At 48.2% G+C, this 246,991-nt stretch overlaps 2 protein-coding genes, 1 long non-coding RNA gene and 1 pseudogene across 11 annotated transcripts; 3 read left to right on the top strand and 1 right to left on the bottom strand.

The window, feature by feature from the left end:
- The first annotated feature begins 13,631 nt into the window (after positions 1–13,631).
- PACSIN2 (protein kinase C and casein kinase substrate in neurons 2) lies at positions 13,632–156,974 on the top strand. 7 transcript variants are annotated; one of them, XM_003805168.6, is made up of 11 exons: positions 13,632–13,843; positions 114,678–114,814; positions 133,173–133,329; positions 135,575–135,810; positions 137,944–138,099; positions 142,175–142,350; positions 144,434–144,554; positions 147,565–147,686; positions 149,720–149,842; positions 150,400–150,596; positions 155,278–156,974. In XM_003805168.6, exons 2-11 carry the CDS (start codon positions 114,755–114,757, stop codon positions 155,388–155,390), a joined length of 1,461 nt encoding a protein of 486 aa, XP_003805216.1. In that variant the 5' UTR covers positions 13,632–13,843; positions 114,678–114,754; the 3' UTR covers positions 155,391–156,974. The 7 variants fall into 7 exon arrangements, with proteins under 7 accessions (XP_003805216.1, XP_008966658.1, XP_054961391.1 ...); XM_055105416.2 differs by lacking the exon at positions 13,632–13,843 and adding an exon at positions 66,197–66,217; XM_055105414.2 differs by lacking the exon at positions 13,632–13,843 and adding an exon at positions 66,455–66,580.
- LOC134730124 (uncharacterized) lies at positions 122,809–155,353 on the bottom strand. Its single transcript, XR_010111802.1, has 3 exons — positions 155,244–155,353; positions 126,220–127,662; positions 122,809–122,988 (listed from the first exon to the last, which is right to left on the bottom strand). It is a non-coding gene; the product is annotated as an uncharacterized LOC134730124 (long non-coding RNA).
- Positions 156,975–167,072: 10,098 nt separating the features above from the next.
- ARFGAP3 (ADP ribosylation factor GTPase activating protein 3) lies at positions 167,073–230,211 on the top strand. Of its 3 annotated transcripts, XM_034948335.3 has the most exons (16): positions 167,073–169,642; positions 179,208–179,326; positions 185,819–185,891; positions 191,278–191,409; positions 192,448–192,531; positions 195,142–195,229; positions 199,779–199,838; positions 203,074–203,120; positions 204,350–204,489; positions 208,873–209,001; positions 209,466–209,588; positions 215,784–215,915; positions 217,840–217,963; positions 219,574–219,664; positions 227,582–227,703; positions 229,138–230,211. In XM_034948335.3, exons 1-16 carry the CDS (start codon positions 169,574–169,576, stop codon positions 229,153–229,155), a joined length of 1,551 nt encoding a protein of 516 aa, XP_034804226.1. In that variant the 5' UTR covers positions 167,073–169,573; the 3' UTR covers positions 229,156–230,211. The 3 variants fall into 3 exon arrangements, with proteins under 3 accessions (XP_034804226.1, XP_034804227.1, XP_063459423.1); XM_034948336.2 differs by lacking the exon at positions 215,784–215,915 and having other exon boundaries at positions 169,364–169,642; XM_063603353.1 differs by having other exon boundaries at positions 169,364–169,642; positions 227,582–230,211.
- LOC103785555 (cytochrome c oxidase assembly factor 1 homolog) lies at positions 172,769–173,455 on the top strand (annotated as a pseudogene).
- Positions 230,212–246,991: the final 16,780 nt, after the last annotated feature.

The raw sequence follows: 246,991 nt of genomic DNA, 5'->3' as shown, positions 1-246,991 counted from the left end.
GGTGCTGGACACCTCCAGCTAAAAAGCCTGGGCTCTGTAATTAGGAGTCCGTGGAGGCGCTCCCTGCCCACCTACTGGCTGTGTGAGCTCAGGTTGGCTCCTTCACCTCTCTATTTCCTTACAGATGGTGACATGAGGGTAATGGCTATTCCTACCTCCCAGGTGGCTGAGCTTGTGCACCTGTGCCTGGGTCTGGTTGCTTTCCTGCTATTGTTAGCAGCCATGAAGGCATACCTGCTGTTGGGTGCTGCCCCTCCCTTCCCATGGTTCCCCGGGCAGGCAGTTTTCAGACCCTGCCCACCACCTGCCGGCTTGTGGAGAACAGCCCAGCTGGTAGAGCTGGAACATGGGCCAGTGCCAAGGGAGGGTGAGCTTGGGACTAGCAGAACCCTGGGCTGGAAGAAGGCTGAGTCACAGCCATAAGGTCAGGGGTGTGTCGTGGTGACAGGACATCCACTTCCAGCCTGGAGGGTGCCACGTCTCACATTTGGCACATTTGGGCAAGTGAGCCCAAGCAGAAAGGCTTTGGCAAAGAAAGGAGACAGGAGGGCAGCTGGAAAATTTTGACTAACGGCTGTCAAGGAATCCCTTCATCGTGAGAGTCTTTGGAGTATCAGCCCCCAATCTATACCTGGCCCGGCCCCATCACTCAGCCTGGAGTGGCCTTCCCAGCTACAGGCACTGAACCTTCAGGCATCCCCGTGCTCCTCACCATCTTGCCCCAGGGCCACAGCTCATGCCATACCTGTTCCCGGTATGTGGGTCCCCTCCCCATTCCCTCACCTGCTGAACTCCTGCTCATTCCTGAGACCCAGTTAAAACACATTTCTGACTGGGCGCGGTGGCTCACACCTGTAATCCCAGCACTTTGGGAGACCAAGGCGGGCGGATCACGAGGTCAGGAGATCGAGATCATCCTGGCTAACACGGCGAAACCCCGTGTCTACTAAAAATACAACAAAATTAGCTGGGCGTGGTGGCGGGCGCCCGTAATCCCAGCTACTTGGGAGGCTGAGTCAGGAGAATGGCGTGAACCCGGGAGGCGGAGCCTGCAATGAGCTGAGATTGTGCCACTAGCCTGGCAACAGGGCGAGACTCCATCTCAAAAAAAAAAAAAAAACAAAACATTTCCCTGAGGCTTTTAGCCATCTTCTGATGTAGCCCCTGCCACTGTCCTCTGCCTGCCCTTGACATTTCAGGCTTTGGATAGCACCCAGGCTGGATAGGCCAAGCCTGGCCAACATGGTGAAACTCTGTCTCTACAAAAAATACAAAAATTAGCCCGATGTGGCGGTGCGTGCCTGTAGTCCCAGCTACTTGAGGGGCTGGGGAGGGAGGATTGCTTTAGTCCAGGGGTTCCAGGCTGCAGTGAGCCAAGATCGCACCCCTGCACTCCAGCCTGGGTGATAGAGCAAGACCCTGTCTCAAAAAAAGAAAAGAACTATCAAGCTGTGAAAAGACATGGAGGAGGCAGGGTGCTGTGGCTCAAGCCTGTAATCCTGGCACTTTGGGAGGGCGAGGCAAGCCGATCATTTGAGGCCAGGGGTTCGAGACCAGCCTGGCCAACATGGTAAAACACCATCTCTACTAAAAATACAAAAACTAGGCCAGGTGTGGTGGCTCATGCCTGTAATCCCAGCACTTTGGGAGGCTGAGGCAGGCCAATCATTTGAGGTCAGGGGTTTGAGACCAGCCTGGCCAACATGGTAAAACCCCATACTAAAAATACAAAAATTAGGCCGGGCGCCGTGGTTCACACCTGTAATCCCAGCACTTTGGGAGGCCGAGGTGGGTGAATCACCTGAGGTCAGGAGTTTGAGACCAGCCTGGCCAACATGGCGAAAACCTGTCTCTACAAAAAGTATAAAAATGGGCCGGGCGTGGTGGTGGGTGCCTGTAATCCCAGCTACTCAGGAGCCTGAGGCAGGAGAATCACTTGAACCCAGGAGGCGGAGGTTGCAGTGAGTTGAGATGGTGCCACTGCACTCCAGCCTGGGCGATAGAGCGAGACTCAGTCTCAAAAAGAAAAGAAAACATATGGAGGAAACTTAAATGCATATCACCAAATGAAAGAAGCAAGCTGAAAAGCTACGAATACTATGATTCCAACTCTGTGACATTTTGGAAAAGGCAAAACTACGGAGACAGTAAAAAGATCGGTGGTTGCCAGGGACTTGGGAGTGAAGAGGGAGAGGTGAAATCATGAGGCACAGGGAACTTTTAGGGTAGTTAAACTATGTATGATGTAGTTATGCATGGGTCAAAACTCACAAACTATACAACACAAACAATGAACCCTAATGTAAACTGTGGACTTGAATTCATAATAATGTATCAATATTGGCTCGTCAATTGTAAAGGAACCACCCTAATACAGTATATAAAGAATAAGAGGTGGCTGGGTGTGGTCGCTCATGCCTGTAATCCCGGCACTTCCGGAGGCCGAGGTGGGCGGATCATTTGAGGTCAGGAGTTCGAGACTAGCCTGGCCAACATGGTGAAACATCCCCTCTCCACTAAAAATACAAAAAGTAGCCGGGTGCCATGGTGCATGCCTGTAATCACAGCTACTCGGGAGCTGAGGCAGGGGAATCACTTGAACTTGGAAGGTGGAGTTTGCAGTGAGCCGAGATCATGCCACTGCACTCCAGCCTGGGCAACAGATTGAGACTCCATCTCAGAAAAAAAAAAAAAAGGGCTGGGCATGGTGGCTCACCCTTGTAATCCCAGCACTTTGGGAGGCTGAGGCAGGCGGATCACAAGGTCAGGAGATCGAGACCATGGTGAAACCCCGTCTCTACTAAAAATACAAAAAAAAATTAGCCGGGCCTGGTGGCGGGCACCTGTAGTCCCAGCTACTCGGAGAGGCTGAGGCAGGAGAATGGCGTGAACCCGGGAGGCGGAGGTTGCAGTGAGCTGAGATCGCGCCACTGAACTCCAGCCTGGGCGACAGAGGGAGACTCCGTCTCAAAAAAAAAAAAAAAAAAAAAAGCAAAGCTACCTAACTGCAGTTTGACAAAGAGAGCAGGTCATGGGGTGCCCGTGCTCCTCAGAAAGGGGTGCTGCGTTTAGGTATCTCCAGGAAGGAGCACCGTCTGCCAGAGTGGGCATGCTGGCAGGTGGTGGAAGCTGCAGGAACTGAAACACAGAGACGGAGAGGGCATGGGGGCTCAATGGGCAAGGGCATCACAGAGCAAGCCCTGGAAACACGCTGCTGACATCCAGCCTGGCTCCAAGGCCAGTGCTCAGGGGAGTGAGGAGGGCGTGGCTTTGCAGCCACACAAGACCTACATAACCTTTACCTCTTTGAGTCTCAGTTTCCCTAACTGCAAAGTGGGGAGATTGTGAGGAAACCTGAGGTGCCGTGTATAAAACACTGAGCATGTGGCCGGCCACCGTGGAGGGAATTATTTGGGTGGCAGTCAGTGGGACCCTCCCTGCATGCCCAGCACAGGGTCTGCCCCCATAGGCAATTAACTAACCCACCAACTGTGCAAATGAGTGGAGGGTGGCTGTGTCATAGGCCTGGTCCTAGCCTGGCTGCCCACTGTCTGGGCACACAGCAGGAATGCCGTGACCTGTAATTAACCTAGGCCAGGCTTGGCAGGCAGGCAGGCTCTCCCTGGTGCCCACATGATACTGCCATCAGCCTTAATGAGTGCACGTGCTGCAATCTGAAACCTGAGCCAGGGGCTGGAACCAGTTGCACAGAGAATAGAATTGTCACAACAGGAAGGGTGTGTTCAGAGCCTGCTGGAGGAGCGGCAGGAGGGGGCCTGGGCCTGCGCTTCCGCACCTCATGCCACCCAGAGGCTGCCAGGACCCCGATGCCTAGAGAATGGCTGCTGGCTGCTGGCTGCTGGGAGAGTGCCCAGGGCTGGGTACTTGATTCAGGCCCAAAGTACTGATTTCAGGTACTTTGGGAGGCCGAGGCAGGCAGATCACGAGGTCAGGAGATCGAGACCATCCTGGCTAATATGGTGAAACCCCGTCTCTACTAAAAATACAACAACAACAAAAAAGCCGGGCGTGGTGGCGGGTGCCTGTAGTCCCAGCTACTCGAGAGACTGAGGCAGGAGAATGGCGTGAACCCGGGAGGCGGAGCTTGCAGTGAGCCGAGATTGCGCCACTGCACTCCAGCCTGGGCGACAGAGTAGGACTGTGTCTCAAAAAAAAAAAAAAAAAAGAGGTTGTTTTCCCACAGCCTTCAGGAGCCTGTGCTCCAGCCCTTTGCTCCCAGTGTCCCCAGCACCTTTCCTTCCACTGTGCCCTGCTTATTTTCAGGACCTGCTCAAACTCCTCCCAGAAGCCTTCCAGGGCCCGCCCTGTGCGGCTCCAGTCCCTCTAGAACACTGCTTATGACCTCTCCTCTGGCCCCCCATCTAGCACGAGTTGCTTCAAGGTGGGCAGTATTTTTCATTCATGCCCAGCATGGTAGCTCGCATCATGTGCCCACTGAATTAAATAGAGGGAGAGATGGGGTTGGTAAAGAATACAGGAGCAGAACCGGGCATGGTGGCTCAGCCTGTAATTCCAGCACTTTGGGAGGCTGAAGCGGGCAGATCACTTGAGGTCAGGAGATTGAGACCAGCCTGGCCAACATGGTGAAACCCCCTCTCTATCAAAAATATAAAAAATGAGCCGGGCATGGTGGCAGGCACCTGTAATCCCAGCTACCCAGGAGGCTGAAGCAGGAGGGAGGTTGCAGTGAGCTGAGATTGTGCCACTGCACTCCAGCCTGGGTGACAGAGACTCTGTCTCAAAAAAAAAAAAAAAAAAAAAGAATACTGGAGCAGGCGCCAGAAGGCCTGAGTTTGATTTGAGAGGGGTCTCTGACTCCTAATGGCTGGCAGACCTCGGGCCACTCGCCTGACTTCCCTGGGCCTCAGCTTCCTTCGCCTTAGAAGAGGCTAGGACTCACCTTTGGGGGTCTTCTGGCTTAGATGTTCTGTGGTCCCAAATGCTCCACAGGCTGCCCCCTGCCCTGTCTCCCACCTGCCCACTCCCTGCCCCATACTGAGCTGTGAGGTGAAGCCACCCCCCAGGCCTGTTCACCTTCTGACTGCCCATGTGGTCGGCTCTCCATCCTTCATGCACCTGTGGGCGAAAGGGAAGATTCCTTCCTCACACACTTCCAGCATCTGCCTCGTGCTGCGCACAGCTCTGGGCCAGATGACTTACAACCATCAGTCACCCATGCCAGCTTGGACCTGCCATCTGTGGCCCAGACTCAGAGAGAAGAGAACTTGATGCAGAGTTGGCCTCACCCACCCCCTGCCTCCAGAGGGGTTGCCTGGATTGGAGTGTGGGTTCCCATGGGCCTCAGACTTGGTTGGAGGCTCAGCAGAAGAAGGGGGGACAGGGAGACAGGTGGGGGTGGGAATGGAGGCTGGGAGGTGCAGAACGCTGTGGGAGTGGAATGCAGGCAGCAGGTGCCACCCCGCAGGATGGGGAGATGGGGCCTCATTCTTCTGTGAGTGATAACGCCAGTGGACTGGGTGCTAGCTGAAGCCGAAAGTCAGCTCCCCAGAGACATGTCCATTCCTGGGAGGCAGCACCCCTTGGCTCCAACTCCCCTTGGGGCAGGGAGTGTGGGTGAGAGGGAGCTGGGGCCTGCCACACACCTCAGCGGCTTGCTCTCCTCTTTCACAGACTAGGAGGCGGCTCTGGGTTAGGGCCATGACAGCCCGGGCCGGGAACCAGCATTGGTGGAGCTGGTAACTTACTGTGTGCGGTGACGGGCGTGCGCACTGAGCACTTTCCCCATGTGACTGCAGTGAGTTCCAGCAGCACCCCATGAAGCAGGGGTGAGCTATCGCTCCCTGTCCAGATGAGGACATTGAGGCTGAGAAGTGAGTGGCTTGCCCAATGCTGTGTGGCTTATAAAGGATGTGTGTGTGTGTGTGTGTGTGTGTGTGTGTGTGTGTGTGTGTGTGTGTGGCAGGGGCGTGGGGGCGGTGGGATTCCAATTCCTCTCGGTCTTTGTCCCAGGATGACGGGAGGGGATGTCCTTTAAGCTCTTGGGCACAGGTTTATGGAACAACTTGCTGTTTGTGTGTGGTTTTTTTTCTTTCTTTCTTTTTTTTTTTTTTGAGATGCAGTTTTGCTGTTGTCACCCAGGCTGGAGTGCAGTGGCGCGATCTCGGCTCACTGCAACCTCTGCCTCCCGAGTAGCTGGGATTATAGGCACGCACCACCATGCCCAGCTAATTTTTTTGTATTTTTAGTAGAGGTGCGGCTTCACCATGTTGGCAAGGCTGGTCTCGAACTCCTGACCTCGTGATCCACCTGCCTTGGCCTCCAAAAGTGATGGGATTACAGGCGTGAGTTTTTTTTGAGATGGAGTCTCGCTCTGCCCCAAAGCTGAAGTGGAATGGTGCAATCTCGGCTCCCTGCATCACTGCAACCTCCGCCTCCCGGGTTCAAGTGATTCTCGTGCCTCAGCCAGGATTACAGGCGTGCGTCACCATGCCCAGCTAATTTTTGTGTTTTTACTAGAGACATGGTTTCACCATGTTGGCCAGGCTGGTCTTTTTTTTTTTTTTTTTTTGAGACTGAGTCTCGTTCTGTCGCCCAGGCTGGAGTGCAGTGGCGCGATCTCAACTCACTGCAAGCTCTGCCTCCCGGGTTCACGCCATTCTTCTGCCTCAGTCTCCCGAGTAGCTGGGACCACAGGCGCCTGTCACCACACCCGGCTAATTTTTTGTATTTGTAGTGGAGACAGGGTTTCACCGTGTTAGCCAGGATGGTCTCAATCTCCTGACCTCGTGATCCACCCGCCTTGGCCTCCCAAAGTGCTGGGATTACAGGCATGAGCCACCGTGCCCCGCCTCAAGGCTGGTCTTGAACTTCTGACCTCAAGTGATCCACCCTCCTAGGCCTCCCAAAGTGCTGGGATTATAGGCATGAGCCACTGTGCCTGGCAGGTATTTTATTTTTATTGGTATACAATTTATAATGTATGTATTGGTGTACAGGTTATTTTACAAGTTCAAGTTAATAACATTTATTTGTTATAGGGCTGGGCGCCGTGGCTTATGTCTGTAATCTCAGTACCTAGCACTTTTTTTTTTTTTGGCAGAGTCTTGCTCTGTCGCCCAGGCTAGACTGCAGTGGCATGATCTCAGCTCACTGCAACCTCCACCTCCTGGGTTTAAGTGATTCTCATTCCTCAGCCTCCCAAGTAGCTGGGACTACAGGCGCCCACCACCACACCCGGCTAAAATTTGTATTTTTAGTACAGATGCAGTTTTGCCATATTGTCCAGGCTTGTCTCGAACTCCTGGCCAGTGATCTGCCTGCCTCGGCCTCCCAGAGTGCTGAGGTTACAGGCATGAGCCACTGCGTTTGGCCAATCTCAGCACTTTCAAAAGCTGATGTGGGAGGATCGCTTAAGACCAGGAGTTCAAGATCAGTCTGGGCAACGTAGTGAGACCCCATCTCTGCAAAAAATATTTAAACCATTAGCCAGGTGTGGTGGGACATGCCTGTAGTCCCAGCTATTTGGGAGGCTGAGGCTGCAGTGAGGTATGATCACACCACTGCACTGCAGTCTGGGTGACAAAGCAAGACCCTGTCTCAAAAGAAAAAGAAAAAAAAAAAAGAATGTAAGGCACATATGTAATCTTGTACCCACATTTAAAAAGTATAAAAATTCTCGGCATGGTAGTGCCTGCCTATAGCACCAGCTACTCGGGAGGGCTGAAGTGGGAGGATCACTTGAGCCTAGGAGTTTGAATCCAGCCTGGGCTAACATAGCAAGACCCTGTCTCTCTCCAAAAAGTATAAAGAAATGGTAAAATTATTTTAAAAATTAGGAATGCAAAAGGTTTATGGAAAAAAAATAAAAAAAGAGAAAATATTTGTTATAAAGTTAATCAGGAAGGGCAATGTTACTTTTTTGATGCATTTACATTTTGAGACTGCTGCAGTGTTTTAAAAAGTAGCCTCATTCACACCTGTAATCCCAGCACTTTGGGAGGCTGAGGCAGGCGGATCACGAGGTCAGGAGATCAAGACAATCCTGGCTAACACACGGTGAAACCCTGTCTCTACTAAAAAATATAAAAAATTAGCCAGGCGTGGTGGCAGGTGCCTGTAGTCCCAGCTACTCGGGAGGCTGAGGCAGGAGAATGGCGTGAACCCGGGAGGCGGAGCTTGCAGTGAGCCGAGATCGCGCCACTGCACTCCAGCCTGGGCGACAGAGCGAGACTCCGTCTCAAAAAAAAAAAAAAAAAAAAGTAGCCTCAGTATCTCATTTTACCTTACACTAAGGCAATCTGGATTCACAGCAGTTGCATCCAATAACTTTTAAAAAATTTAGTTTTACAATTACAGGATGCCTTTTAATTTATCTAATTAGGAGCTGGCAAAAGGTAAGATGATTGGCTGGATTCAGAATGGAATCTGTTGGCTTCTGGGACCTCCTCATCCTCCTGCATAGCAAGGACTCAAGGAGGGACTATTGCCAGAGTTTATATCTTCATCCCAGAGTAGAAAATACTTTAAAATGTATCACATAAAGCCTGGGCATTGTTAGGTTTTCATTCCAAATTTTAAAACAGTTACTTTGAAATTGTTGACACTGGCCCACTTTGGTACAAATGGTAACACTGTAAACCCGAATCCTCCAAATGAGCTTTTCCACTTAGTAAAATAAGATAGAAGTAGAACCAACTGAAGAACTTGCAAAAAAATTGAGTGATCCCATGGCCGGGCGTGGTGGCTCACGCCTGGAATCCCAGCACTTTGGGAGGCCGAGGCAGGCGGATCACGAGGTCAGGAGATCGAGACCATCCTGGCTAACACGGTGAAACCCCGTCTTTACTAAAAAAATACAAAAAATTAGCTGGGCGCAGTGGCACGTGCTTGTAGTCCCAGCTACTCGGGAGGCTGAGGCAGGAGAATGGCGTGAACCCGGGAGGCAGAGCTTGCAGTGAGCCGAGATAGCGCCACTGCACTCCAGCCTCGGCGACTGAGTGAGACTCTGTCTCAAAAAAAAAAAAAAAAGAATGGAGTGATCCCAATTCAGGGCACCTGGGCAGTGCCCAGTGCCCACTTGGGAAGCCCTGTTTGTATGCTGCTCCATACCTACCTTTGTCTGGGAGCAGGCTCCAGCCGGGCATGGCAGGAGTGGAACATTGTACTTGCTGGTACAATTTGACGTGAGCAGACATGTGCAGCCAGAATGGAACAAAACAAAACAAAGCCAGGGAGATTGGGGTAATTGCCTCCTAATCAATGACACATTTACAAAGAATTCAGATCTTTACACGTACTTGGCAGGTGAGCATGTCATTCAGAGGTATGTCCAGAAATGTGTTCCTCCAGCCGCCATAGTTAGCGCTTTGATATGGCCAAAATATTAACAGTTGGTGCACAGCACGTGTTCTTAGGTTTGTTTTCCATTTATTTATTTATTTATTTATTTATTTATTTATTTTTGAGACAGGGTCCTGCTCTGTTGCCCAGGCTGGAGTGCAGTGGTGCCATCTTGGTTCACTGCAGCCTCAACCTCCTGGGCTCAAGTGATCCTCCCACCTCGGCCTCCTGAGTACCTGGGACTACAGGCCTGCACCACCACGTCTGTCTAATTTTTTTTTTTTTTTTTTTTGAGACCAGGGTCTCATGATGTTGCCCAGGCTGGTCTCCAACTCTTGGACTCAAGTGATGCTCCCGCCTTGGCCTCCCAAAGTACTGGGATTTTAGGCGTGAGCCACCACGCCCAGGCTTTTCTTTTAGACACGATTAAAAATTTAAAAAAGTGAATATACCCTGAAGCACTTTTACAAAATCAGGGGCCCTTGAACACACTGAACAATGACCTGTGCCAGGCCCCATGCTGAATATTGCAGAGCGAACTCACAAATCCTCACAGATTCTCTAAGCTAACAATCACTAGGTTTTGTGATTATCCCCGTTTTACAGTAGGGAAAACCAAGGGCTGGAGTAGTGAAGTCACTTGCCAGGGCCGCAGAGCTCCTTGCCGCTCGGCTGCCTTACTGCCTTGTTTCCCCTGGCTTCTCTTTGTGCCTGCAATGCAGCCAAGTGGAACCCTCCTCTCTTCCTGGACAGGAGGAGTTCTTGCCTCCTGATCTTTGCTCTCTGTAATCTTCCACTCATCTTGGCTCAGGTAAACAGCACTGTTTTCAATACCACTGCACCCTCTTCTGTTCTAAACTCTATGTCCTTGCCAGATCTTTCCAGGAACATCAGCAGGACCCAGGTCCACCCCGAGCCACCTTCCCTGCCTGGCACGTTCTAAATATTGGAATTATTGAGTGAGTGAATGTCTGTAACTGATTTTGATTTTTTTTCTTGAAAGACATGTATCACTGTACAATCCATAAATCACTGTACTTATCACACTGAAAATACACGTATCACTGTATTTTCAGCAATACAACTATATCTGGATGTTTTAAATTTTTTGAGAATATGATATTCTCTGTGCAAGTATGTTTTAGCCCAGACTGTCTGTTTATCCAGGCTGCTTAGTGGGAAATGGTTAATAAAGGACTAAACTAAAGCCGGTCAGTCTCAGTCCCAGGCACTCTGTGGCAATGGTCACATTTTGGGGGAAGGAAGGAGCAGCTGACAAGGCATGACCACATGTCCACCGTTCAGACACAGCATTCACAGCCGTGTGCCCGGAACAGCTCTCCATGCTTTGACTCCTTACCACAGCCCTGTTGCTCTTCCTAATCCCCATATCACGGAGGGGACACAGAGGTGCAGAGAGCTGCAGTGACTGGCCCAAGGCCCCTTGGCTGAAAAGGGGTGGAGGCAGGATTGGGCTCCAGGCCTGTTCAAATATGACTGAAGGAGGAGGCTGGATGGAATGTTGTGAAATGTTTGTGGGGAACAAAGTTGGGGTGCTCACATGTGGCAACGGGGCGCTATCTTTGGAAAAATACCCTGATAAGCTGCCAGGACAGAAGGTATAAGGCCCAAAGAGTTCAGGCAATGATGTCAAGCTGCTAGGTGCAAGACAAGGAAAGGAATTTTGTGTTTGTCCTGAGAAGGAGGAGGAGAGAAAAGAAGAGGGGGAGAGTGCAGAAAACCAAAGGCATGTGAAGTGGCCAGAGTGTGGCATGGGTCACGTGACCAGGTGGTGACTCCTGGGGCCAGGCAGCCAAAAAGGCTCACGAGGCATCCTGTCTTGTTGCAGGGCAGTGCCAGGCTTGATGCCTCTCTCCAGCTTCCAGTCTTCAGGAACCCCTGCTAGACTCAGCAGTGCTTGGAGTGCAGGGGGATTCGTGCAACTGGATAAGGGGATGATGGTGAGACCAGTGAGCATGCGGTGTGTGGAAGAGCAGGAGGCCTGATGACAGACGCTTGTTCAGAAACCTTGGGAGAGGCTGCGTACAGTGGCTCGTGCCTGTAATCCCAGCACTTTGGGAGGATGAGGCAGGAGGATTGCTTGAGCCCAGGAGTTCAAGACCAGCCTGGGCAACATGGCGAGATTCTGTCTCTACAAAGATTTAAAAAAATAATTAACTGGGCATGGTGGTGCGCACCAGTGGTCGCAGCTACTTGGGAGGCTGAGGCAGGAGGATGGCTTGAGCCTAGGAGGTCAAGGCTGCAGTGAGCCATCATTGTGCCACTGCATTCCAGCCTGGGCATCAGAGTGAGACCCTGTCTCAAACAAACCAAAACAAAAACCCCAAAAAATTTGGGAGAGGCTCTGTACTTTTTTTTTTTTTTGAGGTGGAGTCTCACTCTGTTGCCCGGGCTGGAGTGCAGTGGCGCGATATCAGCTCACTGCAAGCTCCGCCTCCCGGGTTCATGCCATTCTCCTGCCTCAGCCTCCCGAGTAGCTGGGACCACAGGCGACCGCCACCACGCCTGGCTAATTTTTTGTATTTTTAGTAGAGACAGGGTTTCACCGTGTTAGCCAGGATGGTCTTGATCTCCTGACCTCGTGATCCGCCCGTCTTGGCCTCCCAAAGTGCTAGGATTACAGGCGTGAGCCACAGCGCCCGACAAGGCTCTGTATTTTTATAGGGCATGGAATTGCGATGTAAGCGGAACTTACCCAGATATGAAGGTGCTGAGAGCTGATGGCTGAGTTCTATCTATACAAATGGTCCACAGGTATTGTGGGTGGCAAAGAGGTCCCTGTTGGCTCAGTCCTGGAGAATGAGGAGAGACTTCTTGGCAGTGGCTTGTCCTGGCACTGTGTGTTGGTTCTTTTTTTTTTTTTTTTTTTTTTTTTTGAGATGGAGTCTCACACTGTCGCCAGGGCTGGAGTACAGTGGCGTGATCTTGGCTCACTGCAACCTCCGCCTCCCAGGTTCAAGTGATTCTCCTGCCTCAGACTCCCAAGTAGCTGGGATTACAGGCGCATGCCACCACACCCAGCTAATTTTTTGTATTTTTAGCAGAGACAGGCTTTCATTATGTTGGCCAGGCTGGTCTCAAACTCCTGACCTTGTGATCTGCCCGCCTCGGCCTCCCAGAGTGCTGGGATTCCAGGCGTGAGCCACCGTGCCTGGCCGGTTCTTTTGTTTCTTTCTCAATTATTGTCATAAGGACAATACCACAGAGCAGTCTAGAAAGTAAACAACCACTAGATTTCTTTGTGGACTCTTCTCATACCTATCTATATGTAGCAGCAATTCTACAGTTTCTACCATTTTGTATCTAGCTTTTTCTTTTATTATTATTTTCTTTTATTTTACTTTTTAGAGAACTGGGTCTTGCAATGTGGCCCAGGTTGGCCTCAAACTCCTGGGCTGAAGCGATTCTCCTGCCTCGGCGTCCCAAGAAGCTGGGATTCCAGGTGCATGTCACCATGCCTGGCTCTATCTGGCTTTTTCTTTTAACGTTTTAGTTTAAGCATTTTCCCATAGTGCTACACAGTCATCATTATTATTCTCAAGGGTTGGGCTGACCTGGGTTTCTAATCCTGGCTCTGCCATTTACTCTCTTTACTCCACATCACCCCCAGCAAGTTACCTGGCTCACCCCTCACCTGGGGGTCCTCTCACCATCCTCTCCACCTGGATGACATGAAGCAGTGCTTGGACAGCGCGTAGGACAGTGCTCAGGAAGTGCTCTCCATTTTCCTTCAAGAGTATTTCCCTCTGCAGAACGGGGCTAATACCCTATCATGCAAGGTGATTGTGAGAATTGGAAAGAATGCGTGTGCATTGCCTGGTGCCTTGCCATCCAAATATATTTTATTAGAGAGAGCAGCAACCTACGCCCCCCCAACCCCCCGTTTAAACTAAGCGGGTCCACGTGGAATGACGCTTTTGGCGCAAGTCGGAGGAGCTCCTAACGACATTAGCTTCTTTGAGTCCCTTGGGAGAGGAAACTTTCTGAAAGACTGTAGGATTACCTTCCCTGAACTTCCGGTCAGGTGCGGTGCTGCCCTGCCGCGCCCTCTTACCCCTGGATGCCTACGAAACCGCAAAACTCCAGCGCCGGGAAGCGCGTCTCAAGGACCACCACCAGCGAGCGGCTTTGGGAGAGTAATCTGCGCCACCCTCGCAGCCCATTAAATAGGCACTCCCCGTTTGATTGACAGGAGAAGTCACCAATGCGCGTCCTGGGGCTTTCCCTCGTCCTCACGCGGGGTGAGCCGCCTCTCTACTCATCTGGCCCAATCGGGGGCGCCGGGGAGGCTGTGGGGCGGGGCTCGGTGTCCGGTAGCCAATGGACAGAGCCCAGCGAGAGCGGCGAGGGCGGTGCGGTCGCGGCTGGCGGCAGAAGCGGCCGCAGGGGTCTGGGCAGGGCTGGGCAGTGCTGCCGGAGCAAAAGCGGGAGCGGGAGCCCGGCCGGAGCTGGGTCTGGAGACGCCGTGGCAGCCTGAACGGAGTGTGCGACGGATTGGGAGGTGAGTGGCCGCCGAGGTCAGGGGTCGCCGCGACGGTTGGGGCGCCGCGGGCGGGACGCGGGGGCGCTGGTCCGCGGCCGGGCCCGCGCCCCGTCAGGGCCGCCGCGCCGAGCTCCGCGCCCTGAGGGAAGCGGGTCGGGCCGCGCGGAACTTCCTGTCTCTGTGGGAGGGGGCGAGTGCTCGGGGCCCGGGGGGCGCCTGGAGAAGACATCTTGGGGAGGACAAGGGCGAGTGGGGTCGGCTCGGGGAAGGGGCGGGGGCCCATGGGGGCGGCGCTGTGGGAGCGGGGCAGTTTTCCGGGGTCCGGGGCCTGCTGGAGAGGGAAGTGCAGGAGCAGGGCCGTCGGGGGTTAAGAGCTGCTAATGAGTGGGGGAGGTGTAGACAGCTGCAGAAGGGGGAGCTGGGGCGACTTTTGGAGGGACGCGATTTGGGAGAAAGCTGGGAATCCGAGACGTGCAGAGGTTAGGCGAGGGTGCCGGAGCAACGCTGGAGGGGAGGCGTGGCTGGGACGCGCCGGTGAGAGGGCAGGGCTTAGTCCTGGGGTAGCCTGGGGGGCGACGCAGGACACACGCGGGTGCGCTGATTTGGGGCGCTTTGATGAGCGGCCTCCATTTCCTTCCTTCCCATCCTCCGTGTCCCAGCTCTGTGTGTGTGTGTGTGTGTGTGTGTGTGTGTGTGTGTGTGTGTGTGTCTGAGGAGGGTGGGGGGAGCAAAGCCCTTACCGCAGCACGTCCTAGGGCTGGGGCCAAGCAGGAGAGGCCGGGGAGGTTTGCCCTTGTGACCCTCCTCGGAGTTTCCCCAGACTCACTGAATCAGAAATCCGAACTCCCTTACTCCTCTAGGGCTTTCAAGCCTGGCCAGGCATCCTGAGAGGTCCGCAATTGGAGAGGTAGTGATTGCTGCTGCTGTTGAATTTCATTGATTCATTGGGTTTCGGCTCCATCAGAGAAGGTCGATTTTCTTTTCAGAAGGAGTTGGTTGGTCAGGGGAGCAAGCTGTGCTATTGCTTTGGGGCCCACACGGCTGCAGCCTTTGACGTATAACAGGACCTGGGGATGCCACTCTTGGCTTGGGTGCCTGAGGGAAGGTGGCCTTTGGCTGGGTGTGTGCACCATTCCTGGATCCTGTCTTCTCTTTTTCCCTCCGCCTGTCCGATGTTTTTGTGGTTAAGGGGGTAGGCTGCTCAGAGTCTCCAGGGCTACTTGGTACACTGTTTACCAAATACTGCCTGGCTGTCTTGATGAAAATCAGGAAACCAGCTCAAAGAGTTTGAACCTCCGCTGCAGATGGTGAGCTCACACCTTCTTCCTTCCCTCCTTTTCGGTGCCTTCCTCTGCGGTTATTCCCGTGTGCTGAAGTTCTGTTTTAACCCTCCTGGGATTGCCAGGTTGGAGCCCAGGGCAAGGGAACCGACCAGGCGGGCAGTGTTGAATGCCAGCCCTCCTGTTCTTGCCCAAGATGTTGTCGTTCCACTTGATTCATGAGCCTGCCTGCATGCAGCCTCCTCATGGAGACATTGAAGCTGTGCCAGTGCAACTTGGATCTCTCTTGATTCACCTGGAAAACTTTCACTTGTGTGGACTTAAACTTAATTCTAGAGTTTGGTAGCCTCTTTGGTGAAGTTATGCTGGTTGAGATATGAGGCCACTACATCAAAAACATTGGTGTGTTTTTCTTTTGACAATAGTCTTAAAGCTTTAAAGAAAGTGGCCATTAGGCTGGTGATATTTATTACTTGGGAAAGTAACATAACACAGAGAAATAGATGGGTGATTAGGTCTGCACTCTTTATCCACTTTTTGGGAGAAGAATAACAACTCATTTGAATGGAAATGGTATCCTTAGCTCGTGCTGCTTTGGGACTTGGAACTTTATCACTTTTAATCTCAAATGTATATGAAGTTGTGATGTGATATTTAAATAATCTAGGCTGGGCGGGGTGGCTCACGCCTGGGATCCCAGCACTTTGGAAGGCCGAGGCGGGCAGATCACCTGAGGTCAGAACTTAGAGACCAGCCTGGCTAACATGGTGAAACCCCGTCTCTACTAAAGATACAAAAATTAAGGCCGGGCGTGGTGGCTCACGCCTGTAATCCCAGCACTTTGGGAGGCCGAGGCGGGCGGATCACCAGAGGTCGGGAGTTCGAGACCAGCTTGACCAACATGGAGAAACCCCATGTCTACTAAAAATACAAAATTAGCTGGGTGTGGTGGTGCTCATACCTGTAATCCCAGCTACTTGGGAGGCTGAGGAAGGAGAATTGCTTGAACCCAGGAGGCGGAGGTTGCGGTGAGCCAAGATCCGGCCGTTGCACTCCAGCCTAGGCAACAAGAGCAAAACTCCTGTTTCAAAAAAAAAAAAAAAAAATTAGTCTGGCGTAGTGGTGCACACGTGTAATCTCAGTCTCAGCTACTTGGGAGGCTGTGGCATGATAATTGCTTGAACCCGGGAGATGGAAGTTGCAGTGCACTGAGATCACACCACTGCACTCTAGCCTGGGTGACAGAATGAGACTCTGTTTAAAAATAAATAAATCTAAAAGTATGCATATATTTAAAAAAAGTTCTGGATTTCCACCAACATAGCATTCTGCAGGGAGATAACATGAACTTTTCCCTAATCCTGGATACCCATCCACATCTCTGATGGCCAGGCATTTCTGGAGTGGGAGCAGAGGGGCATTTGTCCTTGCTTTTTTTTTTTTTTTTTTTTTTTTGAGAGAGAGTCTCTGCCCAGGTTCAAATGATTCCTCTGCCTCAGCCTCCTCAGTAGCTGGGATTACAGGCGCCTGCCACCTTGCCTGGCTAGTTTTTTTATGTATGTATGTATGTATGTATGTATTTATTTATTTATTTATTTATTTTGAGACAGAGTCTCGCTCTGTCGCCCGGGCTGGAGGCAGTGGTGCGATCTCAGCTCACTGTAACCTCTGCCTCCCAGGTTCAAGTGATTCCCCTGCCTCAGCCTCCTGAGTAACTGGGACTACAGGCATCCACCACCACGCCTGGCTAATTTTTGTATTTATAGTAGAGACGGGATTTCACCGTGTTGGCCAGGATGGTCTCGATTTCCTGACCTTGTGATCCACCCGCCTGGGCCTCCCAAAATGCTGGGATTACAGGCACCTGCCACCTTGCCTGGCTAGTTTTTGTATTTTTAATAGAGATGGGGTTTTACCATGTTGGCCAGGCTGATCTGGAACTCCTGACCTCAGGTGATCTGCCCACCTCAGCCTCCCAAAGTGCTGGGATTACAGGCGCCTGCCACCTTGCCTGGTTAGTTTTTGTATTTTTAATAGAGATGGGGTTTCACAGTGTTGGCCAGGCTGATCTGGAACTCCTGACCTCCAGTGATCTGCCCGCCTCGGCCTCGCAGATGTCCTTGCCTTTTGTTTCTTCTCTATACCTTGAAAGTCTGTGCTGTGTTAAGGGCGTCATGCTCAGGCTTACTGATTCTGAAGGGGTTATCAGTGGATGATTCCGGATGTTGTGGAATATCAAACAGATCGAAAAGTTTCTTTAATAATAGTGATGGCACCTTGTGTTTAGAGTTCGCAGTGGCATTTACCAGATGCTCTCTGGCCACCTTCATGTGAACCTCCCAGCTGACTCGGGCCTGCTTTATCTGCCATCAGATTGTAATGGCAGCTTTGTGGAGGCCGCCCTGTAGATTATGCGATTAATGACCACATTCATGTGAGCAATAGTGCTGGCTTAGTTTTTTTCCTGTTAGGTTGTTTGGAATGGTAGCTGCATACCTGAGGGCAGTGCAGCAATGCCTTAGTTACGAAGGCAGTTTGCATTCCACAGGTAGAGTCTTTCCTTATGGCCAGGGCACTGATCCCTCACATACCAGAAAGTATCATTCGTCCCTGCCCCAGACAGACTCCAGATGCGTCCCAGTGGTGGTTCTTGGGATAGTTTTGTAGGAATTTCTGCAGAATTTTAGTGTTCAGATGAGTATGCTCTGTCTGTGGACTGGAGACAGGCTTCAAAGAATTCTCAAATTATTCTGCACAATACATCATTTTTTGGTATCTCTGCAGTTCCAAAGGTAACTACTTGAGGGACAGTGGCCACCAAAGAGCACAATTTTTGACATTTTGATGAAAAGCACACATAAAACAAATAAAAACCACCTTTCCTTAAGTTACCTATTGAATTGTGCTTATTCCCATAAATGCATGTTCATCTGTTTGCTTAATAAAACTTAAAGCACCATAGAGTCTTTCTTGTTTCCTAGAATAAGGTCTTTTTTCTTTTCCTTTCTTGTCTTTTTTTTTTTTTTTTTTTTTTGTTGAGACGGAGTCTCACTTTGTTGCCCAGGCTGGAAGTTCATTGTGGCGTGATCTTGGCTCACTGCAGGCTCCGCCTCCCGGGTTCATGCCATTCTCCTGCCTCAGCCTCCCAAGTAGCTGGGACTACAGGTGCCCGCCGCCACACTTGGCTAATGTTTTGTATTTTTAGTAGAGACGGGGTTTCACCATGTTAGCCAGGGTGGTCTTGATCTCCTGACCTTCGTGATCTGCCCGCCTCTGCCTCCCAAAGTGCTGGGATTACAGGCGTGAGCCACCGTGCCTGGCCGGTCTTTTTTATTTTCAATTAAAAAAAAAAAAAAATATATATATATATATATATATATATATATATATATGTATTTTTAAACAGAGATGGGATTCCGCCATGTTTGCCAGGCTGGTCTCAAACCCCTGGCCTCAAGTGATCCTCCCATCTCGGGTTCCCAAAGTGCTAGGATTACAGGTGTGAGCTACCGCACCCGGCCTATTTTCAATCCTAAAAAAATCATTTGCGTGTTTCTTGATTTTAGACACTGAACTAGACGGAGATGAGAATATAGAAATAATAAAATGGGGCTGGGCGCTGTGGCTCACACCTGTAATCCCAGCACTATGGGAAGTAAAGGAGCAGATCACTTCAGGTCAGGAGTTCGAGACCAGCTTGGCCAACATGGTGAAACCCCATCTCTGCTAAAAATACAAAAATTAGTCGGGTATGGTGGCGTGCGCCTATAATCCCAGCTACTCGGGAGGCTGAGGCAGGAGAATCACTAGAACCCGGGAGGCAGAGGCTGCAGTGAGCCGAGATTGTGCCACTGCACTCCAGCCTTGGGTGACAGAGCAAGACTCTGTCTCAAAAAAAAAAAAAAAAAAATTAGAAAAAATAAAATGATGTCTCAACTTTCAAAGACCTCGCAAGAAGCCTTAAAAATGATAAATAAGGCTAGAGATTTTGCTGTACCTTTGGAAAGTGCATGTGTGGTGGTTTATAGTACATATTCTGTGGCCAGATAAAATTTATATGATTATTTTTCCTCCCAAGAATATGAGATGACAGAGGGGGAGGAGCGTGGATGGAGACTAGGAGCCTTGGGCTCTTGTCCAGCCTTTCCCTGACCAACCCTGAGGTCTGGGACAATCAGCACAGAACTCCAGGTCTCAGTTTTCATATTTGTAAAATGAAGGACTTAGAGGACCTTCACCTTTTGCAAATCTGATAGCAACTGTGACCCCTTCCCACGAAGGGGGACAGCTTCATAGGCGTGGACCCAGATTAAGAACTGGATTATTCCATCTCTAAGCTCCCTCTCACCTGTGATATTCTGTAATCCTATTTTCCTGGTCATCTTTGAGCTAATAATAATGATGACTTGTATTTATAGAAGATGCACATTCCAAAGCACTTTCACCTCTCATTCTTTTGTCCTCAAAACATTTCTGAGTGGTACAGGTGGCAATAGATATTCCTTCCTGTGATGAAGAAAGTGGGCCAGGCTTGGTCAGCACGTTGATGGAGCAAACAGCCAGAGGCCGTCCTGGGACCAGAACTGGGGCTCCTGGTTGCCATCCTGGGGCTTTTCCATTAGGTTTTGCTTCCTTGGTGGTTGTCATTATGAGTTATGTTTGGCAGTTCAAATATCCCAGAATGTGTCACTCGTAGAGGAAACTATTTGTTCATCTGCCGGAAAGGACTGTTTTTCTCTCTGAATTTGGATCACTAAACACCTTTCTGTATATGAAAAGGCTACTTATTTGTTTTTGTTATTTTTTCTTGCCACATTTTTCATAGGGACAGTTTGTAGGGCTTGAGTGTTTTGAGCAGACTTATTTAATGCTTATTGATGAAAGAGTACATTAAAATGACTACTTCTCAGTTGCTTAGCACTTGAGAAAGTTGTGAAATAAATGTTAAGTAAAAATTCCAAATGTCTGACTTGTCCTATCCAAGTATGTCCTCACAGATGAGATGCTTTCTGCAGTCTAGGAGGCCCCTCCCTGGGCCCAGAGCCGCTGGGTGGGTTTGAAAGTTGGGTGTGGATTGTGCCAGTGGCCAGGACTGTCCAACAGTGGCTGCTTGTGGCCTTCTGGCTAGATTCCTAACATTTTATGGACTAATTTTTTTGGTTTATTGAAAGAGTACACATTCTCAGCTATATAAAGAGCTCATATATGTAAAAGAACACTGAACTTAGGCCGGGCGTGGTGGCTCACGCCTGTAATTCCAGCACTTTGGGAAGCCGAGGTGGGCAGATCACAAGGTCAGGAGTTTGAGACCAGCCTGGCCAATATGGTGAAACCCCATCTCTACTAAAAATACAAAAACTAGCTGGTCATGGTGGTGCGTGCCTGTAATCCCAGCTACTGGGGAGGCTGAGGCAGGCGAATGGCTTGAACCCAGGAGGCGGAGGTTGCAGTGAGCCGAGATTGTGCCACTGCACTCCAGCCTGGGTGACAGAGTGAGACTCTGTCTCAAAAAAAAAAGAAGACCACTGAATTTTAGAGCCTCACAGATGTTAGGTGGCTTATTTCTGATGAAAATAATCATAATAAAGATGTTTTTTATTTTTTAAAAGAATACTTCTGATGTATTTCTGAAAGCTGTTTTGAATACTCAGACATGGAAGCTGATAGTACTGCACACAGCAGGCATCACTCAATGTGGAGTGTGTGTGGAGAATCCACCTGTCTTCCTGTTATGTCATATGTGATGTGACTATTGATAGAGTTGCAGCCAGCTGGGGCACTCCATTAAGCTGCCCATGGAAGTACCTGCTTTTTATTTTCATTTCACTCCCTGGACTGAGAGTGTTTGGAGGATATCTCAGTGGCTCATGTGGAGGGAGCATCTGTGGGTGGAAGGCAACAGGCAGGGTGGGTCAGAGGGAGTGGTCCTGGCCACTGCATGTCTGGTGCCCCTGGCTCTGCCTGCAGCTCTGGAATCCTGAGATAAAGATGATGGCTGCTCTGTAAAGGCAGCTCAGTATAGGCAGCAGGCCTGGAAACTTCTCGTTTCATTGTGGCAGTACCAGATAGTAGTGTGTACAAAGTACTGCACGACAGAGGAGGGCGGGTCTGACTGTCCTCAGGACACTGCAGAGAGCTGACCTTCAGGGAAGTGACTTGGGAGGGATTGTGCCAGAGCCACAGGTGCTCTCCAGGTGGGGCTGACGTGAAGGACCATTCTGGGCAGAGCTACAGAGCTCTGAAGAACAAGGAGTGGCTGGGAGAGAGGGCTCACGCCTGTAATCCCAACACTTTGGGAAGCTGAGGTGGGCGGATCACTTGAGGCCAGGAGTTTGAGACCAGCCTGGCCAACATAGCAAAACCCTGTCTCTACTAAAAGTACAAAAATTAGCTGGGCGTGGTGGTTTGACTGTGAACCCAGTTACTCGGGAGGCTGAGGCAGGAGAATCGCTTGAACCTGGGGGCAGAGATTGCAGTGAGCCAAGATAGTGCCACTTCATTCCAGCCTGGGTGACAGAGCGAGACTGTCTCAAAAAAAAAAAAAAAAAAAAGAACAAGGGGTGTGTGTGAGAGGGGCTGCTAGGGGCAGGGAAGGCTCCAGGTTATGACCTGCCTTATATTCTCCTGGAGGACAGTTCACTGGGGAGCAGTTTCTGGGTATTTAAAATACTGGGATGAAGATCTTCAGAGAAGCAAGATGTCAGTTGAGAAGTCAGGGATGCAGATGGGGGAGGGGTGATTCAGGTGACTCAATTTCACAAAGGTCACCTCTGTCTCTGGGAGTCTCAAGGATTGCCATCTGTGTTCCTAGGAAGCAGTGGCTCCACTCTAATGAGAAGGGCTTTTCGAGTGGGAATGGCCTCAGCCTTGACTCATTCTCTTAACCTGCATTTACGTGTTTGGTTGAGAATGCAGTAGCTGTGTGGGTTCTGCTTCTCTTTCTTTTTTCTTTTTTGAGACGGAATTTTGCTCTTGTCGCCCAGGCTGGAGTACAATGGTGCGATTTCGGCTCACTGCAACCTCCACCTCCCAGGTTCCAGTGAGTCTCCTGCCTCAGCCTCCCAAGTAGCTGGGATTATAGGCATGCGCCATCATGCCGGGCTAATTTTTGTATTTTTGGTAGAGATGGGGTTTTACCATGTTGGCCAGGCTGGTCTCAAACTCCTGACCTCAAATGGCCCACCTGCCTCCCAAAGTGCTGGGATTTCAGGCATGAGCCACCGTGCCTGGCTGTTTCTCTTTCCATATGGTTTATGCTTACAGATCCTTGAGGTTAATATGTCACTTTCACTGTTAGTTCCTGCAGAAGAAAGGTAATTTTGCAATAAGGTTTTGGAGGTTAGGAACATGGTTTTGGAGTCATACAGCCCTTGGGTGTGGGTTCGAGCTCCATCACTAGGTGACTGTGCGGCTTTTGGCCAAATGCTTCAATGTCTCCAAAACTTGAGTGTCTTAGTCAGTTGGGGCTGCTATAACAAAGATGCGGTGGCTTGTAAACAACAGAAATTTCCTTCTTACAGTTCTGTAGGCTGCAAGTCTGAGATCAGGGTACCAGCATGGTTGGGTTCTGAGGAGGGTCCTTTTTCGTGTTGCGGATTGCTGACTTCTTATAGCTTCACATGGCAGAAAGAAGGCGAGAGAGCTCTCAGGTACTTTTTATAAAGGCACGAGTGGCTGAGTGCAGTGGCTTATGCCTGTAATCTCAACACTTTTGGAGGCTGAGGCAGGAGGATCACTTGATGCCAGGAGTTCATGGCCAGCCTGGGTAACATAGTGAGACCCTATCTCAACAAAAACTAAAAAAAAAAAAATTGTAAGGACACTAGTCCTATTCATGAGGGCCCTGCCTAATTAGCTTCCAAAGGCCCTACTTCCTAATGCCATCAAACTGAGGGGTAGAATTTCAACATATGAATTTTGAGGGGATCCATACATGCAGTCCTTTGCACCAGGATACTGAGAGCCCTTCCTCATAGGATTTTGGCGGGGCAGCATGAGGTGATGGACCCCAGGAGCCCAGCATGTGTGCCTGGTCACAGTGCTCATTCAGTCACTCTCCTATCACTCTACGTAAGTGAATTTGCCAGCAAACTATACCTTTAAAGTGCCCAAAGTGATTTTATCCAGTTCTATTTAAAAATCCTTCCAGAACTTTTTGGACCTTTCCTTGGTGACTCGGGGTCACGGGTGTAGTCACAGGTCATTGGTGTGGGTGAGGCCTCCTGCCCTGGCCCTGCATGGACTCCCCTCATATCCTGGCACTTACAGGGCCTGTCTTTCTCCCCACCACCTTTTGTAAGCTGCTGTTGGCACCTGGCCCTTTTGTTGGGGTAAGGGCCTGATGATGGTCATATCCTCCCTGGGTTTTGAGGGCAGCCTTGCCATGCAGAGAGGCCTTGCTCTCTTCTGGGTTGGTAATTCTCTGCCTGAGTTTAATGTGATGGATTCTAGAAAGCCTGGCCCTGGGGTGAAGGGATGTTGCTTGACTACACGTAGTGACTCAGGATTGGAAGGGAGTACTGGTAATGATAGCTTATCCCTAGGTGATGGGAAATAGGACTTAGAAAGCAAATGATAAAGGTGTGAGCACTGCTCACCTGTGTGAAATTGTATTAAGATAACATGCAGCAGTGATAGTTAAGGCTTTAGAATTATAGGAAGTTTCTCCTTGTTTTCCACACAGTACCATTGCCCTTTTACTTTTAGATTAATGTTTAAGTAATAACTTTGTAATTAAAATAAGTATAAATAAAAAGAGCTTGGTTGTCTAGGCATTTGCATTTTACCAAGAAGCTTTCCATAGCCCTCATTTTGTTTTCAGGACAGCCTTGTTGATTTGTTTCCCTTTTCATCGTTTAGAGGAGAAAGAGAGTCAGAGCTAAAGGGGTCAGTGGTTTTGCCTGAGGCCACCTGCCAGGACCCCATATGGGCCTCTGAGCCCAAGCCCAGAGCGCCCAGGGAGGCCTGTGACGGGGCCTCTGCCTGGACCTGCAGGGTGGTCTTTAGATAGGATCAACTGTGTATTTTGAAGTTTCCTATTGAATGAAATGAAATCTTCTTAATGTAAAGTGATACCCAAACTGTAGTTTGTGAACATTTTCATATTTTAAACTGCATTTGTCTTTCATTATATTAAATTATGTTGTCGCCAACTGAGCGTGCCAAGATCATGAATTGTGGTCTTCAGAGGAACCACAGAGCAGGCAGTGCTCCCTGTACAGACCTCCAAGCCCGCTATTAGTGGGTTCTGTAGCTGTCTGATTGGCTGGAGCTGGCTGCCTGCTCGCCACTTAGCTCGCACGTGGTGATGCTTTAATTAAGCAATTGCGACCTTTGCTCCTGCAAATGTGTCATCAGATAAGGAGACTGGGCATGTGCCACCTAGGAGGATGTGCGTGGGGGGGTGCAGAGTCAGTGGTGAGGGGCTGTCTGCACAGGCCCCCGTGTTCTGAAGTTTCTGAGGGACCATTCAAGAAGCTTTACATTCCTGCCCATTTAATTCTTGCAACCAGATAGTGTTCTCTCCACTTGATCCATCAGTAAACCTAAGCTCAGAGAGATTCAGTGGCCTTCAGAGGGTCACCATCAGAGCTGGTGCTCTGCCTACCGAAGCCCACACTCATTTCACCTCCTCTGGCTGGCTGGAATAAGTAAGTTGTGAATCACTCTCAGATGTGAACATCTTTAAAAGATAATTAATCTTTCTCCCCCACCTCTGAGAAACATAGACATGAGGGAGATTATGTGTGTCCTTTGCTTAAGACGGGATCTATGTCTGTAACTAACTTGGTTTCAATAATCTGAAAGTTTACAACCATTTACACAGCAGGGAGATAAGGGCACAAAAGGGAGAGCTGCTGGGGTGCGGTCAAGGCCGTGGGTGACTCGCTGGTACACCCACCCCATGATGCATCCCACGTGGGACAGGAGGAAGATTCCAGAGGCCCCGGCTTGGGAGTGCCTCATCTTCGGCAGATGCATTTTGAAAGGCATCTTATGCTGTTAAAGAGCAGGTAGACAAGGGAGAAGAAATTGTGTTTCTGTAGAGCACTGCACTTTGTAAAATTGCGAAAGGTCTTCACATTTTGTCAACGTTGTGATATCACATAAGAGCATTTGCTCAGGTATATTAGAGCAGATATTTGTGTTGTTTTTTTATTTTGAGACGGAGTCTTGCTCTGTCGCCCAGGCTGGAGTGCAATGGCGCGATCTTGGCTCACTGCAAGCTCCGCCTCCTGGGTTCACACCATTCTCCTGCCTCAGCCTCCCAAGTAGCTGGGACTACAGGTGCCCGCCACCACGCCCGGCTAATTTTTTGTATTTTTAGTAGAGACGGGGTTTCACCGTGTTAGTCAGGATGGTCTCTATCTCCTGACGTGATCCGCCTGCCTTGGCCTCCCGAAGTGCTGGGATTACAGGCGTGAGCCACCGCGCCCAGCCGATATTTGTTTTTATGCTTGGGATAATCATCACTTTTGTGTCAAATGACTTCTTTTTTGCTTTCTTTAAATCTTTTAAAAATTGAAGGTTCAACATAGAAAACAATGTTCTGAGTAAAAAACTCCCTTTGTAGTTTACCTTCCACGCACAAAGCAGTTTTTGTGTATCTTGATCAAGTAACCTATTCCCTGCCAACTTTGTACCAAGCTTCAGAAGAGGCAAGAGAGGTACGTTGTCTCTGTCCTGCCTCAAGGCAACACTTCGAGGTTGTTAGTTTGAATGTGAGGAAGCTGTAGGTAGTGAGATCAGGTGCCTAGTTCAAGGCCATCCAGTTTGTAGATGGGAGAGATCTGGAGCTTGAACTGACCTCACTGTTTCCTTTTCAATAACTGACATTGTTATAATTGTATTATTCAGATTCACTTAAATATTTTCTCAAGTATTTTCCATGTTTTACCTTCATCTTCAAAAAGATTATTAATGGTTATATTATCCTGTTGACGTAATGAGATTAAAACATTCCCTAGTGCTGGGCATTTTAGGTTATTTCCACTTTTTTGCTAATGTAGATGAATTTGCAGTTTATAATTTCATCCTTTTTCATCTGTGTAATTAGTTCCTGGGGATAAATTCCCGAGAATAGAAATCTTGTATTAAAGGGTATGAACACCTTAAGAGTGTTTTGAAAGCCTGTCTTGCTGCTTGTAAGTGTATTTTTCTGATATTTTGGGTGAAAAAATGGGGATTCTTTCTCTTTAAAGTGCCTGCCTTGGCCTTTAGAACTTCCAAGTATCTGTGAGATAAGAAAGTTCTGTGAGGGTTTCTTAAATGAGTCACATTTCCTTCCTAAGTTTCTGGATATCATTTTACTTGAATTGGTTGCCTTACTTTGATGAGCAAGGAACGCTGTTTTAGAAAATCCTTACTACTTGATGATTAATCCTTGGAGCTAATGTTCCACGTTCCCAAGGTTGTGAGTGCTTATGGCCACATTCCTGCATCAGCTCAGCCATCGCGGTAGGTATCTCACAGACCTTCTCTAGCTTTCTTTTCCTCACTTAAGGGATGCATATTGGAAAGACTCTGCAGGGTTCTTTCTGCCAGGCAGCCTGGGGGTCGTGTGGTCCTTTAGAGTTCATCTCTAGCTTCTAGATGCTGCTCTCATGGGGGTTCCTGGCTCTGTTCATCTCCAGAGACAAGCATCTCAAAGGGAACCTGGGAAGTTTATAGCACTGGTGCTTGCTCGCCTTGTTTGCTTGTTTGTTTTTCTGTTCTGGTCTGCTGTGGAACTTGTCACCATGTTCCCATGGACTGACTTTCCTACCCTCCACTGTCCTTTAGGTATTCACTCTCAGACTGAGCGGTGTCCTGTTTTCCTGGTGGCTCATTTGCCAGGGTCTGCAAAGGACAAGGTGCTTAGCAGGGACAGAGAGGGGCTCCAGGTGGGGAGCAGTGGTCGGGCCAGCCGACCTTAGTGCTTACCCCTGGGTCCCCTCCCTAGAATTCCTGCGATGCCTCCACCATGTCTACCCTCTTCCCCCAGGGGCTGTTTCCCTTTTAGTTCTCTTGCCTTACTGTGGGCAAAAGCTTACTTTTCTTGGTTCCTCTTATCCCAGCTAAGAAAAGCTGATGTTCACAACAAAATGAAGAGACTTGACTACACAGGAAGGTAGGCATAAGAGGAAACAGTCACAAATAGCACAGGCATACAAGTGTCTTGCTTCCCAAGCACAGGCAGGTTTTTGTGCCCACACTTCAGGGCTCGTCTGACTGCACTGGCTCTGCCAGGCGCTGCCCAGCTTCCTGCTTCCCCTCCCAGTCCTGCTTCTTCTGTCAGTAAAACAAAATTTTAGAGTGATGCTTTGCTTGATGCTTTGGGGGCTGCATTTTTATCACAAGTGTGGAAATTGTACTTTGCCCTGGTTTCTACAGATGCCTAAACATGTCTAGGTTGCTGTTGCCTTGGCAACTGGCTGAGCTGTTGGTTGTGTGTGTAGTGAAGGTTCTGGCAGGGGCTTCATGGAAGCCTCTGGTCATCCTTAGAGCTTTTCAGCTAAGCTGGCGGTTACTCCCAAGCCCAGAGCCATATGCTCTTAGCTCCCCTTTGTCGTTTGGAGCTTCCCATTTTATTTCCCTGAGAAATCCCTGCTCAGCTGCCCTAGACTTGGGTGGGTGGTATGGCATGGCATGGCATGCACTGATAGGGCTGATTTATTTCGAGACTGGATTTTTGGTAACACAAGACGTGATTCCTTAGCAGCCCTTGGCCTAAGTTTTATTTGAGGTCGGACAGGGCCCAAGGGCTGCTTGTGCTCTCCCTTCAAGTGCCTTCTGCTTTTTAGGCCTGGAGTGCTTGTTGGGGCCCAGAGCTGGGCCTTGCCTGAGAGTCCCGCAAAAGCAGGGCCTTCCAGTACTCCAGAGGGGTACTCCTGACCACCTGTAAGCCATGGGAAGAAAGTCAATGTGATTGGATCACGGCAGTGCCACACAGTATGTCTCCTTTTATGAAGACTGAGTGAAAGGATATAATCAATTCCAGTTTTATCCTTTGTTATTTTATTTAATGCTTCTTGTATTTCCTTTTGGATTTATTTCTTTTCTTCTTAGTCTTGCAAATGTGAGTCTGAAGTTGGGGCTGACTCATCACCTCCCCTTATAGCTCAGACAAGTCACCTTCCTTAAAGTTTTTTGGGTGTACGCTCATTTCCAGAATTGCTATTTTGGACCCATGCTTTTCTCTCTGCTGCCTCTACTAGGAACTTGCAGGTTCACGAAATTTAGAAATAGTTTAACATAACATGAGCTCTTACTAGTAAGTAAAGAGGTGAGTAGGGAGAGAAACCTCCAATCCTCCAAACCCTCCAGAAGCCTCATGTTAGCAGTGTGATTGGTGGAGGTGGAGACAAACTCAGTCCATTGGGAACTCGTGGGGTTACCAGGTGGGAGAGGGGAGTTCTCTCCTTGGGGTAGAGTTGGCAAATTACCAGTCCCCACGAAGGCTGCAAAGCCCTGCTACCCACTCCCTGTGCATCCTGCTGTCCAGGATGGCTGGCTTTTGGGGTCCTGACCTGGAACCCGGGTTGCTTTTCCCCATAGGAGGGCCTCTGTCTGGAGCACAGGTTCAGGGAGAAGCCTCTGGCATGTTTTGGTCTTGGGCCGGCCCCCTCCGTTGGGGCTACAAGTGCCCGCAGTGAGCTGTTATTAGTAAGGAGCTCCGCAACCAGATTGCCTGGGCTTGAATCCCAGCTCTGAGATTGGTTGTGATACCTACCTCACCTTTGAAATGGGGATCATGATAGGATTGTTGTGCAGATGGGATGCATGAATGTGTGCCCTGCACTTGTGATGGCATTGCCCTTAGAGAACTCCATTGTAGCACAGCCATCGGTGCCTCTGAGCCTGCCAACCATCTTGCCTTGGGACTCTTTGATTCCCACTTTACAGTTGAGGAAATAGGCTCAGAGAAGCTTAATATATCTTCAGATCTGGGTCTGTCTCAGGGTTCTCTCTTCAAAGCACTGGTGGTCCCCCACAGTGGCCCTGTCTCCCCAGCAAGTTAGGGAGTGACTGCCAGGGGACTGCTCCATCAGTCCTGTGGCCACCAGGCATAGTCTGTAGACAGCATTTTTTTTTTTTGAGGTGGAGTTTCATTCTTGTTGCCCAGGCTGGAGTGCAATGGCATGATCTTGTCTCACGGCAACCTCTGCGTCCCGGTTTCAAGCGATTCTCTTCTTCAGCCTCCCGAGTAGCTGGGATTACAGGCATGTACCACCACGCTGGGCTAATTTTGTGTTTTTAGTAGAGACAGGGTTTCTCCATCTTGGTCAGGCTGGTCTTGAATTCCCAACCTCAGGTAATCCACTGGCCTTGGCCTCCCAAAGTGCTGGGATTAGAGGCATGAGCCACCACGCCTGGCCTGTAGACAGATTTTTTAATGCCTCCATACACACACATACACACACACATTAGACATTTATATGTTACTGAAATGGGAGAGTTCCCTGGACCCCTTCGAGGTACTTGGGACAGGGGTGTGGCTGGTTTGCTTAAACCACTTACAGGAGGGGGAGCATGCAGGTGAGCAAGTACAGGGGCTGAGGCGAGCACTTTTGGGCTCCGGCCCCACAGCAGTGTCTAGGGTTGTTACAATGCTCTTTTAGCCCTCCTGTCTGAGGACGGCTTAAGTGTTAAACAGCTTAAGAGTCAGTGTGACAGCCTTTTTGGGTTCAGCATCCCGAATTATCTGGCGTCAAGGAAGAATCAGGTCACATGGACTTGAAGGATGGTGAATGCGGGATTTTATTGAGTGATGGAGGTGGCTCTCAGCAGGATGGGGAGCTGGAGATGGGATGGAGTGGGAAGGTGATCTTTTCCTGGAGTTTGGCCATTCTGCAGCCGATCTCCTCTTCAACTGCCCCCAGCTCAACTCCTCTCGACTTCCTCTCTTCTCTCCTCTGCCACTCTTCTGCTCCTGGAGTCTGGGGTTTGGGGTTTTATATGGGCACAGGATGATGGGGGACATGGTGGGCTGAAAGGCAACATTTGGGTGCGAAAACAGGAATGCTTGTTCTCATTTAGGGCCTTGGGTCCAGGCTTGAGGGTGGGGCTCTCACCAGGGACCCTGCCCTTCTGCCTCCTGTTTGTATCATTACTATATATAAATGATGCTGTGATTATGATTAACAAAATACCAGTTTACTTTAAAACTTGAATTTACAGTAGCCTTTTGTCATCTGGAGTTTCTAAATCATTGAATGTGAAAAATACTATTATTTAGGGATCTAGCAACCTTATTGATCTTTAAAAGGCTTAAGTTCAGAAAAAGTTTATTGTTGCCCTTTTCTTGCTCTGTGTTTTGGTGTCTGCCCTTCTGTCTGTCTGGCATCTGTGCGAGTCATGCGTCAGGGCATGTTGGGGAGATGGAGGCCAGTGTGGCTGGGTTGAGTTATAAACTGGAAGCAAGGTTGGGAGCCTAGAATCCAAACCAGGTTCAGACTGGGAGAATATCTGAAATCCCTGCAGCTGCAAAGAAGGTTCCTATATCCACGGTCCCTGAAGGAATTTTGCTGGGTCCCCAGGTTCTCTGGGAGCATTGATGTGTCTCACTCTCATGGTACCAAAGACTTTCTGTTTTTATTCATCAACTTTCTGTATTTCCTTCTGCTCCCTCCTTAACCTGGGGTTGGCTCTAGTTTCAAAGTTAATTCTCAAATCCAAACCTCAGACTTAAAGGCTGGTAACTGCCCTTGGATATGTTTGGGGCTGGCTCCTGAGAAACCTCTTTTCCAGGAAAGCTCTGGCCTGTTAGATTTTGCTCTGTAATTTTACTGCCTTGCTCACCTAACGGTGGTCATTGGTGTTCTGAGACACATGGGTGGAACTCAGCAATGTTTCTTCACTTGTATTTTTGTTTGTTTGTTTTTTGAGACAGAGTCTTGCCCTGTCGCCCAGGCTGGGGTGCAGTGGTGTGATCTCAGCTCACTGCATCTTCCACCTCACAGGTTCAGATGATTCTCCTGCCTCACTCTGCCTCCCGAGTGAAGTAATAGCTGGGACCACAGGCATGCGCCACCATGCCTGGCTAATTTTTGTTGACCTGTATTTGGATCTTATATTTACATGAGAATTTCATGCAAATAGATTCTTTCCCCCTGGAAATGGACTCAGACATTTTTGCATGCAATTCAATGTATTCATAAATCCCCATTCATTTTTATTTATTTATTTATTATTTATTATTATTTTTTTTGAGACGGAGTCTCGCTGTCGCCCAGGCTGGAGTGCAGTGGCGCCATCTCAGCTCACTGCAACCTCTGCCTCCCGGGTTCAAGCGATTCTCCTGCCTCAGCCTCCCAGGTAGCTGGGACTACAGGCGCCTGCCACCACGCCTGGCTAATTTTTTCTATTTTTAGTAGAGACTGGGTTTTACCATGTTAGCCAGGATGGTCTCAATCTCCTGACCTTGTGATCCTCCCGCCTCTGCCTCCCAAAGTCCTGGGATAACAGGCGTGAGCCACTGTGCCTGGCCAAATCCCCATTTATGTATTCAGCAAATTTTTGAACGCCTGCCATGTGCTAGGCACGGTTCTAGGCACTGGAGTTACAACAGGAACAACGTAGTCCATGATCTTACATTCTGGTCAGAGGAGGCAGAGCGTGATTAAACACCCCCAGCCTGGTGTAGAGGGAAGGCCAGCCTCAGTGGGCGGGAGGGTCCAAGCCTCATCCCCTCCTGCCAGGGCTCTGCTTGTTGCCAAACCTCCCAGCCCCCTTCTAGCCTTCACTTCCCTGAACTGGTTTCTGACTTCACAATCGTTATCAGAATTATTTTTAAAAAATTTAATGTTTATTGAGGCTCATTTTGTGCCAGGTGTCCTATTTTTCCTTGCGTGATTACACTTATTCTCATGACAACTTTGTTTTGCAAGTGAGAAAGCTGGGCCTAGGCCTCATACCTAGGAATGTGATGTGTGGTTTCGATCAGCATGCAGCTTGAGGCTGTAGAACTCAGTAAGCCAGGCCTGAGGACACCATCAGAAATACCAACAAAAAATTCAGTGTGTCCATTTTGGCCTGGACCGTCTTTATTCTCTGCTTTTTTTCCCCCTGATTGAGACAGGGCCTCACTCTGTCACCCAGGCTGGAGTGTAGTGGTGTGATTGTGGCCCACTGCAGCCTCCAACTCCAGGGCTTAATGATCCTCTCACCTCACCCTCCCAAATTACAAGTGTGTGCCATCATACCTGGCCAATTTTTTTTTTTTTTTGAGGCAGAGTCTTGCTCTGTCACCCAGGCTGGATTGCAGTGGCTCGATCTTGGCTCACTGCAACCTTTGCTGCCTGGGTTCAGGCAATTCTCCTGCCTCAGCCTTCCCAGTAGCTGGGATTACGGGCGTGTGCCACCATGCCCAGCTAATTTTTGTATTTTTAGTAGTGATGGGGTTTCAGCATCTTGGCCAGGCTGGTCTTGAATTCCTGACCTTGTGATCCACCCATCTTGGCCTCCCAAAGTGCTAGGATTACAGGCGTGAGCCACCGCGCCCAGTGTCATACCTGGCTAATTTTATTATTATTTTTTTTGAGACAGAGTCTCGCTCTGTCGCCCAGCCTGGAGTGCAGTGGTGCGATCTCGGCTCATTGCAAGCTCCGCTTCCCAGGTTCAAGCCATTCTCCTACCTCAGCCTCCCAAGTAGCTGGGACTACAGGCGCCCACCACCACGCCCAGCTAATTTTTTGTATTTTTAGTAGAAATGAGGTTTCACCGTGTTAGCCAGGATGGTCTTGATCTCCTGACCTTGTGATCCGCCCACTTCGGCCTCCCAAAGTGCTGGGATTACAGGCGTGAGCCACCACGCCCAGCCAATACCTGGCTAATTTTTAAATTTTTCTGGAGACTGGGGAAGGGGGCAGGTCTCACTGTGTTGCCCAGGCTGGGCTTGAACTCCTGGCTTCAAGTGATCCTCCTGTCCCGGCTTCCCAGAGCGCTAGGATTACAGGTGTGGGTCACTGTGCCTGGCCACTGTTTCTTTTAACAATCAAATTGCCTTTCTCAAGGAGGAAAACATGGGTGGAATGTGCTTTAAGGCCTCTGTCTGGTGGACATTATAGGCACTTGAAGTTACCAAATCTGTATATTTACTGTTGGCAAAATTGCATGATCCCATCCTTATTTCCAAATAATTGCCGCGTGAATGACATTGGAAATGCACATTTAGTTTTTGACTGAGTAGTTGTATACACACTCTGGTTTTTCCACACCAGACACTTGCTCTCTTGCTGTGACTTTTAAGGTCCTGCCCAATGGACAGAGTAACTTCCTGAAAAGTTGCTTTAAAAACCTTGTCTCCTCAGTGGACGGAGGGTGCAATGAAACAACATTTGTCATCCTGACTCAGTCCCAACCAAGCAGAACCTTTATTGTGACTGGAGGTTTGCAAGCTGCCGTCCTCCTGGCACCAAAAGCAGCCTGTTCTTTAAATATTTGCATTGAATAACTTTGTAGCTCTGCTTCCTTCTAAGGCTTGCCACACTTCATGTCAGAAGCAGAGCTCCTCCTCTGGAGTTATTGTGAAACGTGACTGAATGCCAGGGTGCAGTTTCTCTGCAGTCAGCTCACTTTATAGAGGAAGAACTCGGCTGCTTCAGCTCAATGCGAGTTAAACGTTGCAGTGTCCAGTCTTGCTTCCTGGCAGTTGGGGCCCGGAGCAGCCCCGAGGCTGGGAGGGGGGACATTGTCCCCTTTGACTATGTGATTGTTGGAAGCAGGGTCCTGAGAGGGAGTCCAGGAGGCAGCCTAAATGGAATTTCCAGTCTAAACAGGCAAGGCACAGTTGCGGGAGTCCTGGTGTAAAGTCCAGTGAGACAGAGACTGGGGCTTGGGGTGGGATGGGGATTGCTGACAAGAGAGAAGGATCTCTGGGCCAGGGAAGAGGCAGCTGCATTCGCTGGCTGCGAGGCTGTGGCTCTAGGTGTGGATATGCTAGGGTGCTCCCCGCAGCCCCCAGACCTTTCATATGTCAGCATTCCCGTAGGTGGGGCATGTGGGACCCCTGCCCTGGGCCCTTTTTCCAGTGTGACTGTCCCTATAGGGTGAGGAATCTGAGGTATCAAGAAGTGGTATCTCCCTAAAACTTGTGCCTCTCCCTTTAGGCCATGCACAGGGACAGAGACCCTGGAATTCCCTGCCCCAGTAACCCCCAGACCCCTTACATGGCCTGCATGGGTCGCCTCCCTGGCGTGTCCTGCTGAGGGTAGGCTGTGCACTGTGTGCACGTGCCTCCAGCCAAAGGTGGCTGAATGGTGGCCATGGGCAGGGTATGTGTGGACAGAGCTTGGGTGTGCAGGCTGGGGTGTCCCCATAAGCACGCCCGAGGGTCTTTGTGGCGCAGGACACGGCTCTGGATTCATGTGTGTGCCTGGTTTCTTGAATGGTAAAGTTCATGCTTATTTTCTGGGTGTGTTTGGGGTTGTCCCTCCCTATCTGACACATGGGGCTTGGGACCATGCCTGGAGCCCCAGTTGCATGGGGAGGTGGGGTTAAGAGCAGGCCTGTCCCCCTGCTCAGCCCTTCTTACCACCAAACCAGCCACACTTGAGCAGGAGCGCACTGCACTGTCATTTTACCCAAAGTTTCCCTCTAGGGCTTTGCTGATGACATCTCTTGGCTTTTGTTAGCATTCTGGCGCAATATCAGAAGGATTCCAGTCTACATCGTGGTCTTCTTGAGAGCTCATATTTGATTTCCGCTTTAGCTCACTGGACTTTAGCCTGGAGGAATCCCACTGAAGAGTTTTTAATGTTGACTTATGGAACTTGTCCCAGCAGCAAACCACAGATTCTGTGGCTTGGGGGTGAGCAGCTCTTGTGGAAACAAGGCACTTCCCTTCTTCAGCTGCATAGGAGTGCTTCAGGAACCTTTTGGGCCACATTCTTCTTGTGATTTCTTGACTTGCGGGAGGGCAGGGAAGTGATGTCTGGGTCCCACAGCGCACATGGCTGTCCCTGGTGCCGCCCTTCCAGGAGGAACTGCCAGGTCGGACGTGGAGATGAACCCGGAGAGTGTCCTTCGGCTCTGGTCGGCCTTCAGGGGCATTCCTGCCAGTCTCAGAAGATGACAGTCTGCAATCGTGTTATCATCAACGTGGAAAAAATAAGGGCAATGCACTTTTCATGTGTGTAAGGTTAGCAGCTGCCCTTTCTTGGGAAGGACTCTTTCTGTATAAAATTTTGACCATTGTATCTTTTACATTTTAAAATGTCCTATCTTTCCATGTTGATGGAAAGAGCTGGTAGTTTCTAAAGGATATTCTTACTTGGCAAAATAAGAAGTAAGCAGTCTTATGTTATTCTGCCTTCAAATTTGAAACAGTTTTATTGAGTTATAATGAACAGGCGATAAGTTTTGGCATATGAATACACTGTTAAGCCATCATTGCAAAGAAGATAGTGAGAAGTCCATCCTCTGAGGGTTCCTCTTGCTACTTGGGGTCCCTCTGCCCCCACCTCTTGCAGGCCACCACTGCTCTGCTCTTTGCCACTGTAGAATCATTTGCATTTTCTAAAATTTTATGTAAATGGAATCATACAGTATGTATTCTATGTATTCTTCTTCTTCCTTTTTTTTTTTTTGAGATGGAGTCTTGTTCTGTTGCTAGGCTGGAGTGCAGTGGTGCAATCTCGACTCACTGCAACCTCCGCCTCCCGGGTTGAAGTGATTCTCCTGCTTCAGCCTCCGGAGTAGCTGGGACTATAAGTGCATGCTGCCATGCCCGGCCAATTTTTTTGTATTTTTAGTAGAGACGGGGCTTCACTGTGTTGCCCAGGCTGGTCTCAAACTCCTGAGCTCGGGCAATCCGCCCGCCTCAGCCTCCCAGAGTGCTAGGATTACAGGTGTGAGCCACCACTTCCGGCCAGTATATATTCTTTTTACAGTATGTGTTATTTTTAGTCTGGCTTCTTTCACTCAGTAAAATTACTTTGAGATTGTTGTAGCATTTATCAGTTAGTTTCATTTTTTAAAAAATCCAATGCATGGGCATGCTACAATTTGTTCATTCACCTATTGACAGACGTTTGGGCTGTTTCCACTTGGTGTAATCACAAATGAAGATGCTATGTTGTGAAAAGATGTTACAGAAAAATAAGGTGCTATCAACATTTGTGTACCAGTCTCTGTGGGGACATCTGCTTTCTTTTTATCAAAAATTTAATGGAGACAGAGTCTCCCTATGTTGCCAAGACTGATCTTGAACTCCTGGGCTCAAATGATCCTCCTGCCTCAGTCTTCTAAAGTGTTGGGATTACAGGTGTGAACCACTGCACTTGGCCAACATCTGCTTCCACTTCCCTGGGGTAAATACCTAGAGTGGAATGGCTAGGTGCTTTGGTGGGTGTACGTTTAACATGTCCAGACACTGCCAAACTTTTCCAAAGTGCTTTGCACGCATCACCAGCACTGGGTTCTAGTTCCCCCACATCCTCACCAACACTTGGTACATGTAGTCTGTTTAATTTTTGCCATTCTGGTAGGTTTAATTTGCATTTCCCTAGTGATTAAGGGTGGTGACTCTCTTTTCCTGAACCTATTTGCTGTCTGTGTGTCTCCCTCAGTGAAGTATCTCTTTAAATCACTTGCCTGTTGAAAAAGCTGAGTTGTTTTATTAACTTAGTTTTGAAATTTTTAAAATATATTTTGGATACAATTCCTTGATCAATTATATAATTTGAAAATATTGACTCCCTGTCTGAGGCTGTCTTTTCATTCTTTTAACAGTATCTTTTGAAGAACAGAAGTTTTAAACATTTGCTGAAGTCAATTTGTTCTTTTACGGCTTGTGCTTTTTTGGTTGGTGTCACAGCTAAAATCTTTGCCTAATCCCAGGTCACAAATGTTTTCTCATGTCTCGTCTAGAAATTTTATAGTTTTATGTTTTACATTTAGGCCTGTGATCCATTTTGAACTTTTAAAATGTGTTGCGGTGTGTGAATTGAAGGTTTTTTTTTTTTTTTTTTTTTTTGTCTGTGGATAGCCAGTTGTTTCAGTACCATTTGTTGAAAAGTCCCCAAAATTTGGGGGGAAATTTCTAATTGGTGAAACCCAGAGGTCTGGGAATTGTGGTTCTGGGCCCTTGGATCTCTTCATGACTGTTTACTGTTCTCAGCTTCGTATGGCATGGCTTTCTCTTTATCGCACCTGGGAGTTCCCAGCTCCTGACAGCAGGAGCTCTATCATTGGATAGGGCTGGGAAAGGGACTGGGCGATGCCCGCTGGATTCCCGCACAGTCTCTCTCCTTCTTCTCTGGGCCATACAGAGGCTTCTGGTTGGTGGGTTCTGGGCAGTGTCTCATTTCCAGAGGTGACTAGAGGCTTGCCAGGACAGAGAGGTGGAGGGAGAAGAAGCCTTCTGTGCCTGGATGGGTGGGGTGGGGCTCAGGCTGAGAAAGGTGGGAGGGGCTGTTCCCCATTCTGCGAGGGCTGACAGCCTTGAGACCTGCAGCCAGCTGAGACCCAGGGAACTGGGCTCTGCTCTGAGCCACTGCTTGTCCTTGACCAGCTTTATGACTGGGGTGGATGGGGGCGGGAGGGGTTAACACAAGTTCATTCTTTTCCCTTCAGTCACAAAGTGGCTCTGAGCAGTCTCCAAGTCTATACCATTGTACAGCAGCTTCCTAGGAGGTGGTAAAGTCTCCTTCTGCTTTTTGATCTGGGGGCAGTGGGTTCTGACTCATAAACTGCTGGTACTACTAGTCCTAGCACTAGCAGTTCCACCAGCACCTAAAAGTGATGGAGCTTTCTTCTGCTTTCTTCTGCTGTAAGCACTTTGTGTATAGAACCCGTTGAGTCCTCACAACAGCTTTGTGAGGTGGCTGCTGTCCATTTTACAGATGAGGAAACTGAGGCACAGAGAAGGTGACCATCTGGAAGAAGTCTTTGGGCTGTGCTTTTTGTTATTGAACATTGAAGGATAGATATGGTTTAGCATTTTTCATTAGCTCTTGAGCCAAATAGAGTGGTTTCCATGGCCCTCTTCCACATCTTCATGTTCTTATTGGCAACGGGGAGGGGTCGGACTGTCTGAGATTAAAATTCTTGAGTGGTTCTCTGTTGTTATCACAATAAAATCCAGACTTGTGGTCTGACCCCTGCTTACCCCTTGAGTCTCATCTCTTGCCACACTCCTGAACTTCTTGCATTTCTCCCATGCAAATCTTGTCTACTGCAGATGCCATTTTTCCCGTCTTTGCCTGCTGAACTCATCCTTCAAAACTTGGCTCTAATTTCACCTTCCCCTCCCTCCAGGTGTTTTGCCCCTGGGCCTGCAGAGTGGATGGTCCACCCCCGTCCCCATACTCCTCATGTATGGTATGACCGACCTGTTTGTCTTCTGTGGGGCTAGGAGCTGGGTAGGCGGAGGGCAGGGGACTGCATTTTGTATTGTAGTGTGCAGTTCTTAGCTCTGAAATGGCACATCATAGGCAAGCAGGCTCTGTGGGATGAACAATGCAGGCATGAGTGACATGAGGATCTGCAGTCCTAAGACTGATTCATTCTTTGGGAGGAGTATCCCTTCTTACCCAAAGCCAGTTGGTTTGTGGCCGTCTGTGATTGCAAGTGCCCAGGGCTGCCCTCATGTGGAAAGTCACGTTGACTGACTGCAGAAATTAGCTGTGTTTAAAAATCATTCATTTTTAAAAATCATTCATTTTTTAAACCTGTTTAAATGCTTGAACTGGCTTACATCTTACATATATACACACACATATATATACACACATATATATATGTGTGTGTGTATATATATGTGTGTGTATATATGTATATATAAATATACCTTCTTTTTTTAAACCTGTTTAAATGCTTGAACTGGCTTACATCTTACCTATATATACACACATATATATACATATATGTGTGTGTGTGTATATATATATATATATATTTTTTTTTTCCCCCTCCAAGAGAATGAGTTTTCTTTTCTTTTTTTTTTCTTTCTTGTTTTGTTTTTTTGAGACAGAGTCTCACTGTGTCGCCCAGGCTGGAATGCGGTGGCGCGATCTCAGCTCACTGCTGCAATCTCTGCCTCCCAGGTTCGAATGATTCTCCTACCTCAGCCTCCCAAGTAGCTGGGACTACAGGCACCCACCACCATGCCCAGCTAATTTTTTTTGTATTTTTAGTAGAGACGGGGTTTCACTGTGTTGGCCAGGCTGGTCTTGAACTCGTGACCTCATGATCCACCCGCCTCGGCCTCCCAAGGTGCTGGGATTACAGGTGTGAACCACCACACCTGGCCTTTTTTTGGGGGGGGGGGGATGGAGTTTCACTGTTATTGCCCAGGCTGGAGTGCAATCGTGTGATCTCGGCTCACTGCAACCTCCACCTCCCGGGTTCAAGCGATTCTCCTGCCTCAGCCTCCTTAGTAGCTGGGATTACAGGCATCCACCACCACACCCAGCTAATTTTTTGTATTTTTAGTAGAGATGGGGTTTCATCATGTTGGCCAGGCTGGTCTTGACCTCCTGACCTCAGGTGATCCACCCACCTCGCCTCCCAAAGTGCTGGGTTAATGGGCGTGAGCCACTGCGCCCGGCTGAGAATTGAGTTTTCTATTGTATTAAGAAACGAACTAGACCAGGTGCAGTGGCTCATACCTGTAATCCCAGCACTTTGGGAGGTCAAGGCAGGAGGATTTCGTGAGCCTAGGAGTTTGAGACCAGCCTGGGCAACATAGTGAGACCCTGTGTCTACAGAAAATTTAAAACTAGCCAGGTGTCATGGTATGTGCCTGTGGTCCCAGCTATTCAGGAGGCTGAGGTGGGAGAGTTGCTTGAGCCTAGGAAGTCAAGGCTGCAGTGAGCCATGATTGCGCCACTGCACTCCAGTCTGGATGACAGACTCACTCCCAAAAACAAAAAAAAAATTTCTTTGACCACCTTTCAGATCATGGATTTAAGTTTCTGTATTTTTTCCCAAATGCATGTGATGTCATTGTAAATTTTATGGCAAGCTAAAAAAATAATTTGAGTTTTTGAAAATGTTTCTTTGGAATGTGTGGGCTGGGGCCAACATGAATTAGATTGGATCAAGTTTGGTATCCCTTCTTGAAAGAGAAGGAAGTTTGGAGAGCAATGTTAACTGAACTGCATTTGGTACAGAGAGCTATTTAGAAATGTTTTGCTACATTTCACTGAAATCTTCATACCTGTGGCTACATTATTTTCTTCCCGAGCTGCTGTAGTTAGGAGCAGTTATACTTTTGGCCAGTGGACCCTAAGCCTGGACTTTTACAGGTTGCTGAATTTGAACCAGATTTTCAGTTCATTGCATAATGTATTTTTTTCTTTAATTACTAGGATGCAGGATTAACTAATCTTGGGAAGTAGAAGGTTGAGTTGTACCTTGATGAAGATGAGTTCAAGCTCTATTTGGTTGTGGTCCTCTCCTGCTCCGGCCATGACGTGCCCCCCACCCCTCACTCACACATCCCACAGCTGTCTGTGTCCTCGTGGGCTTTGTAACTGTGAGGGTCCTAGCAGTGCCTGTGAATGAAAAGTGTTCAGAGACTATCTTCTCCTTGTCTTTGGTGCCTGGGACAAACCTACATTTTCTAAATGGTTTTGCTTTTGTGTTCTCTGGAACAGGCATTTATGTATTTATTTATTTTGTTTTTGAGCCACAGTCTCGTTATGTTGCCCAGGCTGGAGTGCAGTGGTGCGATCTCGGCTCACAGCAACCTCCACCTCCCGAGTTCAAGTGATTCACCTCAGCCTCCCAAGTAGCTGGGACTACAGGGATGTGCCACCACACCTGGCTAATTTTTGTATCTTTAGTAGAGACCGGGTTTCACCATGTTGGCCAGGCTGGTCTTGAACTCCTGACCTCAAGTGATCTGCCCGCCTCAGCCTCCCAAAGTGCTGGGATTACAGACATAAACCACTACGTCCAGCCTGGAACAGGCATTTTAAAATGTGTTCTGGAGGTTTTATGGCTCATGCCTGTAATCCGAGCACTTTGGGAGGCGGAGGTGGGTAGATGATGAGGTCAGGAGATTGAGACCATCCTGGCTAACACGGTGATTAAACCCTGTCTCTACTAAAAATACAAAAAATTAGCCGGGTGTGGTGGTGCGCACCTGTAGTCCCAGCTACTTGGGACACTGAGGCAGGAGAATCGCTTGAACCCAGGAGGTGGAGGTTGCAGTGAGCCGAGATTGCATCACTGCACTCCAGCCTGGGCGACAGAGTGAGACTCCTGTCTCAAAAAAAAAAAAAAAAAAAAAAAAAGAATGAATGTACCAGTCTTCTGAACATGGTGCCATGGGTGTGTGTGTGTGTGTGTGTGTGTGTGTGTGTGTGTGTGTGTGTGTGTTGCTCCTGGACTCAGGGTGGGGTGTCTCAAACCACATGCTGGGTGGCCAGTGAGGTCCCTCAGGCAGAGCCACCTGCGTGTAGGGGTGTCATCTTATCTAGGGGCTGGAGATGAAATTTTTATCTGCGGGAAGCTAAGCAGCCCATATAATAACAGTGATGATCAGTGTTGGGGCACCCAAGGTTAGTGCTGTTATCACTTTTTTACACATAAATGAAATGGAGGCTCAGAGAGATAGTTAAAATATTTGTTCAGGGACACATGGGTGGTAAGTGACAGAGTCAGGGTTTGAACCCAGGTCAGTCTTGGTGTTTTGTGTATAGATTCAGACATACCCCCCAGCAAGTCATCAAAAATGTCTTCTCATTGACTACACATCAAGGGTGGGTGGAGTGGACTCTACAGGCTGTCTGAGGGGTGTTAGTTAGGGAAGGTGTCAGTGGGAATGGAGTATCTATGTATGTGTGCGTGTAGGTATGTGTGATTTACATCCAATAAACTTTACTCAAGAAGGGGATCTTAGGGGCTTTATTATATAGGCAGTGGCTATCAAAGGCTTTTAAGCAGAAGAGAAAGGTGAGACCACATCTAGGTTTCGGGAAGGTTTTTTTAGAATGGGTAGAAAAGGATAGAGATTAGATCTAGAGAGACAAGTGTTGATGCAGTAGCTGCTGCCCCTTCTTAGGGTCTTTGCACATGGGGTTCCCACTTCCTGGAATGTTCTTTGTCTTCAGGTCATAGCACAAAAGCCCCCCCTCAGTGGTCACTGATGTTGCTCTCTGCCCTGAAGTAGCCCTCTGCTGTGTCTGAAGTCATTGTGTTCCCATGTGGATTTTAGTGTGTATCTTCACCCCCCATTAGAGTGTCACTGTCATGCACGCGCACTCAGCAGCGTGCAGGGCCCCAAAAGGCCTCCGTGAACTGTGGAGGAATGAGCCCCTGAAGTGGCGGGTGGTGAGATCGAGCCTGTGTGCTGGTAGCCATGCTGGGAAGGGGTTGTGGAGGGAGAGGGGAACCAAGGTCATTTCTTTTAGGTGTTTGATTTCGTTTGGCCGGATGAATGCTGCCCTTGATTGATACTCACGAGTGTTTTCTTTGGGGGCCGCTGCGCTTTTCCAAACAGCCAGGGTGCTTACCAGACTCGCTGACCACGCTGCAGCCCAGCGTCGTGGCTGACGCAGTGGCACGGTTTTGCTTAGCTTGAATTGCTTTTCCTTTTCTGTTGGTCAAGTTCTCTTTTGTTAGTGATCATTTACCTCTTTTAAATCTCCTAGCATAGTTCCTGGTCTTCCTTTTCTTGTTTTTCCCTTGCCTAATGCTTACTTTTTCTGTGTTAATTCTGGGAAAAGGGAATCACCTTGAGGGTGCTTGGCTAAAACTACAGAGCAAGGGGATCGTTGTTTGGAAAGTCAAGTGTGAGCCTCCTGACCTGGGGCATTGGCCCAATCAAGAAGACCTCGATGTTTCTTTGTGTTGGGGGTGTGGGGTGAAGCCAAGTGGCCGGTGGCTCTATAGTGGCCCTGTAATGGACATCAGACCTGCAGTCAGCAAGGGGTGGGCAGGGCGGGCATGGGAGGGTGGAGAATCACTTCAGTTGGAGATGAGACTGTGGAGAACCTGGGTTTTGCTCAGTGACTCCTGGATGGGGAGGGGTTAGGCGTCTGGGAGACTTATCAGATTTCCAGGACATTTTCAGACCTTAGCCCTCCCTCTGAATATAATGTGGTGAAGAGGCAGACAGAAGGTTAAAAACCAGCTGGAGCTGGATGACATGTGAATGTCTCTGTGTGTGTGTCTGTTGGAGGGGCTGTTCTTTGTCCTGTTATCTTTATGTTTTGCAAATGTTTCAAAACCAGGTGGGTCCTTCTCAGGGGTTGGCCGAGCGAGGGCTGGAGGCAGTGTCTTCAGTTGCACCTAGGTGCTGTAAAGGTGACACTCCTGGACCTGGACCTGGGCCTGCATGTGGAGAGAAGTGAGGCCAGTGGGGGGCCACAACGGAGCCTTGGAGTGTGCCCATCTGCTGCCCTTGTGGGCAGAACGTGGAGCCCATCAGGAATGGCTTATGGGAGACAGCCAGTCTCTGGGGTGAGCACCCCATCCAGAGAGGTGCACAGCTGATGGAGTCTCGCTCTGTCGCCAAAGCTGGAGTGCTGGAGTGCGGTGATGCGATCTCGGCTCACTGCAACCTCTGCCTCCCGGGTTTAAGCAGTTCTTCTGCCTCAGCCCCCAAGTAGCTGGGATTACAGGCATGTGCCACCACTCCTGGCTGAGTTTTGTATTTTTAGCAGAGATGGGGTTTCGCATGTTGGCCAGGCTGGTCTTGAACCCCTGACCTCAAGTGATCCTCTCACCTTGGCCTCCCAAAGTGCTGGGATTACAGGCGTGAGCCACCACACCCAGCCCATACACACTTACTGATTTCATTTTTTATAGAAAGCAGCCAGCTTTCCTGACCTTTGGTTGCCAAACAGGACAAGCAAATCCACATATATCCATCTCTAGGGTTTAGTTTAGAATAAGAAAAACTAGGGGTAGGGCCTACTTTTGTTTTCCAACCTCTCCCCAGCTGCTTTTTTCAGGTAAGTAGTTGCCTCTTTTGGGGTCTCATTGTTACTAAGCTGGGTGTTGATGTGCTGAGAAGGAAGACCTGTGCTCTTAGTCTTGGGGATGTTTTCTGCCCTCCTTGTGTTAAGATAATCTTGTAAGTGTCAAAGGCCACAGCTCTGCAGCCTTTTGGCACAGGTGAGGTAAGAGAAATTTCATTTTCCTTTCCTTCTGGTTTACCCTGCTCCTTATTCCCAGATGCCCTGAAGCACCGATTAAAGGGAGTAGTTTTTGCACCAGGAACCTTTGCAGCAGGTGTTGTCAACCCGCTGGCCTGGGTCAGGGCAGTGCAGATCACAGTCCTGCTTTTCTCCTGGCCATGTGGGTTTTCACCTCATCTCCAGATCCAGTCTGGGGAGATGCAAGATGGGACCAGTGTTTTACTAGGTTCACATATCAACATCAGGGAAGCTTCAGGGAGGCCGAGGGCCTAGAGCATTTCTTCTGGGTGGGAAATTGAGAATTCTGAATTCTGTACTCATTATTAACTTTTCCTGGTCTTTAAACAAATTATATAGTTGTTTCTTTTCATTGAGGGCAGGAAGAATTTTATTTAAAAAGTGCTAAGTGCTAGGCAGTGCGTGGTAGCTCACACCTGTAATCCCAGCACTGTAGGAGGCTGGGACAGGCAGATTACTTGAGTTTGGGAGTTTGAGACCAGCCTGAGCAACATGGCGAAACTCCGTCTCTACAAAAAAACATAAAAATTAGCCAGGTGTGGTGGTGCACACCTATGATCCCAGCTGCTCAGGAGGCTGAAGTGGGAGGATTGCTTGAGCCCGGGAGGTTGAGGCTGCAGTGAGCCAAGGTTTCATCATTGCACTCCAGCCTTGGTGACAGAGCCAGACCCTGTCTCAAAAAAAAAAAAAAAAAAAAGTGCTAAGTGCTGTGCCCATAGCCTGTGCGTAGCTTCTTCAGCCCAGGTTTACACTAGTTTATTTCCTGACCTGACATGACATCTGATCAGTGGTCATTAAGTATCTGTCTCATGAGATGGAGACTGACCACCAGTCAGTTAACTGAAGAACAAAGACAAAGATTCTTAAAAAACAATACATAGTTTAGGGATGTAAAAAAAATGATAGGCATGATGGTGTGCTCCTATAGTCCCAGCTACTCAGGAGGCTGAGGTGGGAGGATGGCTTAAGCCCAGGAGTTCAAGACCAGCCTGGGCAACATAGCAAGACCCTATCTCTTAAAAACAAAAAATTGATATATTCTCATATGTCAATCTTTTATTGTCCTTTTCTTTTACTTTCAGTTTACTAATTAGAACTGCTGGTTATTTTTTTGCATATGCCACACCAATAATTTATTGCCTTCAATATCTGTTTGTTTTTTTTTTTTGAGATTGAGTCTCACTCTGTTGTCCAGGCTGGAGTACAGTGGCACAATCTCGGCTCACTGCAACCTCCGCCTTCTGGGTTCAAGTGATCCTCCTGCCTCAGCCTCCCAAGTAGCTGGGATTACAAGTGTGTGCCACCACACCCAGCCAGTTTCTTTTCTTTTTTTTTTTTTTTTTTTGAGATGGAGTCTCACTCTGTTGCCTGGGCTGGAGTGCAGTGGCACATTCTCGACTCACTGCAGCCTCCACCTCCTGGATTTGAGCAGTTCTCTTGCCTCAGCCTCCTGAGTAGCTGAGACTACAGGTGTGCGCCACCACAGCCGGCTAATTTTTGTATTTTCAGTAGAGACGAGGTTTTACCATGTTGGCCAGGCTGGTCTCGAACTCGTGACTTCAGGTAATCCACCCGCCTCAGCTTCCCAAAGTGCTGGAATTACAGTTGTAAGCCACTGTGCCCGGCCTAATTTTTGTATTTTTAGTAGAGATAGGGTTTCACCATGTTGGCCAGGCTGGTCTTGAACTCGTGACCTCAAGTGATCTGCCTGCCTAAGTCTCCCAAGTGCTGGGATTACAGGTGTGAGCCACTGCTCCTAGCCTTGTTGTTTGTTTTTTTGAGGCAGGGTCTCTCTCTGTCGCCCAGGCTGGAGTGTCGTGGTGTGATCATGCAGCCTTGACCTCCTAATGACCATGACAAGCTAGTGTTTTTGATTTTTAGTAGAGACAAGGTCCTGCCATGTTGTCCAGGCTGTTCTTGAACTCTTGGGCTCAAGCAGTCCTCCTGCCTTGGCCTCTCAAAGTGCTGGGATTATAGGCATGAGCTACTGTGTGTGGCCATTAATTAATTTAATTAATTTTCTTAATGACAATTGAGAACTTAGAAGCAACATGAATGTGGAATTATAGATTTTACAAATTTTCACCCAATACTCTATACTTGTTTTGCCATACCTATAATTTAGTTAGCAGATTGTTTCTTTCTTTCTTTTTTTTTTAATTAACAACTTGTTTTAATAGAAACTTGTTTTAATAGTTTTAATGGAAACAATGATGCGCTTATTTCATAGGTTTATATAGTTAAGTGCACGTATGTGTATTTATACTATATGTGTATGGTATGTATGTACGTATGTGTAATAAATGTGTGTATGTAAATTTACAATGACAAGTACAGTTGGCATAAGCAGGGGTTTGCAGACAAACGTGTTTCAGCACACTGGGCAACATACGAGTCTGTCGCATGTGGTCAGGATGCCAGGGGGATCCATTAATCCATTAATAACTTAGGGATTTTGTCCTCAGGAATCTCCCAGCCTAGAGGAGGCAATGTCTGTGTTTAAATAACTATAACCCAAGTTAGAAAGCGGCAGGTGCCTTAAGAGAGAGCATATACTCCCAGGAGGAAGGAGCCAGAGAATTCATAGAGAAGGAGGTATCTGACCTGGGCCAATTACTTCTTTCTTTGTTTTTTGACTGTTTTTATATTTAGTTAAATATCTGTATATTTCTTTTTTCTTTTCTTTCCTTTTTTTTTTTTTTTTTTTTTTTGAGAGGGAGTCTTGCTTTGTTGCCTAGGCTGGAGTGCAGTGGCATGATCTCGGCTCACTGCAACCTCCACCTCCCATGTTCAAGTGATTCTCATGCCTCAGCCTTTGGAGTAGCTGGGATTACAGATGCCTGCTACCACGCTTGGCTAATTTTTGTATTTTTAGTAGAGATGGGGTTTCACCATGTTGACCAGGCTGGTCTCAAACTCCCGATCTTAGGTGATCCACCTGTCTCTGCCTCCCAAAGTGCTGAGATTGCAGGCATGAGCCACTGCACCTGGCCAAATATCTCTATATTTCTATAACTCTATAAATAAAAACACAAACAGATGAACCATCATTGGGCCTTGGGCAGTGGTATGGACATTTGAATTGTTTTTGAAGTTCCTATGTCTCAGCCAGTACAGGTGCTGGCTGTTTCTCCTAGGCAATGGAGCTTTGTAGTACCCCTGTTGTCTGTGCTATACTGCAGGGGGATTGGTCAACAGGATGCATTCCTTTCTGTCACAGTTCATTATACTGGTCAGAGTTCTGAGGTCACCAGCTAACCTGAGCATAATCAGTTCCTTGGAAGACATTGGGTGGAGTGACCTCATAGACTCATAGGAAACCTGAAAAGAAGCCAGGGGAGAAACCATTGTTTTGAAGGAGTAGGGAGATTTCCCAAAGCCCAGCTGGAATGCTGTTGCCAGGAGGAGGAACCAGTTAAGGGGCAGGGACCAGCCTTTTTGGAAATGCTTTGTAGAATGCCCTAGGGAAGAGGAAATACATAAACCAAGGGCCAGGATGCAAACATACTTTTGAATATGTCTCAGATCTGAATCCACCTGAACGTCTGCAGGCCAAAAAGCATAGCACATCATTCATAGGAACTCCAGAAATGTTGCCCGACTGCCTCCCACAACTTACTGTCAGTGCGGGCATGGAAACCTTCCTACTTTCTGCTCTGTGTGGGTGGCTGAATGTGAGTGAGGAGAAACACTGTCATCTGGGAGTGAAGAGCCCAGCTTTGCAGTCATTCAGCAGGATGAGGGTGGACTTTTGGCTCTGCCACCAACGCAGTGTGGGCCCTGTGCTCTTCTTGTGTTGCGTGTAAACGAAGACTGATATTTTCTGTTAGATTTCTCAGCGTTATAGGTTATTGGATTTGTTACTGTGTGCTCATGCCAAGATAAACAGAAGATGTATAAACAGCTAGGTGGTAATCAACTGTTGACTGCTTGTTGTAGCAGAGCCTTCCACAACTTTCTCCTGACCCTCACAAATGCATGTTTTAAAAAAAGGGAGGGACCTATTGTAGGCATTATTCAGCAACTTGTTATTTTCACTTCTCTTGAGCTTACACACCCCTGAATTTAAGCTCTTTTGATAACAAATAATTGAAAAAAGTGCATGGCAGGTTGTAGGTGCTCATTGTGGGATGAATGAATGAATGAGCCAGTGAGTGAATGTTGTACTCTGGATCTCTCTCCAGGTCAGTAGTTTTTAGTAGTTATGCCACACTGAATTGCTCTAGTCTTTTTCAGACTTGTACTAGCAATGTATGAGTACTCCTGTATTAGTTCGTTCTCACATTGCTATAAAGAACCACCTGAGACTGGGTGATTTATGAAGAAAAGAGGTTTAATTGACTCAGTTTCACAGGCTTAGCAGGAAGCATGGCTAGGAGGCCTCAGGAAACTACAATCATGGTGGAAGGGGAAGCAAGCGTGTCTTACCATGGCAGAGCAGGAGAGAGACAGAGAGCGTGAGGGGGAAGTGCCACATGCTTCAGATCTCCGAGAACACACTTACTGTCATGAGAATAGCAAGGGGGAAATTCGCCTCCATGATCTAATCACCTCCCATCAGGTCCCTCCCGTGCCACACAGGGATTACAATTTGCCATGAGATTTGGGTGAGGACACAGAGCCTAACCATATCAACCCCTTTTACTGGGCATTTCCACCAGTGCTAGATGTTGTATTGTTTTTGCTAATCTCATGGCTGAAAATGGTATTATAGTCTTAATTATTTTTAACTAAAAATTGTTTTTCACCATTCTGTTTCTATGGAGCACTTTTATTTTAATTTGTGTTTTCCTGAGTACTGGTGAGGTTGAGCACCATTTCACGTGTTGATTGGTCATTTGTATTTTTTCTTCTGTGAATTCCATACCTATATCCTTTCTCCGTTTTTCCATCTACTGGATTGTTTTGAATTTTTAGGAACTCTTTGTATATTAGGGCTATAAATTATTTGTTGTGTGCATTGCAAATGTGTCCCCAGCTATTGTTTCTATAGTTTGTTTTTACATTGTTTAGGTGTGTTTTGCCATAAAATTTTAAGATTTTTTGCAAATTTCTATTTCTATTTCTTTGTAAAAATGTTTGTTTCTTCTTCCATCCATGGTCTAGATAAAATTACAGATCAGTCTCATATGAATGTAATATGTGTCTATTAATGCATATATATGTTTATATATATTTGCAACATTTTAAAGTAGGTTTCTAAATCAAATAATAATTCGAATACAGTAGTGTATTAAAAGATTAATTTTTCATGACCAAACAAGGTTTACTCTAGCAATGCAAAGATAGCATAACATGAGGTATTGTGTCGGCTAGAGAAACTTCTAGCTCAGGGATTAGAGCATGGTTTGCCCCAGTCCTGCCATTTACTAATTCTCTGACGTTAGCCAAATTAGTTAATCTCCCTGAGCTTCAGTCTCCTCATCTATAAAATTGGCAGGACAATTACAGTACTGCTGTATAGGGTTGATGGAAGGACGAAATGGGGTATCTGTGAAATGATTAGACCTGGGTTTGGTGCTTAATAAGTGCTCAGTTAATGTTATACATCACAATTCACTGTATCACATTAAAAAGAAAACCCATGTGGTTATGTTAGCATATTTAAAAGGCATGTAATACAATTCTGCCGCTCATCTTAATGAAAATCTAAAACAGTCATAGAATCTACATAAATACAGAAATAGGTGCCAACACCCAGCAGCAAGCCTATTAAGTGGCCATTCTGTGACACTCCAGGCATGACGGGGAGGCCTGCATTTAGCACTGTTGCCTCAAATCTGTGAACCCCCAGATGATCCTGTGGACTTGTCAGGCTTTTGGGGAGAGGAGCCAGTCTGTCGCCTGGGCTGGCCAGTGTTGCCTCTGCTCTGTCTGGAGCAAGTGTGCATTAAGGCCTGCACTTGCCAGTGGCCTTTCACCAGGGTGTAGCTTCTGGCCTTGCTCTATAGGAACCAGGAATTCCTGGGGTTGGGCTGGGAAGAGGATCGTTAAAGTGATAAGCCTGGAGGCATTTTGAGAACTACCTGTGACATTTAGAGTGAGGAGGGTCAGCAGTGGGTGGGTTAGCCTGGCAGGTGCCAAGGTTCTGTACTCCCTCTAGGTGAAGAATTAGCACAGGCATAGTTTCTAGCCCCCTTTTCCTCTCCTACATGCAAAATAAGATGATGAATGTTCTCCAAATGAGAGAGGAGGGGAAGACCTCAATGCTGTGAACTCTGTAGGGTTTCAGCTCAGATTGGACCTTCCAGACTGGCCTGGAAAGCCATGGGGGCCAGGGTGTCTCAGCATTGGCCCGCTTTTAGCCTGGTATTTGTTGAACATCTATCAGTGGGTCTTTTTCTGGTGTCTGTCTTACAGCATTTCTCTCATCTACCCCTAGTTTAGAAATGTTTTCTTAGATAACTTAAAATGCATGTAAAATAAGAGGTGATGGATATATAAGTTTTGGAACATACTAATAAATGCCTGGGAGCCAACCTCCTAGCTGGAGAACTAAACCACTGTGCACCACAGGGAAACTCCTAGCGGGTGCTCCCTGCCAGGGGGTAAAGGCATTCTAGAATAGTTCATCATTCCTGCACCTTTTTTTTTTTTTTTTTTTTAAGAATATTGACAAGGCTCTGGTTAGAAAAAGGAAAAAAAAAAGAATACTTATACACATGTATCTGTAAATAATATATTCTATTTTTGTTTATGAATTTTATAAAAAGAGACTCATAAGTAATCTGCAAATTTCATTTTTCATTCATTTTTACTGCTGGATAATTTTTCATTGTGTGCATGCTATATATATATATATATATATATATATATATATATATATATTTGTATATATTTTTTATTTTTGTAGAGACAGGGTCTTGCCCGAACTCCTGAGCTCGAGCAATTCTCCTGCCTCAGCCTCCCAAAGTGCTGGGATTATAGGCATGAGCCACCATGCCCAGCCCCCTTTCTACCTTTTAATAGATATATTTTAGTTTTATTTGTCTTATGAGTAAACCACAAGAATGAGGACTTTCTCTAATGGATTTCTGTATCCTGTAAAAGTACTAAAACTTGTGGTGAATATGGTGGGAGCTTCCTCCATGCTAATAACTGAGTATTGGCATTGGGTTTAAGGGAGTCAGTAGGTTAAACTGATACAGATTGGACCTTAGAGAGGGTGATGTGAGTGTCAGAACAAGACCAAAATGCCACCCTTGTTACAATGTAGTAGAAGTGGTGGACTAGAGCTCATCTGCAGTGCAGGCAGGTGGGCTTGCTGACTCTCCCTGACCCACATTCTAGGCCCTGGCACAGTCTACTCAAAGGTCAGCTGGGTCTGCAGAGGAGATATCCTTGCTCCAGCTGGCTGCCTTGCATCAATCTGGGGTGGAGAGGAAAGGAAAAGAGGACTAATTCCCAAAGCTTATGTTGTTGTTGTTGTTCCTTCTCCTCGTCCTCCTTCTCCTTCTTTCTCTTTTCTTCCTCTCCTCCTCCTCCTCCTCCTTCTTCTCTTTTCTTTTCCTTTTTTTTTTTTTTGAGACAAGATCTCACTGTGTTGCCCAGGCTGGAGTGCAGTGGCACAATCTCAACTCACTGCAACCTCCACCTCCCAGGTTTAAGCAGTTATGGTGCCTCAGCCACCCGAGTAGCTGGGATTACAGGCACACACCACCATGCCCAGCTAATGTTTGTATTTTTAATAGAGGCAGGGTTTCACCATGTTGGCCATGGCTGGTGCTTATGATCTTTTAATGGATGGTCTCTACCCAGACAAGAAGCCTGTACGTGGTACCTGCCTTCTGCCCCTACTCACCAGGAAGAGCACTCTCCTCTACTGTTCTCCAGTGGGGAGGAGTTAGGCGTGGCTTAGACCAGGAGCATTGAGGGAATGGAAATCATTGGCAAAGGGGAGCTGGCATCCTTCCCTACTGTTTAGAAGTAGATCATATCTAATTAACAGGTGAATGCTCTGGGTATGGCACCTGCTATTTGGTGCCCATGGGAAAGGGCCTTGGGTAGACGGTTCAGGCGCCAGCCCCTTGGTGGAACTGGCTTTTGTTTTTCATTGTACCTAGTCATGGTACACTGGATGGCGGATAACCGGAAGCAGAGTCGACATAGGGATACGGAGGGAAGGAGACTTACATAGATTTCAGGACAACAGTGAGCTGCCAGGCACCAGGCCAGGTGCTTTATCTCATGTAATCCACTTGGTAACATGTGAGGTGGGAGATGCTGGTCCTTTTTATACAGTTGAGGAAACAGAGGCTCTGAGGTAAATTGAATTGCGATTCCACAGCTCGTGGGCTGTGAGCTGGCATTTGTATCAGGCTACAAGTTAAGGCTACGCTTCTGTTCTTGGTACTTGGCATCCACACCTGAGCTATGTGTCCCCAAGGATGAGGCTGCCATTTCTCTCATGGGCTTTTCTCTTTTCCTCTTTTAGCATATGCTGTGCCCCTAGACCCTAAGCCCTGTGCTAGGTGCCAAGGAAACAAGGGCAATGAGGGATGATGGAGACGGGAGTGGGGGATGGGCCCAGGCCTAAGACTGGAGTGTAGCAGGCCTGTTTCTGTGTCAGTTACAGGGGAGAGCAGCCAACCCAGTCTGGGTTTATGGGGCAGGGGGCCATGCGTGGCACAAGTGTGGGGCTTGCCACACCTGGGCGGAGACAGGCAGGCATGTTGGCTGGAGAGCTTGCTTGCGAGCTTTGCAGCTATCAAACGTGTAAATTCCAAAGTGTATATGTAGAGTTTCTGATTGAATGAAACATTTGAAAAATGAATGGGGAAAGCATCTGGAGTCTTTTTCTCAATGAGAAGTTAAAGGACGAAGCTTCAGTGGAGCCTTGTTGACAAAAACAGTGTGGTACAGATTCCCAGTTGCATAATTCAGAGCACTGGGGAAGTTTTGACCTGTGTTTTGCTCGTCAATTCCTGAGCAAGTGGAAATAATGAAGTTGCTCAGGAGGGATTGCCTTGTGGGCAAGACCTGTGACAGAGTCTGTCATTTTGAACCTTCTGTTCTGGAAATACTTTTTACAGTGTCTTCTGCCTTTTTTCTTTTTAAAGATTGTTTTAAAAACACCACTTCTCGCTTTCTCTCCTTATCTTTCAGTAATTTGTTGCAGGGCATTTTGGATAGGAATATTTCACAGATATTCTTGTTTGAGCTGACGGTCATGTCCCAGATGTGTTTGCTGCAGTATGTGGGCAGATACATGACTGCCCTGTCAAAGGTCTTACTTCCGTATTGACCCCAGCCATAAAAGTCATGATAAATCTGGTTCACAATGAACAGTCCTCACATGCTGTTCGTAATTAGAAAATCCAGGTGTGTGCTTTTATTTCTAGAATTTTGTCCTGTCTGAAATGTAGGAAGATGCTGTTATAAAGAAGCACATTCAAAGCCATTTAAAAGCACGGTTGAGCTGGGTGCAGTGGCATGCATCTGTAATCCAGGTACACAGGAGGCTGAGGCGGGAACATGGCTTCAGCCCAGGAGTTGAAGTCCAGCCTGGGCAACATAAGAAAAAAAAAAGTAAAAGCATGGCTGACTTTTCTTAGAGTGAGGCAGTAGACTGTGTGCTTCCTGGCGTGGTGTCCAGGTCGGAAAGCCCAGAGGTGGAATTCTCCTTTGGCCACTTTGGGCCCATCCTGGTGCACAGCTACAACTTCAGGTTTCCTAGTGCACAGTTCTGATCATATCTTTTTTTTCTAGATGTATAAGGAACTATTTTTCTAAAATGGTGGTGGTTTAAAATATATATATATATTTAGTATTTATTGGTCATTCTTGGGTGTTTCTCGGAGAGGGGGATTTGGCAGGGTCATAGGACAATAGTGGAGGGAAGGTCAGCAGATAAACATGTGAACAAGGGTCTCTGGTTTTCCTAGGCAGAGGACCCTGCCGCCTTCCGCAGTGTTTATGTCCCTGGGTACTGGAGATTAGGGAGTGGTGATGACTCTTAAAGAGCATGCTGCCTTCAAGCATCTGTTTAACAAAGCACATCGTGCACCGCCCTTAATCCATTTAACCCTGAGTGGACACAGCACATGTTTCAGAGAGCACGGGATTGGGGGCAAGGCCATAGATCAACAGCGTCCCAAGGCAGAAGAATCTTTCCTAGCACAGAACAAAATGGAGTCTCCTATGTCTACTTCTTTCCACACAGACACAGTAACAATCCGACTTCTCTTTCTTTTCCCCACATTTCCCCCCCTCCATTGGACAAAACCGCCATCGTCATCATGGCCCGTTCTCAATGAGCTGCTGGGTACACCTCCCAGACGGGGTGGCGGCTGGGCAGAGGGGCTCCTCACCTCCCAGACGGGGCGGCTGGGCAGAGGCACCCCCCACCTTCCAGACGGGGCGGCGGCCAGGTGGAGGCGCCCCCCACCTCCCTCCCGGATGGGGCGGCTGGCCGGACGGGGGCTGCCCCCCACCTCCCGGACGGGGTGGCTGCCGGAGAGAGATGCTCCTCACTTCCCAGACAGGGTGGCTGCCGGGCGGAGGGGCTCCTCACTTCTCAGACGATGGGCGGCCGGGCAGAGACGCTCCTCACTTCCCAGACGTGGTGGCGGTTGGGCAGAGACACTCCTCACTTCCCAGACTGGGTGGCCGGGCAGAGGGGCTCCTCACATCCCAGACGATGGGCCGCCAGGCAGAGACGCTCCTCACTTCCCAGACGGGGTGGCGGCCGGGCAGAGGCTGCACTCTTGGCACTTTGGGAGGCCAAGGCAGGCGGCTGGGAGGTGGGGATTGTAGCGAGCCGAGATCACGCCACTGCACTCCAGCCTGGGCAACATAGAGCACTGAGTGAGCGAGACTCCGTCTGCAGTCCCGGCACCTCGGGAGGCCGAGGCAGGCAGATCACTCACGGTCAGGAGCTGGAGACCAGCCCGGCCAACACGGCGAAACCCCGTCTCCACCAAAAAATACAAAAACCAGTCAGGCGTGGCGGCGCGCGCCTGCAATCCCAGGCACTCGGCAGGCTGAGGCAGGAGAATCAGGCAGGGAGGTTGCAGTGAGCCGAGATGGCGGCAGTACAGTCCAGCCTCGGCTCGGCATCAGAGGGAGACCGGGGAGAGGGAGACCAGGGAGAGGGAGAATATTTTTATCATGGTGGTTTGTAATGCCACCTCCTTTCATTGTTTTTAGCTTAGCGTTAGCCTGCAGAGCCTCAGAAACTGCTGAGTGGTGAGAGGTGGTGCAGGGGTAGGCTGGAGCAGAGAGGGCTGTGGAGAGGCTGGGGGCAGGGCAGGGTGGTGCAGGGAGCCTGGGTCGCTGTCTGACTGCACAGCTGTGGGTGGCGTGGGGAGGTGCTGCAGGCCAGCCTCCCATCTCATGGTCAGCACTGCTTGTTACCACAAGCACTCCATATCTGGTGGTGCACTGCCATGGAGCACCTCGGGTGACGTCAGCTTACACGGGGCCCTGCCTTCCTTTCCAGGTGCTTGCTTACTTAAAGATTTTAACAAATCATTTGATTTCTTTAGGCTTCATCTTCCTTGGCTAAATTTTAAAAAGAAGACCACATTGTCCCTGACTCCTTTTTGCAAAGGACGTAATGAATGTTCGTTAAACTTTTGTATTATTATTTCTATAATAAACTTTTTATTTTACAAGAATTCTATATGTGCAGAAAAGTTGCAAAACTAATAGAGTTCCTGTCTACCTTTTGCCTGACTTTCTCTAATGTTAACATTTTATGTAACTGTAGCTTATTTTTTGAAATTAAGAAATTAACATTGATGCAGTATTACTGAATAAACTATGGACTTTCTTTGGATTTCACCAGTTTTCCCACTGATGTTTTCTTGCAGTTCTAGGATCCCATCCAGGTCCTTGATGATTTTTCCTAGTATTAGATTGGTGGATGAATTTGGGGAGAGTCCCACAGAGGTGAAGTGCCCTTTTCATTACATCATCTCAGGAGTCACCTGATACTGCCATGACTCACCAACGTGATGTTAACCTTGCGGGTTTACTTTAGTCGTTCTCCTTTTTAAATGTGATTCAGGTGGCACTGGTTCCCCAAAAGATTGCTGATCCCTTCAGGCCAGGGCCCTGCTCTGCTTGCTTTGTGCCTCTTCCCAGCGTGAGGACTTGGGCTGTGGTGCCAGTGTCGAAGGGGGCATGCCAGGTCAGGTGGAGATGCATTTGGGTTCTGTGATTTTGTGAGCATTCTACAGTTTTCACATCACAGGTGAAACAGGACTGGCCATGTGTTGATACTTGTTGAAACCGGGGGTCATTCTAGTTTCTTTTCTTTTTTTTCTTTTTCTTTTTTTTTTAAGGGCCAGCATCTCACCCTGTCACTCAGGCTAGAGTGCAGTGGTGGGATCATGATTCATTGCAGCCTCACCCTCCTGAGTAGCTGGGACCACAGCTGTGCACTATCAAGCCCAGCTAATTTAAAAAAATTTTTCGTAGAGATGGGTTCTTTCCATGTTGCCCAGGCTGGTCTCGAACACGTGGACTCGAGCGATCCTCATGCCTCGGCCTCTCAGAGTGCTGGAATTACAGGCATGAACCACTGTGCCTGACCTAGTTTCTACTTTCTACGTAGAAACTACGTAGGAGAAGGGAAAACTATTTCCAATCTACAGCGATAATCAATCCCATATTGCTTGGATAATGCCGGTGTTACAATGGTCACCGTTGCCAGAGTTATTGAGGTGGGAGGATTACTCATCTGAAATGTATTTGGTTCTTCCCCAAGGCCTCCATAAGAAGAAAAACTTGCATCTAAACCAGTGTTAAGTGGTACTGCTAATAACAGGGTAATAATAATATTCCTTAACATCTTTCAGGGAGAAAAATCACTGGTGTGCCATCAGAAAAGAATTCCAATTGAAATGAGGTTACAGATTAGTTGCAATACATTTATAGAATACAAAGAAAGTTTACCATGTAATGTCATGATCATTTGTTGAAAAGAAATTTGTAAAATGAGATACACTTTTAAGTTTATAGTTGGTATTCTATTTATAATTATCTCCATATTTCAAACTGAGAATGGAAGCTTTTAGAAGTTAGTGACCATGTCTTTTAAGTTGTATTTATGTAACACTTGCCTAGAGGCTTTAGATGTATACTTACTACGTGGCTGTATTAGTCAGAGCCAATAGGGTGGATGGATGGATGGATGGATGGAGATAGATAGATAAGAAGCAGTTTATTAGGGGAATTGGCTCACATGGTTGTAGAGTCTGAGAAATTCTATGACAGGCTGCCTGCAAGCTGGAGACTCTGGGATGCCGGTAGTGGGGCTCAGTCCACATTTGAGGGCCCCAGAACTAGAGAAGCCAGTCATGTAGCTCTCAGTCCAGTGCTGAAGGCCTAAGAACCCAGGGGCCGCTGGTATAAGTCCAGGAGTCCAAAGGCTGGCAAGCTTGGGGTTCCGTGGCCCAAGGCAGGAGGTGAGTGCATCCCAGCTCCAGGACATTGATAGACACATTTGCCCTTTTCCTGTTTTTGTTCTTTTCAGGCCCCCGGCAGATTGGATGGTGCCTGCCCTTATTGATGGTGGCTCTTCCCCACCTCATCCACTCACACTAATGTGCTAGTCTCTTCTGGAAACAGCCCCATGGACACACCCCAAAATCAGGCTTTACTAGGTTTCTAGGTTTTCCTAGGTATTCCAGTCAAGTTGACACCTAAAACTCTAAAACTAACCATGACACATGCCAAGTATTGAAAATCTCGAATAAGGGTTCAAATGCTACCTATTTCTTTTCCCATCTTACCCATTTTCTTTTTCCCCAGCACTGATCCAAAATATAGAAGGAGAAGGGAGAAGATAATGGTAGCGTCCTGGAATGCTTGGCACCACGATTTCATTTTCTTACATATTTATACCCTTCCTGGTTTCACTAAGGGTTTGAGTTGGTTATTAGGGACTATGAAAAAAAAGGTGGCAGACTTGAACTCTTCCTTTGCCTTCCCCAAAACAACAACAGTGAAACAGATGTTTAGTTCTGGGAGGAGCCGTTGCAATCACCCACAGCTGTCTTGCAGTGTCACGCTGTTTGTGGAGGTCCAGGACACACTCGGCCGTCAGAGGGAGCCAGGGTTGCAGCTTCCCGCGCTACCATTGCTGTGCAACTGTGGGCAAGCCACTTCCCCAAACCTGTAGTTTTCTCATCTGAAAACTGGCGCAGTACTCCCACCTTGCAAGGTTATCATGAGTGTATATCCTGAGTATATCATTGTATATAAAGATCTGAGGAGCGTGTATAAAATGTCATAAAATATGCACTTAGTAAAGTACCTAATTTGATCATCCATTTGCAGGGTTTCTTTTTTATTTTTGAGACGGAGTCTCGCTCTGCGGCCCAGGCTGGAGTGCAGTGGCGTGATCTAGGCTCACTGCAAACTCTGCCTCCCGGGTTCATGCCATTCTCCTGCCTCAGCCTCCCAAGTAGCTGGGACTACAGGCGTCCACCCCCACGCCCGGCTAATTTTTTGTATTTTTAGTAGAGATGGGGTTTCACCATGTTAGCCAGGATGGTCTTGATCTCCTGACCTCGTGATCCGCCCGCCTCGGCCTCCCAAAGTGCTGGGATTACAGGCGTGAGCCACCACGCCCGGCCCATTTGCAGGGTTTCTAAACACCAACTCACAATGCCAGTTTCACTATCATGCTAGACGATGAAACACCAACAGTATAATTATTCTGTTACAAAGTTAAAGATCTTTAGTTTAAGGCTTTTCATTGATTCTGGGGTTGTATTACCTGTCTTTTGGTGTTAAACTGTCTGAAATGAAATAATGGGAGTGATAGGTCTTTTTCTTTTTTAAATGTCCTTAGGGGGCAAAATAAAGTTGGCGGCCTTGTGTTGGCTGCCTTTCCTGCCCTCAGGAAAAAGCCCTGATCAGTAACATTGGGATCTTCTATCTGGTCCCTGCTCTCCTTTGAGGGAGGAGGAAGCCCCAGCCAAAGAGGGGAGGCCACAGCCAGAGGTGCAGCAGGACACGGCCCTTGTTTACGTGATTCAGCTCAGAGTCCAGCCTTCCTGGGCATCTTCCCACATCTCTTCCTGGCCCCCTGTCCCAGCCCCACCTTCCACATTCCCTGCCTAGGTCTGTTACGGAGCACCTGTCACCCTGCATGGTCCTCTGGGTACTCGTCCGTCTACCCTACCAGACTCGAAGCTGCTTACGGACAAGTTCGTTTAAGTTAATTATTTAGTTTGTAACTTCCAGAGCCTGGACAGTGCTGAAAAATGTTTGTCAGATGGCTGAATTAAACTATAAATAGATGAGGGGAAAAAAGTCACACCGATAAAACATTAACATAACATGCCCCTGACTTTATTCCTGAAAATACCCACAGACTCACCAGGAACCTTGCTCACATTCCTTTTGAATTTCAGATCTTTCTTGGATCATCTTCCATTTTTAATGTGTTGCCCAGAGAAGGCTCGAGCTGTTGCCAGGACCATGAGGCTGCGTGACATCTTAACTGAGATGTGCTAGAAATCTAGATGTTGCTTCTCCTGTGGCATTTGGGGATTCTATAAAATGCATAAGAAAAAAATTAACATGTTCCCTCTATCACATTGGTGCTTTCAAGTTTTTCCTCAATTGGGCTGTCTCCATTAATTAGTCTCACTTCACTGTTAAAAAAATCTTTGGACAAGTGCCAGAGAAGCAAAGAAGCTTATGTAAAGGGTTTTAACATTTTCTCCTTTGCCAAAGATAGAACTGATACTTAGCTTTGCTTTGTCCTGGGACCTTCTTCTTTGATAGAGAATGTTAGACATTTGGCTTGGTTTATTCCTTTTTATGTACACGTGTTGGATGAGTAAAGACAAGTGGCTTTTTTTTTTTTTAGATGCAGTCTCACTCTGTCGCCAGGCCGGAGTGCAGGGGCACGATCTCATTGCAACCTCCGCCTCCCAGGTTCAAGCAATTCTCCTGCCTCAGCCTCCCAAGTAGCTGGGACTACAGGTGCACACCACCACACCCTGCTAATTTTTGTATTTTTCATAGAGACGGGGTTTCACCATTTTGGCCAAGATGGTCTCGATCTCTTGACCTCGTGATCCGCCTGCCTCGGCCTCCCAAAGTGCTGGGATTACAGGCGTAAGCCACCGCGCCCAGCCCAAGATGGCTCTATTTACATCTTGGTTCATGAAACATATGAAAGGCTAACAAGTAGGATTTGCAAATAGCCACTACCCTGTTCTCAGCCAAAAGAAAAATATGAAAAAGATTGACCTATCACATTTTCACATAATTTATGATTATTTATTTATGATTATATATTTATTTATGATTATAGTAGGTTTCTAGAATTTAAGATTTACTTATTTGAAGAGAGAAACTAACGCCTTAAATTATCATATTAAATTTTACTGGTTTACTGTCTAGCAGCCATTGAAACCTGTTGCTGACACCTGCCACTTCCAGGTCACTGAGCTGTCATTGTCATGCCTTTCATCGCCGTGCTAGTGGGAAGAACCCAAGCTAGCCTGGTTAGAAAGTGGACTATTTGGATCCTCTACCAAAGTCATTGGTAGAGGATCAGTTATTCCAAGAATTGAGGCCCAAGAAATACACTTGGGCTAAAATGACACAGAACTTACTTTAATCTTTTGAATCTGAGGCACTTTGTGGTTCTTGATTAATGTCAGTCACCACTGTATTGCAGATGCAGACGCTGGGTAGGAAGGAAGCTCTGTTACTAGACTTCTGCTGGGGGCTTTTCTTCCTTTTCTCCTGTTTTCTCACCTTCTTTTCCCCTCCTTCTCCCGCCTTCTTCCTCTTTATTGAGGTATTAGTTTACATACAATTGAATGCATCCTTTTAGGAGCTTTGACAAGTGGAAACACCTGTATGACTCAGTCAAGACAGAATATTTCCATTGCTCCAAAATTTCCTTGTGTCCCTTTGAAGTCAGTCCCCCACCCTGCCCCCTGGCCCTGGCAAACATTAATCTGTCACTGTAGATTGGTTTTGCTTGGTTTCGAATTTCATCCACATAGACACACACAGTGGGTGCTATTTTGCATCTGGCTGCTTTGCTCAGCATGATGTTTTTGTGATTCATCCATGTCACATCTGTCAGTAGCTCATTCCTTTTTATTGCCGAGTGGTTTTCAGCTGTGCGCCGATGCCACACACAGTTGGGTTTTGATGTCCTCTATAGAGATGTGTGACAAACCTAGGTGCTACAGGAGTGTGTGCATGCCCTCCCCATCTTTCAGCAGCATATGAGGAAGGCAGAGGGAACTAGCAAATAAATGAACCAGATTTGGGGGAATCTTCTTTTTATCCAAGCCATGGGTCTTGCTAGTCCTTGACTAGTTTGGCTTCTCAGAACAACACTATTCTAGTTACCCCTGGCTTGGGCCAGCCTGTAGGATCTCGATGTTTGCCTTTCTGGAGATGGGGAGTTACAAATTCCTAATGGAAAAGGCTTGTGGTCAGAGCAGCTCCTTTTGGTCTTTTGTCTAACTTTGTCGTCCCTGCTGCCGATGGATCACCTGGCTCTGTGTTTGGGGCATGCAAAGTTCAGGGACCCAGGTACATAGGAACTGTAGAGCCTGCCCTGTGCCAGGCTGCCAGGTACCCCACCTCCTATGCCAGCCACCTGCCACTCAGGTCTCCTGCCTTGCCCTTGCCCTGTCCTGGCTCAGCTGTTAGTTTTAGCCTGCTAGGGAAAGACTGAGGCGAGCGCAGAACTGCAATCTGTGGTATTCTATTAACAACCCAATTACTGTGTGCCCATGATCACTTTAAGAATCACCTTTTTTTTTTTTTTTTTCCAGACGGAGTCTCGCTCTGTCGCCCAGGCTGGAGTGTAATGGCACGATCTTGGCTCACTGCAACCTCCACCTCCTGGGTTCAAGCAATCCTCCTGCCTCAGCCTCTCGAGTAGCTGAGATTACAGGCATGTGCCACCATGCCCAGCTAATTTTTGTACTTTTAGTGGAGACAGGGTTTCACTATGTTGGCCAGGCTGGTCTCCAACTCCTGACCTCAAGTGATCTGCGCACCTTGGCCCCACAAAGTACTGGGATTACAGGCATGGGCCACCGTGCCCAGCCAAGAATCACCTTGTAAAACACAATGACTGCCGCGGGCTGGGGAAGGGGTTGGGAATAGAGGGATGATAGCTAAAGGGTACAGGGTTTCTCTTTGAGGTAATGAAAATGTCGTACCCTTGATGGTGGTGATGGTTGCACACACCTGTGAATATACTAAATAACATTGAATTGTGCCCTTTAAATGGGTGAACTGTGTGACATGTGAATTATATCTCAATAAAGCTGTTTTTTTTTTGTAAGGCAGTATAGTATTAGAGCGATGACAGACCAGTAGAGAAGTGGTGAAAAAAAAAATTGTAGAAATTGTATTGTTTCCAAATGACACGACCTTTTGCCAAATACCTTGATTTTCATAGCAGGTCCCGTTCCATGGGAGGCACGGGTGTGGTAGAGAGAGGAGGGACTTTGTATCAAGTGGACCTGACTGAATCCCATTCTGCCCTTATTAGCTGGGTGACCTTGGGCAGATTGCTTATGTTCTGTGGTGGTTTCCTTCCCTGTAAAACAGGGCTAGGAGTACCTATCTTATAGTGTTTCAAATGAGCGTGGTAAACGTGGTACAAGCAGTCATTTTTACCATGCGACAATCATATAACAAAAGGCCTCAGATAGAAGCAGCAGCCTTGCTGGATCCTGTCCTGTCTTTGAGTCCTGCTAGGCTGATAAACTGGCCTGCTGGAGCTGCACTGACCGCTGGGCGAAAGAATCCCCCTGGGAAGTGCTGCCCTGCGTGGTGTTTGCCGCCTCTGCAGGGGGCCTGAGCTGATGGGTGGCGCTGCTGGTCTTTAGTTAACTTGGTGGACTCTGTTTCTGAATTTTCTTCCGCCTTAATCCACATGGTTTGAGTAGGCTGGTTGCACACTCTTGGAGAACCAGCATGAGACGTCCCTTGTTTTATTTATTTGCACTTCTGCTCAGCCTGTACATTGTGGGCCGGGGCAGGGACCTTGGCTGCTTTGACTGTGGGACCCTAAGCACTGTGCCTGGCATTAATGTTTGTTGAATGAATGTCCAATGGTTTCCAGTCTTTGATGACAGAAGCCAGATCAGAACTGGAATTCCAGCTTAGGCTCTGCATGCCAGAGGCCAGCAGGTGAGCTTCCCTGAGCGGCGTTTCTGTCCCAGCATCACCTAAAGAGTGGTCGGGCAGCTGTATCACTGCCAGGGACAGGAGAGCTGCCTGAGTCAGTCTTGTGTTCTGCCATAGTCCACGTTTCCTGCCTGGAGTCCACTAGTGAGATGTGGCTGACATGGGCAGGGAGAGGGTGTCTTTAGCCACACTGGAGATCTGGTCTGATGACTTCCTAGTCCCACTACTATTCAGTTCAAAGTCAGTTTTCTTTTTCTGCGCCCCCCCCCCCCCTTGCTCTTGTGACTGGGCACTTGGGGCAGGACTCACAATGCCTCCACCCACCCCAGGCATCCAGGCTGCACTTTGCCTGAGGGCATGTGAGGGTGGCCCTGTGACCTGGACTGTGAATGGCTGCTGGGCTGGCCTTCCCTTGCCCTGTGCTGGATGTGGCCCTCACCCCCTACCCCAGACCTCACCCTCCACCCCCCACCCCCAGTTCTGCCTTGGGCCTCTTCTCCTTTTCCAAGTTCAGCTTTTTATTAAGCAGAAACTATCCAAGACCCAGTTCTGATCGTTGAGGGAAGTCAAGTTGGAGGGGCAGTGTCGTGTAGCCTGGCTTACAGGCTGGCTCTCCTTGCGCCAGCTGTGGGACACTTAGCAAGTTGCATAACCTCTCATCTGGGAAATGAAGATAACAGTGCTTACCCCCAAAGAGCTATTTTCATGATTAGCCAGAAATAAAGTAAGTGCTGTGTAAATGTTTATTGAGCAGCCTGTGTTTGTTGGATTTAAAAGAAGAGAGTGAGTCTCTTAAACAAAAAGCCCTCCCATAACCAGCAGCCCTAAGTGGGGCTCTGGGACAAAAAAAAAAAAAGTTTTCTGGTATCCTGGCTTGGGGGAGGGAACAGGTAGACAATTTTTGTATTTTTTAGTACAGACGGGGTTTCACCACGTTGGCCAGGCTGGTCTCAAACTCGCTTCCCCAGAACTCAGGTGCTGCTTCTGTCTTAGTGGAGTGAGTGCTTGCCAGCTGTGGCGGGCGTGGCACTCTGCTGTTCATCTTCTGTGATGGTGCCGTGGATTTAACTAAGCCAACCACAGGATATAGTGAAATATGTGTTGACTTCTCTGCTTTTTTGGTGACGGGCTGTGTGGGGAGGGGTGGTAAATAATTTCTCAAGTAGTGTACATTATTATCATATGTCAAGTAATAGAGTCTCATGTTATGTGGTCTTTGCTTTTATTGGTATTTTTCCATTAAGGAATTTCTTTTTCTCTTTTTTTTGAGACAGGATCTCGCTCTGTCACCCAGGCTAGAGTGCAGTGACGTGATCTCAGCTCACTGCAACCTCTGCTCCCTGGGGTCAAGCGATTCTCGTGCCTCAGCCTCCTGAGTAGCTGGGATTACAGGCATGTGCCACTACACCTGGCCAATTTTTGTATTTTTTAGTAGAGATGAGGTTTCACCATATTGGCTAGGCTGGTCTCAAACTCCTGGCTTCAAGCAATCCATTTGCCTCAGCCTACCAAAGTGCTGGGACTACAAGTGTGAGCCACTGGCCCAGCCTAAGGAATTTCTAAACACAAGATTTTCTTTTTCTTTTTTTTTTTTTTTTTAATTGATCATTCTTGGGTGTTTCTCACAGAGGGGGATTTGGCAGGGTCATAGGACAATAGTGGAGGGAAGGTCAGCAGATAAACAAGTGAACAAAGGTCTCTGGTTTTCCTAGGCAGAGGACCCTGCGGCCTTCCGCAGTGTTTGTCTAAACACAAGATTTTCAAAAGAGATTTTTAACCTACTTCGTTTTGTGTTATAAGGTAAGACTAGATGGCTGTTTTTAACTGAACATTTTTGAATGAATATGAGTAGCAAGAACACTGGTAAATAGTGTATATCCACTTAGCACAGTTTCCCCTTGCAGTATGTTCTTTTACCAATTACGTATTTTCCCATCCCTACATACATCCGCTTGGGCCATGTTGAAAGGAGGAACCGCCCTGAACTGGCCCCGCCCTGGCCATTACCACTTAGATCCTGGCTTGCCAAGGGGAATGGGGGAGTGTGCATGTGTATCTTCTAGGAGGGCACCTGGCGGAAATTGATCCCTTGAAATATTTGTTTCCTGTCTGTTTTTGCAGGTTGGTTTCCATATCTACTCTTTCCTGTAGTGTCTGTATTTTTTGTTACTGTATGAGATTTTAAAAAGTGTTATTGAATAATATGCATACCTAAAGTGCACAGATCTCAAGTGTACATATCAGTGAATTTTCACAAGCGCAGCACACCCATAGCCAGTTTAAGAGCCATAGCACAGCTCCAGAACCCTCCTGGCACCCCTTCCTGCCTGCCTCCTCTTTCTCTTCCCTGTCCTGGCTTCAAAGGGTGTAGATTAGTTACGCCTTTTCTTGTGCTGGATCCAAAGGGAACCGTACAGCATGTATTCTTGTAGGCACAAGCATTTTAAAATCTTTCTCTCCTCACCTAAAGCTTTATTGTTTTTTTCTTCACTTTAAATTCTTTGTAAAAATTGAAGAAGCGAGGTGTTTTTATTTCCATGTAATCACACTTGAGTATTTGAGTGTCCTAGTTCTTAGGAGACAGTCGTGCTGCTGAGAGACCATGGGGTCCCCTGCCTGTCTCCAGGGGACTCCGTGTCCCCAGTCCTGTCTCCTGCATGAGGCTTCCTGTTCATCTGCTGACAGGCATTGCCTTGTTGTGTGTAGTCACAGAAGGAAGTTGACTTCCACATGTAGGGACAATGTAAGATTATCCTGTGCAAGCAAGTCCCTGTCCCACTGACTGCTGTGACGCCCCTCAGATGCAGAGAGAGCATGCTGTCTTTTTTCTCTTGTAAGCAGGAGGATCCCAAATACAAGAAGATATTAGAAGACTCATGTATGGTGTAAGTTAGTTTGTATATAATTTGATTTTTTGTGTGTGGGGGAGGGGGTAGTATGAATTTTGTTCTCAGACCTCTTCTCCCTGATTTTCCGTGGAAATACTGAAATTTCTCTTTGGCCACTTTCTGAAAAGAGAGCTCTTCTGTGATGGCCACAGCAGGCAGGAGCGTGCAGTCTGGGAACCTGGGACTGTACAGCGAATGCAGCAGTGTAGGGGAATGACCTTATCTCGGCAGCCAACAGGAAATGATGAAATGTGCTGGGAGAATTCAGCTGAGAGACAGAGGTCAGACATGCCAGCAGGGTTGGAAAGAGGCAGGTACGGAAGCTGAGCTGCAGAGTTAGCCGGGATCTGACAGAAAAATGTGAGTGTGCTGTGGAAGGCTTGCATTTCCTTTAAGGTAGACCTCTTTGAAAGTAGAATTTTCACGGAATTGTTTTCTTTCTCACTGAGTGACTGATTTAACAGAACTCTCACCTTCTATGCAAGCGCACCTAGTTTTAGAGCTCCTTGACGGAAATGTTCAATTAGTTCATTATTAACTGAGCAATGCAGAATGCTTTATCCAGGGTGCTTGGAGAAAATGTCAGAGTAAGTGTTTGATTTTCTTGGAGAATAGATTTCGGCTTAAACAAATGAAGGATTGTGTTTTATAATTTTTGACTCTGGTTTTAGAACATACGTGCGTGTTTCCTTTCAAAATAGATGCAATAACTTTGCACCTTTGCTTTGGCATGTTTTAGAGTAGCTGACATACTTTAGCTGTATTTTTTTCTTACCGAGTAGCTAAATGAGTTACTTGAGTTAGCTGTTAATAGAGGGCTTTTCCCCCTACTTTAAGGCCTTAATGTTTATTACATGCTGCCATTTTCTTTCTTTACAGCCAAATCTAATCTACAAACACATAAGTGGGACTTGAGAGAGAAAACAAATTATCTTTTCCAGGAGACTGTAATTGCTGTTTCATGACTGTTTACTGCAGTCTCTGATCACCTGCCACCGCTCCAGGACCCCTCCCGACCCCCTTCCCATCCTCCCCCTCAGTTCTTCTCATTTCTCATCCCAGCTGGACCCTGTGCCCTCGTCCCCCTCTGAGGGCTGTCACTAGACACTGTTTATATTTTTGTCGGGTAACAAAATGTAAAAGTCTTATTGTTTTAATAACTGAGCAGCCTTATGTACGTATTTAATTGTTTCTTAGAAGTCATATTCTGGAATTTTTGAAAAACAGTGGCTCCCCTTTATGGCTGTGGTGCTGTAATTTTATTAGATTTTTAAAATCCTGATACTTAAGTGACCCATCACTCAGTGAATTATACTTACTGGATTACTGATTGCCATTAAAAAGGCAGCATCCTTTCTCCATCCTCCAGAAAATACTGTGCTGGTGCAGCCTGTGCCTCACAGAAAAACATGCTTTCTTGTTAGGATGTTACTTACTGTGAAGTGTGTGTTTCAAATACTTTTAAGATTGCATGGGAAAGGTTTCTAGAAACCCCCAAGGTATATAGTATGTCTGTCCGACCTTAATCGGGCCCATCAGTTTTGTCTTTGCTCTTGTAGCTCTGAATATCTCTTTCTTCAGATCCCTTCCTTCTTGTCAGTAAAACATCCTACTGAATTCTGGATGAATTTTAAATGCTGTATTTATGAAAACAGCAAAGAGGTTTCATAACTTCAAACCAAAGCATTTTTACAGGTATGAGATTTATGCCAATAAGTAAAAATACGCCTTCCTTTTTTCTTTTTAAACAGTGTTAGTCCTTTCAGACCGTTTGCCCACCCACACAATTCTGTTATTCATTTGGTGGCATAATGCAGAAGGTGGGAACGCAATATTTAGAGCTGTAATGGCTCTTGGACTTAATATTCCAGGATCCTCACTTTACCAAAGGAATTGGGATCCAGAGGTGACAACTTGTCCAAGGTCACTCGTCTCGTTGGTAGCCGAGTGAGTCTGAAACCCTGGTCATGAGACCAGGGTCATTACTCTTTCCATTACAGTAATCTGCTTTCTTCGCATTATTATCTTAAGATGAATATCACTTAGCTAAGAGTGTTTTTTTTTTCTACTGATGAGTCCATTTATATTTGTTTCACTTTCAAACACTCAGCTTTTATTCAATAACTTTTTTGCTGTAAGTACCATTTGCATAGATGTATAGTGAATTGCCTCAAGTACAAAGAGCATTGACATTTCTTAAAAATCAACAATTCTCTATATTATAAAGTTTTGCTTGCCTCTCCCCTAGCTCAGGGGAGAGACAGTCAATTGTTACTGATAGAAGCGGGCCTCACGATGGGATTGCTTGCCAGATGAGAATGCCAAACTTAATACAATCACAACTAATACAAGAAACAGACAAGCACTCAATTCTTCTTTGAAACAGGATTCTTCAGGGTGTGAAAGGGAAACCCCAAACCTTTAGCATTTCTGCCTTTCAGCCCCTATAAGGGAATACTGACTCTGTCTTGAGCTGAACTGAAGAGGTATTGGAATATGAAAGACTTTAAAATAATACAACATAATATAAATAAAGGAGAAAATGATTTAATTTATAAAAATGGAATTTACTCACAATTTTCCAGAATCATTAAAAATGGTCTCTGCTAAAAATTCAGTTTGAATCCTCTGAAATTCAGGTGTGGGAGTTAGTTATAAACAGGTATGCTGAGAACAGTGGGTGACTGTTCCTAGACCTCGGTGTGCCATCACTGTCTGTCCAAAGTCACCTTAAAATACCTTGGGGAGGTTCACAGGATAGCGCTTATTTGTATTTTCTAAAGTATTTAGAATATATGCCTTGAAGAATTTCTGAAACAAAAGCACTTCAGGAAAACAGGCACTTTCATAAATATGTTAATTGTATTTGAAGTTGAATTTAATAACTTTACAACTATTTTAATTTATGAAACTGAAGAATGAAGTGGAATACATAAGCAATATTTTTATGCAGTGTGTCAGAACTGTCTTCCCTCCTGGTGTTCTAGTGGGCACTTTCTGTCAGTCTCCTTAAAGAGGTGCTGCTTTCATTTGGTGAGCCAGGCGACATTATCCTGGGGCCTGGAGAAGAAGTGGGGCTGCAGGCTCAGGAGCCGCAGTGGCTTAGTTCGCTTCTCCCATAATTTAGTTACCTTTGTTCCCCAATTAGCATTTTATACTTACTATTATATTTTCAGTATATATTAAGTATAGACTATTCCAATCGGCTTCCTTTTCTTAGTGTATAATTGACCTTCTTATCTTCTGCAGTCTATAAGTAACATTTGATATGCTTCCCTCCCTGGCCTCTAGCTTCTGCCCACATTAGTATAAATGTTGCTGTGCTTGTGAGATTTAAAGATGAGAAAGAGATACCAGACTGTTGCAGTGCTGGCATTGCTCCAAACTGAGAAGGGGTTAAACGGCAGCCCCCTGGGGCTGCTGTTGGCTTAGAAATCTCAGAGTTTGTGTTGTTGGTGTTTGGGCCTTTTTCATGTCCACCTCTGCCCAGGGCAGCTCTCCAGACCAGATTCTAGAAGTGGCCTCAGAACCTTCTCTAAGACTATGAAGAAACGTCCCCCAGTATCCTAGGCCCTTAGAGTTTGGTAAAGAGGAGCACGTATGTGTGTGTCAGTATGGTGAGATAGTAATTAGACAAGGGTTATTGATTTGAATGAATGAATGAATGAATGACATTGTTTGCTTTTCCTTAGTGATTACTTTTGAAGGCACTATAGTCACATTTCACTAGGTGGTCTAAATGCATTTGCATGTCACAGTTCTGCCTTGACACCAAGTAACAGGTTGTGTCTACCTGACGTCTCCTCCAGCCCTGGGGCTCTGGCCTAAGTTTTTTCTTATTAGACTCTGTCATATATGAATCATAAGACATAAATCTTTATGTGGGCTCATGGTACATATTTTATTTTGAGAAACTTAAAGAATCTAATAGGAAGTTAGAATTAATTTGAAATGTGTGCCAGTGGTCATCACAATAGTATGGCATTTAGATTATCTTTTTGTTAATGTGAAGGGTGCTATGAATTTCATACTCAGTCATGTTTCCCATCAGGATTTGTTCTACAGTGGAGTCCTTGAAGGAGAACAAGGAAGAATGATTTTGCTGGAAAATGCTTACTTGACGAAATGTTGATGTAATTAACAGGACAAAATGTTGAACTTCCCAATTTGGAACTCTCTCTTTGACTCTTAAATTCCTAACATAGATTGGTAGTGCTAGTTTAACAAAATAAATGAAGCACATGACAGTTTTGGGGATAATGAAATGACTTCTCTATCTTCTCTGCTAAGAACTGACACATGAAGAAAAAATAGCACAGGGCGTAGTAGACTGATCACCAGTATCTATTGATTTGGAAGACAGAAACATTTGTTACTACTTTCCCATCTATAGGGATGGTCACCTCAGGTTCACTTAGTCAGATCCTACCATTACTGTGCAGGAAGAATGTTAGAAAGCAAGACTGTAAAGCCATGAAGGAAAGCGGCAAGACCACTTTTGGTGGATAAATCTTTCATACTTCACATTGAACTCGAAGACATTAAATTGAATCTTAGGTGTACCCAGTGAACTTCTGAGGTTGAAGAGTTTGCATTTGGGATGGTGGAAGTTGTCATGATGATGAAAAGTCATGATGTGAGGCTATGTAAACTGTACTTGTCCCAGCACCTGACAGCCTTTTTTTTTTTCCCCCTGATGCTATCTCCAGGTATGACAGCTTTTATTGGTAGACATGCAGGCACCTGAGTGAGCTCTGGGCTTATTTCCAGCCGTCCGTTAGATCACTGCCTGGAGGGACAGTTCACCTGGATGCTGGCTGGCTGGATCAGTTGATTTGTTTTTTCGTTCGTTCGTTTGTTCGTTTGTTCATTCATTCATTCATTCATTCAGTTTACCTTCTTGGTCTCTTGTCCACGCAGTTCACATCAGGCACTGTGCTAGACTCTAGGGATCCATAGACAGTTAGGATTGAGTTCTGGTCTCTGAGGACCTCACAGTCCAGCAAGGTAAAGAGACTTCTAAGCAGCAGGGTGGTGAGTCTTAAAGAGCTATTGGGACCTTATTCTGCCATGAAGAATGGAGGAGACTAGGGGAAACTCCAGTTTGATGATGAGTTTTAGAGGGAGTGGTTTGTCAGGTACCCAAGAGAAGCAGCGGGAGCAATATATGCAAAGGCAAGGAGGTCAGAATCTGCCAGACTTAGGAGCTTGTTGTGGCTGGAGTGCCGTTTATATGTGGACATGCTTCAGGAACATCATATTTATCAGATCCAAACCAGTTATTTTTCATCCCAAACCAGTTTGTTCTTAATTCTATTTTTCTCTTTGTGGCATTATCACCTACCATGCCTCCGAAATTTGAGACTTTGAATCCCTGCCCCCATCCCCCATTCCCTGGCATCATCCATCACTATGTCCTGTCTGTTTTTCCTCTTGGATATATTCCTCTTTCCTGGTCTTCTAACCATTTCCCTTTCTCCAGACTTGAACCTCCAGAACTGCGATGTCCAGTGTGGTAGCCACTAACCACATGTGACTGTTTACATTAAAATTGACTAAAATTAAAAAGTCATTGAGACCAGTCTGGGCAACATAGTGAGTCCTCTGTCTCTATAAAAAATAAAAAATTAGCCAGGTGCAGTGGCACATACTTGTAGTCCAAGCTTCAGAAGGCTCAAGTGGGAGGATCGCTTACACCCAGGAGGTTGAGGCTGCAATGAGCTGTGATAGTGCCACTGCACTCAGCGTGAATGACAGAGGGACACCCTGTCTCAAAAAAAAAAGTCAGTTTCTCACTTGGACTAACTACATTTTAAGTGTTAATAGCTGGTGGCTGCCATACTGGACAGCCCAAGACTAGAGGCTCGATGGGCTGTTCTCCACTCTCTGTCCAAGGGAACCTTCCTTTATGCGCTTTTTGCTTTCAAGATAGGGTCTTGCCCAGTCGCCTAGGCTGGAGTGCAGTGGCATGATCTCGGCTCACTGCAACCTCCGCCTCCCAGGTTCAAGTGATTCTCATGCCTCAGCCTCCCAAGTAGCTGGGACTATAGGCACATGTCACCATGCCTGGCTAATTTTTTGAGTTTTTTGGTAGAGACAGGGTTTCACTATGTTGGCTAGGCTGGTTTCGAACTCCTGACCTCAAGTGATCTGCCTGCCTCAGCCTCCCAAAGTGCTAGGATTACAGGCATGAGCCACCGCACCCAGCCTCATGCCTTTTAACCTTTGTACGTGCTGTTCTTATTCTCTCCAGAATACCATTCTTGCTCTAAGCATTCCCCTCTTCCCTGGCTTTCCTTAGGTGAATTTCGTCTCTTTTTTCCTCCAGTGTCCTTGTAATCACACAATCACGCTTGCCTCTGAGAGGGCACATATATGTTTATCGTGTGTCGAGACATCATAGTATAGTGGTTAAGCCTTGGGGACAGATTGTCTTAATTTCAAAACTAGCCGGTTACTTGCCAGGTGGCTTTGAACACATTACTTAACCTCTCTGAGTTTTAGTTTCTTCAGCTATAAAATGAAGACAATGGTTTTTTCCTCATGTTAAATGAAACCCTTAGCACTGCATTTAAATATATAGCTCTCAAATTGTAGCTGAGAGCTCTCATTCTAGATAAATTCCCTTCCTCTGTTCATCAGCCATGCTAAAACCATATAATGGTTTGTTAATGCTAATAATGCTGTTACGTTTCTTCTTTTCTGATTGTTACACCTTTTAGTTATTTTTCTTATTGCAGTGGCTAGGCCCTTCAATGCAATTTGCATAGACATGTAATTTTTTATTATTCCTGTAATTTCTATTGGCTATAGTTCTTCTGGTGAGATTTTTATTCTCTCTTGTTTTGATTGCATTTCATCATGCCCATTTTCCATTGCATTTTTTTTTCACTCTTAGTTTAGAAATTAAATTCTCAGCCTGCTCCTTTAGTGGTTATCCTAGATATTTTTGTGTACTTAACAAAATCTTAAGTAATATCTTTACCCTTCTCTTGAACAATGGAAGGATAGAAAACATTTTAACTCCATATGCCCTCTCAACTTGTCCAGTTTTTTTTTTTCTGATTTTTTAAAATCCTGCAAATTTGCCGTTGTCTTTTATACAGTTAATGCTATTTAGATTTATCCAATATATTTATGTGCATATTTGCTTACCATTCCTTCTTGTGCTTCAGGGCTTTCCATCTGAAATAATTTCCTTCTTTTAAAAGTATATCCTTTAAGGGCTGGGCATGGTGGTTCACGCCTGTAATCCCAACACTGTGGGAGGCCGAGGCCAGTGGATCACTTGAGGTCAGGAGTTCAAGACCAGCCTGTCCAATATGGAGAAACCCCGTCTCTACTAAAAACACACAAAAATTAGCTGGGCCTGGTGGCACACACCTGTAATCCCAGCTACTCGGGAGGCTGAGGCAGGAGAATTGCTTGAACCTGGGAGGCAGAGATTGTAGTGAGCCGAGATCGCTCCACTGCACTCCAGCCGGGGCGACAGAGCGAGACTCCATCTCAAAAAAAAAAAAAAAAAAAAATAGGCCGGGTGTGGTGGCTCAACGTCTGTAATCCCAGCACTTTGGGAGGCCAAGGTGGGCGGATCACGAGGTCAGGAGATTGAGACCATCCTGGCCAATGTGGTGAAAACCCGTCTCTACTAAAAATACAAAACAAATTAGCCAGGCGTGGTGGTGCGCGCCTGAAGTCCCAGCTAATCAGGAGGCTGAGGCAGGAGAATCGCTTGAACCAAGGAGGCAGAGGCTGCTGCAGTGAGCCAAGATCGTGCCACTGCACTCCAGCCTGGGTGACAGAATGAGACTCTGTCTCAAAAAAAAGATAAACTTAAAAATAAAAAAAAAATAAATAAAATAATAAATAAATAAATAAATTTCTTCAACAGGAGAGTCATTAAGATACCTGGTTTGCTGTGCTGCTGAAAACAGAATTATGCTCTGTCATTCCTTGACTCATTCATTCCAGTTGTGTTTATTATGTGCCTGTTACGTATCAGTGGTAGGAACACGGGCAAACAAGGCAAAATCCTGGTGCATAAGGAACTTACATTCTCGTGAGTGGAGAGAGAAAATAGATAATTTGGCAGGTGAGGTTGAGTGTTAAGAAAATAAAACAGAGTTAGGGCTGGAGTATCAGGGCTGGGGGAAGGCTTTCTTAAGAAGAGGGTAATGTTTGAGCAAATATCTGATGCTGGGAGGCAGCAGATCCTACAGATGTGGGAGGCAGGTATTCCCGGCAGAGGGGAGGCAGGTGCAAAGGTAAGCCGAGTCTGGTGCATTTGGAGAACCACATGGAGGTCACTGTAGCCAGAGTCCAGGGTGGGGATTGGAAGGAGCGAGACTGGCGCTGGAAGCAGGGGCTAGAATCACATGGGACCTTGTAATCAGGGTGGGGAGTATCAATAACTATGACAGTTGACAATAGCTGTTAGCAAGATTTGAGTTTAGTAGATTGAACCAGGGTAACTGAGACAGAGGTGGTGTGAAGCGGCCACATTCTGGCTCTGTTTTGAGGTAGAGGTGATGTTATGTGGACATGAGAGGAGGAGAGGAGTCAGGGATGACACTGGGGCATTTGTCCTGAGCAGCTGTGTCCTGGAGGAGCCCAACCGGGGGATGCAGGAGCAAGAGGTGGGTTTCGGCCAGTGTGTCGGAGAGGCCCGTGAGCCACCCAGGGGGAGATGCTGAGCCAGCAGCTCAGGCCATGCCGGATCTGGAGCTCAGGGAGAGGCTGAGTGAGGAGGCATCAGCACGTGGATGGAATTTTAGGTCACAGGAGGGAGAGGGTCACCCAGGAAACTAGTGTGCACAGAGAAGAAGAGGCTGAGCCCTGGGCACCATGGGTGTGCCCAGGGTGATAAGGGCACCAATTGGGTGCTTTGCAGGACTGTCCGGAATTGCTTGTCTTGAGAGAATGCAGTTAATACTGCAGGCCGGTTATCGTGACTAGAAGATAAGGCTCGTGGATTCCTTTACCAGAAAAGCTTGGATTTCATGCTTACCTAAAGGGAAGGTGCCCACGTGCTGCCTTATTTTCCTTTTGAATTTTCAAAAGCAACTCAATCAGTATATTCTTACGGCAGAACAATTAAGTGATACAGATATGCAAAAGCCCAGACTTTCATGTTCCACCACCCAGAGATGTTCATTCAAGACTCAGGACAACCTTCCCTGACCACCATCTGTCCAGGTAGACCCTGTCACTCTCTGTCCCCCACTTGGCTTCATGCTTTCCCCCAGCCCTTAATGCTGTCTGCCGCTACATTACCTACTGGTGTGGCTTTGAAATCTCCTGACCCCTACTGGAATATATACAGGGGCCTTGTCACTTCTACCCATCCCGGGACCCCACAGGCCCAGCGAGGTGCCTGGCATACGGTAAGTAAGGCTGCATTACATTTCATTGAATGGAAGAATTCACATTTTTGGTACATAGCCATCTGGACTTTTTTTCTAGGTAATTACCCACTCTTAAACATATATTTTTAGATAAAGCCCAAGTGTTCAGCTTTTTAGACGTAAGAATGCTACTTATGGCTTTGAATGTTACTGTAAGCTAACTTTGCACTAGTTGGCTGGGGCTGCTGTTTTCAGTCAGTTTCAGCAATGGTGGCTGCACAGGCCTTCAGAGCCCGTCCTGAGCCTGTGCCTGGACAGCAGCGTCAATCGTCAGTCCACCTCATGCTGTCTCCTAGGAGGCTGTGCAGCTGCAGGCCTTCTTTCCTCAACCAAAATGCTGTGCCTGCCCACCTGCCCACTCCCTTCCCTCCCCCACTCCCCTCCCCTCCCCTCCCCTCCCCTCCCCTCCCCTCCCCTCCCCTCCCCTCCCCTCCCCTCCCCTCCAGGTCCCCTCTCTCCCTCTCTCCTTCCCTCCCTCCCTCTCAGCCTAATCTGGTATGACTTTGTCTTATCTTTCCTAGTATTTAGACAATTTGTTCCTTTGTATCTTGGAGGATTGTTCCAGGACCCTCCAAAGGATACCAAAATCCATGGATGCTCGTCTCTGATATAAAATAGTGTTGTATTTGCATATAACTTATGTATACTCTTCAGTATTCTTTAAATCATCTCTAGATTACTTATAATACCTAATAGAATATAAATACAATGTAAATAGTTATACCGTATTGTTTAGGGAATAATGACAAGCAAAAAAAGTCTGTACATGTTTAGTACAGATGCAGCTACCCACTTCTTTCCCCCGTATATTTTCGATTCCTGACTGGTTGAATCCACAGATGTGGAACCCTTGGGTATGAAGGGCTGAGTGTGCTGTGAGCTCCTGGACCGCAGGGCCTGCATGGTGTTATTCACTTGTTTTCATTTCCATCCCCTAGCTCTTAGCAAGGTTTCTGGCACTCAGAAAGTAAATGTTTTTAGAATATTGGGAGAGATAGATGTAAAATAATTTGTAAAATCAATTTCCTTGGCTTGATATTTACTCAGTTTATTAGAATAAATTAAACATTTCATTGAAAATATTTAAGAATTTGGGACACAGGCTATGTCTTGAGACAGCCAAACTGACAAATTTTTATGAAGGACAGGCTCTTTCTGCCTGTGTGTGTGTGTGTGAGAGTGTGTGTGTGAGAGAGTGTGTGTGAGTGTATGTGTGTGTGTAGTGGGGGTATTGGGTATTGTAATGAAGTCAAGAGAGTAACCAAGACATTTTCTTCAGGGCTTCTCAGATAATATTATTGTATATTGTAATTCGGCATTTTATCATAAATAAGAATTGTCATTAATTTTTCCCCTTTATAAGTGGTCACTGGAAATGTTTATTAGGCAGCTAGCATCACAAAATGTGTGTGTGTGTGCATGCACGCGCGCGTGTGTGTATGAGGCTTAACGTTGAAGGTCTTTGTTTTGTGTTTCTAGAGTTCTCAGTGGCACAGCTGAGAATGGGTGTGTAAGTCCTGCTTGCCAAAGCCATATCCTCCCTGTGTGGGGTGGAAGTTGCCAGAGAGGCCAGGAGGAGTCAGACTAGGAGCAAGAAGGCTGGGAAGGCTGGAGACTGACATTTTCAGGCACTCACATACAATGTGTGTCATTTAAATTCCTACTCTGTGTAGGTCAGCCACCTTTATTCCCATTTTGCTGGTAAGAAGGTAGCTTAGAAGTTAAAATGTGCACCTATTATTTAAGAAATGTTTTGTCCTTATAGAGACAGGATCCCACCTTGTTGTTCAGGCTGGTTTGTAACTCCTGGGCTCAAGCAATCCTTCCACCTCCGCCTCCCAAAGTGCTGGGATTACAGGCGTGAGCCACTATGCCTGGCCCACTCCCCTTGTTTAAGGGAAACTTTTGCTATTAATTTTATGCTTGATTTAAGCCTATTAGTTTCAGATTGTTGCCTGACAATTGAGTTCCCTGTTTGTTTTTCCAAATTACTGGCTAGTTCATTTTATGTGAACTTTTTTTAGAAATAAAAGCACTGTCAAGTTAGAATTCATTTATCAGTTTGTCACACGAAACTGGCTCCATATTCTTCTCTACAGTAGAGTGCTTTGGCTCTAGCTGATACCTTTGAATGAAATAGAATATTTTCTTGAGAAAGCGGCACCATAGTTGAGTGCATAGATGCCCAGAAAATATTTGAAAACCAAATCCTCTCGTGGTTTGTACTTAAAATTTTTTTTTTTAGAGATGGGATCTCACTGTGTTGCCCAGGCTGGAGTACAGTGGCTACTCACAGGCACTATCATAGCTCACTGCAGCCTCAAACTCTTGGGCTCAAGTGATCTTCCTGCCTCAGCTTCCCAAGTATCTGGGACTATAGATAGTCATGTGCCACCACACCCAGCTCGTGTGGCTTTTTAAACTTCAAAGGCACATATTTATAGTACTGGTTGAGAAGGTATTTAGGTAGTTCATTTCTAGATAGCACTTCTGATGGGTGTGACCTCTTCTTGTCCATGCTTACCTAGCATTCTTATGGTGGGCTTTTATCAGGACATTCTACTTTTTATTGCTGGTAGGTAAATGGAGCAGAAGTCACTTTCGTGGTGGAGTAACTAGTGACTTGGGCTGGTGTCTGATCTTCAGCGCCCTGCCATTTGTCAGTCCCCTCTCCCCTCCTTCACAGCCACAGCAGCTTCCCAGGGTTTGCCCTCCAGGACCAGCGGGACCCTGCACTGGGCTGGTTTCTAACTCCCCTTTGTCACACAGGTTCCTCTACCTGGGATGCCTTTCCTTGCTGCTCCTGCTGAAGAATTCCCACTGAAACATCAGCCCTGGGCACCCTCTCTGGACCCTCTATGTGTCCCCGTAGCATGTTGTGCAGAACTGTTTCCTAGCTCTTGGCCACTGTGTTGGAGGAGGTTGTTCAAGTGTCCATCGACCCTGTGAGAATGGAGTGCCCCAATGTGGGGGCACCTGGCTTACGGGCTCAGGAGCTGGGCTGCCGTGGAGCCTGGCCCCAGTCACCTTCTCCCTGGCCGATGGTTGTGGAAGGTCCCCATACTCCAGGCACTGTGCCAGGTCCCAGCCGGATGCCATTTGATCCATGCAACCTGTCAGGCAGATTGGATTCTATTTTACCGATGAGCAGTGTCAGGCGCAGAGCTCTTAGGTATTTTGCCTGAGGCAGCTGGATCATTAAGAGGTCCCCCCCCCACCCCCAGGGTCTTGTGAAGACTCATAGATGCAGATTTCAGAGACCTTCTAGATTTGTGCATCCAGGCTAGCGTGTTCTTTGGTGTTGTCCCCTCTTGCTGTTTCTCATATTCAGCTTGTTCAGACCAGGGCTTCAGCTCCTCTTGAGGATTCCACTCATCAGACTGTTGGGTAGGGAAGAGCCTCTGAAACTGCCGCCTCCAAGCATGGGAAGAGGCCGCTCCTCTTTTGTGGACAAAGGGCCACAGAGGCCCTTTGTGTGACAGGAAGTCCTGCTTCTAGAAGGGGCTGCCTGAAAGTGGAGGGGTTGAAAGAAGCTGAAGCGTTGACCTGGGGCCACTCTGACTCATGAATGTTGTCAATAATGCCCTTTGTCTGTCTTGGGAACCTGGCACAGCAGACCTCGAAGGTGGCCTGGAGCATTCCTCTTCTCCCTCCTTCCTGCTCACTCTGCCCCCTGTGAATGCCCCTATTTTCTGACCTGAACAAAGGGCAGCCTCCTGACCCATTCTATATTTTTTCCTTCTATTTATGCCAGGAGAATCTTTCTGTCTCATCTGGGCCTGTGTGAGTTTTCTTTTTTAGGGTTTAAGTGCGTCTCTTGAGTTGGAAAACTTGCAGCTTAAGGGAGAGCTGTCCCACTGGGCAGGTGCCTCTGACGGAGAGGAGGCGTCGTCGGGAAGTATGTGGCCGTGGCTGCTCTGGCATGATCCTGAAGACTGACACGAAGGGGAATGGAGCCGCACAGAGAATTTCAGGCATCAGAGGGGAAGCGCAGGCACCCGGACCCACGGCCCAGCTCCCTGCAACATGGTCCACATGTCTCCTGTATTTGTGGCCATCTGTCAGTTGTTAAATACTGTGGTTAGGATGTGAGGACACCAGAAGCGAGGGAAGTGGTGGCAGAGATGAGCTGACACGTCCTCATGTGCTCTGAAGTCCTGATCCCCAGCTGGACGAGAGAGGATCATGTGTGTGCGCATGCCTGTGTGCAGGGATCCTAAGATTATGTTGGAATAACACTGCATCAGTCCTGGGCAGGCAGCTTTGTGTGTTGTGTAACTGGGGCTTCTTGCTGTGGGGACATGGTGGCAAATCAGTGAGCACTTGTTCTTTTTGTTTTTTTTGTTTTTTTTTTTTTTTTTGAGACGGAGTCTCGCTCTGTCGCCCAGGCTGGAGTGCAGTGGCGCGATCTCGGCTCACTGCAAGCTCCGCCTCCCGGGTTCACGCCATTCTCCTGCCTCAGCCTCCCGAGTAGCTGGGACTACAGGCGCCCGCTACCACGCCCGGCTAATTTTTTGTATTTTTAGTAGAGACGGGGTTTCACCGTGTTAGCCAGGATGGTCTCGATCTCCTGACCTCGTGATCCACCCGCCTCGGCCTCCCAAAGTGCTGGGATTACAGGCGTGAGCCACCGCGCCCGGCCTCTTTTTGTTTTTTGAGACAGAGTTTTGCTCTGTCTCCCAGGCTGGAGTGCAGTGGTGCGATCTCACTGCAACCTCCATCACCTGGGTTCAAGTGATTCTTGTGCCTCAGCCTCCCAAGTAGTGGGTGAGCCCGTGGTGCATTGCCGCTCTCGCCAGGCTCAGAGGCCAATGTGTGCCTCCTTCCTGGATGCAGTGGCACTCAGTGAGTGCTTCCACTCCTGCCCCCAGGGACAAATCCTTTGGCTTTATTAGCTTTGTCCTTACTTCCCCCTTAGACTGTGGCGGGTTTTGGGTACCCATACTTCTGGAGACCCTACCCTGGATTAGATTAGGTATGTTATGCTCACATGCAGTTTAAACACTTCTTTATGTTATAAAAGTAATTGGAAGGATTCTTATTATTTTGCTTTTGAAACTATTTGGCTATGAGAAGTTGATTTCTCCTCCACCTCCTCTAATTCATTTGTGCATTTGTTCAGAGGGAACAGTGTGCGTGAAGGGGTGGAGCTGATAGGAGTGTGGTGCTTGTGTTGGTAGACACAGGTGATTAACGGTGGCCAGAGCGTGTATAGTGTGGCCAGGAGTGTGGTGTGAGTGGTGAGGCTGGAGGAGCAGTAGTTACATCCTGGAGGCCCTGCTGGCTTCGGGAGGAAGTAGGGGGAGGAGTTTGAGTAGAGGCAAAACCTGATCTTTCCAGAAGACATTCCAACCACCATGGTAGAGTGACAGTAATGTCATGGAGAATGAAGGGAGTCGGGGACTAAACAAGTGGCTGCAGGTTAGTTAGGACGTTGTTAAGGATTAGGCAGGAGGCAATGGTGGCCTTAGCGAAGGTAGCTATCATCATGGGGACAGAGCCAAGTGGGAGGATTCAAGAGATATTGAAGAGCTGATGTAGTCTGGTCTTGGAAGCTGATTGAATGTGGTAGTGGTGAGGGGGGTTGGGTGTGGGAAGAAGAGGAGTTTCTGGCTTGAGAAGCTGGGTGAATGAATGGTGGGACCATTTCTGACGTAGAAAACCCAGGAACAGGAGTGGGCTCATAGGGAAGGGGATAGTTTGCAAGGACTGTGTGATGGCCAAGTGGAGGCATCCAGTAGGCAGAGATGCGGGTCTGGGCCAGACAGCAGATCAGGGGCTTGAGGTTAAAGGTGGTTTGGTGTGTGGGAACAGAAGAGGTAAGAGAGAGGGCCTGGGACAGAACCTGGGGAGCGCCAGCAGCCAAGAAACAGGCAGAGGAGGTTGGGAGAAGGCACACTGCAGCCACTACAGAAATGAGCTGGTGAGTGTCAGCTCCCTCCCCAAAGACTCCTCTTGCCCTCGTCCCCCACTGATTTGCTTCTGTGAGTTTGGTAATTGCCAGTGCGTACATCTAGTCACTGTGCAGACTCATTTGAGCATCTACCTCATGCTAAGCACTGGGGATACGGAGATGACACAGCCCTTGCCTCTTTTTTTTTTTTTTTTTGAGACGAGTCTTGCCCTGTCGTCCAGGCTAGAGTACAGTAGTATGATCTTGGCTCACCGCAACCTCTGCCTCCCAGGTTCAAGTGATTCTCCTGCCTCAGCCTCCTGAGTAGCTGAAACTACAGGGGCGTACCACCACACCTGGCTAATTTTTGTATTTTTAGTAGAGATAGGGTTTCACTGTGTTGGCCCGGCTGGTCTTGAACTCCTGACCTCAGGTGATCCACCCATCTTGGTCTCCCAAAGTGCTGAGATTATAGGCGTGAGCCACTGCGCCCAGCTACAGTCCTCGCCTTATAAGTTGATGTGTAGTGGATGCGCTGTGCCACTCTGCCTTTTTTGCTTATACCCAATTTCGGATGGAAAATAGCTCACCTGCTAGTTCTCTGTAACGGATGTGTTGTGTCCTTTCTGTCAACTCGTCATTGTTTTCTTAGCTTTGAGCAGCTGACTTGTTTCCAATTTTTGCTGTTATAAATATTGCAGTGATGAACATTTTGTCCAAGCTATTTTTTCTTTGAGTTTTTTTGCTTGGGGCATGTTCCCCAGAGTGGGACTTAAGGGTCAGAGGTTGGTAACTGTTATCTGCCTTGTTCTGTATTTTCAGATTTTTCCATGAAGCCTATTAGCAATGTTAGAGTACATTTCTGTTTTCCTGTAGCCCCACCAAAACTGGCATTGTCATATTAATTTTCCTTATTTTACAAGTTATTTCCATATTTGAAAGGAAGTTGTGCTTTTTCTTCCTGCATGGGAATTTGTTGTATTATATTTAGCTAGGTTACATTGCAGTAACAAGCAAACCCCAAGTCTCAGAGACTTAACCTAACACAAATGTCTTTCTCACTTGATCTGTGTGTCCCTTGTAGGATGGCTGGGGGTGCGGTTCCACAGAGTCCCTCAGGCCAGGCTGATTCAGGAGACAGCACTCTCTGAGAGCTGCCACTCGAGGCCTGCTCAGTGGACAACACAGTAGACAGGAGAGGCTGGGGGCTTTGTGTGGACTTTTCACTACTGATGTGGCCAGGACTACCAACACAGTCTGGCTTAGCAGGTAGAACTTAGTGAGCATTCCTGTCTCTGCCCAGCCATCTCCTCTTCTGTTTGTTCCTCTCCAGCAACTTCTTTGTCCAGTGGAATTGGATCCTCTGTCTTCATATCGGCTCTTAATGTATTTTAGGTAATAAGATTTTTATCAATTGTGTCTTTTTCTTTCTTTGCTTTCCGTATTGTATTGTGCAAAAGTTTAACGTGAGTTTTGGACACATTCATGTTTTCCTCTGATACCTTATTATCACAAATTTATCTTTTCTCAAAGCCAGAGAATAAGCTGTTTTTCTTTGAGTTGCTTAAAATGGATTTTATTTGGCTCCTTATGACACTTGAAATTCATCAAAATATATAATGTCAGGTGGTTTTAATCTAAGTTAATTAGGTCCTTGGTGATGCCTGTTCTGCAACATTAAAACAAAACAAAAGAAACAAAAAACACCCAACCCCAAGCAACACCTCTTCATGACAGAAACACTCAGCAAACCAGGAACAGAAGGGAACTTGACTGGATAAAGGGTATTAATCAAAACTTCCAGGGCTGGCAGTGAAAGACTGAAAGCTTTCTTCCTACAATCCAGAAGAATAGGACCTTGATGTCTGTTCTCACTCCTTCTGCTCAATATTGTACTGGAGAGTCTAACCAGGAACTTCGAAGTTAGACAAGAAAACAAAAGGCATACAGATTGGAAAGGAAAAGGTAAAACACTCTCTGTTCAAAGATGGCATGATCTTATATAAAGAAAATCATAAGGAATCACCAAAAAAACTCTTAGAATTAATATACAGGTTCAGCAAGGTTGTAGGATACAAGATCAATATACAAAAATAACGATATTTCTATAATCTAGCAAGGAATAATTCAAAAAATGGAATTAAGAAAACAGTTTCATTTATTATAGTATATAAAGAATAAAATAGGAGTAAATTTATGAAGAGAAGTGTAAGACTTATATTCTGAAAATTACAAAACATTGTTGAAATAAATTTAAAAGGACCTGAATAAATGGAAAGAGATCCTACATCCATGGACTGGAAGACTTCACATAGTTCAGATGGCAGTACTCCTCAAATTGAGCTACAGAGTCACAGCAGTCCCTTTCAAAATCCCAAAGCAACAAGCCAATTCTAAAATCCCTGTGGAAATGCAAGGGACCAAGAATAGTCAGAACAGTTTTGAAAAGTCAGAGAACAAAGTTGGAGGGCTCACACTTCCCGATTTACAAAAATGTATAAATCTACAGTATTCAAGAAACAGTGTGGTGCGGGCATAAGGATAGACATGGAAAAATGAGATAGAGTCAAGAAAACAAAACTAAACCCCTACATTTATGGTCAGTTGACTTTGGACAAGGATGCTAAGCCAGTTCAATGGGGGAAAGAAAAATCTTTTCAACAAGTGACGCTGGGACAACTGGATATCTGCTTGCAGAAGCATGAATTTGGATCTCTGCCTCATGCCACATATAAAACTTAACTCCAGATGGATCAGAGACCTAAATGTAAGAGCTAAATCTGTAAAGCTTTTTTAATTAAAAAAAACTTTTAAAAAAATTAGTCATAATAAGTGATGTAAAACTCTTAAAACATAGCATAAGTCTTTGTCACCTTGGATTAGGCAGTGTTTTCCTAGATATGACACCAAAACAATCAACAAAAGAAAAAAGTGGGTAAATTGAACTTCATAAAAATTAAGAACTTTTGTGCTTCAGAGGATGTTATCAAGAAAGTAAAAAGACAACTCAGAATGGAAGAAAATAGTTTCAAATCATATATCTGATAAAGATACCTTGAATACATAAAGAACTCTTGGCTGGGTGCATTGGCTCACATCTGTAATCCCATTACTTTGGAGGATCACTTGAGGCCAAGAGTTTGAGACCAGCCTGAGCAACATGAGACCCTGTCTCTACCAAAAAAATCGAAAGAATTACAAAAAAAAAAAAAAGAACTCTTAAAATTCAATAATAAAGGCCGGACACAGTGGCTCACACCTGTAATCCCAGCACTTTGGGAGGCAGAGGCGGGCAGATCACCTGAGGTCAAGAGTTCAAGACCAGCCTGGCCAACATGGTGAAACCCTGTCTCTACTAAAAATACAAAAATTAGCTGGGCGTGTTGGCCCATGCCTGTAATCCCAGCTACTCAGGAGGCTGAGGCAGGAGAATCGCTCGAACCCAGGAGGCGGAGGTTGCAGTGAGCCGAGACTGCGCCACTGCACTCCAGCCTGGGTGACAGAGTGACAGAGTGAGACTCTGTCTCAAACAAAACAAAACAAAACAAAAACCCCAAACTCAGCAATAAGAAGACACACCAGTTTAAAAAATGAGCAAAGGATCTAAACCGACGTTTCTTCAAAGATAGTATACAAATGGCCAATAAGCACATGAAAAGATACCCAACATCACTAGTCATTAGGGAAACACGAATCAAAATCACAATGAGATATCACTTCCCACCCACTAAGATGGTTACAATAAAAAAGACAACATGTGTTGGTGAGGATATGGGAAATTGGAACTGTCACACACTGCTGGTGGGATTGTCAAATGATGCACCTGCTTTGGAAAGCAGTCTGGCTGAATATTGGAAACTCCTGACTTTGGAAGTTTCTCATTATGACCCAGCAGTTCTACTCCTAGGTATCTACTCAAAAGAAATGAAAACATCTGTCCATACAAAGGCTTGTACACAAATGGTAATAGCAGCACTATTAATAGCGGAAAAGTGGCAAACAACCCAAATGTCCAGTCACTTGGTAATGGGCAAACAAATTGTGGTATATTCATACAGTGGAATATTACTTAGCAACAAAAAGGAGTGAAATACTGACACATGCTGCAACGTGGACGAACCTTGAACCTGAAGACATTCTGGAAAAAGTGAAGGAAGCCAATCACCAGAGCCACATGTTATGATCCCATTTATCTGAAATGTCCAGCATAGGCAAATCCATAGAGACAGAAAGTAGATTAGTGATTGCCAGGATTGGGAGTAGAGGAGGTGGGGGATGACTGGGGAAGGGTGTGGGGTTTCTTTTTGGGGTGATGAAAATGTTCTAAAATGATTGTCATGATGTGGCACAACTCTGTGAACACACTCAAAATCATTGTGTACATTTTAGATGGGTGAACTGTGTGAATTATTATCTTAATAAAACTGTTAGAAAAATAGCAAGAATCTCAAGTACTTCACCCATCATCCCTCCCACAGCCTCTCCTGGCTAAATAATCCCATCCCTTTGGCTATTCTTGACAGACACATTTGGGTCTTTTCCATTTGTATACCCAGAATTTTATTCTTTTTGAGCCTCCTAAATTGTGACTTCCAGGATTAAACACAAAATCCCAAGGTAGGGGAGGAGGTGGTGGCGGTGGCAGGGGCTTCACCAGCTTGAAGAGAAGCAGCTGGGTATAGGGAAACCCAGGACCTGGGGTGGCCCCTCTCCAGCATGTTAGTGAGGGCTCTGTGCCCTGTCCCAGGGCGGGGCTCATATTCTGGTGGCACTGCTTCTGGTGTAACTGGCTGACCTTGGAGACTGGGCTTCTTTCCCCCTCCCTTTCCATGAATGTAAAAGAAGGAGTGGATTGAGGAGGAAGTTTGAGAGCTACCTGGTGTAATCCGTATTCCTGTTGACAGGAACAGTGTTACTCATTCAGCAAACACATGCTGACCCCCTGCTTTGCACAGCGTCTGAGATTCAGAGATGAAGACAGTATAAGGTCACGATCTAATGACTCACTCTGCACTACATTTCTTTCCTTCTATTGTATAAAATATAAAAATCTATTTTTGGTGTAAAATGACATCCTAATTACTGAGTAGTTAAGGAGTTTGAGTTTTTAAGCCCGTGCATGCTTTCCACTTGGTTTTACTGTTTGTTCTGTAAGGCGCTGTGTAGGAATAGTACTAGGTAACATCTGTGGAGCTGATAGCAAGCATTGTCCCGCTCCTGCCTACAGCCTTCGGAGGAGCTTCCCTGCAGCAGGCTGCTGGATGCAGGGGGCCGGGGGAATAATTCCATTTTAGAAACCCAGTAATTGTGTCTGGTGCTAGGTAGAATTTTCCTTCATTCAGTAGTTTATTGAAGGCCGGGTAGACGCCGATTGCCACTAACATGCAGTCTCTAGAAGTCAGGGACTTTATCTTGCACACTGCCATCTCCTGTTCCTGGAACATCGCAGGTGCTCAAGATGTGTTAATTAGCGAAGAAGCAAATGACTAGAGGATGCAGTGATAATGACCTTTCGTTCACCCTGAGAACTAGGCTGGCCAGGGAGTGTCTCTCCCTCTTGTAGGTAAGGAAACAGGCTGGCAGGAAGTGACTGCATAGAGTTAGGCAGACTGTAAAAGCCAGAGCGGGCACAAGAATCCAGGTCTCCTGACTCCATCCTTCCATTGTGTGTTCTAGTCCCACCCAACTTTGAAAGCAAAAGTTGTTATATATTTCTGTTAAAAACGTTGCCCTGTGGGAGTGCTTCCCATTCCCTCTGTGGGGTTGGCTCCACTGGAACGGGGAGGGGAGGAGCTGTGGAGTTGCATCGTTCTGGTTCAGTGAGGCCTGCTCTAACTGCGTCACTTCCAATCATTCTTCTTTCAAATCTTTAGACTCTTGTACATCTTCTTACACTACTGTTTGAATTCTCATGTTAATCTCAAATTTGAAAAAGTGTCATTTTTGTCCTTTTTAAAGTAAGTTTTTCTGTTTTAAACCTCTGGAACATCAACTGAGTATTTAGGTTGGGGAAGTGTTCAGCCTCCATCTCCACATTCCCAGGGTGCTTGCCAACCAGAGGCTAAAAAAATATTGCTGTAAAAATCAGTCCAAGGCAAGTCTGGATCTGTCAGCTGATGTGTTCCCATTGCATAAGATAAACGAGTTTTGGGGACACATCTAATTACACGCTGTTAGCTCCAGCTCTTCATTAAGTTGCATAGGTGAGCTAAGAGCTGATGGGCTGGACTGGGACGGGTGACCTTGGGGCCTGTCCTACCTTTGCTGCTGATTCTGATAGCCCAGGTGGTTGTCAGCTGGAGCAAGCGGTCTGAATGCCACCAGGATGGCTGGTCATCAGCTTGTTTCCTTTGACCTATAAAGATGTTGGGGAAAACATGGTCATTTTAAGGGTTACTATATGAATCTGCATATAGGATTTTTAAAAAATACGAATTTGTCACAGACAGCATTTTTACCTTCTCCACCTCGGGATCCAGCACAAACAGCACCTCCTCTCTTCCCTTCCCTTGTCGTCTTCTCTTGTTTCTTGAGCACTTGCTTTGGGTTAGATAAAAAGGGTCAAGCCCTTCCCTCGTGGAGCTCCAGGTGGAGTGGGAGAAAGGCTCTTCACCAGCCAGGCACGGGTAGCACACACCGGAATGCCACTGTGCCAGGCTGTCGAGAGGGAGATGGTGCAACCTAAATGGTCCTGTGGAACATGCAGTTGGCCTGTGCAGAGGCATTCTTCATGTTTGGACAGCCTCTGCTTGCTGTGGTCCTTGGCACACAGCACACACCTGGTGAGCTCTTCCCATAGAAAAAGATTGCCTACCTGCTTCTGAGCCACTGCTGCTGTGACTGACCTTCCTTTCCTCTAAGGTCATGGGAAAGGGAGAAGGTCAGGCTTCTTTCTGACGCTTCCTGTGTGTTCCAGAGGGGAGGCTTCCTTATGCAGTTTCTGCATCAGGGGCTTCCCTTTCTTCTTCAGGCCAATTTTAAGAATAAGATTAATTGGCATATCTTTCTGTGGGATCTTCAGAACCGTCTGTGTTTTCATCCTCGGGTTTTAGGAATTCACTGCCTAGCATTCTCTATTCATACCTTCTGCTGCTTCGCGAGCCCAGGAAACAACTTGGAAACTGGATCTCCAGTGGAGAGAGTGATTGATTTCAAAAGACCTTCCCCAAACTTACCTCAAGTGATTGCTTGGTTTGTTTCAAAAAGATTTTAAATTTTGCTCGACTTAAATGGCAGTCGTTTTTAGGGCTGTCATCTAGAATCTAGTATTTAACATGATGATTTTGTTTTACTCTGTACAACTGTGGGTAGAGGGCAGGGAGCAAGTTAGCTGGGAAAAATCAACCAGGCAGGCGCAGGTGAGACTTCTACCGCTGTCATTCCAGAGTTCTCCAGTGGGAGATTGAAGTCTTCTGGAGATGGGGTCCAGACTGCTCGAGCCAGGAGAAGGGTCCCCCTGCTGGGCTCCATGTCTGTGTGGCTGGTCTTCAGATCGTGTGACCCCCTAGGGATGCTGGACTTTGCTGTTCTCGGAGCTGCATGGGTGCCATGGAAAGGGCTGGGAGCCAGTGTCCCTGCTCCTCACCCACAGTGGGGCCTTGGTCGAGTCTGAGGGAGAGCCGAGTTAGGGGAAGTGCAGGATTTGTGGCCAGGCAAGGGGTGTGGTAAGTGAAAGCACCTCGTATGCTGACTCACATGCCTGACTGCTTGCACAGGGCTCCTTGAGAATGAGGCCGTGTGGAGATTCAGTGTGTGGTAGTCACTGCACACAACCTTGGTGATCGAGCCGGGACATCTAGGCAGGGGCTCAGAGGTGGACTTTGGTGGTGGGGCTAGAAGTTGAACAAAGAGGTCATTTTGTTTTGTCTTCGGTGCCCATTTAAGCTCACGCATCATCATTTCTACTGCCGCCTGCCTGGGCTCACCCACAGCCATCTCACCAGGAACTGCTGCCACACCTGTCTTTCTGTGCCTCAGACATGCCAGGTGGGCCTCTCTTGCCTTTTGCTGGGGCTGCCTGTGCTCTGGGGGCCCATATGGCTTACTTCTTCCCATGTTGTCTCAGGTGTCACCTTCTTTGGGGACCTTCTCTGGTCACTCTGTTTAGAAGCAGTCTCCTTTCTGTCTCCTCCCTATCTCATCCTCGCTTATTTCTCTGCATAGCACCTGCTGGGTCAGTCACCTGTGCCAGAACACAGACCCATGAGGGCAGGAGTTTTGGTCTGTTCTGTCCGCTGTTAGATTCCCAGCATTCAGAACACTGTGTGGCTGCACAGGCACCCAATATACAGGTGTTGAAAGAATGGAAAGTAGGCATTGGTGGGTAGATTACTAATGCATTCACAATGGGTGTAAATAGGTATATGCTAATTTAATTTACTGCCCCTGCCCCCCCCTTTTTTTTGAGGCAGAGTCTTGCTGTGTTGCCCAGGCTGGAGTGCTATGGCATGATCTCGGCTCACTGCAACCTCCGTCTCGCAGGTTCAGGTGATTCTCTTGCCTCAGCCTCCTGAGTAGCTGGAATTGCAGATGTGTGCTGCCACACCTGGCTAATTTTTGTATTTTTAGTGGAGATGGGGTTTCACCATGTTGGCCAGGCTGGTCTTGAACCCCTCATCTTAGGTGATCCACCCAGTTGGACCTTCCAAAGTGCTGGGATTACAGGCATGAGCCACCATGCCCAGCCATAACCCCATCTTTATTTCTGCTTTGATATATGTAAAAGTCTTTTTTCTTTTTTTGCTTTGATACAAAATACATACTACATATTTTCACTTAAACCAGTCCATCCTCTGCCTTTGCCTATGCTTCATGTCCCCTTAGAATGTTTGAGTCTTCATAGGACTTAAAGATCACCTGCTCCATGAACAAGGGAACTGAAGGTCAGAGGGGAGGAGTCTTGTGCTAAGTCCGGGGTCATTCTGCTCCATCTCCTTCCACTGATACTGGAGCCAGGGAAGGGAACCAACATGGATTGTTCGCCAGATGAGAGACAGGTATTTCCCCGCATGATCTAAGTGAATCCTCAGAAGTCACAGGGTGTGCATTGTCATCCCTGTTTCATGAGTGGAATTCTGTAGGTTTTTTTTTTTTTTTTTTTTTTTTTGAGACGGAGTCTCACTCTGCCGCCCAGGCTGGAGTGCAGTGGCGCAATCTTGGCTCACTGCAAGCTCCGCCTCCCGGGTTCACGCCATTCTCCTGCCTCTGCCTCCCGAGTAGCTGGGACTACAGGCACCCGCCACCATGTTCGGCTAATTTTTTGTATTTTTTTTAGTAGAGACGGGGTTTCACCGTGTTAGCCAGGATGGTCTCGATCTCCTGACCTTGTGATTCACCCACCTCGGCCTCCCAGAGTGCTGGGATTACAGGCGTGAGCCACCGTGCCCGGCTGGAATTCAGTAGTTTTCAACAGGAAGAATGAAGTGATAGAATGTACCTGGGTAACGTGGCCAGTAAGACTTGATGGCTAGGTCATCTCTCAGGGGTGCCATGGAGCCCCTGGGATGCCTGGGACTCTCTGAGCTCTCCAGGTCTCATGCTGTCTGAGGGTGCTGCTTGTGGGGCCACCTGTGTTCCCTCGGGACCAGTGTGTTTCAGTGTCTGGCCCGTGAACCTGTTCTCAAGTTGACCTTGTCTCTGTGGAAACACTTTTTCCTCGAAGCCAGTGTTTGGGATTTTGGTAACAAGCCAAATTGAAATCTCAGTGATTATAGGACTTGATGAATAATTTGTGTTGCAAAAGATTGAAAAATCATCCCTCACGAAGTCCATTTTAAGTGTTGCCTAAGTACAGTTACTTCATTGAAACTGCTCACCAGCTGGTGGCAAAGCTTATGTGGAAACAAGTTTGTCTGGTGCTCTGACTCTAGACAAGACCATGAGTCTGGAGCATGTCCACAGTAGGTCTCTGCACATGTGGAAGAGGGGCAGTCTGTGCAGGAGAGCCTTCTTCCCCCCACCCCGCCCCATGGGAAAAGGAGAGAAATGGTGAGTTAGGTCAGGGGAAAGGGGAACAGGGAGGAGGCAGGTCCTCGATAATCAGGAATATGGCACAGACACTGCTGGACTCTGAGGTTTCCTAAAAAATTCATGCCCTGGGCTGGGCACGGTGGCTCATGCCTATAATCCCAGCACTTTGGGAGGCCGAGACGGACAGATCATGAGGTCAGGAGATTGAGACCATCCTGGTTAAAACAGTGAAACCCCGACTCTACTGAAAATACAAAAAAAAAAAAAAAAATTAGCCGGGCGTGGTGGCGGGCACCTGTAGTCCCAGCTACTCAGGAGGCTGAGGCAGGAGAATGGCGTGAACCTGGGAGGTGGAGCTTGCAGTGAGCCGAGATTGCGCCACTGCACTCCAGCCTGGGCGATAAAGCGAAACTCTGTCTCAAAAAAAAAAAAAGAAAAAGAAAAAGGAAGAAAGAAAGAAAAGAAAAGAAAGAGAAAAGAAAGAAAAGAAATCCATGCCCTGGCTCCATTTTTTCTTTCAGTGACCCTCACTGAGGAGCTGTGGGTACCGTGATAGGCACTAGGGAAGGCAGGTGACTCGAGTATGATCTGATCTACCAGGGTTAACAACTTGGTTGGGGAAAGAGGAATGGGGGCCAAATAATGGCACCATAGAGGAACTATAACGGGACAGTGGTGGGCAAAGGGTCACTAGAACGGTGGGGGGCTCCTTGGAGGAGATGACACTCAAACTGGGCCTTACAGGGTAGGTGGGAGTTGACCAGCAAGGCGGCAGTCTCAGGTGGCAGTGTGCTGCACGTGTGGCTATCAGGGCCAGCCCATGAGGGGCAAGGCTGCTGGGCAGGCTGGGAAGCCAGAGTGGGGAGGCCCCAGGAGGTGTTCTGTGTGCAGCTGCCACATTGAAAGGTGTGTAAGTGTAGTTGGAGGATGTGCAGCTGAGGCAGCGCCCAAAGGAGGTGGTGTACACAGAAGCCAAGAAGGGAAAAGAAGGGAAAAGGCGATCTGCACACACACAGTGCCTTGAAGGTCTTGCGTTTCCCGTAGAAATTGTGCTGTAGCTCTTTACCAGATTGACTGGTATTTGGGCACACAGTTGAGCATACTCTGGGCCTCGGTTGTATGTTTTGAATTTAGTGTGGTTTTTATTCAAAGCCTCAGTGCTCTCTGCACGTTTCCATACTCCCATCTCAACTCTAAAACTTATAAGTTGTTATTCAGATCAACTTGCTGGTAAAATTAGAGAAAATTTCAAAGCTTCTTTTTACTCTGTTTGTCTCACATTTCTCCAATGGGGAAAAAGCCTGGAAGACAAGTGTGTTAAAGAACTGGCTGTTCTTGTAAGTATTTGAGGAGAACAGTGTGAGTCATTGTAGCTTTTCACTGGTATTTGAGTATCCGGTTTATTTTTAAACAGTTCTGTGAACTGGAGTTTCTTCCATGGTTTCTGTTACCATGGCGCCATAATATTTCCTCGTCTGCTTGTTCATACTTTCACACACTTCAGCATCACATTTACAATTCCTTACAATCAGAATATCTTATTCATAATTTCCAAGAATGTTTCTCCAGCTGCAATAGCATTTTTCTCCAAATGGGAAAAGTCCGTTGTTCTGCCACTTGCAGATGCTGGGAAGAAAGAGGGTCTGGTTCTGTGAAGGACGGTGCAGGGTGCGGGGGCTGTGAGGGCCCCGTCGGGGTTTGAGTGGGTGGACCTATGTCATCTGTGTGGAGCCACTTCCCCTTTAGGCGCCACGGTTGAGAGTATAGGACGGACAGGCTGCTGCTTTTGCTTGGGAGGAGTTGGTGTTATACATTTTGGTCTAGACATCTAACAGACCACCCTTGGTTCTTTGGTCCCCTCAAACATGAACATGGGTGTGTTCTGTTGCTCTTATTTATTTTGTCATTTATTTTTGGACTTGAATTGAGGCTTCCACTTTGGGCAGGTCTCTTGTTTTGAGAATCTGCAGTCCAGAGAAAAACAATGCTGGGCTTGGCAGTCACTGGTGAAGTCGGCTTTGCCCGCCCTCCAGGCATGCAGGATTATTCAGAGAGGTACCTTTCTACATCTCATTGCTTTGAGAAATATATATTTCTTAAAGAGTTGTTCAGGATTTAAGGAAAGTTGGGGAGGTATATGGAACCATAGAGATAGTTTGTTTCCAATCTCTTGAAGTCTTAGACCTCAACTTTTCAGGGATAACAAGGTTTTCCTCTGACACATAAAGATAATAATAGACTAGGTTCTGAATATGTGCTTTGGACTTAATTATGGGAACTTGGCTTTGCCAGGTGTTTTCAAATTCTACTGTAAATATAAATGCTGATTCAATGATACAGCAACTCTTGATACTTGAGAATTTAAAGTGCTGCGTAACTGATTGGACATTTCGTCTCCTAACACAGTTGGTTCCTCTGATTCAGAGAGGACCCCTTTTTGAAGATCAAAAGCAAAATAAAAGTGTGGAAAGTGTGGACTTCTAGTGGCATGTGGACAGAGGGGTGTCCTGGGGGCTGCCCAGGAGGCTCCAGGTGGGAAGTGCTTCTGACTTAGTGGCTCTACAAGCTGGCCATTGTGGAAGAATTGGCTTTTTCCTTTTTTTTTTTTAGAATTGACTTTGTAAGAATCATCAAAAAATTGTTTTGCTCTCAGCTCAATAAACATTTGTAGTTAATAATCCGAGTAACTAATCTTTTTTCTCTCCTGTGTAATCCAAGATATGTCAGTATATGGTCTTCGTGAGTAAAATTGATACCAATAGTACATTATCCTAAAGGTCTTATTTGATATCCTTTTATCAAGTCAACACTTTACTGTCCCACCATTTCACTTGTAAAGATCCCCAAGTGTGTCGCTGTCAGTTTCAACAAATGTTAGAAAGGACCTGTTGTCATATGTGAGATACGCTTCTGGAATTCACTGTCTAGAGGGGAAAGCAGACTGTACACAGGTAAAAACTGAGGTAGTGGTATGTGCTTTGAGGAAATATAAAAAGAGTTAGAAGGTAACAGGCTAGAGTTGGTGGTGGTGGGAGGTGTGGCTAGATTCTCTAAGGGATGCCCCAAATGGTGTGAGGGAGCCGGCCATACGCTTGTCTCAGGGAAGAACATTCCTGGCAGAGGGAACAGCATGTGCAAAGGCTCTGAGGCAGGGTTGAGCTTATTATGTTGAAGAAACAGAGAGAAGATCCTGTGCTGGGACAGAGAAGGGCCAGCAGGTAAGGGAGAGTAGTGGGGGAATGGGTGGAAGGGCAGGCAGGGGCCGGGTCATGACGGGATTTGCAGTACAGCGGAGGAGTTAGGGTTGAAGTGATGTGATGGTTTAGAGAAGGGAAGTGACATGATTTGAGTATTTACAAATATTGCCCTGAAGAGGCTAGAAACTGGAAGTGAGGATAGATTTTCTGTTCTCTTTAACGTTGAGTTTCCATGGGAAAACATTAAACGTTTTCATTTTAGCTTTGAAAATTTAGGGTTATTAATACCACCTGTGTTCCTTAAAATTGGGGGTTTTGTGACATTTTCTGGGCTGTTTTGGAAGAGAGGGATTGTGTAAGTGAATATACCCTGGTTGTTAACCATAATAATAACAACGTGATCTCTGCATGGCTCTGTTAAATTAAAAAATGTAACTATTAATAGTGTGTGAAATAGTTCTCAGCCTAGCCAGCAGCTGGAAGATTACATATTATGAGAAACTCATCAAGTTTAAACCACATGGGGATTTCTGTGTAGAAATATACCAGTTCCTCCTTCCTTCCTCGCTGTTCCTGTTTCAGGGCAGGCATCGGCTTTGTGGAGCCCTCTGAACCCTGGCTGGTTCCATTGACGCTGACTATGTTCCTCCACTACCTTCCCATCACCTAAGGTCTCTTCTGTCTCGGACACCTCCTGCCTCTCCCACTCTGCACCTGCCCCATTCCCATCCAAGGTTCACCTTGGTGTCGCTGGCTTGGAAGCCATTTCCTCACTTCCCTGGGTGGAAAGCAGCTACTTCAGTCCTCCAACAATCCCAAGGAGTGGTAGGCAGTGTTAGTTTTGTTTTCTAGATGAGGAAACTAAGGTTCAGGAAGGTTAAGTAACGTGACCCTGGTTACCCAGCTGGTTTGCAGCAAGGCTGGGATTCATTCATTGCTGCTTCTCACATATCATTGCCTCGTGTAAGCCAGGTGCTGTGCCCAGCCGTGGGATACAACTGTGAACAAGGCAGGTGTGAGTTAGGTGTCTGCCTCCCTCAACACCTTGAGCTGTTTGAGCAGGCAGGCTTCTGGAATAGGCATGCAGTGAACACTGAGCGAATGAATGAGTGAATGAAAGAATTCCTGTCAACATTCTACTCTTGTTGGACCCGGGTTGGCATGCTGCCTCCCTTAGCATCCAGCCTGTCACTCTTCAGAGTCACACACACGTGACTCGCCTCTGCCTTTCCTTGGTGTCTTTTGTTGCCTGTGTCTCATGCAGGAGGCAGCACAGCCTGGTGGCTCAGGGAGGCTCTGGAGCACCTGGTCTAGATTTGAATCCAAGCTCTGCCACTTACTAGTTGTGTGACTTGGGCAAGTTATTTAAACACTCTTCTGCCTCTGTTTCTTCATCTATAAATTTACTTTTGAACTTGAACTGTCAAAAACTTTCATTTTTTAATTCTTAAACTTTCCCACTGACCCAAACCAGATTGAGAAATTGGATAACCAAAACCATGGAGGTATTTTTGCTTTTTATGAGCGTGCCTTTTGTTATTTCAAAATGACCTACTTTCATACTTCAAATTGCATTTTAGAAACATTTTGATTAATTTAAAAGACAATCATTTTCAAAATTAGTTTATTGAATAACGTTTTCCCTTGTTTATGTGGTGTGAACGTGGGTATCCATGTACTTCTTGGGTCAGGATTGAGTGGGTGCCTCATCTGTGCTAGGCTCTGCGTGAGACACGAGGACAGGAGGGTCCAGAGAAGGTCTGAGAGCTGAGACAAAGGTGCTGAGTGTGTCCAGGGCCCAAACCCAGAGGTCCTGGTGCTGCTGCATGTTGTGGCTGTGGAATTGGGGCAGAGAGCACAGGTAGCAGGAAAGTGTATGAGTTAGGCTGCAAGTCACAGAGACCCTCAAAATAATAGTGGCTTAAAGAGAAGTTTATTCCTCTCATCTGCAGAGTCCAGAGGTGGCATGGCTGGTGGGCACACCACACTGTCAGAGACCCAGACTTCCTCTGTCTCGTTTTGTGCATGGCTCTGTTCCCAAGTCACCTCATGGTTCACGATGAGAAAAGCATGGCATTCATATTTAACACAGCGAACTTTGTGCTAGGATTGGGACACAAAAATAAACTCCATGTGGTTCCTGCCCTCAAGGATCTTAGTTCTCTTGGGAGAGACAGATGCCTGGATGACCGCCCTCCATCTGAGGTTAATTGGAAGGAGCCCTGTGTGAGAGGAACACAGGCAGGCAGGCCAGGCAGCAGAGCTGACATTTGGGAATAAAGGAAGTCTTTATGAAAGAGGTGGCATCTGATCTTGATCTTAAAGAATAATTAGTATCTTGACAGTCATCTGGAAGGCTGTTTGAGGGAGAAGGGTACTGTGAAGGGAGGTATGAAGACCTGAAAGGGCAGGGCTCTGTTTGGAGCCCCGGGTGGCGGGTCACTCTCCTGCCTTGTCCGAGTTGAAGTAGACCATCATTCTAGAGCAGACGTCACACAATTGGAAAGATGTCCCCAGCTGTGTGATTAGTATGACATCCATTCTAAAAGGTGAACAAAAGAACCTGGAAAGAAACCAGACAGGATCGTTTTGGAGTTCTGAGATACTCATTCTTTTGCCTGTACTTTGGAAGCAGGATCAAGCCATTCGTAGGCACGCCACTCCCACTGAACATTTCACAATCCACTGAGCCCAGTGCTGTCACTGTGTTTCAGTTCTCAGAAGCCATTGACAGCATCTTCAATGAGAAGTCCTGGGACCCAGAGTCAGAGCACTTTTTACTGGTTTTGCAAGATACAAATATTAATTGCTGTTGACTTTCCCTTTAAATTTTAGCCTCTGTGTGTGGGCAGGACTTGTAGCATAGATGAGACCTTGTGTTACCAACATTGTAAGTAATTTATGTGATGTGGACGTGCTTGGGAAGCGTGGACTTTCTTTATGCTGACTGTGGCTTGTTTCACAGTGAGACCCTGATAATGAGCTCAAGCCCGGACACTGGGGTCCTGGTGCGTATAGTTGCACAGGGCGGCCGTCAGGCCTGGATCTGATGAAGTAGGGAGGATCTTTGCAGCCATGCTCACTGCACATACACACTCTTATAATTACTCGGCTTTAATTCACGTTTATTCTTCCATAATCTCCTGCTTATAGGAGGCTGTCTTAAAACATTTTAAACTCAGAGAACTCTAAGAGCTTGTTCAATCCCACTCTCTTCTTTTCATGTGAAAGTAGTTGGATGCTGAGAAGATAAGGGACTTGCCCAATGTCCCATTGCTGTTTAATGGCAAATTTGGGATGAGGCTTCTAAATTTTGGCACTGAGAGCTCTTTGTAAGTGTAAAACATGACTTCAGAATTATCAAAAATGAAATTATGTTCAGTGTAGCTTTATTGATTTTGTTTGTTTAGAGGTATATGTATTTGTGTGTATTTTTCCTTAAATTTGGTGTTCCAGGTAGGGTATACCCAGTGATTCCCTTCACCAGCCTGATTACCTACAAGTGCCTCCACCACTATTTTGGGGTGTACTTCATTGTCTTCAGACATTAACACCATCTACTGAGTTTAATGAGCATCAGTCCATCAGGCCCAGTGAAACACTCTGACAACTTATATATTAAAGGAGTTTCACATCTAAAATTTCACAAATGAGGCTTATGTATTTGAAGTTTCTTAAAAATAAAAACAAAACCAACCTGATTTCTGTACTCTGATGCATGAAATTAGAAGCTATGTGAGGCTCACCTGCCTCCACAGCAACTGAAGTCTTGTTTTATGTGAACACCTTCTTTTCTTTCCTTCTTCTGTCCATTTCTGATGCATGTGTAAGATGGCAGGTGATATTTCATCGCCTACAGCACTCTCAGATTCAGCACGTGAAGAGACAGTGAATCACTTTAAGGACTTCAGAGGCAGCAACATTTTTTAGCCAAGGTGTTTCTTTGGGCCATTTTCCTCCTATGCCTCTCCGGGTGTGTTCCCGTCCTTTCTCAAGGGTTTATGGTTTGCCCCTTAAGTGTAGATTGAGGACATCAGATTGAAATCTTGCTCTTTAAACTGTATCCAGAGGTTCATCAACTCTCTTTGGAATGTGTGAGCCAGAGAGCCTCAGGGAAACAGTGGGACAGAAGTGGAAGCTGCATGTGCCATGACATCCCCAACCTGGGCTCCGCCTGAGGACTACCTGAAAACCCAAACATCTGGACATGAGGGCTCGGCTCAGTGGAGTATGGGACCATGACATGACGTTTTACAGCCATTAAGAATGACTGGGGCCGGGCACGGTGGCTCACGCCTGTAATTGTAGCACTTTGGGAGGCTGAGGCAGGCGGATCACCTGAGGTCTGGAATTCGAGACCAGCCTGACCAACATGGCAAAACCCCATCTCTACTAAAAATACAAAATTAGCCAGACGTGGTGGTGCATGCTTCTAATCCCAGCTACTCGGGAGGCTGAGGCAGGAGAATCGCTTGAACCTGGGAGGCAGAGGTTGCAGTGAGCCAAGATCACGCCATTGCACTCCAACTTGGGCAAGAAGAGCAAAACTCAGTCTCAAAAATAACTAACTAAATAACTAACTAAATAAATAAATAAAAGACTGGGGCCAGGCGTGGTGGCTCACGCCTGTAATCCCAGCACTTTGGGAGGCCAAGATGGGTGGATCACTTGAGGCCAGAAGTTTGAGACCAGCCTGGCCAACATGGCGAAACCCTGTCTCTACTAAAAATATTTTTAAAAATTAGCTGGGCATGGTGGCGGGCACCTGTAGTCCCAGCTACTCGGGAAGCTGAGACATGAAAGTTGCTTGAACTCGGGGGCAGAGGTTGCAGTTAGCTAAGATCGTGCCACTGTGCTCCAGTCTGGGCAACAGAGCGAGACTCTGTCTCAAAAAAAAAAAAAGTAACTGGAAGATACCCAGACAACAGGGAGAAATGCTGCTTATGCAGCTGAGGAAAGCAGACCACAGGATGGCTTGTTGGCTGCAAGGACAGTGAAGTCAGGCCATAGATGATGGGAGAAGCAAGGGCTAAATGAGGAGAGCGGAGGCTGGTGGGACAGAACTGGCCATGAGGAGCCCCTGTTGGCCTTGACAGCTCTGTGCTAGCCAACATTTGGACTTAAAATCATCATGGGCTTGGCAGTGTGGGGAGGGTGGAAAGAGGAGAGCCAGAGGTTCTCTTGAACAGGAATCGTGAGCTTCAGAGCTGCCGAGGAGCCCAGCCAGGTGTGGTAAGCAGAAGAACTGCACTGAGGTTGCTCTGTTGTTTGTTTTTCCTTAACCTCCTCCGAGCATTTTTTTTTTTTTAAGAGATAGGGTCTCTCTATGTTGCCCAGGCAGGAGTGCAGTGGCTATTCACAGGCGTGATCATAGCTCACTGCAGCCTTGAACTCCTAGGCTCAAGCAGTCCTCCCACCTCAGCCTCCTGAGGAGCTGGGACCACAGGTGCACTCAGCTCCAGAATGATTTTTTTTTTTTTCCTGTGGGAAGAAGAGGGCTGGTCTGTCATGTTGAGTGAAACAAGATGTGTTTTCCCCCCTCTCTTTTTCTCTTTTCTTCTTAACAGAGATATTGGAGAGTCTGTGCTGTGTTACTTTGAAGTGGTTCTGTGTCCTCGTGGAGTTCCTAAGATTCCCCTTCCTCCCACTGTTTTTCTTCAGTTTGCAGTGGATAGTTCTGTGCCATGAGGTGGTTTGAAATCCTCTGGTTTTCGGTGATGGTTTCTATAGCAACAGTGAGTTGTGTCTGCCTGGAGATGCTGGCTGTTTTTTTAATCTCTGGAAGCACCTTTGAGTGTGTTCTGCCCCACCCTGCCCAGGCTGATGGGTGCTTCTGGAGGGCCTAGGACCTGCTGAGCTCTAGGCCTCAGTGTGATTCCCTTGAGGGAGGGGCCAGCCTTTAAGCCCAAGCATCTTGCAGTGCGCAAGCTGTTTCCCGTTGTTGAATCAAATGTACTACACCATGTTCCAGAGAGATATAAGTCACTTTATTTGCTGATTTCTTATCTCTTCCTTTGAGGAATGTTCACTTTTCCAGATGAGATCACTGGAAACAAAATGAGTTGTGCCAGATAGTTGAGCTCTTAAAAAACATCCCAGCTTTGCTAATGGTGCAAAGCACTATCTTAATGTGGGCCTTACTGCCTGAGCGCCCACTGGCTTATAGGGGGTGACCTGGGTGGTAGAGACAAGCAAGAGACCCCATTCTTCCAGGAGACTGACTGGACATACATGAATAGCCCGAGCTGAGCCAAGGCTGGTGACATAGAGGGCCCAGGGACCCATGGGCCGCAGCTGGGTTGTCAGGCAGCAGGAGGGCCTCCCGTGAGGCCGGTGGTAGACAGGCAGGGTTGAACCACACAGCCCCCAACCGTGGTTGCTAAACCCATGTGTGGTTTAGATTAACATGTGCAGTAGTGTTTACGAAAGAATTCTAACCATTAGAGTTATAGCACCTTCACATAAATGCTCTCATTATTTTCCATCTTTGAATCCTCAGTCTCCATAAATCAAAATTACCCAGGCTCTTCAACTTTTCTTGTCCTGAATTCATCCAGCAATTTACAAAGCAACTGCTTTGTGTTTGACACTGGATGCTGGGGCTGTAGCAGTGATCACAACTGACATTTGTCCCTGCCCTCCTAGAGCTGATACTTTTTTGTTTGTTTGTTTAAAGACGGAGTCTTGCTCTGTCGCCCAGGCTGGAGTGCTGTGGCGCGATCTTGGCTCACTGCAACCTCTGCCTGCCAGGTTCAAGTGATTCTCCTGCCTCAGCTTCCCAAGTAGCTGGAACTACAGGCATGCGCCACCACACACAGCTAATTTTTGTATTTTTAGTAGAAATGGGGTTTCACCATGTTGGCCAGGCTGGTCTTAAACTCCTGACCTCAAGTGATCCGCCAGCCTCGGCCGCCCAAAGTGCTGGGATTACAGACGTGAGCCACCGCCCTGGCCCTAGAGCTGACTTTCTAGAGGGTCAGACAGACAAGAAATAAAACATTTAAGTAAATTATGTAGCTCGTTAGGAGGTGGTAAGTGCTTGGGAGAGAAAAATAAAGCAGGGAGGGGGTCTGAGGGGGCTGGGGCAGGGTTAGAAAAGATCTCACTGGGGCCGGGCGCAGTGGCTCACGCCTGTAATCCCAGCACTTTGGGAGGCCAAGGCAGGCCGATCACGAGGTCAGGAGATCGAGATCATCCTGGCTAACACAGGTGAAACCCCGTCTCTACCAAAAATATAAAAAATTAGCTGGGCTTAGTGGCAGGCACCTGTAGTCCCAGCTACTTGGGAGGCTGAGGCAGGAGAATGGCGCGTACCCGGGAGGCAGAGCTTGCAGTGAGCTGAGATCGCACCACTGTGCTTCAGCCTGGGCGACAGAGCTAGACACTGTGTCGAAAAAAAGAAAAAAAGAAAAAAAAACATCACTGGGGTGGGGGCTGATACAGGCCTGTGGGGCAGGAGGGAGACCATTTCAGGGAAGAGACGAGCACATTCACTGTGCCTGACAGTGCCCGGACCAGCAGAGGAGCCAAGTGGAGCTTGGTGTAGGGTGGACAGCAGTGGTGGCGGGTTGGAGAGCAGGGTCTAAGGACAAAGTAGCTGGGTGGAGGTGAGCAGATGCGGGCTGGGAGGACCTGGGCTTTTACTCTGCATGGGGGGCTTAAGAGCAGCAATGTGGTCTGCCTTGCATTTTGAGAGGGTCACACTGTTCAGAGTGGACTGAAGTCAGATTGTTAAATATATCATGCATTGAGAAAGCATGCAACAGTGCATACAACTACAGTTGTATGTACAAGTATGAAATTAATATGTTCTAATTTTTAAAAACAGTAGCACAGATACAAAACACTAAGTTACTGTGGGAAGCTGGGAGCCCTGTTAGAGGGAAGACGACTGCAGCCACACAAAGGAGAGGTGATAGTGGCACTGACAGTGGAGAGATGCAGGGGGTCTGGTCATCTCCTTGGCTTTTTGGAGGCAAGGCCGGTCCAGGAGGTGCTCATGGACCTCCCCCGCTCCCTAAAGCTGGGGCCTGGGGGTCTTGTGGGAACCTCCCTTCCTTCTAGTATGGGGCCATTCATGAAACAAAGTCGGGTATTCTCCAGGATTTTTTTTTTTTTTTTTTAAAGAGACCAGGTCTCGCTTTGTCACCCAGATTGAAGTGCAGTGGCACAATCGTAACTCACTGCTGCCTCAAATTCCTGGGCTCAAGCAGTCCTCCTGCCTCAGCCCCCTGAGTAGCTGGGAGTACAGGCATGCACTACCACACCTGGCTAATTTTATTTTTTAATTTATTTTAGAGATGGGATCTCACCATCTTGCCGAGGCTGGTCTTGAATTCCTGGCTTCAAGCAGACCTCCTGCCTCAGCTTCTCAAAGTGCTAGGATTACAGGCATGAACCACCATGCCCAGTCAGGATAAATTTTTAGAGGAAATAGTTGAGGCCGGGCGCAGTGGCTCACGCCTGTAATCCCAGCACTTTGGGAGGCCGAGGCAGGCGGATCACGAGGTCAGGAGATCGAGACCATCCTGGCTGACACGGTGAAACCCCGTCTCTACTAAAAATACAAAAAATTAGCCAGGCATGGTGCGGGCGCCTGTAGTCCCAGCTACTCAGGAGGCTGAGGCAGGAGAATGGCGTGAACCTGGGAGGCGGAGCTTACAGTGAGCCGAGATCATGCCACTGCACTCCAGCCTGGGCAACAGAGTGAAACTCTGTCTCAAAAAAATTAAAAAAAAGAAGAAGAAGGAGAAATAGTTGAAGATGAAGTAGCTTAGTGGAGGTGAGCAGATGCGGGCCTGCGGGCCAGGAGGACCTGGGCTTTTACTCTGCACAAGGGACTTAAGACCAGCAATGTGGTCTGCCTTGCATTTTGAGAGGGTCACCGTGTTGAGAATAGACTGAAGTCGGATTGTTAAATATATCATGCATTGAGAAGACATGCAACAGTGCATACAGCTACAGTTCTGCGGCCAATTATGAAATGAATATGTTCTCATTTTTAAAACCAGTAGCATGGGTACAAAACTCTGAGTTACCATGCAGCTTATCTATGATGCCAGATTAGTCCTTTCTAAAGTGCACCCTGCCCCACTTCAGAAGCATGTGAGCTTCCGCTTTGTTGGGTGCTGGGACAGCCACAACACTCACTCCCTCTGCCTCTGCCGGAAAGACCCCTCCCCTGTCCTTCTCATGCCCACTGCCCATCTTCCTGCAGTCCTCAGAGAGGTCACATTCTATCTCAGTAAGCCCGCCCCCACCCCCAGGTCTTTTAGAGTGCCCTACTTCTCTGTGTCCTGGTGCTTTTCACATCATATAGCTGTTTTTACTTTGCTGTGTGCCAATCTGCCCTAGTAGGATGTCAGCCCCAGGAGGGCAGGGACCCAGTCTGCCTTGTTCACTGCCCCTCCCCAAGTTTAGAAGAGTGCCTGGCACATGGTAGATGTTCAAATGGTAAATATGTCCCTTATCAAAGGATCCTCCCACCTTGGGCCCAAACATTGGCTTAGAATAAATCGTTATTTCCCAACCACTGAAGAATCTCCCCCCAGATAATGAAGAGGAAACGAGCTGCAGGTCAGCCTGTGCTCAGTGCAAGGCCTGTGGAGCAGCCAGAACCCAGCCAGCCAGGTGTGCTCGGGCCGTGGCAGTGAGGATGTCCCCCTCTGCCTACCTCTGCAGTTAGAGGATTAGAGCGGGGTAGCGGGGGCTTTCTCCCGAGGCCAGCTTTCAGGAGAGATGAGCAACATGGTCTTTTTACTCAGAATGTTCTTGCTTTATGAAAATAGCCTTTTGGCCTAAAAAATGACCTGTTCTTTTGTCTGGTTGTGGAATAAATTAAGGGTATTAAGGGGGAGCTGGATGTCCTTGTGAATACATCATTTGTTTACCTGATATCTGTTATCAAGCCCAAAGGGGAGGAAGGAGGTTATGCCAGCTTCCAGCCTGTGCCACGGTCACCTTAGCAACCTCTGTTAACCTCTGAGACTCTGCACACCATCTAAGGAATGGCTCTGACTCACTGTACTTACATACATTGTTGGCAGAAGTCACTGGAATCTGAGATCTGGAACTGTTTTCAATACCTCAGTCATTCCCGGATTCCCAGATTCCTGAGAAGTGCCCCTTAGAACAAAAGGATTGGGTGGCTCACACCTGTAATCCCAGCACTTTGGGAGGCTGAGGCAGGTGGATCACCTGAGTTCAGGAGTTCGAGACCAGCCTGGCCAACATGGCGAAACCCCGTCTCTACTAAAAATACAAAAATTAGCCTGGCATGGTGGTGAGCGCCTGTAATCCCAGCTACTCGGGAGGCTGAGGCAGGAGAATCGCCTGAACCCGGGAGACGGAGGTTGCAGTGAGCTGAGATCGCGCCACTGCACTCCAGCCTGGGCAATGACAAAGCAAGATTCTGTCTTAAAAAAAAAAAAAGCTTCTAAATGAAGTTTCCAAAAGTTAGAAAAGCTATTTTCTGGTTCCTGATTGCTCCCTTTTCATAGCAGCCTGTTTGTGTTTTATGGGTACATAACCCTTGAGTCTCTCCAAGAATTTTCATCAGATTTCATTAGAATTTCTCTCTTGTTCCCTCAAGTATTTGTTTTCCCCTGATGTCAGTTTGAACTTTATGAAAGGATAGGGCTGATGGCATAGGAAGCTGAGCTGGTTCCCTCTTGGCCCTTCCCCTAAATGGGAGAGTGGCCACATCTCTGTAAGAGTCTGGGCAATGCCCCAGGTGGGTTTCCCTGAAAGTCATCTGTACTTGATGGCTTGGCTCCAAATGCAGCTTTTTTTTTTTTCTTTTTTTTTTTTTGAGATGGAGTCTCACACTGTCGCCCAGGGTGGGCGACAGTGACACAATCTCGGCTCACTGCAACCTCCACCTCCTGGGTTCAAATGATTCTCCTGGCTCAGCCTCCCGAGCAGCTAGAACTACAGGCGTGTGCCACCATGCCTGGCTAAGTTTTTGTATTTTTAGTAGAGACAGGGTTTCACCGTGTTAGCCAAGATGGTCTCTATCTCCTGACCTCATGATCTGCCCTTCTCGGCCTCCCAAAGTGCTGGGATTACAGGCGTGAGCCACCGCACCTGGCCCAAATACATTTTTAAAAATGACCCTGGACCAGGCACAGTGGATCAGTTGAGCCCAAGAGTTCAAGACCAGCTTGGGCAATACGACGAAACCCCGTCTCTACTGGAAAATACAAAAATTAGCTGGGCGCATGCCTGTGGTTCTAGCTACTGGGGAGGCCGAGGTGGGAGGATCACTTGAGCTGAGGAGGTTGAGGCTGCAGTGAGCTGTGATCACACCACTGCACTTCAGCCTGGGCGGCAGACCGAGACCCTGTCTCAAAAAAAAAAAAAAAAAGTGTGATAATTCATGATAATTGACCCTCACCCCTGCCACTCACAACTTTGCATTTCTCAACCCTGAGCTTGGCGTTCCTACCCTGCCAAGGCCTGTCTCCAGCACTGGCGTTTTTAGGTGGTTTTCTTCTCCCGGTGCACACCTGGCTGCTCTCTTCCAGCACGTCCTCCACCATGGGCGGTGCGGCCTTGTTTCTGCGTTGTTACAGCTTCCACCTCTTAATTCAGCAGGCCTTTGGGAGGAAGGAGAAGGAGGTATGTTTGCCTCCCTTGAATTTGTTTCTTTCCAAAAAGTGACACTAAAATAGCCATGCTGTAATGTCATTATTTTGGAAAAGAAATAAATTCAGAGGAACTACATGGGAAACATATTTTCTTACATGTTTTTGCCATTGTGATGGGAAAGAATCCAGAATAACTCAGCACACACCACCCCATCCTAAAAGTTTATTTCAAAATCACTTGTTGGAATTCGGATGGCATGCTTCTGATTCATCTTGCATGGCACCCAGGGTAGCCCGTGAGAGTGAGTTCAGGTCTGGAGTGTGTGCAGGAACAGTCTCCCTCATGTGTAGCCCTTGTTCAGAGTTCACAGAACTCATTCAGCATTGAATTCCAGTATTGGAGCTCAGTTTCTTTTTTTCTTTTTTAGATTTTTTCTTATTTTTAATTTTTAAAGTTCTTTTAGAGACCAGGTCTCACTCTGTCACCCAGCCTGGAGTGCAGCAGTATGATCGTAGCTCACTGCAGCCTCCAGCTCCTGGGCTCAAGTGATCCTCCCACCTCAGCTTCTTGAGTAGCTGGGACTACAGGTGTGTACCACCACCCCTGGCTAATTTTTCTTTTTTTTTTTTAGAGATGGTGGTCTCACTGTGTTGCCCAGGGTGGCCTCAAGTGATCCACCTGCTTTGGCCTTTCAAAGTGTTGAGATTTCCAGGCGTGAACCACCGTGCCTGGCTGAACTCAGTTTCTTTTTCTTTTTCTTTCTTTCTTTCTTTCTTTTTTTTTTTTTTTGAGACAGATTCTTGCTCTGTGGCCCAGGCTGGAGTACAGTGGTGCAATCTCGGCTCACTACAACCTCCACTTCCCGGGTTCAAGTGATTCTCCTGCCTCAGCCTCCTGAGTAGCTGAGATTACAGGCGCATGCTACCACACCCAGCTAATTTTTGTATTTTTAGTAGAGACACAGTTTCACCATGTTGGCCAGGCTGGTCTTAAACTCCTGACCTCATGATCTGCCTGCCTCAGCCTCCCGAAGTGCTGGAATTACAGGCGTGAGCCACCACGCCCAGCCTGAGTTCAGTTTCTTTAGGAAGAAATAATCAGTCAACCACTGGGTGCCAGACAGTCTGAAATGTGCAAAAGAAGTGCCAGATGAGTCCCTGTCCTTGGAAAGACCGGGGATGACTCATTTGTCTGTCACTTTGCACTTTCTCAAAATTCTTTCACAGCTGTCGCCCCGAGCCTCTTAATACCCTGGGAGGTAATGAGAGCCCATGTTGTACTGCCTTACAGACAAGGACAGTGGCTCTCAGAGGGGACAAATAGCTGAATTACAGAGGTGGAGCTGAGACTCATTTTCGACTCAATATCACACTCTCTTCCCAGGAACTTTACCTTCCAGATGAGAAGCCCCCAATTAATTATTAAATACACATTTTACATATTTTTTGCATTAATAAATTGATTTCCAAAGGCTCCAGCACTGTTTGGCATTAAAGAGCAGCTTGTCCCATACGTGTGCACAAGTATGGTAAAGGTCGTTGTAGTCGGCTCAACCTGGAAGAATGAATGAAGCAGAGCCAGGAAACATGCCCTACCTGACCTCCTTTTGAAGAAACAATCGCTCTCAGAAGCCTCTCAGTCTCCTCGGCTTATGTGTTTCTTCAGCTGAGAGGGTGCTGCAAGCAGATTCATTTTTATGGTTAAGGACATGTGTGTGTCAAAAAAAAAATTATAGTAGTACTTCCTGACAGGCCCAGCGCCTTTGGGGATGTGGTAGAGATCAGGGTCAATGTGGAAGCCCTGAGGCTCCAGCCTCCCTGGCAGGTAGTGGGACTCTGGAGAATCCTCCTGCCCTTTCTTCTTTTCGCTGCCAGGGATTGCCGGATTCTGGAAATGCCTGGTAGCTGGGCATGTGGTGTCTTGTTGGAGTTGGGCAGCGTGGAGTCTGATGGTCTGGGTTGAGTCCCAGCCTAGCACTTAAGAGCTGTGGGTCTGTGACCAGTGATTTGAATTATCTGTATCTTGGTTGCCTTTTCATCAAATGGAAACAATAATACATCTTTTATAGGATTTTTGAGATACAAAAATAATATATCTGAAGTTCACCTCACCCATCTGTTGGTGCTGAGAGGTACTGAGTAGCTGGTAGCTGCTTGGATGGTGGTTTATCCCACTTCTAGAAAATTTGTAGCTTGGGCTCCCAGGTGGAGCAGTCTTGCTTGGTTTGATGCAAACATGGCAGACTCCAGGCAATATAGCTGTCTTTGGGGGATGTAATTCAGTCATCAAATAGCTTTTGAACACTGCATGGTGCCATGAGGCAGCTCTTCTAGCTCCTTGGACTCCCTATGAGGTTGAGCATGGCTATTCTAGGGTGTGGCCTGTCTGCAGTGGCCCTGGTGTGCAGCTGGTTCCTACTCAGGATGGGGTCATGCCCACCGTAGCAACTGTTACCTGCAAAGGACATTTTTACTTTACAAAGCATTTTCACATCCTTCTCAGTTGACCCTCACCACGATTCTGCCAGGCAAGTGGGGATAATATTGGTGCAGTAAACATTATATTTAAATACAGTTGCCCTGGGACTGAGTGTTCCCGTGCAACAAGTGGCACCATTAAGGCATAAAAAGATAGAGCATAGCCAGGCAGTGGCACACACCCTGTAGTCCTAGCTACTTGGGAGGCTGAGGCAGGAGGATCCCTTGAGCCCAGGAGTTAAAGGCCAGCCTGGGCAACATAGTGAGATCCCATCTCTAAAAAGAAAAAGAAAAAGAAAAGAGCACCAATCAGTGAGGGAAATGCAGATTAAACCACCATGGCTTACTAACATCTTCTGAAAGGCCAAGATCAACAGACTGTGCCTGGAAATAGGACTATAGCAGTAGTTCATCACGGCACACTGCAGAGCAGTGCGTGTTCACTTTTTTTTGTTTGGTTGGTTTTTTTGAGATAGAGTCTTGCTCTGTTGCCCAGGCAGGAGTGCAGTGGCACAATAATAGCTCACTGCAGCCTTGACCTACTGGGCTCAAGCAATCCTCTCGCCTCAGCCTCCTGAGTAGCTGGGACCACAGGTGCGTGCCACCATGCTTGGCTAATTTTTTTAAATTTCTACTTTTTGTAGAGATGGGATCTCACTATGTTGCCCAGGCTGGTCTTGAGCTCCTGGGCTTAGGCATTCCTTCTGCCTTGTCCTCTCAAAGTGCTGGGATTATAGGTGTGAGCCACCGTGTCTGACCGATATTTAGTTTTTCATGTTATATGTTCTAGAAGATTTGAACTCAGCACTGAGGTGGTTAAGATCAGTGGTTAAGAGCATGACTGCTGTCAGCCTGCCTTTATTAAGGTCTCAACTCCGCTGCTTGGGCAAGCTCCTAACCCTTTGTATGCCCCAGGTTCCTTGCTTTGACAATGCCCATGGCGAAACCGCTACCCCATAGAGTTGTTAGGACTAAATGGAGTGCACGCATGTAGTGCATGGGGCGCAGTGTCTGGCACATGAGGAGTCGCCATAGGGGTGGGTATGACTGGCTTCTTTGCTGTTGAAGAAGGGAGGGCTGGTGGCAAGGTCACAGTGGCAGGTGGCAGCGTCACCAAAAGTGCTTATCCCAGTAGCAACAATGACAGGAAAACAAAAATCAAACCCAGCCCCAGTCACCAACATTTCCGAGTACCTTTGGGTGGCTTGCTGTGGTGATTCTAAGAACAATGGCTATCACTTTTAGGGTGTCAGATGTATGCCAGGTGACTTCGTCACTGCTGGGCCTTCTCCATGCCTGCGAGGAAATCGCCTTATTGGGTTGAGAGGCTGCCTCTTGAGAGCTGCTGGTGTGTCCCTGCACATGGATGCCGTTTGAAGTCATGGGAGTTCCAGAGATCAGTGCTGGGAGGGATGGGAGGAGCCATAGAGTGGACTGCAGGGTGTGCAAGCAGTTGGGGGAGGAAAGGGAGGCTTATCAGGGTGAGAGCGGGGAGCCAGGAGAGTCCCATACGCTGAGGCTGGTGCGGCGTGCCGTGGGAGGGGTGAGGCGGTTGGACAGGGCCCCTGCTGCTCATGTCCCGGAGCAGGGGCAGGAGAGAGGGGACTTGGGAGTTGTCATTGAGAACTCAGCTTGGTGCCTGCCCTCAAGGCCCCCCTTCCCCACCCCCCATCCCCACCCCCACCCCAGATTGTTGCTCTGTGAACATCAGAAATGAGTTCCCAGATTGGCCATGGTTGTACAATCAGTTGGGTTTTCTTTGTGGTGCAGATTCTTGTCCCCCAGGTCCTCCCCTTTACCTGCATTCCTTGTGACTGTGGAGCTGAAGGAAGTAGCAAGGACACTTTGAAGCCCAGGGTGCCGGCCAAGAACAATGCTCCCATTGAGGTAGGCCGTGCCACGGCCTGTGACCTGGGGGTACTGAGACCTTCATCTCATTTAACCTTCACTGAAACCTGGTAAAGCACAGCTCAGGAACTGGGGTTCAGAGAAATGACATGGCTTTCTGCGGTCACCCAGCTGGCCAGTGGTAGAGCTCGGATTTCCCGCCTTCCACCGTCCCAGGCCTTCCCCATAGGCACCTCGTCTGCATTACCTCACTGACTCTTCGGGCAGGAGACTTTCATTTCTTCCCCTCACAGTCTCTGTCTTTTTGGGTTTTCTATATCTTGCCTCAGTGTCGCCTTAGGGCTTCGGATATCTTTGCTAGATTCTGACTGCACAGTTCAGTGAGACCTTGTATAAGATGTGCTTAGAGGGTTCAGATGAAAGTGTAGTTGATTGTGAATTATTCCAGCTCAAGAACTGAAGTGGTGGTGCAGAGCTTCCTAAAGTAATTTCTGTTGGGTCTGAAATGCCTTGTGCATTTTATAAAAAGATTTGTCTTCCTAATTCTGTTTTACTTAATAAAGATGTATATAATCTTGGAGAATGTCTAAGTTGGAAGGTGACAGATTTGTGGCAGGGAGGAGCTGGCTGAGCATTAAGATGAACTCTTAAGTAATGCACATGGGGATAGTTGAGCTGATGTTATTACAGATTGAGCTGTGGCCACAGGGGATGCCCGTGGGGTACGCTTGTCCCTCGTTGCACCTGAAGGCATTCTACAGGATGTCACTGTTGCTGAGTGCAGTGCTATGATGAGATCCTGGTCCCAGACAGAAGGAAAGTGAATAAGTATGGGCCTTTCCCAGCTCTGCCACCATGTAACCGGAGAATGTCCCTTCCCCTTGCTGGTTGCTCCTTGTTCCTTTTGGTCAGCTAAGAGCATATGTCCTGTCTGATGCCCTTGGCAGACCCAGAATCTTGGTTATATTACCTCTCTGCTCAGTGATTCAGGCTCTTACTCCTAAAGGCTGCCCACTGTGCTGAGCCTCTCCTTGGCTCCTGGCACTTAGTGGGCTCTTAAATCTTAGGCCCGGTGTGGTGGCTCATCCATGTAATCTCAGCAATTTGGGAGGCCAAGGCAGGAGGAACGCTTGAGCCCAGGAGTTTGAGACCAGTCTGGGCAACAGTGAGACCCCAGTTTCCACACATAAATTTTTTTTTTAATTAGCTGGGCCTGGCAGCACGTGCCTATAGTCCCAGCTACTCAGGAGGCTGAGGCGAGAGGATTGCTTGAGCCCATGAGTTCGAGGCTGCAGTGAGCTGTGTGATCATGCCACTGCACTCCAGCTTGGATGACAGACAAGACGCTTTGTCAATCAGTCAACCACCAGTCAGTCAATCAATCAATCTTGTGCAGAACTGTGTCAAGACCACAGCTGCATCCAGACAGAATCTGAATTCCTCTGCCCAAGTGGCTCAGGTGTCAAGCTGCCTCTCAGTCCGGAGCAGGGGCCTGCTCTTCCCTGCAGCTGCTCCCATGGCTGGCCAGGCAGCCCAGCTGGTGGCTTGATTGGGCCACTTTGAGACTCACCTGAGCCCAAAGCCCTGATATTCCCTGAGAAGCCTAGAGCAGAGACCAGCTGCTCTGGGTAGAAAACTTTCTCCTGCTGAAACATGGGGTGAGGCGACTCCAGGAGGGCCCTGGCTAGCAGCATAGGATTCCATAGAAAAAAGGCTCACACCTGTAATTCCAGCACTTCGGGAGGGCAAGGTGGGTGGATCACTTGAGGTCAGGAGTTTGAGACCAGCCTAGCCAACATGGTGGAAACCCCATCTCTACTAAAAAAATACAAAAATTAGCCGAGCGTGGTGGCACATGCCTGTAATCCCAGCTACTGGGGAGGCTGAGGCACTAGAGTTGCTTGAACCTGGGAAGCAGAGGTTTTAGTGAGCTGAGATTGCACTACTGCACTCCAGCCCGGGCAACAGAGCCAGATTCCACCTAAAAAAAAAAAAAAAAAAATTACTGTGAGAGGTGGCATCAGGGCCCAGGCCAGGTGGCCTGTCCAGCCTCTGTGAATCCTAGTGGTTCAGATGACACGCTGCCCCTATGATTATGGAGCAGAGCCCTAACCAGTGTGGGAGAACCCCTCACTGGAGTTCTCTCCATGAGAGCCTGGTTAGGAGCGTGCATGCATCTTAGTCCTGCAACTGTCTCCTCACAGCGGCAATGTCTTTGGAGGACTTGGCTTTGAAGTACCGTTATCTGTTGTGGACTTTGTCTCTGTTGCTGCACAGCAGTGTGTTTACCTTTAGGAGCTCTGCAATCCACCAGATAAAGCCCTTTTAATTAGCAATCCAATTTTAGGTTGTAGGAAGCCTGATTTACTTAACTTTGAGATTGTTTTTGGAAAACATCTTGGTGTAATGGAGAGAATATTACCTTAGCAAGCAGGCAGAGCTGGTGTCAAATACTAGTCTCCACCAGCCATTACTTGGATAACCGTGGGCAAATTACTGAACATCAATTGTCTTGACTTTAAAATAGAGACAGAAGTAATGATAGTAATCATTTACTATGCAATAATAATAGTGGCAACAATAATTCATTATTTACTATGTTCGTAGCACTTACTAAGGGTGTATAACAGTACTTAGTAAGTTCATAGCACTTACTAAGGGCCAAGTATTGTTCTAAGCTCTTGTATATATTTGACTTGCAGCAATTCTGTGTTGTAGGTTCCATTAGTGTCTCTCTTTTTTTTTTTTTTTTTTTTTGGAGACAGAGTTTCGCTCTTGTTGCCCAGGCTGGAGTGCAATGGCATGATCTTGGCTCACCGCAACCTCCACCTCCCAGGTTCAAGCGATTCTCCTGCCTCAGCCTCCTGAGTAGCTGGGATTATAGGCACATGCCACCACGCTTGGCTAATTTTGTATTTTTAGTAGAGACGGGGTTTCTCCGTCTTGGTCAGGCTGGTCTTGAACTCCTGACCTCAGGTGATCCGCCTGCCTTGGCCTCCCAAAGTGCTGGGATTACAGGCATAAGCCACTGTGCCCGGCCTATTGTCTCTTTTTTCCAGATAAGGCAAGCGAGGCACAGAGAGGGTAGGTAACTTGCCCACTGTTGCCCACCTCATAAGTAATGGGTCTGGGATTTAAGCCTAGGTAGTCTGACTCTGGAGTCTGTGTTTCTTGCTCCAATTCCAGGCTGTGTCACAGAGAATCTTGAAGATTCATGTGATAACATATGAAACAGGACCTAGAACAAAGTCTTGTGCCTTGTTGGTGCTCAAAACAAGTTGACCATTCTGTCTCACCCCTTCCTGTTGCTAAGCTAAGGCTTTAGACTGTTGACTGTGGCAGTGAGGAAGGTCTTGGATCTCTGGCTGTGTGATCTGAACACAGGGTAAGGTTAAGAAAGGTGGGGTCACCTTTTTACCAAAAAGTCAGACAGTTTCATCTCGGCTGCGGACAGGTCATCACACTAGCAAGGTGTGGTTTGTGCTTATGGGAGTCCTTCAGTTTCTTCCCTCCAACAGGGGAAATAATTGCCGCCTTTACCCTTGCCTGGATTGTAGATTGCTGAGTCTGTTATTCAGAAGTGATCCATTTAGCTTTCCAGCTGAGCCACACACAGACAGTGTCAGAACAAACTGGTCTGAATTTGTGGCTTCAGTGGCGGAGTCAGTAAAGGTGGAGTTGAGTGGGGACAGTGCTCACACAAGTGGAATGTGGTAGACACTCTGGAGAGGGGAGTAGGGTGTCAAAGGTGGGATTACCTCCACTCACGTTTTATCCTGGGTCCTAGCCCTACCAGTTAGGTAGAGTAGGTCGGGATGGGCAAGCCCAGAGATCCAAGGACTCTGCCTTTTACGCACATGCATCCCTCGCCCCCATCACCCACCATGCACACACACAGACATACACATATGTGCCCAGAGTTGATTAGAGTCTACTGGCTTTCTGCCACCTAAAGGAAATATTATAGACCGCCCTGTACTGAAGGCAGTGATTAGAAACGGGAAGTTGTGAAATAGAGATGACTTGTTTCTTTACCTTGGGAATTTAAAAACCACTATGTTATATGTTTTTCATTTATAGGTTTGTCTACAGATTTTGAGCGTTCGAAGTTGACCCCTGACTAAGTATACTTCACTGCTTCCTCAGCCTTTGAAGAAATGTCTGTCACATATGATGATTCCGTTGGAGTAGAAGTGTCCAGCGACAGCTTCTGGGAGGTAATGCACCTGCTTTCTTCCAGTGAATGAAGTGGCCAGGCCAATAGTGTCTGGCAGGCCCTTTGGTTTTTTTGGTGGAGGTTGGGAAATGAGGTGAACATACCCCCAAACCAGCCATGCATTTGTAGTCAGACCTAGATAGCAGCAGAAAAGGTTTGGACACTTGTTTTTAGGCAGTTCAGGTATGCCTTAGCCATCATCGAAGGCAGTGAACTTACCTACCTTGCTAGGAAAGGCTGATACTTAAAGAGGTTAGGGGTGTTTATGAAAGGTCTTGGGGATCACCTTCCTTTTTATGTTTGCCATGGTGTGAGTGGGAGAGACAGACACTAATTGCTCAGCTTATCCTACGAGGCACTTTACTGTTGAGTTTTATGTAGAAACAAGGAGGGCTGTGATTTGACATCATGCTGGACAGCACAGGCAAGTGGCCAGAGGGCCAAATGCCTTCAAACTTGCTGGAGCATCTGCCGCCAGTCTGTACCCATGAGTGGCCCTCTTCCTGATTGGATTATTTTTGTTTTTTTGTGGAGGCGGAGGGTGTTGTTCCTGAGTCCCACTTACTTTTCCTTCCTGCTAGTTAATGGAAAGTCCATCTTTTTTTTTTTTTTTTTTTTTTAACAGTTGAGGTCTCGAGAGCGCAGGCTGGAGTGCAATGGCACCATCATGGCTCACTGAAGCCTTGATCTCCTGGGCTCAAGCCATCCTCCCACCTCAGCCTACTGAGTAGCTGAGACTATAGGAAGTCAATTTTTGGTCTAATTTTGTCCCTGTGGCAAAACCCCTGGAGCTTTCTTGGCCTTCATGGAAAGAGGCTTTGCATGGCCGGGCGCAGTGGCTCATGTCTGTAACCCCAGCACTTTGGGAGGCCGAGGCGGGTGGATCATGAGGTCAGGAGTTCAAGACCAGCCTGGCCAACATGGTGAAACCCCATCTCTACTAAAAATACAAAAAATTAGCTGGGCATGGTGGTGGGCACCTGTAACCCCAGCTATTTGGGAGGCTGAGGCAGGAGAATGGCATGAACCCGGGAGGCGGAGCTTGCAGTGAGCCAAGACAGCGCCACTGCACTCCAGCCTGGGCGACAGAGCAAGACTCCGTCTCAAAAAAAAAAAATTATGTGTTAACTGAGTACCTGTAGTGTGCTAGGCAAGGGATGTGACAGACTGAGTTCCTGCCCTCCAGGAGCTGGCTTCTGCCACAGCAGAAGTAAATGTGGAAAGGCACAGAGCATGCAGGTCCTCTCTGCTGCCACCCCTCGGCTGGTGGCATCCTTCTGGAGGGGTGAGGGGGGCACCCAGCTCAAATTTCAGCAGCCGGAGAGGCACATCTGCCTGGGAAATATTTCACTTAAGACAGCAAGAGTGACAGGAGCAGTGACAGCCAAACAGGTCACCAGCCACATCTCACAGCATGGCAGGTGGTTGGCCGTGAAACTAGATGAAGCAGGACCAGCAGTTACACGACGTGGTTTGGAGGTGCCCCTGGAACAGTGCTAGAATTCAGGACTGCCTTTGCCCCCGCTTGCAGGTACAGGTTCACAGTAATCAGGTCCCACTGGCTGGCCCCCCCAGAGAGGCTGTGGCCTCATTAGTGCAGGAGCGCTTATGGAGCTGGCAGCAGCTGTAAGAGCCTTCCTGTGAGCTCTCCAGCCTTTAGAAGTGCAGGCCCTTGTTCTCAACACTGAACCAAAACTATAGATAGAAACCTTTCCAGTTATGGGGAGCCTCTTTTTTGTAACTGTAGTGACACTGCTGGCTGGCACCAATCATTCCCTGCCTTGAGCTTGGTGGTGGTGCAGACAGGACAAGCACACTCAAAAGGCCCTTCCTTGTGAGGGATAGGCCAGGAGAGGCAATGGGGACAGGTGAAGACATTGCTTTGGAGCCAGGAGGTCTGGGTTTGACTGCTGACCTGATCACTTACTCCTGTGTATGGCTTTGGGCAAGTTACTGATTTTTCTTTGCCTTCATTTCCCAATCTATAAGATGGGGGTAATAACGGTACCTATATCCTAGTATTGTGAGGGTTAAAAGAATGAATAAACGTTAAGTGTTTTAGGGCATCAGGGCAAGGCTGGTGGGGGCCCTTCCCTCTGACACGGGAGCTGAGGGAGTCGGTGTGCTCAGTCAATGTCTGTTCCTGCGGTGCCTTTGGCGACATTGTCTTCATTACCCACTTGGTGGCAGAAACTGCTGGGAAAATTATGTAGCTAAATATAGTGCTATTACAGAATTCTTCAGCTGCTTGTTAAAAAACATTCAGGTGAACGTTGCCAGTGTATATTGTCAGCATATATTAAATCAACTAGCTTTAACAAGTCCAGTAATTAAGCTCTTATGCTCCCTGTTAAATTCTCAACTGCAATAATGTCAGTAGACAAGAACATCTCCTTTTGCCTGAAAATGCTCAGGCGGGCTCTGCTCAGCTTGTGATGCTGTCCCTGAAATTACTCTCCAGCTGGTATCAACTCCGCAGTGCTGTGGTCGTCCGCCTTCTCCATGACGGATGGTCGTTGAGTGGCGGAGTGACTGCTCAGTGATGGCCTGCTGGGATCTGAGAGACTCAGGTGCACACTGCCAACTGCACATCTTCCCAGGCAGGTAGCAAGTTCCTCTTTCGCATGGAAGGACACTTTTCCAAAGAAAGCCTTGTGGTCTTGAGGTGGAAAAGCTTTTTGTGTTTAATTTTACTCCTTCCCACCAAAAGATACTAACTGGAATATGTCATTCCAGAGGCATCTTCTGTGTGGCCCTGTCCTCCAGGAGCCTTTGGCTGTGACATTTGGAGGAATAAGGTAGACACTAGGCAGGTCATCATGCCAGGTGCCGTAGGATTTGCTGGGTTTGCCCAGGGGGAAGGACAGGAAAGGCAGCATGGGGTAGTGGACGTTGCTGCACTTGGATGCTTGCTGGACGAATGAAGGAACCCATACTGACCTGTGGGAGGAGAGGTTACCCACAGGGACATGATACTGAATAGAGCTATTTAATGTATATTCGGAAGGAGTACCTCCTGCATTCCCCCAACCCTGTAGATATAGGGGAAAAATAAAAAGAGGAAGAGGGGAGAGGGGATCCAGTTCCCACAAAGAAGATGCTTATGGAGTATGAGAGCAGGAGGGACCACCCCCAGCTCTGCCTCTCAGTAACATGGTCTGCTGAGCAGAGTCAGCAGAGGAGGCCTGTGGCTGAGTAGGGTTGGGCCAAGAATTGGGAACAAGTAGAAGGGATGGCATTCCAGGTTGGAACCAAGTCTGGAGCCTGAATGAGTGTGGTCTTACAGAGTGCTGAGGACCTTGACCTTTTTGGAGCTAAGGGCCAGTTTTGGAGCAAAATGGGAAGTCGTGCGGGATTACAGTGGCGGGGGCCAAGTGGAGGCATTTCCCCAGGTGGGTCGCTCCCTCAGCAAGTCAGAGCCCGGTCTGGCCCGCCCACAGGCTTCACGGCAGGGCATGGGGCAGCTTGGCTACTTCTGGCAAGTTTTCCTGACTTGTTGCAGGAGCCCAGGGGCCCTCCTCCTGCCTCTCCACTTCTGGGCACTGCTTCCAGGCCTTCTCTTTGGTTCTGGGAGCTGGTGTACAAAGGGCCTGGGCTGTGAGCCTTGGGGCTTTTCACGTGTCACCAGTGCTTCCTGGCCTCCCTTACCTTCAGTAGGCTCTGGGAACAGGATGGCAGGTCTGTCCCTAGCAGGGCTGAGAGCCGCTGCCTGCATCTCTGAGGGCTCCTTGGGGGCCAGGCTAGGAGGGCAGACGCCACTTATTTTAGGAACTGGAGCCTGAGTCTGCCTCAACAAAAGCTCCCCGGAGGCGGGATTTCTGCACAGCTGTCAGCTGTCTGTGCATTTAGAGCTCAGATCTTCTGGATGAACACAGGCTGAGTCTGACCTCTGTGCACTATCTTGTGGGTACAAAGAGCCCCTGAGAAGAGTATTTGGGGAGATGAAGAGAACATAAGTATCTTGTGTCAAATATTCTGGGAATGTTAGTCCTGAAGAGTTGGCACGTGACTCTCAACATTTACCGTTCCCTGCCAGGAAGGTGCTCCCTGTAGGTTGTTGCAACTTGCTCTGAGTCGGGCTGGTTTCTCTCAGACTCTAGCACTGCAGGACAGCTCATCACGTGAGAACGCCTTCATATTCATCATCCATGTGGAGTGATACTTTCCCCATCCTTCCATACCAATTCTATAGGACACATATTTAGAAGCTGCCATGACCCAGGCCCTGGGCTAAGTCCTGGGCACCCCATATGAGAGCCCAGCCTTGGGCCTCCTAGAGCCAGCGTTGTATGGAGAGCAGTTAGGAGGCGGCAGAGCAGTGCCCTGAGCGCAAGCATGAAGCGAGCGAATGTCAATACCACCTCATGCTCAGCAGCAGTGACCGGCTCTGTCTGCTGCCCGGCCGCCTCCACGCACGCCGACCCCAACGGACTTTTCCGTGTGATGGCCTGCCTGTGTCAGCCTTGCAGGAGCAGTGTGCCCACATCCATGGGCTCCTCGGGACAGGGTGCGCATCAGCTTAATTATCACCCCACCGTGCTCACATATGGCTCCTAGAAGGTTAGTGGCCCACATTAGTTTCACTAAAGTTTCTAAAAATTACCATTAATTCTTTCTTTCCACTGAACTAGTATCTGCTGAACCATGAGCAAGGATTAAGGCATCAACTCCTCAGTCTCCACCCCACTGCCAGATAGCCCATCTAGAAAAGCAGATTGGATGGCTCCCTGCCCTGCTGGGAAGCTTCAGTTTTCTGCATCACCTTCAAAATAGAAGCATACTCTTTAGCATGGCCAAGACACGAGCACGTGTTGACAGCCAGCTGGACTCCCTGGCTCTTCCTGAGAAGCTCTGCCCTGGGCTCCAGCCAAGCTGAGCCACCCCAGGCTCCCATCCACAAAGATCTGTGACCCTGCCTGGTGTGGCTCGGAGGATCCTTTCCTCCATCCAGACTTCCTTCTCCTTCCTGGGGAGCTGCTCTGGGAAAGGAAGAGCCTTCCCTGACTGTTCCGGGCAGGCTTGGGCAGTCTTCCTCTGTGCTCTCCAGCATTTCCTAGGCTGTAACATGGCATTGCTCATTTCCTGCTTCCAGGATGGTTGTAAGAATTACAGAGAACACCCACAAAGAGGCTAAAATTGTGTGTGGTACTTTTTTTCTCTTTTGGCAAAAACTCTTTTTCCTACCCCGATGTTACACACAAAATGTAGACATGGTGTATATTGCGTAATCTTCGTTTAAGGTTCTTATGCTTATTTTGGGGAGAGTTGTGTTTCTGATGGTATTTGGCTGTTCTGGGATTTCTGAACAGGCTGCTGCAGCCTGCTCTTCAGAGCACTGTATACCTACCTTTTTCAGGAATGAGTTATATTCATGTGAATTTCTTCTAAGCCAGTGAGAAAATAGTTTTCCTAAGATCCTGCCCTTCTTTGGTGGGTGACCCTCCCCCTGAGCTATAGTGGACATTTCCATTGTGGTTCAGATAGACTTTGTCGTCCTATGGGGCAGATCAGGGCCCTCGACGTGTGGGCTGCCTTTGTCTTGGCCATGTTTGGCTGACCCTGAATCTCGTGACTCTTCAGAATTATGTGTTTTTAAATGGGTGTTTTTCACAGTTTAGAATACACAACCTAAGCAATGCTTGGACGCTTATGAAAACAGACGTCAACATTGGACAGACTTTGACGTTGAGATTAGAGCAGAAAGCAGCCTTTGCTGCCCAATCTCTACCCAGTAATGGAGGTTTTTCTCATGGTGTGATGGGTTTTAACCAAGCTGTCCTTTGTCCCCCTTGGTCAGTCAGTCAGGCTCATGCCTGGCCTGAGCTTGGGGCTGGGACACAGAGGTGAGTGTGACAGGGACAGTCCCTTGTCCTCTTGGAGCTCACAGGCCAGCAGCAGCACAAGACAGTTCCACAAGTGACTGCCATTTCCCTTGGACAGTTTTCAGCACTGCTGCCATCTCTGTCCATGGCCACTGTCCTCTAGCTTGGCAGGTGCTGCTTGGCTGGTGTTGCCAGGGCCTGGTGCCATGCACAGCACATGGGAGGGACTTACATACTTGAAGGAGTGGGTGGCGGTGGGTGGTCAGGTAGATATGACTGAAGGTCTCACAGGAGCCTCTCCTGCTGGGTTCCAGCAGCTGCAGAATTGGCCTGGTTCCCACAGGCGGCTTCCTGCTTTTAGGGCAAACAGGGCAGGGACCAGCCCTGGCCAGCACCAATCCCTTTTACCCATCCACCCACCAGGAGCACTGCAGGGAGCCAGCCGGGCAGTTTATTTTGGCTGGCTGCTGCAGGCCGTCGAATCTGTCATTTTTGTTTTCAGCTCTTTCATGCCCTTTGGTGTATGACATCTACAACATTGTCTTCGGCCTGCGTGCTCAGCCATTCCCGATACTGGGAAAAATCAAATTCCACTTTTAGTGGAGGAAGAGAAAGCAGGATTTGGGGTGCACCGTCGCAGGTCAGGCTCAGCCAGCAGTGATGGCCTGCTGCTGTTCTGTGATGGGCTGCCCAGGCCAGGGACAGCACTTGCTGGTAGTTGGGCACTGGGCCAGCGGCACCAATGAGCCTGTTGACACCCAGAGTTTATTTTGTCTGAGGTCACAGGACACCTGCATGGCAAGGCCAAGTCTAAATGACTCCCGAGCCCGAGTGGTCTCTGAGCGTCCTCTCTACACTTACCGTTTCTGCAGCCACACGCGGGAGCATCGCACACGCGGAGACAGGAAAAGGTGGATGAATGAGGTCACCTTTCCTTCTGTTGTGCAGACAGACCTGTCTTCCCCCCGTGTGAATGCCATCATTCTGAATGCAGAGAAAGAGTTCTTTGGTTTTTGCGTTGAGGGAATTTAGCACTTCGGGGTTTTGTGCTGTCAAGAAGCTTGTCTTCTGAAGATAAAAATTTTTAAATTTTTTTTGTGCATTTCTGTAGATGAAGATAAAATTTTATTTTCTTATTTGATCTCAGTGATGTCAGAATAACTTTTTAAAACTGTTTAAGAGACACATTTTTCCTTTCTATTCAGTAACAAATCTCCTTTCATTTCATTTTCATTTAGGGTCCGTAGTGCTCATTAGACTGTGGTGGGCTTAGCTCCATGGAGACGTTTGTGGATAAACGATTGTTTGAGCTGGGCACAGTGCAGGGGGGCGGAGCTGGGGTGCCCAGGCACAGAGATGGGGAGAGGAGCCCACATTCCAGTAGTGGGGACTGGTGGGGTAACAGGAGTCATAAAGTAAACCAGGATTCGGGTGCAGGGGGCTAGGGCCAGGGTGGAGGTAGACTGGAGTGCAGTATAGGGGGCTGTGGAAGCACCAAACTGGGAAGACGAGGGAACGGAAGGAGGCGGGGAGGCTTCCTGGAAGAAATGATCCTCCAGCTTTTCCCAGCTGGCGTTTCCCCACTAGATCATCGGCTTTGGACCTTAGGGGTCGAGCCAGTTTTGGATGTCTCTCACACTCCCTGTCAGTCAGGGGGTGCCTCGGGAATTCTGCCAAAAGCCTCAGGTCTTCAGCGAGCTTAGGGACCGGGCAGGTGATCTCGCCATGGCAGCTCTTCCAGCAAGGTGATGCCTGCATCAGTGGGGGCGCCTCCCTGAGGAGTGAGGGAGAGCAAAAACGGCAGCCACATACCAAATTCCTGCCACTTGCTGGGTGCTCGGCTGAAGGCAAGTGAGCAGTGCATGTCTTCCCAGAGACCCAGGGCTCCAGGATGGGAGATGGCACACAGGGTGGCATATGCTGTGCATGTGAACGCCATGTAGGGTGTCGCGGGGCCTTCTCGACATCTGTGTAACACGCACCAAGGGAGCAGAGCATGGGGAGCCTGGCCGACGGCCTTGAGGAAGAGTTAGTTCAACACAGCTTTGCGTAAACACATCCTTTCTCTCTATGTTGTCTATCTTATGTGTTCTGCCTTTGGAGTTAGGATCTGAAAATTGCAATTTCTGGGTTTCTGTGTCATCTATTTTTTATTTTGTCATTTTGAACATTTCAGTTAAAGATTCGTACTCAGTGTGTCTTTATGATTGTTGAAATCTGGGATTCATGCTTTTAAATGATCAAACAGCAAGGGGTGCTTTCAGGGTAGTGAGCTCCATTTTCTTCACCTTCGTACTTGAGGATACAGGTTTCAGGAACAGAGGATACGGCCAGTCAGTGTTGGGAGCAAGAACTGAAAACCCCAAGTTGAGACAGAATTGAGGCCCCGAGGAAAGGACAGGACTAGTGCTGGGTCAGAATCGAGTCTGGATTGTAGATCAGACTCAAGGCGATTCTGAATCTCTAACCCTCTTGGACCCTGCAAGGTAAATAGCGTCACCTCATTTGCAGATGGGGAGCCCCAGTGAGGTTAGGTGTTAGTCTGAGCTTGTGGTTCAAGGTAGCACCGAAGTGTGGAACTTCCAGGGCCTACATTCCAGGGCTGAGACAAGTTGGGAGCCCAGTGGTGGATGAGCTGGTGGGAAGTTTGGGGACCAGGACGAGTGGAATCCCATAGAAATGAGGATGTGGAAATTGCAGTTTGGCACCTGAAAGCAAGGCACGGACTAGATGGTTTTTCAAGGACCCCTGTTACTCTTTGGTGTTTTCAACACACATCACAGATTTCACAACCCTAATATCAACAGTCATCCCCGTTTGGAAAGGAAGATTCAGCATAGGGGTTAGGATAGTTTGGAAGAAAGTTGCCTGAAGCTGTCACCATGGGGACATCTGGCAGGTGTGTACAGGATACAACATCTGCCAGGCACACGCACACCCTCCCCAGCGAAGGTGGGTGAGAGGTAGTGACTCTGCAGGGCACAGTCCTGAGGAGAAGGGACTCAGTCCTGGAGCCCCCTCTAGCTGCCTGGGACGCGGGTTGGCTTAGGGATAAAACTAACTCAGGCCCTGGATTTCCCTGAAAGCTTTGTAGCTGCAGTGAAGGCCCGGTGAGGCCCTGCAGCTGGCTATGCTTATGTGACTCTCTCAGGAATGCGGCAGAAGCGCCGGGAGTTGCTCTTCTGCTGGCCATGAAGTTACTGGCTGATGACGTGCTAAGAGTTGATTCCTTTTAGCTACCATGGAGAGAGCTCGTGTAACTCGCAGGATTGAGAACTGATAAATAGGCCAGGCGCGGTGGCTCACACCTGTATTCCCAACACTTTGGGAGGCTGAGGTGGGTGGATCACTTGAGGTCAGGAGTTCAAGACCAGCCTGGCCAACATGGCGAAGCCCTGTCTCTACTAAAAATACAAAAATTAGCCAGGCGTGGTGGTGCATGTCTGTAATCCCAGCTACTTGGGAGGCTGAGGCAGGAGAATCGCTTGAACCCAGGAGGCAGAGGTTGCGGTGAGCCGAGATCATGCCACTGCTGAGATGCACCACTGTCCAGCCTGGACGACAGAGCGAGACTCCATCTCAAAAAAAAAAGAACTGATAGATAAAGGATCATGAGTTGTTTGGTTGACCATGCCTCTGAGATCTCAGCGACTTCTCAGTCCCTTCCTTTCCAGGGGGAATGGAAATCCCAGCTCCCAGCACTGTTTGGGCTCTGAGAAGATAGGGTGTCCTCTCTCTGCCTGGCATGGATGATGGAGACATATAGAGGCATAGTAGTTGCCCTCAGAACCCACTATTTTGATGCATTTTGGCATGTGACGGCACATGTCCACCAGGGGGAGGGGTGATCTGTGGGGGAAGCGTCCCGGGGCAGCAGAGCCCCCAGCTCACTCTCCGTGGGCCTCATGGCATTTTCCTCAGCTGTGAGAAAGCGGCCTTGCCTCAGAGCTGTCTTCAGCTACCGCCTCAAACATCACTTCCTCCAGGCAGCCCTGACCACCCAGAGTGTTCCTTCTCACAATGTGTCACTGTCTCATTGCATTATTTTTCTGGCCATAAGTTCCATGAGGGACAGTCGCATGGCAGTTTGTTCACCACTATATCCCTAGGGCCTCGTGGCCCTTCACACACAGTGGATGTTCCTTAAATACCTCTCAGTGGCAAGAGAGTGTTGCCAGACGCTCAGAAATGGAGTGATGAATGCTTCAGTGGGGAGCCAGCCAGCTGGTGGCATCAGCAGACTGGAAACTGCTCCCTCTGCACCCTGGAGAGGAAGGGCCAGGGGCGAGCCAGCTGGTCCGAGCTGAACCACGGAAGGAAGACGCCCTGGTGGTGCCCCTGCAGGCAAAGCCCATGGAACCAGAGTCGAATGTCTGACCCAAAGCTGGTCAGGTATGCCAGGAAGCACCAACATCGTCTTCAACCAGAAACCCTGGAATCCTGAAGGCTCACCTCACCCCCCACCCTGACCCCCAGACAGGGTGAAGAAATGGCTTAGCAAGAAGTTAGGCCTTGTCAGGCAATCGCCGTGGCAGGCGGAGAGCACAGCTGGCTGGGAAGAAACCTACCCTGCAGTGTAAACCCCTCCTATCCTGGGCCATTTGGTCCTCACAGGAATAGCTCTGACTCTACCTGACAACTGAAAGGGCAGAAATATACGGAGAGGGACTTGTACAAAGTTACACATTTTGGGGCAGGGCCAGATCTGTGCTGCTCCCCTCATGAGAGCAGGTGAAGGGAAGGAGGTCTTGTTAGGGCTGGGAAATCCGATGGATTTGAACAAGATATCGAAAGCATTTTGCCCGTCTCGTTGCCAACTGCAGACTTGGAATTAAGGAATCCCTAAAGAGTTGCCTCATCCTTGTCTGCCAGGCTGACAGAGGAGATGCTAGAGCTTCTTGGCATATTTGATCAGCTTTGGATAAAACATTTGACTCTGGTTCCATGGGCTTGCCTGGCGAGGGGTACGCCAGGAGCTCTTCTGTAGGTCAGCTTGGGATAGCTGGCTCACCCTTGACCCTTCCTCTCCAGGGTGCAGAGGGAGCGGTTGTGGTGCTTGGGCCTTCAGGGCCACAGATTAAAGGGGAAGATCATCCTGAGGTTAAAATCAGGGTCATCCTTGGCAACCGGTCCTAGAAGTTTACAGGCTTGGGGTTCCTGGGAACTTCGTTGGCATATGGTGGGGACAGGAGCAGGGCCTGTGTGCTGCATGGAGTCTGGAATTCTGTTTGTGACTTGCTGGCACCCACAGGGCTGGCTGGAATCACACGCATCATCTCATGTTGACTTGGTAAGTCTCAGTTTACACCAGCTCTGATCCCGGCCTGAGGGATGTTTGGGCAGGTGGCCTCTCTTTCTGTTGCATGACCATGAGTGACTGCATCTCTTCAAACTTCAGTTTCCTTTTCTCTAAAATAGGGACACTAGGTCGGGTGCGGTGGCTCATGCCTGTAATCCCAGCACTTTGGGAGGCCAAGTTGGGAGGATTGCTTGAGCCTAGGAGTTTGAAATCAGCCCTGGCAACATAGTAAGAACCTGTCTCTACAAAAAATATAAAAAATTAGCCAGGTGTAGTGGTACATACCTGTGGTCCCAGCTACTCGGAGGCTGAGGCAGGAGGATCGCTTCGGACGGGAAGGTTGCGCCTCTGTGATTGTGCCACTGCACTCCAGCCTGGGCAATACAGTGAGACCCTTCTCGCAAATAAAATAGTAAAATTTAATTTAATTTTTAAAAATAGACATTAATAGTATCCCCTGGCTAGCATTCTCACAAGATTAAGTGGGGTGGCATGTAAAACTGTCAGTACCCTGCCTGGCCAAGTATGGGATGCTCTATTATGACGCCGTCGCTAGTGAAAATCACTCAGTGTGTGGCACCTGTTGCCGGGAGGCTTACAGTCTAGCTAGGGAAGTGAGGCTAATGTGCTCGAGGCAATTTTGAGATGAGCTGTGACCCGAGGGGCATGGGGACGGTGTTCACAAGGGCCATCATGGCCCCCAGCTGGACCAGATGGCAGGAGTCCTCAGATGAGTCTCCCCTGTCTGTGGGTGCAGGTGGTGTAGACTGGGTCGGTGCTCCACGCTGGTGCTCCAGCAAGGACGGGCTGCATCAGGGAAGCCTGCGTGGGGAAAAGGAGCCAAGACTTCACAGAGAGCTGAGATGGGGGCAGGTAGGAGGGGGACTCGCTCATCAGTAACCGTTCCTGTCTCTATTTCTCCACCTGCAGTTGATACCTAGGCCCCCTCCCCATTTCTAATGTTACAGCTTTTGTTAGCATCTGCTCTCATAAACTTCGCACCCCTACTTCATGTGCACGCATTCTTAATTGATGTAAATGGCATCATGCCCCACATCATTCTGTTTCTGTTCTGGGTCAGTGTGTCGGCGTAGTCGCACACATCCTTCCTCCCGCTGCACTGCTGGGCCCCGTGCTTACCTGTGCATTCCCCAGGGAGAGGCCCCCTACCTGTCCTGGGACCAAAGGGAACACTTCTATGGGAATCTAAGCCCAGAATGAAGCTGCTGGGTCATTGTAGGGCACTTGCATGCTTTATGATTTAATGACTGCCTAGTTGTGCACAGAGGCCTGCCCAGTCTGTTTCCACCAGTATATCCAGTAAAGGGTGCCGTACACCCACCTCTGCCCACACTTGGCCTTTCCCACTCTCTGGTGGTTGCCAGTCCACAGGCGTAGAGCTGCCTTGCTGTTCTCAGGCACATCCCTCTGGGCACCCACATACAGAGGCGTCTCTGTGTGCTCTGCCTGCTGTCATCCCAGCTACTCGGGAGGCCGAGGCAGGAAAATCGCTTAAACCCGGGAGGCAGAGGTTGCAGTGAGCCGAGATGGCACCACTGCACTTCAGCTTGGGCAACAGAGCTAGACTCCGTCTCAGAAAAAAAGAAAAAGAAAAATTTTGTTTAAGGAGCCATACCGTAAGTCACAAAGGTATTCGCGTTCATTTTCTTCTGGTCATGTTATGGTTTTACCTCACATTTTTATGGAGTGCCTGCTGTGCGGTAGACCCTGTGGAAAGCAATGGAGAAAGAGTGGTGGATTAGGAAGACACAGGTCCACACCCTCTTAGGGCCCAGAGTCTGAAGGTATTAGGGGTTGGGAGCACCACAGAGCTTGGCATGGTCCTGTGTCTGCACAGCAGACCTTCTCCAGCGTCCTTGTGAAAGGCACCTCTGGACTGTTGACAACACATGCATGCAGGATGGAGGAGGAGCTGACGTGGCCTCTTTGGATAGTCCCCCCAGCACGCCTGTGACAATAAGCTGCTGGGTTTCAGGTAGAGCCCCTTTCTCTGCTCCTGATTGCACGGATGTTTCTGCACAGGGATGGTTGAGATTCCAGCTGCCACTTCATCCTAGCTGACTTTAAAACTGAGGCTTGGCTGACATTGGGTTCTCAGAGGAACGATTAGAAGCCTGGCTCACTGAGAGGGAGTGAGTGCGGCCTGGAGGAGGGCAGGCGGCAGGGCGAGTCCTGGGCTCGGGGAAGGGCATGGGGAAGGGAGTGGATTCCCTGGAGGCAGAGCTTGATTGTGAGGGATGTGGCCCCCAAGGTCCATCCCTGGGAGGCAGGAGAGCGGCCTCCGGAGGACCCTAGAAAGGAGGTTCTCAGCCGGGCACAGTGGCTCTCGCCTGTAATCCCAGCACTTTGGGAGGCTGAGGTGGGCAGAACACCTGAGTTCGGGAGTTCGAGACCAGCCTGACCAACATGCAGAAAACCCGTCTCTACTAAAAATACAAAATTAGCTGGGCGTGGTGGTGCATGTCTGTAATCCCAGCTACTCGGGAGGCTGAGGCAAGAGAATTGCTTGAACCAAGGAGGCAGAGGTTGTGGTGAGCCGAGATCGCACCATTGCACTCCAGCCTGGACAACAAGAGCGAAACTGTCTCAAAAAAAAAAAGAAAAGGAAGGAGGTTCTCTTTCCCAAGGTGGGCACAGCCTGGAGAAGGCAGGGGTGCTGTATGCAGAGAAACCTGTCTGGGAGCCAGGGATTCCCACGACCTTTGTCCCCACATCCTCCACCTGGAGGATGGGCAGCTCCCTTTTTTGGCTCGCATGCCCTGGGTTCCACTGAGCAGCCCCATTCTCTGGAGGCTGCTCTCAATTCTTCCTTCCAGGATGTCCCCACCCCCGCCAGCCTTCTGAGCCCCACCAGTCCCCAAGCCTGACACCCTTCAGGATGCAGGCCTAGCCTTCCCAGTTTCTCAGCATCTGCCCTCCCTCATTGCCATTTGCTCCCTGTGTTCTGTGTTCCATTCCCAGCTGACTTCTCTCAGGGCCCCAGGGTCGCCATGTGGACACACCTTCCTTTTGCCAGTGCTGTTCCCTGTGCCTGGAATTATTTTCCTGGCCTCACCTTTAATCTGGCCAGCCTCCTACCTGTCCTTGAAGATGCCCTTTGGATATTGCCTTCAGGATACCTCTCACCCCCTCCTCCTAGTGCCCCAGTTCCAGTGCCCTGTGCCCAAGCGCTGAGTCCCTCAGTAGGTACATGCTTGGCCCTCCGTCTGCCAGGCAGTCCCTCAGGGGAGTGAAGGGATGTCCAGGCACATGTATGCTGAGCATTTGTCTTTGGTAGCTTAGTTTCTGAGTGGAGTGAGCCTGAATTTAGAGGAAGTTAGGAACATAGCTTCATACCTGGTTCAAAAATGAGGATTTTGTGAATGAAGCAATTAATATGTTTGGAAGAAAGCATGCTTATATTCAGTTTCTACCTAAAGTTTTCTGCCATTTGGCTATCCCAAAACAACCTCATGTTTTGAAGTAGAAGAGAGGTTTTTAATTACAAAACTGATAGAGCAGAAATAGTTAACTGTATCTGTGCTGATTTTAATGTATGATCGATTTGTCAAATATTTGAAAATTAATTTTCTTGCATTGTAAAAACTAGTCATTATTATACGTTTGATTTTTTAAAAAATATATTAAAAAGGGAACAGGCCAGGCGCTGTGGCTTATACATGTAATCCCAACACTTTGGGAGGCCAAGGTGGGAGGATCGCTTGAGCCCAGGAATTCAAGACCAGCCTAGGCAACATGGCAAAACCCTGTCTCTGCAAAAAATACAAAAATTAGCCAGGTGTGGTGGTGCATACCTGTAGTTCCAGCCACTCTGGAGGCTGAGGTGGGAGGATCACTTGAGCCTGGGAGGTTAAGGCCACAGTGAGCCATGATTGTGGCACTGCACTCTAGCCTGGGCAACAAAGCAAGACCTTGTCTCAAAAAGAAAAAAAAGGAACAAACTTTACTCAAGAAGGCATACAGATGGCAAATAGTCATAAGAAAAGATTTTCAGTATTATTAGACTTTAGAAAGATGCAAATTAAAATCACAATGCAATATTGCTACACTAAGTAGAATGGCTTAAAATAACAAAACAGAACACCCTGGCAATACTAAGTGCTGGGAGCATGCAGGACAGGGAAGTCTCATACGTTGCTGATGGCAATGCACAGCTGTCCAGTCACTTTGGGTAGCAGTTCGGCAGTTTTGTTAAACGTACAGTTAACATTTCCATTCCTAGGTATTCACCGAAGAGTCATGAAAGCTTATGTCCCCACAAAAGACCAATAGATGAACGTTATAGCTTCTTTATTCATAATTCCCCCAAACTGAAAATGACCCAAGCAACCTTCAGCAGGAAGAATATGGATAAACAAAAGAGTGGTATAACTACCCAATCGAATACTACTTAGCAGTAAGAAAGAGTGAACTTCTGATAGTGGCATAACTACACAATCAAATACTACTTAGCAGTAAGAAAGAGTGACCTTCTGACGTAGATAGCAACATGGATCAGTCTCAGAAACATTATGGTGGGTGACAGAAGCCAGTCTCAAAAGCCAGGCTGCATACTGTATATTCCATATATCCTTGCCATCCTGGAAAAGGGGCAGAAATCATGTCTGTGGTTGCTGGGGGCTGTATGGGGAGGGGATGGGCTGCAAGGGGGCACAAAGGCACTTCATGAGAGATGGAAGTGTCCTGTTCCTTGCTGTGGAGGCGGTAGACAGTGGTATATGTTTGTCCACACTCAGATCTAAGTGTACCCTGTAGTGGGCAGTTTTGCCTGTGTGTAGATTCCATCTCGACCAAGAGAAGCAGCCAGCAGTAGCTCTGCTCCTGGGACGACTGCAGTGCTTTGCCCAGGGAAGTGGGAAGGCCACATTGCTCTGTCCCTGGTGGTTTATGGCGATAGAGACTTCCAGTGATGGCCTGTCACCGGCCACCACACAACCGTTTCATTAAAGGGACAGCAGGGCCGATGTTGCTGGGGTGCCTCGGTCCCAACTGTTTGGCATACTGCCCTTCTCCCGTTGGCTCTGTGCTCAGCCAACTTGCCTCTTGTCCCCAGCAGTGGTCACAGGACCAGCACAGGCTCCTCTGCAGCCTCTAGGACCAACTGGGAGCTTATTTGGAAACCTGAAATGTGTACTTATGGAAACACTCTTCCTGTATTCATCGCGGATTTCCACATTTCAAGAGTTGTCCTGTAAATGTGTATTTGCAGCTCCTGTGTGTGCCGATAGGTGGTACCAACATGTGACTTGTTAAGAAATATCCTTTTCTTTTCCCTAAACCTTTAACCAGTGGTTCTGAAAATCACAGAGATAAGCAGGTTTCAAGAGAGCCAAAATACATGATTTGATGGTGATTACCAATTTGAATACTGTTGGTAATAGGCAGATGAAAACCAGCTCTGGGTTGTGGCTTCATGTCGACTGTCAAGGCTAAGTTAGGGCCGTGTTACCTCAGCTCCTCCTACCACCAGCTCAGCGATACTGAGTTGCTTGTTGAGTATTTTTTTCATCCTGCTGTAAATTTCAAAATGACAGTAAGGCCTCATTTTAAGGGAAGCAACCACATAATGTCACTTCCAGTGAGCTGTGAAAATGCTCACTTTCGACTTCCTCACAGGAGCTGCTCTAGTTTGGAGTGGATGCTCAGGTTCAGCTCATGTTTTGACGAGCTGCCGAGCTGCCAGCCTTGCTGGGGGAGGTCTTCGGAGGGAATGAGTAGAGCCGGAAGTCTCATCTGCCTCTGGAGAAGGCTGCCCAGGCTAACCACCTTCCAGGGGTCTTTGCTTTTCACCAGGATTCTGGTTCTCATAGGAGTGGAGTCATCTCAGCCCATGTAGCTCAGCCTCAGAGACAGCCCTTCCTCCAGGTGCTGCAGCCCCCTTCCCTCCCCTTGCCCATCTCTGTGCAGGGCCAGGCAAAGAGATTTTAGAAAAGGTAAAACTGACAAGGGGTTGACTAAGATTTTTGAAGGCATTGGGAGAAAAAGGCTGAAAAGAGATCGTTTTTCTGTCATATTTCCTCTGGGTGCTCAAGTTATCAGCGACTGTAGCCTTTCAAGCCAGCAGCTAAAAGAATGAAACATATCGAACATTTTCGTTTTCACCCCAAATTAGCCATTAACATTTCCTCAGTTACTCTTTTATTACTTATAACTTTGATGAACTAGTTTTTCTTTTCGTATACGAAAAAAGGCAGTCAAAACTCAGCTTAGCCCTGACAAAGCTTTGCCATCAAGACAGTCCTACCTGGAACCCTTTGAAAAACTGCCTTTGGGCTGGGCGCGGTGCCTCACGCCTGTAATCCCAGCACTTTGGGAGGCTGATGTGGGTGGATCACAAGGTCAGGAGATTGAGACCATCCTGGCCAACATGGTGAAACCCTGTCTCCACTAAAAATACAAAAACTAGCTGGGTGTGATGGCATGCGTGCCTGTAGTCCCAGCTACTGAGGAGGCTGAGGCAGAAGAATCACTTGAACCTGGGAGGCGGAGGTTGCAGTGAGCCGAGATCGTGCCACTGCACTCCAGCCTGACGACAGCGAGACTGTGTCTCAAAAAAAAAAAAACAATTGCCTTCAGCTCCAGCCTAGCCACTGTGGCTGCAGGATCTTGACAAACCACATAACTTCTCTAAGCCTTTGTTTCCTCATCTGTAAAATGGGGACACTTATTCCTACTAGGTAGGGGAGACAGTATTTGGAGGTGTAAAACACCTAGCAGGTCGCCTGGCACATGGTAGGTGCTCAGGAAGTGGAAAAGTTTTTACAGCTATGATTGGGAAGTAATAACCCAGCACATGATGGATGACATCAAAGCAGAAGGCTTTGGTTAGATGTCACCTACTCCAGGAAGCCAGCCCCAGCCCCTCAGTCTGCGTGAGGTGCCCGTTTAGGCATCCTCAGCCCCACCCCTTCCTCCATGGTAGCCCTTCCTGAGCCAGTCAGCCTCCCTTCCTGACCCACAGCCCAGTTTCTACTTGGTACCCAACCTAAAGAACATTGAGAAGCCCCCGTTCACTGATGTGTATGATCTTATTAATAATAAAAATAGAGAGGCTCATTATCTAACTACACGGAGTGCCTTTCAAACTCTTGGAGAGGGGTGTGGTAAACATGACCCCAGGGGCGCATCAGGGCCTGGTTGGCATGGAGGCCATTTGTGCCACAGCCAAGGACAGGCTGCCCCAAGCCCCCTGCCTCCCGGCTGGTTCTCTCTCCTAGGTCGGGAACTACAAGCGGACTGTGAAGCGGATCGACGATGGCCACCGCCTGTGCAGCGACCTCATGAACTGCCTGCATGAGCGGGCACGCATCGAGAAGGCGTATGCGCAGCAGCTCACTGAGTGGGCCCGGCGCTGGAGGCAGCTCGTGGAGAAGGGTACGGGGCCCTGGCACAGAGCCGGGGGCTCTGGGCACGTTGTGACCCTCTCTATGCCAGTTTTCTGTCTTTTAAGATTGGGGCAAGAGTGCATTTCCCAGTTCCAGAGCGGGGTGTGATTTTTATGGGGAGCATTAGTGCCCATCACCAGAAGGCACAGGCTCCGTGAGCTTTTGTCCACTTTCCTTGGGGACACAGGACTATCACCCTTGTCATCCATAGGACACACTTGCACTTGCCGAGTTAACTCAGAACTCAGGTAAGTTCCTATCACGTGGAAGGCCTTGCCGCTTGGCACCTTAGTTTCTAACACTGAGAGCTGTTTATTTTTAAACTTGGCCATGTAGCAGGTCAGATAAGACTAGCTGGCAACACCTGGCAGTCTTTCTGAGTTTATATTTTAAGGGAATAATTACAGGTGTTGTATGGCAGAGGTTTCACCCCCTTCTGTCCCCACCGAAAAGCTCAGAAGATTCTGCAGCTTTATTAGTGCCACTGTTGTGTGGACAGGGGCCATGCTTAGAACACACTTCCCAGCAGGGAAGGGGAACTTGACTGATTACAGCCTTTCCGGCACAGAAGCAGAGCAGTGTGGGTTTCTCAAGGTGTGTTTTGGGGCAGGCTTTCCTGTGCTGACCAGCTGTCCTCAGCCCCAGCTGTCCTCAGCCAATCAAGGGACCCAGGTCCCAAGCAAGCCAGGTCTAGTCCAGCTGCCTGTCCTTTCCCGTGATGGTGACATGGGTTGTTTGTGTGGGCTTAGCACAGTCCTTAGGGCAGGGTATGTGCCCAGGCTGTGGAGCAGGCACGTGGCAGAGGAGGGGCCTAGGATAGGTCAGCTCCCTTGGTCGGTGGCAGTGTCGTCATTTCATTTCCACCTGCTGCAGCCCCTCTCCCAGGATCAAGCTGTCAGTCAGAGCTTGAGGTTTACAGAGCACCCTTACCACCCTCATCTTGTGGGTCTGGCTGTAACGTTGTGGACAGGACAGGAATGTGCTCATTTTGTAGACACGAAGGCACAGAGAGGTCCAACTTCCGGGGCTGTTCTCTGTTGTCTCCAAGCCCCAGAGTCACGTGTCCCCCTCTGGGTTCTCACAGCCTGCCCTCCCCTCAGCCCACCTCTGTCATGACTCAGCGCACTTGGTCACTGTCCCTGTGACCACCTTGAAGACCAGCCATGGATCTTCTCGATTTCTGCCCCAGCTCCGTTGTGGCTCTCCCTCCCTCCAGCCTCACGCCACCCCACCCTACCCCCTGAATAGAAATGCCAGCCTGGATTAGGGCTTCCTTCCTGAGCCTCGGGGACTGAGAACAGTGAGTAGGGAGAGGCGACTCAGCCCCTCCTGCCATACTGGTCCAGAGCAGGCTCCTGCTTCCTCCTCTCCTTCCTCCTGCAGGATGGGCTTCCATTCTGCTGAGGGGACAGTCCTCATTCCACAGTGTTCTCGAGCTTGTGCTCAGAGCCAGGCTCTTTCTGGGAGTGAATGAACACGGTCCTGCAGAGGAAGGCAGTGCAGGGCTAGCCAGGGGCCAAGCAGGGCTGATAGGAGCCATGCCAGGAGAAGCGTTGGCATGGTGTGGGTGGGTGCCCAACACCTGGGAGAAGCGTCTGCTCACTTCAGAAGGTCCCCCCTTCTCTGGCCACCTTTAAGTAAATTAAGACTTCTAAGATGTGGAAATTTGAGTTTTTATAGAGTTCAGTGGCTTTAAATAAAGGAAAGGCATGGCCGGGCGCGGTGGCTCACGCCTGTAATCCCTGCACTTTGGGAGGCCGAGGCGAATGGATCACCTGAGGTCAGGAGATCGAGATCAGCCAGCCTGGCCAACATGGTGAAACCCCGTCTCTACTAAAAATACAAAAATTTAGCCAGGCGTGGTGGCGGGCACCTGTAATCCCAGCTACTCGGGAGGCTGAGGCAGGAGAATCTCTTGAACCTGGGAGACAGAGTTTGCAGTGAGCCAAGATCGCGTCTCTGCACTCCAGCCAGGACAATAAGAGCGAAACTCCATCCCAAAAATAAAAATAAAGGAAAGGCATGTAATCCCCCAATTTTCCTAACACGAGGGGCAGAGCAAATTCAGCTTTGGGAACTGAAAAAGACACAGAGTCCCTGAGAGAAAAATATCTGAAACCCTGAAAGGAAACCCTCTGTGGTCTAAATGGCCACATTGAACAGCCGAGGTGTGAGCAGAGCAGACCCCACCATGGCCGGCGCTGAGTGACCCGCAGCTTCTCTCCCCTGCACAGGGCCCCAGTACGGGACCGTGGAGAAGGCCTGGATGGCCTTCATGTCCGAGGCAGAGAGGGTGAGCGAGCTACACCTCGAGGTGAAGGCCTCACTGATGAACGATGACTTCGAGAAGATCAAGAACTGGCAGAAGGAAGCCTTTCACAAGCAGATGATGGGCGGCTTCAAGGAGACCAAGGAAGCTGAGGACGGCTTTCGGAAGGCACAGAAGCCCTGGGCCAAGAAGCTGAAAGAGGTACATCTGTCCTGCAGGCTTCCCTGCCCGGCCTCGCTCTGCCTGGCACCCCACTAGCAGCACCACCTCCTGCACCCAGGACTTCCTGCCACTGGCTGTAGGCACAGGAGGCCAGACCTGGTAGAGATAAAGCCACTTCTCAGGCTAGAAGCCCATGGTAGTTGACATTTACTCAGGTTGAAGATGCTGAATGCTCTATGTGCATTCTTTAAATTTTTTATTTTTATTTTTTGAGACAAAGTCTCTCTCTCCCAGGCTGGAGTGCAGTGGTGCAATCTCAGCTCACTGCAACCTGTGCCTCCTGGGTTCAAGCAATTCTGCCTCAGCCCTCCGAGTAGCTGGGACTACCGGCACATGCCACCACACCCTGCTAATTTTTGTATTTTTAGTAGAGACGGGGTTTCACCATGTTGGCCAGGCTGGTCTCGAACTCTTGACCTCAGGTGATCCACCCACCTTGGCCTCCCAAAGTGCTGGAATTACAGGGCATTCTTTAAATTTGATCCTACCAACACATTTTACAGATTTGGTAACTGAGGATCAGAACCATACATTGGTGGTAGAGCTCAAAGCCCAAGCTCTTAACCACTAACAGTACTTCTCCCAACCCTGGGGAAGTGTCTGCTGGAGACTTAAAAGTCCTTGCCGGGCGCGGTGGCTCACGCCTGTAATCTCAGCACTTTGGGAGGCTGAGGCAGGCGGATCACGAGGTCAGGAGATTGAGACCATCCTGGCCAACATGATGAAACCCCATCTCTACTAAAAGTACAAAAATTAGCAGGGCGTGGTGGCGGGCGCCTGTAGTTCCAGCTACTCAGGAGGCTGAGGGAGGAGAATCACTTGAACCCGGGAGGTGGAAGTTGCAGTGAGCTGAGATCACGCCACTGCACTCCAGCCTGGTGACAGAGGGAGACTCTGTCTCAAAAAAAAAAAAAAAGTCACTTTGGCTGCTCTGCGTGTGGAGTAGCCTTTCTTTATTCCTTTACTTTCTCAATAAACTTGCTTTCACTTTATTTTTTTTTCAAGTCCCTTTGACGATAGAACTAGTTTACATTTTTCTTTCTCTTGCATGGGTTTTTCTCCCAAAATTTCAAACATTGATACCTGTTTTTCTAAAAGTAGCAACCAAAGCCATTGAGTTTTGTCGAGCCTTGGCTAGTTGGAGGCTGTCATCTGTCCACCCCAGCCCTCAGCTTGTGTGCCCCGCCCCTGCCTGCAGCCTCGCCCCCCATTCCTTGCTGGAATGGAGTAGACGGTAGATGTGCCACCCCCAACACCCAGATGTTCTCTGGCCTTGCGCTGCCTTCCTCCGCCTCAGAATCATCCAGAACATGCCTCTGTCCTTCCGGATGGTTTTCTCTGTGTCTCCTTTTCTCTGTGTCTTAGCTTTTGTCACATCTCCTTTCTCTTCTGTTTTGTCCCTGGCCCCATTCATAATGAAACTGTCTGTGTCTCATGAGGCCTTTGCTAATAAACTCCTCCTTCCCTCTAGAATGAAATTTGTGGCTTTGGCTCAAATAAGGAAGGATCTGTTAAGAGTGTGTGTGTGTGTGTGTGTGTGTGTGTGTGTGTGTGTGTATGTGTATGTGTGTGTGTGTGTGTAAAAACCATTAAAACCAGAGGAAATGTGGCCGATGGTCCTCTCTCTCATGCTAGGTTCCTCCTTGGAACTTTCTTTGTATTTGCCGATCCTGCGGCCTGGCGTGGTCTTCCTGGGATGCCCATAACCCCTCCATGTGCGTGTTCCATGTCATCTCAGTAGCTTTCTCCACCCACCCCATGCTCCGTCTCAGTTGTCCTCCCCCACACTTAATGCCCTCTAATTGACTCTGGCATGTAACTTTTCCTATACTGTATCTGCCTCCTGCAACTCAAATGAAAGCTTCACAAAGGCCTTGTGTTTCTTGCTGTGTTCCTGGTGCCTCGAACCATGCACAGGACAAGCAAGTACTCCATGAATATGTGTTGAGTGCGTTCCTGTTGTGACTGGTTGCTATGATAGTATACATACAATTTTGTACCTGCCTTTTTCTCCCCTCTTGGTAGCACAAGCATTCCCATGGTCTGTGTGACTTCTAGTGAGGATCCTGAACTCCCAGTGACATGGCATTCAGGAACTCATTCTCCCTGTAGGTAGAAGCAGCAAAGAAAGCCCACCATGCAGCGTGCAAAGAGGAGAAGCTGGCTATCTCACGAGAAGCCAACAGCAAGGCAGACCCATCCCTCAACCCTGAACAGCTCAAGAAATTGCAAGACAAAATAGAAAAGTGCAAGCAAGATGTTCTTAAGGTAAACTGTACACTTGTTTTTACACGTCGAGTGTCACCGTGTCAGTTGTTGACGTGTCTGGCATATAGCCTTCTGTAACTGCTTGGGTGAATGGGTGGATAGAGGGATAAATAACCAATAAAACACACCCCTGTCCTCAAGAAGGCCACAGGTGAGTGCCCTAGCACCTCGCCTCACCATGGCCACTGTACCTGCTCAGTCAAGGGACAGAGCCAGGCTCTGGGCAAGCCAGGGGTAAGAGACAGCTCTTGGTGCTCAGAGACACAAGGACAGCTGGGATTGCTGCAGGGAGCTGCTTGTGCCAACATGGGCGTCGCCAGTGGTGGGTGTGAATGGGTGTGGCTGGTGGCAGGTGTGAATGGTTGTGACCAGTGGTGGGTGTGAAATGGGTGTGGTGTGAGCTGGTATGGAGGGTTATGAGGACCAAATCACCAGTGGCCTGGACAGCCAGGCTGAGTAAGGAGCTTAGGATGCTGCTGACCAGGAGCCACTCAGGAAGGCCTGAGCCTGGGTGGAGTCAGGGAGGAGGTGAGGAGGGTGAGATGGTTTAGAAGGATTGCTCTGCTTGTGTAGGGAGAGGGGCTGGGGGCAGAGACCTGGGGGAGGGACTGCAGGCTGGGAGCGCTTGTCTGGGGGAGCCAGGTGGGAGGGAGGATGGAGGGGCCCTGCAGTCTCCACAGTGACAGGCCCCGAAAGTGAGGCAGAGGCTGTGGAGCCAGGGGTGGCAGAAGGGTGGTCTTTGGCCAAGGAGAGACCGTGACCAGGCACTGTGGCATCATGGGTGCCCTTCCATTTCTGTTGTGAAGCGGAGATTTTCTGCCCCATGGGTTAATGAGAAATCATTGTGTAAACTATTACATGCTCCGCAGGTGTAGATAAGTGATTCTGCCTGGAAGGTCCTGGAGTCACAGGACTTAAAACCAGACAGCGTCATCGTCTTGTGATTTAAAAGTTCACAGGAAGGGAGGGGCTCAGCCCTCGGCCCCACCTCCCCTCCTTTGGTCAGCCATGAGGGGTGAGGGCTGGGGGGTATGATTGCCGAGGGCCTGCCCTGCCTCGGTGTTTGGAGAGGAGATTCCCAACCAGGATTTGCAGAGAGAGACGGAATGAGGTAGAGAGAGACTGCACTCCAGGAAGAGGACATGGGCAGAGGGGAGGCAGGAGGCCTAAGCTGGTTTCACTACCCACCAGCCTTTCCTGGCCCCTGTCAGTTAGGTGGTGGCATCCCTGTTTTGTGAATGAGGAAACCAAGATCAGAGAGGTTAAGTCACGTGCCATCCAGCAGGTGAGAGCAGGAACTTCTGACCTCAAGCCCATACATACGCCCTTTCTCCACTGTTCCTCACTGCTATGCCGTCGGTGTAGCAAGGGGAACACGTCATCTACACGAGAGTTCGTCACTCAGACTAAGTGTCAGAATCCTCTGGGAAACCCCTCTCACTCCCATTGCTGGAGCCAGGAATCTGGGCTTTTGAAGCAGCCCAGGTGCCTCCACGGTGGGATCAGGTGAGGAGCCTGGAACCAACTACTGAGTGGGAGGCACCTGGGCTCAAGAAGCACAAGGTCCGGGAGAACTCTAGGGCCTTTGCCAGAATCCCTGGGAATCAGGTGCCCAAAAAGGTGCCTAGAGGAAAGATGGGGCTTCTCCATGTTGGGCGGGGGCGTGCCTGTGTGAGAGAAAGGCAAACGGAGATGGAGAGGAAGAGAGGCCTTTCATGTTTGACAGCCACCCAGAACATCAACTCAGGCTTTTGCAGAACAGGCCCAGGGCTCGAGGTTGGACATAAGCGCCTGGCAGGATGACTGGGACAGTTTGTAGTGGGTTCCCTCCTGGGACCCTCCCTGCCTCTGTGGTCTGGCCAGTGACTGCAGGATATGAGAGGTCCTTGTGTGCCTAGAGCTCTGGAGAGGAGGCCAGTCCCTCCCCACCACCCTTCTTGACGCAGTTTCCAAAATCCAGCACACAGCCTGGGAAACATAGTGAGACCTCATCTCTACAAAAAATTTAAAAATTTAGTTGGGTGTGGTAGCACGTGCCTGTAGTCCCAGCTACTTCGGAGGCTGAGGCGGGAGGATTGCTTGAGCCCAGGAGTTCAGGGCTGCTGCAAGCTGTGGTCACACCACTGCACTCCAGCCTGGGTGACAGAGTGAGACCTCATCTCTAAAGTAGGTAAGTAGGTAGGTACATACATACATACCTACCTACCTACCTACCTACATACATACATACCATTGCTGACTGGTTGCACATGTACTTTCATGTTTCTTATCAGCCATCAACTACATCTTGTAGCATCCATCATAAAAGAACTTTTTGCATTTAGTGCTAAAATATTACAATCCACCTAAGGGTGAAGGCCGCCTCTTGTTTTACTCCATGGGTGTTCGCTGAGAACTTTCTATGCCCTGCAAGGGGATTTCCAGAACAGTGATGACCCTGCTGAGTACCTGGCCTGTGCTGGGGGCAGGACTTGGGGCTAGCAGGGTCGGCACAGGCTGAGGGCAGGGGCAGCCCAGAGGTGGAGCATCTTGTTGCCACTGAGTACCCTGAGAGCTCCCGGGAGGCTATTGTGTCTTGAAGGCTCCTGAGATGGGGCTGCTCTGTGTCACTTCAGCAGTATCCTCCAGATGCTGGGCGCTGAACCCACAGCTATGTGTCTTGGGCTTCTGAGCTAGGCTCCCATGCAGGGCTGCCAGGTAGTGGGCACGGGCAGTGTGGATGGCTGTGGGGAATAGGGGAATAGCCACAGAGCTGTGGAGCTCTCTCTCTGCTGGGCATGCCCCAGCCCTGGCAGGGGTGGCCTTTTCCTGGCACAGAGGACCCAAGCCCAGCCATCTTAGGAGGCTGAGAAGCAGAGCAAGGACCCGGATACCAGGAGAGGAGAAAGGGGCAGGAGTCAGGGCCCTAGAGGGCGGGGTGGAACCTGGTCTCACGAGGCTGGGGAAGGCTTCAAGAAGAGGAGTTGCTTTGGAGCCTGAAGCAGAGTCTCCCAGGGCTCTGAGCCACGTGAGTCAGAGGAGAGCATCTGGGAGGGGAGCCGCATGGGCAGGGTAGACTCAGTCCCAGCTGGGGGCAGAGAGGGTGCCCGATAGGCCTGCAGTGTCTCGGGAAGCGCTCCATCCTTCCTCAGAAGGCCCTGCACATGTTGTTAGGGACAGCAAAGCTTAGACCTGAGTGGAGCCCGTGACTACCCCCATAGTAGAAAGAATTGCAATAAATAGGTGGCCCCAGCCCTGCTATCTCTCACCCACCCCAGGGGGACAACACGACCATGATCCCACCAACTAACAAAACCACCTGGCCACCAAACTGGTGGCCCTGCATGCTGAGATGAGGGGGTACAGGGAAGTGTGTACCAGTGTGAGGTCATTGACCTCGAGGCACATCCCCACCAGATGAATGTGCCCACTTTAGCCATGTCTTAGGAATTTCACACATTTTCTAGCTGCCCCTGGATATTCTTGAGATAGGCCACACCTGCTTTTAACATTTCCTGCCTTGTAAAACCCCTTCTTGGGACAATCTGGGAGGGAGCAGCTGTGTGAGGGGGATGGAGTGGGCTGAAAGACAAGAGAAGGAGGACTTTTTTTGAATGCCTTCTTCCTGCACCCCATCATGTACCTATCAGAACACTGTGAAGGAGAGATGTCCTCATCTGATAAAGGACAGTGAGGCTCCAAGAGAGCTGCAGGATTCAGCCCCAGCCCCACCTTTGCTGTGGGCCAGATCTGAGGCTTGAGGGTAGCCAGGCACAGCCCTTCCCCACAGGGAGAAGAGGACATGGGCGTGTGGCACGCTCAAGACCATACACACTGAGTTCTGGGGAGACTGCCCTTTGCCGGCATCTACCTGTCTGGGCCTTGCTCCAGCTGAGAGACAGGGCAGATGGCAGGAGTGTGATTCACCTTGCAGGAGTGGAGGGACTGGGACTTGAATTTGAAGTCTGTCAGAATCCAGAACTCCTGTTTTTTCTTTGCATTTGGAATCTGGGGAGGCCTGAGACACTCCAGGGGCGGGGTGAGCCAAGGGCTAAATGGAAATGAACCTCTGTCTTGTGCCTGGATTTTCCTTTAGACCAAAGAGAAGTATGAGAAGTCCCTGAAGGAACTCGACCAGGGCACACCCCAGTACATGGAGAACATGGAGCAGGTGTTTGAGCAGTGCCAGCAGTTCGAGGAGAAACGCCTTCACTTCTTCCGGGAGGTTCTGCTGGAGGTTCAGAAGCACCTAGACCTGTCCAATGTGGCTGGGTAAGTTTCCTTTGAGCTAAAACACACACGTCATTGAAGTCAACGGAAAGTGCTTTTGAAGCAAACTCAGATGCTGCTCCCAGGTTTGGGATGGCGCGTTCATCAGGAGGTCTCCTCACCGCCCTCAGGGCCTCCTGCTTCTTTGTAATCTGGATGGCAGGGAGGGCCCCTCTGCTGAGTGTTTCTGCAGCTGCAGGCATGGCCGGCTGGACCTCTGGAAGACCTGGTTGACCCAGCCAGTTGCTGGCCCAAGCAGATAAGGCCGGGCCCACTCTGCCAACTCCATGTACAGGTCGGGGTGGGAATGGAGATTGCCCATTCTGGGGCCACAGCTAGGACCAAGGCAGCTGGCATATCTTTTCTTTTCTTTTCTTTTTTTTTTTTTTTGAGACGGAGTCTTGCTTTGTCCCCAGGCTGGAGTGCAGTGGCGTGATCTCAGTTCACTGCAACCTCCTCCACCTTCTGGTTTCAAGCAGTTCTCCTGCCTCAGCCTCCCAAGTAGCTGGGATTACAGGCATGCGCCACCACACCCAGCTAATTTCTGTATTTTTAGTAGAGATGGGGTTTCACCATGTTGTCCAGGATGGTCTCGATCTCTTGACCTTGTGATCCGCCCACCTCGGCCTTCCAAAGTGCTGGGATTACAGGCGTGAGCCACCGCACCTGGCCGCAGCTGGCATATTTAAGATCCACTGGAGGTGAATCTGGCATTTCTGGGCTGGTCGTGCCTGGGACAGTCTTTCTTTGAGGCCCTTTGTGATCAGGTGACTGCTTAGTGGCTCTCAGCCCCCAGGACAGCACATACCCTCTGAGACTTGGTTCTGAATTGTGATATGGAAGCTGTGCTGTTTCTTCTGTGCTTTCCTCATCTTTGGTTCTGTGATGCCTTCACCAGGGCAGAGGTCCCAGCTAAGTCAAGGACGTGGATTACTGTCATCCATCTCGCAGAACCGTGTAGGGATGCGTCACAGGTCAAGGCTTGCTGTTAACAGGAGACACATTCCGTTTGTCTCCCTCTGTATAAAAATCATCAAAAGCAACAGTTACTGCACCGCTGCTGCTCTGCCACCATTCCATTTTTATGATAGTCTTGTAAAGTGGGTGGCACTGACCCCATCTTATTGATGAGGAAGCTGAGGCTGGGTGAGATTAAATGACTTGCCCGAGGCTGCTCGCAGGAGCAGGGTGAGGCTGGCCTGTGTCAGGCTCTTCTGCATGTGGAGTGACTTCCATCGTGTGGATGCTTGTCTGTCTCTGTGTCTGGATTTCCCCCTTTTAATACAGGCACCAGTCATATGGATTAGGGCCCCTGCTAGTGACCTCATTTTAGCTTGATTACTTCTATAAAGACCTTATTTCCAAATAAGGCCACATTCCAAGGCACTGGGGTTTGGACTCCAGCATGTCTCCTATGAAGGACACAATTCAACCCTTGATAGAGGGGATCATGCCCACTCAACAGAGGAGGAAACCGAGGCCCAGAGAAAGTACATGACTCACCAGCCATAAAGATTATAAGTGAAAATATCAGGTCCAGCAGTGATCCATACTCTTCCCTGGCAGGGCAGCTTCCTAGGAAGGTGAGCCGATGATGGCTGCCAGGCGGAAGGCAGCCCCCACCCCGTCTTGGTGGTGGGTGTGTTCAGCACCGGGTCATCTTCACACTCTGCATTTGCAAGTCTGGGTATAAAGCTTTTCTGGACAGAGATGAGGAAGGAGGGGTACTTTCTAACACCCTCCAGTTTTCTCTTCCTCAACTCTGGGCCTGGTGAAATGGGACCACACAGAGTGGTGGCCCACACAGCCCACCTGCTGGTGCCTTTTGCATATGTGACACAGAGCAGGGCTTAGTCATTGCCACCTGCTTGGCTGGTTTGATTTAAAGCTCATTTGTCAGGAGCCATCTGTGCACGTGGCGGCCCGTGACCTTCCACCTGAGCCAAGGGAGGAGTGTTCTGGCTCTGTCTGTGAAACCAACTCACAGAGGGCAGAGACCACAGGACCTGCTGTGGCTGGCACTGGGCTGGGACAAAGGGTAGCTGGCCCCTGCCTTCTAAAAGAGCCATGTTTCTCTCTGATTTAGCTACAAAGCCATTTACCATGACCTGGAGCAGAGCATCAGAGTGGCTGATGCAGTGGAGGACCTGAGGTGGTTCCGAGCCAATCACGGGCCGGGCATGGCCATGAACTGGCCGCAGTTTGAGGTAAGAGGAGGGTGTGCCCATGAGCTCGTCAGCCTGGAAGAGGACCTGGGCCCACAGAGTTGCTAGATGATGTCTTTCTCATTCCAGACTCTATGTTAGTGTTTGCCCTGTTTATCAGGCAGCCTTTAGGCATAGCTATAGTACAGACCAAGTTCTGGCATAGAGTCTTGGGGGGCTGCAGGCATTACCGAAGGCCTTCTGAACCTCTCCTGAAGTCGCGGTTATGTCCTCTCTAGCTGGGAATGTTTGACTGTCACTTTTTGGCCACTGGCATTCCCTTCCTTCCTAGTCAGTCTCAGGAGCCGTAGGCACACAGGACCTCAGGTCCCTGACCCACCCTGTGGGATGGCCAGGAAGGGAGCAGCCACAGTGCTCCCCTCACGGTGGGCCAGGGGAGGGGAGGTGGTCTCAGTCGGCAGCCCTCCTTACCCTTCCAACAAAGGACTTTTCCCTACTGCAGGCAGTAAATTCAGTGAATCCTGATTCAAAATGAATGTTCTTCTTTTCCCATCATGTGGGTCTAAGCTTTCATTATCTTTACATTCGAAATGCAAGGGCCTGGGGATCTCAGGACTCACCTAGCCCTTGGATTGGTCACTAGGCCCCACCTGGCACCCTGAAGGCAGAGGGCAAAGGTCCTGGTGCCCCTGAGGCTTAAGCACGTGGCGTCAGCTGCCCCAGCAGGGATGCTGAGGGCGACTACCTCTGCTGTGGGCGTGGGCCTCGTGGCTTCCCCGACTCAGCAGCGGCCAGAGCCCGGGCTGCATTCAGATTCTGCTCACCTCTGACCACCTGTGGGAAGCTGAGCAAACTATTCACCCTTTTTGTGACTCAGTTTTCCCACGTGTGGAATGGGAATGACAAGAGCACCCATCTCCTGTCAGGGGCTGTTAGGGAACATGGTGACTTTGTCCATGCAGGGCTATTGACCCAGGCCCACCACTCAGAAACCTCCTGGGTGCCTCGTAGCCTGCAGTTTTGTCAGTCCTTACTCCTGCACTTCTTTTATGGCCCTTAACAGGAAGGTTTTTCCAAATGACAGCATGGGCCCTGCTGCCGAGCACTCCCCTGCACCAGCCCCAGGACTTGCTCCCAGTAGGAGGCAGTAGAGCAGCTGTGCCCCTTCCACAGAGGCACTGAGAGAGCGTGGAGGGCCAGAGCCGTCCTGAGTGGAAGCGGCCCTAGAGGGGACAGCACAAAGCCCAGCCTCTCCTCTGGAGCCACACACCAGGAAGTCTTGGCTGACGTGTTTTGTGCACAGCTGGGGTTTCAGACACAGCGAGGATTTGCTGCTCCCGGAGTGGCACAGGAAACCACCTGTGAAATTCGCCTGGGTCCCTTAGAGGTGCCCATTATACCCAAAGAGGGGCACAGTGGGGAGGACTATTTGAAAGTCTGTCTCCTGGAGGGTGTCCCAGCCAGAGCCTAGGGGGTCCTTCTCTCTGTGGGTCCATGGGCTGGGAACCAGCCCCTGTGCGTTCATTCTGCGCACGTTTGCAGCTGTTACGGGACCATGCCTTTCTCTAATGCAATTCTTTGTTTTTATTTTTCATGCCACAAGGATGAAGTAAGTGTCTGCGTTCGGCTACCTCATAGAGTGCCATACGCCATGCAGGGTGTCTGTGGCCCGCATGGGTGGGTGTGCTGCCCCCGCTAGGCTCCTAGCAGTTCAGCTAAGGCTGCGCTGCTGTCAGGGGTATTGAGAGCCGGCCCTTCCCATCAGTGCCGGCTTGGTGTTGATCCCATTGGCCTTTGGAAGCCACCCAATCAGGATGAATTTATATTCAGAGGTCACTGTGGAGAACTCTGAGGTTCCAATTGAGTTCTCAGTCAATCTATTTTGGTCAGAAAATAATTAATAGATGAAAAGGTGACCCAGATTTGGGGTCGGGCCCAAGTCTGCCACCCACACTGCGTGGGCAAGTCACATTGCCTTTCTGGGCCTCAGTTTCCTAATCTGACAAATGGACAGGTTAGACAGGATGCTTCTGAGTTGGCTTCCAACCCAAAAGTTCTGTGAGTACGTGTGAGCAGAGCCGTGGACTCAGCCACACCAAGTTTTAATCAGAGTTGTCTGGTAACTGGTGGAGATGGGGGGAAGGAGAGCTCATTAAACACCTGCGGGCATGCACTCAGACACATGCGGTCATGCACAGACTCTTCTAGAAAATCAAGACACAGTCTCCATTCATGGTTTTGCCCTAGTCCATTTTCAGTGCGGTTGGTGAAGCCAGTTCGCCACCCGAGAACTCGTGAGGCTTCCAGGAGGAGCGTACTCTGCTTTGCTTCGTTAGCCCCAGCATGTGCTCAGATCACAGAGGAAAAGTCCCAGGGCAGCAAAACACTGGGGAGGGCCCTGCGCTTTGGAGACTGAGAGTCTGCTTGCCTGCCCCTTCTGTCAGCGGGTAGCCACCTAGCCCTGGTTTTATTTGCAGTCCAGGGCCAATTTTTCCGCATGGCAGGCTTGCTCAGGTCTCCGAAGCCAACTGTCTTGACCCTGTGGCCCAGGGACAATTTAGGGCATCGACGCAAAGGATCTTCAGCACTTCAGGACAGGTGCCTCAGAGGCTGGCTCCTGTCTACTTTGGGAGGCTCAGCAGACATCTGGGGAGGCCACAGGGGCCCATGCTGGCCTGAGGGGGCTGGGACTGAGAACCTTGGTGGGTGGGGTCAGGAACAGGAGGCCCGGACCTTGCCCTGGTCCTCGCCACCCCCGCTGGTCCTCTGGGAGGTGGGCAGCATGGCCTGGGGGTGGTTGTAGAGGTGCAAGCCTCCAGATCCCCTGATGAGCCCCTGCTTTGAACAGTGAGGAGGGGCTCAGGTCGTTTGGGTTCATAAGTGGGGCATGGGGAGCCTGAGGTCTTCTGGGAAACCAGGGAGAGCTGGGGCCCTGAGTCTACACATCAGATGCACAGAGCCAACTGCGCTCGCTGGGTAGGAACTGAGGACAGACGTGGCTTCCAGCAAGTAGTGAACCTTTGGTTTCTCTCCCTCGGCACCTGTTGCCTAGGAGTGGTCCGCAGACCTGAATCGAACCCTCAGCCGGAGAGAGAAGAAGAAGGCCACTGACGGCGTCACCCTGACGGGCATCAACCAGACAGGCGACCAGTCTCTGCCGAGTAAGCCCAGCAGGTGAGTGGGCGCCACCTCCATCCAAAAGAGGCCGTCCCATGGTGGGGGCCCTGGGCAATCTGCATGGTCCAGGGCAGCCCTGGCCTGGACACCTGGGAGGTTCCTGGGCTCCTGAGCTCTGTGGGCCGTGGCCCGGCCTGGACACCTGGGAGGTTCCTGGGCTCCTGAGCTCTGTGGGCCATGGCCCAGGGGCATCTCCAGGGAAGGTCGTCTTCCTGCCTGGTGCCAGAGCTGCTGACAGATCCAGAGAGGGAGGCTTGGCCCTGAGCTTCAGACCCGAGCGGGGAGGAGCTGATGACAGGGCTGGCATTCATGTCCCCAGGGATAGCACCGCCCTGCCTGGACACTGGTGGAGGTGCCACCCTGGTTCCCTCAGGCAGCTGAGGTCCTGCCGAGGTTCATGCTCACTCTGTATTGTGTGCAGGCGCCAGTCGAGGGAGGGACAGGAGAGGACTGCCAGGCATCTCCTTTCCAAACTACCTCTTCACTAGGAGCAGTGGTTATTTCTGACTTAGTCATTGGCTGAAAATGAGAGATGTAAGGGTGGCACTGTGGTCATTAGAACCTTCTGGAAAGTGTGTGGTAGAGGAGGTCTTCCTACAGGACCTGCCCACAGGCCTCCATGTGACACTCAGTAATAGTCATTTCATACGGGGGCTTCCTAAGAAGGCTTAGCCCAGGTTCCCATGGCCTTCCTGCAGCCCCAGGCACTGAAGCCCCCACCCAGGCTCCCCAGCAGGTGTGGCTGTCGTCATTCCGCTGCTGTGCACACTGTCTGGGCAGGTGGGCTCGGCAGTAAGTGCCTGTCCCAGGGATCAGGCCAGCACCTGTATGCTTGGGGGTGGGAATGGGAAAGAAACACTGCCTCAGAGGAGACCCTGCGGGCCCTGGGCTGGCCAGGGTTGCTGCACAATCCAGCCGCCCCCACCAGTGCCGTCTAACAGTCTGCTAGAAAAAGGTGCCAAGGAGGGAGGAGGGCCGGTGAGCTCAGATATGTGGCCTGGATATTGGCCTCCAGCAGGCCTAGGTCAAGTACCACTTGCCAGGCTGAAGTGGATGAGGCAGTTACTGGCCACTCAGGATCACCCTGGTGGCATTGGAGGCATGTCCTCGCCTCCCTTCCTTGGTTCTGGGGTGGTGGGTGCTCAGGCTGAGCCGTCCATCCAGTGCTTTGGGGGCCTGTGCCCTGAGGCCCTGGTCTTGGAAGTAGAAGGTGCTGCTGGCCAGGGTAGCCCGGTCCTAGGATCAGTTACTTGGTGGGGTGCCAGGGCCCTTGGTGCCTGTCTGATTGGATTGCTTGATGGTCTCCCTGTGGTCTTCGTAGTGTGTAACTCAGCTCCCGGCTCCCAGCCCTCAGGCAGAGCTTGGCCCAGATCTCTCTGGTTCCCACACTGGGCCTGGCAAACAGTAGGCAGTTGCACGACTGGATTTTCCCTCTGGAGCACCAAAGGAATCCTTCTTTCTATCTAGAAAAGACTGTGCAGCAGGCCCTGGCCCTGATTTTGGAAGCTTCAGCTCCACAGAGCAGAAGAGCGAGCCCTGAACCCCTTAGTAGTCAGGAGGAGGCCGTGTGGTCTGAAGAGCTCAGAGCCCTCTCCCACTCATCCATGGGAGCCGGCCCCTCCCAGACTGTCACTCTCAGAGGAGACCCTGAGGGGCTTTTTGACCCCCCCCAGCTCACATTGGTGGGAGTCAGGACAGAGGAGAAGCCCTGAACCTGGAAACGACTTTTGCTCCAGCTGTGGCTTGTCACCTGCCCCTGGGCCACCCCAGGGCCCCTGTTCTGGACGGACTGTCTCCAGGTGCAAGGAAGGAAAAGGGAAACCAAGTCCTCTCCTAGGCTCCTGGACCGTGTTTCACAGCTGAAGTATTGCCCGCATTCTGCCATAGTAACCTTTCTGTTGAAACACCACGGTCCCCTCCGGTCACAGGAGGAGCTGATTTGTCTCTTGAGATCCTGCAGCTAGGAGTTGCCAGGACCCTCACGGGCCCCTGCAGAGCTGGGATCCCCTGAAAGCTCTCTCTCTCCATAGCACCCTTAATGTCCCGAGCAACCCCGCCCAGTCTGCGCAGTCACAGTCCAGCTACAACCCCTTCGAGGATGAGGACGACACGGGCAGCACCGTCAGTGAGAAGGAGGACACTAAGGCCAAAAAGTTGGTGAACAAATGCTTCCTCTGGTCCCACCTTGCTCACTCTGTCTCTCTTCCTCTCTCTCTCTGTCCAGGGGTCTCACCCCTCGGCACTCAGCAATGCACGAAGCTCTGCAGGAAGTGGGCACCTGGCGTGCTGCACCCTGGCCCACTACCTGCTCTCTGGCACAGGCTCTCTGGCACCCCCATTCCTCGGGGAGGGCACAGCTAACAATCTTAAGTTGCTTTTTCTCTGTCCTCTGTTAACCCTTCAAGGCCCTAGCAGCACCATGACAGGAAAACAGACAACACGCAGTCTGTACTGGGGACTAGAGAGTGAGGCCCCAGGTTGGCCTCTGCTGTGGGCATCTCCAGCCGCCTGCCCCTGGAAAGCCTGTTGATGGCTCAGGATGAGTGTGGATGGCATGAACTCACACTAGCACTGGCTCCACCTGTGCTCCTTCGGAAGGAGCCCTCAGCCCTGAGCCCCAAGGCTCCAGTGCCCTCCCCTTGCGGGGCGGGGGCCTCACAGCCTCTGCCAGCCCTGTGCTGAGGGCCCTGTGGCCTCCCCTTTCTTGCAGTGTGAGCAGCTACGAGAAGACTCAGAGCTATCCCACCGACTGGTCAGACGATGAGTCTAACAACCCCTTCTCCTCCACGGATGCCAATGGGGACTCGAATCCATTCGACGACGACGCCACCTCGGGGACGGAAGTGCGAGTCCGGGCCCTGTATGACTATGAGGGGCAGGAGCATGATGAGCTGAGCTTCAAGGCTGGTAGGTGGGCTCCCCCAGCATCCAGGGGAGGAGGGCTTCCAACCTGCAGGCTGGGGGGGTCTTTTTTGTTTTTTAAGTCTGGAAAAGTTCTTGCTAGTTTCACTTGTGAGTCACTGCAGGCCCTTCCCCAGTGCCCTGGCTTCATTGTCAAAAGCAGCCAATTGGCTGGATGTGGTGGCTCATGACTATAGTCCCAGAGCTTTGGGAGGCCGAGGTGGAAGGATCGCTTGAGCCCAGGAGTATGAGACCAACCTGGGCAAAATGGCAAAACCTGTCTCTACAAAAAATACAAAAAATTAGGCCAGGCATGGTGGCTCACGCCTGTAATCCCAGCACTTTGGGAGGCCAAGGCAGGCAGATCACTTGAGGTCAGGAGTTCGAGACCAGCCTAACCAACATGGTGAAACCCTGTCTCTACTAAAAATACAAAAATGAGCCAGGCGTGTGGCGGGGCATCTATAATCACAGTTACTCAGGAGGCTGCGGCAGGAGAATCACTTGAACCTGGGAGGTGGAGGTTGCAGTGAGCCGAGGTCACACCACTGTACCCCAGGCTGGGTGACAGAGCAAGACTTTGTGTCAAAAAAAAAAAAAATTAGCTGGGCTAATTTTAGTGGCACATGCCTGTAGTCCCAGCTATCTGGGAGGCTGAGGTGGGAGGATCACCTGAGCCCAGTAGATTGAGGTTGCAATGAATCATGATTGTACCACTATACTCCAACCTGGACAACAGAGCGAGACCCTGTCGCAAACAAACAAACAAACAAATAAATAAATAACCTGGGCAACAGAGCGAGATCCTGTCTCAAATAAATAAACAAACAAAAGTAGCAGATTATCTGGGCGTGGTGTTGCATACCTATAGTCCCAGCTGCTTGGGAGGCTGAGGCAGAGGATCACTTAAACCCAAGAGGATACAGTGAGCCATGTTCATACCACGTACTCTAGCCTAGAAGAGAGAGCAAGACCCCATCTCTTAAAAAAAAAAAAGTAGGCTGGGCATGGTGGCTCACGCCTGTAATCCCAGCACTTTGGGAGGCCGAGGCACACAGATCACGAGGTCAGGAGATCGAGACCATCCTGGCTAAGAGTGTGAAACCCCGTCTCTACTAAAAATACAAAAAATTAGCCGGGCGTGGTGGCGGCTGCCTGTAGTCCCAGCTACTCGGGAGGCTGACGCAGGAAAATCGCTTGAACCCGGGAGGCGGAGCTTGCAGTGAGCCGAGATTGCGCCACTGCACTCCAGCCTGGGCGACAGAGCAAAACTCTGTCTCAAAAAAAAAAAAAAAAAAAAAAAGCGGATGCCCAATGCCAAGACTCAGAAATAGTGAGGTGCCGCCAAGCCAGTGCCCGGACTCCTCACCTTGCTGGGCCAAGGCTGTGAATTGCAGGGCACTGGCTAGTCAGACAGAAGGGCATCTGGAGAAGCTGTTGGCCAGGACCACCAGGTTCCCCCATATGTAGTCTGGGAGCTGCTAGCCCCGCAGGGCCATGAGAGAAGCCTTTCTCTAGGGGTCCCCAACTGCCAGAGAAGCCCTCAGGAGAGCCACAGCTTTGCCCAGACCCCAGAGTAGCACTTGGCATGCCCCCTGGCCAGGTGGGGCCTTGTCTCAGGCAGCAACTTGTGTGTGTGCACACCTACCTGCCCACACCTACCATGCACACACCAACCCACACACATATCTGTGTTGCTAGGAGCAGAAACCATAGTTTTATAAAACAGCCTGGATCCTGATTACATGTGCTCTGCCTGTGAAGACTTTCTGTGCAATGTCTTTTTCTTCTTTGAATGGTCTTCAATGATAATCTTTTTTTTTTTTTTTTTTTTTTGATAGAGACACGGTCTCACTCTGTTAGCCCAGCTGGGGTACAGTGGTGCGATCATAGCTCACAGCAGCTGCAGCCTTGATCTCCTGGGCTCAAGCAGTCCTCCCACCTCAGCCTCCTACGTAGCTGGGACCACAGATGTGTGCTACCACCCCACCCACTATAGGAATCTTTTTTAATGCATTTGCAGTTTACCAAAATGGCTTTTCACATCTTCAATTTGAAAAGTGTTATCTTGTCCGGGCACGATGGCTCACACCTGTAATCCCAGCACTTTGAGAGGCCAAGGCCGAAGGATCACTTGAGGTCAGGAGTTTGAGACCAGCCTGGCCAACATGGTGAAACCCTGCCTCTATTAAAAAATAAAAAAATTATTCAGGCGTGGTGGCACACACCTGTAATCCCAGCTACTGGGGAGGCCAAGAGAATCACTTGAACCTGGGAGGTGGAGGTTGCAGTGAGCTGAGATCATACCACTGCACTCCAGCCTGGGTGATGGAGTGACACTCTGTCTCAAAAAAAAAAAGAAAATTGCTATCTTAGCACCTAAGGAAGCTGGAGTGGCCTAGGGCCAAAGTGGACCCACAGCAACCCAGATTCTTCCCTCTCTTGCCCTCTTTGTGAAGCTCCCCCAGAAGCAGCATCTACCACTCCAAGAGGGAAGCTGGGCCAGAACTCAACCCACACAGGCTGAAGTGTGCCCTTGCCCCTAGGCTACACTTGTGGGAAAGGCTGCCTTACCACCACCACCCCAACCCCTGACTCAGCAGGGAAGCCAGGGCCTGGGGGCTGTGCCCAATGGCCTAGCTTCTAACCAGTCTTCAGCCTCCTCCCCTCAGCACCCAGAGTGCCAGCCTGCTGTCCCCAGACACTCTTCCCCTGGGCTGGTTATCAGCTGCCTCTGCCCAGTTTGAGAAGTTGGGTTTTTTTGTTTTTTTGGATTTTTTTTTTAATGTGCCTTTAAGCCATCTTCATCCAGTTTCTGATATCTTTGGTTGGGGTTGTTACCCCCGACTTTGTTGGTTTATTTGTTTATAATTTCTAACTCCTTTTCAATCCTGCCTATTGGGTTTGACAGTAATTTTGTAGATTTAAAATGTTTCTTCCAGATCCAAGTAAATTGTCAAAAAGCAAACTGATTGAAATGAACCTTCTAATCACCAGTTCACATTTGCACAATGTGAAAGCTTTCCTGTCCGTTCTATTTTCTGTGTTATCCTGCTTTTTAACAATGCAAAATTAGCTCCCAGCCAGTGTGGCTTGACTTACGTCTCTTGCGGTGTTCTGGCTGTTTGCCACATGGTAGTGTGGGGTTACAGGCCTCATCCTAGCCTCGGTAGCCTGGATCCAGGCCTGTGAGAGCACAGCAACCAATGAAGCCAGGACAAAAGAAACGCCAGGGGCCCGAGGCACGAAGCGGTGGAAAGAGATGGTGGTTCATCGTGGCTGCTGCCCTGTGGCCCCTGCATCTGCTCCTGATGCCTCTGGGTTAGATCTGCAGGCGCACTGGTCTGGCAGAAGCGGCACGACAGTGGGAGGCTGAGCCAGTGCTTACACATGTCCCGCCCTCCCAGGGTTCTTTAGTGTCTTAACACTTAATCTTCACAGTACCCCCAGTCCACAGATGAGGGCCACAGGCCCAGGGAGTGGACGCAGTTGGTCCAGGTCTCCCAGCCAGTGAGTGGTGGCTCTGGGATTTGAGCCCAGGCAGTCCGGGGAGCACTGGAAGCCCCAGGTATTAGCTCCGCAGGCATCTTGACCAGCATTGCTGCCATACAAAATCCAAAGCATCAGGGAAATGCTAAACCAGGGGGAAAACTGCATCTAATTCTGAAAAATGGACCAAAAAATGCCAAAGAGAGTTACAAAACTTCAAACTTAGCAATAAAGGCAAAACAGCACTGGGACTATTTCCTTCCCACCAATTGCTTGCTCCTGACGAGGTCCGAGCCAGCAGGCCCAACTGGCCTTCCCTGCAGTGAGTTACCAACCAGAAGCACACAGGCCCCTGCCCACCCCTGGGCTCTGAGCTGCTCTGCTTCCCTAACCTGGCAAATGCCAGACCTGGGGCCCTACCCTAGTGCCACCTCCCCCTCACCACCCTAGTCTGCCTCCTTGAGACCAGGATCCATCAGTTCCTCTCATCTCTGTATCTCCTCCTCTACCCAAGGCCTGGCCAGAAGTAGGAGGTCCTTCAGGTTGGAACAACCAAAGATAAATGGAACCACGTTAATACATTAGAGCCACAGGGAGATTCCAGAACAGCGCCAGGGGCTCCTTCTCAGGGTGTCAGGAAGGGTTGACACATGGCACCGTGCACAAGTCATCAGCCAGGTGCTGGGGATAGAATGACAGGTATGACTGTCAGACATGGTCCCTTCCCCTCTCGCAGCCTGGAAGTTGCAGAGGAGAGGGATTAGCAAAGGCAGAGAGACCCCAGAGACAGCTGCTGGGAGAAAGGCGGCCGGGGCCCTGGGGAGGGGACAGAAGAGGCCCAACGTGAGGGAGGGGCACAACCGAGGGAGGATTCCTGCCACCTGGCCAGGGTGGTGAGGAAGGCACAGCCCTATGGAGCTGGATGCCGCAGTCTCAGTGGGAGCCACTGTGGCAGCTGAGAGCAGCTTGTTCCCAATTACTGTGTGAGACTGTCATCTCTAGATCTGTCAGAGGCCCATGACCAAAGAGGCAACTTAAAATGAATGCATTTAGTAGAGAAATGACCAGGCCCTCGGCCTGCCCGCCACAGAATGCCTGGCCCTCCACCCTCTGTGGGCTCAAAGCTCGTGAATGCGGCTCTGTAGCCCACCGTCGGTGTCATACCTCTCATGGAGACGGCTCCCTCTTTGTCTTGCAGGGGATGAGCTGACCAAGATGGAGGACGAGGATGAGCAGGGCTGGTGCAAGGGACGCTTGGACAACGGGCAAGTTGGCCTATACCCAGCAAATTATGTGGAGGCGATCCAGTGATGAGTCGGGGACAGGCCAGCGGGGGGACGGAGGCGGCGGGCCCAGGAGCCTCAGCCAGCCACGTGGGCATCCACTCCTTTTCCTGCAAGAGATGATGGTTCCATTGCTCTTGGCTTCATGGTGTTCCTGGAAGGCAGATGAGCTGGTCATTTCGCCTGGGACCCGGCACCTTTCCAAGTGCAGCTGGAGGGATCTGAGCGCAGGAAGACGCAGAACAACAGAAATAGCCGCCCCTCCCCGCCCACTGTGCCTGTTGGCCTATCATAGATCTCTATGTTCTTGACTTTGTCTCTCCTTTCTGAGTCAATGGTGGGTTACACTGATCTTGTTCCACTGATTACTCTCTCTGACAAGTCCATCACCTGCAACTTAAATGAACAAGCTTACATCCCATTTTGAGTGAAGATTTTGAGGTTTTTAATTTAAAGGCTGTGTACAGTTATACTTTTTTATACACCTGTTCATTTCTACTTAAATTATGGCACAGATTGATGCGCACCAGTCTTGAGGAAACGATCTCCCTATTCCCTTGCCCTGTTACTCAGCCACGCCGTGTGTAGGCTTAGCCTCAGGTGGCAGATGTTTGAGGAAAGGAATTATGCCAGGAAGGTGGGACCGGGTTATGGTCGGGTTTCTATTGGGAATGCTCTTTGTGCTTTTGGGCATCTGAATGGAAGCTTTACATAGAACCTTAGGTAGAACTCCCCCAAATCGCCATATTTAAAAATTATTTTCACTCCATTCTTGCTTAAAACTGTACTCTTTTGCAAATTAACAATTTTATCACTGATTCAGAGTTAAAAAGAAGACTAACTTTTCAAGCAAATGCATCTGTAAAGATGCTTTAGATTAGATTGTCATGTCTCAGTGTCTATCTGTATATATTATTTGATATTCAGAGAATCTAAAGCACTCGTCTACTGTTTTAATGAGATTTAACAGCTTTTAACAGTGAGTTTCGTTTGTAAACTGCTTGAAGTCTGTGGCATTCAGGCACACGTCTGGCTGGCCGGCTGGGTCTCCTCCCGGGCTCAGTGGGCCTGGGGCCTCTCTGACGTGGTGCCTGCTGGAGGGAGGCTCGTCGTCACCAGCTGACTGCTGGTCCGGCTTCTGACCGGCCTTTGTCCTGGCTCCGTAGCAGAACACTGTAAAAGTGCCCGCGTCTTTGCAGTAGTTGCAGATTTCAGTCGTCGTGTTACTTGTGCACAAACAGAAGCTGGGTCTTACCCGCAGCACGAGTGTCTCGGGCTGCCCGGAGTCGCCCGGGAGCAGGTGCTGCAGCCAGAGTTACGCGGGGGCCACGCGGGCCGGCGGGGGTGGGGGGAACGTGGGGGAACCTGTGTTTCATGTGACTCAGCAGTGCCCGCCGCCGTCACCAGCTATGCATTCACTCCGTTTCCAGTGAGCAGATGTCTTGCTTGGAAAGTGGACCTGTGTCTGTGTCTGTCCTGAGAACTTACCAGCAGAAATCCTCATTTCTGTGCTACGGATTTACCAAAAATTGTCAAGTCTTTTTCAGTTTAACAGTTCCTTTAAATGTGTAGTATTTGAGGAAAAAAATCAATAAACAGTTGATCTCGTGCATATGGAAGTCCCTTCGCCATCATCTGTCTTCACGCCCACTTCACTTGGTGGGGGTGGCCTCCCTGGGGCTTACTAGCTTTGGAGCTGGGCAAGATCCAGGGCACAGGACCCCTGCCCAAAAGGCCACGGCCCACTGCCCCTGCCAAACTGGAGGTTGGGGATTTGAAGCACCTGAGCCCCTTGGGGTTCCCTTCTCCCCGAGACCTGCTGCTGTTTGACCTGGGCTTCCACATGGTGCGGGCATCGGCTGGCGCCTCTCTATTGCCCCAGCCCAAACAGCAGGACAAGACTGACATCACCCATAACTCTCCTATGAGCACATTTTCCTGAGCACCTACTGTGTGCTGTCCACTTTTTACTTACATTATCTGCGTCTCCAAACATCTCCACAGGGTATGGGCAAGTCTCCCCATTTCCATTCTACCGAGGAGGAAACAGAGGCTCCAAGAGCCAGCCAGGGTTTCTTGAGGAGTCTCAGCCAGCCCAAAGCACTGAGCGAAATCCCTGAGGAACCACCCCCTCCCTCGCTGGTGAAACTGAGGAGGGAGGAGGCTTGGACTGGCTTGAAGACAGGAGAGAAGCAAGACGTGAGGGCGGCTGTGGCCACGCTCACCGAGCCCTGGGAAGGCTGCCCAGAAAAGCACGCCAGCTGGGCATGGGGCCTCACAGAGCACCTGGGAGGAGCAAGGCAGGCAGCTGCCCCTGCAGTGTGGCTTTGTCCCAGCTCAGCAAGGGTATGGGACAGATCCTTGTCACGCAGCCTCCTTGTCTGAGGGGTGGCGGGTCCCCTGCTCCCAGCTTCTGAGGAGTTGGAGCCCTACAGCGCAGGGCGGACACCCAGCTTGGCCCACAGCCCCAGGCTGCAGAGAAACAGGCAGAACGGGGTTGGGAGGGAAGGTGGGGGGTCAGAAGCAGGCTCCTGGTGCCGGTGGCCTCAGTCACTGCCCAAACACCGTGGCAAGACCACAGTCCCCGCTGAGCTGGATGAAGCAACCTCCACTCTGAGGCCAGATCACACGGCCCCACCGTGAGGGATCTGGCAGGGCCTCTAACTGCCCATCTTCCCTCTCCTGCCCTGCCCTCAGGGGCCAGCTTGGAAACTTCAGCTTGTCTCTAGGCCTCAGTTTCCCCAAGTAGAAGTGATACTTTTCCAGTTGGAGAGTTAGAGCAAGACGAAAAGGTGGCCTGGGCAACATAGTGAGACCCTGTCTCTACAAAAAGTTTAAAAATTGGTCGAGTGTGGTGGTGCATGCATCTAGTCCCAACTACTTGGGAGACTGAGGCAGGAGGATTGCTTGAGCCCAGGAATTTGAGGCTGCAGTGAGCCATGATTGCACCACTGCACTCCAGCCTGGACGACAGAGCTCTCGAGACAGTCTCAAAAAAAGAAAAAGGCTGGGCACGGTCGCTCACACCTGTAATCCCAGCACTTTCGGAGGCCGAGGCGGGTGGATCACGAGGTCAGGAGATCGAGACAATCCTGGCTAACACGATGAAACCCCGTTTCTACTAAAAATACAAAAAATTAGCTGGGCGTGGTGCCTGGCACCTGTAGTCCCAGCTACTCAGGAGGCTGAGGCAGGAGAATGGCATGAACCCGGGAGGTGGAGCTTGCAGTGAGCCGAGATCGCGCCACTGCACTCCAGCCTGGGTGACAGAGCAAGACTCCATCTCAAAAAAAAAAAAAAGAAAAACGCCACAGGCACTCAGGAGCTGGTCATTGTCACGATTATGAGTGACACCATAGGCAGGGGCCCAGGGTTCTCTGCTGTCCATGGCTGCCCTTCGCTCCTCCCACAGCCACCACCCTGGATCAGTGCTGCCACCAACTGTCCACACCTCTTCGTGTCCCCAAGGCCCCTGAGTTGACACTAGGGGGAGTGTTAGCCCCAGAGCCCTCTCCTGGGCCAAAGCTACCTGGAGCTCAGGACAGGGGTATTTCATCATCTCTCTCCATCCTTCCCACAACCCAGAAATGTCGGGAGGGTGAGCAAGTGCTGCCAAGTGACCGGAGTAGGGATCTGGCTTTGCTGCAGCCTGAGCTAAAACTGGGCCTTCGGAGGTCCCTGCAGATGGAGAACAGGGCTGGCCTCTGCTCTGGGCTCTGATGCCAGATCCTGGTCCACTCAGAAGCATGTAGTGAAGGCCCGACTGGGCAGCCTGGGCTGTGTCAAGGCCTCAGGCACTGGATAGGCCTGGAGGGAACCCGCTCACAAGCCATCGGGATAGGGATGGGGGAGGTTGGGAAGGACTTGTGTGGACCACCTGACCAACCCCCTCATAGTTCATGGGGAAACAGGATAAGTGAGAGGAAGCAGTGACTTCCCCGTGGGCACAGACCACGTGGTTTGGGAAGCTGAGCAAGGTCTGACCCCTGAGTGGCCCAACCTGGTGAGGGATCAGCTGGCTCTCCTTATGTATCCATTGCGCAGTCATTCATTCACCATGCATCTATTGAGCACATACTGTGTGTGAGACTCAGTGGTGCCAGGACAAACATGAAGAGAAGCCAGTCTTGCCCTTGGGAAACTCTGGTAGGCTCAGAGAAGGACCTGTGTTATTCTGACACCATGATGGGACAGCCAGAGACAAAGGGCCAGAGTTGTCTTCTGAGAATGTGTGTGCTGGGTTTCAGAAGTCTCAGGCCTCCCAACCCAGGCTCCAAGGCCTCAGAGATCAGAGCACTGCTCAGTCCTTGAGCCGTTCCCCAACTTCCTGTAGGAAGTGTCCCTGAGTCCCCACCTGGGCAGGAGGCTGGACCACAGACAAACGGAAAATGCCTGAGCTTCATTTGCTGTAAAGTAGGGATGACTGGCGGGCACAGTGGCTCATGCCTGTAATCCCAGCAGTTTGGGAGGCTGAGGCGGGTGGAGCACCTGAGATCAGGAGTTCGAGACCAGCCTGGCCAACATGGTAAAACCCTGTTTCTACTAAAAATACAAAAAATTAGCCGGGCATGGTGGTGGGCACCTGTAATCACAGCTACTTGGGAGGCTGAGGCAGGAGAATCGCGTGAACCCGGGAGGCGGAGGTTGCAGTAAGTCAAGATTGCGCCATTGCACTCCAGTCTGGGAAATAAGAGCAAAACTCTGTCTCAAAACAATGACAACAAAAAAACAGGGGTGATGAAGTGAGGATAACTTAAGGGGTGCTCAGAAGCCAAAGACCCTGCCAGGTGGGCACCCCAGCCTGTGGGTGCCCTGTAAGCTTTCCTTCCCCCACCCCTTTTCACAGTCCAAGGTCTCCCCAGAGTGGTGGCTGCCCGCTCTGCTCCCCTCCCTTGTCCACCCTTCCTGAAGCCTCCTCTGAGGCAGGGAAGGTCTGCGCCCCTCCCCAGCCCTTCCACAGACACCTGTGGAAGACAAAGGCCACTCTCTGGGCCTCGGTTTTCCAAATAAATGGGCTGCATCTCTGTGGCCCCTGTGGTGGCAGCAAGCAGAGGGGCCCTCAGGCCAGGACGGAGTCAGCTCCAGGTGCCAGCTAGTGAAAAGAACCAGGGTCAGGATGGAGGTGGCTCCACCACACCTGGGAGGATGTGCCCAAACTGAGCTAAATCTGGCCTCGCCTGCAGTTGAGGTACGAGGCTCATTTCTGGCCAGGCATGACCACCACCAGGCACAGGGTCGGAGGAACCACAGTGCTCATCTTCCCTCTAGCCCGGGTGTGTGGCGCTAAACCAAAAAGAAAAAAGAAAACGCAACAAATCTAGGACCATCCTATGAAACCCAGATTATATTGTTTTAGGCATCTACAAATCCTTTGTGGAAAGGGCTAGGAAAGGAAGGAAGGAAGAAAGAAATGAACTAAATAAGTGATGTCACTCTTTTAGGGGAAAGGATACCAGCACCAACGGCCGGTGGACCAAAACTCAGACGCCAGAGGAATACTAGGTGCTAGACCTCCCGAAGGTTGCAGAAACCCAGAGCGCCTTAGGGTTAGGGTTAGGGTTAGGGTACGAGGACCTAAAAGACCCTGAGCTCAACAGCATTCGGATCACCAAGGCAGCCGCCTCAGGGCATGTGAACTACATACAGTCACTGGCCGCTTCTGGGCAAAGACAGCCAGGTGGCCCTGCCCCTTTATGGTATTTTCCAATAGTAATCTTAATTATTTTTTCCTGATTGTAAAAAGAACAAAGGCTCAGATGAAAATTTGGAAATTTAGTAAAGGTATTCAGAAAAACATTAGTTATCTGTGATCCTGACTTCCAGAGGTTACATTGCTAACATTGGGGTGTATTTTTTTCTGGTATTTTTCCTAACATATATGCACATGAGCCGTTTTCTTTTTCTTTTCTTTTCTTGAGGTGGAATTTCACTCTTGTTGCCCAAGGCTGGAGTGCAATGGCACAATCTCGGCTCCCTGTGCCCTCCACCTCTCAGGTTCAACAATTCTCCTGCCTCAGCCTCCCGAGTAGCTGGGATTACAGGTGTGAGCCACCACGCCCAGCCACATGTGCTGTTTTCTTGTCGTCATCATCATCATCAATGTGTGTATGTGTCTTACAAAATTGGGATCGTACTGTAAATGTAGTTTCGTACCCTACTTCATTCTCCTACCATTTGATCATGAGCATTTTCTCATGTCCCTAAATATACTTCAATTAAAAATAAACACCAGACATAGTGGCTCATACGTGTAATGCCAGCACTTTGGGAGGCCGAGGTGGGAGGATCACTTGAGCCCAGGAATTCTAATCCAGCTTGGGTAACACAGGGACACCCTGTCTCTACCAAAAATAAAAAAAAAATTAGCCAGACATGGTAGCGCACACCTGTAGTTCCAGCTACTCAGGAGGCTGAGGTGGGAGGATCACTATAGCCTGAGAGGTCAAGGCTGCCGTGAGCCATGATTGCACCACTGCACTCCCGCCTGGGAAACAGAGCAAGACCCTGTCTCAAAAAAAGAAGTGAAAGAAGTAGAGGAGGTGGAAGGAGCAACAGGAAAGGCTGGCACACTCAAGTGTAACTTTTATTGAAAAAAATCTGGCTGGGCATGGTGGGTCATACCTGTAATCCCAGCACTTTGGGAGGCCGAGGTGGGAGGATGAGGTCAGGAGTTGGAGACCAGCCTGGCCAACATGGAGAAACCCCGCCTCTACTAAAAATACAAACATTAGCCAGGCATGGTGGCACACACCTGTAATCCCAGCTACTTGGGAGGCTGAGGCAGGAGAATTGCTTGAACCTGGGAGGTAGAGGTTGCAGTGAGCTGAGATCGTGCTACCACACTCCAGCCTGGGTGACAGAGCAAGACTCCATCTCAGAAAAAAAAAAAAAAAAAATCCACATGTAAGTGGACCCATGTAGTTCAAGCTCAAGTTGTTCATGCGTGAAGTGTACTGTTTAGTGGCTGAATGATACTCACGCTGTAAGTCCCATGTTGCTGAGCATTTGCTTTGTTTCCCATTTTTCTCAGTTCTTAAGGTATAATTTATGTATATACTTTTTTTTTTTTTTTTGAGATGGAGTCTCCCTCTGTTGCCCAGGCTGGAGTACAGTGGTACCATCTTGGCTCACTGCAACCTCTGCCTCCTGGGTTCAAGCGATTCTCCTGCCTCAGCCTCTTGAGTAGCTGGGACTACAGGCACCCACCACCATGCCCAGCTAATTTTTGTATTTTTAGTAGAGGGGGGTTTCACCATGTTGGTCAGACTGGTCTCGAACTCCTGACCTCATGATCCACCCACCTCAGCCTCCCAAAATGCTGGGATTACAAGCGTGAGCAACTGCGCCAGGCCAAATACACTCCTTTTAGTGTACAGTTCTTGAAGTTTTGATGAATGTATACAGTTATGTAATGTACTAGTCCATTCTCATGCTGCCACAAAGAACTTGCTCAAGACTGGGTAATTTATAAAGGAAAAAGGTTTAATTGACTCACACATCTGCATGGCTGGGGAAGCCTCAGGAAACTTATAATCATGGCAGAAGGGGCAGCAAACACATCCTTCTTCACATGGCAGCAGGAAAGAGACATGCTGAGCAAAGGGGAAAACCCCTTATAAAACCATAAGAACTCATGAGAATTTACTCACTATCATGAGAACAGCATGGGGGTAACTGCCCCCATGATTCAGTTACCTCCCACCAGGTTCCTTTCCTGACACATGAGGATTATGGGAACTACAATTCAAGATGAGATTTGAGTGGGACACAGCCAAACCGTATCACATAACCATCACCACAATCAAGATATAGAACTCTTCCATCACCTCCCCAACAGGTGGATCTTTGTAGTCAACCCCTCCTTACACCCCCAGTCCCTAGAAACCACTTAGATGTTTTCTGTTTCTACCTTTTCCAGAATGCCATAAGAATGGAACTGTGCAATATGTAGCCTTGTCTTTTTTCACTTCACATGACTCATCTGACATTCATCTGTGTGGTTTCATATGTCAGTATTTTGTTTCTTCTTCTTCCTTCTTCTTTCTTCTTCTTCTTTTTTTTTTTTTTTTGAAACGGAGTCTTGCTCTGTTGCCCAGGCTGGAGTGCAGTGGCACGATCTTGGCTCACTGCAAGCTCCGCCTCCCGGGTTCATGCCATTCTCCTGCCTCAGCCTCCCGAGTAGCTGGGACTACAGGCGCCCGCCACCACACCCGGCTAATTTTTTGAATTTTTAGTACAGACGGGGTTTCACCGTGTTAGCCAGGATGGTCTCGATCTCCTGACCTCGTGATCCGCCCGCCTCGGCCTCCCAAAGTGCTGGGATTACAGGCGTGAGCCACCACGCCCGGCTTTTTTTTTTTTTTTTTTTTTTTTTTTGAGACAGGGTCTCCCTCTGTCACCCAGGGTGGAGTGCAGTGGTGCAATCTCTCCTCACTGCAACCTCTGCCTCCCGGGTTCATGCGATTCTCATGCCTCAGCTACGTGAGTAGCTGGAATTACAGCCACACGCCACCACCCCCGGCTAATTTTTGTATTTTTAGTAGAGACGGGGTTCTCCCATGATGGCCAGGCTGGTCTCAAACTCCTGGCTTCAAGTGATCTGCCCACTTTGGTCTCCCAAAGTGCTGGGATTCCAGGTGTAAGCCACTATGCCTGGCCTTCTTTTATTTTATTTTTTTTTATTTTTTTACTGACAGTGTCTCGTTCTGTCGCCCAGGCTGGAGTGCAGTGATGCAATCATAGCTCACTGCAGCCTTGAACTCCTGAGCTCAAGTGATCCTCCTGCCTCAGCCTCCTGATTAGCTGGGACTACAGGCATGTGCCATCATGCCCCGCTAATTTTTTAATTTTTTGTAGAAGCGGGATCTTGCTATGTGGCCCAGGGTGGTCTCAAACTCCTGGCCAAAAGCCATCCTTCTGCCTCAGCCTCCCAAAGTGCCGAGATGACAGGCATGAGCCACCACACCTGGCCCCAGTAAGTTCATTTCAAATGTATCTGGCCTATACAGAAAGAATATGTCAAAGAGATAGCATTCACTTGTTTTCGCTTGGCACTAAGCAAAGTCCACAGGTGTTGTCTTCCAGGGGCAAGGGACAGGATCTGTGCGTATTCTCACTTGTGATTCATCATATGACTATGTAGCCATGTCTGGTTTCTCTTTAGGGTGGGATTTGGCTTTCGGCAAGCTCCTATTAAACAGTAAATGAACTAAATAAACACAATGCTGCTTCATTTGGCCATAGCTATGCCAGGATCTCTTCATGAAAGACGAACAGCAAAGAGAGTTAGAATGCAAATACTCTACAAGAGGGACAATACTGGGCTGGGTGGCTCACCCCTGTAATCCCAGCACAGTGGGAGGCCGAGGCAGGCGGATCACTTGAGGTCAGGAGTTCGAGACCAGCCTGGGCAACATGGTGAAACCCCATCTCTACTAAAAATAGAAAAATCAGCTGGGTGTGGTGGTGGGTGCCTGTTAATCCCAGCTACTTGGGAGGCTGAGGCAGGAGCATTGCTTGAACCTGGGAAGCAGAGGTTGCAGTGAGTCAAGATCATACCACTGCACTGGGTGACAGAGCCAGACTCCGTCTCGAGAAAAAAAAAAAAATGTGTAGCCCAGGATGCTCAAGGGTGGGGCCTTCTCAACATTCCCACCATCCTCATGGCAAACCCCTGGATTGTAGAGGGATTCTGCTTCTCTTTCCCCTCCTTTTTTGCATTTGAATTTGGATTACTGGGTTTTATTTCTACCCCTCCCCTGGCAGCAACAGATCTTTGCCCATTCCCTGAGACAGAATTTACTGCTTTTGCTTTTTTTTCTTTCTCTTTTCTTTCTTTTTTTTTTTTTTTTTTTTTTTTTTGTGACGAGTCTCCCTCTGTCGCTCAGGCTGGAGTGCACTGGCTTGATCCTGGCTCACTGCAGCCTTCCCCTCCCAGGTTCAAGCAATTCTCCTGCCTCAGTCCCCAAGTAGCTGGGACTACGGGTGTGCGCCACCACGCCGAGCTAATTTTGTATTTTTAGTAGAGACAGAGTTTCACCATGTTGGCCAGGCTGGTCTCGAATTCCTGACCTCAGATGATCTGCCCGCCTTGGCCTCCCAAAGTGCTGGGATTACAGCCATGAGCCACTGCGCCCAGCCTGCTTTTTTAGAAGAGAAGAGTCCAGAGGAAGCAGGTGGGGTCTGTGCCTGTTCCTGAGCAGCTGGATGCCCACCCCACAGAGAGGTCTCTCTCCGGGCTCTTTGCCAGTCCCCATCTTCCTTGTGAAGTACGGTTTCTGATGGAGGTTTATTAAAAAGGGCTTATGAATGAATGTGAACTCCCTTTGTATCTGAGGCCCCCAGCTAGTCCAAACTCACATGCCAACCTACACTTGGCCTTTAAGACTTCATTAAAATTATAGCCGATTTCCTGTTGCCAACTAGTTTGGCAGTAACCTCTTTCTCCTGCGCTCTGCCAAAGGTGAAGGGGTTCTTGTGTTCTGTCTTTGGAGAGGCTTCTGTTGTCTCTCTTTGGCGCTGAGGTTACTTGGTTGCCTTGCAACCTCAGCTTTCTGATGGGCTCAACAGAAGTTACAATTTGGTAGATTATCCAGCTTTTCTCATTATGATATTGGGAGGGAGAGCCTTTGTAGCTTTCTACATTCTAAGCCCATTCCACAAATCTTTATTGAATGCATACTATGTGCCAGGCATTATTCTAGGTGCTGGGGATAAAGTAGTAGAAAAAACAGGCTGAGCACAGTGGCTCACACCTTTAATCCCAGCACACTGGGAGGCCAAGGCGGGCGGATCACTTGAAGGAGTTTGACACCAGCCTGGCCAGCATGGTAAAACCCCATCTCTACTAAAAATACAAAAATTAGCCAGGCGTGGCGGCAGCTGCCTACAGACAGCTACTCGGGAGGCTGAGGCAGGATAATTGCTTGAATCCACGAGGCAGAGGTTGCAGTGAGCTGAGGTTGCGCCACTGCACTCCAGCCTGGGTGACAAAGCGAGACTCTGTCTCCAAAAAAAAAAAAAAAAAGTAGAAAAATAGATCTGATTTCAAGAAATTTATATTCAGTTGAGGAGAGGCAGATACAGATAGATAGAATATTATATATCATAATATTAGATGCCAATAAGTTCTATGAAAAACACTTAAGCAACTGACAGATAAGACAACGATAGTGTATTGGCCGGGTGCTGTGGCTCACGCCTGTAATCCCAGCTCTTTGGGAGGCCGAGGTGGGCAGACCACCTGAGGTCAGGAGTTCGAGACCAGCCTGGACAACATGGTGAAACTCCATCTCTACTAAAAATATAAAAATTAGCCACGCGTGGTGGCATGCACCTGTAATCCCAGCTACTCGGGAGGATGAGGCAGGAGAATTACTTGAACCCAGGAGGCAGAGGTTGCAGTGAGCCAAGATGGCACCACTGTACTCCAGCCTGGGCAACAGAGGGAGACTCCATCTCAAAAAAAAAAAAAAAAAAAAAAAATTAGCCAGGTATGGTTGCGGGCGCCTATAATCCCAGCTACTCAGAAGGCTGAGGCAGGAGACTCGGCTGAACCTGGGAGGCAGAGGTTGCAGTGCGTCAGGATCACACCACTGCACTCTAGCGAGACTCCTCAAAAGAGAAAGGAGAAAAAACATTTGATTTCAAGAAATAAATATATATATATATATATATATATATATATTTTTTTTTTTTTTTTTTTTTTTTTTTTTTTTGAGACAGAGCCCTGCTCTGTCGCCTAGGCTGGAGTGCAGTGGTGTGATCTCGGCTCGCTGCAACCTCTGCTTCCCGGATTCAAGCGATTCTCCTGCCTCAGCCTCCGAGTAGTTGGGATTACAGGTGCCCACCACCATGCCTGGCTAATTTTTGTATTTTTAGTAGAGATGGGGTTTCACCATGTTGGTCAGGCTGGTCTCGAACTCCTGACCTCATGATCCACCCACCTCAGCTTCCCAAAGTGCTGGGATTACAGGTGTGAGGCACCGCCCCCGGCCAGAAATATATATTTTTGTATTCAATTAGAGCCAGATACATATAGATAGAATATTATATATTATAGTATTAGATGCTAAGTTCTATGAAGAACACTTAAGCAACCATAGTGTATAAATGGTACCTCCTACCCCTTCCTCCCCTATTCGTGTAGATACTGTATAATTTACTGCTTTTGTTTCCCTCTCCTCAATCTCTATGGTGGAGAATGGGCTAGACTGCCCTACTCTGATAATATAACTTAGTAAGATTTCAGCTCCAAGTAGTAAATGGGACCATCATTCCCATTCCCATCAGGAAGGATAAAACTGCTCATAAACATGCCCGGTATTCTGCGTAAGGCCAAACTAGTACCTGGTGGACACAAAGCACAGGTCTTATACTTCGACTCAATACAGGAAGAACTTTTAAACCATCAGAGCTACCTGCAAAAGTAATGTACTTTTCTGGAAGATAATCAATTTCCCTTTCTTGGAAAAGTTGCAGCTTTGGGTTTATAAGTTACATTGTCTGCAAGCTCCCAACTGCCACCGAGGGTCTCCAAGCAGATAGGTGGAGTGTACATTTCCTGACTTCTAACAGTAGAAAGCCTCCACCAAAGGCTCTTCAGGATATCCCTAGGAAGCTGCTCACCTGTGCTACTCAGCACTGATTCTTTAATTTCTTTGTACAGATGAATAAACCATGGTTTATTTTATTTTACTTTTTGAGACAGGGTCTTGGTCTGTCGCCCATGCTGGAGTGCAGTGGTGCGATCTTGGCTCACTGCAGCCTCGACCTCCTGGGCTAAAGCGATCCTCCCACCTCAGCCTCCCAAGTAGCTAGGACTACAGGCCCATGCCAGCATGCCCGGCTAATTTTTGCATTTTTTGTAGAGACGGGGTTTCACCATATTATCCAGTCTGGTCTTGAACTCCTGAGCTCAAGTGATCCTCCCGCCTCAGCCTCCCAAAGTGCTGGGATCACAGGCATGAGCCCCTGAGACTGCAAATAAACCATGCTTTAGAGAAGGTAAGTGTCTTGATCAAGGCCACAGAGCTAGGAAGCAGCTGGCTGAACTGGGATTGAGGCCAAGGTAGTGCCTTTGATGCCAAAACCTGCTGTCCTTCCTCACTATCACCCAACCTCTTTCCAGTGGCTCCACACCCATTGTGGTGACAGAGGCACCTTCTGCTGAGTGTAAACTCTTCTGGCTGGAATTGTTTCCCAGAGGGTAGGGTGCAGCCCCGAGGGCTGGGGTTAAAAGTCAAGCTTCTCATCTGGACTCATCAGTTCTGACTGAGCACTTCTGCCTCAACCCGCACTGCCATCTCTCCATGAACGTGACACAAAAGCCCTTGGTTTCAGAAAGCCAGTTTCCGGGCAAAGAAAGCTTTCCACCCAGGGCCTGGCGTGAGCTGAGGGCAAGAATTAAAAAAAGAGTCGGGTGCGTCGGCTCACGTCTGTAATCCCAGCAATTTGGAAGACCGAGGTGGGTGGATCACCTGAAGTCAGGAGTTCGAGACCAGCCTGGGCAACATGGTGAAACCTTCGTCTCTACTAAAAATACAAAAATTAGCTGGGCGTGGTGATGTACGCCTGTAATCCCACCTACTCGGGAGGCTGAGGCAGGAGAATCGCTTGAACCAGGGAGGTTGCAGGGAGCCGCAATCGCGCCATTACACTCCAGCCTGGAGGACAGAGCGAGGCTCCGTCTCAAAAAAAAAAAAAAAAAAAAAAAGGGAAGGCAACCAGCTAAGGTCCGGCGTCAAGGCACGGGCTCTCCGTCTCGTGCCGAAGGAGGGCGCGTGCGCCCCTTCCCCTGCGTCTGACCGTTCCATGGAAGCAGCCCGTTAGGCGAAATGGCGATCGACCAGGCGAAACGTTGGTGGATCCTATGGCAGCGCGCGTGGCAGGCAGCCACACCGGGGCCCGGCTTCGCCCAGCGCTAAGGGCGTGGAGCCGCGCCGCAAATGGCGCGCGAGCCTCCTGCGCACGCGCGTGCAGCGTCTGGGGTCGGGCCAGCGGCGCGGCTGAAGCGAGGGCGGGGAGGGAAAGCGAGCGGCGCCTGCGCCCCGGCGGTGGGCGGGCCCCGTCGTGGGCGGGGATTGGGGCGGAGCCTGACCGTTACGCGCAGCCCCGCCCCCGCGGCCTCGTCGCTCCTGCTGAGGCGGTAGCCGCTTTTCGTCGGCTCTTACCGGTTGGCTGGGCCCACTGCGCCGCGGCTCACAGCTGACGATGGGGGACCCCAGCAAGCAGGACATCTTGACCATCTTCAAGCGCCTCCGCTCGGTGCCCACTAACAAGGTAGCGGCCGCGGGCGAGTGCGGGCCTGCCTGGCATCCCTGCGGGAACCGGCGGGAGGCCCCTGCGGGCGCCAGTGGCCGTGGCTTGGGAGGCGGGGCCGGCGCGGCCTGTGACACGTCGCACTGTGGGGCCGCGGCAGCCTGGCCGGGACGGGGCGGACGGGGCGGGCGGGGCCGGGCAGCTGAGGGGCCCGGGCGGGAGGCCGCAGCGCGGGGGTCCTCACGCGAGCCGGGGAGCGTTCCCGGGGGCGGCGGCGCGGGCACACCCCCCAGCGAGCTCTTGGGGCGGGGGGCGAGCACCGGCGGCTCTGAGCGGGGGCGGGGGCATCCTCGGGGGCGCTGCGAGGAGGGAGCTCCCGGCTCGGAAACCCCGGCTGCTGGCGCCGGATGCGGGGAAAGCGCGGCTCCCCCAGCGCCACCCTGGAGCTCGACCCCGCCTGTTGGAGCCGGCTTGGCTCCTCGGGCCTTGCGGTGCCTGCCTCAGTTTCTCTTCTGATAAAGTTGCCGAGTGGTCTACGCTTTGGCTTCCAGCTTTTGTCGCTTTGGCCAGGGAGGCTCACCACAGCCTCCTCCCTCTCCTCGGTTCTCTTTGGAGATGGAGGTTTCCTTTTTTTTTTTTTTTTTTTGTCTCCAGAGGCTGTTCCCTCCGTGGAACTTTTACAGCTTTGCGCAGCTGGCTGGAGGCGTTGGGGTGACGCAGGGGGCTAAGGTGACACGTCGGGTCGGAGAGGGACTTGGAGAGTGCAAAGGGCTGTCGCGTCAGCGTGGACTCTCCCCGCCCCTCCTGTGACACGAGTTTTGTCTGGTCCCCACTGTCACTTCCCGAAGGGAACAGCTGTTATTGAGCATGGTCATGAACCTCGACATGCTGGCATAGAACGTTCCCGAGTGTTACAAAATAGGTTGTTTCTGTTGGTTTTAAGTCTTGATGGTACAGGGGAGCCCATATATTTTCCAGCCTAGGTGAGGAAGGAAACAGTTTATTGGAGGTGATGTCTGATGGATGTGGGAAAGTTAAGAGAAAGGCTCCAGGAATTCTCCAGTGCCCGTTTCTTTACTGTTCTCTTGATTTTCACATTTTTATTTATTTATTTTTTTAGAGACAGGGTCTCACCCCGTCACCCAGGCTGAAGTGTAGTGCCTTGATCCTAGCTCACTGCAGCCTTGACCTACCCAGCCCAAGCCATCCTTCCTTCCCAGCCTCCTGATGAGGCTGACACCACAGGGCTGTACCACCACGCCCAGCTAATTGTTATTAATTAATTAATTAATTTTTGTAGAGACAGGGTCTTGCTATGTTGCCCATGCTGGTGTCAAATTCCTGGGCTCAAGCAGTCCTCCTGCCTCCTCCTGCCTTGGCCTCCCAGAGTGCTAGGATTACAGGCATGAGCCACCATGCTGGCCTTAATGTTCTTTTTTTTTTTTTTTTTAACGTTTTAATTTTAATTTTTTTGAGACAGAGCCTTGCTCTGTCGCCCAGGCTGGAGTGCAGTGGTGCGATCTCAGCTCACTGCAACCTCTGCCTCCTGGGTTCGAGCAATTCTGCCTCAGCCTCCTGAGTCGCCAGGATTACAGGCATCCACCACTACACTCAAATAATTTTTATATTTTTAGTAGAGACGAGGTTTCACCATGTCAGTCACTCTGGTCTCAAACTCCTGGCCTCAAGTGATCCACCCGCCTCGGCCTCCTAAAGTGCTGGGATTACAGGCGTGAGCCACCGCGCCCAGCCTTGCTTTTTAAATTTAGATTGATGTGTTGATAAAGAGTGGGTCCTGTGTAACTTAGTCAAGATTGGGTTCTGCGGTTAGCAATGTGTAAACTATATTTTTTTGTCACCTTTATCTCAGAAACATCAACATGTATTCTCTTTGATTTAATTCAAAGATAATTTTAAATTAGAAATCAATGTCTTTATATCAAGAGGCTTTTGAGAGACAGGCTTGTATTGTCCAAACTGCTACTTTCTAGGTATGTCACCCTTGGACAAGTTACTTGACCACTTTGTCCCTTTCTTCCTCCTCTGAAAATGGGGCATGAACTAGACCTGACTCAGAGGGTTATTGTGAAGATTAAATGGAATAATCCAAGAAAAACACTTAGAGTAGGAACTGCATATAATAGTCTTCAATAAATGGCAGCTGTTTTTATGATGAAGAACACACCTGTGAAAAATTTTATATTCTGTAATAAGATTAATAAAAGCAATGAGCAAAAATGTTTTCTGGTAATGTTTAACAGTAATGTGCTATATTTCTTGGTTGAGACCTTTTATTTGATCATTGGTTTGAAACCCTTACCTAAACGAAGATAACAATAGCATTTTAAAATTGGGGTCATAAAAGACAGCTCTAAGATACATGAGCCAGGAAAGGTAATCAAAGAAAAACAAGTCGGCTTACTTTTAGAACATGGTATCCAATTTCTTCGTCTCATGTATGATGATTTACTCTAGATCAAAGGTCATGAGGGTCAATTCTCTTTTTTCTTTTCCTTTCTTTTTTTTTTTTTGAGACAGTCTAGCTCTGTTGTCCAGTCTGGAGTGCAGTGGTGCGATCTTGGCACACTGCAACCTCCTCCTCCCAGGTTCAAGCGATTCTCTTGCATCAGCCTCCTGAGTAGCTGGGACTACAGGCGTGTGCCATCACGCATGGCTAATTTTTGTATTTTTAGTAGTAATGGAGTTTCACCATATTGGCCAGGCTGGTCTCAAACTCCTGACCTAAAGTGATCCGCCTGTCTCAGCCTCCCAAAGTGCTGTGATTACAGGCGTGAGCCACCGCACCTGGCCAAGGGTGAATTTTCTTGTTTGTGAAATCCTTCTTTGTTGCTATACCATTCCTTACTTTTATATGGATTGGGTTATTCATTCAACAAGTATTCATTAAGCACCTATGCTATGCTGGGCACTGTGTAGAGCATGAAAGGTATGTACACTGATGGTATGTTCCTGTCCTCAGGGAACTTATAGTCTAGTGGACAGATGAAGGGCAGATGCAGGACGGCAGGTGGTATGTTTTCTGCTCTGAAGCACAGTGTGGTGGAGCGGGAAGAGTGGCTCTGGGAACAGACTGCATGGGATCCAGTCCCCATTGTGGGCATTTCCACTAAGGAATTACTAAGAAGTGGCCACTTCTTATCTGTCATACTTAATTCAGTAATTCCTTAGTTTTCTTTAAAATGGAGATCAAGATTTACCGCCACCATCCCACGCCCAGAAGGGCTCTTCATGCTCTCTGCAGCATGGTGCTTCTGTCGCTTACAGAACAACTTGCCTTTGATGATTTTCAAGAGAGTTGTGCTGTGAGGTGGCAAAAGTATCCAGGCAGCAGGATGCCAGTGCCTCAAGGAAAAAATGGTCCTTTTCGGCAATGTGTTCGGTACTGGGGGTTTGGCCCTTGTGTATTACTGCATACAAAAGACTTTTTCCAGGGCTTTGTATTACCAGTTGGCATTGGAGCAGGTGCATAGCCATCCCAAGGCACAGGGAGCTCTGGGCCCTCTTCTCAACATTCACTGTCTCAGACTCACCAAGCACAACTTTGTGGACATTGCTGATGCCAAGTTGAAGATTCCTAGCTCTGGATCCAAGTCAGAGGGCCATCTCCATGTCAGCTCATCCAGAAGTGCCCCTTTCAGAGGTGGCACCTTGATGAGGTCTTCCTAGAGCCCAAGGATGGCCAGCAGATTCCCATGTTCAAGCTCAGTGGGGAGAATGGTGAAGAAGTGAAAAAGGAGTAGAAACGATCCAAAAGACCCAGCTTTCTTCTAGTCTGGCCTTCCCTTATCTCCACCATGTGCCCACCAGGGGTGATGGCCCATCTGAGTGACAGACACTCCCGTAAGCTAATTTTCCAGCCACCAGTGGAATGATTGTATGTGCTGGCATATGGTAATTTTGGTATAATTCTAACTTGGGCACAACGAATGCTATTGTCATTTTTAAACTGAATCAGAAAGAAACTCTTATTATAAGATAATTTATGTGAAAGTTCTTTGTTTAAGAAAGCACATGATAAAAGGAATCAGAATTAAGAAAACATTCGTTGATTTAAAAAACAAATAAATAGGCCGGGCGCGGTGGCTCACGCCTGTAACCCCAGCACCTTGGGAGGCTGAGGCGGGTGGATCACCTGAGGTCAGGAGTTCAAGACCAGCCTGGCCAACATGATGAAACCCCGTCTCTACAAAAATACAAAAATTAGCTGGGCATGATGGCGAGTGCCTGTAATCTCAGCTGTTCGGGAGGCTGAGGCAGGAGAATCGCTTGAATCCAGGAAGCAGAGGTTGCAGTGAACCAAGGTCACGCCACTGCACTCCAGCCTGGGCGACAGAGAGCGACTCCATCTCACACGCACACACAAATAAAATAAAATTAAATAAATAAAATGGAGATCAAGACTAGCTACATAATTTGTGAAATGTACAAAATGAAAAATGCAGGGCCCTTGTTTGAACAGTATTAAGAATTTCGGCCAGACACAGTGGCTCACACCTGTAATCCTAGCACTTTGGGAGGCCAAGGTGGGTGGATCATCTGAGCTCAGGAGTTCGAGACCAGCCTGGGCAACATGGTGAAACCCCATCTCTACTAAAAATACAAAAAATTAGCCAGGCGTGGTGGCATGTGCCTGTAATCCCAACTACTCGGGAGGCTGAGACAGGAGAGTTGCTTGAACCCAGGAGGCGGAGGTTGCAGTGAATCAAGATCACGCCATTGCACTCAAGCGTGGGCGACAGAGCGAGACCCTATCTCAAAAAAAAAGAATTTCAAGATGAGGCTAGGCGCGGTGGCGCCTGTAATCCCAGCACTTTGAGAGGCCGAGGCAGATGAATAGCTTGAGCTCAGGAGTTTGACACCAGCCTGGGCAACATGGTGAAACCTCATCTCTACCAAAAAAAAAATAAAATTAGCCATGCATGGTGGCTCATGCCTGTGGTCCCAGCTGCTCGGGAGGCTGAGGTGGGAGGATTGCTTGAGCTCGGGAGGCAGAGGTTGAAGTGAGTCGAAATCATATCATATACTCCAGCATGAGACCCTATCTCAAAAAAAAAAAAATTTTTTAAGATGAGACAGCAGAGCATTAAGCCAATCACACACTCTTTTATTCTAAGTGTGGGGCCCTCTGCGACTGCGTAGATCACACACATGCCCAGGAAGCTGGCCCTGATGGGGATGATCATAGTACCTTCTACTAGTACCCTACTAATGAAAGCGTTGTTAGGAAGATGAAATTGGCTAAAGTGCCAACAATAGTGCCTGAATTAAACACTCAATATTAGCTGTTATTATTATTTGTATACTAATTATTCTCATCATTAAACAAAACAAATTGTCAGTGAAAAGCTATTTCTTGCTCATCACCATAAGAACTGATGTTCTGCTTTAAAAGCCACATCTTGACTTTGGTTTGGGATTGCATATCAAATCAAAGCGCAGTCCCTGCTTCCAAAGCATAGCCTCCTGGTATAGCAGGAGGATCAAGGCAGCATTTATGGGAGCCAGACCTGTATTTCTCACCACTTCTGACCTCCACATGTCCCAGTCTCCACTTGTTAGCTCCTCTACCCCTATAAACTGCTCCATCATGTGCATTTGCATTTAGTGAGCACCTGTGTTGTGCCAGGCATGGTGCCAAGCTCAGGTGAATAAGGTAGACATGCCCCCCCCCCCATGGGGCTACATTTTAGCAATCCCTTAGCTTAGGTGATGGGTCCGGAGGATGCCAAAGCTGCCTGCCTCATTAGGAACCTCACTGCTCTCTTCTTGTAGCCAGTCTGGTGACCACCTCAGAAGTGATTCTCAAACTTGGCCTGCTCTGGGCTGTGTACCCAAAATCTCTGCCATCACCTCTACCAAAAACCCTTTGCATCCTGTCCTTGCTTACTAGGAAACAATCTTGTAACTAATTGTCTTGCCCACTGGACTGCTAGACTGTGGGCTCCATGTGGGCAGACTTCCTGAACCACGCTAGTATGTCCACTTGGTATGTGCCAGGTACACTTGATAGTAAGTGCACAGCAACTGGTAGTTGAGTGACTAGGTGAGAAATTACACACAGCCTGACGGGGAAGAACAGCACCTTTTGGCAGAGTCTGTTGTTTTGTTTGATGCCCCACAGAAGAGGGTTCCCCAATGGCCATCACCACAGGGCGTTTGAATTTGCGCGTCTGTCTTCCCCACTTCTCAGTGAGCTCTTTAAAGACTAGCACCAATAAGCGTTCAGCTAGTGTTTGTGCTGCTACTTTTTCATACCTCATCACCTGTCACATGTCTGACATACAGCAGGTGATCAGTAAACACCAAAGTAAATCCCCTGGCCTCTTTTTGTGTCAGTTGTCACTCCACCCCGATTATTGAGTGTGCGATCAGTGTGAGCATATTGTGGTGAGGGGCTTTAGAAAACCCACTCGTGTTTCCTCTCTTGTATTGCCCTGAAAAGACCAGAAGCCAGATCTTGCTTGATAATGATAGGTTGGACAACCTTCACATAAGTGATTCTGCCTATAAAGTATACCTTTTTTTTTTTTTTTTGATAGCAGGGTCTCACTGTTGCTGAGGCTGGAGTGCAGTGGAGTGGTCTCCGCTCATTGCATCCTCCGCCTCCCAGGCTCAAGCGATCCTCTCACCTCAAACTCCTGAGTAGCTGAGACTACAGGCACGTTCTACCACGCCGGCTATTGTTTTTAATTTTTTGGTAGAGATAGGGTTTCGCCATGTTGCCCAGGCTGGTCTCAAACTCTTGAGTTCAAGCGATCTACCTGCCTTGGCCTCCCAAAGTGCTAGGATTACAGGTGTGAGCCACTGCACCCAGCCTATATATCTAATATGTATTTTTTTTCCTGCAAAAAGATTAAAAACAATTCTATTAGAGGAATTTTTTTTCCCTATTCGGAGTTTAATGAGTTATAAATACTACTTTCCACAACAAGCACTGTGTATTTTATGGGCCCAGCACACTTCCGATGCGTGACTCTGCTAGTTAGCACTGTGTATTTTAAAGTACTTTTATGCCCCTGTTGGGCTTCAGTGTCAGTGTTGAAGGGGCTAGTAATTTTTGAGCTGGCAATACGTTTTTAAAGTTATTCTTTTGAGTAACAAATATTTACTGAATGCTTACCATGGGTAAGCCTATTTTTCAGGCTGTGTGTGAGATTTAAAAGTACACAACTATTCAGCAAACACTTATTGTGCATTTACCATGTGCAGGTTCTGTGCTAGTGGACAGGAAAGCAAGGTGACAGGAGCCGGACGTGGTGGCTCACACCTATAATCCTAGCATTTTGGGAGGCCGAGAGGGCCCAAATTGCTTGAGCCCAGGCGTTCAAGACCAGCTTAGGCAACATAGCAAGATCCCCATCTCTACAAAAGAAAAAAAAAATATCTGGGCACGGTGGCATACACTTGTCCTAACTGCTTAGGAGGCTGAGGGGGGTGGATGGCTCGAGCTCAAGAGTTCGAGACTGCAGTGAGCTAGGACCGTGCCACTGCACTCCAACCTAGGTGACAGAGCCAGATCTTGTCTCTTTAAAAAAAAAAAAAAAAAGCCATAAAGCAGCGAGCTAGGACCATGCCACTGCACTCCAGCCTAGGTGACAGAGCCAGACCTTGTCTCTAAAAAAAAAAAAAAAAAAAAGGCCATAAAGCAGCGAGCTAGGACCGTGCCACTGCACTCCAGCCTAGGTGAGAGCCAGACCTTGTCTCCTTAAAAAAAAGAAAAAAAGCCATAAAGATTAGCAAAAGGGAAAGATTCTACCCCTGTAAGAGCTCTCAGTGCCCTCAGTGGGCAGGGAACGTAGTCCTCGGTTATGAACCTCCATCTAAGAGTTAACAAAGTGACCTGGACAGAGTGAGGCGGTGGAGGTAGAGAAGGGCACAGCATCTCGTAAAGGAATATCTCTCTGTATTAGTCATCTATTGCTGTGTATCAGATCACCCCCAACTTGGCATCGTAAAACAACAGATAGTTCTGAGGGTCAGGAATTTGGGGGTGACTTAGCTGGCTGCTTCTGACCCAGGGTCTTTCATGAGGCTGCAGTCAAGCTGTTGGCCCAGGGCTGAGGTCATCTGGGAGCTTACTCACATGGTGGTTGGCAGGCCTCCTCTCCTCGCTGGCAGTTGGACTGAGGGCCTCAACTCCTCAGCACTTCACCCTCTCCACAGGGCAACCTGAGTGTCCTCAAGACATGGCACCTGGCTTCCCCTAGAGCTAGTGATCCAAGGTGGGGAGGGAGAGAGGGGGAGAGAGAAAAAGAGAGTGGGGGAGACAGGAAAAGGCCATAGTGTCATTTGTAACCCAATCTCAAAAATGACATGGTCATTTCTGCCATACACACATAGACACACAGATCACCTTGGTAAAGTGAGGGTGGAGATTACACGGGATGCAAATACCAGGAGGTGGGTTTCATTGGGGCCATCTTGGAGTCTGGCTGCCACAACCTCTTCCTCTGGCTGAGGAGAGAAGCAATATGCGCAACAGCCTGCCATCTGGTATAGCCATTGCCAGGAAGGATGGTAGGGCTGGAGTGTTTCTAGGCAGGGCTGCTTCCCTCACTAGCATTCCTTTACATGACTGGTAGGATCCCTGCTGATGCTTCAAGGATAAGGCATGTTTGAGATGGTACACAAACCTAAATTCTCTTCACTATGTATAGTGTGCATTGTTAAAATATATACATGATAGCCCGGGCGCAGTGGCTCACGCCTGTAATCCCAGCACTTTGGGAGTCCAAGGCGGGTGGATCACGAGGTCAGGAGATCGAGACTATCCTGGCTAACACGGTGAAACCCCATCTGTACTAAATATACAAAAAATTAGCTGGGCCTGGTGGCGGGCGCCTGTAGTCCCAGCTACTCAGGAGGCTGAGGCAGGAGAATGGCATGAACCTGGGAGGCGGAGCTTGCGGTGAGACGAAATCGTGCCGCCGCACTCCAGCCTGGGCGACAGAGCGAGACTCCGTCTCAAAAATAAATAAATAAATATATATATAACACAATCTGTAATATACTATATAAATCATGTAGTAAACTGGGCACAGTGGCTCGTGCCTGTAATCCCAACACTATGGGAGGCCGAGGCTGCCGGATCACCTGAGGTCAGGAGTTCGAGACCAGCCTGTCCAACATGGTAAAACCCCATCTCTACTAAAAGTACTAAATTAGTTGGGTATAGTGGTGTGAGCCTGTAGTCCCAGCTACTCCGGAGGCTGAGGCAGGAGAATCAATGGAACCTGGAAAGCGGAGGTTACAGTGAGCCGAGATCGCACCATTGCACTCCAGCCTGGGTGACAGAGCGAAACTCTGTCTCAGAATAAAAAAATACATAATATAGTAATTAACTATACTAATTTATAATTAATATAATTATATATAATATAATAATAAAAGAGCATGAAATTTGAGGCTTTTAAAAAAACCTAGGTGAGATATTTTCTAGTAATACAATCCCAAAGTTTACATTGTAAAGGTTAAACAGTTTTCAAGCTAAGTCATTTACTGTATCTTACAGGATAATTTATTTGGCTAACATAAATTAGTAACTGAATTTAACATTTTTTTTCAGGTGTGTTTTGATTGTGGTGCCAAAAATCCCAGCTGGGCAAGCATAACCTATGGAGTGTTCCTTTGCATTGATTGCTCAGGGTCCCACCGGTCACTTGGTGTTCACTTGAGTTTTATTCGGTAAGTGAATCTTCTCTCATTGGGGTGAGATTGATTACATTGTTACATGGGTGTTTTTTTCCCTTTTTTCTTTTCTTTTTTTGAGATAGTGTCTTGCCTTGTCACCTGTCACCTTGGCTGCAGTAGTGCCATCATAGCTCACTGGGCTCAAGCGAACTCAGCCTCTACAAAAAATAAAAAATGTTGTGGTGTGATGATGTATAACTGTAGTCCTAGTTACTCAGGAGGCTGAAGTGGGAGGATCACTTAAGCCCAGGAGTCAAGGCTGCAGTGAACTATGATCTTGCCGCTGCATTCCAGCCTGGGCGACAGAGTAAGACCCTGCCTCTTAAAAAAAAAAAAAAAGAAAGAAAGAAATGTGATTTTCAGTGTTGCCATACAGTATTAAAAGGTGAGGCCTTTAAGAATTGATTGAGCTCTCATTGGTATGGGTTAATGGGTTATCATGTAAGCGGCTTTATAGGAAGAGGAGGAGAGACCTGAGCTAGCACACTCAGCGTTCTCACTAGGCGATGCTGCCTCTGGACTCTACAGAGTCCAACCAGTAAGAAGGTTCTTACCAGATGTAGCCCCTTGACCTTGGTCTTCTCAGCCTCCTTAACTGTAAGAAATCAACTTCTTTTCTTTATAAATTACCCAGTTTCAGGAATTCTGTTACAAGCAATGAAAAACCGATTTATGTCAATCATCTTCTAATAATTCGGCAGTACAAAGTACAGACTCATGGGAGAAGGGGAATCAGGTGCTGTGGGTCTGTCCTATGTCCTCCAAAGTGGAGAGTTTATGTCAATGATGAGACACTCTCCTTGTATCAGGGCTTCACTTCCAGCGTAATCTTATATCTCTGGCTTCCAAGGACACTAATATCACAAAGCCTGAGTGAATGATTTTTAGTGGCAGTTTCAAATGTTTATAACATGAAGGTCTTTTTTCTCCTTTTATCTGAAGACTTGGGCTGCATTGGCCCCTCTGGTGAGTAAACCGTCTTCTACTTCTGATACTCTATGGCAATAGCCCATATGGGGCCTTTTGCATCAGAAGAAGACACCACCTTTGGACTGACAGTCTGATGGGATAACCCCACAGTCCAGTGGGAGGCAGGACTATTTGTGAAGTGAAATAAATTGAAATAATAAAAGAAATAATGGAAAGATCTCCAGGGCTTGGAAGCTAAGCAAGGCCTGCCTGTCACCTGCCACAGGCCCTTGCCAGGACAACTTGTGCAGAGCACCCTCAAACAGCCATGGCTTAGTCATTGCTGCCTCCCCCAGACAATTTCCAGAGATTTCCCTACTCCATCTTTTCTAGGGAAGGAACCAGCTAGGCTGCCCATCTGGAATTGTGGCAAGCAATCTTATATTATGACTTAAGGAATATTGAAATATTGATAGAACGTGATTATTAAAAAGGAGCATTTGTTTCTATAGGATAAAATCTATTATAATTCTTTGTCTTTTTTTTTTTTTTTTTTGAGATGGAGTTTTGCTCTTGTCGCCCAAGCTGGAGTGCAATGGCGCGATCTCTGCTCACTGCAACCTCCACCTCCTGGGTTCAAGCGATTCTCCTGCCTCAGCCTCCCAAGTAGCTGGGATTACAAGTGCGCGCCACCACACCCAGCTAATTTTTGTATTTTTAGTAGAGATGGGCTTTCACCTTGTTGGCCAGGATGGTCTTGATCTCCTGACCTTGTGATCCACCCCCCTCGTCCTCCCAAAGTGTTGGGATTACAGGCGTGAGCCACTGTGCCTGGCCTTGCCTTCTGTTTTCTTCTAAGAGTTTTATAGTTTTAGGTCTTACCTTTAAGTCTTTGATTCATTTTGAATTAATTTTTGTTCACAATGTCAGGTAAGAGTTCAACTTCATTCTTTTGTATGCGGATACCTAGTTTTTCCATCACCATTTGTTGAAAAGACTGTCTTTTCCCCATTGAATCAAACTTGGGGTTTTTGTTGTTGTTGTTTTGGGTTTTTTTTTTTTTTTTTGAGATGGAGTCTTGCTTTGTCACCCAGGCTGGGGTGCAGTGGCACGATCTTGGCTCACCTCAACTTCCGCCTCCCAGGTTCAAATGATTCTCCTGCCCTCAGTCTCCTAAGTAGCTGGGATTACAGGCATGTGCCACCACGTCCAGCTAATTTTTGTACTTTTAGTAGAGACAGAGTTTCGCCGTGTTGGCCAGGTTGGTCTTGAACTCCTGACCTCAGGTGATCCGCCCGCCTCGGCCTCCCAAAGTGCTGGGATTACCCCGGCTAAAGCTTGTTTTTAATGTACTTTGTTTTCCAGATTGATCATTACCGGTTAACTTATGGTAACCTACTCTGCCCAGAGCAGATGAAGACTAGACTCAAGGCAATACCTGGTTACTTCTCTTCCTTCTGTCTTTACTGTGTTCTTTCCCTCTTTCTTTCTGCTAAGTCTCGCCCATTATAACCTCTCCTTCTTCCTCATCGCTAAAGAATACTTCCAGTTTAAGCCATTCCAGGAAATCGGGTGGTTTTATGATGTGTTCCTCCCTGAGGGAAGGAGTGACCTAGAGCCTGAGGGGCAGTACAGCAGGATCTGTTTGGGCTATTGCAGGTTTAATCACTGACCTTTTAAAAGTCAGATAAATAGAACTATATGAGTCACAATGCTTGTAAATGATTCAAAAACAACAATTAAAATTCATGATACAACCTTAGGGCAGGAGTCTAGGATTTGGGCAAGAAAAAGTCAAGGATGAGAATGTACTCAGTATTGTTTTTGCTGTTATTTTTAAGGCAGAGAAGAGCTATTCTTTAAACATTTTTATTCCTTAAAAAAAACTGGGGGGCCGGACATAGTGGTTCACACCTGTAATCCCAGCACTTTGGGAGGCCAAGGTGGAAAGATCACTTGAGCTTGGGAGTTTTTTGGGTTTTTTATTTGTTTTTTTTTTTTTTTTCTTTGAGACAGAGTCTCACTCTATCCCCTCGGCTGGAGTGCAATGGCATGATCTCAGCTCACTGCAACCTCCGCCTCCCGGGTTCAAGCAATTCTCCTGCTTCAGCCTCCGAAGTAGCTGGGATTACAGGTGTGCGCCACCACACCCAGCTAATTTTTGTATTTTTAGTAGAGACGGGGTTTCACCATGTTGGCCAGGCTGGTCTTGAACTCCTGACCTCATGTGATCCACGCACCTCAGCTTCCCAAAGTGCTGGGTTTACAGGCATGAGCCACAGCACCTAGCCGAGCGTGGGAGTTTGAGGCTGCAGTGAGCTATGATCTCACCACTTCACTTCAGTCTGGGTGACAGAACAAAGACCCTGACTCAAACAACAACAACAACAACCACCAAAAAAAAAAACAAAAAAAACCACTAGCTAATTGGGAAAAAATCCAAGCAGCCCCAAAATATATAAAGTCTCTCCTCTAGAATACTTTTCCCCTCTTCTTCCCCTCCCACTGCCAGACACACACACATGCACTGCTTCCTGTGTGGCATGGGTGGTGTGCATATTTAAGTGGAGTTTTTTTTCTTTAACTAGAATTTCAAGTCAACAAATTTACAGAGGAAAAATAATTTGTAAGTTATGGCTTTTGCCAAGCAAAGGGGGGAAGGCAGATTAAGAGTATGTGGAGAGGGCAAACTGCATTGGTTGCTGACTGCTCCCAGAGTGGACCTGATTGAACTGACCTCTGCCCCTTTTCACCTCCATTGCTGGGATCTCCATGTTTCAGGCTGCTCCTCCCCTCTAGCTCTGTTTCTTCTCAAGTTTGCCGTTACGTATTTCATGAGCTTATTAAAGGTGAATGGGATCCCTGCATCGATCTTGTTGGCCTGGGGTTAGGGACAGGCTTAAATACAACGTAAATAAGAAGATAGACTGCAAAGTTATGCATGAGAGATGGAAACTAAGTCCTGTGCCCACTTCTGGTTGGAAAATAAGGCAAAGTTTAAAAGAGGTAACATTTGCAGTGAACTTGGAAGGTTTGGTGAGGTTTTGATAATGGAGACAAGGCCGGGCATGGTGGCTTGCGCCTGTAATCCCAGCACTTGGGAGGCCGGGGTGGGAGGATAGCTTGAGCCCAGGAGTTTAAGACCAACCTGGGCAACATAGTGAGACCTCATCTCCAAAACAACAAAAAGATAATGGAGACAAGGGAGGGAAAATTGAGGTCAGCACTCGGACCTTCAGATATAAAAGCAGGAAAAAGCGAAATGCTTTGTAGCGACTTTTTGTATGCATAGGAAAATAAAGAGAAGTAAGGGTGAAAGGAGAGGATCTGTGTCATATTGTGGAGCGCTTTAGCTGCCACACTGGGAGCTAAAAGTTCACTCCTGAGGCCCTGGGGGGGTGAGGCATGTGGGGAGGCTGACTCAGCCTGGGCAGAGCAGGAGACAGCATCAGGAAGAGGTGAGGACCGAGGCTGAGGATGCAGGAGCGGGGATGTGGTTGGGGGGTCGGGGGGAGGCAAATCTGAGCTGTCCTTTCCTGGCCTTGGGTGTGTTCCTTACCTCTGAATGTCTTACTTTCCTTCTCTTGAAAGTGAGGGTGAGAATACTAGGACCTGCCGTACAGGGTGTTGGCAGGAGCGAGCAAGAGAGCCCGATACAGCCTGGCACATAGTGAGCCCTAGAACATGTTGATGATGACCAGGGCAGAATCTGGGCTCCTGCTCGGTGGACACTGGGGAGAACCTTTTTATGATGTTGCTGTAGAAAGGCAACGCTTTTTATGACCTTATAGAGGTAATCAAACAAGTTATAAACAAAGGGCGGCTGGGAAATTACTGAGATTGTCTATAAGTAAAACTCTAGATTAATAATGGTATGCACTTTGGGAGGCTGAGATGGGGGGATTGCTTGAGGCCAGGAGTTCGAGACTAGCCTGGCGAACATGGCAAAACCCCGTCTCTACTAAAATTACGAAAATTAGCCAGGTGTGGTTCCGCACACCTCTAATCCCAGCTACCTCTGGAGGCTGGGGCACAAGAATTGCTTGAATCCAGAAGGCAGAGATTACCATGAGCTGAGATCGCCTCACTGTACTCTAGCCTGGGCAACAGAACGAGGCTGTGTCTCAAAAAAAAAAAGGTGTGGTTCACTGGGCATGGTGGCTCACACCTGTAATCCCAACACTGAGAGGCTGAGGTGGGAGGATTGCCTGAGCCCAGGAGTTCTAGACCATCTTGGGCAACATAACAAGACCCTATCTCTATTAAAAAAAAAAAAAAAAAAAAGGCTGGGCACGGTGGCTCATGCCTGTAATAACAGTACTTTGGGAGGCCAAGGTGGGTGGATCACCTAAGGTCGGGAGTTTGAGACCAACCTGACCAACATGAAGAAACCCTGTCTCTGCTAAAAATACAAAAATTAGCCGGGCGTAGTGACACCTGCCTGTTATCCCAGCTACCCAGGAGGCTGAGGCAGGAGAATCACTTGAAGCCAGGAGGCAGAGGTTGCGGTGAGTCAAGATCGCACCATTGCACTCCAGCCTGGGCAACTCCGTCTCAAACAAACAAACAAAAAAAAGCCCGGCATGGTAGCTACCATCTACTTGGGAGGTTGAGACAGGAGGATTGCTTGAGCAATCCTGGTTGAGGCTGCAATGAGCTGTGATCACACCACTCCATTCCTGGGTGATGGAGTGAGACCCTGTCTCAAAAAAAAAAAAAAAAAAAAAAGAAATTAGTAAATATAAGGGCAGCACAAAGGAAAGTTTTGGTGGACCTAAAGCTTCTTTTCTTTTCTTTCTTCCTTGCCCATTTTGTAAAAGGTATTCTGCCTATACTCATGCTAAAATATCCACCTTCCTTTACAGTTAGTGTAGGGCAAGCTATTACTGAATAACAACCTCTGCTTTTTGCTCATTTCTGTGGATTCAGTATAAAGATTCTAACATTGTTGCTTTACCGTCGACCCCTTGGTGAATGTGCATTGTTGAGGCTATACTCACTGCCTTTACTTGTTTCAGATTTGATCTTACAGTGGAGAGAAGTTAGGCATAAGGTGTGGAAGGGGCAGGAAGTGCTTGTAGCTTTCACTTCAGGAGCATGAAATCTTGTGTTTTTTCCTCTCCCTGCTGGTTGTGATGTTGGGTAGGTCTCTTCTACCTTGTGATAAGAGAATGAGCATCCTCCAAGCTTCTGGTAGCGATCAAACTGGACAAGTAGATCACCGACCTGAAAACATCCAAACAGTGCATCTGTTTCAAGTAGAGACACATTACCAAATTTCAAATCATATCCAACCAAGGATGGGAGGCAAAGAGTTGGTGTTGTTCCAGCAGCCCGCTGACACTTGTCATGTCCCTGTGCCCTGCATTCCAGGAAGGACGAGAGGAGCCAGGGGTTGCTCACGCCAACCATCATCCACTCTGGAGTCCTAGCATCCCAAAAGTGTGGGTCCTTGTTGACACAAACTTAGAATTCTTTAGGATCCTAAAGCCTAAGGAAACCTTGTTCTCAAAAGCTCACTGATTTTGCTCCTGGGGATAAAAAATATTAACAGTTAGTAATATTCTTTCCATTTAGATCTACAGAGTTGGATTCCAACTGGTCATGGTTTCAGTTGCGATGCATGCAAGTCGGAGGAAACGCTAGTGCAGTAAGTTCATCTCAAACTCATCATTTTCCTTCTTGTTTAAATATTTGTTATGCTATAATAGTAAAGAAGCTCAGGCTAGGTGCAGTGGCTCATGCCTGTAATCTCAGCCATTTGGGAGGCTGAAATTACAGGCGTTTGGGAGGATCACTGGAGCCCAGGAGTTCAAGACCACCCTGGGCAACATGGCAAGACCCTCTGTTTATAAAAAACAAACAGGTCAGGTGTGGTGGCTCACGCCTGTAATTCCAACACTTTGGGAGGCTGAGGCGGGCGGATCACTTGAGGTCAAGAGTTCGAGACCAGCCTGGCCAACATGGTGGAACCCCATCTCTACTAAAAAAAAAAAATAATAACAAAAATTAGCTGGGTATGGTGGCGCACACCTGTAATCCCAGCTACTCGGGAGGCTGAGGCGGGAGAGTTGCATGAACCTGGGAGGCAGAGGTTGCAGTGAGCCGAGATCACACCACTGCACTCCAGCCTGGGTGACAGAGCGAGACTCCATCCCAAAAAACAAACAAACAAACAAAAAGAGTTCAATACTTGAAAGTTTGGGAGGCCCTATGAGAAGAAGCAGAGAGCCTGATGGGTTTTGGAGTTGGACAGACCCAGTTGACTTGTTTATTCAAAAATCTGTTAAACACCTAATAAACAGGAAGCGTTGGCTAGCTGCTGGGGATATAGTGACAGACAAGACAAACAAGATCCCCAGCTGGGCACGGTGGCTCATGCTTGTAATCCTAGAACTTTGGGAGGCTGAGGCAGGCAGATCGCCTTGAGCCCATGAATGTAAGACTGACCTGGACAACATGGCAAAACCCCGTTTCTGCAAAAAATGCAAAAATTAGCAAATCATGGTGGTGCATACCTGTAGTCCCAGCTACTCGGGAGGCTGAGGTGGGAGGATCTCTTGAGCCTGGGAGGTAGAGGTTGCAGTGAGCTGAGATTGCACCATTGTGCTCCAGCCTGGTTGATAGAGTGAGATCAGTGATAGATAGAGTGAGTTGATAGATTATCAAAATAATAAATTAAAATAACCAATATCCCCTCTTATAGGGGATATTTTATTATAAATAAAAATAATCAAGATCCCCTCTTATAGACAGGGGCAGTCAGAGAGTAATCAAAGAAATATGTTCACAGGAAAATAACAGGCAGTGATAAGTGCTTTAAGAAAATTAAAACAGGAAGTGAGGGTACAGAGAAACTGGAGGCTTCTTTATGATAATTTTTAATAACTGGGGTGACTTTTGTGGTTAGGATGGAATGCTTGTATTTAAATTAATATTTAACTTCTTAAATCTACAAATTAAAAAACCCACTCTTTTTTTTTTTTTTTTGAGACAGAGTTTGACTCTGTTGCCCAGGTTGGAGTGCAGTGGTGCCATCTCAGCTCACTGCAACCTCCACCTCCCGGGTTCAAGAGATTCTCCTGCCTCAGCCTCCTGAGTAGCTGGGACTACAGGTGCACGTCACCATGCCTGGATTTTTTGGTATTTGTAGTAGAGACGAGGTTTCACCATGTTGGCCGAGCTGGTCTCAAACTCCTGACCTCAAGTGATCCGCCTTCCTTGGCCTCTCAAAGTGCTGGAATTACAGGCATGAGCCACAGCGCCCGACCAAAAAACCCATTCTTCATGTCTTTAAATATAGCAAATATTGTGTGTTAATTTCTAAACAGAAACATAAATATTGTGTGTGAAGTTCTGTGAAAAAATAACCTTAAAATATTCAATTAATTTATAATTTTAAAGAACTGATTTCCTTAACCCCATTTACAAACCTAATTAAGGATTTTGTTTTTTTTTTTTTTTTTTGAGACGGAATCTTGCTCTGTCACCCAGGCTGGAGTGCAGTGGCCCAATCTCAGCTCTCTGCAACCTCTGCCTCCCAGATTCATGCCATTCTCCTGCCTCAGCCTCCCAAGTAGCTGGGACTACAGGTGCCCGCCACCACGCCCAGCTAATTTTTTGTATTTTTAGTAGAGACGGGGTTTCACCATGTTAGCTAGGATGGTCTTGATCGCCTGACCTCGTGATCCGCCCGCCTCAGCCTCCCAGAGTGCTGGGATTACAGGCATGAGCCACCGCGCCTGGCCTAATTAAGGATTTTCAAACATTTTAAACTTTATTTACAAATTCAGTATATTTGATTATCTCAAACACTGAACTGGCAGTCTTACAAATCTAGCCAGCCAAATCTTGCACAGCACTGGTAACCTATTTATCAGGCCAAAATGGTGTAGATGGAGTAAATGGAATTCCTTTAGGCGTTTCTTATATGCTAAAGTATAAGAAATCAAATTTGTATGCATTTCAAATAAAAATTATGGCCAGGCATGGTGGCTCGTGCCTGGAATCCCAACACTTCGGGAGGCTGAGGCGAGAGGATCACTTGAGTCCAGGAGTGTAAGACCAGCCTGGGCAACATAGTGAGACCTCATCGTACAAAAGACTTAAAAATTAGCAAGGCATAGTGGAACCTGCCTATAGCCTCAGCTACTCAGGAGGCTGAGGTGGGAGGATCACTTGAGCCCAGGAGTTCAAGGCTGCACTGAGCTGTGATCATGCTATTACACTCCAGCCTGGGTGACAGAGCAAGACCCTGTCTCAGAAAAAAAAAAAAAAAATATATATATATATATATCAATTAAATAGTTAAAGTCAGAGGTCTAAAATAGCAGTTTCCAAAATGCTAGTTTCTCAATCTTTTTTCTTCGTTGTCCCTAAGCATAAAAATCAATTAATTAGATAATTTTCCATTTAAATTGGATCCAATGTTTCCCTAATGAGATAAATTAAATACTAAGGAATACAATTTTGTCAGGTAGCGGTGACCTTTGGAAGGCCATAAACCATTGTAATAACTAAGATTTTTTTTCACTTTTCAAGAAACAATTTTTGCCCCTCTTAATTAAAAATATATGCCTGGCCAGGCATGGTTGCTCCTACCTGTAATCCCAGAACTTTGGGAGGCCGAGGCAGGAGGACCACTTGAGCCCATGAGTTCAAGACCAGCCTGGACAACAAAGTCTACAAAAAAAAAATTTTAAATTAGCCAGGCATAGTGGTGCATGCCTGTAGTCCTAGCCACTTGGGAGTCTGAGGCAGAAGAATCACTTGAATCCAGGGGGTTGACGCTACAGTGAGCAGTGTTCACCGTGCCACTGCACTCCAGCCTGGGTAATCAAGCAAGACCGTCTCAAAAAAAAAAAAAGAAGTATGCCTTAGATGTTTCAAGGTTTGTTTTTTTTGTTTTTTTTTTTTGAGATAGAGTCTCACTCCTATTGCCTAGGCTGGAGTGCAGTGGCAAAATCATAGCTCACTGCAGCCTCAACTTCCTGGGCTCAGGTGATTCTCTCACTCAGCCTCCCAAGTAGCTGGGACTACAGGCAAGTACCACCACGCATAACAAGTTTTTTACATTTTTAGTAGAGACAGGGTTTTGCCATGTTGCCAGGCTGGTCTCGAACTCCGAGGCTCAAGTGATCTGCCTACCTCTGCCACCCAAAATGCTGGGATTGCAGGCATGAGCCGCCGGGCCCAGCCAGTGTTTCTTATTAATTTTTTATTGATTTTCTGTTTTTTTGTAGAGGCGTGGTCGCACTTTGGTTCCCAGGTTGGTCTCAAATTCCTGGCCTCAAGCAATCCTCCTGCTTTGGCTTCCCAAAGTGCTAGGATTACAGGCATGAGCCACTGTGCCCAGCCTCAAGCATCTTTTTAGAAACCTTTGCCCATTATCATGATGTTCACAAACTTGTTCCTAAACTTAGCACTGTTGGTTTGACTTACCTGTTCTTATTTCTAAGCCTTCCCAAGGTTGCAGAGTCACCCTCCAAACTCCAGAAAGGAGCTTTCTCATCTCAAGCCATCAGGGGTTGGGGGACATGGGGAGGGAAGGCTCAGATGAGTGGTCATTCAGTTTAGCCAGTGGAGCTGTGAGTTATGTGCTTGGAACCATCCTTTTTGTATTTGAATCCTAACTCTGTCCCTTGCTACCCATGTGACTTGGGGCATGTTGTTGAACCTCTCTGTGCTTCATTTTCCCCATCTGTAAAGTGTAGACAGCAGTAGTGACTGTCTGATAGTGTTGCTATGAGGGTTGAATGAGATGATGCCCATGAAGCACTCACAACAGGATCCGGAACATGTGGGTGACCAATATCATTATCAGTTAAATTAGGTTCATCAAAGGATCACTCATATAGGTTTTTAGAAGACCTGTTTTAATTAAGATATGAATTCTATAATTCATGTCTATACATGGATCCTCATGAAGTGGGTAAAAGCAGTTTCTTTTAATTGTTTAAATACTTGTTTTATCATCTTACCTATATTGTAGTATCTGTTAATGATAAAATAGTGCTGAACAAGGTAAACATTAATGTAGCTCCTCACTAATTTGTCAAAAATTCTGATTTACTGGAATCCATTTTGAGATTGATTGTGGACGAAGTGTAGTGGTTCACACTTCTAATGCCAGCACTTTGGGAAGCCACGGTGAGAGGATTGCTTGAATCCAGGAGTTGGAGGCTGCAGTGAGCCATGATCATGCCACACTACCCTCCAGCCTAGGTGACAGAGTCAGACCATCTCAAAAAACAAAGAAAAGGGCCAGGAGCGGTGGCTCACGCCTGTAATCCAGCACTTTGTGAGGCCAAGGCAAGTGGATTCCTTGAGCTCAGGAGTTCAAGACTAGCAACATAACAAGACCCCACCTCTACAAAAAATACAAAAATTAGCCAGGCGTGGTGGCACACACCTGTAGTCCCAGCTATTTGGGAGGCTGAGGTGGTGGGATCACTTGAGCCCAGGAGGTGGAGTTTGCAGTGAACCGAGATGGAGCCACTGCATTGCAGCCTGGGTAATAGAGCAAGACTCTCTCAAAAAAAAAAAAAAAAGAAAGAAATGGATTGCTCATGAATTAAAAGTAGTCCTGAGTAGAAAGCTTCTCCCCAAATAAAGTTCACAATGACAGAGATGGTTTAATGGACAAATGAGGACTAGTTATTTCATTTTGTAATGCAAGTCTCATAGCTAGTTTTTGTTGTTGTTGTTGTTTTGAGATGGAGTCTTGCTCTGTTGCCCAGGCTGGAGTGCAGTGACACGATCTCAGCTCACTGCAAGCTCCGCCTCCCGGGTTCGCCATTCTCCTGCCTCTGCCTTCCAAGTAGCTGGGATTACAGGCGCCCGCCACCACGCCTGGCTATTTTTTGTATTTTTAGTAAAGGCAAGGTTTCACCGTGTTAGCCAGGATGGTATTGATGTCCCGACCTCGTGATCTGCCTGCCTCGGCCTCCCAGAGTGCTGGGATTACAGGCATGAGCCACTGTGCCTGGCCATACATAGTTTTACGAAAATATTAATGTGCATGCTTTTCTCTGTAGTCTTCCTTTTTTCATCAACATGGGTGTTCCACCAATGACACCAATGCCAAGTACAACAGTCGTGCTGCTCAGCTCTATAGGGAGAAAATCAAATCGCTCGCCTCTCAAGCAACACGGAAGCATGGCACTGATGTAAGTCACTGGAGGCTGGATTGTTTCCTTTAGATACATGTTCACTTCATAGAAAAAGTGATTTTTATCCTGAATAGTAAAACTTTTCTACCTGAGTTGTCTTACAAGGAATTAGTGTACAGTAGATTCTTACTATTGAAGTAGTTATGTTCTGTAAATGCATCATGAGTACTGGATTAGTGAATACTAAAACATTGCTCTTAGGAGAAATACAGGATTAGGTTCCTATAAGCTCTGGTCTCATTTTCATCAACTGATCAATACATAACCTTATTTAACATGTGTTTCTATTTAAAGACACCTTTTAAAATATATATTGATGGCTCATGAATATTGAACTCACAGCCAAGGACTATAACTCAGCCCTGAATGAAGCTTATTTAATGCCTGAATTTTCTCCATGAGGCACATCACAGCCTTCATGTGCTTCAGAACATTAGATAGCCCTTCAGTACTGCACTTGAGAGGCATCTTAAAAAATGACATCCTCAATAAAAAGCATGGGAATATGAAGAACATAGCACAAAATAAACTGCAGAAAGGACATTTGTTATGAGAACTGAAACAAGAAGGCAGAGTAGTGTGTCTTGTTCTACCTCAGCTGAGAACGTGCTTCTCGGGCAACTCATTTTTTGCTGCACTATTCTCCAAATGACTGAAAACACCACGAGGACTGATTTTGGGTTAAAAGTAAATTTTAGCAAGTAGGTAGATTCATAAATATGGAATCCATGAATAACGAGGATTGATTATCATTTGGAACCTGCATTTAGATATGAAGTCTTTGATCTTTCCTTTTCAGAAATGGTTTATGTGTTTGAGGTACTTGACTTCCTCAAGGTTTGGAAGCAAAATTTACTGGATGATAGATTACTAAAGTGCACGCAGAGGTCCTCTGTAGGGATGTTACTGATTTTATAAGAATGGAAAGCACCAATCCTTAGGAAACAGGTCTCTATAAGGGAAGTGAAAGGTATCAAATAAAATCCTTTACAGGCCGAATGAAATGCTCAGCCCTGTGTTGTTTTTTTGTTCTAGCTGTGGCTTGATAGTTGTGTGGTTCCACCTTTGTCCCCTCCACCAAAGGAGGAAGATTTTTTTGCCTCTCACGTTTCTGCTGAGGTATGTATTATGCTTCACATCATTTTAAAGTGTGCTTACTCTGACAGTTAACAAAAGGTGCATATTTAAAATGTTAGGATGTAGGCTAAGCTCTTGTAACAAGAAGTCCTGAAACATAACTACTGAAGAGAGAAATGACATTATCAACAATTCCAAGGTTAGGATATCTGCCGTTGACTGATGGACTTACTTTGCTGTTCTCAACATGTGGCTTCCATCTCAGGGTCTAAAGCAGCTGCTCCAGTTTAAGACTCTCCCAGATTAAGAGAAAAGGACAAGCATCCTTGAGATCTAATGCCCTATTCTTTTATTTATTTATTTTTGGGGGGACTGAATCTGGCTCTGTTTCCCAGGCTGGAGTGCAGTGGCACGATCTCAGCTCATTACAACCTCTGCCCCCTGGGTTCAAGTGATTCTCCAGCCTCAGCCTCCCGAGTAGCTGGGACTACAGGTGCGCACCAACACACCCAGCTAATTTTTTTTTTGAGATGGAGTTTCGCTCTTGTCACCTAGGGTGGAGTGCAATGGTGTGATCTTGGCTCACTGCAATCTCCGCCTCCTGGGTTCAAGCGATTCTCTTGCCTCAGCCTCCCGAGTAGCTGGGACTACAGGTGCACGCCACCACACCTGGCTAATTTTTGTATTTGTAGTAGAGACGAGGTTTCACCATATTGGCCAGGCTGGTCTCGAACTCCTGACCTCAGGTGATACCCCCGCCTTGGCCACCCAAAGTTCTGGGATTATATAGGTGTGAGCCACCATACCCCACCACAAATGCCCTATTCTTTTACAGAAAAAGTCTAGAGGGAGCTCCCATCCCTTCTACTTATGTCCTATGAGCTGGAATTTAGTTGCATGTCTTATCTAGCTGCCAGGGAGAACTGAGAATTTATTACTAGTAGTGTGCCACAGTTCAGTTCAGAGCTCTGAAACTGACTAAAAATGAAAACATTTTTAATAGGGGTTTCATTCTCAGTGCCCCAGTTTTGCTGTTTATGTAGTATTATCTCAAAGCTATTGGATGAGTTAATGCAGGTAAAAGTACTTAGTACCTGGCACAAAGTAAGCCTTCAGTAAGTGCTCTAAATATCACTATCTTCATCTTTGTGACCTGATAGCAACAGTGACAGCAATCCATAGTACTTCTGTGGCCTCTCCTCAGATCACTTAGATCTAGGGAAAGTAAAGCCTAAAAGGCCACAATATTTACTATTTGGCCCTTTCTTTTCTTTCTTCCTTTCTTTTTTTTTTTTTTAAAGACGGAGTTTTCCCTCTTGTTGCCCAGGCTGTAGCGCAATGGCGCAATCTCGGCTCACTGCAACATCCACCTCCCGGGTTCAAGCGATTCTCCTGCCTCAGCCTCCCAACTAGCTGGGATTATAGGCATGCGCAACCACACCTGGCTAATTTTGTATTTTTAGTGGAGACGGGGTTTCGCCATGTTGGTCAGGCTTGTCTCGAACTCCTGACCTCAGGTGATCCACCTGCTTCAGCCTCCTAAAGTGCTGGGATTATAGGCATGAGCCACCACACCGGGCCTACTATTTAGCCCTTTAAGGTAACGTGTGCCTACCTCTGTCTTGGACCATCATATGTTCTGCCAGCTACTCTAGCTCCTCCCAGTCCCACTGGGTAAGGAGCACGATTTGTTGAACTCTTGCTCAATCTATTCTTTAATTTTCTTTTTTTCTTTCTTTTTTTTTTTTTTTTTTTTGAGATGGAGTCTTACTCTTCTGTCACCCACGTTGGAGTGCACTGGCACAATCTTGGCTCACTGCAGCCTCTGCCTCCCAGGTTCAGGTGATTCTCCTGCCTCAGCCTCCCAAGTAGTTGGGATTACAGGCGCACACCACCACGCCTGGCTAATTTTTTTTGTAATTTTAGTAGAGACAGGGTTTCACCATATTGACCAGTCTGGTCTCGAACTCCTGACCTCAGGTGATCTGCCTGCCGCAGCCTCCCAAAATGCTGGGATTACAGATGTGAGCCACTGTGCCCAGCTTATTCCTTAATTTTCAATTTAAAACTATGTAAAGTTGTACACAGGTTGTTAAAGCTTGTTTTTTCGTTTTTTTTTTTTTTTGCTATTATAATTTGCACATACTTATTAGCATTGTCACAGTCAATAGTTACCAAAAATGGTTATCAAGAAAGAGGAGAACAGGCCAGGCATGTTGGCTCATGCCTGTAATCTCAGCAGTTTGGGAGGCCGAGGTGGGAGGATAACTTGAGCCCAGGCGTTTGAGACGAGCCTGGGCAGCATAGTGAGACTCCTTCTCTACAAAAAATTTAAACTTTAGCTGGGTGTGGTGGCACATGCCTGCAATCTCAGCTACTCAGGAGGCTGAGGTGGAAGCACTGCTTGAGCCTGGGAGGTCAAGGCTGCAGTGAGCTGTGATTGTGCTTCTGCACTCTAGCCTGGGCAACAGAGCAAGACCCCGTTTCTAAAAAAAAAAAGAAAGCAAGAAAAAAATAGATATGCCTTCCTTTCCATTAACAGGGACTCAGAATGTGGCTGTTTAAATTGTTAGGTTTTTCCCGTGCTTTGATTTGTTTTTTATGGCTGTTTTCTTGCTTTGTCTGCTAATGACTTTTCTCGCCTTGTTTCAGGTGAGTGACACAGCGTGGGCATCAGCAATAGCAGAACCATCTTCTTTAACATCAAGGCCTGTGGAAACCACTTTGGAAAATAATGAAGGTGGAGTCCTTAGAACTGTCATGTAATACTATTCTATGGTTCAGTGGCATGCTATGAAACTATTAAAAATTAAGATGGGCCAGGCACAGTGGCTCATGCCTGTAATCCCAGCACTTTGCGAGGCTGAGGCGGGAGGATCGCCTGAGCCCAGCAGTCAGAGACCAGCGTGGGCAACATAGTCCCCATCTCTATCAAAAAAAAAAAAAAAAACTGAAACCTAAAAATATTAAAATGTAGACCCTTCTGTCTTTTTTTTTTTTTTTTGGGGGACTAAGTCTTGCTCTGTCGCCGAGGCTGGAGTGCGATGGCGCGATCTCGGCTCACTGCAACCTCCGCCTCCTGGGTTCAAGCAATTCTCCTGCCTCAGCCTCCCTAGAAACTGGGATTACAGACATGCACCGCACATCTGGCTAATTTTTGCAACATGGTTTCACCATGTTGGCCATGCTGGTCTCGAACTCCTGACCTCAGGTGATCCACCCGCCTTGGCCTCCCAAAGTGCTGGGATTACAGGCGTGAGCCACCACACCCGGCCGACCCTTCTGTCTTAACAGGAAGAAATATTCATAATAGACTATAAAGTGGGGGAAAAATATTACTGAACATGGAATATAATAATCATTTTTGTAAAAAAAGAAAAACATACCAAAAACGTTCTGGAAAGCACATAGCAAATTGTTAAATAGAGAGTGAAATTACTGAGGATTTTTAGTTCTCACTTGATATAGTGTTGAAGTGTCTAAACTTTTATAATGAGTATGGGTTACTTTTATCATCAAAAACAAAATTTCAATTTAAAAACTTATAAAAATAGTTGATACATAATGATTCACATTTGGTGACTTTCTTACAGGATTACATTTATTGTAAATATATCAGTTGCTTACATATTAAAAATCACTTGTGACATGAGTAGTCAGCTCTTTCTGTTTTAAAGTTGTGCATCCTTTGTTAGGCCAGAATGTTAGTGTAAATTAACAACAAAAATGTAACTTTGGACAACTAAGCAGTGAGTTCATGGGTTATGATACCTTAAGAAGTGCTGGCTTATATAAACTGAGCCTTGAACTACTCTAAGGAACATAGCGTAAAAGGAAAGACGAAGCAGTCACCAACCGCGGGTTGGGTGATGGTATTGAGAAAATTTCTGGCAAGGATTTTGCTGGAGGGTAGGAGAGTAAATGGTATTTATCAAGAAAGTAGTCCTAGGAGAGAGAGGCACTCAGCTGTGTCCCAGAGTGGAGTCATGTTGTAATGAAAAGGAGTCGCATAGCCAGGCATGGTTGTGCACGCCTGTGATCCCAGCTACTAGGGAGACTGAGGCAGGCAGATCTCTTAAGCCTATGAGTTTGAGACTGCAGTGAGCTATGATTGCACCACTGCACTCTCCAGCGTGGGTGACAGAGAGAGACCCTGACTCTAAAAAAAATAATAAGAAAAAGAAAGAAAAGGAGTCGCTTCCTTTGTATTGAGTTATAGGTATAAGGGTGGGAATGTCTGAGATTTCCATCAAACCGTAGAATGCTGATTTTTCATTTTGCTGGTATAGGAGTAGACATATCAGTGAATCAGGATAAGAACATTGCATATCCTAGGTAACAATGGGTTATTTGATGAATGGAATTTGGACAAGTGTCTGGCATTTTAGAAACAAATAATAAAACAAAGTAGAATTTCTTCTTTACTCTTTATACCAGGCTAAATTCAGGTAGTTCAAAGATTTACATGAAAATATGATTATCCTAGAAGAAAACATGGGTAAAGCTTTTTTATTATCCTGAATTGAGGAAGCCCTTCTATGCATATTCAAATCTCATAAAAGGAAAAGGTTAATAAATCTGATGACATAAAAATAGAACATTTCTGTTTTGAAAAAGTACTTTAAAGTGAAGACAAATGATAAACTTATATTTGCAATTCATATGTAGACAAAAACGGCTTGTTTCCTTACTATGCAAAGAACTCTGATGTGGTTGTTTTGTGGATGATTTGCACCCTGTGATTTTTTTTTCACATTCTTTTTTTAGGCATATGACCGTAGATGCCTGCAAAGAAGACATTTATACACCTCTAACTGGAGTTTAGTTTTTTGATTTCTTAGCCTTACACTATACTGCAGCCACATTTGCCCTTGGGTGTTTTTCTGCCTGTGTTTGCTTTTTGTTTTGCTTGGAGTGTGGCTCTGCCTTGATTGGCATGGGTTGCCTCCTTGTTGAGGTTCAGCTTTAAGACCAGCCAATGAGCACTCCCAGTCACAACTGCATTTGTACATTTTTTCTTCCTCATAGCATAGCAAACACCAGTTCTGGAAATTACTGCATTTCTTAGTTTGCATGTCCACGGTGTGTCCCCTCTGCTGAGCTGTGAGCTCTTCCAGAGAGAGATTGTTTTTTAAGATGAGAAATCTACCTGAGCCATTGATTGATTTACCATTATCAATCAGAGAGAAGAGAAGAAAGAATTCCCACAATCTCCTAACAAACAGGAACAGTGCGTTATATATCTTTTGTGAAAGTACAGATGATAATTTAACTATTTTCACTATTATAATTTATTAACATAAAAGGGCTTTGAGGCCAGGCGCAGTGGCTCACGCCTATAATCCCAACACTTTGGATGGCTGAGGCGGGTGGATCACTAGAGGCCAGGGGTTCAAGGCCAGCCTGGCCAACATTGCAGGACCCTATCTCTACTAAAAATACAAAAATTAGCCAGGCATGGTGGTGCATGCCTGTAATCCCAGCTACTCAGGAGGCTGAGGCAGGAGAATCCCTTGAACCTGGGAGGCGGAGGTTGCAGTGAGCCGAGTTCGCACCACTACACTCCAGCCTGGGCAACAGAACAGGACTCTGTCTCGAAAAAAAAAAAAAAAAAAAAACGCCGGGGGCTTTGAGATTGAGGGTTAGCCACAGGATGATATGTGTAACCTCTGAAGTCCAGATGTCACAGTTTGTTTTAACAGAAACCCCAGTAACTAACACAGAACAAGATTTTTTTTTTTTTTTTGAGACAGAGTTTCACTCTTGTTGCCCAGGCTGGAATGCAATGGTGTGATCTCAGGTCACCACAACCTCTGCATCCCGGGTTCAAGCGATTCTCCTGTCTCAGCCTCCCAAGTAGCTGGGATTACAGGCATGTGCCACCACGCCTGGCTAATTTTTGTATTTTTAGTAGAGACGGGTTTCACCATGTTGACCAGGCTGGTCTTGAACACTTGACCTCATGACGCGTCCCCCTTGGCCTCCAAAGTGCCGGGATTACAGGTGTGAGCTACCGCGCCTGGCCCTCATCTTTGTATTTTTTAGTAGATACAGGGTTTCACCATGTTGGCCAGGCTGGTCTTGAACTCTTGACCTCATGATGCGTCCCCCTTGGCCTCCCGAAGTGCTGGGATTACAGGCGTGAGCCACCACGCCTGGCCCTCATCTTTGTATTTTTTAGTAGATATGGGGTTTCGCCATGTTGGTCAGGCTGGTCTCAAACTCCTGACCTCAAGTGATCTGCCCGCCTCGACCTCCCAAAGTGCTGGGATTACAGGCATAAGCCACCACAAGCCCAGCCTACACTTTATCTATTTTTAAAGTAATAAATAAAATAAAATTAAAATAACAAAGTATGGTTGGGCGCGGTAGCTCACGCCTGTAATACCAACACTTTGGGAGGCCAAGGTGGGAGGTCTCGAACTCCTGAGCTCACGCAGTCTGCCCAACTTGGCCTCCGAAAGTTCTGGGATTACAGGTGTGAGCCACTGTGCCTGGCTTTTAATGATGGCGTCATAGAGTTGCTTTTAGGTAAAATAGAATAAACAAGGCAGATTTCTTGGCAACTGAAAATTTAGATTTCTATCACTGATGTAATTGGTATTAGAATTTCCACATATTAGGCCGGGTTCAGTGGCTCACGCCTGTAATCCCAGCACTTCGGGAGGCCAAGGCGGGTGGATCACCTGAGGTCAGGAGTTTGAGACCAGCCTGACCAACATGGAGAAACCCCATCTCTACTAAAAATACAAAATTAGCTGGGCATGATGGCGCATGCCTGTAATCCCAGCTACTCGGGTGGCTGAGGCAGGATAATGGCTTGAACCCGGGAGGTGAAGGTTGCAGTGAGCCGAGATCGTGCCATTGCACTCCAGCTTGGGTAAGAAGGGTGAAATTCCATCTCCAAAAGAAAAAAAACAAAACAAAACAAGGATTTCCACATATTAACATACATTGGGTGTGTATAGTCCACAGAGGTACTAAGTATCTTTTGACAGGTCACATTAAATCACCAGATCATAAGGTAGAATTTTGAATCGTATTAGTTGAAGAGACCACTAACATTTTTATTTGATAAAGCCATTGGATTAAAAATAAACTTCTACTTTAATGGACTTTTAAGTCAAAATTCTTATAACGTTAAAATAGAATATACAGCTAAAAAGGTAGGTGATCATTGACAAAATTGGATAAGATATGTAGCACTGAGCAAGTTGAATTATTATACATTCAAAAGCAAGTTAGCTGAGTATATTTTCTGCACTAATATCAATGTTTTGAATTTTCAGGTGGACAAGAGCAAGGACCAAGTGTGGAAGGTCTTAATGTACCAACAAAGGCTACTTTAGGTAATATGCTTAAAATCCTACATTCTGATTTAAAGTGTATGACTCATTAAGAAAAAAATAAATCCTCTTGCATTTGGCCTAGGCATCTCACCTGATGGAGTAGTATAATCATGACCGAATCTGTTAATAAGATTTTATTAAACAAAAGATACTATATATATATGTTTTTTATTCATCTCTCAAGCTTCCAAGAAAGATGCTACATTTTAACCAGCTTGATAATATAAAATGCAGCATTGTGGCTGGGGGCAGTGGCTCACACCTGTAATCCTAATGCTTTATGAAGCCGAGGTGGTCGGATCGCTTGAGCCCAGGAGTTCGAGACCAGCTTGGGAAACATAGCGAAACCTTAGCTCTACAAAACAACAACAACAAAAATTACCTGAGTGTGGTGGCACACATCTCTAGTCCCAGCTACTTGGGAGACTGAGGCAGGAGGATCACCTGAGCCTGGGAGGTTGAGGCTGCAGTGAGCCATGATCACACCACTGCACTCTGCCCTGGGTGACAGAGTGATACCTTGTCTCAAAAAAAAAAAAAAGCAGCAATGTGCACATTTAGCCAATATGGCTGCTGATGGTTTTGATTCGTGGGTTTATGTTGGGCTGGCTCACCTTACGGAAATAAGCAGTGGTCAGAACATCTACACCATTCCATTTTACTCAAGAACTCATTTTCTTCTCTTTCTAATTTTATTATAGGTGAACTTAATCTTAAATTTTTCATTATCAAGGAATTATAATTTGTAATTGTTATATATTCCATTGCATTAGTTGGAAAGCAGCTGCTTTGGTGAAAAATAACTAAACTGTTAGAAATGCTCCTGACATTTTCATCATGTATTAGACTCGTCAGAGTTTGGGAGCAGGTTATGTGACTACTACAATACAAATCTGAAAGAAAGTAACGAAAAGGAAAACTCCCACAAGCATCTTTTTCACACTTGAAATGTAATGACGTTATTCTCTACTCACGGCTAAAGATTGTAATCTTTTGCTGGTTGTGGCTTTATGCTATCTTTTCCTATCAAAGCACATTCTTATCTTTATATGAAAAAATTAAGACTTTAATTTTGCTGGGTTTCTTAGACATAATTCTAAAGACAATATATAACCTATAAGTAAAATGTACTCAGAAAATGATTTTTAAGAAACTCTCTAAAAGTATTTTTGTGCAATTTAGAAAGTACTGTTATTAAAATAAGAGAATGCTTTATGTTTCTTTTTTTTTTTTTTTTTTTGGAGACAGAGTCTCACTCTGTCACCCAGGCTGGAGTACACTGGCATGATCTCAGCTCACTGCAACCTCTGCCTCCCGGTGCCTCCTGGGTTCAAGCGGTTCTCGTGCCTCAGCCTCCCAAGTAGCTGGGATTACAGGTGTGTGCCACCATGCCCAGCAAACTTTTTGTATTTTTAGTGGAGACGGGGTTTCACCATATTGTCCAGGCTGTTCTCAAACTCCTGACCTCAGGTGATCTGCCCGCCTTGGCCTCCCAAAGTGCTGGGATTACAGGCATGAGCCACCATGCCTGGCCGAGGATGCTTTATATTTATTTTGGCTAATATGATAAAATCTATATATAAGCCAAGGTGAAAAAGCACGTCACTGGCTGCTTTAGTTGTATACATAATGCCTAGCTAACTTTATTTTTATTATTGTTATTACTGTTTTGAGCTAGAGTCTCGCTTTATTGCCCATGCTGGAGGGCAGTGGGTGCAATCACAGTTCACTGCAGCCTGGCCCAAGGGATTCTCCCACCTCAGCCTCCCAAGTAGCTGGGACCACAGGCGCACGCCATCACACTGGGCTAATGTTTTTTGTTTGTTTGTTTGTGGAGATGGAGTCTCCCTATGTTGTCCAGGCTGCGAACTTTATATTTTCAAATAAGTTTTATGCAGCCATAAAAAAGAACAGTCATGTCCTTTGCAGCAACATGGCTGGAGGCCATTATCCTAAACAAACTAATGCAGAAACAAAACCAAATATCACATGTTTTCACTTATAAGTGGGGGCTAAATCTTGGGTTCATACGAACATAAAGATGGGAAGAGTAGACACTGAGGACTCCAAAAAGAGGGAGGGAGAGAGGGGAGCAAGAGCTGAAACACTTCCTGTTGGATACTGTGCTCACTGTCTGGGTGATGGGATCAAGAGAAGCCCAAACCTCAGCACCACACAATATACCCTTGTAACAAAACTGCACATGTACTCCCTGAATCTAAAATAAAAATGGAAAATTGTAATGATTTTTAAAGTTTTTGGGCTGGGCATGATAGTTCATACCTGTAATCCCAGCACTTTAGAAAGCCAAGTCAGGAGGATCACTTGAGGCCAGGAGTTCGAGACCAGACTGGGCAACATAGTGAGCTCCCCTGATCTCTACAAAAAAAAAAAAAAGAGAGAGAAAACCAGGCATGGTGGCATATGCCTGTAGTCCCAGCTACTAGGGAGGCTGAGATGAGAGGATCACTTGAGTACAGGAGTTCAATGCTGCAGTGAGCTCTGATCACACTACTACACTCCAGCCTAGGTAATGGAGTGAGACCATCTCTAAAAAATTGTTAGATTTTTAAAAGTGTTTTAAAGTTTTTGAAGAGTAGTGCTTAATAAAAGAGTTGTGGCATGGTGGCTCATACTCATAATTTCAGCACTTTAAGAGGCTGAGGCAGGAGCATCACTTGAGCCCAGGAGTCCAAGACCAGTCTGGGCAACATAGCGAGACACCCATCTCTTAAAAAAAAAAAAAAAAAAATAGCCAGATGTGGTGTTGCGCACCAGTGATCCCAACTACTCAGGAGGCTGAAGTGGAAGGCTCACTTGATCTGGGAGGTAATGCCACTGCACTCAGCTAAGGTGACAGAGCGAGGCCCTGTCTCAAAAAAAAAAAAAAAAAAAAGAAGTTGTTGTAATATATTTTTTTAAATGCTCCTGAAGAAAGTACTGAGAGGGGCAAGCTCAGGCTCTATTTCTCTTCAGTGTGCTGTTAAAAAAAAAAAAAAAAAAAAAATTTTCTCTGAGTTTGAAGACTGCATGGAAATACTGAGGACACCATTTTGACAAAGTTCTGTTAATCCAAAATATGCTTATCAACTTGAGTCTTCTGGATGACAAACTAATGTGAAAAATGTTATCATCTCTTAAATAATAAAGTGCAGTATCTTAGAATTTTAAAAGACACACTAAAAAGAAAAATTATTTCTATTGGTCTTACTTTTTAATTTTTATTTTTTGGCAGAGGTATCCTCTATCATAAAAAAGAAACCAAATCAAGCTAAAAAAGGCGTGAGTATTATGTACTTTATATATAAAAATCTGGTAGTTAAGCTTTAAAACTAAAAAGCCGCTTTGTCATTTTAGTTTTATTCTTTTGAACCATCTTGTAATAAATGTAGCTTTGATATAAGGAGTCTATGTTTTGTTCAAAGAGATTAATGTTATACTTACTGAATTTTTTCTAGAATGATTATTTAACATTTTTTCTGTCTGTGACAAAATTCTGAAAAAAATTAGCAAAGGTCCCCTGGGAATTTGTCTCCTGCTTGTGTAGATCAATAAGCAATGACATCTTGTGAGGCTTAGAGGGTAGTCGTCTGGTGAGTTTTCAGATACAGTGATGCATTGCAGAGCACCAGCTCTGGAGGCAGGTGCAGGGTTTGAATCCTGGCCTTGCCATGTATTGGCTGTGTGATCTTGGCCACATTCCTTAACTTGTATGAGCTTCACTTTCCTCAGCCCTCTGTATCCAGGGGTTCTGCATCCATGGATTCAACCAATTGCAGATCAAAAATATTTGGGGGGAAAAAAAAACAACAGGCCAGGCGTAGTGACTCACGCCTGTAATCCCAGCACTTTGGGAGGCCGGGGCAGGTGGATCACTTGAGCCCCGGAGTTCAAGACCAGCCTGGGCAAAATGGTGAAATCTCGTCTCTTCAAAAAATACAAAAAGTAGCCGGATTTGGTGGCCCGTGCCTGTAGTCCCAGCTACTCGGGATACTAAGGTGGGAGGATCACTTTACCCCAGGAGGCAGAGGTTGCAGTGAGCTGAGATTGTGCCACTGTACTCCAGCCTGGTCAACAGCATGAGAGCCTGTCTCAAAAAAAGTAAAAAAAATAAAAAGTAAGAATACAACAGTAAAAACAATACAAATAAAAACACAGAATTAGTAACTATTTTCATAGCATTTACATTATTTAGGCATAATAAGTAATCTAGAGATGATTGAAAGTATACTGGAGGCTACGCGTGGGTTAAATGCAGATACCAAGCCCTTTTACGTAAAGGACTTGATCATCGCAGATTTTGTTATCCACAGGGTCGTGAAACCAATTCCCCCATGCTGAGGGACTCCTGGAATAATACTAACTTCACAGAGTTCTGAGGACTAAGCCACAGAACAAATGTAGAGTGCTTGTCACAGTGCCTGGCAGGTCCTAACCCTTAGGAAATGTTAGCTGTAGTCACAAAAGCTTTCAAACAGCTCGTGTAGACTATAGTCTTATATATGTTCTAGCTTGGGGCCAAAAAAGGAAGTTTGGGAGCTCAGAAACTGACAAACACATGCTTTAATGAAATTGAAAAACAAGCTCAAGCTGCGGATAAAATGAAGGAGCAGGAAGACCTGGCCAAGGCGGTACCTAAAGAAGAATCAATGTAAGTTTAATTTCATTATATTAATACATTTTCAGGGAATAAAACTATTAACTCCAAGATTTTGCTTTCCAAATACCGGGGAGGGGAAAGGAGGGTACTGCAAAATTCAGTTTTATGAAAACTGATATTGCATTGGCATGTGGATTGGAAGGGAAAGAGACGATGGGGGCAGCAACACTTTCTGCTGAGGCTGTAAGGGCAAGACTGGAGTGACGTCAGTGAGAAGGGAAAGACAGAGATGCATGGAGGTGTTTACACATGAAACATGCTTCACATTATTAGAGTTGGGGAAATGCAAATCAAGGCCACAATAAGATACCACTGTGTACTCTCTAGGGAAGCTATAATAAAAAAATCAGTAACAGGTGTTGGCTAGGATGTGGAGAAATTTGAACCCTTGTACATTGCTGATGGCAATGTGAAATGGTGCCACTATTGTGAAAAACAGTTTGGCAGTCCTTCAGAAAGTTAAATGTAAAGTTTCCATGGGACCCAGCAAATCTACTCCTAAGTATATACTCAAGAGAAATTAACACACAAACTCGTGCATGAATGTTCATAGTGGCGTTAATCCTAATAGCCAAAAAGTAGAAATAACCTAAATGTCTACCAACTGATAAATGAGAAAGAAAATGTGGTATGTCCATACAATGGACTATTACTCAGCCACAAAAAGGAATATAGTCCTGATAACGTGCCACAACATGGATAAACCTTGAAAAGTTTATGCTAAGAAAGAAGCCAGTCATAAAAGATCACATGATATGATTCTGTCTAAATGCAATGTCCAGAATAGGTAAATCCGTAGAGACAGAAAGCAACTTACTGGTTGCCAGGGCCTGGGGGGAGGAGAGAATGGAGAGTGGCTGCTAATGGTCCAGGCCTGCTTTTTGGACTGCTGAAAGTGTTCTGGAGTTAGTGGTGATGATGGTACAGCTTTGTGAATGTGCTGAAACCACTGAATCATGTACTTTAACAGGGTGAGTTTTACGGTATGTGAATTATATCTCCATAATGAAAAAAGTATTTATAATCTGAAGCCCTGTTGGACTCTGTGACTAAATTCTAAATACATGATGGAAGACTATGGCTCTGGTGGTGTCTCCAGAGGTTCTGAGCCTGGATCTTGGAGAGGGAGAAGGAAGAGTTTCAGAGAATGAAGAAGGTGGAATGATCGTGTGTGTCGGGGGCCTGCCTGAAGTGGAGGAGTTGGAACGATAATGTGGAGCACCTTAAAGTCAGGCTGTGGTTGTCCACTTACCCAAGAGAAACAGCTCCTTCAGCAGTGCTGTGATGAAGGGGCGTCTCAGGAAAATGAGTTCGGTAGTGATACCCAGGTCAGGAAGAGGGGAGGAGACTGGAAGCCAGGAGGCCAGTGAAGAGACCGGTTTTCCATAGACATTTGTAAGGCTCTTGAGAGGTTTTCATTTGTGTTGAAATCAGAAGAGAAAGATGGCCTTCTGGAAACCGTGACTGTACCAAAGATCAGGAGAGAAGGGCGGAGGGTGCATGCCACACAGAAAGGAAAAGTGACCTGGATCCCTATTTTTTATGTGTGTGTTTTTTAATGGTGTTTCCTCTTACTTTCATGTGTATTTTATCTGTTTTAGCTTGAGTTACTATAGACTGTATGATGAAGAAAATAACACCTATTTTATGAGGTGGTTTTAAGGATTAGTTTAATAGCTTAAATGCTCATTGAAGTGCATCAAACAGTACCTGGCACATAGTAGGTGCTCAGTAAATGCAACTACTTTTCGTACTGTCTTACTGTTCATACTGACGGTTCGCTAAGATGGAGTTTATAAGGTAAACCCAAATAATTTGAAGTTGATAGTTGTTTCTCCTTGTCATTTAATTCACAGAACATAGGGGGCAGCACTGAACTGTATTTAGGTCGAATATGGTTTGAAATGCTTTGTGTACAAAAATTTACGTTGACTTGTCACAGACTTTAATTTCTTTTACTAAGCTAAGTTTTTGACCCTGGCAAAGGGAAAGGTTAGATTTGAGTGTTTCGATGGCTTCTCTTGGTATTTGGGAGTAGGCTCTGTCCAGATTACTCATGCTTGAGGTTTTCCCAGAGCGTGTGTAAAATCGGGCCCTGATCAGCTTCCTTCCTGCAAGTAAGCTGGATGGAGAAGCTGCAGGTAAGCTGGATGGAGTGAAGTCTGGTTGTTACTTCTAATATTAACATGCTAATCTTCCTGAAAACAGGAAGCAACAGCCAGACTTCACTTGTATCTTTCATTAGGAGTGTTTAATACATCACAAAAACAAAGATGCAGATCGGAAGATTTATGAATTTGATTTGAGAAGCCAGTTTGGCAACTTCATGGCCTTGTTCAGAACAACCACACCACTGTGCCTTAATGACCACCACTGCCACTCAAACCCGTAGAAAGTACAGGTGTTTTATCCTTAATACATGAGTGTTATGTTGCAAGTTAGTTTGTTTAATGGCTGTAAATAAAGATATTTCAGCTCAGTAAACTGTCAGAACAGTGTTGTTCTTGTACTGTCAGAGTGTGAAACTAAACAGCCCCTGCAGCATCCTGGTCTCCTTCTAGCAGTTTCCCAGCCCGTCCTCAGAGGCTCTCTGTGTGCCCACTTGGTAGGAAGGAAGGAAGAGGCAGAGCTGCCTTGAGCTGCTCCGCTTGTTTGATCTGTGTCCTGCAGTCCTCCCTTGAGCCAGTACCCGTAAGCGCTCCTGAAGTTCTGAGAAACGCAGTGTTCTGACTTCTTAACTCTGTTGGTGCTTCCAGAGAGATGTTCTCGTAAGCATCAAAGTGCACGCTTTTAGTGAGTGACCCAGTCCATGTCAGATTACCTAGGAAGGAAAACTTTTCCATCTCATCTTTCTAGTAGAACCTTTTCATCCCCATGCGTCTTCTCCAGAAGAATCTGTTGCTGTAATTATATGTATTCATGATTTTAAACAGAGCTATTGTTTTCCTCCAAAAGAAAAAGTAGTATTTATTTGTTAAGGAATAAAATAGCCATAACCTGTTCTGTAGGAAGAGTAAGGAAAACAAACTGCCATGTGAAAACCAAAGAAATCTTGCTTGACTCATTAAAGAAAAGAAACAGCAAAAGCAAGATTACTTTTTCCTAATAAGAAATTCTTCACCGGGCGCAGTGGCTCACGCCTGTAATCCCAGGACTCTTTGAGGCAGAGGCAGGCAGATCGCCTGAGGTCAGGAGTTCGAGACCAGCCTGGCCAACATGGTGAAACCTCGTCTCTACTAAAAATAGAAAAATTAGCTGGATATGGTGGCAGGTGCCTGTAATCCCAGCTACTCGGGAGGCTGAGGCAGGAGAATTGCTTGAACCTGGTGGGTGGAGGTTGCAGTGAGCCAAGATTGCACCACTGCACTCCAGCCTGGGCGACAGAGCAAGACTCCATTTCAAAAAACAGAAAGAAATTCTGTTGTCTTTCCCTATTACTATGCAGAACTTTATTTATATTACTAGGAATTTATACAATGCCTCTTTTGCCAGGAATTCATGGTATTTTACATGTTTTTATAAAGTGGATGATAACTTAGAAATCCTTGTAAGTTAGATAGATCATTTTTCAGGGCCCTGAAATGTTGTGCTGTCTCACTAAAATATGATGCAAACTGCTATTCTTGCTATATAGGCATAGTTTTCTTTATGAAAAATTAAGTCATTTATTGCATTTTTAGAAATCTGAGAGCAAGGACAATGTTTTGTACACCTTTTTACCCCTCTGGTGTCCTGCTTGTAGCAGATATTTGATTTTAAATAGAAGAGTGGTATTTGACTGACTAGTAGTGCCAAAGAGTCTATTAGCTGATGAGTGACTATCCCATTTTAAATGCTCTCAGAAGCCTGATTGCATAAAGATGTATCTACAAGAAATTATTTTGTAAATGGAAGGATCCTGTTACAATTAAGTAATAGCCCCTTAGTTGATCTATTTGTAAAGTCAAATTTATATATTTATTTATTTATCTTAAATCAAGATAGACTAGTGAGACTAACCTCATGATTTGTTATGTAATGTGGAAGTGTAATAAAATATTAATCCAAGTAAGAAATCTTGCTTTTCACTATCCCATATGGAAGTGATTTGGGTATACATTATGTTATTATACAATAATAGGTAACGTGAACTAAACTTGAACAGTGGTATAGGTTGAGCAGCAATGAGAAAGTGGCTGTAAGCTCATTCAACTTTTCTTAAACGTCTGTTCAAAAAAGGCAGGTAGAAAAAACACCAACTTGCCTTCATAATTGTTAATTATGGAAAGAATCATGAAGCTAAAAGTATAAATTACATGTTTAATTTTGCTTGCTATTTTAATATAAGAACAAAGGATTAAAGCTAAATTAAGGAGTATTTGGTTTTTCTGGCAGTGTTTCATCATTACGATTAGCCTATAAGGATCTTGAAATTCAAATGAAGAAAGACGAAAAGATGAACATTAGTGGCAAAAAAAATGTTGACTCAGACAGACTCGGCATGGGATTTGGAAATTGCAGAAGGTATGTGAGACTGCTTTCTTGGAGTTAGAATTTAAAACAGTTTGCCAATCATCAGTGGATTTTTCTTGGACTGTGTTAGTTTCAACTTTAGAGATTTTTTTTTGTTATTCATTAACTTCTCTAATTATTTTTGCTTTGCTCTGGTATTCAGTATAACATGAAAATTTTCAAATTTGGCTCTTTAAAAGAAGGAAAAAGGTCTGGCTCTTTACATGAAGCACCTACCAGAGAGGAAACCATGGACATAACCAATATTTGTGACTGCATTTGGTGTAGACACAGTCCTCACAAAATTTTAACATTTTTGAAAGCTTGCACCAGAAAAAAAAATGGTTTTATTGCTTATGTTTTTAACCCCTCGAATACATTTGTCTTTGTTCAAAATATAAATTAAAGCTTTGTTTATTTTGGTGAAACAAAAGTTTGTGAACTTACTGATACATATATTTTTCTGTTTTCTCAAGTGGTATTTCACATTCAGTGACTTCAGATATGCAGACCATAGAGCAGGAATCACCCATCATGGCAAAACCAAGAAAAAAGTATAATGATGACAGTGACGATTCATATTTTACTTCCAGCTCAAGGTACTGTATTACAAATCATCGTTGAAGTGTCATTTTGAAAAGTAGTGACTAGTATGGATTTATTAGTTTATTTGCATTAGGAGAAATTACAAATCAATTTACTTCACTGTTTTTAAAAGCTCTGGCTGGAGCCAGAGCTGTTCTTTGGAGTAAAAATTAGAAACGTTTGTAAAAGGACAATGTTGGCTAATATTAAAATGTTTGGCAATAAAATCAGCAACTGTGAGTTAAAATTAGAGGTAGGAGAGATGTGCTTATTTAAATTATGAAATTGGAGAAAACTGCAAAATCCTGAAGGTATGTGTTGTTTAGTCCAGCAGTGGGAATATTTCACAGCTCTTTCTCAGGGCTTCAGCAGGTTTCTGTGCTTCAGAATGCCAGCTTCAGAAAACTCCAGTTGGTACAATAGTGCATTAAATAAACTCTATGTGTGTGTGTATTTATTAATGAGGAAGATGGTTGCACTTGGAGGGGATCCCAGAGTAAAGCCTAGGTTTCTCTCCTTCAGCACTCACTATCTGATTGAGACAAAATGCATAACTCTAGTGTGAAGCTGACTGTGGAGAGCAGTGCACGGTCAAGTAGCCTGCCAGAGCAAAGAGAACAAGTTTAAACTTGAGTCAGTTCACTTTGTAAGGACCTGCTCGGCCCAGGGAGAGGTCTGCTAAAAAGGCACAAAATGAACCTGTGATTTCACTGGAGAGGGCACAGCTCAGGAACAGAGGGGTAAGAATATGGGCCCAGGGGCCAGATGGCATGGATTTGAATCCTGGCTTTCACTTACTTGTCACCTAGGCCAAGTTATTTAACTTCTTTGTGCTATAGCTTCCTCATCTGTAAATTAGGGACCCTAGTAGTACCTACCCGATAGGGTTGTGTGAGGATCAAATGAGATACTGCGAATGCTATAGCACGTTTAGAATGGTGCTTGGCTCTTACTGTGTTTAGCTGCTATATGATAATATAGAAACTCAGTTTAAGAGATGTGATTCAGTCTAAATGTTTTTTGTTTGTTTGTTTGTTTATGAGATAGAGTCTCACTCTGTCACTCAGGCTGGAGTACAGTAGCATGATCTCGGCTCACTGCAACCTCCACCTCCCAGGTTCAAGCAGTTCTTGTGCCTCAGCCTCCTGAGTAGCTGGGACTACAGGCGTGTGCCACCATACCCGGCTAATTTTTTGTATTTTTAGTAGAGATGGAGTTTCGCCATGTTGGCCAGGCTGGTCTCAAACCCCTGACTTTAAGTGATCTGCTGGCCTCAGCCTCCCAAAGTGCTGAGATTACAGGCATGAGCCTCCACGCCCAGCCTAAATGTTTGATTACTATTGTTAGGTAGTTAAACTAACCACATTGAGGACCACCTTTGGGTTAGCAGTTCATGAAAACTGAAGGTGTTCCTGTCGGAAATGGGCAGTGCTTACTGGAAGGCTCCATCACTTATGTCTCTGAGGGCATTAGAGTTGTCTGGCAATTTATAGGTTTGAAGCGTTTTCATATGTATAAAAGATATATATGTGTGTGTGTATATATACACACCCACACACATGCAGTTCATATATAGAACAGATATAAATATATTACCTAGGATCTAATTATGAAATTGTATGTTTTCCTATCAATGTTTATAGACAAGGAATTGTATAAAGAATACTATCCTTAAAAATGTCTCTAAGTTAGCTCTAAATTATTTCAAGTCCAGGGATTTTACCAAAAAAAAAAAAAAAAAAGTAGTAGTTTATTGGTGTTCCGTGGTGGTATTTTCAGAGACTTGGGTGGTTTTATATTTTTGCCTATCCCTTGCAGCCTCTATAATGCACCAAGTTTCACTTTACTCAGAAGTGATACCCAAATCATGCCTTTTAAAGGTATGTAAATAGATTTTACACAGAGTAAAATTAAATGTGTAATTTGATTTGGAAACTGCATACGTGTCAGATCATTTCAGATATGAATATTAAATGGTGGACTAAGTCTGGGTCAGAGGAAACTCTTGGCAGTACGGGTCTGTATTAGCCTATGTGGCTTCTCACAACATCTTTGATTATTTCACTGCTTATTAGCAACTTCTGCAGATGATAGTGTAGGAAGGTAAAGAAAGTTTAGGCTGGGCATGATGGCTCACACTTACAATCCCAGCACTTTGGGAAGCCAAGGCAGGAGGATCACTCGAGCCCAGGAATTCAGGACCAGACTGGGAAATATAGTGAGACCTCATCTTTACAAAAAATTTCAAAAATATTAGCCTAGCATGGTGGACATGCCTGTAGTCCCAGCTGCTTGGGAGGCTGAGGTGGAGGATCACTTGAGCCTGGGAGGCAGAGGTTACAGTGAGATTAGATTGCACCACTGCACTCCAGCCTGGGCAACAGAGCAAGACCCTCTCTCAAAAAAAAGAGAAAGTTTCAGTTAAATCAGTACTGTTGCTTGGTAGCCGGGTTGGTAAGAGAGCTGTAAGTGAGGTTGCCTAATGGGAACTTCAGAGACCCTCACTGGCTCCAGGTCACTGACAGGCCCCTGTGGGGCCTTTCTGCCTTGTAAGGGCTTCAGGGATCTTTCAGACTTCCCCTTCTTCAAAGGCTTAATCAAAAGAGTTAGCCCCAGAAGCCACTGTTGCTATGAAACTGTTACTTATGGTTTGAAACCTGGGAGCAGATGGCATATTTATATAGACCACTCCTCCTGGACTCTTGCCAGAGAGACCTTGGTGTATTGTTTATCACGACCTGCAGATTGTCTAATAGGAACATAAATGCCTTCTCTAGTCCTCCTTGGCATGGTGACCACCACTAGTAGAACGAGGATACTATTAGGTACTTTGGCAACTGAGGTAAAATAAACATGGACTCTGAAAGCAAATATATTAGTTCGATGAAGAGCTCTTATTGCTTTCAAATTATTCATTAGCCCATTAGAACTTGAACATTATGAATTATGAAAGAGTTCTGTTTCTGTTAAAAATAAGATAAAACCTGTCCTTGTTTTTTTTTTATTGAGTTCCATTATTTCTAGGATATAAACAGCATAATTATATATTGAGTGCAAGATAATGAAACTAGAACAATTTGCTCAGCCTTATAAAGCCAGCATGGCCTTAATTAGAATAGACACCTGTCTATAGCTCTAAATCAGAGCAAATGTGATATTAGGGTGCTCTTATCAAGGGATTTTAAGGAATGTTTTCAAGATTGGGTAAAGACAGAGTGGGAGGGGAAAAATAAAAGTAAAAAAGCATTGAGAGCTATACAATCAAAACATTAGAAAGCCAATAAAGGTTTGGAGATGAGGAAGGAAAGTCTGTGTGTTTCTGAGCAGGGAGTAGTGGCCGTTAGTTGTCCCACTCACCCCATCCTTCCAAAGGTCAGCTGGAGTCCTGGCTGGTGGTCTGTCGGTCCTCTTAGTGAGTTGCCGGTCCTCCTACTGAGTTGCTCCTGCTTAGCATGAGCACAGAGAGCCTCTCGTGGATGACTGGAAGACAGAGAAGCCGCCAGCCAGCCCACGCATGGACTGCTGCCTCACAGGCTCATGCTGGTCAGGGGGACCCAAGCTGATGGCTGTCTCTCTTCTTTGACTTCTGAATAGTTCAGTCACTTAAAAGTAATCTGATTCCTCTACATTTCAGGATAAGTACATTGGCTTATAAGAATGAAGAATGTTATTTCCTTAGAGTGTTGCTAAATCTACAAAATTTAGTATCACAGAGTCATGAAGAACCTGGAAGTTCCACCCCACCCTCACCCTGCACCAGTCCAGTGCTGACCCCCCTCTTCCCACTCCAGGGCAGTCCAGCCTCTACTGCACCCTTCCTTCTCCTCAAGGCAGCCATTTGGTCCCAGGTCAGCTCTGTGAGAAACTCTGCCTTTCATTAATGCAGCTTCTGAGGCTTCTGCATTCAAGTCAGCCTCCCTTCCATAAGCCAGTTCCCAAGCCTCATGAGGGCAGGAGCTGAATGTGTCTTCTTGCCCTTTGTCTTCCCCTAGCAGAGTGCCTGACTCCTCGTAGGTGCTTATTAAGTAGTTTTAAAATTCCTCACTGAACTGATCTTAGTTCTTTCATGGTGCCTTAAAATAAGTCCCTCAAACATGTGACTATCACCTTCCAGGCCAGCACACATCCCACATCTTTTGAACCTTCCTCTGATTTAACTTCCAGTTCCTTCAGTGTCCTGATCTCTCTTCTCTGAAAGGGGATCGGTCATCTCTCTTCCTCCAGGCAGAGCCTGGGTGCAGTACAGATCCACTCATCCGCCATAGGGAGAGCCTGGTCGGTTTCTAGCTGAAATCCAGATACACTTTGAACACCACGTTTTCCTTCCTAAGGAGAAGATGCTAGTGTCATGAGATTTGTTCTTAATGACCTTCTTGCCAGAGAAGGCAGAAGCCACATTTAGAAATTCTACTTTCTGTCTATTAAGGATGTAATATCATACCATCTGCTCCAACAGCAGTTTATCCTCTGTCCCTTTTTTGTTTTGTTTTGTTTTGTTTTCTGCCAAGAAAGAGTAAATGTGTTCTTAGCATTTCCCCCACCCAGATCTTAGCTCACCGAGGTCCCCGGCCTCTTTGCTCTTATGGGTTCTTGCTTCCCTCTTATATTGGCCTTTGGTTACTGGCCCCTCTGACCTCCTGTGATCTGCATCTTCTGTGCAACTCCTTATAGCACGGAGCTTGGTGCTCATCTTATTTCCAGTGTGCTTCCTGTCCTTACTCTCTGGAGAAAACCTGGATGATGTCTGTTAAGGCCTCTGCATTCTCTTCTGTCACCCTTCCTTTCCTAAGACCTCCCTGGGATCTGCCTCTCTCCTCTGAACTTCTTGGACTGCCTTAATGAGGTGTGTATATCTGGCCAGACTGCTTTTCCATCCTAAGCTATCGTGAATTCTGGCATGGCACAGTCCCTTTTTTTTTTTTTTTTTTTGAGACAGTATCCCACTCTGTCACCCAGGCTGGAGTGTAGTGGCATGATCATGGCTCACTGCAGTCTCGGCCTCCCAGGCTTAGGTGAGCCTCCCAAGTAGCTGGGACTATAGGCGTGCCACCATGCCCCATTAATTTTTTCTTTTAATCCCCGGAGATGGTCAGGAAACGGTTATTTTATTTGTTTATTTATTTTTTATTTTGCATTTTTTGTAGAGATGGGGCTTTGCCATGTTGCCCAGGCTGGTCTGGAACTCCCAGGCTCAAGCAATCCACCTGCCTTGGCCTCCCAAAGTGCTGGGATTACAGGTGTGAGCCACCGTGCCTGGCTGGTCGATGGTCACTTTTTCTCAAGGCTTTGGCACATCCACCTCGCCTGTCAGTCTCTCCTGTTCCAGGCAGACCTTGCTGCTCTTGGTCAAAGATTTTTCTCTAATCACACAGGACCAAAAGCCAACACTGAGTGCTGCTCTCTTAGCAATGCCCTGCTCAGTGACAATTGGCTAATTAAAGTGTAAACTGATCTGAAGGCCAGGCTCTCCTGGGATGCTTGCAAATCAGATCAAGTTTACTGCAGGCTCCAGGCTGAAAGACTATCCCCAGAATGGTCCAGTGATCATGATCCATAGCTTTGTATCCAACTCCAGGAGGAGGTTAATGAGCATCATTTACATCATTTTCATTGAATGTGCTTAACACGGAAGGGATTGCCAACAAGAAGCTCCTTGTATGGAGTCAGTTCTCTAGGCCCAGCAGTGTTATTTGTGACTGCCTAACCAGGCGGAATGAGACCTAAAGACAGTGAAATGTGTAACCTGTGGTAGATAACATTTAAAGATGCCCTGTGTTGTCTGGATAGGCCAGGTTATACTAAGGTTATAAACATCCCCCAGATCTCAAGGGCTGAACACAATGGCAATTGATTTCTTTTTCACATAAAATCAGCTAAGGGTTCAGGTGGTTCTCTAGAGTACCTGTCCTGCATGTGTCATCTTGATTGTCCAGACTGATGGAGGTTTCACCTACCTGAGACTGTAGCACCTGGAACACAATCTCTTCCATGTAGCTTGGGAAGAGAGGACTGGGCAAGGTTGAACACAGGTACTTGAAAGGCCTTGGAAATGACACACCTCGTGTCTGCTCCTGTCTCATTGGCTAGACCTAGTTATGTGACTGCCATTAACTTCAAGGAGGCATCCCCCACATCCGTGGAAGTGAGAGAGCCCAGGACAAGTGTCAGCAAGGACCTCCAAAGTCACTGTTGTACTCTTGCTCCTACAGGTACTTTGACGAGCCAGTGGAGTTAAGGAGCAGTTCTTTCTCTAGCTGGGATGACAGTTCAGATTCCTATTGGAAAAAAGAGACCAGCAAAGATACTGAAACAGTTCTGAAAACTACAGGCTATTCAGACAGGTATGAATGCAAAACTGTAGGGTTGTAGTAGTGAATCCATGCATTTCTGGGAAAAAATAGCTGATAACACGATGACATGAAAACCCTTGTAAGGGGCTGGGCACGGCGGCTCATTCCCATAATCCCAGCACTTTAAGAGGCCGAGGTCAAAGGATCACTTGAGCCCAGGAGTACAAGGTTGCAGTGAGCTGTGATCACGCCAGTGTACTCTAGCCTGGTCAACAGAGTAAGACCTTGCCCCCCTCAAAAAGGAAAACCTTTTGAAACCTTTTGTAAGACTAGTAAATGATTTTGTTCTACTATTTCAGGAATATTGTTTTGATTTTGTTTTTGTTTTGTTTTGTTTTGTTTTTGAGACAGAGTCTCACTCTGTTGCCCAGGCTGGAGTGCAGTGGTGCAATCTCAGCTTACTGCAGCCTCCGTCTCCCAGGTTCAAGCGATTCTCCTGCCTCAGCCTCCCGAGTAGCTGAGACTACAGGTGCACACCATCATGCCAGGCTAATTTTTGTACTTTTAGTAGAGATGGTTGCCTCACCAGCCAGGCTGGTCTCAAACTCCTGACCTCAAATGATCCGCCTGCCTCGGCCTCCCAAAGTGCTGGGATTACAGGTGTGAGCCACCATGCCCAGCCTGTTTTGATTTCAAATTACTGATTCTAAATAGGAAGTGCACATCAGAATCCTCTGTGGATCTTGAAAGAAATGTGTGTGTGGAGTCCTCTTCTCTGAAGATTCTGATCCATGGGTCAGGGGTGGCCTAGGTCAGGAAGGTTTCACCTTTTTCCCCAATTTTTTTTTTTTTTTTTTTTTTTAGATGGAGTCTTGCTCTGTCACCCAGGCTGGAGTGCAGTGGTGCAATCTCGGCTCACTGCAAGCTCCGCCTCCTGGGTTCACACCATTCTGCTGCCTCAGCCTCCCGAGTAGCTGGGACTACAGGCGCCCACCACCACGCCTGGCTAATGTTTTTGTATTTTTAATAGAGACGGGGTTTCACCGTGTTAGCAAGGATGGTCTCGATCTCCTGACCTCATGATCCACCCGTCTTGGCCTCCCACAGTGCTGGGATTACAGGCGTGAGCCACCGCACCCGGCCTTTTTTCCCCCAATTTTAAGGTATTATTTACATATAGTAAAATTCATCTTTTTAAACTTACAGTTCTGACAAGCACATGCATTCATGTAATTACCACCAAAACCAAGAAACAGAACAGTTCCCATCACCCCCAAATTTTCCCCATGCCCTTTGTAGTCCCCCCTCCCCTGCCCCTGGCCCCTGGTCACCCCAGGTCTGTTTTCTGGCCTTACAATTTTGCCTTTCCCAGATATCATATAAATGGAGTCATGTAGCAGTTGGCCTTCCTACTCTGGTTTAACTTGTCTTAGCACACTTGGTGAAGACTCATTCATTCTTGTGTTCATTCCTCTTACTTGCCAAGTTTATGCATTCACCTGCTGAAGGGCTGTCTCCAGTTTTTGGTGATTATGAATGAATTTATTTTCCAACCAGAGAACTTCTGAGAGTGCAAGGGGGTACTACTAATATGTTGGGACAACAGGTGTGACTTGAAATTGTCCCAGGTAACTGGGACATTTTATAACCTATACAATGTAGAGAGATCAGTGTCCTATGGACATTCCAAACAATGTATTCAGTGTTTACCCAGTTGATCTGAAATGTGATATAACATATTTGAACTGAAATGTGAAATAACAGACCCCGTTTTAAACAGAAATTCCTTCAAATGTTGCATCGTTTGGATATTTATTCTTTTTTTTTTAAATTAGAATTTTCAGGCTTTTAAAAACAGCCTAAAATCCTTTTACAAAATTTACTGCTGTTGGCATTTTAAAAAATAAAATGAGTATGAAACACATTTGCTTCACCTCAAATTAGTTTAACCTAATTTGGCTGTTTTTAATTGCAGACCTACTGCTCGCCGCAAGCCAGATTATGAGCCAGTTGAAAATACAGATGAGGCCCAGAAGAAGTTTGGCAATGTCAAGGCCATTTCATCAGATATGTATTTTGGAAGACAAGCCCAGGCTGATGTAAGGGTCCAGAGAGTTTCTTTGGGTGCCCCATAATGCAGGAGGGAAGTGTGGGTGTGGGCGTTGTCGGGGAGGAGATCCTGAGTGAGCTGGGCTCAGGCTGCCAGATGCCCTCCGGCCTGAAAGTGCTGGAGTCAGGACTTGAACCCAGGTCTGTATAACTGATCATGTGCTTGCTACCTCAGCAAGAGGAGTGTTTACAAGACAAGGACTTATCTCACAGTTCTCTTATTCCTCTCTTGGTGTTTTGAATAGCCATTATCCAGTATCTTTTGAATATATTTCAATTGTTGCTGTAGCTGTAATTTACTTAATAACTTTTAAACATAGTGAAATGAAGCACATAGATATGTTTCTTTTTTTTTTTTTTTTTTTGGAGACGGAGCCTCCTTCTGTCACCCAGGCTGGAGTGCAGTGGCATGATTTCAGCTTACTGCAACCTCTGCCTCCCAAGTTTAAGCGATTCTCCTGCCTCAGCCTCCCAAGTAGCTGGGACTACGGCCGTGCACCACTACACTTGGCTAATTTTTGTATTTTTAGTAGAGATGAGGTTTCACCATATTGGCTAGGCTGGTCTTGAACTCCTGACCTCAGGTGATCTGGCTGCCTCGGCCTCCCAAAGTGCTGGTATTACAGGTGTGAGCCACCACGCCCAGCCAGATATGTTTCTGAGGAGTGCATATATTTATTTTCAGGTTGTTGGCTTTTCTCAGAAATATTAATGAACTTGGCCAGGCACTGTGGCTCACACCTATAATCCTAGCACTTTGGGAGGCTGAGGCAGGTGGATCACTTGAGGCCAGGAGTTCGAGACCAGCCTGGCCAACATGATGAAACTCCGTCTCTACAAAAAATACAAAAATTAGCTCGGTATGGTGGTACGCACTTCTAGTTCAGCTGCTTGGGAGGCTGAGGCAGAGAATCGCTTGAACCCAGAAGCAGAGTGAGACTCTGTCTCAAAAAAAAAAAGAAAGAAAGAAAGAAATGTTAATGAACTCATCATAGTGAAGTCTTGCTAAGCTGTAAGACTCAAGTGGAAGTGGGGAGGTTTACGTCTTTCCTCTCATCCTGAACTGCTAGCGTGCCTCTGACTATTTGGATGATGGTTTCCTAAAATGTGCTGAATGTATTTTGCAGAAATTTAAACTTCTGCAAGTGTAACATTTCGCCATCATTTCGAAAGTAGAATTGCCCCTTGCTGTTCCCACAGTCCATAAAATCTGCCTTGCTTCAAAGTTGACATTCAAGTTCAGTTTTAAAATAGTGTCATGGGGCATGGAAAAGAGACTCTTAGAGTGGCCTTTGCTGACAGCTGGCTAGAAGCAGCACCAGGAGAGAGATGCCGCTCTCCCTCCCTCACTCCGACGGCCTCCGCACTGGCCATCGTGGCTGAGGTGTTGTATGTTGATCAGTCTGCCTGTGACCTGCCTCCCATGCAGAACATGAGCTTTGTGCTGTCCCGCAGGACCTGGCCTTGGCAGTGGCATTCAGTAACTGTTGGAAAGAAAGAGCCTGGGGGTCACTTTCAAATGACAGCTCTTCAGTGATTCTTTTTGCAAAACTGCCCACAATCTTCGGAGCCTAACATTTCCTTTCCTTGTCTTCTCTAGTATGAGACCAGGGCCCGCCTAGAGAGGCTGTCGGCAAGTTCCTCCATAAGCTCAGCTGATCTGTTCGAGGAGCAGAGGAAGCAGCCAGCAGGTAGGGGGCACTAAACAAGAGCTGGTCTCTGTCATGTCTACGGTATGAACACATTTCATCTGGATAGGACTGTTTCCTTTTCCAAGATATTTTAGCAACCATTATTCGATGCTCTGATCTCTGCTATAAGTCAGGTAGAGCAGAAGTTACTATTCCAGGCTTCACACGTAAGGAGACCAAGTCATGAAATTAAAGCAACATCCCCATCATTGCCTGGCAAGTCATCCTTCTGAACACTGTCATAGAGGAGTGTTTCTAGCTGAGTGCGGCTGTGCTATGAAATACCATATGCTATCTTAGCCTTAGAGGTGGACAGCGCCGGGCTCCCGTGTGATCTTCACCACCCTCTAGCGGTGAGCTCTTGAGTATGTCATGGTGTCTTTAGCCTCAGTCTCCTCCTCTGTAATGGGGGTGGATAAAACCACCTCACAAGGTTGTCATGCGGCTTAAATGAGCAATGTGAAGTGCCACCAAGTGTCTGGCACACAGCAGGCCCCAGGGGTGGGCAGAGGCAGATAGAAACATGTGGCTCTAACAGCATCTGTCTTCCAGGGAAGACACAACACAGCTTTGGGAGTGAGCAGGTGGAGAGGAATTGCCTGTCTCCCATATCCCTCTTCAGGGTTCAGACCCCAGCGAGGAGGTGTCTGGTCCTCCCAGGGCTGGGATGGCCTAGGATGGGGCGGCCTGTGAGCCCAGTGGTGGGCCTCAGAGTGCCGGCCCCTCTGCTTCAACTTCTGCATCCCCCTGACTGAGGGATGCCTTGCGAGAGTACCCTACAAAGGCCTCTGCCAGGCCACAGTGGGGAGGAGGGGCCCTGTGGTTAACATGAAAGGGGCAGCGTCCTCTGAGGTCATTTCAGGAAGCCATTTATCAGCAGGAGAGCCAAGGGGAGGGACGACTCTCAGGAGCCAGGCATTCCAAGCTTGGCACCCTCGGCACCCCTCATTTCTAGGCCTAGAGGAGCTGGGTGTGGCTCTAAGTGACCAACCTGGGCGACCACTTGGCCTTACAGCCACAGAGAACAGCTGTTTTCCGAGTCCAAAAAGAAACAGCTCGAGAGAGGTCTGAGTGTTGGACATTGTGGGTTGTGGTTTGGGGATGTTATAGAGTCACACTGTGGCCCTCGGGGTGCAGTGGGCACTGCCAAGTTGCTGTGCTGCAGTGGAGGGAGAGTCCTAGCCAGGTGGCAGCAAGTGAGACAAGGGTTGTGCTGGCAGAGCAGCTGGCAGAGAGCCAGGCAGCCCAAGGAGCCAGAGGCCAGGGCCAGAGTGGACAAGCCCCGGCACATCCGCTGCCAGTGAGAGTGTGAGGGTGCCTGGGGGTGCGCAGCCAAGGCCACGGCTCCCCTGAGCCACTCTTTGGGCAGGAGCACACCCTGTGCCTCACCCCAGACTTGAGCAGAGGGGCCTCGTTTCCCTTGGGCAGTCAGTTACTTGCTGACTGGGCATTTCCTGGCAGTTAGTCTTGGTGGGGGCAGGTGAGGCTCATTGGCTTGTTCCATCTCCAAACTTTCAGTGTCCTGGCCTTTTGTCAGGGCAACTTCCTTTTGTGACCACCCCTGGCAGAGAGGCACTCCGGCCACCTTTGGAGACCTCCAGCAGCCCCACAGGTCAGTGCTGGGTCGCCTTGTAGGGGCCCTGGCACAGCCAGCAGCCAGTCCAGAGACCTGCATTGTTCAGTCCCCCGACTCCCTGCAATGGATGCCTTTGTAATTTAAATCAATAGAAGTTTTACTCTGAAGCACTGTTTGTTTTTTTAAAAAAATATTTGGAGATCAAATGAGAGCAGCCTTTCCAGTTACTGAACAAAAATAGTGGCAGCCTGTGTTTACCTTCCTGTTCCCTTTCAGAGAACAAAGATCCATTAAATTTTTTTGACCCTGTGTGGATGCCAAACCAACCCTGGTTCCTGGCACCTCGTGGTCATTGTAAGGTGCACCCTGGGGTGAGAGGCCACCCAGAAACTCACTCCCCTGCCCCCGCCGGGGTCTAACTGTGTTGCCCAGGCTGGTCTCAAACTCCGGGCCTTGAGCAAACCTCCCTCCTCAGCCTCCCAAGAAGCTGGAATTACAGGCACCAGCAACTTTTATTAAATATTTACTTTTTATTATTCAGAGCATATTTCAACAAAGAGCTTTGTGTGTTCTGCCTCCATAAAGCTTGTTTTATTTTATAAATTTTTTTTCTTTTATTTTGTCTTTAATACTTTCCTATTGAAGTAAAAGCTTGTTTTAAGAAAACAAGTTCTTAAAACTTGTTCTGGGGAAGGCACGGTGACTCACACCTGTAATCCCAACACTTTGGGAGGCCGAGGTAGGCAGATCACCTGAGATCGAGAGTTCAAGAGCAGCCTGGCTAACATGGTGAAACCCCATCCCTTCTAAAAATACAAAAATTAGGCCAGTCACAGTGGCTCACGCCTGTAATCCCAGTACTTTGGGAGGCCGAGGCGGGTGGATCACGAGGTCAAGAGATCGAGACCAGCCTGGCCAACATGGTGAAGCCCCATCTCTACTAAAAATACAAAAACTAGCTGGGCATGGTGGCATGTGCCTGTAGTCCCAGCTACTCCGGAGGCTGAGGCAGGAGTATCGCTTGAACCTGGGAGGCGGGAGTTGCAGTGTGCCGAGATCACGCCGCTGCACTCCAGCCTGGAGACAGAGCGAGACTCCATCTCAAAAAAAAAAAAAAAAAAAAAATTAGCCGGGTGTGGTGGTGGGCGTCTGTAATCCCAACCACTCAGGCGGCTGAGGCACAAGAATTGCTTGAACCTGGGAGGGGGAAGTTGCAGTGGCTGAGATCGCACCACTACACTCCAGCCTGGGCAATAGAATGAGATTCTGTTTCAAAAAAAAGAAAAGAAAAAAGAAACTATTCTGCTTGGTGGCTCACCCCTATAATCCAGCACTTTGGGAGGCTGAGGAAGACGTATCGCTTGAGCTCAGGAGTTCCAGACCAGCCTGGGCAACATGGCAAAACCGTGTCTCTACAAAAAATACAAAAATTAGCCAGGCATGGTGGTGCACACCTGTAGTCCCAGCTACTCTGGAGGCTAAGGTGGGAGGATGACCTGAGCCCAGGAGGCAGAGGTTACAGTGATCTGAGATCGTGCCACTGCACTCCAGCCTGGGCGATAGAGCCAGGCCTTGTATCAAAAAAAAAAAAAAAAAAAAAAAGAGGAAGGAGGGAGGGAAGGAAGGAAGGAAGGAAACAATCAGTTCTGTGTTCCTTATCTTAATTTCCAAATGTGAAATGCTTCTGGTGAGGTAAGCTGCTTTCTGGGGGTGTTTCTAGCCCAGGAGCCCTGCGGCCGTTCTTACGGGCACTCTCTTTCACTGTAGCTGAAGGATTGAGTGGGAAGCGCATGTAAGTGCCTGCAGCCAACCTGACCTGGCACAGCAACAGTCCCTGTGGTCACACCCATGGGACAGGGTCATTGGAGCTGGGGGACTGCCATCAGCTGGGCACTGCCTCAGGCAGGCGTGAGGCACTCAGACACCAGATGACAGAGTGGAGGCAGCTGTGTGAGAGCCAGGATACAACAAAAAGCTTAAAACCCAGCTGCCCCCTCAGCATGTTTCCTCCCAGAAAGCCAATTCTGATTGTTTGAATGAGAGCACGTCTGCATGGGAGTGCAGACACCTGCACCCCTTCCTTGTGTGCATTGTGGGGTCAAGTGGTAGGTTGTTTGTGAGGTCCCTTAACCACTGTCTCCTTTTCTCTTTGCTCCGGCCCAGGGTCTAGGAGTGTGACCTCGAAAGCACTGCCCTCAGTCTGCATCAGGCAGTCTAGTTTGGTTATTGCCATGTGTGCTTGTCAGACAGTATAGCTGTGCAGTGGCCCCAGGAGTTCCAGACCAGCCTGGACAACATAGTGGGACCCCCATCTCTACAAAAAATTTAAAAAATAAAAAAATTAGCTAGGTGCGATGGCTAATGCCTATAGTTCCAATTACTCGGAGGCTAAGGCAGGAGGATCACTTGAACCCAAAAGATTGAGGCTGCAGTCAGCTGTGATCACACCACTGTACTCCAGCCTGGGCAACAGAGGGAGTCCCTGTCTCAAACAAACAATGCCCAAACTTGTTCTTATAATCTTGGAAATACTTTTTCTCTTCATTTGTCTGCATGAAGCAGAGAAATTAATACATGGTATTCTATTAAAAATTCTTATTTTGGGCCAGGTGTGGTGGCTCACGCCTGTAATCCCAGCACTTTGGGAGGCCGAGGCGGGCAGATCACGGGTCAGGAGATCGAGACCATCCTGGCTAACATGGTGAAACCCCATCTCTACTAAAAATACAAAAAATTAGCCAGGCGTGGTGGTGGGCGCCTGTAGTCCCAGCAACTCGGGAGGCTGAGGCAGGAGAATGGTGTGAACCTGGGAGGCGGAGCTTGCAGTGAGCCGAGATCGCACCACTGCACTCCAGCCTGGGCAACAGAGCAAGACTCCATCTCAAAAAAAAAAAAAAATTCTTATTTTGGGCCAGGCGCGGTGGGTCTCGCCTGTAATCCCAGCACTTTGGGAGGCTGAGGCGGGTGGATCACAAGGTCAGGAGATTGAGACCATCCTGGCTAACACGGTGAAACCCCATCTCTACTAAAAAATACAAAAAAAAAAAAAATTATCTGGGCGTGGTGGCGGGCACCTGTAGTCCCAGCTACTCGGAGAGGCTGAGGCAGGAGAATAGCGTGAACCTGGGAGGCGGAGCTTGCAGTGAGCTAAGATCGCGCCACTACATTCCAGTCTGGGTGACACAGCGAGACTCTGTCTCAAAAAAAAAAAAAAAAATTGTTATTTTGAGGAGCCTGGGAGTTGTCCTGGAACCTTCCACCTCCCTCGTCACACCATAGACCCATATGATCAGAATCTCTCCTGGGTGACTCCAGACCTGAAACGTGGCCACAACCCGCTGCTTGGTCCTCCTGCCTCCAGTCTTGGCTGCTGCTCACCCCTCTCCTCACTCTTCCCACAGGGATCTTTCAGAACACAGTCATCTGTGCTGAAAATCCTGCCCTCAGCTTGAAGCACAGCTCCCCACCCAATGCCCACCTCCAGGACCATGGTTCCCACTGGCCTTTCCAGCCTCATTTCTCATGATTCACTGTTGTGGCTCACTCCAGCTGTGTTGAGCCTGTGGAGCCCCCAGCCCAGAATGCTCTTCTTCCCCATTCCCCCAGACAGCCTCCCAACCCGTATTTACCCTGGGGGCCTGGTTAGGCCCCCCTGCACCACTCTTGTGCCTTACACTGAGGGCAAGACCATGCGAAGACCGTCTCCCCCAGTGGACTGTCAGTTCTCATTTCTGTGCCCTTGGCGCCTGACAGCCTGGCAGAGGAAGCCCTCTGCAGGTGTTTGAGGATGAATGGGTGGAGGGGTGATGAATGACCCCAGGAGCTTGCTGAGCCTGCCCACCGGCCAACATAGGCTGGAACACGCCTCCCCCTACCTCCCATGTCCCATGGCCAGTGCCAGGCTGCAGGGGCGATGTGTTCCGCCTCCAGCACAAGCCTTAAGGGCTGTGTGCATGTTGCCATGTTTCTTTCCCTGTCATAGTAGGCAAGGAAGCTGGAATTAAGAGGTGGCCCCATGGGCTTGGACCGCAAGTGACTGTGATGCACAGAACCCCCTGCCCACCTGCACTGGGCACAGCAAACATCAGTTGTGGGTGGTTGTTAGCTCAGGGTCACCTGGCCTGTCCTGACCCATCCAGGGCATTTGTCCCAACCACAGACCACTGTGTAGCTCAGTGACCCCTCTGTCTCAGAGAGGGGAGCGGCTGTCTTCTTCCTGGCTGCTCAAGCAGAAACCTGGGAAACATCCTTAATCCGCCTGCCTCTCAGCCTGCCTAGGCCAGTCAGTCAGTGTGCCTCTTGACACCTGCCTCCTGAGTACGCTCAGCCCGTTCCCTCCTGATCCCCACTGCCGCCTCCTCATGCTCAGGCACCGCCCCATGCCCCTGGACCCCTGCAGCCACCTCCCAGCTGTCTACCTGAGTTTGCTCTGTGTCCCCTCCAGATGACACAGGTCACACTTTAGTGATGTTATCAGTTAATTGTCTGCTTTCCCCAGTAGGTGGTGAGCTGTGGAAAAGCAGGTCTGTGGCGGTGTCCTCAGTACACACTGTGGGTGTTCTGGGAAAAGATAGGGAGGAGAGATTCCCTGGGTCAAGGACGCTCTTCCTGAGCAGGTGGCTGGAACTGTCATTTCCTGGAGCTCATTGTGTAACCTGAGCACACTAGGGCTGTCTTTGACCATGGCCACCTGGCCCCTCCAGCCTGCCCAGGCAGCCCTCAGAGGAGACACAGCACCCCAGTCCCATCACTGTGTTGGAATTACACTCTGTCATTGGTGAAGGCCTACAAGATTTTAGACAGTCAGCTGGAGGTGGAGATGGGAGGACCTGCATCTGTGGTGGGCATGGGAACAGTGCTGGGGGCAAATGCAGTGTCTCTTCCAAGGGACACGTTGCAGGGTAACTTGTCAGTTCTGTTTTATTCTCAGAGAGGGACTTGACCAAGGCTTTCTGTTTTGTTTTTGTTTTTGAGATGGGGTCTCGCTCTGTCACCCAGGCTGGAGTGGGGTGACACAGTCTTGGCTCACTGCAACCTCTACCTCCCAGGTTCAAGTGATTCTCCTGCCTCAGCCTCCCAAGTAGCTAGGGTTACAGGTGTGTGCCACCATGCCCAGCTAATTTTTTGTATTTTTAGTAGAGATGGGGTTTCACCATGTTGGCCAGGCTGGTCTTGAACTCCTGACCTCAAGTGATCCTCCCACCTCAGCCTCCCAGAGTGCTGGGATTACAGGCGTGAGCCACTGCGTCTGGTGGGTTTCTGTTTTGTAAGGAGCAGGTGGTGTCATGTGGGGCTTAGGGAGTAGCTGGGCGTGGCTGCTCCTGAGGACCTGCAGGGTTTGCGTTGAGCTCACTGAGCCCCTCCAGCGTCTTATTACAATTGTGACACAGAAGTTTATGAACCCCTGATTGTCAGCTCTAGGAGTGTGGTCAGACCTCCTTGATGTGTGATAACCCTGATGAACTTCACCCAGATTGGTAGCAATTATGGTGATGTTTACATCAGGGCAACCAAAACTTAAGCAACTAACACTTAACAAAACTAACAACTAACAAAACTTAGGGCCACTAACACCGGCCCTAGCAAAGAGGGTGGAAGTGTGAACTTCTGTACCTGGGAAGACTGGCAGTGGAGCTTGGCTTCTAAGTCACAGTCAGACAGCATCAGTGATGCATCTATTTGGCTCACCTCCTTGGGGGAGGTAACAAGCTTCCTCCATACCCCAAGCGAGTGGGAGGGGCAGTCGTAGTCACAGATGGCTGCTGCTTTGCTTTGTCCCTGCCAATAACCCCAGAGCAAGCAAATGGCTCCTCTCATTTGAGGATACATGAATCCCAGGGAAGGCTCTGATTGGTCAGGCCTGGGTCATGTGCCCATGCCTGTGGACAGGGTGGAAGGGAGAGGTGGTTCCTGGAGGAAGGGAGGAGTACTGTTACCAAAAGAGGGAGGAGGTGATGAGAAACAGGCCATCCGTGTTGGCCCATCTGCCTTTTGCTGGGTACTTACCTGCCAAGGCTATGTTAAGCACCTTGAGGAAATGGGCCCAGAGAGAGCAAGGAACTTCTCTAGAGGCACACAGCCTAGAAGTGACAGTGCCAGGATTTGAACTCATAGTGGTGTTAAGTCCCCCATACTACATTTTCTGTTGTGTGGATTCTCTCATGTGGATCATGGCAGGGCTGCCACTTCAGCCCGAGTCTCCATCCCACTGCTGGGCCCCTTGTGAGGCAGCAGGAGGGGAGAGATCCGGGTTCTCTGGAGCCGTTGAGCACTCTGGGTACTGGGTTTGCCGCAGCTGTGGCCAGGGCAGTGATGAGACAGTGTCTGCTGTGTGTGTGCAGGGAACTACAGCCTGTCCAGCGTGCTGCCCAACGCCCCCGACATGGCGCAGTTCAAGCAGGGAGTGAGGTCGGTTGCTGGAAAACTCTCCGTCTTTGCTAATGGAGTCGTGACTTCAATTCAGGTCAGTGGAATGGGGCAGTGCTCACTGGCTATGACGGTAGGTTCAGCAGTTTGAAAATGAGACCTGCTTCAATCTTCAACTGCTGGAAAATTCAATTATATATTATTGGATCGATATGTTTGCTACACTATAACCCAGAACATTATGAAAACCAGAAATTATAATTTTATATTTAATATTTTCTAATGGATGACTCTAGGGGAATTATTAGAGGAATTGTCATGACCATTGTCCATTTTTTTTCCTAGATTGGAACAGAGAAGTATTAAGAAGAAAACTGAAATTATCTGTAATGCCACATGACAGGGATAACCTGTGTTAATATTTTGGTATATTTTTAGCTGTAGATTTCTAAGGATATTTTTCTATACGTAGATTCAAAAGATATACATATCTATCTTTTTAAAGTTAAAAAGGGATTATATTGTATAGAGGGTTTTATATCTTGCTTTTTCTCTGTGATGCTAGGAGCATTTCCTTGTAATGAAAAGTTTTCCTAAAACCACATTCTATTGAGTGAAAACATAAGCCAAGGATGGTGCATACTTGCGCATGAGAGTCGAGGCCATCTCTGACGATATGAGTGGCTCGTTTCTTTGCACCTTCTTGTTTACGTCAGGCTATTGAAGAAGGATTGTATTAATGTAAAACGCTGCTAAAGGAAGTAGGACTGAAACCGTGTGGACTCTGGTGCCTCCAAAGGAGATTCCTGGTCCCCAGGCAGATGCTGCTCTAGCTGCAGTTCAAGGAGGGCGTGGAGGTGCCTCCCATTCCGGAGAGTTCCCTCAGCCCCAGGACTCTGGATGTAGCCGTTTTCATGCTGTGAATAGCACAGTCTTCCCTTTCATGTGGCACTGAAGTTAAAATGCATAGAGCTCTTTCATGTCCCTTAGGTCAGCTAAGCCCACATCAGTGTCCAAATAGGTAACATCCCTATTTTATAGATGGTCATCCCCATTTTAGAGATGGCTCCCTTTTATATCCCCATTTTACAGGTGAAGGAATTGAGGCACAGAAGGTTAGGTCACTTCTGCAAGATGACCAGCTGAACCAAAATTTCAGGGCTTCAAACAACAAATGTGTTCCTTTGTCTTCCGTTTCCCACTTGCTTCCCAGAGGGCTCAGCAAGTAGCCTCTGGCCCACTGAGCATCCTCCCGCCCACTTTGCTTCCTGCCTCCTGATCCCAGGACTGTGGCCGTGGATGCCAGAGGCAGGATGTGAATCCTGTTGGGTTCTGAAGCCCACACCTACCCTCAGCCTTGAAGCTGCAGCAATGGCTGCTTCCAGATGAGCACACCCTCGGGGTGCAGTGTCCATGTCACATGCCTGACACGGGCTGCAGTGTCAATTTTGGTGATGCTGAATATTCAGGGCGCGGGAGTCAGGGATCGCTGCTGAATGGTCGTGAACTTCCATTTTGGTTCTCTCTTCAGGATCGCTACGGTTCTTAATACTGAAGTCGTGATGTGTATTTCCTGGAGAAATTCCTCTTTAAATGAACAAGTAACCACATCTCAGGCGGCAGTGAAGTCCAGATAGTTTTGCAGATTGTTTTGCTACTTTTTCATATGGTATATGTTTCTGATTTTTAATATTTCTTTTGAGAAATTCTGAGTTCTGATGTAGGAGCTTTCCTGTGATTTCTGTTTCGCGTTCCTTCCTGTCACACCCTCCTTTTGGCGTCTCTGTGTATATCCTTGCTTTATTTTCTTGGAACCTTTGGTTTCAACACTGAGGGCCGGGAGACCTCGGCTCCTCCTGCTCCTGAACCAGGAGGCTTCATGTGGGGGAAGAGGAGAGGTCTCCATGTGACACATGGGCTCAGGGCTGCCAGAATCAGCGGATGCTGGATGGGCCTGCAGAAACAACACTCACCACACACACTTCCTTCAAAAGACCAAAAGTGACTGGTGTCTCATGTGGCAGATTGCTTCGTTTATGTTTCTACATAGTAAGGTGACTGCCAAATAATATTTGAAGTCATCTATCTCTTTGTAAATTATTTTATATGACCTATAAATTTAAAAATGTTTTTCAGTGAGTGCTTTTAACAAACTTAAGCTTCTGCCCTGCCAAGGGAATTAATGTTATCTTGTGAAAGGTGTTGCTGTTTGAATTGATGAGAAATGGAAGATGACAACTCCCTAAGAGTTCTCATAATAAATCATCTCATCACAAATCAATACGGTATACAGAGTTAAAGTGGAATGAGGTAAGAAGATACAGCTACAGAAAATAGTTGCGTGTATGGGAGAACAGTCATTGTAATTGGGTAGTTTTGTTAATATTTTTAAATCTTGCTTTTCAGAAATTACCGAATGTGTATAAACGAATAAAGAAAAATAATTTAGCTGTGTTTTAGACAGCATTAGAATATATTGTTCAGCACAGTAAAATATATTTGAAATTTGATAAGCCAAAAATGTGGTTTTGAATGAATATTTTGTGAATCTTTCTTAAAAGCTCAAATTTGTAGACTTCTAAATAGAATAAACACTTGCAGCAGATGGCATTGCCTACATTTTTCCCTGAAAGCTTTCATAATAAGTCATTGTAAGTCGGGGTTTTTGGTGTGACATTGATGAACGTTTGAATTGTGGTGACTGTAGGTGGACGTGGATTTAGCGTGCGTGCGGGGCCTGCTGTGCAGTTGTGATGAATTTGGGATGTTGTTTGTAGCACAGGAGCAAGGCGGGGTGTCCCGGTTGAAAATGGGGATGTTGGGCCAGGTGAGGCGGCTCACACCTGTAATCCTAGCGCCTTAGGAGGCTGGGGCGGGAGGACTGCCTGAGCCCAGGAGTTTGAAACCAGCCTGGACAACACAGCAAGACCCCGCCTCTACCAAAAAAGAAAAAATTCAGCCGGGTGCAGTGGCATGTGCCTGTAATTCCAGCTACTCGGGAAGCTGCAGCAGGAGGATCCCTTGAGCCCAGGAGGTCAAGGCTGCAATGAGCTATGACCTGGACACTGCACTGCAGCCTGGATGACAGAGCAAGATCCTGTCTCAAAAAAAAAAAAAAAAGGAAGGGAGGGGATTGACTCCCCACTCCCAGAGCCTTAGCTGAAGGTGCCTGTCATGTGCCTTCCATGCCCCTCCCGACTGCCCCTCCCCTTCCCCTCGGTCTCCCCCCTGCCCCTCAGTCTCCCCCCAGCCCCTCCCCACTGCCCCCTCGGTCTCCCCCCGCCCCTCAGTCTCCCCACCTGCCTCTCGATCTCCCCTACCCCGTCTCTTAGTCCTCCCCTTTTCCCCTCAGTCCTCCCATCTTTGACACTCAGTGTCCTCAGGGTCCCAGAATCAGGAATCTGAGATAGATAGAGACATTTGAGCATTCCTTAAAATGCTATTAAGATGGCAAAATGGAAACTGGAGAACTCGGCAGATACCTTCCAGAGAGCTAGGAAACCCATTTCATCTACTACCGGTGTCTTTAAATAGAGGTGAAGACTGACAGATACGTTGGAAGCACCAGACATTTTGGGAGTCGTCTTTCAGCAAATTGGCTTCACAGGCGGACCACTGAAGAGTGTATGCAGAGACTGGTCCCTGTGGGGGCCGGAGCAGACGGGTTATTGTCGCAGGTAGGAAGTCCCAGGTGTACCATCCAAGCTGGCGGGACTGGAGCTGACTTGCCCTCAACCGCACTGTCCTTGCCACACCAGCCCTCCCCTCCTGCTTGTCACAGATGGCATCCTCCCTTCCAGGCCTCTGGGCAAGAACAAGGAGAGGAGAAAGGGCTGACTCCCAGCGAGGGACTTGTGCCTTTTTCTCCCCAGCCAGAACTGCGTCCCAGGCCCCCCTAGTTGCAAGGGAGTGGCAACGGGGTGTGTTTTCAGCAGGTCCCATTGCTGCCTTGAACAAAATCAGAATCTGTTGGTGAGGAAAGAGGGGGACGGGAGTGGGACTGGCAGCTTGGGGGAGGGACAACTTACTTCAGGACTACTAGGGGAACAGAGAACCGGAGGGGAGCAGAGAAGGCAGAGCCACCAGCAGAGGGGGTCCTGCGGCTGGGCCTGGACGGGCAGTACGGAAGTGAGTGTCCGAGGTGAGGAGTGTGGCCATGCAGAGGCCCCGGGGTGGGCGGTGGCAGAGGGAGCGAAGGACAGGAGCAGTGGCGAGACTGGTGCCAGGGGCAGGGAGCGGGGGCTGCCCCTTGATGCATTTTCTCGTCCAGGCTTTTCCTGAGCCTGCTGGGAAGGGTGTGGACGGTAGGACAGCCTTGACGCCATGGTTGGGTTTGCAGGCCAGCAGCAGCTGGCACTTGCTGAGCTCTGAGGATGTGTGGGGCACAGGCTGAGCCTGCACATGTAAGAGCACACACAGTCCTCACACCAGCGCTTAGAGGCAGGCAGGATTGTCGCTCCCACTTCACAGAGGAGGACACTGAGGTTCAGAGAGGCCAAATGAGCCACCCAAGGCCCCTCAGTCAGGAAGCAGAGGGTCTGGGCACCCAACCCACTAAACTGCCACACTCTGCCACCCTCCAGGGGCAGTCAGAGGGGAGGCTACATTGGAGAGGAAGGGGGTGAGGGCCAGGAGGACAGCGAGGAGGTGGTGGTGGAGGCCTGCCTTTCTCCTGACACAGGCAGTGAGGCGCTGTTCTGGGAGGGTTCTGGCAGAAAGGGTGTCTTTGGGTCTTGGGTGGTGGGCATCTGGGTGCCAGGCCCAAATGGATCCCCATGGCCCCTAGGTGTGCAGAGGCAGAGTGTGTACTGCTCGGAGTGGCAGGCAGAGCTGCTGGACGAGGAGCACTGTGACACCCTGGCCCAGGGATGGCGGCCAGAGGGGGTGGTGAGGAGTCCCGCCCTGCTGGGTGAACCCACCCTGACCACACCCCCACCAACTCCCCACCCCTAGGTGTCCTGGGTCTGCCACAGGCCCCTACATCTGGGTTCCCTGAGGCCCAGGGGAGGAGCAGAGGGAGCCGGACTTTCACTCTCTTCCTAAGGCTGAAGCCCCAGCCCCGGGTTGCCGCTCACCCCAGCCTGGGACAGCCCGGACACCTGTGCTCCTCCTCTTTGGGTCCCTGGATGTGGAAATAGGCCTCTGGTCACCCTCAGTTCCCCTGAGGGGAGGGTTGTGGGAGTGGAGGGGCTGAGCCGTGTAACCAGGCTTTGGGGGCGGGACACCGACCTGGGCTAGGAGCTCTGGAGAATCGTCCGCTGGCCTCAGTCCCGGCTCTGCCCAAACCCTGAGGGTCTGGGAGCCCCTACTGGCCCTCCCTGCTGGTCAGCCTGCCGATGCCACCCATCTGACACCACGCTGATGCCACCAGTGTGCCCTCGCATGGTGGTGGGCAGGGGCCTGGAGGCCTCTCCCGCTGGGCAGTGCTCTGCATCCCAGTGTGGGGCTGGATGAGCAGAGGCCCCTGGAGCCGCCCGCCTGTGAACACCATCCCCAGTCCCCTGCTGGAACCCCTTGCAACCACCATGTGCCCCGTCTGTCCACCTGGGCTGCGGGGAACTGGTCTCGGGATGGGAAGGGGCCTGCCTCCAGCTCCCCCCTTGGTCTTGGGCTGCAGGGAGGTAGACGGCCTTCCGGGAGCCCTTATTGCCTGGTACCACGGGTGGGAGGGAGCCTGGGGGATTCCAGGGTCCAGACCCTGACTCCAGAGCCTCAGGGATCAGGAAGCCCCTGGCAAGCTGTGGCCACAGCCATGGCCTTGAGCTGGGCACGGCCAAAGAGGGCTGGCTGGGGTCTCTGCCACTCTGACATCGGGCAGTGGACAGGTTACCCAGCCTTGCCCCAGCGTCCCCTGGCAGCCTGCCTCCCAGCCTGAGCCCCTCCCCTGGCTTCCCTGCAGTGCTCAGTGACATGCAGGGAGGGCACTCAGCACCGAAGTGTCCTCTGCACCGATGACACCAGTGTCCCTGTGACAAGGCCCAGCAGCCAGCCAGCACAGTCACCTGCTCTCTGCCACCCTGTTGGTGAATCCTGGACACACTGGGCCCTGAAGGCTCAGGCAGCGGCTCCTCAGCCACGAGCTCTTCAGCGAGGCTGACTTCATCTCACGCTTCCTGGCCCCAAGCCCTTCACCTGCGCCAGCCAGCATGGCAATGCCATTGAGGAGGAGGCCCCAGAGCTGGGCCTGCTGGGGTGCGTGTTTGTAGATGACTTCCACTACGACTACAATTTCATTCATCTCCACGAGGATCTGTGCTATGGGCCCTTAGAGGGGCCTGACCTAGACCTGGCAGGGACAGGGGATCGGACGCCCCCACTGCACAGCCGTCCTGCTGCACCCTCCACCGGCAGCCCCATGCCTGCCACAGGGCCTCCTGCAGCCAAGGAGGAGGGGGTACTGAGACCCTGGCCCACTAGCCCTTGGCCCAGCCAGGCCAGCCACTCCCCACCCCCACCTTCAGAGCAGACCCCTGGGAACACTCTGGTCAATTTCCTGCATGAGGAAGACACCCCCATAGAGGCTCCAAACCTTGAGCTCTCCAGCCTGCCCTGGCCCAGGGTTTCTATTGATGGCACGCAGACGCCTGCCACCCCTGGGAGCCAAAATGACTTCCTAGTCGACTAGGACAGCCAGAACCAGCTGCCCCCTCCATGGTGGGACAGGACCAATGAGGTTTCCAAGGACAATGAGGAACCCGTGGGTCACAGAGCACCCCACCTGCCCCAGAGACTCAGCCCCACGCTGCCCCCTTTGTTCCCTGTCGACAGCACCCACTCCTGTCCTGGTCCTGACATGGTGGAGCTGTGGATAGGAAGGACTGTAGCCTGGGAGCCAGCTCAGGATGGCGGCCTGGGGCCTGTGGACAGTTAGCTGTGGCCCACTGTGGGGGCGGCTCCTCCCCCTCCTCCCGTAGGCACTCTGCCGGAGATTAAGGGCCGGGACAGCCTCCTGGAGCCAGAGACTCCCTCCTTCCCAACCCCAGGACCAGGCTCATGGGACCTGCAGACTGTGGCAGTGCCGGGGACCTTCCTCCCCACAACCCTGATTGGCTGCAGGCACACACCCTGGGTGACTGCCCTGAGCCCGAGACCCAAGGGCCAGCCTGAGCCCCTCAGCCCTGAGGTGCCCCTGAGCTCTGGGCTTCTGTCCACGATGCTAGCTTGGGACAACCCCAACAGCAGCAGCAGAGTTGCTGAGGCCCAGCCCCTGGCCCCCAGCCTGGCTGAGACAGGGCCCCCGCGGACCTGCTGGCTGCCAGGAACACCAGCTGGCGAGCGGGAAGCTGGAGCAAGGCAAGTGACGTGGGCTGTTGGGTGGGCGGCGAGTTTGCACGGGACCTTGGTGACTGTTTCCTCATCTGAAAATGAGCAGAGTGGGACACGGGCACTGTCTGTCCTGCTTCCCTTGGGGCGGGGGTTCCTAGGATTAGGGGAAACTGACAGCTGTGGTAGGTGGAGGCTCCATGAGGTGAGAGGAGCATTGCTCCAGCTCAGCCTGGCCAACATGGCAAAACTCTCTCTACAAAAATTAGCCAGGCGTGGTGGTGGGCGCCTGTAGTCCCACTTACCCAAGAGGCTGAGGGAGGAGAATCGCTTGAACCCAGGAGGCGGAGGTTGCAGTGAGCCGAGATCATGCCACTGCACTTCAGCCTGGATGACAGAGCAAGACTCTGTCTCAAAAATAAAAATAAAATAAAATATACCTACTAAGCATCTACCCGTGCCAAGCACTATTCTAGGCACAGGATACAGTGAAAAATGAGATAGACAAACTGAGAAAAAAGAAATAGGATCATTCATTCTTCACTCCCCAATATTATAGAACTAGTTCAGGCCTATTAATGAAATAACTGAGGGCTACGAAAATGTAGCGTGCATAGACTAACGCAGGCACGTGACGAGCATTTACTGAAACACACACTTTGGCGTTCCACCACCAGGCTCTGCCGGCAGCACTTGGTAATGAACACGGCTGCTGCACAGGCTCAAAAGAAGCAAGAGTCAGGACTGGGTTAGGGCACGTTCAGCCAGCTGTCGTTGCAACAGCTGGAGAGACACTACTTCTGGGCAACTTTCTGGAGAAACCTCAACCTGCTTCCTGAAAGGGCAAGCCAGGCTGAACACCTTCAGTAGAGAGTCATTTGTGGAATAATCCATGACCATCTATTTGCGCTATAGGAAAAGCAGTCTCTTGACAGAGGAGAACCTAGGACAGGGAAATTTTGCCAGGGACAGGGACTCTGAGTTCTGAGGACTTCCCAGTCGCGGGGATGACTTGGAGCTGTGGGTGAATCATGATGGCCGCTGATGTTTACTGAATGTGCACTGAGCCTCCTGGCCACCACACCACACAGATTAACTCTAGAATTACCGAAACCTACCGGGTAGGTACCTTTTGTTTTTTGATTGGTTGGTTTTTTTCTTTTCTTTTTTTTTTTTTTTTTTGAGATGGAGTCTCGCTGTGTTGCCCAGGCTGGAGTGCAGTGGCCCGATCTCAGCTCATTGCAAGCTCCACCTCCCAGATTCACGCCATTCTCCTGCCTCAGCCTCCCGAGTAGCTGGGACTACAGGCGCCCACCACCATGCCCGGCTAATATTTTGTATTTTTGGTAGAGACAGGGTTTCACCGTGTTAGCCAGGATGGTATCGATCTACTGACCTTGTGATCCGCCTGCCTCGGCCTCCCAAAGTGCTGGGATTACAGGCGTGAGCCACCGTGCCCGGCCCGGGTAGGTACCTTTTCTCCCTTCTATTTTTATAGATGGAGAAACAGACACAGTGAAGTCATAGGGCCAACAAGTAGAGGAGCTGGGATTCTTTTTATTTTCTTTGAGACAGAATCTCGCTCTTATCACCCAGGCTGGAATGCAATGGGGCGATCTCGGCTCACTGCAACCTCCGCCTCCTGGGATCAAGTGATTCTCCTGTCTCAGCCTCCTGAGTAGTTGGGATTACAGATGCATGCCACCACACCTGGCAAATTTTTTGTATTTTAGTAGAGATGGTTGGCCAGGCTGGTCTTGAACTCCTGAGCTCAGGCAATCCGCCCACCTCAGCCTCCCAAAGTGCTGGGATTACAGGCATGAGCCACTGTGCCTGTAATCAGGCCTCAGATTTTTTTTTGAGACAGAGTCTCGCTGTCACCCAGGCTGGAGTGCAGTGGCACAATCTTGCCTCACTGCAACCTCCACCTCCCAGGTTCAAGTGATTCTCCTGCCTCAGCCTCCTGAATATCTGGGATTACAGGTGCGCACTGCCACGCCAGGCTAATTTTTGTATTTTTAGTAGAGACAGGGTTTCACCATCTTGGCCAGAATGGTCTCGATCTCTTGACCTTGTGATCCACCCATCTCGGCTTCCCAAAGTGCTGGGATTACAGGCGTGAGTCACTGCACCTGGCCTGGCCTCAGATTTTTATTTTAAGTGCACAAAATAAAACACAGAGAGCAATGTATATAAATCTTGTAGAGTTTATGAAAATATTTGTGATACTACATGATATGCTTTACTGGCACATTAAGTAAGATCCATAGTTGGGTCTAATTACTATAATTTTGAGGTAATAATGAGCAAAAGTGATATCTCAAGATGTCTGCAACAGCTGCAATGTAACATGAAAATATCTGATTTCTATTGGTAACAAGGTAACAGGTGCTGCTAACACTAATGAGGTTTGTTCCCAGCAACATTCACCATGGAAGGAAATGCTGAATTTCAATTAAAGTGTAGGGAAAATCAAGATGTAATCTCCCTCCTCCTTGTCTCTTTTTCTTTGTTTGTTTTTGTTTTTGAGGCATGGTCTTGCTCTTGCCCAGGCTGGAGTGCAGTGGAGCAATCATGGCCCACTGCGGCCTCAACCTCCTGGGCTCAAGCGATCCTCCTGCCTCAGCCTCCCTAAGTAGTTGGAACCACAGGTGTGCACCGCTACACCGGGCTAATTTATCTTCTTTTATTTTTTATTTTTTTTGAGACAGAGTTTTGCTCTTTTTGCCCAGGCTGGAGTGCAATGGCGTGATCTCGGCTCATTGCAACCTCCGCCTCCCAGGTTCAAGCAATTCTCCTACCTCAGCCTCCCAAATAGCTGGGATTACAGGTGCCCGCCACCATGCCCGGCTAATTTTTCTATTTTTAGTAGAGATGGGGTTTCACCATGTTGGCCAGGCTCATCTCAAACTCCTGACACTGTGATCCACCTGCCTCAACCTCCCAAAGTGCTGGGATTACAGATGTGAGCCACCGTGCCAGGTTTTATCTTTTTTATAGAAATGAGGTCTTGCCTCCCTCCTGGTACTGACATACCTGCTAGCGTGTGACTGAAGGCAGTGTCCCTGGCCCCAGCAGAAGGACCCTAGCCAGCCGGCAGCTCACGCACCTTGGCCTGTTGCTCCTAGGAGCTGCCTATGCTATTCAGCCAAGGGGACCACGGTGCCTGCTGGCCCGGCTGAGCTCTGCCCAGCGAGCCCGCCAACTTCCCCGGCCACTGACTCTTGCTCTTCTGCTTTTCCCAGCAGGAAGACCCCAGCCTCACCTGCAGCGCACCCCACCCCGACCAGCTAAGACTCCCCACTTAGACTTACAAGTCTATGGCCACTGGCATCCGGCTGCCTGCCCTCCCTGCTTCCCCCAGGGTCCCTTCAGAGGGTCTTGGGCTTTCTGACCCCTTTTAGCTTCACCCTCCCGGTTCAAGCAGTGTTTTCTCTATGAGGCCTGGTGGCTGTTGCGTGGGGCTCTCCACGGTGAGGGGTAGCCCTGAGCCAGTGGGTTGGAAGACAGGGTGACCAGAGAAGAGGGAAGCCCGAGGGGGCTGAGATCGGTCTGAACTGTGGGTGCACTGCCTGGGTGCCGTGGGAAAGGCCAGTGTGTGTGGGGTCGGGAGGGCCGCCACAGCCCCCAGGTGCTACCTGTGAAGCTCCGAATCCTCCATCATCCTCCCCTTTCTCTTCCAGCCCCTCCTTTCCAGGAACCTTGCCACACCCCCACCTGTACCTGCACCTGCACCCGCACCCTTCCCTCTCCTCCCTCCCCTCCCGGGCCCTCCCACCACTGCTGCGGCATGTGCTGCACTTGCCTTACCAGCTCTCCTCGCTTTTCTCTCTCCCGTTTTCTCTCCGCTTTCTCTCCAGCTGCCAGCTGATAGATCGAGTCAGGCAAGAGAGCCCCAAGCCCTTCGACCTCTAAACAGATCCCTCCTCTTCTCGGTGACCTCCCTTTCCCAGCCTGCCTGGACGGTTGTTTTGTGACTTAACAGAGGCTCCCCCAGCCCCAAAGCCAGCCCCCTTCATCTGTGACTTAGTCTGCTGTCGTGGTGAGCTGACACATCCAGGTGTGACCACTGGTGAAAACGTGTGCCTCTGTTGTACGCCCTGCCCTGTTCTATAAATATCTATCAATACTCATATATAGACACACCTACACATGGTCGACCGCCTCGCCTCTAGCGCTGGGCATCAGTCACCATGCTGTCCTTGTGGAGTCTTGTGGTCCAACTACAAGAGAACGCTGTCCCTTGACATCCCCCCTCCAAAATGCGCCGCCTCCAGTGAGCCTCCCTGCCGTGCCCGGCCTTTGGACAGCCAGCTCCTGCCACCCCTCCTGCCCCCTGCCAAGTATTGGAGTGCTGTGCAGGCAGCCGTGTGGCCTGACAGTCTCTACCAGTCCTGCTGTCCCTCGGCTGGGAATCAAACTCATTTCTTGATAACAGGGAATGTCTCCTGCTGGTTGTGTTCTCCACGGAGCTCAGGGGAGGGAAAGGGCCACGCCATTACTAGGGTGCTGTTGGGAACGGTGAAAAGGAACACCTTTCACCTTGAAAAGGTGTTTCCAAGGGACACTTTTCCTGGAAAGCTCCTGGAGCTTAGCTGGCTCTCATCCTGTGAAGCCGGCTCTGGCCATGATGGGGCAGGGCCACAAACTCAGCCTGGAGAGAGCCTGCAGGGCAGCCGGCACTCCGGAGGCACAGACCAGTGAGGGAGGCAGGGGGACTGAATGGAAGACGCCTGGGCTGGATGGAAGTCAGTGCCCTTGGGTACTGCTACAGGTGTCCCAGGTATTGGTCTCCCTGCAGACTCTGAGTCTCTTGGCTCTTCAGTTCCACCTGCAGAAGATCCTGGGCGTAAAGGCAGGTGGTGGCTGGCTTCCAGATTCTGGGCCCATAAATAAGGTAGCGAGGGCTCTGTGGGACTCTTTCACCTCTCCAGGCCCCTGGCCCCTTGCTTTAGGCCTCAGTGACGGCCTCCCTTGCCTAGAGCTGCATGCCTCCTTCCCCAGCCTCAGATCTCACAGCCTTCTTCCCACCATTTGAACTGCAGGCCACAGACTGGTGGAAACACAGAGGGAGCCAAGCACCATCTGCTAAGTGTGCGACATCCCTAATGTTTCCACGTATTATCCCACTTAATCCTCAGCACCTCTGCGAGGAAGATGCTAACTTCCTTTTTAAGTAATGAAACCGAGACTTAGAGATGCAAAGTAGTTGAATGGTGACCAGTGGAGCCGAGGCCGGGATCCACTTTGAATCTAAGGAGCCTCTTATACCACTGTCTCTTTCCCTATAACTGGACAGCTCCATGCCTCTATTCAGTATGATGATGTCCAGACCCGGGGCTACCCGCCTCTAAAAGTCAGAGGGCAGGAAGCAAGAAACAGTCACAGGACTGCCCTGGAGGGTGCTGAGGTCACTGTCCCCCACGCTGGAGCTGCCTCTGACCTCATACCTCCCCTCCCCAGGGGCTGGTACCCACCTCCTAGCCCTTCTTGGATGGGGCAGGGTTACCGTCTCCTTCAGCCCAGCTTCTCCTGCAGCTCCTTCTTGCCATGCAGCTCCGACTGCAACAGACTAGCTATCTCCATGTTCTCCTTGTTCCGGACAGAGAGAAGCAATCAGTGGCCACCCACTGCAGCTGGAGACCCCAGAACTTGGTGTCTGCCTTTTGCCTCCCATGGCCCCAGGAAGGGTGGAGGCAGGTTAGAGAAAAACCATCCCCCCTCCCCCACAGCCATCCGAGCAGGGCTCTGGCTCACAGGTGCCTTCAGAAGTACCATTTCACGTGAGGGCTACAACGCCCATTTCACAGGTGGGGAAACAAAGACCCAGAGGGCTAGGGAGAAGGGGAGGCTCCCCAGGTGGGGCTGAGCACCAGCTCCTTGAAGCCGCTCTGCAGCTCGGCCAGCTGCTCCTCCAGCTTGTGGTTCTAGGAGAGCGCACAGCTGACGGTGGTGAGCTCGGTCTGCATGGCCTCCAGGGTTTGCACGCGCGCCTTCACCTGCTCCCCCCAGAGCTCGGCCTTATGCCCAGCTCCTGCAGCCTCTCCTCTTCTTGCGTCTTCTGCTCCCACAGCCTCTCATCCTGAGGTGCATGCAGAGAGAAGGAGGTGGAAGAGGACTGTGAGGACAGGTAGAGCAATCATTAGGGCTGGGGGTTGTGTGGGCTGTCTCAGCTGGCAGAGGGGCAACCAGCCTGCTCTGTGGGAGGAGTCATTAGGGTTGGGAGCTGTGTGGGCTGTCTCAGCTAGCAGAGGGGCACCCAGCCCCCGCTGTGGGATGGAGGTTGGAGGGCTGGGCTGCAGGGACACTGGGCTATGGCTCCGGAACTCTCACCTCCAGATCCTTCAGGTTAGCAGACGATGCAGGCCCTCCCCTTTGACAGATGTTGTTGACTACGAGAGAGGAGATTGCGCCTGAGATGTTCTGTCCCCCAGTGTCTAAGCCCTCTGACTTCCTTTCTTCCCCATCAACTGGCAACATTTTCTTTTCTGCCTTACTTGGACCCTTCGTCCCGTAACCCCTTTGTGCCGACGTCTCTCATAGTTCTTACCTCCCCACCATCCCTCCCTCCCGAGCAACTCTCATCCGGTTCTTCTGCGGCAGCATAAAATGATGCAGCCAGTCACGGGGTCCACCTCCTCCCTGTGAACAGCTTCCAGGGAGAAGGCTCAGGGAAGAGGCGACTTCCTCAACACTGCCCAGCAAATTGGCTGGTCCCAGGATCTCCCCTCTCTCTCGTGAATCCCTGCCTCAGTTTCTATCATACTTTCCTTCCCCCCGCACCCCCTTCAATTCCTGAGGTACCTCACAAACAAGACTATTGAGTTGTTGGGAGAGTTGCCGCAGGCTCTCCGTCGATGAGAAAGTCCTGGAGGTGGAGACACAGGGGTGAGGGATGCAGGTGGCTCGATGGGAAAGGAGGTCATGAGCAGTGGCTTCCCTGACTCCCTTGGCCTAGAGACTGCTGCCCCGATGGGAGACGCTTGGTTTCATCCATGAGATTGAGGCCAGTGTCAGCATCATGATTCTGTGTGGGAAGAAACATATGAGGTGGTCATTCAATTTCTGGTAAGAATCACCCAGGACGGGGTGAGCCAAGCTCCCAAGCTCATTGCAACAATATTCCGTCTCCCCAGACCACAAGGAAAAGCCCAGTGTGAGCCTTCCACCAGCCCGGTCCCAGGAAGGGCACTTGGCACTAGGGAACAAGCTACCTGTGAAAGGAGAGGAGAACCCATAGTAAGTACAGGAGGGCAGTGGGCAGATGGGGGGGAGGCTCCCACCTGAGGTGCCGCCATGCTACTGAGACTGGCACCAGGGGAATGGACACTGCCAGGTAACATGGTGTCATCAGATGGCTGCAGAGAAGCAGCATGGTCTTTGGGCGTCTGTCATATGACAGAGCAGGGGGTTAGGGGGCCGTGCAGGAGAGAAGGTGCCTCAGTGCCATGGACGCAAGCAATTCCCCTGCCTCAGCCTCCCGAGTAGCTGAGATTACAGGCGCCCGCCACCATGCCCGGCTAATTTTTGTATTTTTAGTAGAGACGGGGTTTCGCCATATTATCCAGGCTGATCTTGAACTCCTGACCTTAGGTGATCTGCTCGCCGTGGCCTCCCAAAGTGCTGGGATTACAGGAGTGAGCCACTGCACCCGGCCTGAGTATGAGTCTTAGAAAAGGAATCAGATATGGCAGGCAGGATATTCTAGACAAGGCAAATACGGCACTAGAAAAGCTATAGAGAAGCAAGTCAGTCATGGCATGAGTCCACACCCACGTTTAACAGGACCAGATCACTGTTATTAAGCTAAGGGTGGGAAAAGGCAACAGACGAAACGCTGCAAACACAAGCCAAAGCTGTTCCTAGTTGACATCTGAAGCCCAACGAATGTGATCAAAACAAAGCACTTCGGTTTTGTTTGGGTTTGCTGCCACTAGGACACGGTATAAAGGCAGATATTCACATTCATACCATTTTCTGCATTCTTCAGTATCTGTCAGTGTGTTTAAGTCTTTTTTTTTTGAGACAGAGTCTCGCTCTGTTGCCCAGACTGGAGTGCAGTGGCATGATCTTGGCTCACTGTAAGCTCTGCCTCATGGGTTCACGCCATTCTCCTGCCTCAGCCTACCGAGTAGCTGGGACTACAGGCGCCCGCCACCACACCCGGCTAATTTTTTTGTATTTTTAGTAGTACCGAGTAGCTGGGACTACAGGCACCCGCCACCACAGCCGGCTAATTTTTTTGTATTTTTAGTAGAGACGAGGTTTCACCGTGTTAGCCAGGATGGTCTTGATCCTCTGACCTCGTGATCCGCCCGCCTCGGCCTCCCAAAGGGCTAGGATTACAGGTGTGAGCCACCACGCCCAGGCTGTTTTTGTTTTTTGAGACACAGTCTCACTCTGTCACCCAGACTGGAGTGCAGTGGCGTGATCTTGGCTCACTGCAACTTCTGCCTCCTGGGTTCAAGAGATTCTTGTGCCTCAGCTTCTCAAGTAACTGGAACTACAGGTGTGAGCCACCACAACTGGCTAATTTTTGTATTTTTAGTAGAGACAGGGCTTTGCCATGTTGGTCAGGCTGGTCTTGAATTCCTGACCTCAGGTGATCCACCCACCTCAGCCTCCCACCTCGCCCAGCCATGTTTAAGTGCTTTTAATACACAACTTTTTAAAAAGTCAAGACACACTATGAGAAACTTTTTCCAAAGAAAATGATCCAAAAAGCAGAGTGTGAGTCAATGCATGGTGATAGGCAGTATAGAAGTGGTTTTCTAGGCCAGGCGCAGTGGCTCACGCCTGTAATCCCAACACTTTGGGAGGCCGAGGCGGGTGGATCACCTGAGGTCAGGAGATCAAGACCATCCTGGCTAACACAGTGAAACCCCGTCTCTACTAAAAATACAAAAAATTAGCCAGGCGTGGTGGTGGGCGCCTGTAGTCCCAGCTACTCGGGAGGCTGAGGCAGGAGAATGGCGTGAACCCGGGAAGAGGAGCTTGCAGTGAGCCGAGATCGCGCCACTGCACTCCAGCCTGGGTGACAGAGCAAGACTCCGTCTCAAAAAAAAAAAAAAAAAAAAGTGGTTTTCGATTCCCTCCTTCCGCACCAGGGAAAAAGAATATTAATGTGTTTTCACAACAATCTATATGGAGGAGAAGAATTTAAATTCCTGTCAAGGATGAATTTGAAATAATCTTTTCATGGACTCTCATTTTTTATTTTCTGGGGTTTTTTTTTTTTGAGACAGAGTCTCACTCTGTCACCCAGGCTGGAGTGGATAGGAGTCACGTCGCACTTCTCTAGCTGTAAGGACTCTAGGAGAGCAAGTATCTGCTCTTTTTGGCTTCCTTAGTCAGGGGCAGAACCTGTTTTTTTTTGCCAAAAGTCATGCAATGGGCCGGGTGCGCTGGTTCACGCCTGTAATCCCAGCACTTTGGGAGGCCAAGTTAGGTGGATCACTTGAGGTCGGGAGTTCGAGACCAGCCTGACCAACATGGTGAAACCCCCATCTCCTCTAAAAATACAAAAATTAGCCAGGCGTGGTGGCGGGTGCCTGTAATCCCAGCTACTCAGGAGGCTGAGGCAGGAAAATTGCTTGAACCCAGGAGATGGAGGTTGCAGTGAGCCAAGATCGCACCATTGCACTCCAGCCTGGGCAACAGTGAAACTCAGTCTCAAAAAAAAAAAAGTGGGGGGGGCATGCAATGGAGCCTTCCCCAATGTATTTGTCAGTTGTTGAACTGCTATAAAGAAATACCTGAGACTGGGTAATTTATAAGGAAAAGAGCTTTAATTGGCTCATGGTTCTGCAGGCTGTACACAAAGCTTAGTGGCTTCTGCTTCTGGGGAGGCCTCAAGGAGCTTCAAAGCAGAAGGCAGAAGGCAAGTGGGAGCATGAGTCTTCCATGGCAGGCACAGGACTGAGAGAGAGAGACAGGAGGTGTTATCCACTTTTAAACAGCCAGATCTCGTGAGATCTCACTATCCGGTACCAAGAGAGATGGTACTAATCCATTCACGAGAACTCTGCCCCATGATCCAATGGCCTTCCCCCGAGCCCTACCTCAAACACTGGGGATTACAACGGATCATGAGACTCGGGTGGGGATACAGATCCGATCCATATCACCCAGACAAAATGTTTACTTGTATCATTAACTATTAGGCAGCCATGCATGTGCAGAACCTCACAGAGGTCATGACTGGTCTGAAAGGATGTTTAAGAAATGGCCAGAGCCGGGCGCGGTGGCTCACGCCTGTAATCCCAGCACTTTGGGAGGCCGAGGCGGGCAGATCACGAGGTCGGGAGATGAAGACCATCCTGGCTAACATGGTGAAACCCCATCTCTACTAAAAATACAAAAAAATTAGCCGGGCATGGTGGCGGGCATCTGTAGTCCCAGCTACTCCGGGAGGCTGAGGCAGGAGAGAGAGGCGTGAACCCGGGAGGCGGAGCCTGCAGTGAGCTGAGATCGTACCACTGCACTCCAGCCTGGGCGACAGAGCGAGACTCCGTCTCAAAAAAAATAAAAAATAAGAAATGGCCAGTATATCGGTCAGGATACGATACATTATGCTGCAGGAACAAATGACTCCAACATCTCAGCAGCTTACGGAGATAAAGGTTTACTTCTTATTCAGGTCCACTGTAGATGGCCGATATTTTCACGCTGGGACCCAAGCTAATGAAACAGCCTCTAGAACATGACTGATCTCATAACAGGGAAAAAGAAAAACAAACCAAAAACCCCACAGCAAGTCACATTCTGGCTCTTGAAGCTTCTGCTTGGAAGTGACAAACATAACTTCTGCCCATATACTATTGGCTAAAACAAATTATGTCTCCAAACCTGATTTCTATGGAACAGGAAGTGTGATATTACCCCAGGGATGGGCAATTAATATTTTTGAAACAGAATAGGAATATTTTGAATAGAATGCTTCAATAGGCCGGGTGTGGTGGCTCACACATGTAATCCCAGCACTTTGGGAGGCTGAGGCAGGTGGATCACCTGAGGTCGGGAGTTCGAGACCAGCCTCACCAATATGAAGAAACCGTCTCTACTAAAAATACAAAATTAGCCAGGCTTAGTAGCGCATGCCTGTAATCCCAGCTACTTGGGAGGCTGAGGCAGGAGAATCACTTGAACCCAGGAGGCAGAGGTTGCAGTGAGCCAAGATTGCGCCACTGCACTCCAGCCTGGGCAACAGAGCTAGACTTTGTCTCAAAAAATAAATTAAAAAAATAAATATAATAATAAAAAAGAGAAAAGTTAAATAGCACAGATATTATGTGAAATAATTAAAAATAAGACGTATTAAAATGTGTATTCTTCAGAAAAAGACCCTTAACACAGTATCAGAGATAGATATTGCTAAGGAACTGAATAATGTAAGTGGCTAGGGAAGACAGCAACGCTCAGAGATGTGTCCCCTGGGGCAACATGGTTCCACAGCAGATATGGCTGTTGGGATCCAGATTACAGCATTCTTGTGAGGCTCTAATCCCTAGTGCCCAGCCCCTTCCTCCAGCGATCCATGAGAAGTAAAAACAGGAAGGCAGCAATGTAACAGAAGACAATACATGCGATAAAGTACTTGAAAGCCAGTAAGCGCCATCTAGTGGCAAGGGGATGATTTTTCCCATTTTGTATGTACTGTCAAATTCAAACTGCATAGGACAATTTGCATTCCTATCAGCAGGGTGTGAGAGTTGCCAATGTTTTTGTTTGTTGTGTTTTTTTGTTTTGTTTTGATTTTTGAGATGCAATTTCACTCTTGTCGCCCAGGCTAGAGTGCAATGGCGTGATCTCGGCTCACTGCAACCTCCGCCTCCCAGGTTCAAGCGATTCTCCTGCCTCAGCCTCCCAAGTAGCTGGGATTACAGGCACCCACCACCATGCCCAGCTAATTTTTGTATTTTTAGTAGAGACGGGGTTTCACCACATTGGCCAGGCTGGTTTCAAACTCCTGACCTCAGGTGATCCTCCTGCCTCGGCCTCCCAAAGTGCTGGGATTACAGGTGTGAGCGACCGTGCCTGGCAGTTTACAGTATTCTACCTTGTCACTAAGCTTGCTAAGTTCAGACTCACTAAGTTTTCTCATTTTAATGAATACAGAATAG

This window comes from Pan paniscus, chromosome 23 (assembly GCF_029289425.2).
Source record: "Pan paniscus chromosome 23, NHGRI_mPanPan1-v2.0_pri, whole genome shotgun sequence".
Taxonomy (NCBI): Eukaryota; Metazoa; Chordata; class Mammalia; order Primates; family Hominidae; genus Pan; species Pan paniscus.
This window is presented reverse-complemented; position numbering and strand designations above follow the sequence as displayed.

Bases quoted from the DNA above. Each gene is read 5' to 3' on its own strand.
- PACSIN2 (XM_003805168.6), top strand. From the start codon at position 114,755: ATGTCTGTCACATATGATGATTCCGTTGGAGTAGAAGTGTCCAGCGAC. The intron at 138,100-142,174 runs GTAAACTGTACA...ATTTTCCTTTAG, and splicing joins GCAAGCAAGATGTTCTTAAG to ACCAAAGAGAAGTATGAGAA. The intron at 147,687-149,719 runs GTGAGTGGGCGC...CTCTCTCCATAG, and splicing joins CTGCCGAGTAAGCCCAGCAG to CACCCTTAATGTCCCGAGCA.
- ARFGAP3 (XM_063603353.1), top strand. From the start codon at position 169,574: ATGGGGGACCCCAGCAAGCAGGACATCTTGACCATCTTCAAGCGCCTC. The intron at 209,589-215,783 runs GTACTGTATTAC...TTGCTCCTACAG, and splicing joins TATTTTACTTCCAGCTCAAG to GTACTTTGACGAGCCAGTGG. The intron at 217,964-219,573 runs GTAAGGGTCCAG...TGTCTTCTCTAG, and splicing joins GAAGACAAGCCCAGGCTGAT to TATGAGACCAGGGCCCGCCT.